At 45.3% G+C, this 288,358-nt stretch overlaps 1 protein-coding gene across 1 annotated transcript; it reads left to right on the plus strand.

Moving 5' to 3' along the window:
• Window positions 1-55,062: 55,062 nt before the first annotated feature.
• Window positions 55,063-234,689, plus strand: LOC141258053 (phospholipid scramblase family member 5-like). The gene is made up of 7 exons (XM_073673052.1): window positions 55,063-55,264; window positions 78,591-78,754; window positions 82,679-82,721; window positions 102,046-102,266; window positions 113,902-114,063; window positions 148,407-148,568; window positions 234,212-234,689. The coding sequence occupies exons 1-7, from the start codon at window positions 55,252-55,254 to the stop codon at window positions 234,248-234,250; spliced, it is 804 nt and encodes a 267-aa protein (XP_073529153.1). The 5' UTR covers window positions 55,063-55,251; the 3' UTR covers window positions 234,251-234,689.
• The last annotated feature ends 53,669 nt before the right edge of the window (window positions 234,690-288,358 follow it).

The raw sequence follows: 288,358 nt of genomic DNA on the forward strand, positions 1-288,358 counted from the left end.
GGTTCACCATATTCCACCCTTTCTCAGCACCGCAGCCAGCCCTTGGTCCGGCAGTTGTGATCACGTAAGATTGTTTCATCCTACGCATGACAAAGCTAAGAGGTTCAACTCCACCATCTCCAATCTGTTGGCCACGGAAATGCTGCCTTTCTGCCTGGTAGATACACATGGTTTCCGAAAGCTGATGGCCGTCACAGTCCCCGAGTACCAATTGCCCAGTCGCCATTACTTCTCTAAGAAAGCTGTACCTGCACTACACCATCATGTCACAGACAGCATCACCCGTTCCTTGTCTAAATCTACGTCTGCCAGGGCGCATTTCATCACAGACACCTGGACGAGTAAGCATGGCCAAGGGCGTCACATTTCGCTGACTAGGCACTGGGTGACTCTGGTGGCTGTAGAGGCAGGCGGGAAAGGGGCTGCTCCACAAATCTTGGAATCACCAAGGCTTGCAGAAGAAATCTCTGTATTTCCCACTTCCTGCACTGCTTCTGCATCCTCCACCTCCTCTAGGGCCTCCACCTGCACACTCAACCTCTGCCTTGACGAGACACGCATTCCAAGGGTGCAGAGCGAATCCACACCACCTTCGTACTACGCAGTCAGGGCTCACTGCAATCAGGCAGTCTTAAAATTAAAATGCCTTGGAGGTCGCAGTCATACAGGTGAAGAGTTGTGGGCAGCTCTCCAGGCTCAGTTTAAGCAATGGCTGTCTCCGCTAAACCTAGAGCCAGGGAAGACCGTGTGCGATAATGGTACGAACCTGTTAGCAGCCCTAGGCCGAGGCAAGCTCACACACGTGCCTTGCATGGCTCACGTCCTCGACCTGGTGGTACAGCAATTTTTCCGCCATTATCCTGGCCTGGATGATCTGCTTCGCAAAGTACGGAAGATGTGTGCTCACTTCCGTCATTCGTACCCCTCATGCCATCGACTTGCAGCGATTCAGAGGTCTTTGTCCGTGACAGTTAACAGGTTGATCTGCAATGTGCCAACGCAGTGTAATTCCACTCTGCACATGTTGCAGCGAGTGTGGCAGCAGCAACAAGCTCTGACGCAATATGTCATGTCGTATAGTCTGGGCCAACTAAGTACGGATGTGGGGCATATCACGTTTAGGAAATGGGAACAGATAAAGGACCTCTGCACCCTTCTGCACAGTTTTGAAATGGCTACTAAACTGGTTAGCGCTGACGATGCCGTCATCAACATCACTATTCCGGTCATCTACATGCTGGAGCAGACTTTGAATAACCTGCGGCAGGAGGTGATGATCCCAGAAGAAGAGGAGGATGCGGAAGGGATGAGAATGTCTTAAAGTTCCAGACTCTCGTCACACAGGTGGATGCCAAATGACGGTGGATTACTCCGATCAATGGGGTTTGGTGATACCAGGCAAACTGTCTGTGAAGGTGCTAGAGCCGAGGAAGTAATGGAGGAGGAAGAGGTGATGGGCGAGCAGCTGTCAGAGGATGAAGAGGATAATCATCCCCTCTCGGTTGAACGTGGTTGGCAGGAGGGACGGAGGAAACAAGCATCAGTGTTATGCAGCCCACAATACAGCCTGGCTTTGGACCTCCTGGAAGAGCCTGACAAATGAGTGCCTTCTTGATGCACTATCTACAACATGATCCCCGTATAGTTAGAATTCAAAATAATGCTGACTACTGGGTTGCCGCTCTGTTAGATCCACGTTATAAGAGTCAATTTTGCCAGATGCTTCCCGCCCTGGAAAGGGACCAGCTTATGTTGGAGTATAGAAACAAGCTTTTAAGCAACTTTAATAGAGCTTTTCCCCAAGATAGCAGTGAGGCACACAGTGTGCATCACAGCTGTAGTCTTTCAACCTCTGGCACGTCAGTTCATCAACCTCAAAACATTAGCAGCAGCAGAGTAAGTGGCCGAAGCAATTTCTGTGAGTCCTGTCACACATTTTTTAGACCACCTCGTGCACCAGCACAACAGAGTAGAAGCCTGTCACGTGGTGAATGACTGGAGAGGATGGTGGAGGAATATCTAGAGCTCGCCTCTCACGCCTCGGAGGTTTTATCATGCCCGGCAGCCAGCGTTCTCTCAGAACGTGTCTTCAGCGCTGCTGGAGGTGTCTTGACGGATAAGCGCAGCCGGCTGTCCCATGAAAGTGTAGACCGCCTAACTTTCATCAAGAGGAACAAGTCATGTATCTCCAAGGACTTTTGCAACCCAATTGCAGACTGTACAGAGTAGGCGATGTAGTAGTTTTTAGTGTGCTGCATTGATCTCGCAGAATTGCAGTCTGTGATATGGCTTCTGTGCCTTCTCTTGCTGCTGCAGGTTTTAGGCCCTAATTTTGGGAAATGTGGAGAATCCTGATTAAGTCTCCATCTATGGGGTTGGCAGTAGTGGGAGAGGTTTGGGTCTCCGTTAAACTACTTGTAGTCTGATGAAATTGATGCCACTTCGGTGGTGTTAGGCCCTCATTTAGGAAAATATGAACACTCCTGGTTAGGTCTCCATCTCCTGGGTTGGCTGTACTTGAAGAGGTGTGGGTCTTATTTACACTATTTCTACTCTATTGAAATTGATTACACATTGCTAGTGTCTGCCACTAATTTTGGAAATGTGGAGAATCCAGATTGGGCCTCCATCTATTGAGTAGCCTGTAGTGGAAGAGGTTTTGGTCTCCTTTGCAATAGTTATACTGTAGTGAAATTGATGCCACTTGATGCCCTCATTTAGGGAAATGTGAACAGTCCAGGTTAGGTCTCCATCTCCTGGGTTGTCTGTACAGGAAGAGGTGTGGGTCTTATTTACACTATTTGTACTGCAGTGAAATTGATGCCACTTTGCTGTTGTCTGCCACTAATCTTTTGAAATGTGGGGAATCCTCATTGGGTCTCCATCTATAGGATTTGGCTGTAGTGAAAGAGGTTTCGGTCTCCTTTGCAATACTTATACTCTAGTGAAATTGATGCCACTTTGTTGGTGTTAGGCCCTAATTTAGGGAAACGTGAACACCCCTGGTTAGGCCTCCATCTCCTGGGTTGGTCGTAGTGGAAGAGGTTTTGGTCTTCATCCATTTGTATAGTTATACTGTAGTGAAATTAATTATTTGGTGCAGATATTGTTCTCCACAAAGGGGTACGCAAACATGATAAACTCAAAATTGGTTTTCAATAAACAACCATCAGCCACCCCATCAAATGCATCTGCTGCTTCCTCCTCCTCCTCTGTTACCGCGCTAAGTATTGTCATGCAGGTCTCCGACTGCAGAAGCTACAGTTGTATACTCGCTCCAGTCAGGCTGAGTGAGAGTCCGTCAGCTGTAACAGAAGCGGACATGCCTGCTGTGTTTGTGTCACTGAGCACACCACATGTTTCTCAATCCACTGAAAAATCTCCCCCTGCACCTCACTCACAGTCTAGCAGTTTGTCCTTTTCACTGTACTCCGCCCTCACTCAGCACTGCAGCCAGCCCTCGGTCCCCCAGTTGCGGTCACATAAAAGATTGTTTACTCCTACACATGACAAAGCTAAAAGTTTGATCTCAACCAACTCCAATCTGTAGGCCAAGGAAAGGTCTTAAGCCCTAATTTTCTTAGATGTGAACAGTCCTGATTGTGTCTCCATCTACTGGGTTGTCTGTAGTGGAAGAAGTGTCGGTCCTAATTATACTATTTGTTCTGCAGTGAAATTGATGCCACTTTGCTGGTGTCTGGCACAAATTTTTAGAAATGTGGAGAATCCTGATTGGGTCTCTCTCTATCTATTGGGTTTGGCTGTAATGGAAGAGGTTTCTGTCTCCTTTAAACTACTTGTACTCAGGTGAAATCGATGCCACTTTGATGGTGTCTGCCACTAATTTTTGTTAATGTGGAGTATCCTCATTGGGTCTCCATTGGGTTTGACTGTAGTGGAAGAGTTGTCAGTTACCATTATACTAATTCTACTCTTGTGAAATGAATTCTTTGGTGCAGATATTTTTGTCACAGGGGTACACAAGATAGAATCAAAATAGTTTTTTTAGTTCCGTGGTATATAAAGCAGGCTATATTTCATCTTTCAATTTTTCGGAGCTGATATTGTTCTCCATACAGGGTTACACATTAGTAATGAGAGAGCACTAAATGTGGTCAACTTAGTGGTTCAGCGATTTCTCAAAACCTACCCAGATCTGCCACAGTTGCTTGTGAAGGTACAACGCGTGTGTGCCCATTTGAGAACGTCAGTTATAGCTTCTGCCACCCTGGCAGTGATTCAGCAGTGTTTGCAGCTTCCAGCTCACTGACTGTTGTGTGATGTCACCACATTTTGGAAATCAACGTTGCAGTTGTTGGGAAGGATTTGTGAGCAGCAGAGGGCAGTTGTTGAGTGACAGCTTCAACACACCCATTGGCACTCAGATCAGCCTCCGCACAAGAGCTGATGAGTAGGCATGGATGTCTGTGCATCCTCCAAAACTTTGAGGACTCCACCAAGATGGTGAGTGGCAATGACACCATAACTAGCGTCACCATCCCGCTTCTCTCTCTACTGAAACGCTCGCTGCCCACAGTTAAAGTGGAGGCATTGCAGGTGGAGCAAGGAACGATACAGCCAAGCCTCATCTCATCTCAATGCGGATTGGGTGATAATGAGGAGGAGGAGGATGAGGAGGAGAACATGGACAGTCAACCTCTTGGGGAGGACAGGAAAGCCTTGCCTGTCTTGGAAGGCTTGATAATTATCTTTCAGTCTGTAGGAAAGCTGTATGAGTTTCGCTTAATGACCTTCAGTGGCCTAAACCGTGGCTTTGCTTATGCACGTTATTTCTCAAAACGCATTGCAGATCAGGCTTTTGTCCAACTCTGTAGTGATTAAATTCAAGGCGTAAAGAAAGATCTTTGTCTGTGGCTAAGCATCAATGAGAAGTGTGAGATGAAGTTGGAAGGGCTGCCATTGCTTATGCAAAAAGATGCATTAGAGGACTTCCTGGGAGAAATGACAGCTGGAGAAGATATGGTTTCCCAATTCCATTCACCGAGCTGTGGTGAAATACAACTCTCACCGACAAGCTGTGGACTGGCTCCGTACTGTCCCTGGCCACATTCACTTGTCCACGTGTTTGTGGTTAGGCGGTCCTTCCCAGTCAGTGCACTGGGGAGGAGGGGCACGGGTAATGTTCTGGTACCTGTGCTTGTGGAAAGCAGGGACGACACCGGGAGAAATAGTGGCGGCTGGGGACCGAGTATGGAGACCCAGCCACCATGAGGTTGTAAAAGGCTTCCGCCTACACGAGCCTAAAAGGCAACATTTCAAGTGCAAGCAGCTACCCAGAAATCTGGCAGTTTATTATAGCGGCCTGTGGGTGGGTGGCTGGCTGCATACTTGCGCTTGCATTCCAAGTAACAGAAAACTAAGGAGATGGATGGCCTCATCATCATCATCACAACATGCAAGGTTTGAGCTATGAACTCTCCTGATGGAGAAGCCAGGGCCCGTCCAACCCTGCCGTAAAGCAGCCCTGGCTAAGAAAAGTCTGTGGGAAGGTTCCCTGACATTTTGTGGCTGATTTTTCACTGTGGACTGGCTCTGTACCCTCCCTGGCCACATTTACTTGTCCATGTGTTTGTGGTTAAGCAGTCCTTCCCAGTAAGTCCAGAGGGATGTCCAGGATTATCAGACCAATAAGGTATATAAATGGAAAACATGTTTTCTCAGTAAAAGGACTGGATCTGTATCGTCATCATTGAGTGATATTTCAAGAGATCTGTGAGTAGAGATTCCCACTCTGGGATTGATTCATCTCGGTACTACACCAGGAATGCCGCAAATAAACAGAAAGCCTTTCTGGACTGTGACAATCGGGATGATGGTTCCCTAAAGGTAATCAATTTATCTAGTACCAACTTTACTCTTGATCAGATTGCGGTGCTATCACTAGGCTTGGGATTTAGTCCCACAGCCAAATATGATTACTTTGTCTTTTTGTTTGCTAGGAAGCTTTTACTTTGGAAATTTCTTGCGAGTAAACAGCTTTCTCATTCTTTTTCCTCAGAAGAAGAGTTGGCGGCGTTACAAGCGCTAGAAGATCTTCTATCAGAACAATTGGGAAACTCTGTTGGTAAAACACCAACATTTTTAGAAAAGAGGACTAATTGTTTTCCCTCTCTCACTTTAAGCTCTTTCATTTAAATTTTTGTTCGAATGGTCTGTGAGGACTTGGCAAGCATCTCCTCATGTAGACCATATGATAATTTAACAAGGGGCGTAAGACGGGCCCTGGAGGAGTTGGGTAAAATGAAAGAGATAGTCTTCAAACCAGCTGACAAGTGTGGGAACATTGTGGCATGGCCAGTTGAACTCTATGAAAAAGAGGCTTTTAGACAAATTGGCGATTCTGATTGTTACCAACGCCTGCCCAATGATCCCACCCTTGTCTTTCAGAATGAATTGTTTAACATTCTGGATTCAGCCTTTGAGCAAGGTGTCATCTCGGTAAAATCTTATGGAAGGTCTTAAGGTACAGTACATTCACCTTCGATTCCAACATTGTACTTATTGCCTAAAGTGTACAAGGATCTGAAGAATCCACCGGGCTGCCCAATTTTATCAGGCAAAGTCTGACTGAACCTATATCGAAATTTTTGGACTTTTATTTGAATTGATTTATCACAAAGAAACAAGTGTAAATGCATTTTTACATGTCAGATCCACACACCCTGCACACGTGATAAGGGCCATTCCAACTGGTCAATACATTAGGGCAAGATGGATTTGTAGCCATGAAAAAGATTTTGAACAACATTCCAAGGATTTGGAATGAAGATTTATTCAACGAGGTTATAAGAAACAAAATATTAACAAGACCTATCCTCAAAGAAGATCGCACTATATCTTCATTTCTACCAGAAAGACCTAACCTTATGGCTAAACATGGTAAAACACTTAAAGATCTGCTGGTACATAGCCATCATAGAGCACTACCATCTAAGTCCATCTTTGATTCAAAGGGCTCAAAGTGAGGATGCTGGCAATGTGGGAGCTGTAAGGCATGTAAATATGTTCAGAGGACTAATATCTTTTCTAATTCAACAGGTGCTCAGTAGTGATGAGCGAGCACTAAAATGCTCGGGTACTCGTTGCTCGGGTCGAGCAAACTGGAATACTCGGGTGCTCGACCCGAGCAACGAGCCCAATGTAAGTCTATGGGAAACTCGAGCATTTTTCAGGCGGCTCCCCCCGGCGGTCTGCAGAGGGCCTAAAAATTGCCCAAATTGATGGGAACAGTGCTCAAATGACATGGGGACAGCATGGGGAAGACCCCTGGAAGCATCTCTGACTCCCAGATCACTGCTGTCAACAATGTTGTCAGAGTATTACACCACTTTTACGGACTCACAATAAAACATACAAAAACGAAACCAAAATGGATTTTCCAGGTAAATATGTTAAGGAACATCCTTTCCAGGGTAATCACTTGTATATAAGGCAAAATAAATAACTAAAAACAAAAATACTCCTCCACATCTTGGGCTATGTTCATAGGTAGCGTTTTTGATGCGTTTTTGCACTTTTGCATTGCTTTCAACCAAGACACATGCATTCACCAGGAAATGTAATTTTAACATTTTACAACCTTATCTGGCCATGTGGTGTGTGACACATCATCAGACACATGCATACAGTGCTGAAAAGTCATGGGAACAGCATGGGGAAGACCTCTGGAAGCATTTCTGACTCCCAGGTCACTGCCTAAAAGTGTGCCCATCATAAATGATCCTTTGCGCATGCAAAGATGCCTCCTGCCTTGAACCTGTCATTGCAGAATTGCAACAATCACCGTCCACGTCCTTGTCCCACTGCAGCGTTCAGTTGTCCCTACCCCATTCCTTGGAATGCAAGCGCAAGTATGCAGGCAGCCAGCCACCCCCCCCCCACCCACAGGCCGCAAGACTAAACTGCAAGATTTCTGGGCAGCTTTTTGCACTTGAAATATGGCCTTTTAAGCTCGTGGAGGTGGAACCTTTTCACAACCTCCTGCCGACGGCGGCCGGGTGTCTATACTCGGACCCCAGCCGCCACTATATTTCCCGGTATCGCCTCCTCCTTCCACAAGCACGGGTCCCATAACTTTACCCGTGCCCTCCCCAGTGCACTTACTGGGAAGGACCGCCTAACCACAAACACGTGGACAGGTGAATGTGGCCAGGGACGGTACGGAGCCAGTCCACAACTTTTTTTGCTGACAGTTGTATTTAGCTCGGTGAAAGGACTGGCATAGAGGGAAAACCTATCTACCCTGCATGTCATTTCTCACAGGAAGTCCTGTAATGCAGCTTGTTGCAGAAGCAATGGCAGCCCGTCCAATATCAACTCGCCCTTTTCGGTGGTGCTTTGACACACACACATATTTCTTTGCGCATTTAATTTCTTGAATACAGAGTTGGACAATGGCCTAATCTGTAATGCGGTTTGAGAAATAACATGCATAAGCATGGCCGATCCTCATTAAAAAAGCAGCCATAGAGTGTCCGGGAACCTTCCCCCACACTTTTCTTAGCCAGGGCTGCTTTTCGGCAGGGTTAGATGGGCCCAGCAGAGAAGAGGAGACTCCTCCGGCAGGTCCTGGCTTCTCCTTCAGGAGAGTTCATAGTGCCGAGGTGAACCCATGATGATGATAGAGGCCACCATCTGCTTAGTTTTCTGTTACTTGGAATGCAAGTGCAAGTATGCAGCCAGCCAGCCACCCACCCACAGGCCGCAACACTAAACTTCCAGATTTCTGGGCAGCTTTTTGCACTTGAAATATGGCCTTTTAAGCTCGTGGAGGCGGAACCTTTTCACAACCTCATGCCGGCAGCAGTCGGGTGTCTATACTCGGTCCCCAGCCGCCACTATATTTCACTATTATGTTCAGCGGTGAGAGCCACAGATCAGGCTGCTGTGTTACAGCTTTCAACAACTCTGCAGCGCTGGGCGGTTTTTCAATTAAGCATTAAGCATGTTATCTTCAGCACAGCCTGTTTCCGCTTGGCCAAGGCAGTGCTGCAGTACTGTCAGCTTGTGACTGATGTGGTCATTTCGGAGTTGGAGGAGGAGTTGCATGAGCTGAACAATGTGATTACATTGTTGTTAAATTGGTGACACTGTTTTTAATACTAAAGAAAGATCCTAGTGGGGTTTTTTTACATTTTTTTTAAGACAAATGCATTCACCGGGAAATGTCATTTTAACATTTTACAACCTTATCTGGCAATGTGGTGTGTGACACATCATCAGACACATTCTATTTTATTTATGATGGAGGGACTCTGAAAGTCATAAAGCCTATTTTTATAGGGACATCAGACGGCCCTTACTATTCTTAAAAGGCCAGCAGTCGGCCCTAGCTATTGTTAGAGAGCCATCAGCTGGCTATGCTTTGTTGTTTCCATTATTAACAAGTGGGTCTCCTATACTGTTATTGCATATCCAGTGACTGCAAGGGCTGCCAAAAATTTGGACACAACCCAATACCCCTTTGAAGAGACATAGAGGAGGGTCTCAGTAAAAAAAATGTCCCATTATAAAGGAGAGGGTCTCCTATAGTGGTAATGCCCATGCTGTGACTGCAAGGGCTGCCAAAATTTGGGAAAAACCCCACTGAGAATTTAAAGACACATAGAGCAGGGCCACAGTAACAAGGTACGACATGTTCCCATTAGAAAGGAGAGAGTATGCTGTACAGTTATAGGGTATGCAGTGAGTCCAACGGCTGACAATTTTGGGAAAAACCCCACTAAGAATTTAAAGACACACAGAGCAGGGCCACAGTAAAAGGTACGACATGTTCCCATTAGAAAAGAGAGAGTATGCTGTACAGTTATAGTGTTTGCAGTGAGTCCAACGGCTGACAATTTTAGGAAAAATCCCACTAAGAATTTAAAGACACAGAGAAGGGCCACAGTAATGACAAATTCCCATTAGAAAGGAGAGAGTCTCCCATAGTGTTGGCCTATGCAGTGAATGCAAGGGCTGCCAAAAATTTGGAATCACTTCAATGCCCCTTGGAAGATACGTGGAGGAGGGCCTCATAAAAAATGTTCCCATTAGAAAGGAGCGGGCCTCCTATACTTGTAATGCCCATGAAGTAAGTGTATGGGCTGACAGACATTTACCCCTGGGGGGTATACATGAACATACTGTATAAAAAATCTTTTTTACGGGCATCATAAACACCCTTTAAAAAAATTAGGCAGGTGTTGCATCACGGACCACAGTCACCCTGGTGATATGGTGGTGGAGGATGAGGAGAAGGTGGAGGACAAGAGCAAATAGCCAAAATCAGGAAGCGTATACCCATGTGTGGGTGTGAAAAGGTACATAGGAATACTCCTCCCAAGAAAAGACACTGGATTGGAGTTTATGTTACGCTGCTATCACTCGGTGATGTTGAGAAGTCTGGCCCAATCCAGCCCTTGTTCATTTTTATAAGAGTCAGCCTGTCAGCATTTTCAGTTGACAGGCGGATGCGCTTATCAGTTATAATTCCACCAGTGGCACTAAAAGCCCCCTCTGATAAAACGCTGGCGGCAGGGCAGGCCAGGACCTCCAAGGCATAGAGAGCCAGTTCATTCCACATATCCAGCTTGGATACCCAATAATTATAAGGCACAGTGGAATCACGGAGGACGTTGGTATGGTCGGCAAGGTACTCCCTCAGTATCTTCCCAAACTTTGAACTCCTTGTGAGCTTCCCCGCGCCTCAGGGCCTGTCCAATGGGAGGGTCTGAGAAAACTCTCCCAGAACTTTGACAGTGTTCCCCTGCCTCGGCTGGATTGAAGTTGTGTCTGTCTCGCCTGTATTCCTCAGTTGTCCAAAGTAGTGTGCCCTCTGCCGCCAGCGTTTTCAGATGGGAATTTTTTTTAATAGTTCCGCAACAAGGGCCTTCTGGTACAGCCCCATTTTTGTAGACCTGTCCGCCTCAGGAATAAAAGATATAAAGTTCTCCTTGTAGCGTGGGTCTAGAAGTGTCACCAACCAGCAATGACCATCACACAAAATTTTGAGAACGCAAGGGTCATGGGAAAGGCAGCGTAACATAAACTCGGCCATGCGTGCCAGACTACAAACAGGCAAGACTTCCGTGTCATCACCAAGAGGATGACTGACCATGCTCTCCTCCTCCTCCTCCTCTCTGTCCTCTGGCCATCCACGCTGAACAGACGGTATGACAGCTGTGCAGGTAGTACCGTCTATAGTGCATGAAACTAGCTACTGTCCTTCCTCCTCCTCCTCCTATTCCTCATTGTCACCCAATCCTAATTGGAATGAGATGAGGCTTGGCTGTGTGTAATCATCCTCCATGGTTCCTTGCTCCATCTCATCGCGCTCCGCCTGCAATGCATCCTCTTTGATTGTGAGCAGAGAGCGTTTCAGAAGACAGAGAAGCGAGATGGTGATGGTAATTATGGCGTCATCGCCGCTCACCTTCTTGGTGGAGTCCTCAAAGTTTTGGAGGAATGTACATGTGTCTGACATCCATGTCCACTCATGAGGTCTTATTTGTGGAGTCTGAACTGAATAGGGACGGCCTTGTTGATGCTGGTACTCATCAACTGCCCTCTTCTGCTCACAAATCCTTCCCAACATCTGCAGTGTAGAGTTACAACATGTGGGGACATCACACACCAGTCTGTGAGCTGGAAACTGCAAATGCTGCTGAAACACTGCAAGGGCGGCGGAAGCTGTATCTGATTTTCTAAAATGGGCACACAGGCGGCGTACTTTAACAAACAGATCCGGTAGCTCCGGGTAGGATTTGAGAAACCGCTGAATCACGAGGTTAAGCACATGGGCCAGACATGGTACGTGTGTGAGCTCGCCTCGCCTCAGAGCCGCCACCAGGTTCCGGCGATTGTCACACATGACCATGCCTGGCTGTAGGTTCAGCGGTGTGAGTCACATATCTGCTTGATCTTTCAGAGCTGTCCACAACTCTTCAGCATTGTTTGGTTTGTCACCTAAGCATATTAGCTTCAGCACAGCCTGTTGCCGCTTGGCCGAGGCAGTGCTGCAGTGCTTCCAGCTTGTGACTGATGTGGTCATTTCGGAGATGGAGGCTGAAGAGGAGGAGGTGGCGGAGGAGGATGAGGTGCAGGAGCTGTAGACCTTGGGGGCAACCCTGATTGACCTAGGGCCTGCAATCCTTGGCGTCGGGAGGACGTGTTCCGTCCCAAGGTCCGACTGGGTCCCGGCTTCCACTGTGTTAACCCAGTGTGCCGTCAGCGAGATGTACGGTCCCTGCCCACAAGAACTTGTCCACGTGTCCGTGGTTAGGTGGACTTTACCGGTAACTGCATTGTTGTGAGCACGGCTAATGTTTTGGGACACGTGCTTGTGTAATGCGGGGATGGCACACCGGGAGAAATAGTGGCGGCTGGGGACAGAGTACCGAGGGACGGCCGCCACCTTCAGGTTGCGGAATGCTTCCTTCTCCACGAGCCTCAGAGGCAACATTTCGAGTGCAAGCAGTCAAGGAATGTGAGAATTTAGTAGTGTGGCCTGTGTGGCGTTGGCTGCATATTTGTGCTTGCGTTCCAAGGACTGGGGTATGGACAACTGAACGCTGCGCTGGGACAAGGACATGGACGTGCTTCCTGATGCTGCTACTTGAGAGTGTGCAACGACAGGTGCAGGACAGGAGACATCTTCGCATGCACCATGGACACGGGATTGGCTTTCATGCACAACAGCAGAAGAAGCAATGGTGCCAACCGCAGACACTATTCCTGGACCCTGGGGTTCGGTCCAAAAAGTCATGTGTCTGATCATGCTGGTGGTGGTCAGGCTGGTTGTTTTGCCACCCCTGCTGATGCTGGCCTGGCAAATGGCCTTTTTGGGGATATCGGCAGAGTCTTTAAAAAACAACCAGACTCGGGAAGACCTAACAGTTGTACAGGCAACTTCCTTCGTGTTGGTGTTACGGGGAACGGTTGCCTGCCTTCTGTCTGCGGCCACCACACTGCTTCTTCCTGCCTGTTGGGGTGCTCTGCCTCTCTCCCCCAGTGTGCTGCTGTCCTCGCTCTGCATGTCCTCCTGCCAGGTTGGGTCAGTTACTATATTATCCAACACCTCGTCTTCCACTTCCGCACCCTGGTCCTCCTCCTGACTTTCTTGCAATTGTGTCTCATCATCGTCCTACTCTTGTGACACTTTTCCACCGTCGCCTTTGTGTGACCGTGGCTGCTCAAATATTTGGGCATTGCTACACGCGATCTCCTCTTGCCCCGCTTCAAGTGGACCGGGCAAGAGGCCCGAATCTACAAATGGAAAAGTGAACAGCTCTTCAGAGTGTCCAAGTGTGGGATCAGTTGTCTCTGGGTACTCAGCATGGTGGGAGGAAGGAGGATCAGGGAGAGGAATATGCAGTCCAGACTCACGGCTACTGAGATTTGACCGTGTGGAAGACAGGGTGGAGGTGGTGGTGGCTAAGTGACTGGAAGCATTATCCGCTATCCAACCAACAACCTTTTGACACTGCTCTGGGTTCAATAGTGGTGTGCTGCAGTGCCCTAGAAATTGGGACACGAAGGTCAGGCGAGAAGATGTGGGTGTTGTGGCACAATTTCAGCTTGCCCACAGCCTTGTCCTCGGCCTCTGCATGCACCATTACCATCACGTCCAGTTCCCTGTCGCTTGCCACGTGCCTTGCCTATTTTAAATGGAGGACAGTATCTTCCACGCTCGCTACAAATTTCTGAGTTTGGAGTGAATTTATATGTGATCCGTGTGACAGAGAAAAGAGAGTTTTAAATACCTGGCCTGTAGGTAACTATTTTGAACAGCAATCTGGTGTCAATTGGTTCACTGACACTCTGAAAAAAGTTTTTAATGGAGGCCAGAATTGGCACTATTTTCTGAAAACGTATATGTGATCCGTGTGACGGAGAAAACACAGGTTTAAATAGATGGATTTTTAGCGCTGTATATGGAAAGGACCTGGCTGTATTCTGCAGTGCCAACAAGAAAATGGCGCAGAAAAAACGTGTTCTCTGGATTGCTTTTTAAGCAAATAATGAGGATTAAGATGCAAAAAAAATTATTCCTGGCCCCTGAGACCTGGGCCTATTTCCAGAAATATCTAACAGCAGCAGCCAACAGAACTGGAATGGAGCCTCTTGTGCTATGTGCACTGCAGTCTGCTATATACACTGCCTGCCTGCCTATATACACTGCCTGCCTGATATCTCAGCAGATGGATTAGTTAGTTCTCAAAAGGACTGTTTGTTAAGATGGATATGTGTAATGTACAGTTTTCCTCCCTACACTACCTAATACATAAGCAAATCTCTCCCTGACACAGCAGCAGCTCTCCCTATACTGTCTGATCCGTAGTGACTGTGACGAGTATGGCGGCGCCAGGTCTGATATACACCTGATGACGCTGTGCGGCCAGCCAATCACTGTACTGCCCACAACCAACATGGGTACGGCATTGCAGTGCATGGCAGGCAATCCCTGCATGTTAATTGGCTCTCTAAAGAGCACCAAACATGCAGGGAGGAGACTCGAGCTCCCGCCTGAGCAACCCGGAAATACTCGCCGAGCTTGTCGAGCACCATGATGCTCGGGCGAGTACCGAGTAGTGGCGAGCACGTTCGCTCATCACTAGTGCTCAGGAGTATAAAATCCTGCATTACATCAATTGTTGGACATCCTATATCGTCTATTTGGCTATTAACCCCAGTGGATTATATTACGTTGGGATGAGAACACGACAATTGCGAGTTCGAAATCTTGAACAAATTAAGGACATCAGATCAGCAGAAAAACTACAACAAGAGGAAATAGAAGTTATTTCCAGATTAAAACCCCTGGCGAGACATTTTAAAGAACATCATCCTCATCAGGAACACTTACTGAAATTCAGAGAAATTGACCGGCTTCATCTGAATATCAGGAAAGGGAATCTGGCCAAAAAATTGGCACAGATCGAATGTAGGTGGATTACCTTGCTGAGGAGCATGAAACCAGATGGACTGAATGAGCAATGGGGTTTTGGGAGCTTCCTCTAGATGGCATCCTCTATCCTGAATTTGGTGATCTCACTGTGACCACTGTTCTGTTTTTCTTCATATATATTTTTTAAAGAATTTTTTGTGTAATTTTGAATTAAAAGTAATACATTGTTAAATGCTCAATGTTCTAGTGGGTGGAGTGGGATATTTTTATATATGAGACGGACTATGTCTTGTATATGGCATTCTCCCCTTCTCTCTGTTTTGGGGCTATGGCTGGTTGCTATAATAGGTGTGTGTACGCATGTATGTACGTATGTGTATGCACATATGTATGTGTGTTTGGTTATAATTTAATTTATGTGTGTATTCATATGTGTGTACGTGTATGTGTGTGTATATGTATGTATGCATATATCATATTTATGTATATATATATAGGTATATGATTATTTATATGTATATGGAACATATTTATGTATTTACTTTTTTTCTCCCTTTCCCTTCTTTAATCACCCTTCCCCCCCCCCTCCTTTTCACATACAATTGCTAGTAACTAAAGGCAGCTGAATATGGTGAATATGGATTATTTATTGCCCCCCCTTCCCCTAACACCACATTCCCTGATGAAGCAAGGAGCGTAATGGCGTTGGAGTGGTATGAGGGGGTTAGGGTATGTCTTTATGCTTATTTTCTCTGGGTTCTCTCATTGTTGCCATAGTATAACTTGTTATACACCTTATCCATTTGGAGTTTGAATGTGTATTATAATGCCTCCTCTGGTCATGCTCCCTTATGAATTTGTCTCAGAGCATTAACTTCTTATATATGCATTGTACACTTTAAATCCAATGAGTAAATATTTATTTACACAGGTACTTTATATCTACTTATTTTCATTATTTTAATACATATATTTTTGTTTGTAGATATCTGCAGTCACATATATATATATATATATATATATATATATAGATTTATATATATATATCTACACTGTGTTCCAAATTATTATGCAAAAAGTGTTTAGGAGTGATAAGGTAAGAATTTTTTTGCTTGTCAGTTAAACTCATTGATGGTGATGTGTGTCAGGGCTCTTTATATCACTGTAAGTAATTGCAGACACATGTGCTAATTAGTTTGGCAGGTGTGTCCAATGAAAGGCAAGACTACTTAAGAAGGCTGTCCCACATTATTAAGCAGCCTACATTTTCTGCCAAAATGGGAAAGAAAAAGGATGTGTCGGCTGCTGAGAAGCAACAAATTGTGGAGTGTTTAGGTCAAGGCATGACTACAATCAACATTGCCAAGACACTTCATCGTGATCATCGCACAATCAAGAAGTATATAGCAGATTCACAGTACACACGTGTGCGTGCTGATAAGGGAAAATTGAGGACTCTTTCCTACAGGCAATTACGTCAGGTTTAAAAAGCAGAGGCAAAAAAGCCTTGTCATAGCAGCAGACAAGTTTTTGAAGCTGCTGGTGCCTCCAACGTCCCCCGAACAACAAGATGCAGGGTCCTTCAGAGGTTTGTGCGTAAGCCATCCTGTCAACCTCCTCTATCCACTGCACACAAGCAGAAACGGCTCCAGTGGGCCAAACAATACATGAAGACTGACTTCAAAACTGTTTTGTTCACCGATGAGTGCCGTGCAATGCTTTATGGTCCAGATGGATGGAGTGGAGGATGGCTGGTTGATGGACACCCCATAGAAACACGGCTACGGCGCCAACAAGGAGGAGGTGGAGTAATGTTTTGGGCTGGAATCATGGGGAGAGAGATTGTCGGCCCCTTTAGGATCCCTGAAGGGGTAAAGATGAACTCCATAATGTATGTTGAGTTTCTCAAACAGCACTTCCTGCCATGGTACAAGAAGAAGAACCGTGCATTCTGCAGCAAGATCATTTTCATGCATGATAATGCACAGTCTCATGCTGCACATAACACATCTGCATCTCTTGCTGCTATGGGCATAAAAGGGGACAAACTTATGGTGTGGCCCCAATGCTCCCATTACCTCAACCCCATTGAGAACCTCTGGAGCATCATCAAAAGGAGTGTCTATGATGGCGGGAGGCAGTTCACATCTAAGTAACAGCTCTGGAGGGTATTCTGTCCTCATGCAAAACAATTGAAGCAGAAACCATCCAAAACCTGACAAATTCAATAGACGAGAGCGTTCAGAAGCTCCTTTCGAATAAGGGGTCCTATGTGCATATGTAACATCACCTAGAATAAAGTTTTGAGTTGAAAACTGTTTGATTTCAGTTTGTAATAACCTGCTAATGCTTATAATTTCAAAAATGCCCATTTTTTTGTTCTGTATTAAAATGAAAAGGTTGAAAACTCTGCTGTGCATAATAATTTGGAACATGCATTTTGAGTGCAGTTTGAGTGTTTTATTTTTTAAAAAATATACTGTTATCATAGGCAGTTTGTACAAAAACCTTTCAATTGTACTCTAATGGTTATTTGACAGGAAAATTACAATGACTGCAATTCATATAGGTAATTTGGGAAAATCTGAGAAAATATTATTTGCATACTAATTTGGAGCACAGTGTATATACAGTGGTGGCCAAAAGTATTGGCACCCCTGCAATTCTGTCAGATAATACTTTGAAAATGATTGCAATCACAAATTCTTTGGTATTATTATCTTCATTTAATTTGTCTTCAATGAAAAAACACAAAAAGAATTGTCCTAAAGCCAAATTGGATATAATTCCACACCAAACCTAAAAAAGGGGGTGGACAAAAGTATTCTTGGCAAAATAGCAGGGAAGAGGGAGAGGGAAAAAATATCAGCTCACCCGTTAGTAGACAGCTGGAGGCTCTGTGTTAGAGGTGATCCGACAGCGGAATAGCCTTGGTTCCAGGCTTTGTTCCAGGCAATCACTTGGAATATAGAGCAAGGAAAAGGAGAGCAGCAGGTATCCAGCGGATCTTCATTAAAATATAGCTTTTATTGAAAACATATAAAAACATATAAAAGCAGCCATGTCACAATGACAACACACGGAGTACTAATCCACAGAGCATGGTCGTCCCAACGCGTTTCAGCTAGATGTTAGCCTTAATCATGGGACAAAAGTATTGGCACTGTTTGAAAAATCATGTGATGCTTCTCTAATTCGTGTAATTAACAGCACCTGTAACTTACATGTGGCACCTAACAGGTGTTGGCAATAACTAAATCACACTTGCAGCCAGTTAACATGGATTAAAGTTGACTCAACCTCTGTCCTGTGTCCTTGTGTGTACCACATTGAGCATGGAGAAAAGAAAGAAGACCAAAGAACTGTCTGAGGACTTGAGAAACCAAATTGTGAGGAAGCATGAGCAATCTCATGGCTACAAGTCCATGTCCAAAGACCTGAATGTTCCTGTGTCTTCCATGCGCAGTGTCATCAAGAAGTTTAAAGCCCATGGCACTGTGGCTAACCTCCCTTGATGTGGACGGAAAAGAAAAATTGACGAGAGATTTCAACGCAAGATTGTGCGGATGGTGGATAAAGAACCTCGACTAACATCCAAACAAATTCAAGCTGCCCTGCAGTCCAAGGGTACAACAGTGTCAACCCGTACTTTCCGTCGGCCTCTGAATGAAAGGGACTGTATGGTAGGATACCCAGGAAGACCCCACTTCTTACCCCGAGACATAAAAAAGCCAGGCTGGAGTTTGCCAAAACTTACCTGAGAAAGCCTAAAACGTTTTGGAAGAATGTTCTCTGGTCAGATGAGACAAAAGTAGAGCATTTTGGGAAAAAGCATCAACATAGTGTACAGGAAAAGAAAAGAGGCATTAAAAGAAAAGAACACGGTCCCTACAGTCAAACATGGCGGAGGTTCCCTGATGTTTTGGGGTTGCTTTGCTGCCTCTGGCACTGGACTGCTTGACCGTGTGCATGGCATTATGAAGTCTGAAGACTACCAACAAATTTTGCAGCATAATGTAGAGCCCAGTGCGAGAAAGCTGGGTCTCCCTCAGAGGTCATGGGTCTTCCAGCAGGACAATGACCCAAAACACACTTCTAAAAGCACTATAAAATGGTTTGAGAGAAAGCACTGGAGACTTCTAAGGTGGCCAGCAATGAGTCCAGACCTGAATCCCATAGAACACCCGTGGAGAGATCTCAAAATGGCAGTTTGGAGAAGGCACCCTTCAAATATCAGGGACCTGGAGCAGTTTGCCAAAGAAGAATGGTCTACAATTCCAGCAGAGCATTGTAAGAAATTCATTGATGGTTACCGGAAGCGGTTGTTCGCAGTTATTTTGGCTAAAGGTTGTGTAACCAAGTATTAGGCTGAGGGTGCCAATACTTTTGTCTGGCCCATTTTTGGAGTTTTGTGTGAAATGATCAATGATTTGATTTTTGCTTCATTCTCTTTTGTGTTTTTTCCTTGCAAGCAAATTAAATGAAGATAATAATACCAAAGAATTTGTGATTGCAATCATTTTCAGGAAGAAAATGAGTATTATCTGACAGAATTGCAGGGGTGCCAATACTTTTGGCCACCACTGTATATATAGAGAGAGGTTTATGAATTGTACTCTTTCCCTTTCTTTGGCAACATTTATTCTTAAGAGAGGGCTTATATATTGTATATCTTTACAAATGTTTGGAAATACCCCTCCCCCCTCCCAAGCTGTTCTGTTTTTAGCATGGTTTTTAATTTGTCTGTTGTCTTGTGTATTGTTTTTTATACATTTTTTGACTAATAAAATATATGAATTGTACCTTATATTGTTGTGGTCCTGTATTATACCTTTTTTGTGTTTAGGTTTTTTTTCTTCCCAGTAAGTGCACTGGGGAGGGCATGGGTAACGTTCTGGGACATAGGCTCTTCTCCATCTACACCTTCGGCCTGGGACAGCTCATGGTCTCATGGCTTTCAGTATCACCTCTATGCTGATGACGCACAGATCTACCTCTCTGGACCTGATATCACCTCCTTACTAACCAGAATACCACAATGTGTGTGCTGTATTTCATGTTTCTTCTCTGCTAGATTTGTAAAACTTAACATGGATATAACCGAATGCATCATCTTTCCACCATCTCATTCACTCCCCCCAACTGACCTATCCATCAAAGTGAATGGCTCTCCCCAGACCCGCAAGCTTGACTCTGATCTGTCCTTCAAACGTCAGATCCAAGCCCTTTCTACTTGCTGTGGGCTCCATCTCCGCACATTCCTCAACCATGCATCTACAAAAACACCAATGCATGCCCTCATCATCTCCCGCCTCTTTTACTACAAGCTCCTGCTCTGTGGCCTCCCTTCTACCACTCTCGCACCCCTCCAATCTATCCTAAAGTGTGCTGGCTGATTAATCCACCTGTCACCCCGCTATTCCCAGGCTTCTCCCCTCTTTCAATCCCTGCGCAGGCTCCCTGTTGCCCAGACACTCCAGTTGAAAAGCCTAACTTTGGCATACCAAGTGTGTGACCTAGTCTCCCTGTACTAGTTACCTGCATGCAACCTCCCATCCTTCTAAGATCTCCTTCTCTACTTCCCTCTTATCTCTTCTTGTCACAATAGCATACAAGATTTGTCCAGTGCATCTTCACTACTGTGTAACTCTGAACCCCAACACATCAGACTGTCGTCTACCATGAAAACCTTGAAAACCTTGAAAAGGAAGCTGAAGACCCACTTCTTGTGACAAGCGTACAATCTGCGGTAATCCTCGCTCCAGCATAGCGCTGCACGACTAGCTGTACCCTGACCTACTGTATACTCCCCCATCTCTTGCAGTTTGCCCTCGCTGGCAGGGTCCTCTCGCCTCTTGTACCAGTTGGTGACCCCTTTTGACATGTAAAGCGCCACGGAATAAATATGGCTGTCATAGTCTATTTGTTTGTCGAAATTTCCCGAACCGAACATTGAAATGTTCGCTCATCTCTACTCCTGTGTTCATGAGGGCTGCCCTGGTCTCCTAATTCTTTTCACTGCCTCCAAACCATCCTTCTGACCTTGTACACAAGGTCATGATGGAAACATCAGAATGCTTTACGCAATAGCCACAAACAAACATTTGAGTATGCGCTCTCCTTAACTCAATGCTATGTCTTTCTATTAGCAGAACTAATAAAAGTGTTGGCTCCACCACCCTCTCAGTTAGCACACCAGCTATTTAGTTACAGTGAGTTCATGTAATAGAAAAGTATTTTCTGATGCCCATTAGGCTGATAAACATATATTCAGCTAGCACCTGTTCATAATTTCATCAGTCTGTTGGAAGGTACTGGTCAGTTTTTGTTTCTTTGTAGTAGAAAGCAGGAGACCAAATGCACACAGAAGGCACAAGGCAGAAACAGTCAAGGAACAATTTATTTCCTTCCAATATAGTGGGAATTCACAGTGATGTGGGAACAGTTAATAATATGAAGCTGTGTAGACAGCGGTAAACTATACGACAATAAACATACAATGAATCCGAAAATACAATTAGAACAACAGAAAAGTCTCTCAAGAATTATACTTGTGTCCATACTACAAGGGTTGTACACCCATTCCTTGGAGCTACTACATTAGCTTTTCCTGCAAGAATGGTCCTAGCGTGGGTCACTGGGTTTTTCCTCTTGGCCGCAAGTCCTCCTCACAAAGTCTATCAAGGAATGTTGAGATTCCTGTGTACCAACCGGCCCCCAACCCACCTGCTGTCCTAACCCAGGCCGACCCCTGTATCGTACATTATGGCTGGAAGTGATGACCCGGCTCACTGAAGTCCTCCTTCTGTAACCACAGGCGTGCTCCTCTGGTTGACCAACGATGGGTATCCCCTAGGCCTGGGGAAGAGAGGGCTGGGTCGGGGCTTTCGACGGGCATCGTATGGGCTCTGGGTCTTGACCATCGCAGGTCGGGTCTTTGGGTCTTGACCGGCACAGGTCGGGTCTTTGGGTCGTGACCGGCGTAGTTGGGTCTTTGGATTTCACCAGACGTCATCAGGCGCACGCTCTCCACTGAGTCCTGTCACACTGGCTTCAGCTTCGCACCGGCCCACATCCGCACTTCTCTCCATGGCGCAAAACCTCTCCATGGTTTGGCGTGCAGAACTTTTATATCCAGGAACTTCGTCAGCCAGGGCACCTGATCGGGTCCCACATATGAACTTGCTCCTCCTGCAACTCATTCTGGTGCCAGTTGGTTCCGCATAGTTTCATCCAGCCAGCATATGGCAGTCTTTCGTCAATAATGCCACCTTACGCAGGGGCTCTTCAGGGGTACCATTGCTTTCTCTTATAGCAGCCCAGAATTGGAGGTGGTGACTACCCTCCTAGTTGACTGAGCAGTCAGAGGCTGTTTTTCACAAGTGCTATATCCTACCTTCTCTTTAATTCAGTAGGCTGTTGGACTGGCAGAGGTACAGTACAGACCAAAAGTTTGGACACACCCTCTCATTTAAAGATTTTTCTGTATTTTCATGACTATGAAAATTGTACATTCACACTGAAGGCATCAAAACTATGAATTAACACATGTGGAATTATATACTTCACAAAAAAGTGTGAAACAACTGAAAATATGTCTTATATTCTAGGTTCTTCAAAGTAGCCACCTTTTGCTTTGATGACTGCTATGCACACTCTTGGTATTCTCTTGATGAGCTTCAAGAGGTAGTCACCGGAAATGGTTTTCACTTCACAGGTGTGCTCTGTCAGGTTTAATAAGTGGGATTTCTTGCCTTATAAATGGGGTTGGCTCCTGTCAAAAAATTGTCACCTTGTCATGGCTGGTGGGTACACATAATTTGACCACATTTTACTCAAAAGTACCTTTATTTTATTAATATAGTATGCAGTTAGGTCCATATATATTTGGACAGAGACAACATTTTTCTAATTTTGGTTCTAGACATTACCACAATGAATTTTAAACAAAACAATTCAGATGCAGTTGAAATTCAAACTTTCAGCTTTCATTTGATGGTATCCACATTAAAATTGGATGAAGGGTTTAGGAGTTTCAGCTCCTTAACATGTGCCACCCTGTTTTTAAAGGGACCAAAAGTAATTGGACAGATTAAATAATTGTAAATAAAATGTTCATTTCTTGTACTTGGTTGAAAACCATTTGTTGGCAATGACTGCCTGAAGTCTTGAACTCATGGACATCACCACCTTTTTGGTGCTCTTCCAGGCCTTCACTGCGGTGGTTTTCAGTTGATGTTTGTTTGTGGGCCTTTCTGTCTGAAGTTTAGTCTTTAACCAGTGAAATGCATGCTCAATTGGGTTGAGAGCAGGTGACTGACTTGGCCATTCAAGAATATTCCACTTCTTTGCTTTAATAAACTCCTGGGTTGCTTTGGCTTTATGTTTGGGTCATTGTCCATCTGTAGTATGAAACGACAACCAATCAGTTTGGCTGCATTTGGCTGGATCTGAGCACACAGTATGGCTCTGAATACATCAGAATTCATTCGGCTGCTTCTGTCCTGTGTCACATCATCAATAAACACTAGTGACCCAGTGCCACTGGCAGCCATGCATGCCCAAGCCATCACACTGCCTCCGCCGTGTTTTACAGATGATGTGGTATGCTTTGGATCATGAGCTGTACCACGCCTTCGCCATACTTTTCTCTTTCCATCATTCTGGTAGAGGTTGATCTTGGTTTTATCTGTCCAAAGAATGTTCTTCCAGAACTGTGCTGGCTTTTTTAGATGTTTTTTAGCAAAGTCCAGTCTAGCCTTTTTATTCTTGATGCTTATGAGTGGCTTGCACCGTGCAGTGAACCTTCTGTATTTACTTTCATGCAGTCTTCTCTTTATGGTAGATTTGGATATTGATACGCCTACCTCCTGGAGAGTGTTGTTCACTTGGTTGGCTGTTGTGAAGGGGCTTCTCTTCACCATGGAGATTATTCTGCGATCATCCACCACTGTTGTCTTCAGTGGACGCCCAGGTCTTTTTGCATTGATGAGTTCACCAGTGCTTTCTGTCTTTCTCAGGATGTACCAAACTGTAGATTTTGCCACTCCTAATATTGTAGCAATTTCTCGGATGGGTTTTTTCTGTTTTTGCAGCTTAAGGATGGCTTGTTTCACCTGCATGGAAAGCTCCTTTGACCGCATGTTTACTTCACAGCAAAACCTTCCAAATGCAAGCACCACACCTCAAATCAACTGCAGGCCTTTTATCTGCTTAATTGAGAATGACATAAAGAAGGGATTGCCCACACCTGTCCATGAAATAGCCTTGGAGTCAATTGTCCAATTACTTTTGGTCCCTTTAAAAACAGGGTGGCACATGTTAAGGAGCTGAAACTCCTAAACCCTTCATCTAATTTTAATGTGGGTACCCGCAAATGAAAGCTGAAAGTCTGAACTTCAACTGCATCTGAATTGTTTTGTTTAAAATTCATTGTGGTAATGTCTTAAACCAAAATTAGAAAAATGTTGTCTCTGTCCAAATATATATGGACCAAATTGTATATAGCAGTAATGCCATGTATAATTCATATATTCAAGGTTTCCATATATCTTGGCGAACAAAGACTGCTATTGTGTTCTTTGGTTGGTTTGTACAAATTTTTGTGAAATCAGCTTCCATCAATTTTAATTGGAATCCTGCATCACTGATACGGTTAATGCACACATAACATATTTTCTGCTAATTTTTTTGCAGAAAACTACAGCACTGGCTAAGTAGATATGGTTTTTATTTCCTGAACAGAAATTGACATGTAGTGTTGTTTAAATATCAAACTGGACATACAGAGTATAAATGTAAGGGCATGCTCTCACTTGCGATTAAATTGGACGAATGCAATCCGATAAAAAATCGTATTGCATTCGGACCAATTTAATCCTATGATGGTGTGTTCAGTGGCGTTTTTTTTCCAGCTCCGATAAGATTGCGATCGGGTTGGAAAATAATCGCAGCAAGCTGCAACTGCATGCTGGATTCGGATCGCACGCACCCATATAAGTCTATGGGTGGGTTTGAAACATCACACTGCACTCAGATACTGTATCACCAGAGTGCAGTGCGATTCCCACCGATGCCAGCAACAGAGGAGATGGCGAAATTGATCCTCTGTGCGAGAGGATTGGAGCACGGAGCACTGACATTCAGCTCACGCTGCAGTAGAACAGGAGCCGAATGTCATTAGCATATCGCATTCGATGCTCTCACATCGGATGCCATACGCTAGTGGGACCCCAGCCTAAGGTTCAGACTCAGATTTCTATCAGAGATTTTTGTGCAAATCAATAACAGATTTTTGCAACTCCTTAATTTGTCTTTGAAGGATGGTTGTAGCCTTAAAAACCCACCATTTTCTACAAGCATAGCCAAACTGATAATGCCCTGCAATCAAAGTGTTTAGGGGTTTAGTCTGGACTCAAAGGAAATTTTGAATATGAATATATTTAGAGATCTGGTCTGGAGTCTGAATTTGTTTTGAGTTTCTATAGAAAATGGGAAGAACTGCAGAAATCAGAGATATCTCAGCAGAGAATTCTGCATCATTCGGGGAAGTCAACATAGTGGTCTGGGCTGTTATACTACTGTGGGTTAGCAGCCATTAACACCCGTGTCTCCGCATTTTGACTTTTTTTAATAATGATGTAATGTATTTTGCCTGTTTTTTCGTACCTATAATAAATCTTTGAAATTTACATGTTAGTGCACTATCACTCTGTGTCTCTTGTAGAAAATGCATGAACATATGTCCAAATGTTTGACTGATACTGTATGTCTTTTATATCTACAAATTGAACATAGATCAAATATCAATAGGTCCACACATGTTAAAAAAATTTAACTGTTTTACATGACAACAACTCAACTATACATGACACGCTAAATGTAGACAACTGTATGTCACTTCAGGTTTCTAACTCACTGTGTTTCATTTAAATAATAGTTCTAAATATTCTAAAGCTTCTTCTTAGTGTCAGGCTTTTTATTCTCTTTTTATCCTCAATGATTTAGCTGAAAAGATATTGCACACCTGCCTCTGAATTGCCGTGTACTAATTTTCTGCATGAAATGATATGCTAGTTTCCCATCTCGATTTGTGACATGATTTTATAATGATAATTATACCTATAATTAATAATTAATTTGAGCTACAAGAATAATCATATTCTAGGTAACAAACTCATTCAAAAGAAAAATGGAATTGTTTATGATACTGTAGATTGTGCTATAATATAATGTATTATATGAATAATGAGCCTTTGAAAAGGTGGGTTTTTTTCTCAAAACTTTACATCTGTCACGCACCTTAGTATATCTTGCAGGGAAGGAAAGACCTATCTCTAAATACTGTATATATCTCTATTGGTCTTTCGAGATGACTAACTTTGAAAAAAAAATTATTTGCAATCATCTGTTGGATGAAGTGAGTAAGAGATTTATTTAGGGGTCAAAACAAGTCATCTCTCAACACTTATCTCAGGATATCTTGAGCCAAAAGCAAAGGTAAAGAAGGACATTTTTTTCAAGGTAGACAAAGATGACAGGCTGAAACATTGCGTGTAAATATGATTGATTAAACTAAGAAGCTTTTTCATCTCATTTGGGGCTTGTCAACACATACTTTTTTCTATTTTTTAAGAGTGATGGATAATGGTAAGGCAGAATATAGAATCTCAGCCATTGTTTTTCCTTTGGCATGGTCTAACAAATGCTCAAAGTTGGCAGTATTTTAGGTCCTTTTGTACCCAGCCATTTCCAAAGAAACACAATAGTACCTTGTGATCACATTGTGGGTTGCCAATGAGCTGATAGGAGCACCTTTTGCTCCGTCTGTCTGCTTAGCCTAAGTTGCTATTGAGGTTGCTTCAATTTCAGCGGCATGGCATATTGACAAAAGTATCGTGCCAGCAGATGTTAGCTAGCAAGGGGTTAAAGGAAAAACAAAAGGTCTGTTCACACTATTTTGTTTTGTGTTTGTTGTATCTGTTATAGCAGAAGATGAGGCCCCTCAAATTCAAAGACACCATCTATGCTATATAAGTCTGAAAGTTACTTTAGGTCAAAATAACACCAGCAGTGAATGTTCCTTCTTGAATCAATAATGCGTCCTTGCTAGTCATCAGAATGTATCTGATTAAATGTGTCTAATCAAATGTGTCCGATTGAATGTTTCAACACAAGCACGAGAATAGAAATCAGTCTCTGTGTGCTAAAATTGTATAATCAAACCATATATGGTAAATCCGTTTCCTGCCTTCAGGGTGGATATAAAACCCATGATTTGTAATAAAGTTTAGAGTTTGTTTGACACACATCCTGTCCTGTGTCTCAGTCTCTCCGAGCTCGTAATCCAAAGGATAGAATACTCAGAATGCACTGACCACAGCTGGTGCCTCAAACAGGGACCTTGAGTTAATCTACCCAGGGGTGCTCAACCGGTCCGAGACGTGGGACGAGTGAAGCTCTCTGTTGGTGATATATACAGCGCTGAGGTAAGAATAACTGTCATATTCTACCTAATTATATCACTGCATAGAAGAGACTCCCTCACCCCCGAGCGGTCGGCTCCCCAGGTAATTCAGAGATTGTTGTCTGGCTCAGGTCCCTTTGAACCAGTAGAATTCCCTCAGATAAATTGTCAGTCCTGCCTTCTATCCTTTGGAAAAACTTAAGAATGAAAGTATGGATCCGATGATTGTGTTGTGGGTGTGTCTTGGGATCGGTGTTTTTGGTCTGTTTTTCTGGTTGACGTATAAGTCCTGGAAGGCTAGTAGTGGAATGGTTCAGAAACCTTTGTGGCCCATTGTCTAAGTGACTATTGTCTAAGTGACTGAGGAGTAGAGATGAGCGGTGTTCGACTAGAACTGTTCGCCAATCTCAAATTCGAGCTGTTTTGGGCGGTGTTCGAGTTGTTCGACGAACCCGAACGATTTGCAAAAAATTCGGCTGTTCGAGGTTATGTTTGATAACTGTTCGTGCACCAAAAGCGTGTCCTGCATGTCTGGCGCTATTTAGAGCACCAATCATGCAGGGATTGTCTGCCACTCACTGTAATGCCACAGCCATGGTGGTTGTGGCATTACAGTGATTGCCCAAATCGATGGGAACAGTGCCAACAGTGAAACATGAAAAGCCGGCAATTCAGCAGCGGCATACACCTGTACCCGACAATTTAGAACCGAAAGAATAGAGAATCACACATAGATTAGATAGATAGAAACATGTCAGTCACATATATAATAAGTACAGTGACAGTGTTGCTTACTGTACTTGTCATTTAGTGTAAAGGATTTATTAAAAAAAATAATAGTGTTTTCATGCACCGTCTCTTTAAAAAAGCCGGCAGGCAATTCAGCAGCGGTACCCGACAATTTAGAATAGAAGGAATAGAGAATCACACATAGATTAGATAGATAGAAACATGTCAGTCACATATATAAGAAGTGCAGTGACAGTGTTGATTACTGTACTTGTCATTTAGTGTAAAGGATTTATTTAAAAAAATAATAGTGTTTTCATGCACTGTCTCTTTAAAAAAGCCGGCCGGCAATTCAGCAGCGGTACCCGACAATTTATAACAGACAGAATAGAGCATCATACATAGATTAGATAGATAGAAACATGTCAGCCACATATATACGAAGTACAGTGACAGTGTTGCTTACTGTACTTGTCATTTAGCGTAAAGGATTTATCAAAAAAAATAATAGTGTTTTCATGCACCGTCTCTTTAAAAAAGCCGGCCGGCAATTCAGCAGCGGTACCCCACAATTTATAACAGACAGAATAGAGCTTCACACATAGATTAGATAGATAGAAACATGTCAGTCACATATATATGAAGTACAGTGATAGTGTTGGTTACTGTACTTGTCATTTAGTATTAAAATAAAGGATTTATTATTAAAAAAATTGGCGTGGGGTTCCCCTCAATTTTAGGCTCTAGCGGAGGTTAAGCAGACGACTGGGGCAGATGTTTGAAGCCTGGGAAGGGGGTAATACCCACGGAGCTTCCCAGGCTACTAATATCAGCCCCCAGCTGAATACCTAGCCTTTACTAGCTATTAAAATGGGGGACCCCCCAAAAAAAATGACGTGGGGTCCCCCCTAATTTAATAGCTAGCAAAGGCTAGGCAGACAGCTGGGGGCTGATATTAATAGCCCAGGAAGGGAGCCATGAATATTGGCCCCCTCCCAGGCTAGAAACACCAGCCGTCAGCCGCCCCAGAAATGGCGCATTCATAGGATGCGCCAATTCTGGCACTTAGCCTCGCTCTTCCACGCTGCCCTGGTGCGGTGGCAGGGGGTAATAGGGTTGGGGTTGATGTCAGCTTATAATGCCAGCTGACATCAAGCCCAGGTTAGTAATGGAGAGGCGTCTATAAGACACCCCCATTACTAACCCCATAGTCAAAGTTAAAAAAAACACAAACACCCAGAATAAAGTCCTTTAATTGAAATAAAGACACAATCCTTTATTGTTCTAAATTAAACCATACTTACCGTCACGCCCATTCCAGCTGAAGCCAACAATCTCCTGCAATAAAAGAAAAATAATAAAGCAACCTCATCCTTACCTTTCCATGGTTCCCAGGACAGCTTCAGCTCTGCTACATCGAGATGACAGGCTGGACCGCAGCAGAACGCTGCCATCCAGCCTCTCATCCCGCAGACACTGAGAAGCGCAGGCTTGCTTGCGCTGCTCAGCGTCTCTCTGTGACGACATCCAGATGAGCCGAGTTCATGTCCAATGAACTCGGCTCACCTCATGCACGTCACTGACAGCGTGGGAAAATTCTCCTGCACTCAGCGCTTCAGCGTGAGAATTCTCCCGCTGAAGCGCTGAGTGCAGGAGAATTTTCCCACGCTGTCAGTGACGTGCATAAGGTGAGCTCATGTCCAATGAACTCAGCTCACCTCCTGCACGTCACTGACAGCGTGGGAGAATTCTCCTGCACTCAGTGCTTCAGTGTGAGAATTCTCCCACGCTGAAGCGCTGAGTGCAGGAGAATTTTCCCACGCTGTCAGTGACGTGCATGAGGTGAGCCGAGTTCATTGGACATTAACTCGGCTCATCTGGATGCCCTCACAGAGAGACACTGTGGAGCGCAAGCAAGCCTGCGCTTCTCAGTGTCTGCGGGATGACAGGCTGGATGGCAGCGTTCTGCTGCGGTCCAGCCTGTCATCTCGATGTAGCAGAGCTGAAGCTGTCATGGGAACCATGGAAAGGTAAGGATGATGTTGCTTTATTATTTTTCTTTTATTTCAGGAGATCGTTGGCTTCAGCTGGAATGGGCGTGATGGTAAGTATGGTTTAATTTAGAACAATAAAGAATTGTGTGTTTATTTCAATTAAAGGACTTTTTTCTGGGTGTTGTGTTTTTTTTAAATACTTTACTAGAAATTCATGGTGGTCATGTCTAATATTGGCGTGACCCCATGAATTTCGGGCTTAGGGCCAGCTGATAATGCCAAGCTGGCCCTAACCCCTTTATTACCCAGTGAGCCACCGCATCAGGGCCCTGGATGAGTTGGGTACAGCGCCAGAAGATGGCGCTTCTATGAACGCGCCATTTTCCGGGGTGGCTGCGGACTGCAATTTGCAGCAGGGGTGGCCCAGAAAGCTTGGGCCTCCCTGCGCTGCGGATTCCAGCCCCCAGCTGCCTAGTTGTACCTGGCTGGACACAAAAACAGGGCGAAGCCCCACGTCAATTTTCTTTAAATTATTTCATGAAATAATTAAGAAAAAAAGGGCTTCCCTATATTGTTGTGTCCGGCCAGGTACAAATAGGCAGCTGGTGGTTGGGGGCAGCCCGTTCCTGCCTGCTGTACCTGGCTGGACACAAATATAGTGCGAAGCCCCACGTCAATTTTTTTTAAATTATTTCATGAATTTCCTGAAATAATTTAAAAAAATTGAAGTGGGGCTTCGCACTATATTTGTGTCCAGCCAGGTACAGCAGGCAGGAACGGGCTGCCCCCATCCACCAGCTGCCTATTTGTACCTGGCCGGACACAACAATATAGGGAAGCCCTTTTTTTCTTAATTATTTCATGAATTTCATGAAATAATTAAAAAAAATTGAAGTGGGGCTTCGCACTATATTTGTGTCCAGCCAGGTACAGCAGGCAGGAACGGGCTGCCCCCAACCACCAGCTGCCTATTTGTACCTGGCCGGACACAACAATATAGGGAAGGCCTTTTTTTCTTAATTATTTCATGAATTTCATGAAATAATTAAAAAAAAAGTACGTGGGGCTTCGCCCTATTTTTGTGTCCAGCCAGGTACAACTAGGCAGCTGGGGGCTGGAATCTGCAGCGCAGGGAGGCCCAAGCTTTCTGGGCCCCCCCCGCTACAAATTGCAGTCCGCAGCCACCCCGGAAAATGGCGCGTTCATAGAAGCGCCATCTTCTGGCGCTGTACCCAACTCATCCAGGGCCCTGGTGCGGTGGCTCACTGGGTAATAAAGGGGTTAGGGCCAGCTTGGTATTATCAGCTGGCCCCAAGCCCAAAATTCATGGGGTCACGCCAGTATTAGACATGACCGCCATGAATTTCTAGTAAAGTATTTAAAAAAAACACAACACCCAGAATAAAGTCCTTTAATTGAAATAAAGACACAATTCTTTATTGTTCTAAATTAAACCATACTTACCATCACACCCATTCCAGCTGAAGCCAACGATCTCCTGCAATAAAAGAAAAATAATAAACCAACCTCATCCTTACCTTTCCATGGTTCCCACGACAGCTTCAGCTCTGCTACATCGAGATGACTGGCTGGACCGCAGCAGAACGCTGCCATCCAGTCTGTCATCCCGCAGACACTGAGAAGCGCAGGCATGCTTGCGCTCCTCACTGTCTCGCTGTGACGGCATCCAGATGAGCCGAGGTCATGTCCAATGAACTCGGCTCACCTCATGCACGTCACTGACAGCGTGGGAAAATTCTCACGCTGAAGTGCTGAGTGCAGGAGAATTCTCCCACGCTGTCAGTGATGTGCATGAGGTGAGCTCATGTCCAATGAACTCAGCTCACCTCCTGCACGTCACTGACAGCGTGGGAAAATTCTCCTGCAATCAGCGCTTCAGCGTGAGAATTTTCCCACGCTGTCAGTGACGTGCATGAGGTGAGCCGAGTTCATTGGACATGAACTCGGCTCATCTGGATGTCGTCACAGAGAGACGCTGAGCAGCGCAAGCAAGCCTGCGCTTCTCAGTGTCTGCGGGATGACAGGCTGGATGGCAGCGTTCTGCTGCGGTCCAGCCTGTCATCTCGATGTAGCAGAGCTGAAGCTGTCCTGGGAACCATGGAAAGGTAAGGATGAGGTTGCTTTATTATTTTTCTTTTATTGCAGGAGATCGTTGGCTTCAGCTGGAATGGGCGTGATGGTAAGTATGGTTTAATTTAGAACAATAAAGGATTGTGTCTTTATTTCAATTAAAGGACTTTATTCTGGGTGTTTGTGTTTTTTTTAACTTTGACTATGGGGTTAGTAATGGGGGTGTCTTATAGACGCCTCTCCATTACTAACCTGGGCTTGATGTCAGCTGGCATTATAAGCTGACATCAACCCCAACCCTATTACCCCCTGCCACCGCACCAGGGCAGCGTGGAAGAGCGAGGCTAAGTGCCAGAATTGGCGCATCCTATGAATGCGCCATTTCTGGGGCGGCTGACGGCTGGTGTATCTAGCCTGGGAGGGGGCCAATATTCATGGCTCCCTTCCTGGGCTATTAATATCAGCCCCCAGCTGTCTGCCTAGCCTTTGCTAGCTATTAAATTAGGGGGGACCCCACGTCATTTTTTTTGGGGGGTCCCCCATTTTAATAGCTAGTAAAGGCTATGTATTCAGCTGGGGGCTGATATTAGTAGCCTAGGAATCTCCGTGGGTATTACCCCCTTCCCAGGCTTCAAACATCTGCCCCAGCCGTCTGCTTAACCTCCGCTAGAGCCTAAAATTAAGGGGAACCCCACGCCAATTTTTTTAATAATAAATCCTTTATTTTAATACTAAATGACAAGTACAGTAACCAACACTATCACTGTACTTCATATATATGTGACTGACATGTTTCTATCTATCTAATCTATGTGTGATGCTCTATCTTTTTGTTCTAAATTGTCGGGTACCGCTGCTGAATTGCCGGCCGGCTTTTTTAAAGAGACAGTGCATGAAAACACTATTATTTTTTTAAATAAATCCTTTACACTAAATGACAAGTACAGTAAGCAACACTATCACTGTACTTATTATATATGTGACTGACATGTTTCTATCTATCTAATCTATGTGTGAAGCTCTATTCTTTCTGTTCTAAATTGTCGGGTACAGATGCTGAATTGCCGGCCGGCTTTTTTAAAGAGACGGTGCATGAAAACACTAATATTTTTTTTAATAAATCCTTTACACTAAATGACAAGTGCAGTAACCAACACTGTCACTGTGCTTCTTATATGTGTGACTGACATGTTTCTATCTATCTAATCTATGTGTGATGCTCTATTCCTTCTTGTCTAAATTGTCGGGTACCGGTGTATGCCGCTGCTGAATTTGCCGGCCGGCTTTTTTAAAGAGAGTGTCTTCTGAGCAGTTTGTCAGCTTTTGGACACCTTTGCAGGTGTTTTCTATGTGTTTCTATGTGTTTTTGTTTGCCTGCCATTGGTTTTAACGGTGTTCGACGGTGTTCTAAGGTGTTCGACGAACAGTTCGACGAACAGTTCCTCGAACATCCCGGTGTTCGACGAACCGAACCCGAACACTACGGGGGTGGCTCAACACTACTGAGGAGTCTACTCTAAGTGAGGAGAACCGAAATAATGGGGAACCAAAATGCCAAGGAAGGCATTATAGCCAAAGACTTAGTGGTACGCAGAGAAGGGAAACAGGCACTGATTGGAATTGACAAAATATTGTGTAAAGCGGGAATGAATGAGAATGGAGAGATGAATGGAGAGAAATGGAAATCCTTCTTTAACTGCTATCATGGATGGCTGAAAGATAAGGGTCTGTTGAAGACAGTGAATGTATGGATAAATGCATGTGCTCATTTTAAAGGAAAATTTGAAGAATTAGGAGACGGACGTTACAGACTGACAAAAACCGGAATGACAGATTTTTCTCTCTGTCCGCTCCCGACGTCACCCAGCTCACCCCCATCCCAGTACCAGAATTCTCAGGAACCCAATTGTTGGGTTTGCCCCAGGTGTGGACAGCAGAACCCCTTGACAGTAGACATCTGTGTGGCATGTGGAGGACCGAGACCCCACCCAGCTAGTCTATTCCCAATGAGGACGGTAGTTGTGCCAGGAGCACCGGGAGCAGCAGCAGCGGGGGGGGACGCAGTTGTTCCAGGTCAGGAAGCTCGCACAATGTTAATGTATAGACCATGGAGTCCTTCAGAGCAGTTGGCGTTGGTCTCCCAGCTGCCAGACCCATCCCAGTCCCCTATGGGTTTCGCTAGAATGATCACCACCATACAGGATACGTACCATGCCTCTAGAATAGATCTGCAAGGGGTAATAAAGGGGAAATTGTCAGATGAAGCTCGGTATAACAGACTGACGGACGAAACTTATAAACAATATGACAGTAGAACGGGCCCTGATGTAGCGGAGGCTAATGATGCAGCAGCCGGGGTTCTGTACGTAAAAGTGTTGGTAAAAGCATGTAAAGACAGGCAAGCAGAAAAGCAAGTTACACTAGAAGATAGAGTGCAGGGGAAGGAGGAAGATGCTAAGGATTATTTCAATTCATTAAAGAAAACCTGGTCAGAAATGGGGTTCAACCCCGGAAATAAGACTAGTGAGAGGGTATTAGTAAGTGCTTTCATGAATGGACTAAAGAAGGAGATTGCAGAGAAGGTAAAAGCAAGTAGACCGGACTGGAGATCAGTGAAGGCAGAAGATTTAGCTAGAATAGCTCAGGGGGCACAGCATGACATAGTGCAGGCAAAGAGAGCTGCCAAAATACACATAGTAGAGACGACCCCCAGAAACAACAGAGACAAAGGACGGACTGAAGGAAGAGGACAGAAACTGTGTTACGGATGTAAAAAGCCAGGACATTTTAGAAAGCACTGTAGGACCAACCCATATCCAAATGCTCAAGTACGGGTCCTCCAGCCGACCAAAGAACGCCCCCATAGGATGAGGGTAGCTTGCACATGAACCCCCTCATCTCCTTACCCCCAACTCCCAGTTGTATAGTGCAGGTGAACCTACCAGGGGGACATGAAATCGATTTCCAAGTAGATACGGGGACCGACAATTCAGTAGTTACGCAAGGTGATTGGCCATACACTGACACTGATTTTTCACATCATGTCATTGCCACCCCCTTCAATTCCCCGTCTGTCCTGCTCCCTGTCACTAAGAGAATTCCCCTGCAAATTCAAGGAGCTACTGTACATAGCCAGCTCATGGTATCGCCCCGAGGCCAATGTAATCTATTGGGAAATGATGTGTTGTCCCAATTACAAGCACATATTGAGTATCATCCCGATGGCACTGTCACCATGACCCCTGGTTTAAAACCAAGTACCCTTTGCAAAATTATGTCACTAGATATTGCCAGCATAGAAGAGACAAATGAGTTTCCCCCGATATTGGAGCATGCTGTGCCACATGATTTTTGGGCCTCAGACAAAACAGATGTTGGTAGGTTAAGAGTTCAACCAGTAATGGTAAAATTAAAACCAGGAGCAATTTTGCCTCAACAGAAGCAGTATCCCCTTAGCTCGGCTCAGGAGAATGCCATAGCCCAACAAGTCCAAAAATTACTACACAGGGGAGTCCGAGTCAAAACCCAGTCCCCTTGCAACACTTCCCTGTTCCCAGTAAAGAAAAAGAGCGTGCCAGGACAACCAGCAGCATATAGAATGGTCCATGACCTCCGGTTGGTTAACAAAGCCACAGAACTTCTAACACCAGTTGTGCCCAACCCGCATACTCTTCTGTCACAGATACCTTCTAACTCTCTTTGTTTTTCAGTGGTCGATTTGGCAAATGTATTTTTCAGTGTACCATTACATCCTGACTGCCAGTACTTGTTTGCTTTCACGTTCCAGGGCAGTCAATATACATGGACAGTGTTGCCACAGGGTGCCCAGAATTCACCCACAATGTACACTGCAAGTCTGCAGGAAATACTGGAGGGATGGTCTGAACCACATATCGTTGTTCTGCAATATGTCGATGACCTGCTCATTTGTGCCCCCTCCAGGAAACAATGTCATAGTGCAACTATATCGCTTATGTTGTTTCTCTATCACTCTGGCTGCAAGGCATCGAAAGATAAGGTTCAATTTTGTAAATCTTCAGTCACCTTTTTGGGACATTGCATTACACCAGGAGCTCGTCATTTAACAAATGCACGCAAACAAGCAGTACAGGCATTCACCGTCCCCATTAATGTTGCAGCCCTCAGAACTTTTCTTGGACTTGTTTCCTATTGCAGACAGTGGATTCATGCCGTCTCTGTTTTAATGCAGCCCCTCTATGACTGTCTTACCCCAACACCTTTAGTACTAACACCAGAGGCAATAGACTGTTTTTATTCTCTCAAGAACCGTATTTTGGCCGCTCCAGCTTTGGGTACCCCTAATTATGAGCTCCCATTTACTCTGTACCTTCACGAGCAAGCTGGACATGCAGCAGGAGTTTTAACTCAAACACACGGTGATAATCAGAGACCTGTTGCCTATTTTAGTGGCAGATTAGACGCGGTAGCCAGAGGTGCACCATCCTGCATACGTGCTCTGCATGCTGTTGGACTATTACTCCATAAATCCGCAGATATTGTTCTTGACCACCCGCTCACCATTCAAACACCTCATGATGTCTACACTATATTGAACCAAGTGCAACCCGCTCACCTCTCAGCAGCACGTCATCTTAGGTTACAATGTGCACTGTTAATGCCTCCCAATGTTTCTTTACAGAGGTGTACTACCCTGAATCCAGCAACTTTGTTACCTCTCTCGGATCTAAAGGAGGGGTCAGGTACTGTGCTTTTTAAGGAAGATCCAAGAGAGGAAGTTCCTCATGACTGTGTACAAATAATGGCACAAGAAACGGCAGGTTTACCTACTGTGTTTGAACATGAATTAGAAAATGCAGATTTTGAATTTTTTGTAGATGGATCCGTCATCAGGACGATTCAGGTACTTTCCATACTGGATATGCAGCTGTCTCCCTCAATGCAGTAATCAAGGCAGAACCAATGCTCCCACACCAATCGGCTCAAGAAGCTGAACTTAGGGCCCTAACCGAGGAATGTAAACTAGCAGAAGGTAGTATTGTTAACATTTACACAGATTCTTCTAGGTACGCATTCGGTATAGCGCATGATTTTGGTCCCATATGGAAGTCAAGAGGTTTCCTGACGGCAGCAGGACACCCCATTAAGAATGCTGATGCGGTCCAGCAGTTAATTGATGCACTACAACTACCCAAAAAGGTAGCTGTCATAAAGGTAAGAGCACATACCAGACGCACCGACCAGGTAAGCAGAGGTAACGCGATGGCAGATGCAGCGGCAAAAACAGCAGCCTGTAAGCTGCAACAAGGGTCAACAGTAGGACAGTTAAGTGCCCCTAAAAACCCCTTTGTGTCGGAGGACATCTTATCCCAAATGCAGGCTCAGGCTCAAAAGGAGGAGGTTGATAAGTGGTTAAAGGAAGGTGCATGCCTGAATGAAGCAAATAGGGTATGGGGGAAAGGGACACGACGATGCCTTCCAAGGGCACTGTACCCAGCAGCTGCCCAGATGATACATGGTCCGACACACCAATCTAAAACGGCTGTGATGAGTGTGATGCAGAAACATTGGGTGGCACCAGGAATCTCCACCTGTATAGAAAACCTGGTACAAGGGTGCATGATATGTGCTACACATAATCAGGGTAGAGTAGTTAAAACACCACCCAAACACACACCCCGGCCCCTCTATCCATTCCAGAGACTGCAAATTGATTATATTCAGCTGCCAAAGTCAGGATCATGGGAATATGTGTTGGTCTGTATTGATTTGTTCTCAGGATGGCCAGAGGCTTTCCCGATTGCCAAAGCCACGACTGCGGCAACCACAAAGAAACTGCTTGTGGAGGTCGTCTGCAGGTATGGGGTACCAGAGGTAATTGAGAGTGACAGAGGTACACACTTCACAGGTGAAATAATGAATGAAGTCATGTCAGCTCTAGGAATTCAACAAGCATTCCATACCCCATATCACCCACAAAGTAGTGGTAAAGTGGAAAGACTGAATGGGACATTGAAATTAAAAATTCAGAAAGCCATGGCTGAGACAGGAAAACCATGGCCGGACTGTTTACCGATTGCTCTGTTTTCAGTAAGATATACGCCTAATAGAAAGACTGGACTCTCTCCATATGAGATATTGTTTGGCAACGTACCCAGCCTAGGGTGTTTCTATCCGCAAGCATTAGAAATGAACAACCATGTGCTAAGTTCCTACGTGAGGGCTTTACACAAAAAGATTAAGCAAGTACATGATAATGTCTTCAGTTCTCTTCCAGATCCAGATCAAGACTCTAGCAGCCATACGCTGCAATCTGGAGACTGGGTGGTTATAAAAAGACACGTGAGGAAAAGCCTAGATCCACGGTTTGACGGACCCTTTCAAGTTCTGCTGACCACAAGCACAGCCGTTAAGCTAGAGGGAAAAGAGACCAGGATTCACGCGTCCCATTGCAAAAAGATACTAGGAGAACCAGCGGACAAAGAATGAAGACATTGTTTATACTTACCTGCATCCTTGCGACCATAGGTGCATGGACTAGGTTGAGCACCACAAATGGAGACGACAATAGATTCATTAAACACCATCTTGCTCTAACTGATGGACTTATGGAGCAAAACCAGACCATTGCTAATTGTTGGATATGTACACATGCCCCTGTGACATCCACTAGCATACCCTTTCTTGCTGTCCCAGTCTCATGGGAAGAGATAAACTTTTGGGTGAACTGTTCAGATAATAGGGCCGCATGCTGTCATTATATAGACAATTCTAGTGTATTGACGCTGAAACATAAGTTAGAGGACGTTGTAAAACTAAAGAAGCTTTATGATGAGGCCAACCTTAAGAACCAGGATTCCTGGTGGGCAAACACCTTTTCCTTTCTAAATCCTGCTAATTGGTTTAAAGGTATCGGTGGGTGGTTGGCTGGTATAGTGCAAGCTATTTTACCGGTTTTGCTAATGTGTCTTGCGGTTTATTTGGTTTTTAAGCTTTTTCTAATGTGTACTCAGCGGTGTACTAAAAGAAAATATAGAGAAACATACTGATAAATGAAGGAACAAAAGGATGGAATGTTATAGCAGAAGATGAGGCCCCTCAAATTCAAAGACCTCATCTATGCTATATAAGTCTGAAAGTTACTTTAGGTCAAAATAACACCAGCAGTGAATGTTCCTTCTTGAATCAATAATGCGTCCTTGCTAGTCATCAGAATGTATCTGATTAAATGTGTCTAATCAAATGTGTCCGATTGAATGTTTCAACACAAGCACGAGAATAGAAATCAGTCTTTGTGTGCTAAAATTGTATAATCAAACCATATATGGTAAATCCGTTTCCTGCCTTCAGGGTGGATATAAAACCCATGCTTTGTAATAAAGTTTAGAGTTTGTTTGACACACATCCTGTCCTGTGTCTCAGTCTCTCCGAGCTTGTAATCCAAAGGATAGAAGACTCAGAATGCAGTGACCACATATCCATAAGTCTCCATGTAGCCAATGTAACATGAGGGATTAATTCAGTTGAATTAGGCCTCATTTACACTTGGCTCAGAGGTAATATAATACATAATACCATGCATAAAATAGGGCTTATGATTCACAGAGTCATCCTGTTATAGGACAACCATATTTGCCAACTTTTCGAAATCGAGGTGTGGGTGCACAGCACTGCTTTCCAGGAGGTTTCAGGAGGATATTTTGGTGCCCAGGAGATTTGGCAACTATCCCGGGAATCTGAGATCTGTTCCATGACTGGGAATGCTGGCAAAAATATATACAAGTTATACTGGCTTCAGTGTATAACTGGAAACATCTTTACCAAGGCTCTGTCTACAGTAATTGTAGAGTGTGATTATTAGGAGCTGCTTCTACAACTTCACGGGACACCAAAATGCAGCTGCAGAATACGTACTCTCTAGTTAGAACTCTGATAGTGGTTCCGGTAGAGTTGTGGCTAAGATTCATATTGCAGCCCTAGCCCTATACCTTAAAGAGAATCTGTCAGCAGGTTTTTGCTATGTTATCTGAAAACAGCAGTAAATACAGGCTGAAACACAGATTTCAGTGATGTGTCACTTAGTAAGCTGTGTGCTGCTGTTTATTTACAATGAAAGTTTTATCACAAGGATATTATCATTGCTGGACTACAGATCAGGCGACTACTAGACTGACCACGCCCCCTCCTCTGATAAGCAGCTCAGTGTCAATAGACAATGTAAATACAGAGCCTGGTGTGGGCAGGGTCAGCTCTCTGAGCTCTGCTAAATTCTACATCTAAAAACTTTGATTTTGCCACAGCCGCTGCACCCAGTAAACTAAGTGCTACATTGCTGGAATCAGGGCCTCTTTTCCTACATTATCCTGCTCTCAAAGGAGGTAGCAAAAACCTGATGACAGATTCCCTTTAACTCCCTGGATAAGTCAGACAGGTCCCTTCTCTGGCACCTAGCAGTAAGGACAAAATCTTGCCACTTTGCCAGGCATATGCCCCTGTCCTTATTCTGTGCTTCCACTAGTTCATATGTGTTTCATACAAATGTACTAAGCAGTACATATAGGGTGCCCCAAAAAAGGGCAATTGCATGGGGTTATGAAGATCTGGCATGGTGAGCTCAAGATAAAATGCGAGAGTTATTTTTTTGGGATACCACATTATACACAAACTTAGCTTAACACAAACTGCTCCATAATTTTAGCAACTTATCTACTTTTTTCAAACAGCAGTGCGCTCTGCAGTTAACAATGAAGATGATCTCCACATACTGGGAAGAAATAAAAAATAAAAGTAGGGTACACAAAGCCAGGATCTAAGCCACAGCTGGCATTTAAATCAAACATTTTCTCTGAGGTCAGTGTGCTGCTTCCCTTCCATGTTAGTAGCTGGTATAAAAAATACTTTTAAAGCTATAAATCTCGCAGTGTACACAGAAAGAATTCAAGCTTTTAAATATGTTGTCTTTGAAGCTGTACAGTATCACATCAAAGCAGTTTCAAAGCAGTGTTTCCTGCAAAATAATTTAATAACTTTTTTCCATAGGTTATGCATTTGAATTTCCTTTGAATTATATAAGACTACAATCATTAGGCGGCTTGATTATAAGCCTGACTTGCAGTCCACAGTGGGTTTGCACCGTGTTGGTGTATGTTTCGGTCAAGGTTTACATCGTGTCCGTGCATTAGGGATTAAAGAGTTCAGAGCTACGTTTCTGTCATCTGTATGTAGTTCAAAACTACACCAATTATTTATTTTTTATATACTTTTAGAAAGTTGACTTTTTTTGCACAGGTTTTAATGATTCATTTCACATTTCTACATTCACCATGTTTTTGTTTAGGTAGGGACACACGACAGTATTTTCCCTCATCTGAGAGAATTGGTCTGATTATGCTAATCACATTCTGATCACTCTGAGTGTGATCATTGTGTCATCCAATTTTCTCGGATGAGGAGAAGATGGGAAAAAAAAATTCTCCATCTTCTACATTCTGTCATCCTTTTAAATACTGTCCGCATTTGGTTGTAATCCTAGTGAAGTCCGATTTTTTCCACAGGCTCGTTGACTTACATGGCCGAGTGCGATCCGATAATAGGAGGCAAATCATGCATGCTGTGATTCTTTCCTCAAACAGACTGTCTCCAAGGAAAAAAATTGGACATGTGTGTAATGCAGATGTCTGGATGCAAAGCACAGAGGACAAAAGGCAAGAACAGACAGTGAATAGTATAAGGCTATGTGCCCACGATGCAGAAATGCTCCAAATTTTTCCTGAGCGTTTCTTCATCTCCCTGGCAGAAAAAACACATGCGGTCCTTTTAGACCATCGCGAGCCGCCGGGAAGCCTGGACGCATCGGTATGGAGATCGGGGGCCATCAGAAGGTGAGTATAATATATTTTTTTATTTTAAATTCTTTTTTTTTTACAGGTATTATGGTACCCGGGTCTGTAGGAGAGTCTCCTCTTCTCCAGACCCTTGTACCATCTGCACATTGAATCGCTTAATATCCACATGTGCATATGTAGTCATGCGAATATTAAGCGATTCAATGCAAGTCAATGGCGGTGAAAACGCAAAATAATTGGTAGTGCTGCGGATTTTTCCACAATGATAATCCGCAGCGGAAATTTCCGCAGCATGTGCACAGCTCATGCGGATTATCATTGGGGAACATTGCAGATCTACTAACAAGCGTTTTTGAAGCGTTTCTGCAGCGGAATTGCCGCTGCGGAAACGCTTAAAAAACGCATAGTGGGCACACATCCTAATTCTGTTTAAATGCAGCAGTAATTTACAGTAATTCTAAACAATTGGTGATAATAACAAAACAAATCAACAATGAATCAAGTAACGATAAGATTGAAATAGCATTGAAAGTTCTTCACTATATAATGCTATTGTTCTCTATACAAAAGTGGTGTGCCCATTCACGGGAGTTACCACATAAGTTCTTTCTGTAGCTCTGCCCCTAGTGGTGGTCACCGGGTTTTCCCTCTAGGCCACAAGTCTTTCTGCCAAAGTTTATTAATGCACATTGAGCCTCCCACGCACCAACCGATCCCCTCCCAACCTGTTGTCCTAATCCCGGCTGATCCTGGAACCATATATTATAGATGGAAATGACGGCTCTGCTCACTCGGGCTCTCCTTCTGCAATCGCAGGCATGCCTCTCTAGTCATCGTCTCCTTAAGAATCTGCGCTGCATGACCATCGGCGGAAGTCTCTTTAGCCTGGGGTGGAAAGGACTGGGCTTCGTCTATTGACAGGCAACATCTGGTCTCTGGGACTTGATCGGCGTATGTAGGTACACTTCTACCTTGAGAGACAGAATCTAAAAATAAAAAAACAGAAAATCACATTGTATGATTTTTTAAATAATTAAATTGCATTTTATTGCATGAAATAAATATTTGATCACCTACCTACCTGGAAGAATTCAGTCTCTCACAGACCTGTTAGTTTTTCTTTAAGAAGCCCTCCTACTCTGCACTCATTACCTGTATTAATTGCACCTGTCCACACACTAAATCAATCACACTCCAACCTCTCCACCATGGCCAAGACTAAAGAGCTGTCTAAGGACAACAGAGACAAAATTGTAGACCTGCACAAGGCTGGGATGGGCTACAGAACAATAGGCAAGCAGATTGGTGAGAAGGCAACAACAGTAGGCACAATTATGAGAAAATGGAAGAGACACAAGATGACTGTCAATCTTCCTCAGTCTAGGGCTCCATGCAAGATCTCGCCTCGTGGGGTAAGGATGATTCTGAAAAAGATCAGGAATCAGCCCAGAACTGCATGGGAAGACCTGGTCAATAACCTAAAGAGAGCTGGGATCACAATCTCAAACATTACCATTAGTAACACACTATACCATCATGGATTAAAATTCTGCAGGGCATGCAAGGTCCCTTTGCTCAAGCCAGCACATGTCCAGGCCCATTTGAAGTTCGCGAATGACCATCTGAATGACCCAGAGGAGGCATACAGTCCTCTCCATTCTTGCAAAATCGGCAGTGTATCAAATACTTATTTTCCCCACAGTAGATAAGATCCTTCATTATAAACAGCTGTCTTATATCAAATCACTCCACACAGGTTCCCCTTAAAAAAAATACTGTGACAGGAGGCCTGAAGAGGATGTCCAGGGGATGGCAGAATAGTTGGATCGCACAAACAATTAAATAACCAATGCCATTGAGCAAACAATAAATAGACTATCAGATCCATCTAACTGATTGGATTTGTGTTTTAGATTAGCTTTCCTGAGTGCTTTTCATTACTTCATAGATTAAAAGTATATATCTACTGTAAATATAGTTTACTCGTATTTACCTACTATATACACCTGATCAGGATGCCTCTGAGCTGAGCAGCCACAGATCTCGCATTGCTTTATTGACCTGCAATAATGTACCAGAAGATCCTCATTGCACACAGACTCTGACATTTTACTGAATCCAAAGGTCTAGCAGAATTGAATGTTATTTAAAAGTGATTTTCAGCCACTGATTTGCCATTATTGATTATTTGATTCACAGAAAACCTATGTAATTTCACTGATAAAAAGTTTTATTTGTCCAATAATAGCAATAAAGATTATGATAAAACTAAAACTGGATGAGGACAGTGCTTCTGTGGTTAGTGGACAGGACATTTACTACATATGACTTTCTGTCCACTTTTTCTAACTTTAAGTCTTTTCTTTATCTGCCAGTCTTTCCAGAACTGAAATTTTAGTTTTTCCTCCTTCTATTAACCTATTATAACTTAAAAAGTAACTAAACTTTCAGCAGTTTCTTTTAATATATCTTGTCGGCACTAAAATTACCTGCAGATCAGGAGTGGTCTTGAGAAACCATTCATCAAGTCTATGCTTTCTCTTGAATCCATACTTTGCTCTGTGTGCATGCTGTTCACTACACTGTAGCCGGACCTGCACACTTCACGGATATCTTTTAAGTAAACAATGAGGGTCTTAGGTCCCAGACCCTCATCAATTTCCAGGCAATTAAAGTGCCCGTGTCACGACTCTGTTGTCAGATATCCTGGCTCCAGGGGCTCCTTCCCTGTCCCTAGTGCTAGGGGGCGCCCTAGCTATCCCTGCTCCCCAGATTACGTCTAATGGTGAAGACGCCAGGGCCATGTACCTTGCCAAGCTCCTGAATCCACCCTTAGTCTGTTCCCTCCCCACACCCAGTTAAGAGGAGAGTAGAAGTATATGGAATTTAATCAACCAGACTAACAAGGGAATACGTACAGGAATAAAGGAAAATACCTATCATAGAAACATATACTCACAAATAATAGATGGGAACGCTGGGGAGTGAAGGAAAGGAAAATCAAAGTAGGAGAAGAAGAGGATTTGCACACAACCAAAATCAAGCAATAGTCTTTAGATAAATTCACCTCCTCAAACAGCAAAACTCCTCCAGCTCCTGAACCATGCAGCTTGAAGCTATAGGAGAGTATATATAGGAGAGGGGAATGGCCAACACTGAAAACTGAGAGCATCAAAGCAAGTAAACTTCCAGGAGCTCTCAACTGAACAGAAACCTGCACTGTTTAATATAAAGGTGAAGTGCTTCTAATCAGTGCAGGAGTAGGAGAAATCAGACACTCTTAAGCCTTGTGGGCTAACTCTTAAGCCTTCTGGGCTTCCCTTTTGGGAAGACCAGGGAAAGCCATACAGCAAACAAATACTAGTGAGAGCTCTGCTATTAGAAGTGGAAAGGAAGAACAAAGACAAAAAAATCTGAATAATAAAAATATTGGGGAAAGAGAATCCGATCACAAACTAAGAGGTTTCTATACAAATGCACAGAGCATGGGCAACAAACAAGGAGAATTGGAGTTAGTAATGCAGGAAAAGAAACATGATGTCATTGGCATCACTGAAACTTGGTGGGACAATACACATGATTGGAATACAAGGCTAGAAGGATACAAGTTATTTGCAAGAAACAGACCTAATAAATGGGGAGGAGGTATTGCATTGTATGTTAGAAAAATTTATATCTCCACAGAGATTGAAGCTTCAGAGACAGGGAGTTCTGTGGAAACTATTTGGGTAAGAATACAAGGAGAGCACAACGGAAAGGACACTATTGTAGGCGTTTAATATAGGCCACCTAGGCAAGCTGAAGATATGGACGAACTCTTTATGCATCAGATGGCCAAGTTATCAAAAAATATGACAGTGATCATGGGAGATTTCAACTATCCAGACATTTGTTGGGAATGTCTCTCAAGCAAAACTAACAGGTCCAGCAAATTCTCATCCTCTCTTGCTGACAACTTTATCTTCCAAAAGGTAGAATAGAGAACAAGGAGATCTACTACTTTGGATCTAATTCTCATAAACAGGGAGGAAATGGTTGAAGAGGTAAGGGTGGCTGGGACCCTAGGAAGCAGCGGTTATGCTATCATAGAATTTTGGAAAACTAGAGGAGAAAGACCTGTAAAAAAATCAGACTTCAAGGTTATATTTCAGAAAGGCATATTTTAAGGGACTCAGAAAGAGTATAGGAGGGATCCAATGGCTGGATGTCCTTAAGGACATAAATTTCCAGGAAGGATGGGAAATTTTGAAAAATGTGATTCTCAAAGCACAATTGTTAACAAAAGAGGGAAGAATATGAAGCATTTAAGGACACCAGGATGGATGAACACAGAACTTAAACTCATGCTAAAAGGAAGAAAGAAATGTTTATCAAGTGGAAAGAAGGAGGCATATCTAAAGAATATAATGCTGTCTACAGAACCTGCAGGGTACACATCAGATTAACTAAAGCTGATAAAGAATTAGGTTTGCAAGAGAATCCAAAAGCAATAAGAAAGGATTTTAGGGGTATGTCAAAAGTAAAAGAAAAGTCAAAGATGCTATAAGATTTTTACAGGATGAAAATGGTAAAGTGGTAAAAAATGGTGCTGAGAAGACCAAACTTAAATTCATATTTTGCATCTGTTTTCTCTCACAAAGTAAATGTAATATCAACTGATCTTCACTGTACTATTGTAGGAATAGAAGAATCCACACTATCTATAAACAGAGAGTTAGTGAGGTAACACTTAGCTAACATAAATTAATTCAGGTCTCTGGGTTCAGATGAATTATATCCTAGGATACTGAAGGAGATAACAGAGGAAATTATTGAACCACTCTCCATAATCTTTGAAAATTCTTGGAGAACAGGATAAGTCCCAGAAGACTGGAGAAAAGTGAATGTTGTCCCCATCTTCAAAAAGGGAAAAAAGGTGGACTCAGGGAACTATAGGCCTGTGAGCCTTACTTCTATACCAGGAAAGATCATTGAACAAATTATTAAACAACACGTATGCAAGTACCTTTATGAGAATTAAGTGATTAACCAGAGCCAACATGGGTTTGTAACTAATAAGTCATGTCAGACTAACTTAATTTCCTTCTTTGACAGAATCACTGACTGGGTGGATCAGAGAAATGCGGTAGATAAAGTATATTTTGACTTCAGTAAAGCATTTGACAAAGTATCTCATAGCATCCTTATTAAAAAAATGACCAACTATGGAATGAACAAAGCAACTGTTAGGTGGATTAATAACTGGCTTAGTGATTGGACCAAAGAGTGGTAATAAATGGTTGCACATCCAGTTGGAAGAATGTCTCAAGTGTGGTACCACAAGGCTCTGTCCTGGGCCCTGTCTTGTTCAACATCTTTATCAATGATTTAGATGAAGGAATTGAGGGTAAACTGATTAAATTTCCTGATGACACAAAGCTAGGAGGGATAGCTAATTCTAAAGGAGAGAGAGGAGTTAAAAAGATCTAAACAAACTGGAACTGTGGGCAGCAACTAGCAAAATGGTTTTTAACAGGGAGAAATGCGAAGTCCTACATTTGGGCAAGAAAAATGAAGCATATACAGAATGAGAGGAATAGGGCTAAGCAACAGCACATGTGAAAAAGACTTGGGTATACTAATAGATCTCAGACTGAAAATGAGTTAACAGGGTGATGCAGCAGCAAAATTAGCAAACACAATTCTGGGTTGTATTAACAGAAGCATACAGACTAGATCAAGTAATTATCCCCCTCTACTCCTCTTTGGTCAGACCTCATCTGGAATAATGTGTCCAATTCTGAGCACCCCTTTTTGAAAAAGACATTGAAATACTGGAGCAAGTTCAAAGAATAGCTACCAGGATGGTGACCAGTCTGCAAACAATGTCCTATGAGGAATGGTTAGAGGATTTGGGAATGTTTAGCTTGCAAAAGAGAAAATTAAGAGGAGACTTAATAGCTGTTTACAAATATCTCAATGGCCGTTACTCTGTAGAGGGATCAGGTTTATTCTCATTTGCACATGGAAACAAGAGAAGCAATGGGATGAAACTGAAAGGGAGAAGATACAGATTAGATATTAGAAAAAACTTTTTGACAGTGAAGGTAATCAAAGAGTGGAATAGGCTGCCACGAGAGGTGGTAAGTTCTCCTTCAATGGAAGTCTTCAAACAGAGGCTGGACAGACATCGGTCTGAGATGGTTTAGTGAATCCAGCATTGAGCAGGAGGTTGGACACGATGACCCTGTAGGTGCCTTCCAACTCTAACATTCTATGATTCTATGATTCTAAGTCAAAACCAGGAGTGGAACAAGCAGAGGAAAGGTATGATAGACACACGTCACCACTTCTGCATTTTTCACCCACTTCTGGTTTTATCTTACAAATACTGAGATAAAAAACTGACCAAATAATTAACATGTGAATGTGGCTTAAAGTTTTAAATAGAAGTTTCCTTTCTGGTGGCATCATTTAGAAGAATGCAGTGACTTGCAATAACAAGAAGAAAATTGCTGACTAATTGTTATTAACAGAAATTTGCAGGATTCAGTCATTAGGACAATTGTAGTTCTTTTGCAGCTGTGATTTCATATTTGTCAAATTTTGTAACTATTATATATATATACAGATATATATATATAGATATATACACAGTACAGACCAAAAGTTTGGACACACCTTCTCATTTAAAGATTTTTCTTTATTTTCATGACTATGAAAATTGTACATTCACACTGAAAGCATCAAAACTATGAATTAACACATGTGGAATTATATACTTAACAAAAAAGTGTGAAACAACTGAAAATATGTCTTATATTCTAGGTTCTTCAAAGTAGACACATTTTGCTTTGATGACTGCTTTGCACACTCTTGGCATTCTCTTGATGAGCTTCAAGAGGTAGTCACCGGAAATGGTCTTCCAAAAATCTTGAAGGAGTTCCCAGAGATGCTTAGCACTTGTTGGCCCTTTTGCCTTCACTCTGCGGTCCAGCTCACCCCAAACCATCTCGATTGGGTTCAGGTCTGGTGACTGTGGAGGCCAGGTCATCTGGCGTAGCACCCCATCACTCTCCTTCTTGGTCAAATAGCTTTTACACAGCCTGGAGGTGTGTTTGGGGTCATTGTCCTGTTGAAAAATAAATGATGGTCCAACTAAACGCAAACCGGATGGAATAGCATGCCGCTGCAAGATGCTGTGGTAGCCATTCTGGTTCAGTATGCCTTCAATTTTGAATAAATCCCCAACAGTGTCACCAGCAAAGCACCCCCACACCACCACACCTCCTCCTCCATGCTTCACGGTGGGAACCAGGCATGTAGAGTCCATCCGTTCACCTTTTCTGCAGCGCACAAAGACACGGTGGTTGGAGCCAAAGATCTCAAATTTGGACTCATCAGACCAAAGCACAGATTTCCACTGGTCTAATGTCCATTCCTTGTGTTCTTTAGCCCAAACAAGTCTCTTCTGCTTGTTGCCTATCCTTAGCAGTGGTTTCCTAGCAGCTATTTTACCATGAAAGCCTGCTGCACAAAGTCTCCTCTTAACAGTTGTTGAAGAGATGTGACTGCTGCTAGATCTCTGTGTGTCATTGACCAGGTCTCTAATCTGAGCTGCTGTTAACCTGTGATATCTGAGGTTGGTGACTCGGATAAACTTATCCTCAGAAGCAGAGGTCTTCTTTTCCTGTGGCGGTCCTCATGTGAGCCAGTTTCTTTGTAGCGCTTGATAGTTTTTGCAACTGCACTTGGGGAGACTTTCAAAGTTTTCCCAATTTTTCGCACTGACTGACCTTCATTTCTTAAAGTAATGATGGCCACTCATTTTTCTTTACTTAGAATTTGTATTATGGCAAGAAAAAAGCAGCTATCAGTCTATTCCGTAGGACTATCAGCTGTGTATCCACCAGACTTAAGCACAACACAACTGATGGTCCCAACCCCATTTAGAAGGCAAGAAATCCCACTTATTAAACCTGACAAGGCACACCTGTGAAGTGAAAACCATTTCTGGTGACTACCTCTTGAAGCTCATCAAGAGAATGCCAAGAGTGTGCAAAGCAGTCATCAAAGCAAAAGGTGGCTACTTTGAAGAACCTAGAATATAAGACATATTTTCAGTTGTTTCACACTTTTTTGTTAAGTATATAATTCCACATGTGTTAATTCATAGTTTTGATGCCTTCAGTGTGAATGTACAATTTTCACAGTGATGAAAATACAGAAAAATCTTTAAATGAGAAGGTGTGTCCAAACTTTTGGTCTGTACTGTATATACACACACACACACCCAAAAAGGTTGGTTATTCATTTGAATAGGGGTAGATTTGCAGTACCTGGCCACAGCCACTATGGAGATGATGGGGCTGCTTTGTTCTGGCAGCATCTGAGAATTTTTGGCCACTGCCACTAACAACGGATGGGTGGTGGTGCCACCAATGACAAAGTAGTGGCCAACCCCTTTAAGCAAGCCATTATTATAGGCTTGATGTTTGCTGCTGATGTTTATTTCAGCCAAATATTTTGTGTCAACCCCAGTTCCTTATAATTCACTATTTCTCCTCTACCCAGAACAGCACATGAGCCTTCAGAATGTTCAATGCAACTTGAAGTTGCGCAAACATTTTGCAGCTTTGGCGCCAGTTCTACCAACTTTTTTAAATTGGCCAGAGCTGTGGTGGCAAGATGCCAAGCACGACCAACAAACTGATCATAATGTACAAGTGTTGTAAATTACAACATAAATGTTCTTCTGTTATTGAACATCATGCAATCCTGGTGGCTAAAGATGCGCCAAATTCATGCCTCTTAGTTAATTTGGCGCATCTTACTTCTGCACACACTTCATCAAGATCAGTGTAAAAAACAATCTTGATGAATCAGGGCCTTTGTATTCTAATGATTATTAGTCTATCATTGGGAGACAGATTAAGCGGGCAGGTTAATCTAACACAGGTCATGAAGCATTCCGCCGATGTATACGGCAACTGCAGCGTTTCACTGTCACTGTTGTCAACTTAACAACAAATGAACAAGATCAATACATAATATAAGAAAGGACAATAGGAATTATTCCAGTCATTTATGTCTTATGGCAGTAATTTACTTGATGGGAAGAGAACCAAAAGCTATTAAACTAAAAAGGAAAAATAAAACTCGCTCATAAAATATGACAGGTAATGTGAAAACCTATGTTGGCCATGAAAGCACTAAGTCTAGATTAGCTCAATATTTCCATTCATTTTCTGTTTTAAAATGAAAAAGTAAAGCGGTATGTTCCAACTCATTAAACCACTCTGATAGGAAAAGTGAACGTTAGAAAATCATTTTGACAGGCAACACTTCTACAGCAATGAGCAAGCGAGCCAACAGCAAAGAACATAGCTAACAAAAGCATTTTCTCCACAGGCCAGTCCAACTGCACTGTACCATACGCACATCTACAGCCTGGCACACAACAGATGGCATAGTATCATCCTTATACAAATATTGACGTACCGGGGGCTCCATCAGTACTTGGCATATTGTGCTCATTTAACAAACTCAAACACAGTAAAACCTGTCTCTCGGTACTTTTCATTTTTGCGTTACACTGTATCAGCCACCTAATACTTTTCTACGACCTTCATGTTTAGTCAAGCGATTTTTGTGTTTTTTTCAGCTATTTCTGTTTTTAAGAATTTTATGTGCAAGAAAAGCAATAGCCAATGTGCCAATGTGGCATGTGTACTTATCATAAAAGTTGTCATCCACTCACCACTGAACACCGTATTGCTAGTTAAAGGGGTTTAAAGGAATACATGCCAAAGACTATCATTAAAACAGGTCATACATTTGCGATCGGCAGGGATCTGACCTCTGGTATACTTTACATCTGTTCAGCAATATGCCAGTGCTCCTTCACATTTTACCTAGGATGAGGGGCTTGACCATACGTTTGCCTTGGCCTGGCGCTGTAGCTTAAAGCAACCCTTCATACCAAGATAAATATTTGACTACACATCAAAAATGTAGTCAGTCAACAAACATACCTGCGGGTGGTGTTGCTAGCATCAGGAATCAGGAGCACAAGGACTACCCATGAGGCGCCATCACGTCACATTACCTGTGCCAGCAGATCTCGCAGTCTAGAAGAGGTTTTAGCCACTTATTGTAGGATCGGGGTTGGTGAATATACGTTTACATTTTCTTTTTCCATTATTTGTATTCGGAGACAGAAGGGAGAGAGTCACATTGAGGGTAGTTATTACTCTTGGGGCTGAGGGGATGGTATAACTTCGCAGGTCGCACTGAAACTTTGCAAAGGGGCACAAGGTGGGCATTCTTACTGTGTGGTATAAATAAAATGGGTCATAGTTATTGTATTGTGGCATAAATGGAGAATTTTTACTGTCAGGAAGACTCAAAGGTGGCATTCTTAGGGAGCACAACGACGAGCATTATTGCTATGTGGGGACACAAATAAAGCATTATTATTATGTATGGTGCAGAAGTGGGAGATTATTATTGTGTAAGATGCTAAGACGAACCCTATTACTGTATACCTTAACCCCTTGCCCTGCAGCCAACTTTTATTATTCCGTCAACATAGTTGCTTGTTTTTTTTAAAGAAAAATTTTTAGTTTTGAATGACACAAGTCATTTAACAATATAATTTACTGAAAAACAAGAAAAAAAATCAGATGTGTTTTTTTTTTTCTTTTTTTGACGTTTACCATATGTCTCAAAGAGTTTGGCCACTTTTAGAAAATACTTTTCTTTACTCGAATGCATACATTTTGGGCTAAAAATCATTTTTGCAGTTTGGTTTCATTCCAAATTTTTGCACCATTTAGCTTTTACAGGCTCTTTGTTTCCTGGCACATTAAAGTCTAATATAGTCTGTGACCATAATTCAACTTAGAGGAGCTCAGAAAAACACAGATAAAAAAAGAGAATGAACAGAAGTTGAAGAATTTAATTTTTTTAGATTTTACACCAGTTTACTTTGTGACATAAGTATTTATTATTCAAGTCAGTACGATTACAGAAATGCCAGGTTTCTAGGTATTGCCAACTTTTTAAAATGCTTTTTTAACAAAAGTATTTTTTTGCATTGCCAGATTTTAAGAGCTATAATTTTCTGTTTTCTTTTTTGCTGACATAGTAATGTGCGAGCTTGTTTTTTGTGGGATGAGATTACTTTTATATAGCTACCATTTTAGGGTACATAGCAATTTTTGATTGTGTTTTGATTTTGATTTTTGAGAGGCAGAATGAATAAAAACACCAATTTAGGAATTGATTTTTTTTTTGTTTATACACTATTCACCATGTGATAAAAGCGAAAAAAACAGCTTTATTTTTCAAGTCAGTACCATTATAGCGATACCACATTTATATGTTTTTGTTTTATATTTTGCTACTTTTGCACACTAAGATCAATTTTATAAAAAAAAAAATATTTATAGTGCTATATATTCTGTGGGTCATAACTTTTTTTTATTTTTCTGCTCACAGAGCTAAATGAGAGTTTGATTTTTTTTGAGGAAAGAGATGATGTTTTCAAGGATACTATTTTTATTCACATACGAGTATTGATCGTGTTATATTCTATTTTTTGCTTAGCTATATGATTGTCATGTTTTGTTTTTTTTACAGTGTTTTCTCAGGGTTTAAATAGTCCAAGAGTTTTATAGATAGGTTTGTTCTAGATGCAATGATACCAAGTATGTGTATGCTTTTTTCCCACATGAAAATACATAATTGTTGACAAAACAGTATTTCATGATTTTTTTTCTCTTTGTTATTTTGTATTTTTTATATATATTTTTATAATTTTTTTTTAAACTTTTTTTCTGAAGTTTCTTTATGGGATTTCAACTTCCATTTAACTGTTCACTTGTCTAGTACCCTGCAATACTTGTGCATTGCAGAGTATTAGACTTGTCAGTGTTATACTCACAGAACGCCTGTTAGACCCATCTTGTAGTAGGGTCAAACAGGCCACCATAACTGGAAGACCCAGTTGCATAAACTACAATTGCCATGAGAACAACCTACACCCCAAGATTTCATGAGGGGGGTCCTTATGGGGTGAGAGAGGGAGCCCCATTCTTTTCACAAGCCTATAAATGCCGTAATTGCTATCTATTGTGACACTTGGAGGGTTACACAGCCAGGAACTGGCCCTGGCTGCTACAGCGGGAGCATGGCTATTAGTTAAGCTGTGCTCCCATGATGACTGTGCCTGGCACAGTCCCTATACTCACATGATCACCAGGACAATCTGGTACATCCAGTTGCAGGAACTCCCTGCAAAACTGGATGTACAGGTACGTCAAATTTTGAAAAATGAATTAAAATAATATCAGGCTGCTGTGAAATCTATGAAAAATGGCACAAAACTGCAGAAAGGCATGAATCCTACAAGTTACTGACATCTTTTACACCAATTGCAATGGTGGAGATTTTTGGGGTTAGTTGTGCCAAATTTGTTAAAAGATGCAAGTCTGCAGTTTCATTTATCAGAGGCAGAAAATCAAATGTTGACCACAAATATTCTGTAAGGATTGGTAAAAACTATAAACAATAGAAGATAAACTGAAACCAAGTAATAAAAGGGAATAAAGGAAAAGTAATTGGAATAGATTTCAGAAAAAAATCCCAAGTCAAGGGTAAGTAATGTGGTCTTTGATGCGTGAGTGACACACTTGAGTAATAGCTGTGGAAATAAAATGGGATTGTTTTCATTATACATTATTAATTATGTATGGAAAAGTCCAATCAGTCACCAATCTTCCATAAATGAAAAGCTCCTGCAGATAGTAAACTGCTTCCAGCTCTCATTTCTCAGCCATGTGTTTGTAGATTACAAAACATGAGAGATATGCATGGAAATCCCGTCCTGCCAACTCCTTTATCATGAATGATGGCATAATTAAGTGCAAGCTATCCTAAACAAAACTGTACAATTGCACATGAGATTCTCTTCTCTGCACTAATTCATGTCTCTATGTGTACAGTATATAGTGCACACTGACACCCTTCATCCCATGAATATTTCTTCTAATTGATTCCCTTGTTCTTTGAGCGGTAGTCATATTATACATGAGTTTGCAACATGAGATGGAAAAGTCGCTTCCTACCTGTTCTTGTGGAACATAACACCAGGTAGGAAGCCTCTGAAGTAACACTACCTGCTGAGTTCTGCCTTCCATTCGGCAGAGAGAAGAAGGTATTGCTTTTAACCTAGCTTTCTTTGAAGAGGTTGCTTCCATGGCTTCTCAAGGTAAGTCAATAAACAATGGTTCTTGATTTTAAGCAGGCATTGATTATGCAGGGTAGTATAACGTAGCAGTAGCATCAGACCAGCAAAAGAAGGAAGATGTTTATTTATGATCGCCTCTTATTGTGTTCGTTTCATATTTATAGGTTCACTTTCCTTGTTTTCTTACCGATGATATGCACACCTTCATAAACACATAGTTACGGACATTTGAATAGAACAGATACATTCATGCACCATTGTATTTTTGTATTAGAATACTTGGGAAGTGAAAGTTTTTAAATACACTTTTGTAAACGTACTATGGCGACAGTACGTCGACTTTCTGCAATTTTACTTAACAGGGATTGGATATAGGTCCAACCAGCAGAACTGCAGGAAGGTCTAGACACTGGACTGGACACATGTAATGCATGTACAACTATGGCCCAAAAGTAAGGGTAGAAATACTATTGGTGTAACCTGTGCCCAATCATTAAGGGGGCCCACTTCCACCTCCAAAATAGGTGGAAATGTGTATTATGATGATCTATTGGACTCCAAACAGCCCTTATACTGTTCTTGCACAAAGGCCATTTTCTGTCTGTGTCCGCCAGTGCAAAAGTAACACTGATAGAATATTTTTCTTTTAGAATGAAAAATGATACATACAGTATATGCATTATTTATTGGAATTCCCTTTTACTTGAGGGTCATTGTGAAACCTAGACCAGTATTGGAACTGTTAATTGCACCATGTAGGAGCTCATGCAGACAACTGTATTTTGTGTCTGCATGCGATCCGACAAAATATGGGATCTCACTAGGACCAAAGTTATTCTATGGAGCAGATGTACATTTTTTTGGCCCGGGGAAAAATGGCAGCTTGGTGAGTTTGCATACGATATTCAGATCGCACTCGGTCATGCAAATCAATGAGTCAGTGAAAAAAAAAAATCGAACTGCACTCGGATGACATCTGAGTGCAGTCGGATCTTCACAGGCTGACAAAATGGAGATTTTTTTTCCATCTTCTCCACATCTGAGAAAATCAGAACACACTATGATAAAATTCTAATCAAACTTTGATCAGAGTGTGATTAGCATTATCGGCCCGATTCTCTCAGATGAGAGAAAATACTGGAGTGTGACCCTCGCCTAATTTTCCGGACTCAATTTTTCCACAATCTAAAGGAAAAATAAGTTTAATTTTCTAAGTTGCACTAGAAAAACTGATTGATCTGGGTATTAAAGCCACCGCTGTCAGTGTTTTGCATCATTGTGTCATTCGTGTGTACGTTTTTGCCATAAGTCTGTTATTCATACAGTACAGACCAAAAGTTTGGACACACCTTCTCATTTAAAGATTTTTCTGTATTTTCTTGACTATGAAAATTGTACATTCACACTGAAGGCATCAAAACTATGAATTAACACGTGTGGAATTATATACTTAACAAAAAAGTGTGAAACAACTGAAAATGTGACTTATATTCTAGGTTCTTCAAAGTAGCCACCTTTTGCCCTGATGACTGCTTTGCTCATTCTTGGCATTCTCTTGATGAGCTTCAAGAGGTAGTCACCTGAAATAGTTTTCACTTCACAGGTGTGCCCTCTCAGGTTTAATAAGTAGGATTTCTTGCCTTATAAATGGGGTTGAGACCATCAGTTGTGTTGTTCAGAAGTCTGGTGGATACACAGCTGATAGTCCTACTGAATAGACTGTAAGAATTTGTATTATGGCAAGAAAAAAGCCGCTAAGTAAAGAAAAACGAGTGTCCATCATTACTTTAAGAAATGAAGGTCAGTCAGTGCGAAAAATTGGGAAACTTTGAAAGTGTCCCCAAGTGCAGTTGCAAAAACCATCACGTGCTACAAAGAAACTGGCTCACATGAGGACCACCCCAGGAAAGGAAGACCAAGAGTCACCTCTGCTTCTGAGGATAAGTTTATCCGAGTCACCAGCCTCAGAAATCGCAGGTTAACAGCAGTTCAGATTAGAGACCAGGTCAATGCCTCACAGAGTTCTAGCAGCAGACACATCTCTACAACAACTGTTAAGAGGAGACTTTGTGTAGCTGGCCTTCATGGTAAAATAGCTGCTAGGAAACCACTGCTAAGGACAGCCAACAAGCAGAAGAGACTTGTTTGGGCTAAAGAACACAAGGAATGGACATTAGACCAGTGGAAATCTGTGCTTTGGTCTGATGAGTCCAAATTTGGGATCTTTGGTTCCAACCACCGTGTCTTTGTGCGACGCAGAAAAGGTGAACGGATGGACTCTACATGCCTGGTTCCCACTGTGAAGCATGGAGGAGGAGGTATGATGATGTGGGGGTGCTTTGCTGGTGACACTGTTGGGGATTTATTCAAAATTGAAGGCATACTGAACCAGCTTGGCTATCACAGCATCTTGCAGCGGCATGCTATTCCATCCGGTTTGCGTTTAGTTGGACCATCATTTATTTTTCAACAGGACAATGACCCCAAACACATCTCCAGGCTGTGTAAGGGCTATTTGACCAAGAAGGAGAGTGATGGGGTGCTACGCCTTCACAGTCACCAGACCTGACCCCAATCGAGATGGTTTGGGGTGAGCTGGACCGCAGAGTAAATGCAAAAGGGCCAACAAGTGCAAAGCATCTCTGGGAACTCCTTCAAGATTGTTGGAAGACAATTTCCGGTGACTACCTCTTGAAGCTCATCAAAAGAATGCCAAGAGCGTGCAAAGCAGTCATCAAAGCAAAAGGTGGCTACTTTGAAGAACCTAGAATATAAGACATATTTTCAGTTGTTTCACACTTTTTTGTTAACTATATAATTCCACATGTGTTAATTCATAGTTTTGATGCCTTCAGTGTGAATGTATAATTTTCATAGTCATGAAAATACAGAAAAATCTAATGAGAAGGTGTGTCCAAACTTTTGGTCTGTACTGTATGTCCATTTTTACCATCTATGTGTCCTCAGTGTTTTTCATTGATGGATAAAGCCTCTCCTATACTTTTCAATGTTAAATATGTACAGCACAAGGAAGTTTTAAGGACGCCCTCCGTGTGCTTTACAAATTTTTCACTGCCCATAGACCTGTATTGGCCCTTGTCATCCGTGCTGCCAGTAAACACACGGTCAGTGAGAAAATAAAGACATGTGACTAGCACCATAGAGCATAATAGTAGCGTCTTGTAGAAGTTAAAAAAAACAGATACAACACATTCGTGCAACACAGACGTGTGAATGAGGTCTAAGACAATTGTCATTTAATAATTTTTTAAAAAATGGACCCCATGCACAAAAACAGTTGTAAGAAAATATAAGTGTTGCCAACTGCAATGAATCAGTTAACTGAAATGTATTGATAGAACAGCTTTTCAGACACATTATAATAATTATAACAACAAAGCATTACTCTAAGCCAAGACACCGCCAGACAACTCAATGCTTTATTTAACCCCTTTCCGACGTGGTGCGTATTAGTACGCACCACATCGGAACCCCCGGTTCAGTGTAAGAGGGTGACCGGGACAGTCATGTGCCTCTTCCCTCTTTGTGCACATATCGTTGTACTTTGTTTATATATGAGTATGCACATATGATCGCGGGTCACCGATGGGTTGACATGACAACTCGGCGTCAGCAGCAAACCCCTTTGTTTGTCATGTCTAGATTACTATGAGCGGCGCCCAGTGGTCGGTGCTCATAGCAAGTGAGCATTTCTGCTACATAGAAGCGATCTGCTCATCGCTTGTATGTAGCAGAGGGGATCAGATAACTGCTGCTTCTAGTCTCACATGGAGACTATAGAAGCAAGCAGAAAGTGCAAAATAAAGGTTTTTAAAAATATTAAAAAAGATAAAAAATATAAAAAGTTTAAATCACCCCCCTTTCGCCCCATTCAAAATAAAACAATAAAAAAAAACCCACATACACATATTTTGTATCGTCGCCTTCAGAATTGCCCAATCTATCAATATAAAAAAAGAATTAATCTGATCGGTTAACGGCGTAAGTAGAAAAGATTCTAAACGCCAGAATTACATTTTTTTGGTCACTGCAGCGTTGAAATAAAATGCAACAATGGGAGATCAAAACATCAGATCTACCCTAAAATGATATCAATAAAATCGTCACCTTGACGCGCAAAAAATAAGCCCTCACTCAGCCCCAGATCACGAAAAATGGAGACACTACGGGTCCCGGAAAATGGCGACTTTTTTTTTTTCTTTTTTTTTTTATAGCAAACTTTGGATTCTTTTTTTCACTACTTAAATAAAAAAGAAGCTATACATGTTTGGTGTCTACGAACGCGTAATGACCTGGAGAATAATAATAGAAGGTCAGTTTTAGCATTCAATGAATATTGTAAAAAAAAAAATTTCACCGCATTTGGAATATTTTTCCCAATTTTCCAGTACATGATATGGTAGAACCAGTGATGTCATTCAAAAGTACAACTCATCCTGCAAAAAATAAGCCCTCACATGGCCATATTGACAGAAAAATAGAAATGTTATGGCTCTGGGAACAAGGGGAGCAAAAAATGAAAACGCAAAAACGGAAAATGCTCTGGTCATTAAGGGGTTAATTCATAAACCTGCTCTTTACTTACCAATTCTCTTACTTGTGCATGTCAGAATTCTTCTCTTCCCAAGACCTTTCTTAATTTCTTTGCTTATTCCCTTTATTAGAACTCTAAGCACAATGCACATTACTACTAGTTGATGCCATTGCTCGGAACTGCAACAAACCAGATGAATGAGTGAGACAAAAATAAATTAATTTATTTGAATGCTGCAACATCACAAAAAAGTGACATAAAGTGGTTACTGTTATTTATTCTACAGCTTAAAGCAAACCTGTTGTTATTTCAGGAGACTTTTCAGGATAAGACATGATAAGTGTTCACATGAGGAACAACACTATTTCTGAACATTAGACTACATATAACCACTAACAAAAAAATAATTACAAAAATTAAGATAAAATATAAATAAATCTTTATTAAGGTACAATGAATAAAACACTAAAAGAGACAAACCGCAGGATGATATCATAAATTAAGTAAGTATATATACAGTGGTGGCCAAAAGTATTGGCACCCCTGCAATTCTGTCAGATAATACTCAGTTTCTTCCTGAAAATGATTGCAATCACAAATTCTTTGGTATTATTATCTTCATTTAATTTGCTTGCAAGGAAAAAACACAAAAGAGAATGTAGCAAAAATCAAATCATTGATCATTTCACACGAAGCAGCCAGTAAACTAAGTGATACATCACTCGAATCAGATTCTCTGTTACTACATTATGCTGCTGTTGGATTACATAGCAAAAACCTGCTCACATATTCCCTGTACAAAATAATAATAATACTCACCGCCAACCTCTCCGGCTACCTCTGCTGTTCACTCCCCCCCATATAGTCATCAGCACATCTTCTCACCATCGGCATGCACTGCATTTTCCTGCTAGACCAAAACTTCTGGGCAAGACTAGGCCTGGGATGACCTTACAATGCACTTGTACAGAGACATACCACGCAAAGTTGTGGCTAGAAGTCTAGTCCTAGAGTTGACCACTAAGCATGGAAAGTTTCTGTGCATGTGCCTTGTAAGGTTGCGGCAATGTTGTGACATCACAACTATATGTTGAACAATCTAAACCCGGATTTCCGGCCCAGACTATGCCCTGGACAATCCTGTGCATGCGCAGGGTCACCTTTGGCATAATGGTGGTCAGAAGTCCTGGCCTAGCATGAAGATGCAGCGTGCGGTGGGGGTAATATGATATGCTGAGGGCTATATGAAGGAGCGCAAGTTGCGGAGGTGAATGGTGATGTCAGCATTAGTTTTTTTTCTACATCTTACGTTTATTATGCCTCGGAGTCTCTCCAGGCTTCAGATCCAATATGGAACATTCAATTCACAAAAAATAAATTCGCTGCAAATAAAATTTTACTGTAAAATCTGCACAATTTGGTGAATTCAAATCTTGAGATTCGCTCATCTCTACTTTTTACTGATTTGTTGGAGTTGCAATCATTTCAATTATAGAGGAAGAGATCCACATGTAGAATGATGGTTAATGATGGTTATTAGTTAATCATGAGTAACATGAAAATTCCTCCCAAGCAATGCACTGCTGGACGTCTTTGACTTGTCAAGAGAGGAATAACAATAGCATCCATTATAAAATGGGTATTTAAACCCATTTTTACCATTCCTTGTATATAAGTTAGATTCAGCAAAGGTTAATCAAAAGCATCAGTTTGTATGAGCCTATAGTCTGTTACGAGACAAGAACAAGTGATGTTAAAGATTAGAGGATGATAAGACTCCATTGAAAAATCCACAGATTTGATGAACTTTAGAAGCAAGTAGACTTCACTGCAGATTGTTAAGGCACTATGAGACAACTCAATTCACATAATTTAATTACCTCTCATCTAGAACACAAAGCATCAGAGCATTGAGATACTGAAGCTGCACGAGGAGTGGAGATCCTTGTTGAATTATTTACTGCATACTTATACATTTTTAAATAGCAACTCACAGAGGTTTTGGAAACTTTTTCAGGGTGGTCTGGCACTAAACAATAGAAAGGAACAGTGTCAGGAAGAAGTGATATGTAGCAGCTAGACTCTTGTGATGTCAGACTCTGAAGTGTTTGCTTTTCCATTATGTCTAATTAACACATAAGAGACAATGTGCAATAAAAGGCATTTACTGAATTCACTCATTTTCAGAATTGCTAAGCTGGGGGAAAAAAAAAAGATTTCACAAAAGGCATTTCACTCACTGGCATTAAGAATGTCAGTACAGCAATTATCTATACTGATTAGTAGAAAGCAGCCGTTGTTAGGGGAGTAATGGAAGCAAATGATAACAGAATTGACACTTCACTTCTAAAATAAGGGAAAAAAACAGCACAACCTTTCCGGAAATAATAGAGCTGTCAACTCTAGTTTGTTAAAGGACAAAGTGGCCCCGGGAAATCAGACATTAAAATGACCACTGCATCACCAGGTCTTATACATACAATTTACATGCGTGTATTTACTGACAGCATTGATTGTGCAATATGGACAGAGACTAAAAAGGTGTCCAACTCTAAAATAATGGTGAGTTTAATGAGGCAGTATATTGTTCCCATTCCCACTTATGGGATTGATTATTTTCCATAAATGTATTAGATAAATCCTCTGTGCACATATCTAAGTTGGGTGATACACATTAGATGGCTGTCAGCTAAACGATGCTTCGGCTGATCATTTGGCTGAAAGTCATCTCATCCATCACTTGCATATACAGAAGCACTTGCTTAGCCGAGAGCTCCTGTGTTCTCTATGAGAAAGCTGATGACTGACATGTCGGCCGATGGCTTGGCTCTGAGAGAACAATACAATAGGCAGTCTGAAATCAGACTTATGCGCAATTGACATCTCTCCCGACCATCAGTCTGCCAGAGCCCCCATACACATTAGACCATCGGCCCAACCTGTTGAAATCGTCAGGTGCAACAGACATTAGTCTAATGAGTATGGGGGTCTTTAAGGTGCCCATACACATGATATAGCAATCAATCGGTCAACAGCTATATCTCCTGATTCCTCCTCATGTGTCCCAGCGTTCATGTGTTTTCAATGAGAAGAGAGGGGAAGGTTGATGTCAGGAACCCCTGGCAGAGGATTATCTGCCAGAGAATAAAAGGATTGGGTGTCTCAATTTACGTTGCCAGATTCCTCCCTATTTTGGAACCTCCTCATACTTATCAAGCAGATTTACATGAATAGAAGCAATTTCATTAACTATAATGGCATAACATAAGCTGATTCTGAAGCTTATTCAACATTCTCATACAACAGTCACTGATAATTGCTGTCCCATATCAGAGCAAAGTGTAAAAGCTGTAAAGCACCTGTTAAATAAAAGGAACATAAGTTGATCTTACCTGAATTTGCTGTGCATTTGAATGTCATCTACAATCTATAAACAGCCATGGCAGGCTGCGCAGAAGCTGCAGTGGTACCCAATGGGGGTACTGAATGAATATCCAGAGAAATGTCTAATTCCATAATTAATACAATATAACACATTATTATTTATTTATATAGCACCATTGATTCCATGATGCTGTACATGAGAAGGGGTTTAGCATAAAATACAGATCTCACTTACAGTAAACAAACTAACAATGATAGACTGGTACAGAGAGAAGAGGACCCGGCCCTTGCAGGCTTATATTCTACAGGATGGTGTGGAAGGAGATAGTAGGTTGAGGGGTTGCAGTAGCTCCGGTGTTGTTGAGGTGGCAGAGAGGTCATGGCAGGCTGTAAGTGACTCACCCCCAGGGCCGTGGGGTACTCGGCAGCCGGGCCTTATGGCTGCTTTTGGGGGAGATCACGGTGGCTGGCCCGGTCTGTGACCCAGGGCGGTCAGTGCAAAAAGGGGATATTTATAGGGGATTTGTCGTGACGCCACCTGTGGTGTCTGGTGAGGATCACCAGCGCTGCGACAGTCCTCTCAGGCAGGTGTTAGGGCAGCTTGAGATGGAATGGCTCCCCACAGGTGGAGCAGGCCTCAGGGCAGTGTAAATAAATGGAGGTGCGCTGGGCGTTGTAATGCAGGGAGTGAAATGGCACCGGCGAAAGAAAGGAACGGAGGCAGCTCAGTGCAGTTGTGGCACCCCAGGGGTCTGGTTTCCACAGTAATGTAGTGTTATGTCTGAGAGCAGGTGGGAGGTCCTTTGGTCAGGGATCCTGTGCATGCCACACCTCCTGCCCAGTCTTGGGAGGGGAAGGACTTCCCCTATAAAAACCTAGGGCTGAGGCAGGGTTAGTGAGTACAGAAGAAGTAGAGACGAGAAACAGTCATAGGAAGAAACAGCAGAAGCTCAGTGGGAGCAATACTACTACGAGTCAGGGGCTGGCAGCTGCAGAGCTCGCCCTGACTGAGAAGCTTTCTTACCGGACCCGGCGTCCGAGGCTGTGGGGACTAACTCTTACCCAGCAGCAGAAGCCGACAGGCAGGGGATTTCAGGTCCTCAGGCCCAGAAACCCGAAGGCACGGTCACACGCGTGGGACCAGCACCGCCATCGTGGAGCGGAAGCCATTAGAAGGCCCCGAGTCACCGGCCATACGGGTGAGCACCACACGGTACACTCAGGGACGTGGGCTACTTATATCCGCTTCTAGCAAGGTAGCCAGAAGAGTACAGTCAGTTTGGGAGGCCTACAACTCCGCCTGGCCAGGGGAGATCCCATCTGCTCAAGGACTGACCAGGCCCCGTTCGCTAGCAAGTACTCCGGGAGGGTCTATCGTTGTTACTAGTAAAGACCCTGAATTACACCGCACCGTCTCTGAGTGGTTCCTGCTACCCCCATCTTCCACGTCGGCTGCCCTGAGGCCATACCCCTCCCGTTGGGGGTTATACTATCACGCTGCACAATTCTACACCGGCCTCAGCGGTCTGCCCTGCAGCGGCAGCTCCATAGCTGCAAATCAACGGGTGGCGTAGTCGACACTCAAATAACATCTATCAAGACTGCCACACACTGAGTTTGACTCCCTGGGCACGGACCGGGTCCCCGCCACTCGGAGACTACAACCCTCATCTGATCCGGTTCCGGGTAAGCCCCCGTGCGCGAGACGCTGCGCGACACAGCAGGCCCAGGGGCGCGTCAACTTTGGCGTAGTCGGAAGGATTTCGTGCCCGCAACCACCGGGTACTGCGTGCCTGAAAAAGAGACTTTTAAAACTTACCATCCGTGAAGTTTTCCCACCATCGGTGAAGATTCCCGCCATCCGGCGCCATTTTCAGCCTTCTTCCCGCCATCTGTGAAGATTCCCGCCATCCGGCGCCATCTTCAGCCTTCTTCCCGCCATCCGTGGAGTTTTCCCGCCGTTGGACGCCATGTTGAGGACGCCGCGCGGGAAGAAGAGGGGCGTGGACTCCGAAAAGCCCGCGAGAACTGAAGCCCCGCCTCACGTTCGGACGTTGCGTAAGGTCCTGGAAGGAGCCCAGCAGACGCCGACGTCACCGGAGCGCGATGGAAGGTCCTCAACCCTGACGATCCACTGCGGAGCCGCGGCCTACGGAAGAAGATCATCGCAAGGTAGGCCACGGTCCACTAGGGGGGAGAAGGATGTCGGATACGGAGGAGAGCTTCACCGCTTCAACCCCCGCCAGCGCCACCGCTGTCGCGGTCATGCCTTTCACCATGCCCTATATCCCGGGGGCAGCCTGGCTACCCCAGTACTCAGGGGAGTCACATACCCTGCAGGACTTTAGAGAAAGGCTGGATAGCCTCTTCCAGGTGTACCCCCTCACAGAGGAGCAAAAAGTGAGCATCCTGGTGGCCCAATTAACCGGAGCAGCCCGAAGGGAGGTAAAGTCCTGGCCACCTGGGGGGAGGACTGTCGCAGGGATACTAACCCGGCTGAGGGACACCTTTGATACCCGCACCTCAGCCGAGATCAAGCTTAGATTCTACGGGTGCAAACAGCGGGCCCATGAGAGTATAAGGGACTATGCCCTGAACCTACAAGAGGCCCTGAGAGCCGTTAAGCAGACCGACCCTGACGGCGTGGGAGACGAGGACAGGCTGTTGACTGAACAATTTATAGAGGGTTTATATTGCAATGCCCACCGAACCCAGTTGCGGGCAATGGCCCTACAGGACCCTCATCTGGGATTTGCACAGTTCAAGGACAGAGCCATCCGGGTGCTCCGAGAACCGGCACCGGATGGCGTTGTGACCCACAGGCGCCCAGCTATCACTTACCAGCAGGAGGCGGCGCCCTTGTCGGCAGGGCCTGTAGGGGCTGATGCGCAGGCTTTGAACAATGACCCGGCTCCAGACCTGCACCATCAGGTCCAAGAGCTAGCTAAAAGCGTTGCTGCGTTAACCCGAACTGTGCAGTCTTTACAGGCTTCCACTCCAGGGAAGATCCAGCTGGCATCCGGACCGGAGAACATCCCGTGGCGTCGACCAAGGAGGACCCCACCGGCCAGAGGAAGACCCAGTGACCGGTACAACGAGGACGGACGACCCATCTGCCGCCGCTGCAATCAACCCGGACATATGGCAAGGTACTGTCCTTTAAACTGGCACAACCTGGGGGTAGAGGGCCAACCCCCAGGAAAAAGATCACCAGGCCCATCGAACTGGCGCGACAAATATGTCGGAGGACGTCCAGTCTTGCCTGTGGTACTGGATGGCATCCCTATGAGTGCCCTACTAGACACCGGGTCACAGGTCACCACCATCCCGTACGTGCTCTTCAAGCAGTACTGGAATGACTCGGATATAACCCGCTACCCTGACGACGACTTGAGTATCATCGCCAGCAATGGTCAGCCCGTGCCACAGATCGGATTTAAAGAGGCGACCATTAAAATTGGTAGAGTCGAACTAGCAGCACAGGGACTGATTATTGTAGACATTGACAAACACGAGAGTCACCCAAAGATAACGCTAGGAACTAATGTAATTGAAAATTGTCTTGCAGAGGTGATTTTCCTTTTACAACAGGTTGCCAAGAACGCCAGCTCCGGCGAGCAGCGGGTGCTCCAGAAAGAGATCCGGGCACTGATGCGACGGCAACAGGTGGAACTCTCCGGCGGTGAGATTGGTAGCGTAAGAATGTGTGACCCTTTTCCTATTGCCATGCCCCCAAAAAGTGAAATGATGATTTGGTGCTGGGCAGCTATTGGTCTGAGAGGTAGGGATTACCAGGCAATGGTAGAACCAGTTTACTCGGACAGTAGGCCCACCATTTTGACAGCACGGGGGGTGGTTGATGTACGCCATGGGAGGGTGCCCGTTCGCATAATAAATATCGGGGAGAGGGAAGTGTACCTGCCCCGGTATGCCACGCTAGCCAAATTATATACCATTAACCAAAATTCTATACAATCTGTGGAACCCTTGCCTCCATCTCACCCGGAGGAAGGTAACGGCTCTAAGAAAAACATGGAGGACTGGTGTCAGCAACTACATCTGGGTACTGACTCCACTCCCGCACACCACAAAAAAGGAGTCTATCGGGTGGTTCAAGAGTACGAGAGAGTGTTCAGTAAACACCCGTTAGACTTCGGGCGAGTCAAGGGGGGTAGAACACCACATCCCCACGGGATACCATCCTCCTATAAAAGAGAGGTATCGACCCGTACCCCCTGCCCACTACCAACATTCCAAGGGGATGCTTAGAGACATGAAGGAGGCTGGGGTGATCAGGGATAGCTGTAGCCCCTGGGCAGCTCCACTAGTCTTAGTCAGAAAAAAAAGACAACACCATGAGGATGTGTGTAGATTACCGGAAAATCAACCGTATCACACACAAGGATGCGTACCCCTTACCAAGGATAGAGGAGTCATTGGCTGCTTTAAGATCTGCTAACTTCTTCTCTACCTTGGATCTCACTAGCGGGTACTGGCAGGTTCCTGTAGCAGAGGCGGACCGGGAGAAGACCGCATTCACCACCCTGATGGGACTTAGCGAGTTCACCTGCATGCCGTTCGGACTCTGCAACGCACCAGGAACCTTCCAACGACTAATGGAGTGTTGTCTGGGCCACAGAAACTTCGAGACGGTCCTGTTGTACCTGGACGATGTCATCGTATATTCCAAGACGTATGAGGACCACCTGAAACACCTGGTGGAAGTGTTCGAAGCTCTGGCGAGTTACGGCCTAAAGGTGAAACCCTCCAAGTGTCACCTCCTGAAACCAAAGGTGCAGTACCTGGGACACGTGGTGAGCGCTGACTGAGTGGCTCCCGACCCTGATAAGATCACCGCAATTAAGGAATGGCCAAGCCCCTCCAGCGTAAAAGAAGTGCAGCAGTTCCTCGGGTTGGTAGTCTACTACCGAAGGTTTATTCCCGGTTTCACCAAAAAGGCAGCACCTATGCAGGACCTCCTGATAGGCCAGTCCCGGAAGACCAAGAACCAGAAGCCGCCCTTCAAATGGGAGGAGCTGGAAGAAGAGTCCTTCCGCCAGCTGAAGATGGCCCTCACGGGGGACGAAATCCTGGCGTACCTGGATTATAGCCAGCCCTTTATCCTCTACACCGACGCCAGTAACATCGGGCTAGGAGCCGTACTGTCCCAGATCCAGCAGGGGAAGGAACGAGTAATCGCCTACGCCAGCCGAAAACTGCGACCCACCGAAAGGAACCCCGAGAATTACAGCTCATTTAAGCTAGAGTTCCTGGCCGTAGTATGGGCAGTCACCGAGCGCTTTAAGCATTACCTCGCTTCTTCCCGGTTCACCGTGTACACGGATAACAACCCGTTGACACACCTGGACACGGCAAGACTCGGTGCCCTGGAGCAGAGGTGGATGGCCCGTCTGTCCAACTACGAGTTCACAATCAAATACCGGGCCGGACGCTCCAATACCAACGCGGACGCCCTGTCCAGGATGCCCAACCTGCCGGACGAAGGAGAAGATCCGGAGGGACTGGAAGAAGTTGAACTCCCTGCGTTCCACCGTCATGGGACTATCCAGTATTCCCACCGGGTAAGGAGTAAGCAGGCTGCTACGTTGAACCCCTTACCTCACTACAACTGGGCGGAAACGCAAGACAGCGACCCTGCCGTCCGACTGGTGAAGGAGATGCTGACTCGCCCGGAGGCTTGCCTTGAACCAGACGCTCCGGAGGAAGCCAAACAACTATGGGCAGAGAAGAGTCGACTGTTCCTTTACAAGGGGAAGTTGTGCCGCAGAATGGTTAACTCCCGGACGCATGAACTACTCTGGCAAGTAGTGGTGCCACGAAGAGACGCAGCCATGGTGATGGAGGCATACCACGACGGAGCTGGACACTTCGGGTGGAAGAAGCTGGAGTTCCTGCTGCGCGAGCGATTCCACTGGGTAGGCATGAGGGGAACCATTGAGAAGTGGTGCAGAGACTGTGGCCCGTGCAACCTGAGAAGGAAGGACCGTGCCAGCCAGAAGACTCCCCTGCAGTCCATCGTCACCCGGCAACCGTTGGAACTGGTAGCCTTGGATCATGTAAAACTGACCCCAAGCAGAAGTGGCTACGTCTACGCGTTAACCATCGTGGATCATTACTCCCGGTTCTTGGTTGTCGTCCCCGTCAAGGACTTAACGGCTCAAACAGCAGCTAGAGCCTTCCAGCAGCACTTCTGCCGTCCACACGGGTACCCGGACCAAGTGCTGACGGACCAGGGACCTGCCTTTGAAGCGGAGGTCTTCCAGGAATTCTGCAATCTGTATGGCTGCCGGAAGATAAGGACGACACCCTACCATCCGCAAACTAATGGACTTTGTGAGAAAATGAACCAGGTGGTAATGGATCTTCTAAAAACATTGCCCCTGGAAGAACGCAGTCTGTGGCCTGAGAAGTTGCCCGATCTGGTGGACCTATACAACCACATCCCGGTAGGTTCCACCAACTGTACCCCGGCTTACCTAATGAGGGCAAGACCTGGTAAGTTACCTGTTGACCTGGAAATGGGAGTCCTGACACCCGAGGACACTTCACCAGAAGCAGACTGGGACACAGAGAGGCAGCAGCAGTACCGGAGAGTACAGGAGAGCGTGGAGCGAAGTCTCTGTCAGGCTAGGGAAAGACAAGAGAAAACTTACAACCAGTATGCTCCCGCTGTTCCCCTGGTACCCGGAGAGCAGGTCTTGAAGAGGAAGAGACGGCTCCACAAGTTGGACGACCAGTGGGAGAAGGACCCGTACACCGTACTGCCCTCAAGCCACGAGAACCCGAAGGTTTGTACCATCAGTAAAGACGGAGGGGAAACCACAGCCATTGTATCCCGGGACCACCTGAAGAAGTGTCCCGAACAACTGAGGAACCCTGAAGAGGAACAAGAAGACCATCGACCCGTAGAGGAAAGGGAAGATATGGTTAGTACTGTGCTCGGGGACTTCCCTCGGTCTTGGACTCAAGTCAATGGTGCAGTTGTGGTACCCGTACTCACCTTCCTCCAACCAGCATCCCAAGCACCTACGGAGCAACAGGTAGAGCTGGAAGAACAGCCGGTCCAGGAGGCAGAAGACCCCACACCAGCAGACCAGGAGGATCAACCCTCTGCTTGCAGTGAGCCTGCCATATCCCTAGTGAGCCAAAGAGCCGGTAGACAGCTGCCCAGTTTACCCTTGACAGCTCCTACACCCTGTAGTTCAGGACTAGACAGTCAGCTCCGTAGGTCCACTAGGGCCACTAGGGGCCAGTTACCCGCACGTTGGAGGATTTGAAGTGTATAAATTGTTTTATTTATGTTTACCTGTGTATTGTTGCTTGTGTATAATTTTGTGTTTCTAGTTCTTTGCAGGAGTCCTTGGTGGATTTACCGGGAATCCTTGTACATAGTTGGAGCGTAACCCAGGACGGACTAAAGACTGTTAAGGACTCGGGGCAGGACAAACCCCTACCTGGTTACGTCTCCCTGTTTTGGTGAAATGGACACCTTGCTTTTCTTCAAAGACTGCACCCGGTTACGGACATGCCGTAACCATCTTTATATGTTTTTCTTATTGTATTATTATTGTTTTTACCTTGGTATGTTTTTCTAAAATATGTTTAGTCCCGGAGTACTAAATTTCACTAGGGGGGAATGTGGCACCCCAGGGGTCTGGTTTCCACAGTAATGTAGTGTTATGTCTGAGAGGAGGTGGGAGGTCCTTTGGTCAGGGATCCTGTGCATGCCACACCTCCTGCCCAGTCTTGGGAGGGGAAGGACTTCCCCTATAAAAACCTAGGGCTGAGGCAGGGTTAGTGAGTAGAGAAGAAGTAGAGACGAGAAACAGTCATAGGAAGAAACAGCAGAAGCTCAGTGGGAGCAATACTATTATGAGTCAGGGGCTGGCAGCTGCAGAGCTCGCCCTGACTGAGAAGCTTTCTTACCGGACCCGGCGTCCGAGGCTGTGGGGACTAACTCTTACCCAGCAGCAGAAGCCGACAGGCAGGGGATTTCAGGTCCTCAGGCCCAGAAACCCGAAGGCACGGTCACACGCGTGGGACCAGCACCGCCATCGTGGAGCGGAAGCCATTAGAAGGCCCCGAGTCACCGGCCATACGGGTGAGCACCACACGGTACACTCAGGGACGTGGGCTACTTATATCCGCTTCTAGCAAGGTAGCCAGAAGAGTACAGTCAGTTTGGGAGGCCTACAACTCCGCCTGGCCAGGGGAGATCCCATCTGCTCAAGGACTGACCAGGCCCCGTTCGCTAGCAAGTACTCCGGGAGGGTCTATCGTTGTTACCAGTAAAGACCCTGAATTACACCGCACCGTCTCTGAGTGGTTCCTGCTACCCCCATCTTCCACGTCGGCTGCCCTGAGGCCATACCCCTCCCGTTGGGGGTTATACTATCACGCTGCACAATTCTACACCGGCCTCAGCGGTCTGCCCTGCAGCGGCAGCTCCATAGCTGCAAATCAACGGGTGGCGTAGTCGACACTCAAATAACATCTATCAAGACTGCCACACACTGAGTTTGACTCCCTGGGCACGGACCGGGTCCCCGCCACTCGGAGACTACAACCCTCATCTGATCCGGTTCCGGGTAAGCCCCCGTGCGCGAGACGCTGCGCGACACAGCAGGCCCAGGGGCGCGTCACAGTCATCCAAGATTTACTCACAGTTCTTAGACAGTCCACAGGTGCACTGTACTGGTGCAAGCCTCCCGCGTCGCACTGTGTTCACCGGGCAGGGGTTCAGTCCTTCCTCAGGCAGCTCGGGTGTACCTGGCGGAACCCCACTTTCTTATGTACCTCTCTAGACCGACTTCATTCTGGGTCTTACTCCCTCCTGCCCTGCGCTTCCCACTGTGAATCCTGTTCGGGAGCTGTGAGGTCCCCCCTGTCCGTCGGAGTTGCACAGACCTGCTTGACCTTACTAGGATTGGAGCGGGGGTTTGGCTTCTGGCTATAGAAGTCAGAAGCCTCCGTTTTTTCCAGCCGAGGCTTGAAGCTGCACGACTGGGCCAGGGACCGGTCCCCTTCTTGCGGCCTAGATCCTCCTGACACTTGGCAGGTTCGGGGTGTACGGGTGCCACCTGCACTCACCGTACTCCCCTAGGATCCCTTCTGCAGAACGGAGCTTACTCCCTGCTCCCCTCCTGGGCCTCAGTCCTGGGCCCTTGTAGTGGAGCAGAGCTCCTACAGAGACTCTGCTCCCAGACTATTCCTACCCAACCAATGACTCCAACTCCCCGTTTTAAGATGTCTACCTTTTTATATATCTACTGGATGAGTGCTCCCATAAACTACTTCTTCCACCCACACCCACTACTGGTTCACCCTACCTTTGGTTTTCCCCCACCCCTGCCTGGGACAGGGCTCAGGAGAAAGCTATATTGCGTCTTGCCCCTCCTGCTGGTAGTGTAGTGTTGGATGTAGGTGTTGGGGTCCCGTGCAGCACTCCCTCCTTACCTGAGAGAAGGGAGACACCACACCTCTGGGTGAGGTGCAGTACCTCTGTGGTGACCGAACCCTCAGGGGCGCCACATAAGCTTTTGTGAAGAGATGGGTTTTCAGGTTCCATCTGAAGGATCCGAATGTGGTGGCTAATCAGATGTGTTGAGGCACAGAATTTCAGAGGATGGGGGATATTCGGGAGAAGTCCTGGAGGCGATTGGATGAGGAACGAATAAGTGTGGAGGAGAGAAGGAAGTCTTGGGGAGGACCAGAGATTACATAAGGTAATAGATCAGGAGATTAGTTCAGAGATGTACAGAGGAGAAAGCTTATAGATGTAGGTCAGTGTTAGTAGTTTGAACTGGATATGCTGGGCAATTGGGAGCCCGTGAAGGGATTTGCAAAGGGGGTTAGCAGAGGAGTAGCGGGGTGAGAGATGAACTAGTCGCGAAGCAGAGTTAAGGATAGACTGGAGAGGTGCAAAAGTGTTAGCAGGTAGGCCACAGAGGAGGATGTTGCAGTAGTCGAGGCGGGAGATGATGAGGGCATGCACAAGCAGTTTAGTAGATTGAGGGTTGAGGAAAGGATGGATTCTGGAAATATTTTTGAGCTGGAGGCGACAGGAGGGGGAAAGAGCTTGGATGTGTGGTTTGAAGGACAGGGCCGAGTTAAGGGTTACTCTGAGGCAGCGGATTGCCGGTATAGGGGAAAGCGTGATGTCATTTATTATGATAGAAAGATCAGGAAAAATGATGAGTTCAGATTTGTTCACATTAAGCTTGAGGAAGCAAGAGGAGAAGAAGGAGGATATGGCTGATATACATGCTAGGATTCTGGACAGTAGAGAGGTGACATCTGGGCCAGAGAGGTAGATTTGAGTATCATTTGTGTACAGATGGTACTGGAAGCCATGGGACTTTAGGAGCTGTCCCAGGCCAAGCATATACAGTTAGGTCCATATATATTTGGACAGAGACAACATTTTTCTAATTTTGGTTCTAGACATTACCACAATTAATTTTAAACAAAACAATTCAGATGCAGTTGAAGTTCAGACATTCAGCTTTCATTTGAGGGTATCCACATTAAAATTGGATGAAGGGTTTAGAAGTTTCAGCTCCTTAACATGTGCCACCCTGTTTTTAAAGGGACCAAAAGTAATTGGACAATTGACTCCAAGGTTATTTCATGGACAGGTGTGGGCAATCCCTTCGTTATGTCATTCTCAATTAAGCAGATAAAAGGCCTGGAGTTGATTTGAGGTGTGGTGCTTGCATTTGGAAGGTTTTGCTGTGAAGTAAACATGTGGTCAAAGGAGCTCTCCATGCAGGTGAAACAAGCCATCCTTAAGCTGCAAAAATAGAAAAAACCCATCCGAGAAATTGCTACAATATTAGGAGTGGAAAAATCTACAGTTTGGTACATCCTGAGAAAGAAAGAAAGCACTGGTGAACTCATCAATGCAAAAAGACCTGGGCGCCCAAGGAAGACAACAGTGGGGGATGATCGCAGAATAATCTCCATGGTGAAGAGAAACCCCTTCACAACAGCCAACCAAATGAACAACACTCTCCAGGAGGTAGGCGTATCAATATCCAAATCTACCATATAGAGAAGACTGCATGAAAGTAAATACAGAGGGTTCACTGCACGGTGCAAGCAACTCATAAGCATCAAGAATAAAAAGGCTAGACTGGACTTTGCTAAAAAACATCTAAAAAAGCCAGCACAATTCTGGAAGAACATTCTTTGGACAGATGAAATCAAGATCAACCTCTACCAGAATGATGGAAAGAGAAAAGTATGGCGAAGGCATGGTACAGCTCATGATCCAAAGCATACCACATCATCTGTAAAACACGGCGGAGGCAGTGTGATGGCTTGGGCATGCATGGCTGCCAGTGGCACTGGGTCACTAGTGTTTATTGATGATGTGACACAGGACAGAAGCAGCCGAATGAATTCTGATGTATTCAGAGCCATACTGTGTGCTCAGATCCATCCAAATGCAGCCAAACTGATTGGTCGTCGTTTCATACTACAGATGGACAATGACCCAAAACATAAAGCCAAAGCAACCCAGGAGTTAATTAAAGCAAAGAAGTGGAATATTCTTGAATGGCCAAGTCAGTCACCTGATCTCAACCCAATTGAGCATGCATTTCACTTGTTAAAGACTAAACTTCAGATAGAAAGGCCCACAAACAAACAGCAACTGAAAACCACCGCAGTGAAGGCCTGGCAGAGCATCAAAAAGGAGGAGACACAGCGTCTGGTGATGTCCATGAGCTCAAGACTTCAGGCAGTCATTGCCAACAAAGGGTTTTCAACCAAGTACAAGAATTGAACATTTTATTTACAATTATTTAATCTGTCCAATTACTTTTGGTCCCTTTAAAAACAGGGTGGCACATGTTAAGGAGCTGAAACTCCTAAACCCTTCATCCAATTTTAATGTGGATACCCTCAAATGAAATCTGAAAGTCTGGACTTCAACTGCATCTAAATTGTTTTGTTTAAAATTCATTGTGGTGATGTCTAGAACCAAAATTAGAAAAATGTTGTCTCTGTCCAAATATATATGGACCTAACTGTAGATTGAGAAGAGTAGGGGTCCTAGGACAGAGCGTAGAGAGACTCCAACAAAGAGAAGGCGGGATGAGGAGGTAGTGTGGGAGCGAGAGACACTAAATGTGCAGCTGGAAAGGTATGAGAAGAGCCATGATAGGGCAAGGTCTTTGATGCAAAAGGAAGAGAGGATCTGTAGTAGGAGGCGGCAGTCAACTGTGTCGAAGGCAGAGGACAAGTCTAGAAGGAGGAGTATAGAGAATTGTCTGTTAGCTTTGGCTGTAAGTAAGTCATTGGTGATTTTGGTAAGGGCAGTTTTGGTGGAATGGGGAGGGCAGAAGCCGGATTGGTGGTTGTCGAAGAGAGAGTTAGATGAGAAGTGAAAGGAAAGTTCAGCATGAACGTGTTGTTCAAGGAGTTTGGAGGCAAATGGGAGCAGCAATATGGGGCTATCCCTCGACAAAGCAGCTGGGTCGAGGGATGGCTTTTTGGAGGATGGGCATGATTGTGGCATGTTTGAAAGCAGAGGGGAAAGTACCAGAAGTTAGTGATAGGTTGAAGAGAGGTGTTTGGGATGAGATGAGTGTGGGGGTGAGGTTGGGGAGGAGGTGGGATGGGATGGGATCAAGTGCACAAGTGGTGAGGTTTGATTTGGAGAGGAGAACAGTAAGGTCTCCTTCAGTGATGTTGGAGAGGTAGCTTATGGGGGAAGGGCAATGGACTGGAAAACAAAGGCGTTGTGGTGGTCAGACAGTAAAGACTTGCCTTGTTTAGTCAATCTTGTTTTTGAAGTGTGTGGCAAACTCCTCAGCAGAGATGAGGGAGGTGGGAGGGGGCAGTGGAGGGTGGAGGAGGGAGTTAAAAGTGTTGAATAATTGTTTGGGGTTGTAGTATAAGGAAGATATGAGGGCTGTGAAGTAGGCCTGTTTAACAAAGGTGAGGGCTGATTTGAATGCGAATGTTGCTTGTTTGAATGATGTGAAGTCATCATGCGAATGTGTTTTCTTCCAACGCTGCTCCACAACCCTGGACGCTTGCCGAATCATTTTAGTGAGGTTATTGTGCCAGGGTTGTCTATTGATTCATCGTACTCTGTCATGCACAAGAGGGGCGACCAAGTCAAGAGCTGATGTGAGAGTGGCATTGTAGAAAGCAGTGGAGCGGTCTGTGTCGTGGAGTGAAGATATGGATGTCAGTCGTAGAATAGAGTCAGAGAGTGTGTAAGTGTATGAGTGTAAAGTGACAGAGGGCGGTAGCCATGGAAGAGCTGCTGCTCCATATCGTCCCAGCACTTTGGAGGAATAACTTGTCCCAGTCCAGATGTGCTACCAGATGTGGAGTGCATCATACTCACTTGTAGGCCGCAGGCCTCCGCTTTCTCCGGGCTTCCATCTTCACGAACCGCTGCACAGGGAACACTCAGTTTTGTTTCAAGAATCAAAAGTTTACTGGACAGTTAAAGTTCATCAGATTATAACATGCAGTATTGGGCACAACACTTCTTAGTTCTTGTTTCCTTAGTATAATACGTGTTCAGCATTACTATCCATTCCTTCTTGACTATCCCTATATTTACTGGTCTTGTCAGCCTCATGGATTTCCGGTCCAGTCCCACAGTGCACCCGGGATCTGTTATCTTCCCTTCCTTTCACGTGGTTCCACATCCATCATCCCTTGTATGCCAGAGAATAAAGCACTCTTCGTAGTAGCTGTACCAAGCCTTGAGCTCCTTGACCTTGGTAACTGTACTTCTCTATCTGCCCTATCAGGAAGCAGTTCCCTTTTTACTGGGGCTTGTCCCGAACCTTAACTATGTCTGTCCCTATGTCTGTAGCAGACAGATATACTTTTACAAACACTATACATTGCATTTGCATACATTAAACATATTACATTTATACTGCTTAACAAGTCTGTCTTATCCTATGCCACTACCTTATGTCCTAAAACCTAATGTATGTATTACATCACTTATACTTTGCACTTCCTATATTCCTACTGCACCCTATGTTTATTATCCTAACAATACTTATTCCCCACAATAAATTAACCAGGTTATACAGAATATATCTAAAACCACATGACACTATTCTCATTAAAATACACAGCATAACCTGATTGGTGTCTTCAGGGGTAGGAACACAATACTTACATTAGTATTAGCATCCACCATTCTTACCATCTTCACAAGCATTTATTTATCTCACTTCCTGTATATAGCACCATTAATTTCCACAGCACTTTTCAGACATCATCATCACTGTCCCCATTGGGGCTCACAATCTAAATTCCTTATCAGCATGCCTTTGGAGTGTGGGAGGAAACCAGAATACCTAGAGGAAACCTACACAAACACGAGGAAAACATACAAATTCCCCAAAGCTGAAAAGCAACAGGGCCAAACACTGAGCCACCTAAATTATTATTAATTTATTCTAGCATGTCAAGAAAATGTGGTGACAGAGTAGGTTGTAAAAACAGAATTTCATCAGGTACATTCCCCTTACACCTCAAACAATTTGTCCCTGTAACAGATATTGGGGACAATATATTTATTAGGACTTAGTATAGTTACTAAATACTTCCACAATACCTTAAACAGATACCGACACAATACGTGACAAAATATTACCACTGTATAGTGACAACATATGTTAGATAACATCCCTATACCATGATCAAATATCACTATTATATATTGTATAATTAATACTACCAGAGAGTAAAAACAAAAATATCGTTATAATTAGTGTTGAGAGAGCGTGATCGTTTAACCCGAGTAGTTTCGGCGTGCTTGGCCTCTCTGTTTGAACCGCCGCGGCTGTTAGTCAGTGGAGACACATGCAGGGATTGCCTAACAGGGATTGCCTGTAGCTGTCAAACAGCCGCAACACATGCAGCAGCGGTGGCTCAAACAGAGATGCCGAGCATGCCAAAACTACTCGGCGAGCACCCGAGCGTGCTCGTTTAAAGGGTTAAACAAGCATGCTCGCTCAACACTAGTTATGATATGTTGATTTGATGAAGCCAAACCATGACATATACTACCACCATGATAAGAACTGGACTGTTATAATACAGAGCAGACGAGTGTGCACACAATACTTATCACGTGCACTCATATAATGAATTCTAATGATTAGGTGCTCCTATGTTCTCCATACTATGTCTACTACTGCCAACAATAGCATGCCAGGTTGGTAAAATATGCCCCTAACATTAGCAATGTATGTCACTCTCCACCTGTGCTAATTCATTTCTATGTATATCTTAATAGCAGTGAGAGGGGAATGAGGCTTTACTTGTATAAAGAATACACAGTCATACAAGGAATAAATCAAGAATATCAATTACACTTAGCTGTCTTTCTTTTTGTAGACATTAAATCCAAAGCAGATAAAGATGTTGAGAATATTCTACCTGGTACACCTCAACTAGAGGACAGTGAGAAGAAGGATTCTTCTCCACCATGGAAATCTTCAGATACAAAACCTCCAGAACCTCAGTTCTTGGTCCCGCCTGGTCTGGAACATTTGAGCAAGGTAACATGTTTACTTAAATGTTATAGGTTAGGCCAAATGTTGCTACAGCTCTGGCAAAGATTAAGAGACCACTGAACAGTTTTCTATTCGAAAGCGTGGAAAGACTGGTGGAAAGCATGCCAAGAGGCATGAAAGCTGTGATTAAAAATCATGGTTAGTCCACCAAATATTGCCAAATATTGATTTCACAGTTAAAACATGAGTAATTTGAGGTCTGAAAGCGCTGTTTCTTTTTTAGCATTTTGACGCGTTATCATTTGCTGCAAATAAATGCAACATTTTTAGCTTTGAATTTCGGAGACATGTTGTCAGTAGTTTATAGACTAAAACAACAATGTACATTTTACTCAAAAATATACTTATAAAGAGAAAAATCAGAGAAACTGAAAACTTTGCAGTGGTCTCTTAATTTTTGCCAGAGCTGTATAGTAATATTTATTAAGCTTTATATTCACATTTATATCTCAGGTCACAATGTAGACACTTTGTATTTTGTATTCCAGTTTTCTCTTTCATAACTTCTCATTAACACAAATGCAACATGAAAAAGAACAATATATTGTTTAAGTAGAAAGACAGTTTCCTCTAATGAATCTAATCATTGTTACTAACATCTCTTCGACCATGGGTATCCTCTCTTATGTAACTTCACATTCTTACAAACTACTGAAATATTCAGCTCAATTTTTAGGATGGGTTGTGATAATTCAACATAAAAAAATTAGATTTACATGGAACAAAGCATAGGGTTACGATCTTTCAATTTGAGGGCAGTTAAGTTACAGCCCATATTGGCCTTATGGTCAAACAGAGGATCATAAGAGTAATAATGCTCATCTATGGACAAACCGCCTTTCAGGCTGACACTGACGAACCAGGCCAGGGTCTTCCTCAAAACTCTTTCTTCCAGCCGGTATATAGCTTCCAGTGTATACTGGGTATATAGCCCCCAGTTGTTGTTCCACTCTACCAAGGTCTATGCCCATGAGGTAACCAAAGTATACATCACCTTCCTAAGGGAAGTGCCCATAGTACAAATCATGTGCTTCACTTTGTCCAGGCAGAGCTTAGATTATTCAGCAGGCCATTTCTCTCTCAGCAGGCCATCTTATCTGCGGGCCATCTCCTCTGGCATCAGGTGGGAAGCCTCGCTCTCCCAGCTACTATGCCTCTGCTACACTAAGCACCTCTCCAGGTCACCTCTGACATCTCCTGAGAATTACTGTGGGTTGGGGGCCTTCCTGTTCCTCATGTTAGGCTTCTGACAACTTCTAGCAGCAATCACTTTCTTCCGCTGCTATATTTTTTCACTATCCCCTGTTCTGAAATGTCGCCATCAGAGGACCTTACATGTATATTTTGGGGTGTATGTGCACAACACACTGATACACAACCAAACTAACCAGCTCTCTTTTTAGCTGGAGAGGAGTTAACTGTATCACTGCCCATAAAGGAGGTGGTGCCTCCTGTTGTCAACGCTGCCCCAATAGAGTAGTACTTCTTCAGGCCGTCCTTGTTGCTTGACCTGCTCCTTTCAGCACCACTGCCCTCTGATAGTAACTGCCATCATTATTATCTTAGGTCTATCTGGCACTTTCCCCTGTCAGCTCTGCTCCTATTCCTCTTCCACGGCTGACAGCACAGCTCCAACAGAGGTAGGCTTCTCATATACACACACTGTGCCAGGAGCGGATCATGATGATTTGAGTTTCCAAGTGTATTCAGTGTGGCGGAATATTCCTCAGACAACCACTAGTAACCTCACTGATTACACGCCAAGGCTGTAAGTGCGCATGACCCTCATACTCGATACTGAATAAATCAAGATATTATTAACATTTAGCTTCACCTTTTTCAATATTTGCATATGATTAACATGTTTATCAATCCAGTAATTTCCATAATTTGACAACTTTTCCTTCTCCATGTTGCAATTTCAAATATTGAGGAATGTACATATCATAGTTGAGCCAAAAGATCCAGCGGCCACGGACAACCAAAACAAATACCTAATTTTTTTCTTATCCCTGACCATAAAAGCAGATCTGCCACCATATTTCATAATATAAACTACATACATAATTAAGTAGATCTTCTAGACCTGATGAGACTTTTGTACAGTCATATGAAAAAGTTTGGGCACCCCTATTAATCTTAAGCTTAATGTTTTATAAAAATTGGTGTTTTTGCAACAGCTATTTCAGTTTGATATATGTAATAACTGTTGGACACAGTAATGTTTCTGCCTTGAAATAAGGTTTATTGTACTAACAGAAAATGTGCAATCTGCATTCAAACAAAATTTGAAAGGTGCATAAGTATGGGCACCCTTATCATTTTCTTGTTTTAAATACTCCTACCTACTTTTTACTGACTTACTAAAGCACTTTTTTTGGTTTTGTAACCTCATGGAGCTTTGAACTTTATAGCCAGGTGTATGCAATCATGAGAAAAGCTACTTAAAGTGGCCACTTGCAAGTTGTTCTCCTGTTTGAATCTCCTCTGAAGAGTGGCATCATGTGCTCCTCAAAACAACTGTCAAATGATCTGAAAACAAAGATTATTCAACATAGTTGTTCAGGGGAAGCATACAAAAAGCTGTCTCAGAGATTTAACCTGTCAGTTTCCACTGTGAGGAACATAGTAAGGAAATGGAAGAACACAGGGACAGTTCTTGTTAAGGCCAGAAGTGGCAGGCCAAGAAAAACATCAGAAAGGCAGAGAAGAAGAATGGTGAGATCAGTCAAGGACAATCCTCAGACCACCTCCAGAGAGCTGCAGCATCAACTTGCTGCAGATGGTGTCACTGTGCATCGGTCAACTATACAAGGCACTTTGCACAAGGAGAAGCTGTATGGGAGAGTGATGCGAAAGAAGCCGTTTCTGCAAGCACGCCACAAACAGAGTTGGCTGAGGTATGCAAAAGCACATTTGGAGAAGCCAATTTCTTTTTGGAAGAAGGTCCTGTGGACTGATGAAATCAAGATTGAGTTATTTGGTCATACAAAAAGGCGTTATGCATGGTGGCAAAAAAACACAGCATTCCAAGAAAAACACTTGCTACCCACAATAAAATTTGGTGGAGGTTCCATCATGCTTTGGGGCTGTGTGGTCAATGCTGGCACTGGGAATCTTGTTAAAGTTGAGGGACGCATGGATTCCACTCAGTATCAGCAGATTCTTGACAATAGTGTTCAAGAATCAGTGATAAATATGAAGTTACAAAGTGGATGGATCTTTCAGCAAGACAATGATCCAAAACACCGCTCCAAATCTACTCAGGCATTCATGCAGAGGAACAACTACAATGTTCTGGAATGGCCATCCCAGTCCCCAGACCTGAATATCATTGAACATCTGTGGGATCATTTGAAGAGGGCTGTCCATGCTCGGCGACCATCAAACTTAACTGAACTGGAATTGTTTTGTAAAGAGGAATGGTCAAAAATACCTTCATCCAGTATCCAGGAACTCATTAAAAGCTACAGGAAGCGACTAGAGGCTGTTATTTTTGCAAAAGGAGGATCTACTAACTATTAATGTCACTTTTCTGGTGAGGTGCCCATACTTATGCACCTGTCAAATTTTGTTTGAATGCAGATTGCACATTTTCTGTTAGTACAATGAACCTCATTTCAAGGCAGAAACATTACTGTATCCAACAGTTATTACATATATCAAACTGAAATAGCTGTTGCAAAAACACCAATTTTTATAGAACATTAAGCTTAAGATTAATAGGGGTGCCCAAACTTTTTCATATGACTGTACTTACTTTGAGTAATAAAATGTCATTTATCTAGCAAATAGATTGGATTTTTGCATTGGGTAATACTATAACAAACATTCTTATAAGATACTTAGAAAAAATTATATAAGTAATAAATATATTTACATTATAACTGAATTCAGATATTTTTTTAGATACAGCACATCATTATTCATCAAGAAGTGGAACTCTTAGGGGGTAAGTAGCATAACATTGTACAGTTACATTGTGACGAGGACAACACATCAGAGACATATTAAGATGTTTAGTTTCAGATCAAAACTGTAAATTATAGTTTCAAGTATTAACGCCCCAATGACAGTGAGCTGCTCAGTAGTGAAACAGTAGAACAGGGAAGGCTGAGAGTTGTAGTTTGACAAAAGCTGAAGTGTAGTAGATTGCTGACGCCTGCAATTGAGCAATGCATAAGTGCTTCTTTTTCTTGAACTATTGAGTCAAGGAATAAAATAATATAGACCCATTAAGTATACAAGAGTGATAGGGGGATTCCTACGTTGCCTGTTGTGAAAGGAAATCTGTCAGCAGGTTTTTGCTACAAGTGCTTCTCACTAAATTAGAATATCATCCAAAAGTGAATTTAATTTCAGCTCTTCAATACAAAAAGTGAAACTCATATATTATATAGAGTCATTACAAACAGAGTGATCTATTTCAAGTGTTTATTTCTGTTAATGTGGATGATTATGGCTTACAGCCAATGAAAACACAAAAGTTATTATCTCAGTAAATTAGAATAATTAACAAAAAACACCTGCAAAGGCTTTCTAGGCACTTAAAAAGGTCCCTTAGTCTGTTTCAGTAGGCTCCACAATCATGGGGAAGACTGCTGACTTGATAGATGTCCAGAAGGCAGTCATTGACACACTCTACAAGGAGGGTAAGCCACAAAAGGTCATTGCTGAAGAAGCTGGCTGTTCAAAGAGTGCTGTATCCAAGCATATTAATGGACAGTTGAGTGGAAGGAAAAAGTGTAGTAGGAAAAGGTGCACAAGAAACCGGGATAACTGCAGCCTTGAAAGGATTGTTAAGAAAAGGCTATTCAAAAATTTGGACTGCTGCTGGAGTCATTGCTTCAAGAGCCACCACACACAGATGTATCCAAGACATGAGCTACAAGTGTCGCATTCCTTGTGTCATGTCACTCATGACCAATAGACAACGCCAGAAGTTTCTTACCTGGGCCAAGGAGAAAAATACCTGGACTGTTGCTCAGTGGTCCAATGTGTTGTCTTCAGATTAAAGTAAATTTTGCATTTAATGGAGTGGAACACAATCCAAGCTGCTTGAGGTCTAGTGTGAAGTTTCCACAATCAATGATGGTTTGGGTAGCCATGTCACCTGCTGGTGTAGGTCCACAATGTTTTATCAAGACCAAAGTCAGCGCAGCCATCTACCAGGAAATTTAGAGCACTTCATGCTTCCCTCTGCCAAGAAGCTTTTTGGAGATGGAAATTTAATTCTCCGACAGGACTTGCCACCTGTCCACACTGTCAAAAGTACCAATACCTGGTTTAAAAACAACAGTATTACTGTGCTTGATTGGCCAGCAAACCCGCCTGACCTTAACCCCACAGAGAATCTATGGGGTATTGTCAAGAGGAAGATGAGAGACACCAGACCCAACAATGCAGACGAGCTGAAGGCTGCTATCAAAGCAACCTGGGCTTCCATAACACCTCAGCAGTGCCACAGGCTGATCACCTCCATGCCAAGCCACATTGATGCAGTAATTGATGCAAAAGGAGCTCCGACCAAGTCTTGAGTGCATTTACTGAACATACATTTCAGTAGCCCAACATTTCGGATTTTAAAAACATTTTTTAAGCTGGTGTTATAAAGTATTCAAATTTACTGAGATAATGACTTTTGGGTTTTCATTGGCTGTAAGCCATAATCATCAACGTTAACAAAAATAAACACTTGAAATAGATCACTCTGTTTGTAATGACTATATATAATATATAAGTTTCACTTTTTGTATTGAAGAACTGAAATAAATTAACTTTTTGATGATATTCTAATTTACTGAGAAGCACTTGTATATATTCTGATAAACTACCAAGATTTGTAGCCCTAGCGAATATATGTGTGTCCCAAAAAAATCACTCTATAAAATTGAAAAAATGAAAAACAACAGTGCCAGGATAGAAATAATTAATCCAATGTAATAAAACATCATAATCCTTATTGCATACAACAACAAGAAGAGTAAATGCAAGTTATCCTGGAAATACAGACATAAATTAAAATTGATGTGTGAGCCATTGTGGGAATCCCCAAAAAGTACAGGGCAGAGTAAGTGCATGGTATGTCATACATGTAGCAAAAAATAAAAAAATATGTATATATATTGATATTAAGTAGTATTAAAATGTTAATATACCCATAGGACAATTTCCAAAATAAGTGTACAGACAGATATATGGACCAAAAATCTACAGTGTTTGGGTATATGGACATGCACACAGAGACAATGCCAATAAAATACAGGTTAGTATAATCCACAAGTAATCAAACATAAGGAAAAAGTGTCATCATAAATAATAAGCTCACCCACTAAACACCCGACGCACGTTTCATCAATGCTTTGCCTTTGTGCAACAAAGCCTGATTCCAGAGATGTATCACCCTTGGGCTGCTTGTTGCAGTTTTCATAGAATACCTGTGTTGTCTAATGTACTGTAGATGTAGCAGAGCTAAGTCTTCTGCTTTGCGTATAACCTGGCCCACAGTTACGCAAGTATAGTATGATGGGCCATGGTGCAAGATTTGAACCGGGCCCCCCCCCATCTTAAATAAATTTGATATATGCGTTCTCCATCCTGTTATATATGTCCCTTATCCTGGGCCCCATCCTGGTATATATCACCCATACTGGTATATATGTTCCCATTCTGCCGCTGTTCTTTAACGTATAAAAGAAAATAAACCATTATACTCACCAGTCATAGAGCTCCAAAGAAGTATAAATGCACTCCCCATAGTCCTCCATATAATATATATGTGTAATGCACCCCAGTCATCCATAGTAGTATAATACATCCCATAGACATCCATAGTAGTATAATGCATCCCCATAGTCATCCATAGTACTACAATGCACCCCATAGACATCTATAGTAGTATAATGCACCCCATAGACATCCATAGTAGTATAATGCACCCTCATAGACATCCATAGTAGTATAATGCATCCCATAGACATCCATAGTAGTATAATGCATCCCATAGATGTCCATAGTAGTATGGCCAATGATTTTGAAAATAAATAAATAAATGCTCACAGTTCCTTCGCTCCCGCACCGGGCGCATCCTCTTGTGGAGCCGGCAGGACTCGGCGGGCGACGGGAGCGTGTGACGTCACTGTCATGCACCCCGTCACATGCACGCTAATGTCAGCATAAAATGCTGATTGCATTGAAACTACAACACACAGACTAATAATTGACTCATCCCTGGAATCAGGATCTCATGCCCAAGTTTATGATATTCTTAGATTAAATAGCAAAAAGTTGCTGACAGATTCCTTTTAAATCCCACAAGAGGCATACATGTATGAGGAACTACAAGGTCATGAGAAAAAGAATAAAGAAACATTTGGGTGGTCCATTAGAGACCAAAAGTAAATGGAAAAATGAAAATAATGATAATTATGTAATGATAATATTTTGCTAATAGAAAACCAATAGATAGGGAAACTAAATCTATGCTCTATATTTTATAGTTCTTATACATAGCATTATTTTTTTAATTTTTATTACTACTTTATCATACCTTTTTCAGGCTCGTGTGCCTATATAAGGGGCTCATGGCAAAGATTAATATTTGTACTTTTTTTGTGCTGGTTAACCACCACAACATTGCCAAGCATCTTAGACAATGCTACTTGGTGCCTGTCTTCTGTCTTATCAAATTTCTATAATCCATAGGGTAAATTCACATGTTATTGTTTGATTATATAATGAGGCTTGTGGAGAGGGGATCCCTGCACAGATTGCCATTATTACAATTCCAATACTAAAACAGATGGAATGCTGTGTAAGTTGTAAAGAAAACAAGAATGCAATGATTTGGAAATCTCTTACAGCTATATTTTATTTACAACAGATCATAAAACATACCAAAAATTGAAAGTTAGACATTTTTACATTTTATAGAATTAACTCATTTAGAAATTGCTGTGAGCAGCAACATACAGTATCAAAAAAAAGTTGGGACATGGTTAACAAAATACTGGAAAACTAAATGGTATTAATGAAAAACAGCTGAGGGCTAATTTTCAACTGTTACATGACTGTGTATAAAAAGATCAAGTTGGAGAGGAAAAGTCTCTCAGTAGCAAAGATGGTCAGAGGTTGACTAATCTGTGAACAACTTCTTCAAAAATTGTGGAATAATTTCAGAAAAATGTTACTAAATGTAAAATTGCAAAGACTTTTGTTACACTCCTAGGTGGCGCAAGTGGTTCACGGACCCACTGTGCCAAAGACCGGACTTACCCTGGAGGGGATGTGACTAAGCAGCTACCTTGGTGTTCACTGGAGCATCTACGGGTGAGGTCAGGCTTGTGCAGCAGGTAGCTGTCAGGTGACATTCCAGGGCAACATCCGGCAGAGACATTACTTCAGATTCTCCAGGGCAGGACAGTCATTTGAGACAAGTTCAGACTGTGCCGACAGGACGGCCACTTGGGACAGGTTCTCACTGTGTAGACAGGACAGCCACTGGGACAAGTTCAGACTGTGCAGGCAGGATGGTCACTGGGACAGGTTCAGGCTATGCTGATAGGACGGCCACAGGGACAGGTTCAGGCTATGCTGATAGGACGGCCACAAGGACAAGTTCAGGCTATGCTGATAGGACAGCCACAAGGACAGGTTCAGGGTATGCCGACAGGACAGGCAAAAGGACAGGTTCAGAGTTCTGGCCTGGGTATTCAGTTGCCAGGTACCACCGATGCGGCCATGGGGTACAGATACTGCAGACGAGGTTTCGGGATACGGACACCGCCGAAGCGGTCACAGGAAACAAGAACTAACTATGGCGGACTAAAGGGACACAGGATACAGGATACGGGATATGTGATACTATAAAAGGCTAGGAACGGTGGACCTGGTAATTTACTGTCGCATACACACCAACCACCTAACACAGATCTATAGAGGTTGCTCAGGCACCTCCCAATTAGGGAGGGTGCCTTTTATACAAGATGTCTCCCAGCTATTGTTTGGGAGACACCTTGCAGGCGAAACTTTAGCAGAATGCCTCCCAGCGGTCAGATGGGGTCATTTTGCCATGTGCACGCAATGCTCCTTTAAGAGTAGGAGAGCACGCGCATACTAGGCACACCGCCAGACACAGTACAATGTGCACACCAGGAAGCAGGAACAGAGCATGCCGGGGACCGCGCCAAGGGCCGGGGTGGTGAGTAAGCCGGCGTCCCTGCATGGGGGGAAAAGGGGACACCATGCCGGGGCACCAGCAATGGCGCTACAACTTTGAATATCCCACCATCTACAGTTTATAATATCATCAAAAGATTCAGAAATAATCGAGAAATTAATGTGCACAAGGGACCAGGCCAATGGTCAATTTTGGATGCTTGTGATTAAAAACAGGCATGATTCGGTCTCGCAAATCACTAAATGAGTATGAGTGTATGAATACTTCCAGAAATCATTGTCTGTGAGCTCTATCATGGAAAGAAGAAGTCATATAGCAAAACAGTACAGAAACATGGCCGTCTTCTCTGGGCCAGAGCTCATTTAGTAACTATGGCATGGGCCGATTACACAACTTGAAAGGCAGTATCAGTACAGAGCATTTTATAAAGGTTGTAGAACAGCATATGATCCCATTCAGACAATAGCTATTTCAGAGAAGGCCTTGTATATTTCAGCAAAAAAAATGTTAAACCACACACTGCATTGAACTCAACAGCACGGCTTCACAGAAGAAGAGTTTGGGTGATGAATTGTGTACTGCTGTGAATAAAATATGGTTATAAGAGATTTCCAAATCTTTGCATTCTTGCTTTCTTTACCTTTTACACATTGTCCGCACATTTTCATAATTGGGATTGTATAATAGGAGTTGCAGCCAACCATATCAGAAGCATTGGCAGTCAACCCAATGAGGATAGTCCCTAACTCTAGTATCTCACCTCGAAAAAATGCCAGCTGGCCTCAAAAATAGATGGTTGTACCGCAGGACCCAGGTCTGACTGTTGAAACACCTGCAAGTACAAAGCTATATAGACAAATTGCATAGCTCAAAAAGGAGGACCCGCACCCTGTTTGTACAAAGTACAAAATACTAAAGAAGTGAGGGGGACCACATGTTGGTATAAGTGCAATGTGTAGGTGCACATTCACACTGTGGCCACTAACAGACAGAACCTAGGATAAAAACATTGAGCAAATACCCTGCAGTAAGCAAACCCTGCAGGGTATTTGCTCATTTTATTTTTATCCTAGGTTCTGTCTGTTAGTGGCCACAGTGTGAATGTGCACATTGCACTTATACCAACATCTGTTCCCACTCATTTCTTTGGTTTTGCTTTTGTAGCTCCTTGGCTTCAGAGGCGCACTGGCGAATAAGGAAGAAAGTCACGCAAATGTTCGGGATTTTGCAGAGAGACGGCGATAACGCCGGTTCTTGCAAATCATATTATCACTTCCACAGAGGTGTGATAACATGGTGAGTGGGACGATTAGACTGGGAAACTAACGTCCCATCGATTAGTCGGAAAGCTATTTGCATATTGAAAATGGAATTTAAACATAATTTTTTAATACACATGTTAATGAGTTATACAGTAGAAGGAGCTTGTTAGGCACTGTACTTACAGTATAAATGAATATGCACATGCTGGTGGTTTGGAGGGCATGGGGGACTGTCATGTTCCCTTTAATAAAACCGTCAGCTTGCCACGCAAAAAACAAGCACTCACACAGCTCTTTTATCCGAAATACGTTACAGGTAGAGATGAGTGAATCACTTTGCTCATCCTTGGTCCAGGTCAGTGCTCTTTGGCTGTAGACAGTGTCTGCCCACAGACAGAAAGCACTGACCTGGACCATGGACCAGGGTTCTGTAAAGCAATCTGTTTGGAAAATGGCAAAACATGCAAAATATTTTTAAGCTAATTTTTTTTATTACTTAAATAAATAAATGCAAGTTTGATATCGCTTTTACCGTACTGGCTTGGAAAATTATATTGCCAGGTCATTTTTACTGCACAATGGACACCGTAACAACAAGAGCCAAAAACATTTGCAGATATTTTATTTTTTTTTACCATTTCATTGCACTTGGAATTTATTTCCTGTTTTCCAGTTCATTTCATGGTAAATCGAATGGTATCATTCAAAAATACATCTCGTCCAGCAAAAAAAGAAGACTGCATATGGCTTTGTTAGTGACGCGCCCCTGGGCCTGTGTCGCGCAGCGTTGCGCACGCGGGAGCTTACCCGGAGCCGGATCTGTTGAGGGTTGTAGTCTCGTGGCGGTGATCCGGTCCGTGCCCAGGGAGTCAGACTAAGTGGCGCTTTATCAGCGGTAGATGTTGGACGACTACGCCACCCGTTGAGTACAGCTAAGGAGCTGCTGCTGCAGGGCAGACCGCTGAGGCCGGTGGTAGGATTGTGCAGCGTGATAGTATAACCCCCAACGGGAGGGGTATGGCCTCAGGGCAGCCGACGTGGATGATGGAGGTAGCAGGAACCACTCGGAGACGGTACGGTGTAGTTCAGGGTCTTTACTAGTGACAAAGATAGACCCTCCCGGAGTACTGGCTAGTGATTGGGGCCTGGTCAGTCCTTGAGCAGATGGGATCTCCCCTGGCCAGGCGGAGTTGTAGGCCTCCCAAACTAACGATACTCTTCTGGCTACCTTGCTAGAGGCGGGTATAAGTAGCCCACGTCCCTGAGTGTACCGTGTGGTGCTCACCCGTATGGCCGGTGACTCGGGGCCTTCTAGTAGCTTTCGCTCCACGACGGCGGTGCTGGTCCCACGCGTGTGACCGTGCCTTCGGGTTTCTGCGCCAGAGGACCTGCAATCCCCTGCCGGTCGGTTTCTGCTGCTGGATAGGAGTTAGTCCCCACAGCCTCGGACTCCGGGTCCGGTGATAACTTCTCAGTCAGGGCGAGCTCTGCAGCTGCCAGCCCCTGACTCCTTGTAACACTGCTCCCACAGAGCTCCTGTTGTTTCTTCCTATGCTGCTTCTCTTCTCTACTTCTTCTCTACTCACTAACCCTGCCTCAGCCCTAGGTTTATATAGGGGAAGTTCTTCCCCTCCCAGGACTGGGCAGGAGGTGTGGCATGCATAGGATCCCTGACCAAGAGACCTCCCACCTGCTCTCAGACGTAATATCTCTATCACTGTGGCAACCAGACCCCTGGGGTGTCACATTCCCCCCTAGTGAAATTTAGTACTCCGGGACTAAACATATTTTTAGAAAAACATAACAAGGTATAAACAATAATAATACAATAAGAAAAACACATAAAGATGGTTACGGCGTGTCCGCAACCGGGTGCAGTTTTGAAGAAAACAAAGGTGTCCATTTCACCAAAACAGGGAGACGTAACCAGGTAGGGGTCTGTCCTGCCCCGAGTCCTTATCAGTCTTTTAGTCCATCCTGGGTTACGCTCCAACTAATTGTACAAGGATTCCCGGTAAATCCACCAAGGACTCCTAAAAATAACTAGAAACACATAATTATTTACAAGCAACAAGAAAAACAGGTAACCACAAATAAAACAATTTATACATTTCAAATCCTCCAACGTGCGGGTAACTGGCCTCTAGTGGCCCTAGTGGACCTACGGAGCTGACTGTCTAGCCCTGAACTACAGGGTGTAGGAGCTGTCAAAGGTAAACTGGGCAGCTGTCTACCGGCTCTTTGGCTCACTAGGGGTACGGCAGGCTCACTATAAGCAGAGGGTTGATCCTCCTGTTCTGCTTGTGTGGAGTCTTCTGCCTCCTGGACCGGCTGTTCTTCCAGCTCTACCTGTTGCTCCGTAGGTGCTTGGGATGCTGGTTGGAGGAAGGTGAGTACGGGTACCACAACTGCGCCATTGATTTGAGTCCAAGACCGAGGGAAGTCTCCGAGCACAGTACTAACCATGTCTTCCCTTTCCTCTACGGGTCGAGGGTCTTCTTGTTCCTCTTCAGGGTTCCGTAGCTGTTCGGGACACTTCTTCAGGTGATCCCGGGATACAATGTTTGTGGTTTCCCCTCCGTCTTTACTGATGGTACAGACCTTTGGGTTGTCGTGGCTTGAGGGCAGTACGATGTACGGGTCCTTCTCCCACTGGTCGTCCAACTTGTGGAGCCGCCTTTTCCTCTTCAAGACCTGCTCTCCGGGTACCAGGGGAACAGCGGGAGCATACTGGTTGTAAGTTTTCTCTTGTCTTTCCCTAGCTTGACAGAGACTTCGCTCCACGCTCTCCTGTACTTTCCGGTACTGCTGCTGCCTCTCTGTGTCCCAGTCTGCTTCTGGTGAAGTGTCCTCGGGTGTCAGGACTCCCATCTCCAGGTCAACAGGTAGCTTACCAGGCCTTGCCCTCATCAGGTAAGCCGGGGTACAGTTGGTGGAACCCACCGGGATGTGGTTGTATAGGTCCACCAGATCGGGCAGCTTCTCAGGCCACAGACTGCGTTCTTCCAGGGGCAACGTTTTCAGAAGATCCATTACCACCTGGTTCATTTTCTCACAAAGTCCATTAGTTTGCGGATGATAGGGTGTCGTCCTTATCTTCCGGCAGCCATACAGATTGCAGAATTCCTGGAAGACCTCCGCTTCAAAGGCAGGTCCCTGGTCCGTCAGCACTTGGTCCGGGTACCCGTGTGGACGGCAGAAGTGCTGCTGGAAGGCTCTAGCTGCTGTTCGAGCTGTTAAGTCCTTGACGGGGACGACAACCAAGAACCGGGAGTAGTGATCCACGATGGTTAGTGCGTAAACGTAGCCACTTCTGCTTGGGGTCAGTTTTACATGATCCAAGGCTACCAGTTCCAACGGCTGCCGGGTGACGATGGACTGCAGGGGAGTCTTCTGGCTGGCACGGTCCTTCCTTCTTAGGTTGCACGGGCCACAGTCTCTGCACCACCTCTCGATGGTTCCCCTCATGCCTACCCAGTGGAACCGCCCGCGCAGCAGGAACTCCAGCTTCTTCCATCCGAAGTGTCCAGCCCCGTCGTGGTATGCCTCCATCACCATGGCTGCGTCTCTCCGTGGCACCACTACTTGCCAGATTAGTTCATGCGTCCGGGAGTTAACCATTCTGCGGCACAACTTCCCCTTGTAAAGGAACAGTCGACTCTTCTCAGCCCACAGTTGCTTGGCTTCCTCCGGAGCGTCTGGGTCAAGGCGAGCCTCTGGCCGAGTCAGCATCTCCTTCACCAGTCGGACGGCAGGGTCACTGTCTTGCGTTTCCTCCCAGTTGTAGTGAGGCAAGGGGTTAAACGTAGCGGCTTGCTTACTCCTTACCCGATGGGAATACTGGATAGTCCCATGATGGTGGAACGCGGGGAGTTCAACTTCTTCCAGTCCCTCTGGATCTTCTCCTACGTCCGGTAGGTTTGGCATCCTGGACAGGGCGTCCGCGTTGGTATTGGAGCGTCCTGCCCGGTATTTGATTGTGAACTCGTAGTTGGACAGACGGGCCATCCATCTCTGCTCTAGGGCACCGAGTCTTGCCGTGTCAAGGTGTGTCAACGGGTTGTTATCCGTGTACACGGTGAACCGGGAAGAAGCGAGGTAGTGCTTAAAGCGTTCGGTGACTGCCCACACCACTGCCAGGAACTCTAGCTTAAATGAGCTGTAATTCTCAGGGTTTCTCTCGGTGGGTCGCAGTTTTCGGCTGGCGTAAGCGATTACTCGTTCTTTCCCCTGCTGGATCTGGGACAGCACAGCTCCTAGCCTGATGTTACTTGCGTCGGTGTAGAGGATAAAGGGCTGGCTGTAATCAGGGTACGCCAGGATTTCTTCCCCCGTGAGGGCCATCTTCAGCTGGCGGAAGGACTCTTCTTCTAACTTCTCCCATCTGAAGGGTGGCTTCTGGTTCTTGGCCTTCCGGGACTGGCCTATCAGGAGGTCCTGCATAGGAGCTGCCTTTTTGGTGAAACCGGGGATGAATCTGCGGTAATAGCCTACCAACCCAAGGAACTGCCGCACTTCCTTTACACTGGAGGGACTTGGCCATTCCTTAATTGCGGTGATCTTATCAGGGTCGGGAGCCACTCCATCAGCGCTCACCACGTGTCCCAGGTACTGCACCTTTGGTTTCAGGAGGTGACACTTGGAGGGTTTCACCTTTAGGCCGTAGCTTGCCAGAGCTTCGAACACTTCCGCCAGGTGTTTCAGGTGGTCCTCATACGTCTTGGAATATACGATGACATCGTCCAGGTACAACAAGACCGTCTCGAAGTTTCTGTGGCCCAGACAGCACTCCATTAATCGTTGGAAGGTTCCTGGTGCGTTGCAGAGTCCGAACGTCATGCAGGTAAACTCGCTAAGTCCCATCGGGGTGGTGAATGCGGTCTTCTCCCGGTCCGCCTCTGCTACAGGAACCTGCCAGTACCCACTAGTGAGATCCAAGGTAGAGAAGAAGTTAGCAGATCTTAAAGCAGCCAAAGACTCCTCTATCCTTGGTAAGGGGTACGCATCCTTGTGTGTGATACGGTTGATTTTCCGGTAATCTACACACATCCTCATGGTGTTGTCTTTCTTTTTGACTAAGACTAGTGGAGCTGCCCAGGGGCTACAGCTATCCCTGATCACCCCAGCCTCCTTCATGTCTCTAAGCATCCCCTTGGCTTGTTGGTAGTGTGCAGGGGGTACGGGTCGATACCTCTCTTTTATGGGAGGATGGTCTCCCGTGGGGATGTGGTGTTCTACCCCCTTGACTCGCCCGAAGTCTAACGGGTGTTTACTAAACACTCTCTCGTACTCTTGAACCACCCGATAGACTCCCTGTTTCTGGTGTGAGGGAGTGGAGTCAGTACCCAAATGTAGTTGCTGACACCAGTCCTCCATTGTTTTCTTAGAGCCGTTACCTCCCTCCGGGGAAGATGGAGGCAAGGGTTCTACGGACTGTATGGAATCTTGATTGATGGTATACAATTTGGCTAGCGTGGCATAACGGGGCAGGTACACTTCCCTCTTCCCGATATTTATTATGCGAACGGGCACCCTCCCATGGCGTACATTGACCACCCCCCGTGCTGTCAAAATGGTGGGCCTACTGTCTGAGTAAACTGGTTCTACCATTGCCTGGTAATCTCTACCTCTCAGACCAATAGCTGCCCGGCACCAAATCATCATTTCACTTTTCGGGGGCATGGCAATAGGGAAAGGGTCACACATTCGCACGCTACCAATCTCACCACCGGAGAGTTCTAGCTGTTGCCGTCGCATCAGTGCCCGGATCTCTTTCTGGAGCACTCGCTGCTGGCCGGAGCTGGCGTTCTTGGCAACCTGTTGTAAAAGGAAAATCACCTCTGCAAGACAATTTTCAATTACATTAGTTCCTAGAGTTATCTTTGGGTGACTCTCGTGTTTGTCAATGTCTACAATGATCAGTCCCTGTGCTGCCAATTCGACTCTACCGATTTTAATGGTCACCTCTTTAAATCCAATCTGTGGCACGGGCTGACCATTGCTGGCGATGATACTCAAGTCGTCGTCAGGGTAGCGGGTGATATCCGAGTCATTCCAGTACTGCTTGAAGAGCACGTACGGGATGGTGGTGACCTGTGACCCGGTGTCCAGTAGGGCACTCATAGGAATGCCATCCAGTACCACGGGTAAGACTGGACGTCCTCCCACATATTTGTCGTGCCAGTTCGATGGGCCTGGTGATCTTTTTCCTGGGGGTTGGCCCTCTACCCCAGGTTGTGCCAGTTTAAAGGACAGTACCTTGCCATATGTCCGGGTTGATTGCAGCGGCGGCAGATGGGTCATCCGTCCTCGTTGTATCGGTCGCTGAGTCTTCCTCTGGCCGGTGGGGTCCTCCTTGGTCGACGCCACGGGATGTCCTCCGGTCCGGATGCCAGCTGGATCTTCCCTGGAGTGGAAACCTGTAAAGACTGCACAGTTCGGGTTAGCGCAGCAACGCTTTTAGCTAGCTCTTGGACCTGATGGTGCAGGTCTGGAGCCGGGTCATTGTTCAAAGCCTGCGCATCAGCTCCCACAGGCCCTGCCGACAAGGGCGCCGCCTCCTGGTGGTAAGTGGTAGTGGGGCGTCTGTGGGTCACAACGCCACCTGGTGCCGGTTCTCGAAGCACCCGGATGGCTCTGTCCTTGAACTGTGCAAATCCCAGATGAGGGTCCTGTAAGGCCATTGCCCGCAACTGGGTTTGGTGGGCATTGCAATATAAACCCTCTATAAATTGTTCAGTCAACAGCCTGTCCTCGTCTCCCACGCCGTCAGGGTCGGTCTGCTTAATGGCTCTCAGGGCCTCTTGTAGGTTCAGGGCATAGTCCCCTATACTCTCATGTGCCCGCTGTTTGCACCCGTAGAATCTAAGCTTGATCTCGGCTGAGGTGCGGGTATCAAAGGTGTCCCTCAGCCGGGTTAGTATCCCTGCGACAGTCCTCCCCCCAGGTGGCCAGGACTTTACCTCCCTTTGGGTTGCCCCGGTTAATTGGGCCACCAGGATGCTCACTTTTTGCTCCTCTGTGAGGGGGTACACCTGGAAGAGGCTATCCAGCTTTTCTCTAAAGTCATGCAGGGTATGTGACTCCCCTGAGTACTGGGGTAGCCAGGCTGCCCCCGGGATATAGGGCATGGTGAAAGGCATGACCACAACAGCGGTGGCGCTGGCGGGGGTTGAAGCGGTGAAGCTCTCCTCCGTATCCGACATCCTTCTCCCCCCTAGTGGACTGTGGCCTACCTTGCGATGATCCTCTTCCGTAGGCCGCGGCTCCGCAGTGAATCGTCAGGGTTGAGGACCTTCCGTCGCGCTCCTGTGACGTTTGCGTCTGCTGGGCTCCTTCCAGGACCTTACGCAACGTCCGGACGTGAGGCGGGGCTTCAGTTCTCGCGCGCTTTCGGAGTCCACGCCCCTCTTCTTCCCGCGCGGCGTCCTCAAGATGGCGTCCAATGGCGGGAAAACTCCACGTGTGGCGGGAAGAAGGCTGAAGATGGCGCCGGATGGCGGGAAAACTCCACCGATGGCGGGAAGGAAGCGGAAGATGGCGCCGGATGGCGGGAATCTTCACCACAGGTAAGTTTGAACAGTCTTTTTCAGGCACGCAGTACCCGGTGGTTGCGGGCACGAGATCCTGCCGACTACGCCAAAAGTTGACGCGCCCCTGGGCCTGTGTCGCGCAGCGTTGCGCACGCGGGAGCTTACCTGGAGCCGGATCTGTTGAGGGTTGTAGTCTCGTGGCGGTGATCCGGTCCGTGCCCAGGGAGTCAGACTAAGTGGCGCTTTATCAGCGGTAGATGTTGGACGACTACGCCACCCGTTGAGTACAGCTAAGGAGCTGCTGCTGCAGGGCAGACCGCTGAGGCCGGTGGTAGGATTGTGCAGCGTGATAGTATAACCCCCAACGGGAGGGGTATGGCCTCAGGGCAGCCGATGTGGATGATGGAGGTAGCAGGAACCACTCGGAGACGGTACGGTGTAGTTCAGGGTCTTTACTGGTGACAAAGATAGACCCTCCCGGAGTACTGGCTAGTGATTGGGGCCTGGTCAGTCCTTGAGCAGGTGGGATCTCCCCTGGCCAGGCGGAGTTGTAGGCCTCCCAAACTAACGATACTCTTCTGGCTACCTTGCTAGAGGCGGGTATAAGTAGCCCACGTCCCTGAGTGTACCGTGTGGTGCTCACCCGTATGGCCGGTGACTCGGGGCCTTCTAGTAGCTTTCGCTCCACGACGGCGGTGCTGGTCCCACGCGTGTGACCGTGCCTTCGGGTTTCTGGGCCAGAGGACCTGCAATCCCCTGCCGGTCGGTTTCTGCTGCTGGATAGGAGTTAGTCCCCACAGCCTCGGACTCCGGGTCCGGTGATAACTTCTCAGTCAGGGCGAGCTCTGCAGCTGCCAGCCCCTGACTCCTTGTAACACTGCTCCCACAGAGCTCCTGTTGTTTCTTCCTATGCTGCTTCTCTTCTCTACTTCTTCTCTACTCACTAACCCTGCCTCAGCCCTAGGTTTATATAGGGGAAGTTCTTCCCCTCCCAGGACTGGGCAGGAGGTGTGGCATGCATAGGATCCCTGACCAAGAGACCTCCCACCTGCTCTCAGACGTAATATCTCTATCACTGTGGCAACCAGACCCCTGGGGTGTCACATTAGATTAAAAGTAAAAAAGTTATGGCTCTTTAAGGAAGGGAAGGAAAAAACGAAAGCGCACAAATGAAAAATTATCCCTAGTATAATATATGTATAAAGGCTCCAAACCAATGCTGTACCTTAAAGTATCAAACCCTTTTGGTTTAGAAAGTAAAAGTCCACATGTGGCAGATATGCTTAGAATTTCCTGGATACATTCATGGTGCAGAATACATAATCACTATACGTGTGCACAATGCCCCCTCCCTCACATCCTTCTTCATGTACAGTTCTCTATAGTATTTACAATGGATTCAAGCTTGGCACCCCAGAGAACATTAAATTGACTTTAAATGAGAGCATTTTTGGATCACTGTGCATAGCTACATATTACAAAGAGCCGACACCATTTACTTAGGCATTTTTACGATATTTCACTCCTGCAACGATGCGAGTTGTATTTACAGAAAACTACCACCAATTAGCTGGCAGATTTCTGGAAAGAATATGAAAGAGATAATGTACATGACGAGAGTGAGATGTAACAAAAGGGCATTTTGTCTTAGATTCAATTAAGACTTGTGTCTTAGTAGGAGACAAGTATTAAGCAACATAGCGGAAGCAACCCACAGGAGAAGAGGCCCAGCTTGGAACTGACTCCATGCAGATAATTATGCCTACGGCTAGATAAACTTTGATGCCTTCAGATTGTTCTTTGTGAGGGCTGAGATATATTATGGGTTTCTAGCTAAAAGAACACAAAAAGAAAAAAAAACAGGTATTGGGGAGGTTGGTAAAAAAAAAATCATGCTTGATCGATCACTGTGGGATACATATCTTGTATTTAATATAATATTTACTGATGGATTTTCCATGATAAGAAGTGTGAAGCATCCCTCAGGCTTTTTAATGCTCCACTCATCACTTACTCTTGCTGCTAATTGTAAATTGTAAGGGTAAAACAATCACACCACAAAAAAATGATAATGGCAGTCACAAGCACTACTAAATATAGTAAGGGAAAAACCAAAGACAACCAAAATACCCAAATAACTGGAAGTAAATGGATAAATCGCACAATGCATAAAAATAATGATAAATAATACAGGGCATTTAGTTAACATAATTTTTTAACAAAATAATGTAAAAGCCATCCCGCTTTGTAGTTTAGTGTGCTTCAGTGCATATAAGGGTGTGGCCGCCCTTTGTCTGAGCTGAAAGGTTCATTCTGCCTCTCAGGTCCATGCTTCTACTAGGGGTTCAGTCTCTCTGCCCTTATCCATATGTATGTCACTTGACAAATGGTAAGGTTTTAATATTAGAGTTAGGACTGTCCCATAAGGGTTGCCGTGACGTGGCGGGATGGCTTTTACATTATTTTGATCAAAATTATGTTAACTAAATACCCTTTATTATTTATCATTATTTTTATGCACTGGCGATTTATCCATTTACTTCCAGTTATTTGGGTATTTTGCTTGTCTTTGGTTTTTCTGTGTCTAGTGGCCTTATGTGAACATGCATTTACACTTTCCATGCACATCAATTTACGTTTCAGTTCAGACTCCCAGGTTTTTTCTAAATATAGTAAGGAATGATTGACCAATATGAGATAGATAGATAGATAGATAGATAGATAGATAGATAGATTGATAGATAGATATGAGAGAGACAGAGAGATAGATATGAAATAGATATTCAGATAAATATATAGATAGATTAGAAATAAAGATCAGCATTATTCACACCAGTCTTCATGAGGAGTCAGAGGCGCCCAATTCATTAAAAAGTATATGCCTCTTAATGAATCAGGCGAGTCTTAAAAGTGATGTGAGTCTCACCACAAATCTTACTCCTGTCAGAGACTTGAGTAAAATATGTGGCGTAAGTTACTCCAAAACTCATCATGAAGTAGATGAGCAGTGACAGCCATGCCCCATTCTGCTCCAATTTTGCGACTTTTGCCATTTTCACGTCAGTTTTGACCAACCAAATTGGGTGGAACTGGCCGATACTGCCGTGAAAACACCAATATTTTTTGTACAGCCTTGGGTTGCACAAAAGTGTTGTGACTTTCAAAGTGTTTTACACCAGATTTGTGGCATAAACACTTTCATAAATCAGGGCATAAGTGTAAATATATTTCATAATTTGTTAATTCCATACACATGATTTGGGAATAGGACACATCCAATGTTGATCAGTATTGGTCTCATACCCTATTAGTACTGGATTTCCAGATAGGATGAGGTGATATAATTTCACCTCTCTTTACCATTGAAAGCCATCTTGATTTTATTAAATAAATATGCTGACTAATGACTTTCATAAACCAAATTATTGATTGCTGTTTTACAGAAAGTTAGGCCACTTGCACACGTTCAGTATTTGGTGTGTTTTTTACCTCAGTATTTGTAAGGCAAAAATCAGGCGTGGAACAATAAGAGGAAAAGTATAGTAGAAACACGTCACCACTTCTGTATTTATCACCCACTCCTGGTTTTGACTTAAAAATACTGATGTAAAATACTGACCAAATACTCAACATGTGCACGTGGCCTCAAAGGTGTTCTATAATCCAGATTTTTTTAAAAAAACACCCATTATGCTCAAACATACTAAAATGTATACTCTTCTTAACAATTCCTTACCATTTTTCTTACATCACTACTCAGGTCCTCTGCCAGTCTCTGAATGTCCCATTCCTACCAATTGGGCATGTGAACACTACAGCCAGTGATTGGCTACAGCGGTCACATGTCTGGCCAGGAACGAATTTACAGATACAATCTCTCTGCATCCTGTTGTAATCCCAATGCCACCATCCCTGCGTGGTCCCTCTCCCTCCTCCCAGCAGGAACGCCAACATACTCACTGCACCGGCTGCACAGCAGTGTCACCATTCCCTGCTATGGCTTCCTGTCTCTCTGGGCCTGCGCAGGTCTCCCGACAGCGTAGCTAGTCCACGCACACCTGCTTCCCAAATCTTAAAGGGCATGTTGGATATGCCCCCAGTCAATAGCTAGGAGGCATCAAGTATATAATGCACGCTCCCCAGTAAGGAGGTGCTTGAGCAACGCCTCTACCTTGATTTAGTTAGTGTTGTGCAACTAGTCAGTTGCCAGGTGCCCCATGTTGTCTGACCCAGAACCTATTCCTGAAACCTGTGTTGTCTGAACCAGTACCTGTCCCTGGAACCAGTGTTGTCTGAACCAGAACCTGTTCCTGAGACTCGTGTTGTCTCAACCTAAAACTGCTCTGTCAGTACCTGTGCTTGAAACCGCTACAGCGGTACCTTAGCCTGAAACTGTTCGGCAGTAGCTGACCCCGAAACCGCCCGAGTGGTACCTGAACCTGACACCGCTCCGGTGGTACCTCAGCCTGAATCTGCTCCGGCAGTACCTGAACCTGACACCGCTCCGGTGGTACCTCAGCCTGAAACTGCTCCGGCAGTATCTGTTCCAGAATCCGCACTGTCTGAAACAGAACCAGTATCTGAATCCTGTCCTGCCAGTGACTCTGAGTCCGTGTCTGTGATTGCGATCTTGACCCTTGGGTTCAGCTGCTGCAGCACCGGGGACTGCCTAGGAGAGGTACCTGGTGGCTGTCTGCACTGCAAGCCTTACTCCACCATCAGGAGTTCTAGCGAACACCAGATAGCCGCTTAGCCAAGCCCCTCCTGGGTAAGCCTGGATCATGGCACAGTGGGTCCATGATCGATGTGTGTGAAACCTGTTCTGGACAAACATGTTACCGCAGTGGCCAATCTCTAGCTGCAGTGCTGTCTGCCAGTCATTCAGCTGAAAAAGAAAGCACAGAGACCAGTGGGGATTAATATATTTTATTGTTTTCAAGCTTCCTGGGTGTGTTGAAGTTTTTTTACATTTATAAGTACAGTAATAAACTTTTAGGATTATTTTTGCGGTGAGTAGAAGAAATAAAAATTAATATTTTAAAACAATTCAAAGACAAAATCTGACTTTATATATGGTAGTAATATAAATGTTTCAAGTACTGTCTGCATGCCTCGTATGCTTCGGATTTATTTTGCAGTAATGTGATAGAACAGTTGGCCAACAACATATAACGACTATTGCCACAATGACCATCAATAGCAATGAAGAGAATAGAAATCGGACAAAACGTCACCATTACACTACTGTGTCCTTCATGTGATATGTGGCATGTTTTCATATCTTCTTCATTTTTTTTTCTCTAGTTTTTCTTGGAACCGAGAAGAGCAACAAGTATGAAATAAAAGATAACTTTGGACAAAGACTTTATTTTGCAATAGAGGAAAATATCTACCTCAATAAAAACTTATGTGGACCACTGCGGCCTTTCAGCATGCACATTGCTAATAACACGGGCCGTGAAGTAATCACAGTTATTAGGCCCCTGAGGTGCATTACTTGCTGCTTTCCCTGCTACTTGCAAGAGGTTAGTGACTTTGTGTTGATCGCTTCTTATTATTACTGCCTTTTTGTGATGAGTTGCATATGTTCACTGCTAAACCTTTTGAAGTGTCATAGCCAGGATACAAATAGATGCAATATACACTGCTCAAAAAAATAAAGGGAACACTCAAATAACACATCCTAGATCTGAATGAATGAAATATTCTCATTGAATACTTTGTTCTGTACAAAGTTGAATGTGCTGACAACAAAATCACACAAAAATCATCAATGGAAATCAAATTTGTTAACCAATGGAGGCCTGGATTTGGAGTCACCCCCAAAATTAAAGTTGAAAAACACACTACAGGCTGATCCAACTTTGATGTAATGTCCTTAAAACAAGTCAAAATGAGGCTCAGTATTGTGTGTGGCCTTCACGTGCCTGTATGACCTCCCTACAACGCCTGGGCATGCTCCTGATGAGGTTGCGGATGGTCTACTGTGGGATCTCCTCCCAGACCTGGACTAAGGCATCCGCCAACTCCAGGACAGTCTGTGGTGCAACGTGACGTTGGTGGATGGAGAGAGACATGAAGTCCCAGATGTGCTCAATCGGATTCAGGTCTGGGGAACGGGCAGGCCAGTCCATATCTTCAATGCCTTCATCTTGCAGGAACTGCTGACACACTCCAGCCACATGAGGTCTGGCATTGTCCAGCATTAGGAGGAACCCAGGGCCAACCGCACCAGCATATGGTCTCATAAGGGGTCTGAGGATCTCATCTCGGTACCTAATGGCAGTCAGGCTACCTCTGGAGAGCACATGGAGGGCTGTGCTGCCCTCCAAAGAAATGCCACAGAACACCAGGATTGGCAAAGTCGCCACTGGTGCCCTGTGCTCTTCACAGATGTAAGCAGGTTCCCACTGAGGACATGTGACAGACGTGACAGAGTCTGGAGACGTCGTGGAGAGCAATCTGCTGCCTGCAACATCCTTCAGCATGACCGGTTTGGCAGTGGGTCAGTAATGGTGTGGAGTGGCATTTCTTTGGAGGGCCGCACAGCCCTCCATGTGCTCGCCAGAGTTAGCCTGACTGCCATTAGGTACCGAGATGAGATCCTCAGACCCCTTGAGAGATCATATGCTGAACAGCCTTATTGAATAATATTGGTCCGAGTGATGTTCATGTGAGGTCAGTTTATTTCATGGGCAGCACTCATACAGAAAAGATGGTCATGTGAATATACCGTAAGGCTCCATTCCGATGACTGTAGTTACCATCTGAGCGCTGTCCATAGAAAAATAGTCAGCTTTAAAAGCTTTTAGCAACTATTAGAAGTAACACAAGCACAGGAGACAGGAAGTGTTGTAATCCAGAAGCATCCAGAAACTAGAGGGGTTAACACAGTCACAGGAGAAGGGGAGTGTTTTAGCAGAGCTCCAGGGGGATTGTGGGGAAGTTGTTTACTGTCTGTCCGGAGCCGAAGAGAAAGGTGGCTTACGATCTGTATCTCACAGAAGGCAAAGGAACAGAATTCAGGTCAGGAGGGAAGCTAAACAAAGGTCAGTTAGACTCCCTGAGCTAACAGTGTGGAGTATTATTGGCCAGGAAGATAAGGACTGGAAGGAAGCCTGTCAGATTATTTCCCTCATCACACCCTTTACCCCCTCCATCTCCATGCAGGAGAAAGAATGCTGTGTACTATTGAGTCCTTGTGAAGGAAAAGCCTGTGGTTGTGTATGCATTAAAACTGTGCTGTACTGTGCTACCAGATAATAGACTTGTACTGCTGTGCTGCAAAGGAGACTGTACTGTTAATACTGGAGCCTGTTGCTCAAAGAGACATTTGCATTGCACTGGACGTGCCTCATTAAATGTTACTATTCTACCGTTTATGAAGACTCTTGTCAGAGGTGTCTGGTCAGTAACTGAATCTATTGTGTGCCTGAGAGAAGCTGCAACCTATGGTCGCCCTGAGTAACGGTTCCCCTATGATTCCAACGAATTCATGTAATTGGTCCATGAGTCAGGTTATTTTTTATCATAGTTGGGTCAGAGTTTCATCAGTTTTTCTCACATGAAAAAAAATGAACTGATGGAGGTTTTTCCAGTTTCTCCTATCCAGCAGACTGTGAAAAACAGACAGCACCTGGATGGCAGCGGAGTGCAGTCCAATTACATATAGAAGTGGCTCTCTTAGCTTGCAACGGTTCACACCTGTTTTTGTTATGCGCAGGCCCTTAGTGACTCACATAGGACCAGAAAAAGCGCAGCCACAGACGCACTTTGTGCAAAAGTCCTTAAGGGCCGGGATACTCTTCACCCATTCATGAAGAGGAGGGGGGGGGCTTTACAGAGCCCTTCCAAGACTGCTGTTGCAGGATAGCTGGTGTCTGGTAACGCGGACAATGTAGCGTCAAGTACAAAAGAAAATCCAAAGCTAGCAGCATAAAACCCAAATGAAAGCCAAAGGGAAACCCAGGGACAATAGCTAATAAAGAAGAATCAATAATGACCATTAGTAACTACTGAGAAGCAACCAGAGCCCAAACAGGAAGCACTCACCATACCACTACACAAGGCAACTTAATAAACAGCACTGAACAGGATTAGCAACAGGCTTTAAATAGCCAGCCCAAATCTAATATAACAATCAGGTGATGCATTCCTCCCTGTCATGTCCAGGGAGCCTCTCCCTGCTCACCTGTACTGCAGGGTGCACACATTCCCACCATTGGCTAACATCAGGCAAGGCAGCGTCCTGCATTGCCTGGCAACCGGGAGACACAATGTCCCATGTCTCCCAGGTCGCGAAACAAGTGGAAAGCACTGCGTCCCATGTTCCCATATCGCTCACCACTTCCACACACGAGGCACCACCGTGTGTAGTCACACCACAGGCCGGAGAATCAGTCTGTAAACTGAAGGAGGACGATTGCGTCCATGGCAGGTATTCTTAACAGTTGTTTTTCTGTTCGGAAGTGACAGTCAGTCTTTGATATTTGTATACACAGGCTTTCTGACTGAGCACTCTACCCATCATCCTATGGAGTTTTTAATCACCCAGGATAGGTATCATATTCGGCTAGGTTCCCTGCAAAGAAGGTCACCTTGTCGATGGCCGTTGGGCACACATTAATTGGCCAATTTATGCGCTAAGTATTTTCATTTTAACTTTTTTTTTTGTAGACCAGCAATGCAATTCGAATTTCATATGTTCTGCGTTTACATACTATAGCATTACAGAGTGCAGTTTTAATTTGTTATTCACATATGGAAGTAGCTCTCTTAGCATGCGCCAGTTTACACCAGTTTTTCTGTTTGGAAGTGACAGTCTTTGATATTTGTGAAAAATAGATAGCACCTGGATGGCATCTGAGTAATTTTGCAGACTGCCCAGTAAGTCACCCACTGCCCAGTCAGAGGGAGTGCGTGAGGCTGGGTCACGCCTTGGTGATGCAAGATCAACTTCCAGAGTCCGGAGGTTGACGTAACAGTACCAGATGGCGGCGGCAGCTGCCGAGGGCCACGTGATCGGAATTGAGCAAGCAGCGATAGTGCCGTTCAGAGGCAAATATGTAAACAAAAGGTATTGGCAAAAGTACTATTTGAAAGGTTTAAATCAATGTGCATTATATACATTGTAGTGGACCACCTCTTTAATGTCATGAAGACAGTTATGAGTGGAAACCACCGAGTGGAAACTAGAATTTGCAGAATGCTGTCTATCACATAACATTTGGTATACAGGAGGCACTTGCTCAGTGTTGTGTATAATTCACAAATAAATAATGTTGACACTTTTGACAACGGAAAAGCAGATTTTTGCATTCCTGATGTTTTTTCATTTTTATATGAGTAGATTTAAAACTACAGGGTGGGCCATTTATATGGATACACCTAAATTAAATGGGAATGGTTGGTGATATAAACTTCCTGTTTGTGGCACATTAGTATATGGGAGGGGGAAAACTTTTCCAGATGGGTGAAAATGAAAGAATGAAGTTACATTAAAACCAAGCACGCCATTGTTTTTCTTATGAAATTCTCAATAAGTTTGATGTGTCACATGACCCTCTTCCCATTGAAAAAAATAAAGTTGGATCCAAAATGGCCAACTTCAAAATGGCCGCCATGGTCACCACCCATCTGGAAAAGTTTTCCCCCTCCCATATATTAATGTGCCACAAACAGGAAGTTGATATCACCAACCATTCCCATTTAATTTAGGTGTATCCATATAAATGGCCCACCCTGTATATGTTATGTTCAGGCTTCCATACATACAACCCCTGGCAAAAATTATGCAATCACCGGGCTCAGAGGATGTTCATTCAGTTGTTTAATGTTGTTGAAAAAAAGCAGATCACAGACATGGCACAAAACTAAAGTCATTTCAAATGGCAACTTTATGGCATTAAGAAACACTAAAAGAAATCAAGAAAAAAATGTGGTACTAATAAGGGTATTTTTTTTTCAGACCAAGCAGAGGGAAAAAATTATGGAATCACTCAATTCTAAGGAAAAAAATTATGGAATCATGAAAAACAAACACACAAAAGAACACTCCAATACATCACTAGTATTTTGTTGCACCACCTCTGGCTTTAATAACAGCTTGCAGTCTCTGAGGCATGGACTTAATGAATGACAAACAGTACTCTTCATCAATCTGGCTCCAACTTTCTCTGATTGCTGTTGCCAGATCAGCTTTGAAGGTTGGAGCCTTGTCATGGACCATTTTCTTCAACCTCCACCAAAGATTTTCAATTGGATTGAGATCCAGACTATTTGCAGGCAATGACATTGACCTTATGCGTCTTCTTTCAAGAAATGTTTTCACCGTTTTTTGCTCTATGGCAGGATGCATTATCATCTTGAAAAGTGATGTCATCATCCCCAAACATCATGTCAATTGATGGGATAAGAAAACTGTCCAAAATATCAATGTAAACTTGGGCATTTATTGAAGATGTACTGACAGCCATCTCCCCAGTGCCTTTACCTGACATGCAGCCCCATATTATCATTGACTATGGAAATTTGCATGTTCTCTTCATTCAGTCATCTTTATAAATCTCATTGGAATGGCACCAAACAAAAGTTCCAGCATCATCACCTTGCCCAATGCAGATTCGCGATTCATCATTGAATATGACTTTCATCCAGTCATCCACAGTCCACGATGGCTTTTCCTTAGCCCATTGTAACCTTGTTTTTTTCTGTTTAGGTGTCAATGATGGCTTATGTTTAGCTTTTCTGTATGTAAATGCCATTTCCTTTAGGTGGTTTCTTACAGTTCGGTCACAGACATTGACTCCAGTTTCCTCCCATTCGTTCCTCATTTGTTTTTTTGTGCATTTCCTGTTTTGGAGACATATTGCTTTAAGTTTCCGGTCTTGACGCTTTGATGTCTTCCTTGGTCTACCAGTATGTTTGCCTATAGCAACCTTCCCATGTTGTTAGTATTTGGTCCAGATTTTAGACACAGCTGACTGTGAACAACCAACATCTTTTGCAACACTGCGTGATGATTTACCTTCTTTTAAGAGTTTGATAATCCTCTCCTTTGTTTCAATTGACATCTCTCGTGTTGGAGCCATGATTCATGTCAGTCCACTTGGTGCAACAGCTCTCCAAGGTGTGATCACTCCTTTTTAGATGCAGACTAACGAGCAGATCTAATTTGATGCAGGTGTTACTTTTGGAAATCATAATTTACAGGATGATTCCAGAATTTTTTCCTCAGAATTTAGTGATTCCATAATTTTTTCCCTCTGCTTGGTCTGAAAAAATTACCCATACTGAGTACCACATTTTTTTCTTGATTTCTTTTAGTGTTTCTTAAAGCCATAAAGTTGCCATTTGAAATGACTTTAGTTTTGTGCCATATCCGTGATCTGCTTTTTTTCAACAACATTAAACAACTGAATGAACATCCTCCGAGCCCGGTGATTCCATAATTTTTGCCAGGGGTTGTACTATGACACTGTAATAGTGAAGAAGGGTGTAACCTTCCTTTAGTACTAAAGTAGTTAGAATAACATGTTCCCAAAGTTATGTCTCTCTGAACTGCTGTTAGTTCAAGTTAAGGGGTTAGCTTCAGTGGTACAGTCAGAGTAGAGGGAGGAACGCAGTGTCTCGGTCAGGCGTGGAGTATATCTGGGGTTTAGTTTGACATATTTACTTGTGGTGCTGTAGTACTTTTAATCGGCCACAAGATGCCACTGTCGGGCGCAGCTGTTAGTGAGAGCCTGCTACCAGAATGACAGTGAGGAATTAACTGCCATGGGGGGTGGGGCATCCTAGGTAACGTCTGGAGAATTTTCCAGGAAGTGTTAGTTGGAGTCCTGTCAGAATTGTGACAGGAAGCCTTATGGGCGGACAGCCAGGGAAATTGGCTGCTGGGATAGACAGGGGCTCCCTACCCTCAGACAGTGGATAAGCAGTGTAAATATCTCCTCACGCAGAAGTCCCATTAGCCTGCCGGAGAAACTCAACAGAAGTATTGAGGACCCCGAGGCACTTCTAGTCTGCAGGTAGCAAAGGAAGATAGGACTCCAGGTTAAGCCGTGAGGGAGATATAGGATCCTGACACACTGTCGCTGGTGAGGAAACGTCTCTTGGGACTGAGAATAGAATTAGAGAGATGCTTCACCTAAAGAGGGCACCAGGGCTGAAGATGTTTCTAGCACCTGTATGGGAGAAACCTGTTGGACCTTATCCAATGTACCTGACTGTAAATACTGTATATACTCCTCTCCCCCAAGTAAAATCCCAGTTATGGTTAAGAACTTCGTGTCCTCTGAATTTATTGCTGTCCTGGTCCCAGAAGAGAAATGCCTGGAGACAGCCGCGATCAGATGGTTTGAAGTAAGTGAAGAATGTCACATGCCCAGCCACACATCAGAGGGAGGACACAAATTGTCTGTAGGGTGTCAAAGCGAACAGGGGCTACAACTCACCCACAACTACCTTGCTGGGGCACCTTACAACACTATCCAATCAATGCTGACAGTTCCAGACTGTATAGGGAAAGGATCCCAAGCCTGCCACAGATGGGGAACACTCGTGTAGAAAATATTTCTATTGGCAATGAAAATGGTAGCTACTAGTTATCAATTTACTCATACTCGAGGGGCGCCGAGCATCTCGAGCAGTGAGATGCTTGGGTGAGTACTGAGCAGGGACGAGCACGCTCGTTCATCACTAGTTCCAAGCAAACTTTTCTGCATTTTAATTTCCTGAGTGGGAGCAAATACTCCTGAGAGGTAAATATCCCACACCATACATACAGAGTGTTTCACAATCATAGATTCTATGCCCCTATAATTTTGTTTCTGGCAGTGTTATTTTAGACAATTAGGAAGTTTCCCTCTTAATTATTTTATTTCATTGTACAAAAGTTTCTTTTTAGACAGGGATGACACGGTCGTCGATTTTCTCATGCGAGAGAATTGGGGGCCATTTATGCTAATGACACTCAGCTCTAACCATTTATGCTGTTCATTTATTCACTATGTAATATGTATTGATGCTTCTGACCTATATGGTCTATTGGCACTTGGCACTTTAATTATGTATCACCTATTCTTGTACACACTTCTATTAATGTTCACACTTATGTTATCATGATGTCTATTTATTCATTTTATATATCCATTTTTTTTACCTATATGGTCCATTGGCACTTGGCACCTCGAGTTTGCATCATTTATGTCTGTATACACTTGGATTTAATGTTTCAATCATATATGTTATCATGTTGTTTACTTATTTATTATATATATGCAGTGAGGTTTTTGACCTATATGGTCTATTGGCACTTGGCACTTTTAGCATATTTTATTATTTATTTATTCACGCAATTATCTATTTTTATTTTCATTATTATTTTTATTTTTATCTTTTTATATTTTATGTACAACCTATGAATTTGATTATATTTATTATATGTTCATTGCTATTTTTATTTCATGTATTTGATGCACATATCTACTTATTTCACGCTCTTTGCGGCGCACTTTTCACATTTTAATCCTTTTTCCCCTTTTTTTCTTTTAATATACCACATATATAATGAATTACATATTTTTTATATATTTTTGTATATCCCAAACATATATTTTTCCTCACATATGACCCTTTAATATATTATAAAATTCTTTTGATACATTCATTCACAACATATTCATACATGGTTTATTTAGTTAATTCATATGACCCATGATTTTGTGTCTTAAAATTGTTTTATTTGTGTACACTTATAAACACTTATTCAATTTTGGTATACACTGACCTATCTATATGTTCCCTGTAGTACGGATGGGTTCGTGCATGTAGGATAAACTAACTTCCTGGTTCTTCTCGACATGGGCAATGTAACCGTCCGCCTTTCATAGGAAGTAGTCATCTGACATGCGCGCCGAGCACCATCTGACTTCCGGTCGGCGGCCATTGATTGAACAGCTGCCAATGATGTTCTGGTGATCAGCAACCCCCATATATAACCTACATCATGTAACATACCTGGTGGCATTCTTGCATAGTGCTCCATCCCCCACTATGCAAGATCGCAAACTTGATCACCAGTCCAGCCTGCTAGCCTGGTTTTCCTCCATGCTGTCTGCTTGCCTCTGTTCTGGCTGCTTAAGGGCGGCGCCCGATCACTTCCTGCTTCTTGTAGCTGTTGTGGGCACACCCCTTGTGTGTCCTCAGCCTATTGCTGTCCGTCTCTGGATATTTAAAACAGCTTCACCTGGAAGCTGGTGCCTGAGCATCGTGTTCATTCAGTGTGCTCTTTCACTCTGAATGTGCCAGGTCCTATTCTGTGTTTTCTTGCCTGCCTGTCTGCCTTCCTGGAGGCTGTATTTCCAGGCCTGTCTGAACACGCTCCTAGCCTGTTCGTCCCGCCCTCTGGGGGCCGCATACCCAGACTCGCTCCTGTATTTTGTTGCAGTACAGTTCCTGTCTGAACTGTCTCCTAACCTGCTTCCTGTTTCTCTCCATGTCCGTACCTTCCCTTTCTCCTGCATTTTCTGAACCAGCACTTGGCTTTACCTTGGCTCGTTCCTGTATTTTGTTGCAGTACAGTTCCTGTCTGAACTGTCTCCTAACCTGCTTCCTGTTTCTCTCCATGTCCGTACCTTCCCTTTCTCCTGCATCGTCTGAACCAGCACTTGGCTTTACCTTGGCTCGTTCCTGTATTTGTTGCAGTAACAGTTCCTGTCTGAACTGTCTCCTAACCTGTTTCCTGTTTTTCTCTATGTCCGTACCTTCCTTTTTTCTGCAGAGTCTGAACCTGCACCTAACTCCTACTCGTTGTCGCTGTACTTCCGTTTGTGAGTTTAGAGTCCACTCGCTACTTCATTGCAAGTATCTTGTGTGTATCTGGTTCTGCCTTTCCCTTCCAGTCTGTTCCGTGTGAACAGAGCCCTGTCCCCTCTGCTCTGCCTTGTTCGCCGCTCCGGCGGTTTCTGCCCGCTCTGCCTTGCTCACCGCTCCAGTGGCCTCGCCCCGCTCTGCTCTTGCTCACCGCTCCGGCGGTTCTTGCCTGCTCTGCCTTGCTCACCGCTCCTGCGGTTTCCGCTCTGCTCTGCCTTGCTCACCGCTCCTGCGGTTTCTGCTCTGCTCTGCCTTGCTCACCACTCCTGCGGTTTCCTCTCTGCTCTGCCTTTGCTCACCGCTCCGGCAGTCTCGCCCCACTTTGCTCTTGCTCACCGCTCCGGCGGCCTCGTCCTGCTCTGCTCTTGCTCACCGCTCCAGGTGGCCTCGTCCTGCTCTGCCCTTGCTCACCGCTCTAGGCGGTCTCGCTCCGCTCTGCACTTGCTCACCGCTTCGGCAGCCTCGCTCTGCTCTGTTTGTCTACCGCATCCGCGGTTCTGTTCCTGAGTCCCAATCTGTATTGGACCTTATCCCGTCTGTGCTCCAACCTGCTTGTGCCCCCCTGACTGCTCTCTAGCTGTGCTTGCCTGTACCCCCTGCCTGCACACCTGCCTGCCTGCATACCAATCGTACCTGCCTGTGCCCCCAGTCGGTGTGCCAGCCGAGCCTGCCTGTTCCTGTATTCCCCGGTGTGGGTCAACAGCCGTGTCCGGGGTCTGACCTGGAGTAGCACCTGGTCCCTCTGCTTGGTTCCTCCCTGGTGCACTGGTGTCGTATGCCGTCGTGCGACCTTGGTCGTATCGGGCAGATACTTAGTTACACCCCTCCAGGCACTCTCCGGTTCATGGTCCAGTGGGATCACTAATCACGCACACGCCAGTCAGTCCGGGCGTGTGCATAACACATCACATATCTAACATTGCGCTCCCTGAAGAAGACTGACGAAACGCGCGTCGGAGCGGCCGGTCATCCAGTTAGTTTATCCCCCTATTCCACCAGGTAATGGACACCACGGCAAACACTATGTATTTGATAATATGTGGGTTAAGTTCATTGTGACCCACCAATATGAGCTAATAACACCAATTCTATTCTAAATACAGATTGCTGTGCAACTTTAATTTTTGGTCTGCTATAGCTACTGAGTCCAATCTATATACTCTAGCCCTACAATTTTGTTATAGTTACTTGGTCTAATCTATACACTCTAGCCCCTCAATTTTGTTTATAGTGTCCTGTGATCCATTTGTATGGCATATGTGATTTATTGCTATTTGGACGATACCCACCTTATGAAATTACTAGTGTTTTTTAATAAGTTTTTATTGTGTCATGACTTTATTCAATAAAGGTTAAGTTTTATGATCTGATATACTAATTTTCTCACTTTTTTTGGATTAATATCCTATATGAAAGCAGATGTTACATCAGCTCTAACTCTGTCAGAGTTTGAGCTGAGTGTCATCTGAGTATGATACGATTCACTCGCATGAGAGAATCAAAGCACAGGTGCGGAGAAGATGGAGAACTTAATTTCTCCATCTTCTCCATTGTCTCTGTGCGCGTACATCGGACTGCACTCAGGTGATATCCGAGTACAGTTCGGTGTTTAACACTCACCCATAGACTTGTATGGGTGTGCATCATCCGATCATCGCATGCACCCGCAGGAAGCTGTGATTGTTCCCTCATGCCGAATCGGCTAGCACTCGGCTGTGTTATATGGTCGTGTGAGCAAACCTTTACTCTTTAACTAGACTTCAATAATACGACCTTATTTTATTCATCTAGACATACTATAAATACTAGAGTTTGAAGAATAATCTGAAAAAAATCCTGGACGAAAAGTAATAGATATATATATATATATATATATATATATACACATATATCTATATATATATATATATCTATATATCTATATATCTATATACATATATATATATATATATATATATATATATATATATATATTGTATACATTTGCACGTACACAACTACTTAGGTCTTTTCATTCAGATGCACGGAGCTTTGAGTAATGCATTTTTGTGCACAATTAAACACTTTACTACATTTGTGATGGTTTTTGACACACAGAGAGAAAATTACAGCTTTCTTTGTTTTATAATGGACATATTGCTCAGGACAGATATTGCTGAATGAGTTGCTTTGACAATCAGCACTAAGTGACAGCCCCCTGGTAATGTCAAGGGTATTGAAAGTTACTGTTGTAGATGAATTTAGACATCATTTTTCAGTTTGACTAATTGAAGTTTTTTTTCTTTTTAGCTAGAAGTACAGGCTCCCCCTGGGACAACTGTTGGTTTCATTGTCCAGAAATGGGATCCTCTGCTGCCAAAGTTCACAGTTCAGAATGAAAGTAAAGAAGATGTATTGAAGGTTATTGGTCCATATTTAACATTTCGCTGCTTAGGCGACGTCATTTTTGAGGTATGATCATTAAGATCACTAAATCTTAATTTTATTTTCTGTTGTGCTTTACAATGACTGAAATAGGTACACATACATCCACGTTTAAGATCTAATACTACAGCACCTCCTCACATTGCTTACCTTCTCTTATTAAAAATATTGTTTCTGTTAGGCTCACCTGGTGAGCGAATACTCAAAGCCCAAGGTAGGGGTGGGCATACAGGCCACAGGCATTGGTGCAGCAGGCAGGTGTGGAACGTGTTAAATAGATAGCTGAGGTACTGGAAGCTGCAGGCAGACAGGTAGCTGAGGTGCTGGAAGCCGCAGGCAGACAGGTAACTGAGGTGCTGGAAGCCGCAGGCAGACAGGTAACTGAGGTGCTGGAAGCCGCAGGCAGACAGGTAACTGAGGTGCTGGAAGCCGCAGGCAGACAGGTAACTGAGGTGCTGGAAGCCGCAGGCAGACAGGTAACTGAGGTGCAGGAAGTCGCAGGCAGACAGGTAACTGAGGTGCTGGAAGCCGCAGGCAGACAGGTAACTGAGGTACTCTGACAGTGGCAGAGATTGACAGATTGACATTGACAGGAAGCGCATCACTGGATCCGCCCATTGGCGCCCATTTCACAACCCGGGGTGTCCAGGAGACCCCTGCGGCTGTTATAGCAAGTGAGCATTTCTACTACACGCAGGTGATCTGATGATTGATCGCCTGTGGGTAGCAAAGGCGATCAGATAATCGCAGCTTCTAGTCTTCCATAAAGACCATTGAAGCATGCAAAAAGTAAAAAAAAAATGTTTTAAAAATATTAAAAAAATATAAAAGTTTAAAATCACCCTCCTTTTGCCCCATACAAAATAAAAAAAAAATCAAATATACACATATTTGGTATCGCCGCGTTCAAAATCGCCCGCTCTATCAATATATAACAAGAATTAATCCGATCGGTAAATGGCGAGAAAAAAATTCAAAAAGCTAGAATTATGTTTATTGCAACATTAAAATAAAATGCAATAACGGGCGGTCAAAACATCGGATCTACCCTAAAATGGCATAAATAAAAACGTCAGCCCGGCATGCAAAAAATAAGTCCTCACCCGGCCCCAGATGCCGAAAAATGGAGACGCTATGGGTCTTGGAAAATGGTGGCATTTTTTTTTTTTTTAACAAACTTTGCATTGTTTTTTCACCACTTAAATAAAAAAGAACCTATACATGTTTAGTATCTACAAACTCAAAATGACCTGGAGAATCATAATGGCAGGTTAGTTTTAGCATTTAGTGAACATGGTAAAAAAAATGCCAAAAAACAACTGTGGAATTGCACTTTTTTTTTGCAATTTCACTGCACTTGGATTTTTTTCCCGTTTTCCAGTACACAATATGGTAAAACCAGTGGTGTTGTTAAAACGTACAACTTGTCCCGCAAAAAATAAGGCCTCATATGACCATATTGATTGAAAAATAAAAAAGTTATGGCTCTGGGAAGAAGGGAAGCAAAAAACGAAAACGCAAAAATGGTCAGAGTGGAGATATGTTGCAAAGAGACACTCTCATTTTAGAGGATTCAGAAAGACCATATATTACATGGCTGTCCAACGTCAACAAGATGGGATGGATTTTCACTGTCAAACTCCCAGGTCAGGGTCCTCAAAATAATATTAAAATAGTGGCAGACGTGCAGCGGTAATAGAAGCACAGTCAGGATCATCAACAAAAAGGAGATCTGGAGGCATCAAGCTGTAAATTGAGAAAGAGACTTATTCAGGGTGTAGGCCAGGTGTCAAAACCAGGGCTAAGATTGTTCCACTTCTGATTTTGGGTTACAAATACTGATGTTAAATACTGACTAAATACTAAATGTGTTAACGTGGCCATAGGGTGAATTGTGGAAGTGAGGAGAGGTGAATCTGGATGTCTTGAAATCTGATGCACCACTCACTTAGAATTGTGGCCAGCAGTGGGGACCTGCTGCTGATATGCGTAGAGATGAGTATGGGCATGAGTAAGCAGTAACCAGCAAAGAACATTTATATAACCTAAAAATGTTAAAAAAATAAAATAAAAAAAACACAATCTTCTTACTTTTCCAAGTCCTTCTCCATCTAACATGAACGACAGCAGAAATATGTTCAGATCCTCTGGGTTCTCAATAAAACATTTTTTATATATTTTATAGCATCAGGCTGACACATCCCTTTCGACCCACATATGCAGTGTCAAATGGATAATTGCAGCTTTGTCGCTATAAGTTAACCTTTTCACCATACCCCGTTAATAACCACTTCCAATGCAATCATATATTTTATTATCCACAATAAAGAGCAATGACCAGATTAGAATATACTCTGTGGGCTGCAAGCACCATAGTGAGAATATTAATGTTACTTTACCCATTACCTTGTATTTCTTCATTTGAGTCCAAGAGTATTAACTGGTTTATGGTTCACGGTACTATTGTGTCTGAAAAAAATAATGGGGATGTAAAATGTAAAGCAAACAACAGCATGGGTCCAGGTCATTTCTGGTCTATGACACAATTGGATTGAACCCTTCAGCGCCTGATGTCAGCCTAAAGCAAATCTCTTATTTCCCACTTTCTTGCAAAAGAATCCAGTTATAAAAAGGTCATCTTAACTCTTTGCTTAAATAAAGTCATATTAATGGATCTATTTGTTGATATGTAGTTAAATTATACAACCTTAAATGCAAAAAGGCAGAACGCTACGTAAAAAGTAAAGAAAACAAGAATTCAATGATTTGGAAATCTCTAATAGCAGGGGCGTACAAGGAAATCATGGGACCCAATAGCAGAAGTTCTAATTGCCATCCCCCTCCCCTGAAAAGAAAAAATTATATTCGGCGGGGTCAAAGAAGAGTATATTTCACAACTTTGCAGCCATTACAAAGTAATTTTGATCCTATTAAAGTCCGTAGATTGCCCCCATAAAGTATGATGCCAACAATAGTTTTTCCCACGAAACACAGTATGATACCCCCACAGTGAATTTTTCCACAGTACCCTCCACACACATGGTATGATAATCTTACTGTATCCACTTCCCCTGGCAAATTATGGTGATTCCAACACAGTATGAGGCCCCAACTGTGATCGTCATACAGCCCTCCATACACTATAATGAGTCTCCATACTCCCCTCCACTCAGTATGATGGCCTCAACTTAACCATCCCCACTATATATTGGCCCCCACTCAGCCCTCCAAACAGGAAAATGGCCCCTACACAAAAACCTTCACAATGTATAATTGCTTGCATTCAGTGTAATGGCCACCACATCGCCCCCCAAACAGTATAATGGCCCCTACATAGGTCTCCAAATAGTATAATGACACCTCCATAGCCCTGCAAACAGAACCCCCACATAGACATGCAAACAGTATAATGTCTCCCCATGTAGTCCTGCAAACAGTATAATGGCCCCCCACATATACCTGCAAACAGTATAATGTCCCCTATATAGAGCTGCAAACAGTATAACGGCCCCTTCACATAGACCTGAAAACAGTATAATGGCCCCCATATAGTCCTGTAAACAGTATAATGGGCCCATGTATACTTCAATACTGTATTATGGCCCCATATATTCCTCCAGACAGTCCTCCATACATTATTATGGGCCCCAGACAGTCATCCATACAGTATTATTGGCCTCATATAGTCCTACATACAGTATAATGGGTCCCACATAGTCCTCCATAAAATATTATGGGCCCTATATAGTCCTCCATACAGGATTTTGGGCCCCACATAGTCCTCCATACAGTATTATGGGTTCCATATAATCCTCCATACAGTATTAAGGGTCTCATTAAGTCCTCCAACCATTATTATGGACTCCATATATTAATATGGGCCCCATAGAGTCCTATATACAATATTATGGGCCCCATATAGTCCTCCATACATTGTTATGGGTCCAATGTAGCCCTCCATACAGTATAATGGGCCACACATTAAAAATAAAATATACTCACCTCTCCCTGTTCCCCCTCTGCTCCAATCTCTGCAGTGCGTCTTCTGACCCTGTGCACTGCTCGGCACAAAGGCTGCACTGCAGTGACATCATCATGCCCTCTGCGCTGAGACGTTACAGAGCTCAGACACAGAGGGAGAATAAAGGGAGGGGGGAGTGTCAGCTGTCAGCTTCCTCTCCCATCATTGTTTTCAACTGTATTGGCATTCAGGACCAGGATGCCGATGCAGTTTAAAGTACGATGCCGGGCAGGGGGGGGGCCTTGTGCCAGCGCTGCCACCGGAGCCCCCCCAATTCACGGACCCCATAGCATGGTCTGGTACACCACTGTCTAGTAGCCATATTTTATTCACAACATATTATTCAGAATATAGAACACAGATCAGACAGTGAATGTCATTTGAAAAAAATGAACTAATTTAAAATGATGACCACAACACATCTCAAAAACGATAGTTTATGGCCATTACTACTACACTGTAGAATTCACACTTCTTTTTACAGTCTGCAAATGTCTGGGAAGTAAGGAGACTAGAGATGAGCGGATCGATCTGTGGAAAATCGAGTTTGCGTCAAATTTTCCGAAATTTGCAGTTTCAACATTTTGAGATTCAATTTGCATTTGACAAAAGAAAATAATAAACTTGTCTGCCATCATTTCCCACACTACTGAAGCATCAGAGAGTGGGCTAACATCATTTTGCATTGCCACGCGGGCTTCACCATAAAGCCCTGCAGGTATGACATTTGTCAGATTATCACACCTTGTACAGTGTTGGTCAGGACCTGGGCCATCTGAGAGCACTAGTTTCCAGTGGAGCACAGTTTATATGGCAGAGTCATTTTCCATATTCAGAATCACTCTCTCTCTTGTAGAGTGCAAGCTCTTATGGTCAGAAGGGTCTTCGATCTCGCTTGCCTGTAGCGTGTAAGCTCTTGTAGTCAGTGGGATTCTCCCTCTATCTTCTCTCTCCCACATGTATTTTCCAAGCAATTGCTTTCCAGTATTGACATTCACACAAATTGAATTTTGGGAAAATTTGTCAAAGACGGCAAATTCAAATTTCGAAAGATCTGCTCTTCTTTAAAGGAGACCAAATGCTGATGTTATGGGAGAGTAATTTTGTATCATTCTTGTCTGATGTAGGATATTTTGTTTCATAATACGCCAAATCTTTTTTTAATGGTGGAAGGTTTGGACTACAAGTCGCCAGTTCATCACCTCTTCTGCTAAGTCACGCTGTTGTGATGAACGCATTATGTTGTTTAGCATTGTCCTGCTGAAATAGTCAAGACCTTTCCTGAAATAGACATGGTCTGGATGGGAGCATATGTCGTTCTAAAACCTCTACGTAATGCTCAGCATTGATAGTGCCGGACAATATGTGTAAGCTGCCCATGCATAGGCACTAATGCAACCCCATACCATCAGAGGTGCAGGCTTTTATATTGTGCGGTGATAACAAGCTGGATGGTCCCTCTCCTCTTGAGCCCGTAGGTCATGGTGTTTGTGGTTTCCATAAAGAATTTCACATTTTGATTCATCTGTCCGCAGAACAGTTTTCCATTTTGCCTTGATGCATTTTAAATTAGCTTTGGTCCAGAGAAGATGGCAGCGTTTCTCGATTGTGCTGATATATGGATTCTTTTTTGCATGATAGAGATTTCACTTACATGACCGGATTATGCCTGATTTAATGCAGTGCCACCTGAGGGCCCATAGATCAAGGGCATCCAATATTGACCATCGGCCTTGTCCCATGTCAAAAAAACAAATAAAATACAACAAAATAAAACATGTTTGTCAATAAAACAAACATTACAAAGTATAAACTACCAGCAATTCAACAATATTGTCTATCAAACTATGACAAGTTTACAATATTGTAAAAACTATAATACAAGTATACTGTACATCAGAAGAACCAAACGTACCCACCACATGATCCTCAACATAAGTTCTCAAACGTCAGTTTGTCATCCTGAAGCATATGGATCGCTCCAGGATCCCTGAATTTTTTAATTATATTATGTATTGTAGATGGTTGAATATTCAAAGTCTATGCAATTTTCCGTTGAAGAACATATTTCTGAAATTGTTCCACATTTATTAGATGCAGTTGTTCAAATTGATGAACCTCTGACCATCTTTGCTTCTGAGAGACTCTGTCTCTCTTGATCTATTCTTTTTATCCACGGTCATGACTTAGATTAAAATTGACCCTCTAGCTGTTTTTCATTGGTGCCACTTTTCCAGCCATTTGTCCCAACTTTTTTAAAATGTTGCTGCCATGAATTTCTAAATAAGTAATTTTTTAAATTAAATGGAAAAATATCTAATGTTAACCTTCTGATCTGCATTCTATGTTCTGTTACTAAATATGGCTACAGGGGATTTCCATATCATTGCATTCTTGTGTTCTTTACACAGTGTCCCAACTTTTTTGGAATTGGGTTTGTGCTAATAATCAGGGGTATTTCTGTATGCTGTTAAGTTTTGCTGTAACAGTCATGTACAGTATTATAGTTTAATATCATTTCTTACAGAACAAAAAATTACTAGAATCTGAGTCTTTGACCTGGAGCTTTCAAAGAAGAGTTTTAGGTCATACAAAGTGCACCAGTCATATTGCCATATATTTCAGTAAAAGAGACTGAGATTTTTAGAGGGAAATAAAATGTGCAACCAAAGTGCAACTCACACTGGAATGAATGTAGCTTAAAGCCATGTGCACACATTGAGTATTTGGTCAGTATTTTACCTCAGTGTTTGTACACCAAAAAATACAGAATTGATGCACATATTTCTATTATACTTTTCCTCTGATTGGTCAGTTTTTGACCCCAGTATTTTTAAGCCAAAATCAGTAGTGGAACAATTACTCAGCATGTGCACGTGGAATTAGATGACTTTCACAGGTTGATTAACCACTTCGCGCCAGAGCCTGTTTTTGCCTTCGTGACCGGGCCAATTTTTTCAATTCTGACCACTGCCAGTTTATGAAGTAATTACCCTGGAACGCTTCAACGAATTCCCCTGATTCTGAGACTGTTTTTTCGTGACATATTGTACTTCATGATAGTGGTAAAATTTCTTCGATATCACTTGCGTTTATTTGTGAAAAAATCGGAAATTTGGCGAAAATGTTGAAAATTTTGCAATTTTCAAACTTTGAATTTTCATGCCCTTAAATCAGAGAGATATGTCACACAAAATAGTTAATAAATAACATTTCCCACATGTCTACTTTACATCAGCACAATTTTGGAACCCAAATTTTTTTTTGTTAGGGAGCTATAAGGGTTAAAAGTTGACCAGCGATTTCTCATTTTTCCAACAAAATTTACAAAAACATTTTTTTAGGGACCACATCATATTTGAAGTTACTTTGAGGGGTCTTTATGACAGAAAATACCCAAAAGTGACACCATTCTAAAAACTGCACCCCTCAAGGTGCTCAAAACCACATTCAAGAACTTTATTAACCCTTCAGGTGCTTCACAGGAATTTTTGGAATGTGGAAGAAAAAAATTAACATTTAACTTTTTTCACAAAAATGTTACTTTAGACCCAATTTTTTTATTTTCACAGGGGTAACATGAAAAAATGGACCCCAAATTTTTTTGTGCAATTTCTCTTGAGCGTGCTGATACCCCATATGTGAGGGAAAACCACTGTTTGGGCGCACGGCAGGGTTCGGAAGGGAAGGAGCGCCATTAGACTTTTTGAATGTAAAATTTGTCTGAATAATTTGCGGACGCCATGTTGCGTTTGGAGAGCTCCTAATGTGCCTAAACAGTGGAAACCCCCCACAAGTGACACCATTTTGGAAACTAGACCCCTTAGGGAACTTATCTAGATGTGTGGTGAGCACCTTGAACCCCAAGGTGCTTCACAGAAGTTTATAATATTGAGCTGTAAAAATAAAATTTTCACATTTTTCCCACAAAACCGTTTTTCATCCCTTAATTTTGCATTATCATAAGGGTAATAGGATAAATTGCACCATGAAATTTGTTATGCAATTTCTCCTGAACACGCTGATACCCCATATGTGGAGGCAAATTACTGTTTGGGCACATGGCAGGGTTTGAAAGGGAAGGAGCGCCATTTGACTTTTTGAATGTAAAATTTGTTTGAATAATTAGCGGACGCCATGTCACATTTGGGGAGCCCCTAATGTGCCTAAACAGCGGAAACCCCCCACAAGTGCCACCATTTTGGAAACTAGACCCCTTACGGAACTTATCTAGATGTGTGGTGAGCACCTTGCACCCCCAGCTGCTTCACAGAAGTTTATAATATTGAGCCGTAAAAATAAAATTTTCACATTTTTCCCTCAAAAAATGTTTTTCATTCCCTAATTTTGTATTATCATAAGGGTAACAGGATAAATTGCACCATGAAATTTGTTGTGCAATTTCTCCTGAACACGCTGATACCCCATATGTGGAGGCAAATTACTGTTTGGGCACATGGCAGGGTTTGAAAGGGAAGGAGCGCCATTTGACTTTTTGAATGTAAAATTTGTTTGAATAATTAGCGGACGCCATGTCACATTTGGGGAGCCCCTAATGTGCCTAAACAGTGGAAACCCCCCACAAGTGCCACCATTTTGGAAACTATACCCCTTAGGGAACTTATCTAGATGTGTGGTGAGCACCTTGCACCCCCAGCTGCTTCACAGAAGTTTATAACATTGAGCCGTAAAAATAAAATTTTCACATTTTTCCCATAAAAAATGTTTTTCATTCCCTAATTTTGCATTATCATAAGGGTAACAGGATAAATTGCACCATGAAATTTGTTGTACAATTTCTCCTGAGTACGCCGATACCCCATATGTGGGGGAAAACCACTGCTTTGGTGTACGGCAGGGTTCGGAAGAGAAAGAAGCGCTATGTTGGCTGGGATAGGCAGCAGACACCATGTCACATTTGAAGAGTCGCTGACATGCCAAAACAGCAGAAACCCCCACAAGTGACCCCATTTTGTAAACTACACCTCTCAAGGAATTCATCTAGGGAAGTAGTGAGCATTTTTTAATTTTTAAATTTATACCATTGGGCAGTGAAAAAAGCATAATTATATTTTTACCACAAAAAAATGTTTTACCCTCAGATTTTACATTTTCACACAGGGCAATGGGTAAAAATGGTGCCGAAATGTGTCACACAATTTCTTCTAAAAGTGTCAATACCCCATATGTGGCTGTATCGTACCGCTCAGCCATACGGCGAGATCTGGGGGGGGCGGAGCGCTATTTGACAATTGGAGAACAAATTATTGTAGAATAGGCATTTGGATTTGGGAGCACAAAATTTTCTGAATTTCTTTTGGGGGGCAAGGACCATTTTGTTTTTCCAGAGCCTTTCTGCTACCAGTAACTTGGAAGTCCCTTATATTTTTAACAGATGATGGACCTGAGTGGGGACTAGCTTTTTTTGAGGACTGAGTTGAAGCTTTTATTGGGAAAATTTACGTAACATTTATCCGGCGCTCTAGGCTGAGCACTTACATCGGGGTTTCCATCTAATTTTCCAAGTGATGTAATTCAGATGAAACCCCTGCAGGATCCATTCACTGTAATGAGGCAGCAGAGTTACTCTGGACTCCGTCTGGCCTCTGTTTAGTGGTGTCCTTTTTTTCAGAAGTGCACAAAACTGTGGCCAACCGCACTTTTATGCACGCCTAAAACAAATGACACCGTGGGCTCACAGGCCAGATGGCATCCACAGTGGCCTATATCTGCCTCATTACAGGGAATCTTCCATCATGGGTTCTGGCTGAATCACGTATTTCAGAGATTTACACGGAAACTCTGGTGTAAGTGCTCAGCGCAGAGCACAGGATAAATGTGAGCAGAGCCTTACTGGGATCTTTGGGAGACATAATAAACAAATCAGTAGCAGGTGAATAATATTTGTTTTATTTATTTTTTATGCCGTTCCTAGTGTGATATAACTGATTAGATTACTTTATTCTTCGGGTCGGTGCGATTACAGAGATACCAGATTTATATCGGGTTTTTATGACTGACAGCTGTCACACACTAAAATACGCTTTTTTTGCAAAATCTAGTTTTTGCATCACCATATTTTGAGAGCTATAATTTTTCCATATTTCGGCCGATAGAGTCATGTGACGGCTTGTTTTTTGCGGGACGAGTTGAAATTTTTATTGGAACCATTTTTGGGCACGTGACATTTTTTGATCGCTTTCTATTCCGTTTTTTGGGAGGTAAAGTTAACAAAAACAAACACTTCAGGAATTGTTTTTTGAGTTTTTTTTTATGCCGTTCTGCGTGTGGTAAAAGTGATCAGGCAGCGTTATTCTACGGGTCAGTACGTTTACAGCGATACTTTACTTACTGTATTTTTTTTATGTTTTGGCGCTTTTACACAATAAAACAATTTTATAGAAAAAAAAATATTTTTTTTGCATTGCTTTATTCTGAGCGCTATAACTTTTTTATTTTTTGGCTGATGGAGCTGTATGGCAGCTTTTTTTTGCGGAACAAGATGACGTTTTCAGTGGTACCATTTTTATTTCTATTCTGCTTTTTGATCGCATTTTTTTCCACTTTTTGTTTGGCGATATGATAAAAAAGCATATTTTTTTGCTCCATTTTTTATTTATTTTTATTACGGTGTGCACAGAAGGAGTTAATTAGTGTGACAGTTTTATAGCTTGGGTTGTTTCGGACGCGGCGATACCAAATATGTGTACTTTTTTTGGTTTTGTAATAATTTACGGATTTATTGGTTTAATATTTTATTTATTTATTTTTATTTATTTTGTGATTTTTTTTTTTAATAGTTTAAAAACTTTTTTTTTACTTTTTTTTCAATTTTTACTTAGTCCCTGTATGGGACATTAATTTTTATTTTTCTGATCACTGATCTCATGTAATGTAATACACATATATTACATTATATGAGATCTTCACTGACTGTTTCAGTCAGTCTCCTGTCTGGTATCAGCTACATACAGGCTGAAGCCAGACAGGAAGGACACCATATATGGCAGAGCTGGAGGCGGTCATGTGACCTCCAGCTGCCATAGCAACCCCAGGTCCTCAAACGAAACGGAGGTCTTCGGAGGTAAGTAAGACGACCCCCTCTCTTCCTTCTGTCTCCTATATGCCGCGATCACTATAGATCACAGCATATAGCAGACAGCAAAGGGTTAACATCACTGGGACCTGATCTAATCAGGTCCCGATGATGTACCCTGTCAGAGCTCACGCTCTGCACCGGAATCGCAGTGCTTGCAGGACCCTGGGGGTCCTGAGCACTGCGTGACCACCCACCGTTTTTAAACGTCGGCACTGCACAGAGCCCGGCAAGCGCCGACGTTTATCTACAGTGGGCGGTCGGGAACCGGTTAAGTGAGGCCTCGTGCACATGTTCAGTATTTGGTCAATTTTTTACCTCCATATTTGTAAGCCAAAATCAGGAGTGGAACAATCAGAGGAAAAGTATAATAGAAACACTTTATCACTTCTGTATTTATTACCCACTCCTGGTTTTGGCTTACAAATACTGAGGTAAAAAGCTGACCAAATACTAAATCTGTGAAAGCGGCCTTATTATAGTCTTAGTGCAAGAGATATTTTTGGTATTGAATAAAAGGTAATATAATCTCCATTAGTACATATAGTAAAGAAGTGCAGATTGCATAAATATTAGTGACGAGCGAGCACTAAAATGCTCTGGTGCTCGAAGCTTGGGTCGAGCACATTGGAATACTCGGGTGCTCGACCCGAGCAACGAGCCCAATGTAAGTCTATGGGAAACTCGAGCATTTTTCTGGTTGTCCCCTCCGGCGGTCTGCAGAAGGTCAAAAATTGCCCAAATCGATGGGAATGGTGCTCAATTAAACGTCAGGCAGGCAGAATATATAGGCAGACAGGCAGGCAGGGTATATAGGAGGGTGCATGAAAAACATAGCAGGGCACTTGAAACACACTAGTGCCCTCCGATTTTCATGCACCCGTCGCTTTAAAAAAGCCAGTCGGCAATTCATCAGCAGCATACACCGGTACCAGACAATTTAGAACAGAAAGATTGACTTTGATAGCAGCATTTCGGGGGTTAATGTGTCGGGAGCTGTGCGGGACTGTTCCTGGCACATAGTACCGGGTGTCAGCTGTTAGAATCAGCTGACACCCTATGGTGATCGCGCCCGCACAGCCTCTGTGCGGGCGCGATCGATGAGGCGTAATAATACATACCTGGTCATTAAGGCCCAGGGCACAGGAATGCCTTATGTCAGAAAGGGGTTCAAATTAGTGATGAGCGAGCATGCTCGCCACTGCTCGGTACTCGCCCGAGTATCTCAGTACTCGAGATGCTTGGAGCTCGCCGAGTACTTTCGAGATGCTCGGGGGGGAGCCCGGGTCCCCGTCCTGCATGTTTGGCGCTATTTAGAGCACCAATCATGCAGGGATTCTCCTGCGCTTGCAGTGAGCCTGAGAGAATTCTACTGCGCTCACTGCTAGCCAGGAGAATTCTCCCACGCTGTCAGTGACGTGCATGAGGTGAGCTGAGTTCATTGGACTTGAACTCGGCTCATCTGGATTCCGTCACAGCCAGACACTGAGGAGCGCAAGCATGCCTGCGCTTCTCAGTGTCTGCGGCATGGCAAGCTGGATGGCAGCTTTCGGCTGCGATCCAGCCTGTCATGTGAATGTAGCAGAGCTGGAGCCGTCCTGGGAAAAAAGGAAAGGTAAGGATGAGGTTGGTTTATTATTTTATTTTTATTGCAGGAGATCGTTGGCTTCAGCTGGAATGGGCGTGATGGTAAGTATGGTTTAATTTAGAACATTAAAGAATTGTGTGTTTATTTCAATTAAAGGACTTTATTCTGGGTGTTTGTGTTTTTTTTTTAACTTTGACTATGGGGTTAGTAATGGGGGTGTCTTATAGACGCCTCTCCATTACTAACCTGGGCTTGATGTCAGCTGGCATTGTAAGCTGACATCAACCCCAGCCCTATTACCCCACTGCCACCGCTACAGGGCAGTGGGAAGAGCAAGGCTAAGTGCCAGAATTGGTGTATCCTATGGATGCGCCATTTCTGGGGTGGCTGACGGCTGGTGTTTCTAGCCTGGGAGGGGGCCAATATTCATGGCACCCTTCCTGGGCTATTAATATCAGCCCCCAGCTGTCTGCCTAGCCTTTGCTAGCTATTGAAATAGGGGGACCCCACATCATTTTTTTTGGTGTCCCCTATTTTAATAGCTAGTAAAGGCTAGGTATTCAGCTGGGGGCTGATATTAGTAGCCTGGGAAGCTCCGTGGGTATTACCCCCTTCCCAGGCTTCAAACATCTGCCCCAGCCGTCTGCTTAACCTCTGCTAGAGACTAAAATTACGGGTAACCCTACGCCAATTTTTTTTTTAATAAATCCTTTATTTTAAAACTAAATGACAAGTACAGTAACAAACACTGTCACTCTACTTGTTATATATGTGAATGACATGTTTCTATCTATCTAATCTATGTGTGATGCTCTATTCTTTCTGTTCTAAATTGTCGGGTACCGGTGTATGCCGCTGATGAATTGCCGGCTTTTCATATTTCACTGTGAGCACTGTTCCCATCGATTTGGGCAATCACTGTAATGCCACAACCACCATGGCTGTGACATTACAGTGAGTGTCAGACAATCCCTGCATGATTGGTGCTCTAAATAGCGCCAAACATGCAGGACGGGGACCCGAGCTCCCGCCCGAGCATCTCGAAAGTACTCGGCAAGCTCCGAGCATCTCGAGTACTGAGATACTTGGGCGAGTACCGAGCAGTGGCGAGCATGCTCGCTCATCACTAATTTGAACCCCTTTCTGACATAAGGCGTTCCTGTGCCCTGGGCCTTAATGACCAGGTATGTATTATTACGCCTCATCGATCGCGCCCGCACAGAGGCTGTGCGGGCGCGATCACCATAGGGTGTCAGCTGATTCTAACAGCTGACACCCGGTACTATGTGCCAGGAACAGTCCCGCACAGCTCCCGACACATTAACCCCCGAAATGCTGCTATCAAAGTCAATCGCAGCATTGCGGGAGCATGGTGTGTGTGCGGGGTCCCAATCGTTGCCATGGTGACCCAATGTCGTCATGATGACATCCAGGTCACCAGACATCAGGAAGTTAGATAGATAAATTGTGCACTGCGCATGATCTAAGTTGTGCCAGTGCAGAGCTGACAGCCTGCATAGCATAAAGATGCTACTGCATCCCTATGCTATACAAGCGATCAGCCTGCATAAAATGAAAGTCCCATAGTGAGACAAAGTATAAAAGTGAAAAAGTGTCAGAAAGTAGGAAAAAAAAAAAATAATTGTAAAAATATAAAAAAAAAGGAAAAAATAATCCAAAAATATACTGTACCCATAAATATATATTATGAAGAAAAAAAAAACAATAAAAGTACACATATTTGGTATCTCCGTGTCCGAAACGACCTGACCTATAAAACTGTCCCACTATTTAATCCCTTTAGTGAACACAGTAATAAAAATAAAAAACTAAGCAAAAAAACAATGCTTTATTATCATACCGCCAAACAAAAAGATGGAATAAAACGTGATATAAAAACGAATGTAAATAAAAATGGTACTGCTGAAAACGTCATCCTGTCCCACAAAAAACAAGCCAGCATACAGCTCCGTCAGCCAAAAAATAAAAAAGTTATAGCTTTCAGAATAAAGCGATGCAAAAAATTTTTGTTTTTCTATAAAATAGTTTCTATTGTGTTAAAGCCCCAAAACATAAAGAAAGATAAAAATGTAGTATCGCTGAAAACGTACTGACCCGAAGAATAAAGTTGCCTTAGCAATTTTACCACATGCAGAACGGCATAAAAAAAAAATCCTGAATTGTTAGTTTTTGTTTATTCTGCCTCTCGAAAATCAGAATAGAAAGCGATCAAAAAATGTCATTTGCCTGAAAATGATACCAATAAAAGCGTGAACTTGCCCCCGCAAAAAACAAGCCCTTAAATGACTCTGTGGGCCGAAATATGGATAAATGATTGCAAAAACTAATCTTTGCAAAAAAAAAGTGTCTTTTATAGTGATGAGCGTGCATACTCGCAAGTACTCTGAACTCGCCCGAGCATCTCAGTGCTCGAGATGCTCAGAGCTTGCCGAGTACTTGCGAGATGCTCGGGCGGATGCTCGGGTCCCCTCCCTGCATGTTTGGCGCTCTTTAGAGCGCCAATCAACATGCAGGGATTGCCTGCCACTCACTGTAATGCTGTAGCCATGTTGGTTGTGGCATTACAGTGATTGGCGGGCCGCACAGCGTCATCAGGTCTATATCAGACCTGGCGCCCCTGTGCTCATCATAGTCACTCCAGAATCAGACAGTGTAGGGACAGATTTGGTTGGGCATTAGGTAGTGTAGGGAGAAAACAAGTACATTACGCATATCCATCTCAACAAACAGTCCTTCTGAGGACTAATCCATCTGCAGAGATATCAGGGAGGCAGTGAATATAGACAAGCAGGCAGTGCATATAGCACAAGAGGCTCCATTCCAGTTCTGCCTTCTGCTGCTGTTAGATATTTCTAGACAAAAGCCCAGGTCTCAGGGGCCAGGAATACTGTTCTTTGGATCTTAATCCTCATTATGTGCTTAAAAAGCAATCCAGAGAACACCGTTTTTCTGCGCCAGTTGCTTGTTGGCACTGCAGGATACAGCCAGGTTACAGCGCTAAAAATGCAGCTATTTAAAACTGTGGTTTATCCGTCACACGGATCACATAATTGCGCTGAAAATACTGCCATTTTTGGCCTCCATTCAAATTTTTCAGTGTGTCAGCAAAGTTTTTGACACCAGTTTGCTTTTCAAAATAGTTACCTACAGGCCAGGTATTTAAAACTGTGGTTTCCCCCATCACACTGATTACATATAACTTCGCTCCAAATTCAGCCATTTGTAGTGAGCGTGGAAGATATTGTCCTACATTTAAAATGGGCAAGGTGTGTGGCAAGGGACGGGGAACTGAACGTGATGGTGATGGTGCATGTATAGGCCGAGGCTGAGGCCGTGGACAAGCTGAAATTGTGCTACAACAAACACCCACATCTTCTCCCCCGACCTTCCTGTCCCAATTCCTAGGGGACCGCAGCACACCACTATTGAACCCAGAGCAGTGTCAAAAGGTTGTTGGTTGGATAGCGGATAATGCTTCCAGTCACTTAGCCACCACCCTGTCTTCCACACGGACAAGTCTCAGTAGCCGTGAGTATGGACCGCATATTCCTCACCCTGATCCTCCTTCCTCCCACCATACTGAGTGCCCGGAGACAACTGATCCCACACTTGGACATTCCGAAGAGCTGTTCAGTTTTCCATTTATAGATTCGGGCCTGTTGACTGGTCCACTTGAAGCGGGGCAAGAGGAGATGGCATGTAGCGATGCCCAAATATTTGAGCAGCCACGGTCACACAAAGGCGAATGTGGGAAAGTGTCACAAGAGGTGGACGATGATGAGACACAATTGCCAGAAAGTCAGGAGGAGGACCAGGGTGCGGAAGTGGAAGACGAGGTGGTGGATGATATAGTAACTGACCCAACCTGGCAGGAGGACATGCAGAGCAAGGACAGCAGCACACAGGGGGAGGGAGGCAAAGCACCCCAACAGGCAGGAAGAAGTAGTGAGGTGGCCGCAGACAGAAGGCAGGCAACCGTTCCCCGTAACACCAACATGAAGGAAGTTTCCAGTAAAACTGTTAGGTTTTCCCGAGTCTGGTTGCTTTTTAAAGACTCTGCTGATAACCCCAAAAAGGCCATTTGAACCATCTGCCCGGCCAGCATCAGCAGGGGTGGCAAAACGACCAGCCTGACCACCACCAGCATGATCAGGAACATGGCAACAAAGCACCCAACTTTGTGGGCCAAACCCCAGGGTCCAGGAACAGTGTCTGCGGATGGCACCATTGCTTCTTCTGCTGTTGTGCATGCAAGCCAATCCCCTGTCTATGGTGCATGCGAAGATGCCTCCTGCCCTGCACCTGTCATTGCACACTTTCAAGTAGCAGCATCAGGAAGCACGTCCTTGTCCCAGCGCAGCGTTCAGTTGTCCATACCCCAGTCATTGGAACGCAAGCGCAAATACGCAGCCAACGCCCCACAGGCCACACTACAAATTCCCACATTTCACGACTGCTTGCGCTCGAAATGTTGCCTTTTAGGCTCGTGTAGACGGAAGGATTCGGCAACCTGATGGCGGCGTCCATCCCTCGGTACACGGTCCCCAGCCGCCACTATTTCTCTCCGTGTGCCGTCCCCGCATTACACAAGCACGTGTCCCAAAACAGCAGTTACCGGGAAAGTCCACCAAACCACGGACAAGTGGACAAGTGCTTGTGGGCAGGGATGGTACATCTCGCTGACGGCACACTGGGTTAACATGAAAGCCGGGACCCAGTCGGACCTTGGGACGGAACAAGTCCTCCCGATGCCAAGGATTGCGGGCCCTAGGTCAATCAGGGTTGCCCCCACAGTCTACAGCTCCTGCACCTCATCCTCCATCTCCGAAATGACCACATCAGTCACAAGCTGGAAGCACTGAAAGACAGGCTGTGCTAAAGCTAATATGCTTAGGTGACAAACCACACAATTCTGAAGAGTTGTGGACAGCTCTGAAAGAGCAGGCAGATCTCTGGCTCACACTACTGAACCTACAGCCAGACATGGTCGTGTGTGACAATGGCCGGAACCTGGTGGCAGCTCTAAGGCGAGGCAAGCTCACACACGTACCAAGCCTGGCCCATGTGCTTAACCTCGTGGTTCAGCGGTTTCTCAAATCCTACCCGGAGCTGCCGGATCTGCTTATTAAAGTACGCCGCCTGTGTGCCCATTTTAGAAAGTCACCTACAGCTTCCGCCACCCTTGCCGTGTTTCAGCAGCGTTTCCAGCTTCCAGCATCACAGACTGTGTGATGTCCCCACGCGTTGGAACGGATTTGTGAGCAGAAGAGGGCAGTTGTTGAGTACCAGCATCAACAAGGCCTTTCGTATTCAGTTCAGACTCCACACATAAGACCTCCAGAGTGGACATGGATGTCAGACATATGTACATTCCTCCAAAAGTTTGAGGACTCCACCAAGATGGTGAGCGGCGATGACGCCATAATTACCATCACCATCCCGCTTCTCCGTCTTCTGAAATGCTCTCTGCTCACAATCAAAGAGGATGCATTACAGGCAGAGCACGATGAGATGGATCAAGTAACCATACAGGGTAATTACACACAGCCCAGCCTCATCTCATCCCAACGTGGATTGGGTGACAATGAGGAAGAGGAGGAGGAGGAGGAGGAAGAACAGGAACTAGTTTCATGTGCTATAGATGGTACTACCTGCACAGCTGTCATACCATCTGTTCAGCGTGGATGGCCAGAGGACAGAGAGGAGGAGGAGGAGGAGAGGAGCATGGTCAGTCATCCTCTTGGTGAGTAAAGAGAGGAGAGAACAAGGCGCAATGGGTGACTCAGTATTGCAATTGTTAGAGGGGTGTGAGGATGGCTACTAACCTTATGAAGTTGTGCACCTCTGCACAACCCCAGTGTAAAGCTCCACAAGCTCCGCTCTGTTGGTGGCTGTCATCTAATTCCAGCAGCGCTCACAGATCCTGATCTCTCAGTGGTGGATCACGTGGTCAGGTTAGTTGCATGTAACGCCGAGATGGACGCCCAGCTTCACCAACACCCCAGGTAGCACTCCGGAGGGGTTAGGGCAGCGCAGCTTGGAAAACCTGGGTAGTGATTCTAATTAAATTCCTCCCACAGGTGAAAGAACAATAAATTAAAGGCAGCTCTACCGCACCCCAACAGGGGGAAAGGGACAATCAGTGAATATGAATAGCGGTACCAGAGCACCAATAACAGGGCAAAAATATTAAAAGGACTGATTTATTAATATACACACAACGCGTTTCAGTGGACACAGCCACCTTCATTAGGTGACACCTGATGAAGGTGGCTGTGTCCACCGAAACGCGTTGTGTGTATATTAATAAATCAGTCCTTTTAATATTTTTGCCCTGTTATTGGCGCTCTGGTACCGCTATTCATATTCACTGATTATCCTCTTGGTGAGGACACGGAAGTCTTGCCTGTTAGCAGTCTGGCATGCATGGCAGAGTTTATGTTATGCTGCCTTTCCCATGACCCTCGCGTTCTCAAAATTTTGGTTGACAGTCATTACTGGTTGGTGACACTTCTAGACCCATGCTACATGGAGAACTTTGTATCTCTTATTCCTGAGGCAGACAGGTCTACAAAAATGAGGCTGTACCAGAAGGCCCTTGTTGCGGAACTTTAAAAAAAAATTCCCATCTGAAAACGCTGGCGGTAGAGGTCACAGTTCGTTGGACAACCAAGGAGTGCAGGCGAGAGAGACACAACCTCAATACAGCAGAGGCAGGAGAACACTGTCAAAGTTCTGGGAGAATTTTCTCAGCCCCTCCCATCGCACAAGCCCTGAGGTGCGGGGTACTCTCACAAGGAGTGCAAAGTTTGGGAAGATGTTGAGGGAGTACCTTGCCGACTGTACCAACATCCTCCGTGATTCTTCTGTGCCTTATAATTATTGGGTATCCAAGCTGGATACGTGGAATGAACTGGCTCTCTATGCCTTGAAGGTCTAGGCCTGGACCTTTTCACAACCACACATGGGTATACGCTTCCTGATTTTGGCTATTTACTCTAGTCCTTCTCCTTCTCCTCATCCTCCACCACATCACCAGAGTGACCATGGTCTGTGATGCAACACCCACAGGGGTAAATGTTTGTCAGCCCATACACTTAATGCATGGGCATTACAAGTGTAGGAGTCCCGCTCCTTTCTAATGGGAACATTTTTTTTATGAGGCCCTCCTCCACGTCTCTTCCAAAGGGCTTTGGAGTGCCTCCCAATTTTTGGCAGCCCTTGCATTCACTGCATAGGCAAACATAATGGGAGGCCCACTTCCTAATAATGGGAACATTGTTTTCAGGAGGCCCTCCTCTAAGTCTCTTCAAAGGGGTATTGGGGTGCATCCAAATTTTGGGCAGCCCTGCCACTCACTGTATACGCAACAACAGTATAGGAGACCCACTCTTTAGTAATGGGAACAATAAAACATAGCCGGCTGATGGCTCTCTAAGAATAGTGAGGGCCGACTGCTGGCCCTTTAAGAATAGTAAAGGCTGCCTGATGGCCCTATAAAAATAGGCTTTGTGATTTTCAGAGTCCGTCCTTCATAAATGAAACACGATGTGTCTGATGATATCCCACACACTGTAACATACCTGGCGGCGTCCTTGCATAGTGGTCCATATCCCACTGTGCAAGAGCGCGCACTTAATATCAAGTCCAGTCTGCTAGCCTGGCTTCCCTCCATGCTGTCTGCTTACCTCTGTGTCTGCTGTTTAAGGGCGGCGCCTGATCACTTCCTGTTTCTTGTACCTGCTGCGGGCACACCCCTTGTGCGTACTCAGCCTATTGCTGTCTGTCACCTGGTATTTAACCCAGCACCTCCAATGAATCCCTGCCTGAGCATTGTGTTTCATTCAGTGTGCTCCTTCACTCTGAATGTGCCAGGTCCTTTTCTGTGCTTGCTTGCCTGCCTTTCCTGGAGGCTGTATTTCCAGGCCTGTCTGAACTTGCTCCTTGCCTGTTCATTCCGCCTTCTAGGGGCCGCATACCTAGACCCACTCCTGTATCTTGTCTGTCCTGTCTGAACACGCTCCTAGCCTGTTCCTCCCGCCTTCTAGGGGCTGCATACCTAGACCCGTTCCTGTATCTTGCTACTGTGTCTGTTCTTGTCTGTATACTCTTCTAGCCTGTTTTCTGTGTTTCTCTATGTCCGTACCTTTCCTTTTTCTGCAGGGTCTGAACTCGTACCTAACTCCTGCTCGTTGTCACTGTACTTCCGTTTGTGAGTTCGTGGTCCACTCGCTACTTCACTGTAAGTACCCTGTGGGTATCTGGTTCTGCCTTTCCCTTCCTGTCTGTTCCGTGTGAACAGAGCCCTGTCCCCTCTGCTCTGACCCTTTGCTCACTGCTCCGGCAGTCTCGCTCCGCTCTGACCCTTTGCTCACTGCTCCGGCAGTCTCGCTCCGCTCTGACCCTTTGCTCACTGCTCCGGCAGTCTCGCTTCGCTCTGACCCTTTGCTCACTGCTCCGGCAGTCTCGCTTCGCTCTGACCCTTTGCTCACTGCTCCGGCAGTCTCGCTCCGCTCTGACCCTTTGCTCACTGCTCCGGCAGTCTCGCTCCGCTCTGACCCTTTGCTCACTGCTCCGGCAGTCTCGCTCCGCTCTGACCCTTTGCTCACTGCTCCGGCAGTCTCGCTCCGCTCTGACCCTTTGCTCACTGCTCCGGCAGTCTCGCTCCGCTCTGACCCTTTGCTCACTGCTCCGGCAGTCTCGCTTCGCTCTGACCCTTTGCTCACTGCTCCGGCAGTCTCGCTCCGCTCTGACCCTTTGCTCACTGCTCCAGGTGGCCTCGTCCTGCTCTTCTCTTGCTCACCGCTCCAGGCGGCCTCGTCCTGCTCTTCTCTTGCTCACCGCTCCAGGCGGCATCGTCCTGCTCTACTCTCGCTCACCGCTCCAGGCGGTCTCATCCTGCTCTACTCTCGCTCACCGCTCTAGGCGGTTTCGTCTTGCCCTGCTCTTGCTTACCACTCTGGGCGGCCTTACTCTGCTGTGTTTGTCCGCCACATCTGTGGTTCTGTTCCTGAGTCCCAGTGTGTACTGGGTCCTATCCCACCTGTGTTCCTACCTGCTAGTGCCTCCCTGTCTGCACTCTAGCCGTGCTTGCCTGTACCCCCCTGCCTGCATACCCGCCTGCCTGCATACCAGTCGTGCCTGCCTATACCCACCAGTCTGTGTGTCAGCCGAACCGGTCTGTTCCTGTATTCCCCTGCGTGAGTCAACAGCCGTGTCCGGGGTCTGTCCTGGAGTAGCACCTGGTCCCTCTGCTCGGTTCCTCCTTGGTGCACTGGCGTCGTATGCCGTCGTTCGACCCTGGTCGGATCGGGTGAATACCTAGTTACGCCCCTCCAGGCATTCACTCTCCGGCACGGTCCAGTGGAATCACAAGCACACGCCGCTCAGCCCGGGCGTGTGCATTACACACACTACATGGCCAGATAAGGTTGTAAAATGTTAAAATGACATTTCCTGGTGAATGCATTTGCCACGGTTGAAAGCAATGCAAAAGTGAAAAAAAGCATCAAAAACGCTACGTGTGAACATAGCCCAAAGTGTGGAGGAGCATTTTTGTTTTTGGTTATTTATTTTGCTTTATATACAAGTCATTACCCTGGAAATGATGTTCCTTAACATATTAAAAATCCATTTTGGTTTCGTTTTTGTATGTTTTATTGTGAGTCTGTAAAAGTGGTGTAATACTTCTGACAACGTTGCTGACAGCAGTGATCTGGGAGTCAGAGATGCTTCCAGGGGTCTTCCCCATGCTGTTCCCATGTCATTTGAGCACTGTTCCAATCGATTTGGGCAATTTTTAGGCCCTCTGCAGACTGCCGGGGGGAGCCGTCTGAAAAATGCTCGAGTTTCCCATAGACTTACATTGGGCTCATTGCTCAGATCCAGCACCCTAGTATTCCAATGTGTTCGACCCGAACATCGAGCACCCGAGCATTTTAGTGCTCGCCCATCACTAGTCTTTTAGTGTATGGCAGCTGCTAAAAATAAAAACCTGATATGAATCTGGCATCACAGTAATCACACCGACCTGAAGAATAAAGTCGTCTAAACACTTATATTGCACGAGGAACGACATAAAAAATAAACTCTAGGGTTAGGGTTGTATTAGGGTTAGGGTTGTGCTAGGGTTAGGGTAGGGTTGTGCTAGGGTCATATTATGGTTGGGGTTGTACTAGGGTTGGGGTTAGGGCAGTGTTGGGGTTGGGATTTTTTCAAAAGTAAAGAAAAAAAATGATGACGATATGGTGAGTAGTGTTGATTGCAAATGCTCGCTACTTGAGTTTACATCGGGTGCTCGGGTATGCACAAAGTATAGCGGGTGCTCGAGTGACATGATCAGGTCTATGCCCTACATGTTTTGTGGCTGAGAAAAACCAAAGACAAGCAAAATACCCAAATACCTGGAAGTAAATGGATAAATCGCACAATGCATAAAAATAATGATAAATAATAAAGGGTATTTAGTTAACATAATTTTGATCAAAATAATGTAAAAGCCATCCCGTCACGGCAACCCTTATGGGACAGTCCTAACTCTAATATTAAAACCTTACCATTTGTCAAGTGACATACATATGGATAAGGGCAGAGAGAGTGAACCCCTAGTAGAAGCATGGACCTGAGAGGCAGAATGAACCTTTCAGCTCAGACAAAGGGCATTTTGTGGGCATTTTATATCTTTTTATCATTTTGTGCACCAGTTTGGGCCTGAAGATCACTATACGGCCATGTGCACACATTGAGTATTTGGTGAGTTTTTTTACCTCAGTATTTGTAAGCCAAAACCAGGAGTGGAACAATCAGAGGAAAAGTATAATAGAAACACGTCACCACTTCTGTATTTATCACCCACTCCTGGTTTTGGCTTACAAATACTGAGGTAAAATACTTACCAAATACTCAGTGTGTGCACGTGGCCTTAGGGTAGGTTCCCACAACCATGTAAAAAATTGTTCAGAGTTTCATCTAGAAAAGTGGGCTGATTTTTTTTTTCACTTTTTTATTCTCACACCAATAGGCTTGAATGGGCGGGTCTCATCCTATTTCCGGAGGAAAATCATGTATATTTCATTTTTTTCTTCACGCAGAGAATCGGGGAGTGAAAAAAAATCGTTCATATGCACATCCCCATTAAACAACACTGGTCCGAGAGAAATCCATTTTTTTAGTGGACAGCACTTGGTCGTTTACACGAGCCCTTGCTTGTACTTTAGTTCCTTGTAGAGATAACCTAATTGGTTGCAGATGGACACCATATGCCACAAGTATATTGTCTGATGTAGTGCTGTACCGAATATTCCTTGTAGAAATGCTAAAAGGAGTTCTGCATGGAGCCATCACAATAGGGAGTGTTCAGACAACTCATTTTTCATGCTGATTTTGATGCATTTTTGTTATGTACTTTTCAATGAGAACAATTCAAAATAGACATTGTCAATTCTTGGAGCAGTTTCTTCCCTGAAACTGCATAGAAACAACACATAGACTATCCTGATTGAATGAGGTTAATCATCACGCAAATCAGCGACTGAAACTGAGAGTCTGATTTGTCAGTATGAAAACTCAGCTGTGTGAATATGCCAATTAGATGTTTACTGCTTACTGCCTAAAGGTATGATCACATAAAATGCTGAATTTTCTTGCGGAAATGTCAGGCTTTCATGTGAAAGAAAGTCACCAGCAAAAATCCAACTCTCTGATTTCTGCTGAGAATTTACAGTTTGTTATGCCATGAATCCACTTGCTGATTAGCTCGATCCAATATATCTATGATTACCCGCAGAAGTTTCCATGGCATGACATGTCAATTCTTTTCTTCCTATAATGTGAATTTAAAATCTGTGTCATTTCACACATAGCAAGGATTCCTACTGAAAACAAAGCATAAGGAAAACACTTCAGATATGGTGTAAAAAAAATCAGCCTCGAGACTATGCCCTAATAATAAAAGGATATGCAATAAACTCCAGTGGCAGCTGCCGACAATAATACAAATGACAGCAATGCAGATATAGAGTTTTGTATCAGGTAAATGGAGTTCTGTTCACTATAATGATACATTAAGAAACTAACAAGAATGTTGGTCCTCAAAACGACATGACAATAGTGGACGTATAATTAAAGGGTTGTTTCTCAAGTTCATATCTTCAAGAGTGCTCCTCATCTCTCCCCCTAGCTTCATGGTTGCCTGGGGCGGTGCTCTTCGGAAGATTTACGGTTAAGAGTCCCGCGGCATGGTCAAAGCACTGGTCTGTAATGTGCTCTTTCCCAGACTGCTCAGTTTGCTTCTACAACATGGGAGAAGTGAAATGAGGGTGAGGATGGCCGGATCCAGTGCTCCATCCAGCATCAGAGTGGAGAGATTGGTCTATACTGTAGTATAAAGCTTTCTAGTGGCACGTGCTCCTTACTTAGGTAGCCAGCAGTTCTTAGACCATATAATCTAAGACCTTAGACCATATAACCTAAGAAACATGCTGTACACTATTGAAAACTCCTCTGTTCTTGAGAATGGAGAGGATTTCTAATAAGAGGTGAGCCGCTTGTTCATTGCTTGTATTGAAAAACACTTTGCAATTTACCCATTAAAAGCTTGAGACAACCCTTTCAAGAAAAATGAAGTGTAAAAAGGTAAAAAGTTCTCTTTAGGGATTTGTCACATTGACCGACTGGCATAGGTCTGAAAGAAAAGTGGCTACATGGTGCCTGATCTCTGAACAATCCCTCGACACCATGCAGGTAACTTGTTGCCACTTTAAATGACAAAGCTGTGATTATAAGGTTTCTTCTTCAGGTTTTGTGATACAATATTTTTCTGGTCAATGAATTGAAGGATCATGAATAACCCCTTTGTTACAAAGCATTTCTTCTTCGGAAAAGTTATCTGATGATTTTTATTACTATCAAGTTGTAACATAGGAAGCCAATGTCACTACCTTCAGCAAAGGGTAATAAATCCTAATCGTTTGCATCTCGCTTTGTTTTACACCCATTTATAGAGACCTAATAATTCCTATACATTTGCCATTGACAGACAGGACATTTCTTGAGCCGTTCGTATCTATTCGCTAGCTTGTGGTTTTGCATCTAATTATCTCATGGGTCTTTGTTTCTGAAGTTCTTTTTGTTGGCACCGAAGTCAGCATGCGTTGCAGGTGTAGTGAGGAAAATCTGAGACTAAAAGCAGCCTACGAGGCAAAGACGTCTGCTTTGAGCTTTGAAGATTTTACTAAAAAACACATTAAATATTCCCTTTCGCTGAGATTACGATATGATGAGCTCAGTGCTGCCAGTAATGTGTTACCTTTATGAAGGTTCTGGTATCCTGCCACAAAAAAAAATAAGAGCGGAGGCTTTATTGTGCTGTGTGTGGTGCACGAAGAGAAGAATCACAACCGCTGAAATGTAAAGAATAAAGAACATTTCTGACCTGAAACTTAGTTCTGGAAAAACAAGCCTACAGCGGGCTGCAGAATTCAAAGACTTACCCAGCGTACGACTCACACAGGACAATGTACGTGCCAAGGATCTTTACAAATCACATATACTGGAATACTGTTATCTTACTGAACACCTTTATTACAGATGTTGTCTATTTATTATGGTTTTTGTGGCACCACCACATTTCACAATGATGTACCCATGACTCTGTAATGGTTGATTCACATAGATAAACCCAAGAAGGTCCTGGATACATTTCTTGAGAAATATAATATCACAGGTTATGGTGGATACTAGATTCTGAGATGGGCCTTTGATCCAGGGAACTAGTCTGATTGTCGTATGTGGTGTCGAGAAGGAATTTTTCCCCTCATATGGGGCAATTAGCATTTGCCTCATGGAGTTTTTTTCCTTCCTCTGGATCAACAAAATAATGGACTTTTGGCTTCTTTCAACCTTAAAACTATGAAACTACACAGCTTGGGATACCTTAGATCAGTCCATGTTCCTAGAGGGACCCACAATCCAAGGCCTCATTCAGACAGTGATTTTTCATCTATGCAAATAAATGAACAAATTTTCATTAGTAAAACCTATAAGAAGCAAAATTAACATAAACTCTGCTATAAATAAATAAAATAGGGTTCTTAGTACCACTGTTTTTGATCAAAAATAGTATATAAGCTATCCCACCACCGCAAGGTGAACCCGCTTGGGACGGTCCTACATTGTCTAATATTAAAAACCTTACCATGTGTCAAAGTTGACCTATGTGTGAATAAGGGCAGACAAAGGACTGGGTCCCAAACTAGGAACACCAGCCAGGGGAAGCTTTTCAAATGTATTATTCGGCTCTAGGAAGGGAGGCCACACCCATGTTTGCACAGAATGCAAAAAATACAAAGAAAAAACACAAAATTTTAGCTTGGTTAAAGTTGGTATACCAACTTAAACCAAGCTCAAATTTTGTGTTTTTTCTTTGCAATTTTCATTAGTGTTTTGGATCAGATATTCATCAGTGTTTGGGCAGTGTGTTAGTTTTTACATCAGTGTTAAGTCTGTTTTTATCATATGCATCAAAAATTGATGGGGATTTTTCAAGCTTCTACTAACAAACATAAAAAAATGGACAGCACTAGGGTGCAGCTAGGATGGCATCGGTGTCCAAGGTTTTCAAGGGTATGTAAACATGAATGGTTGAACAGACATGTCTCTGATTTTTTTTTCTTTTTCTTTTGTGGGACACAAGTTCCACAAAAATACACAGACATGTGAAAATCCACATAGACTATAATGGATATGTGTTCTATTCCATGAAAAACACAAAAAAGCACTCGTATGTGAAAAACTAACATCTGAATGAGCCCTTCAATTTCAAAGGCGAAAACATGGGACAATTTCATAGGAAGCCAAATGATTTTACACACAAGATTTGTCACAATTTTATCATGGCTTTGTCATGGTTTATGGAAAACCATTTAAAAAAACACACTAAAAATCTCTGTCATGTAATACTGTTTAGTAATTTGTACAATGTACTGAATATTTTGATGACAACGAAAAGGGTTCCTCCTTGTAGCTTCTAAAATAGATGTAGCATCGTTCAGTATTTTACATCAGTATTTGTAAGTCAAAACCAGGAGTGGGTGATAAATACAGAAGTGGTGACGTGTTTCTATTATACTTTTCCTCTGATCGTTCCACCCCTGGTTTTGGCTTACAGATACTGATAGAAAATACTGACCAAATACTCAACATGTGCACGTGGCCCTAAAATTTATTTGCACTCTGTAGAGAAAATATGTGGTGTAGATTCAGCGACGCTGTGAATTTGACATCTGCATTATATCAATTTATTCTGTGAAATTTCACTGTGGATTTCACTCTAAAAATCTTTCAAGAAAGAAATCTGCAATAATTGCACAAATTTGCACAAATTTGCCCTTGGAATCTGCAGCTAAATCCATCCATTGGTGCTAATTTTGCCTTTGCACGTTAGCTAGGGATTTTCCTTTATGAATGTACCCTTAGATTTTAGAGGAAAATTTATTTAATTCAAATTCTAAATATTGAAATAAAGGACCAGTGATCCATGATGATGTTGATGAGGAGATGTGCTGGCTGGAGTTAGACACTACTGATTCATGAAGAGGTGTACTACTCATAGTGAATTGGGTGAGTGGCGCGCACCTCTGTGTGTGCCTTGCCAGAAATCCTACTTCAGTCCATGCTAGAGTAAGGTTTATGGTGTAGTGAACACTACCGGTCATCATGAATTTGAAAAGCAGTGGTCACCACACCCCCATCCTGCCCCTGCTCCACCTACTTTGTCTGAGCTGGACAAAAAAAAGCATAAGAACTGCAAAAGTCACAAACTTTTATGCAGCCTTGAGTTGCAACCAAAATTGTACAACTTTTCAAAGCTTTTTACACCAGAATACTTCTCCCAAAAGCTTTGATGAATCGGGCCCAGACGATTAATATGTTAACATTCTCCTTAAAAGGAACCTGTTAGAAACTTTTACACAGCCCCTCAAACCATTGGTATGATTGTATATGTCTTTAATAAATAAGCCAATTGATCCCTCTATGACCCCAAAGCACTACTCCAGCAGCGAGCCGTGTCTGGAATTGCATTTGGACGTGATGATGCACTTCTAGCTTCTCAGCCTCACACTACATTTCCTACCTAGCAGCACCTTCCCCTGGCTGGTTGACAGGTTGTTTGCTCTGGTACACGATGACTGACCTGTCAATCATGTTACACCTCTATCTTATTGTTACACCTCTATCTTTATCTTTTTGGTTGTCATACAAAGGTAGAAGGTAATATAAATAAAATATGTATTTTTAATAACATTAAAGTAGAAATTCACTGGAGGATTTCTATTTACTAGTATTATTTTACACTTATTTAGACCAGGGAGGCAGAAGATTTGGCAAATTTATTACAATGGCACATGTTGTGGGATGATAGATGTGAGACACTTTTCTCTTTTTCTTGTCTGACTATCTTTAAATCACAATTTTATAATAAAATTGAGGTGCATTTCATTGCAAAATGTGGTCTCCACTTAGCCAAACAGAATGTTGGCCCCTCTTGTGCTCTTGACCACATTTACTGAATTCTTTATGTTTGGTGCTATTTTTTACTAATTAGCAAGAAAAATTAGCAAATACCTGTAGTAAGCAAATAAATAAGTACATGAAATACATATACAATAGTACATGAAGTGTTAACTAACCACCCTATGTTGTTTACTGTACATGCACTATTACTATTTACTTACTGTATGCAAGGTGTGGGAAAGACTTAGTGCAACCCAGATGGAAGAGGGAAAGGGAGCCCAGACACTAGGGAAAGGTGGGAGTGGAAACCTCCTAGTCTGGTTTAGTGGCACCCTGTCTCAACTACTGTCCTTACAGTGGGGAAAAAATTTGTTTCCAAATTAGACAATTTGATCTTAAGGATTTGTTTTCTCATTTTGTCTCTTATAGTTGAGGTCTACCTATGAAGTCAATTACAGGCCTCTCTCATCTTTTTTAAGTGGGAGAACTTGCACAATTGGTGGCTGACTAAATACTTTTTTTCCCCACTGTATATTGGCTTTTCACCAATCGCCGCATACATGCCTCGCCCTACCTTTCCCTGGTGTATGGCTAAGGCTGAGGAAGAAAGGAGATGAGCACTAGTCGATCTCCACTAACCTCTATAGACAACATGGGTAGACAAACACAGGGGAATTGCTTAGCTTTAGACAACTCCAAATAAGTGCGCATATGGCCTGAAGCTCCAGAGAGGACGAAGCACTGCTCTTGCTAAAGCCTCACAAGTTGTAATGAATATCGCTGGCACCTCCCTCTCAGACACACCAGGTATTTATACATCCAGACCAGGGAGCTAATTAGCCAGAGGGAGGTCTAGAGACAGCCAGCCTCTAAGAAGATGTCTGTAATGCCAAACATAGAGATCTCCTGCAACCAACTGCAGGGCGACTGTCTGTCACCTCTGACACACCCATGACAGTAGCCCCCACTCCCCTAGTGGCCTCCAGACACTCAGGACCGTGGTTTCTCAGGAAACGACATGTGAAATTAGCGAACCAATCTGGGAGTGTTCACCTCTGACGGTGAAACCCACATCCTCTCCTCTGGACCATAGCCTTTCCAGTGCACCAAGTTTTGTAGAGAACAACGTTGGAGACGAGAATCTACAATCCTCGAAATCTGGAACTCCAGATTACCATCAACCATTACTGGGGGCGGTGGTAGAGGTGAGGGCTCAAAAGGTACCACATATTTTTTAAGTAAGGACCTATGGAACACGTTGTGGAATTTAAGAGCCTGATGAAGTTCAAGATGAAACGCTGTGGGGTTAATGACGGCGGTTATTTTATAGGGACTAATAAACCTAGGTCCCAGCTTCAAAGAAGGGACTTTCAATCTTATATTCCTGGTAGACAACCACACAAAGTCATTCACATTCAGGTCTGGACATGGCAAGCGTTTTCTATCAGCCATACTTTTATACCTGTCTCCCATGATCTTTAAATTACTCAGCACACCCTGCCATACCGAGGAGAGCGACAAAGAAACTTGTTCCGCCTCAGGAACTTCTGAAGCTCCTCCCCCACTAAAGGTACCAAACTGTGGGTGATAACTGTATGCACCGAAGAACGGTGACCTGCCAGTGGATTCTTGACGATTATTATTAATTGCAAATTCTGCCAGCGGTAGATAGGATGCCCAATCCTCCTGATTTTCAGAAACTAAACACCTGAGGTAGGTCTCCAAATTCTGATTGACACACTCGATCTGTCCATTTGATTGAGGGTGGAAGGCAGAGGAAAAGGACAGCTGCACCCCCAGTTGAGAACAGAATGCCTTACAGAACTTGGAAACAAACTGGGTCCTCCGATCAGTCTCAAAATCAGGTGAGTAAACCAAAATATCGTCCAGATAGACCACCACAAACCTCCCCACCAAATGATGGAAAATGTAAATTATGAAATGCTGGAATACCAGAGGTGCATTGGTCAAACCAAAAGGCATAACCAGACTCTCGAAATGTCCTTCTGGGGTATTGAACGCTGTTTTCCATTAGTCCCCTTCTCTGATTCTAACCAGGTTGTAGGCTCCCTTTAAATCCAACTCTGAGAATACCTTAGCTCCCAAAACCTGGCTGAACAAATCAGAAATCAGAGGAAGAGGGTATGGATCACAGATGGTAATTTGATTTAATTCCCGAAAATCTAAACAGGGACGTAGACCGCCATCTTTTTCTTCACAAAGAAGAACCCTGCCGCCACGGGCAAAGATGTGGGTCTGATATGTCCCTTCTCCAGACTTACCGCAATGAAATCCTTCATGGCTTGTCTCTCAAGGCCAGAAAGATACAGTCTGGACTTCAGTAGTTTAGCTCTGGGGGTCAGGTTAATAGGACAGTCATAAGCATGATGAGGAGGCAAATCCTGACACCCCCTCTCAGAAAATACGTCCTCAAAACCAGACAGAAATACAGGTAATATCTCCATAGAGACAGTAGCAAGGGAAATATTTAAACAGTTCTCATGGCAGTAATCTCCCCTTTCAATAATCTCCCCGGTTTGCCAATCCACCAATGGATTATGTTTAACAAGCTAAGGAATACCCAAGACAATCGGTATGGAAAGATTATCCAGAACATAGCAAGGGATTATTTCACAAAGAACTGACCCCACCCTCAGTTTTACATTATGTACAATCTGAGTAAATCCTTCCTGTGCAAGTGGCGCCGAGTTGATGGCGAAGATGAAATAGGTTTAGCTAAAGTACAGCAAGCAAGACCATGAGTTTTCACAAACTCAGCATCCACCATGCTGATTCTGGCTCCACTGTCAAAAAACACAGACATTTTCTTGGTTTTGCTCTCTAGCACCACCTCTGCTGTCAGGACAAAGCGAGAACTGCAGTATGGCCACAAATACACCCCTTGTTTATTCAAATTCAGACTACCAAGAGTTAATCGAGTCTCCTTTTGTTTAGGAATTGAAGGACAGGTACCAACAAAATGTCCCTTTTTCCCACAAAAAAAAAACATACACCTTTTTTCTTGTGAATCTCTGGGGAGATGTATGATACATAGACATCCCCCAACTGCATGGGTTCCTCCACCTCCCCGAGTACTGGTTCACCCCCAGACTGCTCCCCTGGCGGAGGTACACAACCTCGACAAGAAGACCCCGGAGAAGGTGGTATCATATATCTATCCCGAAAGGCAAGACGTATGGCCAAAGACATGGCAGACTGCAAAGACTGAGGGGTTTCATATACTGCCAAGGCATCTTTTAACCTTTTAGTAAGCCCCTCACAAAATTGACTTCTAAGGGCTGAGTCATTCCATTTGGAATCCGTTGCCCATCTACGGAATTCCGAACTGTACGTCTCCACTGACCGATTCCCCTGCTGAAAGCAACGTAGCATAGACTCAGCCAGGTGACTCGGTCAGGGTCATCATAGATAAGGGCCAGAGCCCCGAAAAACTCCTCCACAGGCAGGAGACCAGTCGAGTCCTGCGGTAAAGAAAACGCCCAGGATTGAGGATCTCCCTGCAGTAGAGAGATCACAATTCCAACCTGTTGCTCCTCATTTCTGGAGGAATAGGGATGAAGTTTAAAATACAATTTGCAGGCATCCTTGAATACAAAAAAAACTGTCCCTACCTCCAGAAAACCTGTCTGGGAGGGCAAGCTTGGGTTCAGGCAGGGCAGGCCTACGTGCAGGGACCCCCATATTGGGAACCTGTAGCTGCTTATGCTGCTGCTGTACCTCACCACGGAGGTCATTCACCTCCAGAGACAGCCGGTGCAGCAGCTCTGCAAGCTCTGCAACTGAACCCATACCAAAGGAGAAAGGAACAAAAAAAAGGTCCACGCCCAAATACACAGAAAAAAAAAATGTCAGTTTTTTTTTTTTTTTCTCCTTCCTTTTCAAAACGTGCTCAGCCGGCGATAATATCATGCAAGGTGTAGGAAAGACACAGAGGGAAGAGGGAAAGGGATCTCAGACACTAGGGAAAGGGGGAATGGAGACCTCCTAGTCTGGTCTAGTGTCACCCTGTCTCAACTACCGTCCCTATATTGACTCTTTGCCAATCGCCGCATGCGTGCCTCACCCTGACTTGCCCTGGAGTATGGCTAAGGCTAGGGAAGGAAGGATATGAGCACTAGTCGATCTCCACTAAACTCTATAGACAACAAGAGTAGACAAACAGGGAAAATTGCTTAGCTTTAGACAACTCCAAACAAATTCGCATACGGCCTCAAGCTCCAGAGAGGACAAAGTACTGCTCTTGCTAAAGCCTCATAAGTAGTAATGAATATCGCCAGCACCTCCCTCTCAGACACACCAGGTATTTATACACCCAGGGCAGAGAGCTAATTAGCCAGAGGGAGGTAGCCGCTGGGTCCTAAAGACAGCCAGCCTCTAAGAAGATGTCTGTAATGCCAAACGTAGTGATCTCCTGCAACCAACTGCAGGGCGACTGTCTGTTACCTCTTACACACCAGTGACACTTACCTACTTACTTACTACAGGGTATTTGTTCATTTTGTTTTTCCCTTAGGTTTGGTCTGTTAAATGGGCCCAGTAAAAATGATCACCTACATATTATACTTATAACAACATATATTCCAGCTCATGGCTTTGGTTTTGCTTCAGTATTTTGTGCTTCATATAAACAGAAGCGTGCGCCCCCCTTTTGGAGCTGGGCATTTTGTCTATATAGCTTTCCTTGACAGGTGTCTGAACAATCAGGTCTGGGTCCTGCTCTGCTTTTATCTATATTGAGGTCTACTGACACATAGAGAAGTTCAATACTAAAGATAGGACTGCCCCGATTGGGTACACCTTGTCGCGGTGAGATGACGTTTATGTTTTTTTCATCAAAACAGTGTCAAATAAGTATCTTATCTTGTTTACATGTGCTATTACTATTTACTTATTTACTTACTGCAGAGTGTTTGCTCTTTTTATTTTTGTCTTAGCTTTTGTCTGTTAAATGGCCACTGTGTGAACGTGCACTTATACCAACATATGTTCCAGCTCATGTCTTTGGTTTTAATTAGCAAGTAAGAAGCAGAGTTCCTGGTGCACAGCACTCACGTTTTATCTGAGAAGATGAAGTCTCATGACAATATCTTCTCCTTTCTTCTATTCTGTAGGTGAAAACATTAGACGAAAAGTCAATCATTGGAAAGATTTCCAAGTACTGGTCCGGATTCGTCAATGATGTGTTCACTAATGCCGATAACTTTGGAATAGAATTTCCAGCCGATCTTGACGTGAAGCTGAAAGCTGCTTTGATTGGCACCTGCTTTCTTATAGTAAGTACAGTAAATGCATCTGTTATACATTGCAGATCCGGATAATTAGCTGGGCTCCCATGGATATCTGTATTTAATTAAGCCTTGTGATCATGCTTTCAGAGTAATTCTTACAGTATCCCAGCTGACTGAGAGGGAGGGAAAGTCTAGGGGGTGGAAAAGCATTACTTTATCCACAGTGGCACAGTGCCTCGCATTGTTCTCATGCAGTGCGAAAGCTTCTGGTTCATAACACTGAGAGCTATGGATGTGAACCTCATATATTCTCCTAATGTTTGCAGGGGTTCTGTTCTTCCTCCCTCTATTTAGATTCATACTGGTAGGTTAATTGGCGTCTAACTAGTTAAGTGTGTCCCTGTTATTGGGAATTATGAGGCCTGGGGCCAGTGTAAATAAGCATTTCTCGTAATGTGCAGTATAAAGTAGATTGCTGTTAATTAATAGATGTTTTGCAAAAGAAATAAGCATATTTTTCAGGACCAAGTTCTTGCCTTTTCTTCTTATGACACATAGTCATTCCTCAAGGATGTAGAAAGTAAGGATGTGACTAGTGGGGCCCACATTTTATTTTTTTCTCATGCAGACATTAGTCAAGACATAAAGTTCTGGCAAATCAATATATTTCTGGAGTATTGGATGAAGTAGGAACCAAAGAAAACACACTCAAGTCCATACAAGTTCATGTAGATATAAAAAATATGTTTTAATGTTGTAGCCAGTTATTTTATTTCTTTTTATAAATCTCTTATGGCTGCCACATCTTTCAAACAGTATCTGATCATTGGGGGTCTGACTCCTGAATGAGGGCTGAATCAACTATTGTCTACCAGGTAGAGCGTTGTACATTTGGCTGTGGATGTGTGCGGTACTGCAACTCGGTACAAGTGACGGCCACTACTAAGTGTACAGAACTCAGAAATAGCATAATAAATGCTGTAAAAGACATGGTACTCACTGAAGCCAGCTACATCATTCTGACACAAGAGGTCGGACCAGCACCAATCACATACTGATAGCCCACCAATAAAATGGACATGAAACCCGCTTCAGGGTATGTTCACATAGCGGTTTTTTGCAGCATTTTTTTACTCCATGAAAAATGCAGAGTATTGGCAGAAAAATACTGCATACATAACTTACATTTGTAATGCGTTTTTGATCATTATAATAAATGGGTAAAAGAAAAATGCAGCAAAAATGTTGGAAGAATTGACATGTGGTTTTAAAAAAACACACCACAGCTCAAAAAATTCTTGGATGTTTTTAGCTGTGTGTTTTGGGTCATTATCCTGTTGCAAGACCCATGACCTGCGACTGAGACCAAGCTTTCTGACACTAGGCAGCACATTTCTCTCTTGAATCCCTTGATAGTCTTGAGATTTCATTGTACCCTGCACAGATTCAAGACACCCTGTGCCAGATGCAGCAAAGCATCCCCAGAACATAACAGAGCCTCCACAATGTTTCACAGTAGGAACAGTGTTCTTTTCTTGATATGCTTCATTTTTCCGTCTGTGAACATAGAGCTGATGTGCCTTGCCAAAAACTCCCATTTTTGTCTCATCTGTCTATAGGACATTCTCCCAGAAGCTTTGTGGCTTGTCAACATGTAGTTTGGCAAATTCCAGTATGGCCTTTTTATGATTTTTTTTCAACAATGGTGTTCTTTTGGTGTTCTTTTGGTGTTCTTTTTGGTCGTCTCCCATGAAGTCCACTTTGGATCAAACAACGACGGATGGTGCGATCTGACACTGATGTTCCTTGAGCTTGAAGTTCACCTTTAATCTCTTTAGAAGTTATCCTGGGCTCTTTTGTTACACACTGATGTTCCTTGAGCTTGAAGTTCACCTTTAATCTCATTAGAAGGTATCCTGGGCTCTTTTGTTACCATTCGTATTATCCGTCTCTTTGATTTGTCATCAATTTTCCTCCTGTGGCCACGTTCAGGGAGGTTGGCTACAGTCCCATGGATCTTAAATTTCTGAATAATATGTGAAACTGTAGTCACAAGGAATATCAAGCTGCTTGGAGATGGTCTTATAACCTTTACCTTTTACATGCTTGTCTATAATTTTCTCTCTAATCTCCTGAGACAATTCTTTCCTTTGCTTCCTCTTGTCCATGTTGAGTGTGGTACACACCCTGTCACCAAACAACACAGTGAGTATCTGTAGCCCTATATACAGGCCTGCTGACTGATTACAAATTGTAGATACCTGTGATGCTAATTAGTAGACACAACTTGATTTAACATGTCCATTTTGTCACATTATTTTCAGGGGTACCATCATTTCTGTCCAGGCCTATTTTAGGAGTTTAATATTTTTTTAAATTCTGTGGAAGCAGGGTTGAAAAGCAATGTCTGACTTTCATTTGTTCATTTTCATAGATTTTTTATTTATTATTACTTTTGTCAGATTCAAGTTATTTCTGTGACCATTGTGGGTTTTTCTTTCATTAAACGAGGGGTACCAACAATTTTGACCACGTGTGTATATGGAAACATGGAGTGTCTTACATGCAAAAAACATCCTGAAGAATGGTGTGCTCAATTCGTTTAAAAGCTTAGCATTTTTGGAAATCTAAAACAGGTAAAAGGTGTTCAAAAACCTGAACATGTGCTCACCAAGACATCTTCACATAGAAATATTTTTAAAAAGAAGAAACTGCTCAAAAACACCTGAAAAAAAACATTGTGTAACCTAATGGTTAGAATAGTGTCAACAGACTAAAGCTATGTTCACATACAGTACATCGTTTTTGCAGGCTTTTTTTATGCAAATTGAAAGCTGCTTTTTGCAGTACCAGAAAAAACTATGAGATGTCAAAAATCTAACGCATACGCTTGTTTTACTTTTCCTTACTGAATTTGAGAACTGAAGAATTGTTATATCTGCAGCATGTAGTTCTTTCAGCATTTTTGACAGCATTTTTGAAGAGTTTTTGGTGTATAAAACTACCAATCCTGATATGCATGGCCCCATCATCCCCCAATCCTGGTATGCATGGTCTCCTTATCCCCCAATCCTGGTATGTATGGCCCCATCATCCCCCCAATCCTGGTATGTATAGTCCCATCACTGCACACATAAAAAATAAACACTTATACACTTCTTCCTCACCTCTGCTCTAGTGTTGCATCTTCCAGCAGCTCATGTCAGCATCTGAGCAGCGCATGGCATCACAGCCATGCGCTCTCAGACGCTGATGTGAGCTGCCAGCATATTCACTCTTCTCCACGCCGGGACTATCTGCGTAGAGAAGAGTGAATATGCATTCTCTTTAGTAGCGGGCACTGTCAGCAGGAGCTGCGGATCAGCGCTACTCTGTGCCCGCTACTAAAGAGAATGAATATTCATTCTTCACCACGCCCATGGGAGTGGAGAAGAGGAAATATTAATTTCCCTTTAGCAGCGAACACACGTGGTAGCTACAGCAGCGGCTACTGCATGTGCCCTGCTACTCCACTGACACAACCCCTCCACCACTATCCACCACAAGAATTTCTATAGACTCGAGTATATACCCGAGTATATACCCGAGTATAAGCCAAGAAGAGCTTTTTCAGCACAAAAAATGTGCTGAAAAACTCGGCTTATAATTGAGTATATACGGTAACTTTATTAAACATGTACTGTAGACACAGCACACATGTATTTCACACCAAAAATAACCTGCTAAAAATGCAACAAAAACACCACGAAAATGCTGAAAAATGGGCATTTTAATTGAAGACAGACCTGCAAAAAAAGTGCACCCAAAACACTGAGTGTGAACATACCTAATACAGTTTTTAAGGATGGGAACTACCCCCCACCGCCACACACAAACACACACACACTACTATAGAGAGCATTATTTTAGTGAATAGTGTTGCTCTCCAGTGTTATCTATGCTTCCAGCAGTACAAAAAAAGCTGTTCCCTGCAGAGGGAGCTCAGTAATACTGCCCTCTGCACTGTAACAATCCCCCCTCAGTAATACTGCCCCTGCACTGTAACAATCCCCCCTCAGTAATACTGCCCCCTGCACTGTAACAACCCCCACTCTGTAATACTGCCCCTGCACTGTAACAATCCCCCCTCAGTAATACTGCCCTCTGCACTGTAACAATCCCCCCTCAGTAATACTGCCCCTGCACTGTAACAATCCCCCCTCAGTAATACTGCCCTCTGCACTGTAACAATCCCCCCTCAGTAATACTGCCCCTGCACTGTAACAATCCCCCCTCAGTAATACTGCCCCCTGCACTGTAACAACCCCCACTCTGTAATACTGCCCCTGCACTGTAACAATCCCCCCTCAGTAATACTGCCCTCTGCACTGTAACAATCCCCCCTCAGTAATACTGCCCCTGCACTGTAACAATCCCCCCTCAGTAATACTGCCCTCTGCACTGTAACAATCCCCCCTCAGTAATACTGCCCTCTGCACTGTAACAATCCCCCCTCAGTAATACTGCCCCTGCACTGTAACAATCTCCCCTCAGTAATACTGCCCCCTGCACTGTAACAACCCCCACTCTGTAATACAGCCCTCTGCACTGTAACAACCCCCACTCTGTAATACTGCCCCTGCACTGTAACAATCCCCCCTCAGTAATACTGCCCCTGCACTGTAACAATCCCCTCTCAGTAATACTGCCCCCTCCACAGTAACAATCCCCACTCAGTAATACTGCCCCCTGCACTGTAACAATCCCCCCTCAGTAATACTGCCCCCTGCACTGTAACAATCCCCTCTCAGTAATACTGCCCCCTGCACTGTAACAATCCCCTCTCAGTAATACTGCCCCCTGCACAGTAACAATCCCCACTCAGTAATACTGCCCTCTGCACTGTAACAATCCCCCCTCAGTAATACTGCCCCCTGCACTGTAACAATCACCACACAGTAATACTGCCCCCTGCACTGTAACAATCCCCCCTCAATAATACTGCCCCCTGCACTGTAACAATCAACACACAGTAATACTGCCCCCTGCACTGTAACAATCACCACACAGTAATACTGCCCTCTGCACTGTAACAATCCCCCCTCAGTAATACTGCCCCTGCACTGTAACAATCCCCCCTCAGTAATACTGGCCTCTGCACTGTAACAATCCCCCCTCAGTAATACTGCCCCTGCACTGTAACAATCTCCCCTCAGTAATACTGCCCCCTGCACTGTAACAACCCCCACTCTGTAATACTGCCCCTGCACTGTAACAATCCCCCCTCAGTAATCCTGCCCCTGCACAGTAACAATCCCCCCTCAGTAATACTGCCCCCTGCACTGTAACATTCCCCCCTCAGTAATACTGCCCCCTGCACTGTAACAATCCCCCCTCAGTAATACTGCCCCCTGCACTGTAACAATCCTCACTCAGTAATACTGCCCCTGCACTGTAACAATCCCCCCTCAGTAATACTGCCCCCGGCACTGTAACAATCCCCCCTCAATAATACTGCCCCCTGCACTGTAACAATCACCACACAGTAATACTGCCCCCTGAACTGTTAACAATCCCCCCTCAATAATACTGCCCCCTGCACTGTAAAAATCACCCCACAGTAATACTGCTCCCTGCACTGTAACAATCCCCCCTCAATAATACTGCCCCCTGCACTGTAACAATCACCACACAGTAATACTGCCCCCTGCACTGTAACAATCCCTCCTCAGTAATACTGCCCCCTGCACTGTAACAATCACGACACAGTAATACTGCCCCCTGCACTGTAACAATCCCCCCTCAGTAATACTGCCCCTGCACTGTAACAATCCGCCCTCAGTAATACTGCCCCTGCACTGTAACAATCACCACACAGTAATACTGCCCCCTGCACTGTAACAATCCCCCCTCAGTAATACTGCCCCTGCACTGTAACAATCCCCCCTCAATAATACTGCCCCCTGCACTGTAACAATCACCACACAGTAATACTGCCCTCTGCACTGTAACAATCCCCCCTCAGTAATACTGCCCCTGCACTGTAACAATCCGCCCTCAGTAATACTGCCCCCTGCACTGTAACAATCCCCCCTCAGTAATACTGCCCCTGCACTGTAACAATCCCCCCTCAATAATACTGCCCCCTGCACTGTAACAATCACCACACAGTAATACTGCCCTCTGCACTGTAACAATCCCCCTCAGTAATAATGCCCCTGCACAGTAACAATCCGCCCTCAGTAATACTGCCCCCTGCACTGTAACAATCCCCCCTCAGTAATACTGCCCCTGCACTGTAACAATCCCCCCTCAATAATACTGCCCCCTGCACTGTAACAATCACCACACAGTAATACTGCCCTCTGCAGTGTAACAATCCCCCCTCAGTAATACTGCCCCCTGCACTGTAACAATCACCACACAGTAATACTGCCCCTGCACTGTAACAATCACCACACAGTAATACTGCCCTCTGCACTGTAACAATCCCCCCTCAGTAATACTGCCCCCTGCACTGTAACAATCACCACACAGTAATACTGCCCCTGCACTGTAACAATCACCACACAGTAATACTGCCCTCTGCACTGTAACAATCCCCCCTCAGTAATACTGCCCCCTGCACTGTAACAATCCCCCCTCAGTAATACTGCCCCCTGCACTGTAACAATCACCACACAGTAATACTGCCCTCTGCACTGTAACAATCCCCCCTCAGTAATACTGCCCCCTGCACTGTAACAATCCCCCCTCAGTAATACTGCCCCTGCACTGTAACAATCCACCCTCAATAATACTGCCCCCTGCACTGTAACAATCACCACACAGTAATACTGCCCTCTGCACTGTAACAATCCCCCCTCAGTAATACTGCCCCCTGCACTGTAACAATCACCACACAGTAATACTGCCCCCTGCACTGTAACAATCACCAAACAGTAATACTGCCCTCTGCACTGTAACAATCCCCCCTCAGTAATACTGCCCCCTGCACTGTAACAATCACCACACAGTAATACTGCCCCTGCACTGTAACAATCCCCCCTCAGTAATACTGCCCCTGCACTGTAACAATCCTTGCTCAGTAATACTGCCCCTGAACTGTAACAATCCCCCCTCAGTAATACTGCCCCCTGCACTGTAACAATCCCCCCTCAGTAATACTGCCCCCTGCACTGTAACAATCCTCACTCAGTAATACTGCCCCCTGCACTGTAACAATCACCAAACAGTAATACTGCCCCCTGCACTGTAACAATCCTCACTCAGTAATACTGCCCCCTGCACTGTAACAATCACCAAACAGTAATACTGCCCCTGCACTGTAACAATCACCAAACAGTAATACTGCCCCCTGCACTGTAACAATCACCACACAGTAATACTGCCCCCTGCACTGTAACAATCACCAAACAGTAATACTGCCCCTGCACTGTAACAATCACCAAACAGTAGTACTGCCCCCTGCACTGTAACAATCACCAAACAGTAATACTGCCCCCTGCACTGTTACAATCCCCCCTCAGTAATACTGCCCCTGCACTGTAACAATCACCAAACAGTAATACTGCCCCCTGCACTGTAACAATCACCAAACAGTAATACTGCCCCCGGCACAGTAACAATGCCCCCTCAGTAATACTGCCCCCTGCACTGTAACAATCCCCCCTCAGTAATACTGCCCCCTGCACTGTAACAATCCTCCCTCAGTAATACTGCCCCCTGCACTGTAACAATCCCCCCTCAGTAATACTGCCCCCTGCACTGTAACAATCCCCCCTCAGTAATACTGCCCCCTGCACTGTAACAATCCTCCCTCAGTAATACTGCCCCCTGCACTGTAACAATCCCCCCTCAGTAATACTGCCCCCGGCACTGTAACAATCACCACACAGTAATACTGCCCCCGGCACTGTAACAATGCCCCCTCAGTAATACTGCCCCCTGCACTGTAACAATCCCCCCTCAGTAATACTGCCCCCTGCACTGTAACAATCCCCCCTCAGTAATACTGCCCCCTGCACTGTAACAATCCCCCCTCAGTAATACTGCCCCCTGCACTCTAACAATCCTCACTCAGTAATACTGCCCCCTGCACTGTAACAATCCCCCCTCAGTAATACTGCCCCCGGCACTGTAACAATCCCCCCTCAGTAATACTGCCCTCTGCACTGTAACAATCCCCCCTCAGTAATACTGCCCCCTGCACTGTAACAATCCCCCCTCAGTAATACTGCCCCCGGCACTGTAACAATCCCCCCTCAGTAATACTGCCCCCGGCACAGTAACAATGCCCCTTCAGTAATACTGCCCCCTGCACTGTAACAATCCCCCCTCAGTAATACTGCCCCCTGCACTGTAACAATCCCCCCTCAGTAATACTGCCCCTGCACTGTAACAATCACCACACAGTAATACTGCGCCCTGCACTGTAACAATCCTCACTCAGTAATACTGCCCCCGGCACTGTAACAATCACCACACAGTAATACTGCCCCCGGCACTGTAACAATGCCCCCTCAGTAATACTGCCCCCTGCACTGTAACAATCCCCCCTCAGTAATACTGCCCCCTGCCCTGTAACAATCCCCCCTCAGTAATACTGCCCCTTGCACTGTAACAATCCCCCCTCAGTAATACTGCCCCCTGCACTGTAACAATCCTCACTCAGTAATACTGCCCCCTGCACTGTAACAATCCCCCCTCAGTAATACTGCCCCCGGCACTGTAACAATCCCCCCTCAGTAATACTGCCCCCTGCACTGTAACAATCACCACACAGTAAAACTGCCCCCTGCACTGTAACAATCCTCACTCAGTAATACTGCCCCTGCACTGTAACAATCCCCCCTCAGTAATACTGCCCCCTGCACTGTAGCAATCCCCTCTCAATAATACTGCCCCCTGCACTGTAACAATCCCCCCTCAGTAATACTGCCCCCGGCACTGTAACAATCCCCCCTCAGTAATACTGCCCCCTGCACTGTAACAATCCCCCCTCAGTAATACTGCCCCCTGCACTGTAACAATCACCACAAAGTAATACTTCTCCCTGCACTGTAACAATCCCCCCTCAGTAATACTGCCCCCGGCACTGTAACAATCCCCCCTCAGTAATATTGCCCCCTGCACTGTAACAATCCCCCCTCAGTAATACTACCCCCTGCACTGTAACAATCCTCCCTCAGTAATACTGCCCCCTGCACTGTAACAATCCCCCCTCAGTAATACTGCGCCCTGCACTGTAACAATCCTCACTCAGTAATACTGCCCCCGGCACTGTAACAATCACCACACAGTAATACTGCCCCCGGCACTGTAACAATGCCCCCTCAGTAATACTGCCCCCTGCACTGTAACAATCCCCCCTCAGTAATACTGCCCCCTGCACTGTAACAATCCCCCCTCAGTAATACTGCCCCCTGCACTGTAACAATCCCCCCTCAGTAATACTGCCCCCTGCACTGTAACAATCCTCACTCAGTAATACTGCCCCCTGCACTGTAACAATCCCCCCTCAGTAATACTGCCCCCGGCACTGTAACAATCCCCCCTCAGTAATACTGCCCTCTGCACTGTAACAATCCCCCCTCAGTAATACTGCCCCCTGCACTGTAACAATCCCCCCTCAGTAATACTGCCCCCGGCACTGTAACAATCCCCCCTCAGTAATACTGCCCCCGGCACAGTAACAATGCCCCCTCAGTAATACTGCCCCCTGCACTGTAACAATCCCCCCTCAGTAATACTGCCCCTGCACTGTAACAATCACCGCACAGTAATACTGCGCCCTGCACTGTAACAATCCTCACTCAGTAATACTGCCCCCGGCACTGTAACAATCACCACACAGTAATACTGCCCCCGGCACTGTAACAATGCCCCCTCAGTAATACTGCCCCCTGCACTGTAACAATCCCCCCTCAGTAATACTGCCCCCTGCCCTGTAACAATCCCCCCTCAGTAATACTGCCCCCTGCACTGTAACAATCCCCCCTCAGTAATACTGCCCCCTGCACTGTAACAATCCTCACTCAGTAATACTGCCCCCTGCACTGTAACAATACCCCCTCAGTAATACTGCTCCCGGCACTGTAACAATCCCCCCTCAGTAATACTGCCCCCTGCACTGTAACAATCCTCACTCAGTAATACTGCCCCTGCACTGTAACAATCCCCCCTCAGTAATACTGCCCCCTGCACTGTAGCAATCCCCTCTCAATAATACTGCCCCCTGCACTGTAACAATCCCCCCTCAGTAATACTGCCCCCGGCACTGTAACAATCCCCCCTCAGTAATACTGCCCCCTGCACTGTAACAATCCCCCCTCAGTAATACTGCCCCCTGCACTGTAACAATCACCACAAAGTAATACTTCTCCCTGCACTGTAACATTCCCCCTTCAGTAATACTGCCCCCGGCACTGTAACAATCCCCCCTCAGTAATATTGCCCCCTGCACTGTAACAATCCCCCCTCAGTAATACTGCCCCCTGTACTGTAACAATCACCACACAGTAATACTGCCCCCGGCACTGTAACAATCCCTCCTCAGTAATACTGCCCCCTGCACTGTAACAATCACGACACAGTAATACTGCCCCCTGAACTGTAACAATCGCCACACAGTAATACTGCCCCCTGCACTGTAACAATCACCACACAATAATACTGCCCCCGGCACTGTAACAATCCCCCCTCAGTAATACTGCCCCCGGCACTGTAACAATCCCCCCTCAGTAATATTGCCCCCTGTACTGTAACAATCACCTCACAGTAATACTGCCCCCGGCACTGTAACAATGCCCCCTCAGTAATACTGCCCCCTGCACTGTAACAATCCCCCCTCAGTAATACTGCCCCCTGCACTGTAATAATCCCCCCTCAGTAATACTGCCCCCGGAACTGTAACAATCCCCCCTCAGTAATACTGCCCCCTGCACTGTAACGATCCCCCCTCAGTAATACTGCCCCCTGCACTGTAACAATCCCCCCTCAGTAATACTGCCCCCTGCACTGTAACAATCACCACACAGTAATACTGCTCCCTGCATTGTAACAATCCCCCCTCAGTAATACTGCCCCCGGCACTGTAACAATCCCCCCTCAGTAATACTGCCCCCTGCACTGTAACAATTCTCACTCAGTAATACTGCCCCCTGCACTGTAACAATCTCCCCTCAGTAATACTGCCCCCGGCACTGTAACAATCACCACACAGTAATACTGCCCCCGGCACTGTAACAATGCCCCCTCAGTAATACTGCCCCCTGCACTGTAACAATCCCCCCTCAGTAATACTGCCCCCTGCACTGTAACAATCCCCCCTCAGTAATACTGCCCCCTGCACTGTAACAATCCCCCCTCAGTAATACTGCCCCCTGCACTCTAACAATCCTCACTCAGTAATACTGCCCCCTGCACTGTAACAATCCCCCCTCAGTAATACTGCCCCCGGCACTGTAACAATCCCCCCTCAGTAATACTGCCCTCTGCACTGTAACAATCCCCCCTCAGTAATACTGCCCCCTGCACTGTAACAATTCCCCCTCAGTAATACTGCCCCCGGCACTGTAACAATCCCCCCTCAGTAATACTGCCCCCGGCACAGTAACAATGCCCCCTCAGTAATACTGCCCCCTGCACTGTAACAATCCCCCCTCAGTAATACTGCCCCCTGCACTGTAACAATCCCCCCTCAGTAATACTGCCCCTGCACTGTAACAATCACCACACAGTAATACTGCCCCCGGCACTGTAACAATGCCCCCTCAGTAATACTGCCCCCTGCACTGTAACAATCCCCCCTCAGTAATACTGCCCCTGCACTGTAACAATCACCACACAGTAATACTGCCCCCGGCACTGTAACAATGCCCCCTCAGTAATACTGCCCCTGCACTGTAACAATCCTCACTCAGTAATACTGCCCCCGGCACTGTAACAATCACCACACAGTAATACTGCCCCCGGCACTGTAACAATGCCCCCTCAGTAATACTGCCCCCTGCACTGTAACAATCCCCCCTCAGTAATACTGCCCCCTGCCCTGTAACAATCCCCCCTCAGTAATACTGCCCCTTGCACTGTAACAATCCCCCCTCAGTAATACTGCCCCCTGCACTGTAACAATCCTCACTCAGTAATACTGCCCCCTGCACTGTAACAATCCCCCCTCAGTAATACTGCCCCCGTCACTGTAACAATCCCCCCTCAGTAATACTGCCCCCTGCACTGTAACAATCACCACACAGTAAAACTGCCCCCTGCACTGTAACAATCCTCACTCAGTAATACTGCCCCTGCACTGTAACAATCCCCCCTCAGTAATACTGCCCCCTGCACTGTAGCAATCCCCTCTCAATAATACTGCCCCCTGCACTGTAACAATCCCCCCTCAGTAATACTGCCCCCGGCACTGTAACAATCCCCCCTCAGTAATACTGCCCCCTGCACTGTAACAATCCCCCCTCAGTAATACTGCCCCCTGCACTGTAACAATCACCACAAAGTAATACTTCTCCCTGCACTGTAACAATCCCCCCTCAGTAATACTGCCCCCGGCACTGTAACAATCCCCCCTCAGTAATATTGCCCCCTGCACTGTAACAATCCCCCCTCAGTAATACTACCCCCTGCACTGTAACAATCCTCCCTCAGTAATACTGCCCCCTGCACTGTAACAATCCCCCCTCAGTAATACTGCGCCCTGCACTGTAACAATCCTTACTCAGTAATACTGCCCCCGGCACTGTAACAATCACCACACAGTAATACTGCCCCCGACACTGTAACAATGCCCCCTCAGTAATACTGCCCCCTGCACTGTAACAATCCCCCCTCAGTAATACTGCCCCCTGCACTGTAACAATCCCCCCTCAGTAATACTGCCCCCTGCACTGTAACAATCCCCCCTCAGTAATACTGCCCCCTGCACTGTAACAATCCTCACTCAGTAATACTGCCCCCTGCACTGTAACAATCCCCCCTCAGTAATACTGCCCCCGGCACTGTAACAATCCCCCCTCAGTAATACTGCCCTCTGCACTGTAACAATCCCCCCTCAGTAATACTGCCCCCTGCACTGTAACAATCCCCCCTCAGTAATACTGCCCCCGGCACTGTAACAATCCCCCCTCAGTAATACTGCCCCCGGCACAGTAACAATGCCCCCTCAGTAATACTGCCCCCTGCACTGTAACAATCCCCCCTCAGTAATACTGCCCCTGCACTGTAACAATCACCACACAGTAATACTGCGCCCTGCACTGTAACAATCCTCACTCAGTAATACTGCCCCCGGCACTGTAACAATCACCACACAGTAATACTGCCCCCGGCACTGTAACAATGCCCCCTCAGTAATACTGCCCCCTGCACTGTAACAATCCCCCCTCAGTAATACTGCCCCCTGCCCTGTAACAATCCCCCCTCAGTAATACTGCCCCCTGCACTGTAACAATCCCCCCTCAGTAATACTGCCCCCTGCACTGTAACAATCCTCACTCAGTAATACTGCCCCCTGCACTGTAACAATCCCCCCTCAGTAATACTGCCCCCGGCACTGTAACAATCCCCCCTCAGTAATACTGCCCCCTGCACTGTAACAATCACCACACAGTAAAACTGCCCCCTGCACTGTAACAATCCTCACTCAGTAATACTGCCCCTGCACTGTAACAATCCCCCCTCAGTAATACTGCCCCCTGCACTGTAGCAATCCCCTCTCAATAATACTGCCCCCTGCACTGTAACAATCCCCCCTCAGTAATACTGCCCCCGGCACTGTAACAATCCCCCCTCAGTAATACTGCCCCCTGCACTGTAACAATCCCCCCTCAGTAATACTGCCCCCTGCACTGTAACAATCACCACAAAGTAATACTTCTCCCTGCACTGTAACAATCCCCCCTCAGTAATACTGCCCCCGGCACTGTAACAATCCCCCCTCAGTAATATTGCCCCCTGCACTGTAACAATCCCCCCTCAGTAATACTGCCCCCTGCACTGTAACAATCACCACACAGTAATACTGCCCCCGGCAATGTAACAATCCCTCCTCAGTAATACTGCCCCCTGCACTGTAACAATCACGACACAGTAATACTGCCCCCTGCACTGTAACAATCACCACACAATAATACTGCCCCCGGCACTGTAACAATCCCCCCTCAGTAATACTGCCCCCGGCACTGTAACAATCCCCCCTCAGTAATATTGCCCCCTGTACTGTAACAATCACCTCACAGTAATACTGCCCCCGGCACTGTAACAATGCCCCCTCAGTAATACTGCCCCCTGCACTGTAACAATCCCCCCTCAGTAATACTGCCCCCTGCACTGTAATAATCCCCCCTCAGTAATACTGCCCCCGGAACTGTAACAATCCTCCCTCAGTAATACTGCCCCCTGCACTGTAACGATCCCCCCTCAGTAATACTGCCCCCTGCACTGTAACAATCCCCCCTCAGTAATACTGCCCCCTGCACTGTAACAATCACCACACAGTAATACTGCTCCCTGCATTGTAACAATCCCCCCTCAGTAATACTGCCCCCGGCACTGTAACAATCCCCCCTCAGTAATACTGCCCCCTGCACTGTAACAATTCTCACTCAGTAATACTGCCCCCTGCACTGTAACAATCTCCCCTCAGTAATACTGCCCTCTGCACTGTAACAATCCTCACTCAGTAATACTGCCCTCTGCACTGTAACAATCCCCCCCCAGTAATACTGCCCCCGGCACTGTAACAATCCCCCCTCAGTAATACTGCCCCCTGCACTGTAACAATTCTCACTCAGTAATACTGCCCCCTGCACTGTAACAATCCGCCCTCAGTAATACTGCCCCCTGCACTGTAACAATTCTCACTCAGTAATACTGCCCCCTGCACTGTAACAATCCCCCCTCAGTAATACTGCCCCCTGCACTGTAACAATCACCACACAGTAATACTGCCCCCTGCACTGTAACAATCACCACACAGTAATGCTGCCCTCTGCACTGTAACAATCCTCCCTCAGTCATACTGCCCCCGGCACTGTAACAATCCCCCCTCAGTTATACTGCCCCCTGCACTGTAACAATCACCACACAGTAATACTGCCCCCTGCACTGTAACAATCACCACACAATAATACTGCCCCCGGCACTGTAACAATCCTCCCTCAGTCATACTGCCCCTGGCACTGTAACAATCCCCCCTCAGTAATACTGCCCCCTGCACTGTAACAATCACCACACAGTAATACTGCCCCCTGCACTGTAACAATCACCACACAGTAATACTGCCCTCTGCACTGTAACAATCCCCCTCAGTAATACTGCCCCTGCACTGTAACAATCTCCCCTCAGTAATACTGCCCCCCGCACTGTCACAATCCCCCCACAGTAATACTGCCTCCTGCACTGTAACAATCCACACTCAGTAATACTGCCCCTGTACTGTAACAATCCCCCCTCAGTAATACTGCTCCCTGCACTGTAACAATCATCACACAGTAATACTGCCCCCTGCACTGTAACAATCACCACACAGTAATACTGCCCCCGGCACTGTAACAATCACCACACAGTAATACTGCCCCCTGCACTGTAACAATCACCACACAGTAATACTGCCCCCTGCACTGTAACAATCACCACACAGTAATACTGCCCCCGGCACTGTAACAATCACCACACAGTAATACTGCCCCCTGCACTGTAACAATCACCACACAGTAATACTGCCCCCTGCACTGTAACAATCCGCCCTCAGTAATACTGCCCCCTGCACTGTAACAATCCCCCCTCAGTAATACTACACCTTGCACTGTAACAATCCCCCAGTAATACTGCTCCTGCACTGTAACAATCCCCCCTCAGTAATACTGCCCCCTGCACTGTAACAATCCCCCCTCAATAATACTGCCCCCGGCACTGTAACAATCCCCCCTCAGTAATACTGCCCCGGCACTGTAGCAATCCCCCCTCAGTAATACTGCCCCCTGCACTGTAACAATCCCCCTCAGTAATACTGCCCTCTGCACTGTACTGACCCCCCTCAGTAATACTGCCCTCTGCACTGTAACAATCCCCCCTCATTAATACTGCCCCCTGCACTGTAACAATCTCCCCTCAGTAATACTGCCCCCTGCACTGTAACAATTCCCGCTCAGTAATACTGCCCCCTGCACTGTAACAATCACCACACAGTAATACTGCCCCCTGCACTGTAACAATCCCTCCTCAGTAATACTGCCCCTGCACTGTAACAATCCCCCCTCAATAATACTGCCCCCTGCACTGTAACAATCACCACACAGTAATACTGCCCTCTGCACTGTAACAATCCCACCTCAGTAATACTGCCCCTGCACTGTAACAATCCGCCCTCAGTAATACTGCCCCTGCACTGTAACAATCTCCCCTCAGTAATACTGCCCCCCGCACTGTCACAATCCACCCACAGTAATACTACCCCCTGCACTGTAACAATCCCCCCTCAGTAATACTGCCCCCTGAACTGTAACAATCCCCCCTCAGTAATACTGCCCCCTGCACTGTAACAATCACCACCCAGTAATACTGCCCCTGCACTGTAACAATCCCCCTCGGTAATACTGCCCCCTGCACTGTAACAATCTCTCCTCAGTAATACTACACCTTGCACTGTAACAATCCCCCAGTAATACTGCCCCTGCACTGTAACAATCCCCCCTCAGTAATACTACCCACTGCACTGTAGCAATCCCCCCTCAGTAATACTGCCCCCTGCACTGTAACAATCCCCCTCAGTAATACTGCTCTCTGCACTGTACCTACCCCCCTCAGTAATACTGCCCTCTGCACTGTAACAATCCCCCCTCAGTAATACTGCCCCCTGCACTGTAACAATCTCCCCTCAGTAATACTGCCCCCTGCACTGTAACAATCCCCCCTCAGTAATACTGCCCCCTGCACTGTAACATTCCCCCCTCAGTAATACTACCCCCGGCACTGTAACAATCACCACACAGTAATACTGCCCTCTGCACTGTAACAATCCCCCCTCAGTAATACTGCCCCCGGCACTGTAACAATCACCACACAGTAACACTGCCCCCTGCACTGTAACAATCCCCCCTCAGTAATACTGCCCCTGCACTGTAACAATCCGCCCTCAGTAATACTGCCCCTGCACTGTAACAATCCGCCCTAAGTAATACTGCCCCTGCACTGTAACAATCCGCCCTCAGTAATACTGCCCCTGCACTGTAACAATCACCACACAGTAATACTGCCCCCTGCACTGTAACAATCCCCCCTCAGTAATACTGCCCCTGCACTGTAACAATCCCCCCTCAATAATACTGCCCCCTGCACTGTAACAATCACCACACAGTAATACTGCCCTCTGCACTGTAACAATCCCCCCTCAGTAATACTGCCCCCGGCACTGTAACAATCACCACACAGTAACACTGCCCCCTGCACTGTAACAATCCCCCCTCAGTAATACTGCCCCTGCACTGTAACAATCCGCCCTCAGTAATACTGCCCCTGCACTGTAACAATCCGCCCTCAGTAATACTGCCCCTGCACTGTAACAATCTCCCCTCAGTAATACTGCCCCTGCACTGTAACAATCTCCCCTCAGTAATACTGCCCCCCGCACTGTCACAATCCCCCCACAGTAATACTGCCCCCTGCACTGTAACAATCCCCCCTCAGTAATACTGCCCCCTGAACTGTAACAATCCCCCCTCAGTAATACTGCCCCCTGCACTGTAACAATCACCACCCAGTAATACTGCCCCTGCACTGTAACAATCCCCCTCGGTAATACTGCCCCCTGCACTGTAACAATCTCTCCTCAGTAATACTGCCCCCTGCACTGTAACAATCCCCCCTCAGTAATACTGCCCCCTGCACTGTAACAATCCTCACTCAGTAATACTGCCCCCTGCACTGTAACAATCTCCCCTCAGTAATACTGCCCCCTGCACTGTAACAACCCCCCCTCAGTAATACTGCCCCCTGCACTGTAACAATCCCCCCTCAGTAATACTGCCCCCTGCACTGTAACAATCCCCCCTCAGTAATACTGCCCCCTGCACTGTAACAATCACCACACAGTAATACTGCTCCCTGCATTGTAACAATCCCCCCTCAGTAATACTGCCCCCGGCACTGTAACAATCCCCCCTCAGTAATACTGCCCGCTGCACTGTAACAATTCTCACTCAGTAATACTGCCCTCTGCACTGTAACAATCCTCACTCAGTAATACTGCCCTCTGCACTGTAACAATCCCCCCCCAGTAATACTGCCCCCGGCACTGTAACAATCCCCCCTCAGTAATACTGCCCCCTGCACTGTAACAATTCTCACTCAGTAATACTGCCCCCTGCACTGTAACAATCCCCCCTCAGTAATACTGCCCCCGGCACTGTAACAATCCCCCCTCAGTAATACTGCCCCCTGCACTGTAACAATTCTCTCTCAGTAATACTGCCCCCTGCACTGTAACAATCCCCCCTCAGTAATACTGCCCCCTGCACTGTAACAATCACCACACAGTAATACTGCCCCCTGCACTGTAACAATCACCACACAGTAATGCTGCCCTCTGCACTGTAACAATCCTCCCTCAGTCATACTGCCCCCGGCACTGTAACAATCCCCCCTCAGTTATACTGCCCCCTGCACTGTAACAATCACCACACAGTAATACTGCCCCCTGCACTGTAACAATCACCACACAATAATACTGCCCCCGGCACTGTAACAATCCTCCCTCAGTCATACTGCCCCTGGCACTGTAACAATCCCCCCTCAGTAATACTGCCCCCTGCACTGTAACAATCACCACACAGTAATACTGCCCCCTGCACTGTAACAATCACCACACAGTAATACTGCCCCCTGCACTGTAACAATCCCCCTCAGTAATACTGCCCCTGCACTGTAACAATCTCCCCTCAGTAATACTGCCCCCCGCACTGTCACAATCCCCCCACAGTAATACTGCCCCCTGCACTGTAACAATCCACACTCAGTAATACTGCCCCTGTACTGTAACAATCCCCCCTCAGTAATACTGCCCCCTGCACTGTAACAATCACCACACAGTAATACTGCCCCCTGCACTGTAACAATCACCACACAGTAATACTGCCCCCGGCACTGTAACAATCACCACACAGTAATACTGCCCCCTGCACTGTAACAATCACCACACAGTAATACTGCCCCCTGCACTGTAACAATCACCACACAGTAATACTGCCCCCGGCACTGTAACAATCACCACACAGTAATACTGCCCCCTGCACTGTAACAATCACCACACAGTAATACTGCCCCCTGCACTGTAACAATCCGCCCTCAGTAATACTGCCCCCTGCACTGTAACAATCCCCCCTCAGTAATACTACACCTTGCACTGTAACAATCCCCCAGTAATACTGCTCCTGCACTGTAACAATCCCCCCTCAGTAATACTGCCCCCTGCACTGTAACAATCCCCCCTCAATAATACTGCCCCCGGCACTGTAACAATCCCCCCTCAGTAATACTGCCCCGGCACTGTAGCAATCCCCCCTCAGTAATACTGCCCCCTGCACTGTAACAATCCCCCTCAGGAATACTGCCCTCTGCACTGTACCGACCCCCCTCAGTAATACTGCCCTCTGCACTGTAACAATCCCCCCTCATTAATACTGCCCCCTGCACTGTAACAATCTCCCCTCAGTAATACTGGCCCCTGCACTGTAACATTCCCCCCTCAGTAATACTACCCCCGGCACTGTAAAAATCCCCCCTCAGTAATACTGCCCCCGGCACTGTAACAATCCCCCCTCAGTAATACTGCCCCTGCACTGTAACAATCCCCCCTCAATAATACTGCCCCCTGCACTGTAACAATCACCACACAGTAATACTGCCCCCTGCACTGTAACAATCCCCCCTCAGTAATACTGCCCCTGCATGTAACAATCCGCCCTCAGTAATACTGCCCTTGCACTGTAACAATCACCACACAGTAATACTGCCCCCTGCACTGTAACAATCCCTCCTCAGTAATACTGCCCCTGCACTGTAACAATCCCCCCTCAATAATACTGCCCCCTGCACTGTAACAATCACCACACAGCAATACTGCCCTCTGCACTGTAACAATCCCACCTCAGTAATACTGCCCCTGCACTGTAACAATCCGCCCTCAGTAATACTGCCCCTGCACTGTAACAATCTCCCCTCAGTAATACTGCCCCCCGCACTGTCACAATCCCCCCACAGTAATACTACCCCCTGCACTGTAACAATCCCCCCTCAGTAATACTGCCCCCTGAACTGTAACAATCCCCCCTCAGTAATACTGCCCCCTGCACTGTAACAATCACCACCCAGTAATACTGCCCCTGCACTGTAACAATCCCCCTCGGTAATACTGCCCCCTGCACTGTAACAATCTCTCCTCAGTAATACTACACCTTGCACTGTAACAATCCCCCAGTAATACTGCCCCTGCACTGTAACAATCCCCCCTCAGTAATACTACCCACTGCACTGTAGCAATCCCCCCTCAGTAATACTGCCCCCTGCACTGTAACAATCCCCCTCAGTAATACTGCTCTCTGCACTGTACCTACCCCCCTCAGTAATACTGCCCTCTGCACTGTAACAATCCCCCCTCATTAATACTGCCCCCTGCACTGTAACAATCTCCCCTCAGTAATACTGCCCCCTGCACTGTAACAATCCCCCCTCAGTAATACTGCCCCCTGCACTGTAACATTCCCCCCTCAGTAATACTACCCCCGGCACTGTAAAAATCCCCCCTCAGTAATACTGCCCCCGGCACTGTAACAATCCCCCCTCAGTAATACTGCCCCTGCACTGTAACAATCCCCCCTCAATAATACTGCCCCCTGCACTGTAACAATCACCACACAATAATACTGCCCCCTGCACTGTAACAATCCCCCCTCAGTAATACTGCCCCTGCACTGTAACAATCCGCCCTCAGTAATACTGCCCCTGCACTGTAACAATCACCACACAGTAATACTGCCCCCTGCACTGTAACAATCCCCCCTCAGTAATACTGCCCCTGCACTGTAACAATCCCCCCTCAATAATACTGCCCCCTGCACTGTAACAATCACCACACAGTAATACTGCCCTCTGCACTGTAACAATCCCCCCTCAGTAATACTGCCCCCGGCACTGTAACAATCACCACACAGTAACACTGCCCCCTGCACTGTAACAATCCCCCCTCAGTAATACTGCCCCTGCACTGTAACAATCCGTCCTCAGTAATACTGCCCCTGCACTGTAACAATCCGCCCTCAGCAATACTGCCCCTGCACTGTAACAATCTCCCCTCAGTAATACTGCCCCTGCACTGTAACAATCTCCCCTCAGTAATACTGCCCCCCGCTCTGTCACAATCCCCCCACAGTAATACTGCCCCCTGCACTGTAACAATCCCCCCTCAGTAATACTGCCCCCTGAACTGTAACAATCCCCCCTCAGTAATACTGCCCCCTGCACTGTAACTATCACCACCCAGTAATACTGCCCCTGCACTGTAACAATCCCCCTCGGTAATACTGCCCCCGGCACTGTAACAATCTCTCCTCAGTAATACTGCCCCCTGCACTGTAACAATCCCCCCTCAGTAATACTGCCCCCTGCACTGTAACAATCTCCCCTCAGTAATACTGCCCCCTGCACTGTAACAATCCCCCCTCAGTAATACTGCCCCCTGCACTGTAACATTCCCCCCTCAGTAATACTGCCCCCTGCACTGTAACAATCTCCCCTCAGTAATACTGCCCCCTGCACTGTAACAATCCCCCCTCAGTAATACTGCCCCCTGCACTGTAACATTCCCCCCTCAGTAATACTACCCCCGGCACTGTAAAAATCCCCCCTCAGTAATACTGCCCCCGGCACTGTAACAATCCCCCCTCAGTAATACTGCCCCTGCACTGTAACAATCCCTCCTCAATAATACTGCCCCCTGCACTGTAACAATCACCACACAGTAATACTGCCCTCTGCACTGTAACAATCCCCCCTGAGTATTACTGCCCCTGCACTGTAACAATCACCACACAGTAATACTGCCCCCTGCACTGTAACAATCCGCCCTCAGTAATACTGCCCCTGCACTGTAACAATCACCACACTGTAATACTGCCCCCTGCACTGTAACAATCCCCCCTCAGTAATACTGTCCCCTGCACTGTAACAATCACCACACAGTAATACTGCCCTCTGCACTGTAACAATCCCCCCTCAGTAATACTGCCCCTGCACTGTAACAATCCGCCCTCAGTAATACTGCCCCCTGCACTGTAACAATCCGCCCTCAGTAATACTACCCCTGCACTGTAACAATCCGCCCACAGTAATACTGCCCCTGCACTGTAACAATCTCCCCTCAGTAATACTGCCCCTGCACTGTAACAATCTCCCCTCAGTAATACTGCCCCCCGCACTGTCACAATCCCCCCACAGTAATACTGCCCCCTGCACTGTAACAATCCCCCCTCAGTAATACTGCCCCCTGAACTGTAACAATCCCCCCTCAGTAATACTGCCCCCTGCACTGTAACAATCTCTCCTCAGTAATACTGCCCACTGCACTGTAACAATCCCCCCTCAGTAATACTGCCCCTTGCACTGTAACAATCCTCACTCAGTAATACTGCCCCCTGCACTGTAACAATCTCCCCTCAGTAATACTGCCCTCTGCACTGTAACAATCCTCACTCAGTAATACTGCCCCTGCACTGTAACAATCCCCCCTCAGTAATACTGCCCCCTGCACTGTAACAATCCCCCCTCAGTAATACTGCCCCCTGCACTGTAACAATCACCACACAGTAATACTGCCCCCGGCACTGTAACAATCCCTCCTCAGTAATACTGCCCCCGGCACTGTAACAATCCCTCCTCAGTAATACTGCCCCCTGAACTGTAACAATCACCACACAGTAATACTGCCCCCTGCACTGTAACAATCACCACACAATAATACTGCCGCCGGCACTGTAACAATCCCCCCTCAGTAATACTGCCCCCGGCACTGTAACAATCCCCCCTCAGTAATATTGCCCCCTGTACTGTAACAATCACCTCACAGTAATACTGCCCCCGGCACTGTAACAATCCCCCTCAGTAATACTGCCCCCTGCACTGTAACAATCCCCCCTCAGTAATACTGCCCCCTGCACTGTAATAATCCCCCCTCAGTAATACTGCCCCCGGCACTGTAACAATCCCCCCTCAGTAATACTGCCCCCTGCACTGTAACAATCCCCCCTCAGTAATACTGCCCCCTGCACTGTAACAATCCCCCCTCAGTAATACTGCCCCCTGCACTGTAACAATCTCCCCTCAGTAATACTGCCCCCTGCACTGTAACAATCACCACACAGTAATACTGCTCCCTGCATTGTAACAATCCCCCCTCAGTAATACTGCCCCCGGCACTGTAACAATCCCCCCTCAGTAATACTGCCCCCTGCACTGTAACAATTCTCACTCAGTAATACTGCCCCCTGCACTGTAACAATCCCCCCCTCAGTAATACTGCCCCCTGCACTGTAACAATTCTCACTCAGTAATACTGCCCCCTGCACTGTAACAATCCCCCCTCAGTAATACTGCCCCCGGCACTGTAACAATCCCCCCTCAGTAATACTGCCCCCTGCACTGTAACAATTCTCACTCAGCAATACTGCCCCCTGCACTGTAACAATCCCCCCTCAGTCATACTGCCCCCTGCACTGTAACAATCACTACACAGTAATACTGCCCCCTGCACTGTAACAATCACCACACAGTAATGCTGCCCTCTGCACTGTAACAATCCTCCCTCAGTCATACTGCCCCTGGCACTGTAACAATCCCCCCTCAGTAATACTGCCCGCTGCACTGTAACAATCACCACACAGTAATACTGCCCCCTCCACTGTAACAATCACCACACAGTAATACTGCCCTCTGCACTGTAACAATCCCCCTCAGTAATACTGCCCCTGCACTGTAACAATCTCCCCTCAGTAATACTGCCCCCCGCACTGTCACAATCCCCCCACAGTAATACTGCCCCCTGCACTGTAACAATCCACACTCAGTAATACTGCCCCTGTACTGTAACAATCCCCCCTCAGTAATACTGCCCCTGCACTGTAACAATCTCCCCTCAGTAATACTGCCCCCCGCACTGTCACAATCCCCCCACAGTAATACTGCCCTCTGCACTGTAACAATCCCCCCTGAGTAATACTGCCCCTGCACTGTAACAATCACCACACAGTAATACTGCCCCCTGCACTGTAACAATCCGCCCTCAGTAATACTGCCCCTGCACTGTAACAATCACCACACTGTAATACTGCCCCCTGCACTGTAACAATCCCCCCTCAGTAATACTGCCCCCTGCACTGTAACAATCACCACACAGTAATACTGCCCTCTGCACTGTAACAATCCCCCCTCAGTAATACTGCCCCTGCACTGTAACAATCCGCCCTCAGTAATACTGCCCCCTGCACTGTAACAATCCGCCCTCAGTAATACTACCCCTGCACTGTAACAATCCGCCCTCAGTAATACTGCCCCTGCACTGTAACAATCTCCCCTCAGTAATACTGCCCCTGCACTGTAACAATCTCCCCTCAGTAATACTGCCCCCCGCACTGTCACAATCCCCCCACAGTAATACTGCCCCCTGCACTGTAACAATCCCCCCTCAGTAATACTGCCCCCTGAACTGTAACAATCCCCCCTCAGTAATACTGCCCCCTGCACTGTAACAATCTCTCCTCAGTAATACTGCCCCCTGCACTGTAACAATCCCCCCTCAGTAATACTGCCCCTTGCACTGTAACAATCCTCACTCAGTAATACTGCCCCCTGCACTGTAACAATCTCCCCTCAGTAATACTGCCCTCTGCACTGTAACAATCCTCACTCAGTAATACTGCCCCTGCACTGTAACAATCCCCCCTCAGTAATACTGCCCCCTGCACTGTAACAATCCCCCCTCAGTAATACTGCCCCCTGCACTGTAACAATCACCACACAGTAATACTGCCCCCGGCACTGTAACAATCCCTCCTCAGTAATACTGCCCCCGGCACTGTAACAATCCCACCTCAGTAATACTGCCCCCTGAACTGTAACAATCACCACACAGTAATACTGCCCCCTGCACTGTAACAATCACCACACAATAATACTGCCCCCGGCACTGTAACAATCCCCCCTCACTAATACTGCCCCCGGCACTGTAACAATCCCCCCTCAGTAATATTGCCCCCTGTACTGTAACAATCACCTCACAGTAATACTGCCCCCGGCACTGTAACAATGCCCCCTCAGTAATACTGCCCCCTGCACTGTAACAATCCCCCCTCAGTAATACTGCCCCCTGCACTGTAATAATCCCCCCTCAGTAATACTGCCCCCGGCACTGTAACAATCCCCCCTCAGTAATACTGCCCCCTGCACTGTAACAATCCCCCCTCAGTAATACTGCCCCCTGCACTGTAACAATCCCCCCTCAGTAATACTGCCCCCTGCACTGTAACAATCTCCCCTCAGTAATACTGCCCCCTGCACTGTAACAATCACCACACAGTAATACTGCTCCCTGCATTGTAACAATCCCCCCTCAGTAATACTGCCCCCGGCACTGTAACAATCCCCCCTCAGTAATACTGCCCCCTGCACTGTAACAATTCTCACTCAGTAATACTGCCCCCTGCACTGTAACAATCCCCCCCTCAGTAATACTGCCCCCTGCACTGTAACAATCCCCCCCTCAGTAATACTGCCCCCTGCACTGTAACAATTCTCACTCAGTAATACTGCCCCCTGCACTGTAACAATCCCCCCTCAGTAATACTGCCCCCGGCACTGTAACAATCCCCCCTCAGTAATACTGCCCCCTGCACTGTAACAATTCTCACTCAGCAATACTGCCCCCTGCACTGTAACAATCCCCCCTCAGTAATACTGCCCCCTGCACTGTAACAATCACCACCCAGTAATACTGCTCCTGCACTGTAACAATCCCCCTCGGTAATACTGCCCCCTGCACTGTAACAATCTCTCCTCAGTAATACTACACCTTGCACTGTAACAATCCCCCAGTAATACTGCCCCTGCACTGTAACAATCCCCCCTCAGTAATACTACCCACTGCACTGTATCAATCCCCCCTCAGTAATACTGCCCCCTGCACTGTAACAATCCCCCTCAGTAATACTGCTCTCTGCACTGTACCTACCCCCCTCAGTAATACTGCCCTCTGCACTGTAACAATCCCCCCTCATTAATACTGCCCCCTGCACTGTAACAATCTCCCCTCAGTAATACTGCCCCCTGCACTGTAACAATCCCCCCTCAGTAATACTGCCCCCTGCACTGTAACATTCCCTCTTCAGTAATACTACCCCCGGCACTGTAAAAATCCCCCCTCAGTAATACTGCCCCCGGCACTGTAACAATCCCCCCTCAGTAATACTGCCCCTGCACTGTAACAATCCCCCCTCAATAATACTGCCCCCTGCACTGTAACAATCACCACACAATAATACTGCCCCCTGCACTGTAACAATCCCCCCTCAGTAATACTGCCCCTGCACTGTAACAATCCGCCCTCAGTAATACTGCCCCTGCACTGTAATAATCCCCCCTCAGTAATACTGCCCCCGGCACTGTAACAATCCCCCCTCAGTAATACTGCCCCCTGCACTGTAACAATCCCCCCTCAGTAATACTGCCCCCTGCACTGTAACAATCCCCCCTCAGTAATACTGCCCCCTGCACTGTAACAATCTCCCCTCAGTAATACTGCCCCCTGCACTGTAACAATCACCACACAGTAATACTGCTCCCTGCATTGTAACAATCCCCCCTCAGTAATACTGCCCCCGGCACTGTAACAATCCCCCCTCAGTAATACTGCCCCCTGCACTGTAACAATTCTCACTCAGTAATACTGCCCCCTGCACTGTAACAATCCCCCCCTCAGTAATACTGCCCCCTGCACTGTAACAATTCTCACTCAGTAATACTGCCCCCTGCACTGTAACAATCCCCCCTCAGTAATACTGCCCCCGGCACTGTAACAATCCCCCCTCAGTAATACTGCCCCCTGCACTGTAACAATTCTCACTCAGCAATACTGCCCCCTGCACTGTAACAATCCCCCCTCAGTAATACTGCCCCCTGCACTGTAACAATCACCAAACAGTAATACTGCCCCCTGCACTGTAACAATCACCACACAGTAATACTGCCCTCTGCACTGTAACAATCCCCCCTCAGTAATACTGCCCTCTGCACTGTAACAATCCCCCCTCAGTAATGCTGCCCTCTGCACTGTAACAATTCTCCCTCAGTCATACTGCCCCCGGCACTGTAACAATCCCCCCTCAGTTATACTGCCCCCTGCACTGTAACAATCACCACACAGTAATACTGCCCCCTGCACTGTAACAATCACCACACAATAATACTGCCCCCGGCACTGTAACAATCCTCCCTCAGTCATACTGCCCCCGGCACTGTAACAATCCCCCCTCAGTAATACTGCCCCCTGCACTGTAACAATCACCACACAGTAATACTGCCCCCTGCACTGTAACAATCACCACACAGTAATACTGCCCTCTGCACTGTAACAATCCCCCCTCAGTAATACTGCCCCTGCACTGTAACAATCTCCCCTCAGTAATACTGCCCCCCGCACTGTCACAATCCCCCCACAGTAATACTGCCCCCTGCACTGTAACAATCCTCACTCAGTAATACTGCCCCTGTACTGTTACAATCCCCCCTCAGTAATACTGCCCCCTGCACTGTAACAATCACCACACAGTAATACTGCCTCCTGCACTGTAACAATCACCACACAGTAATACTGCCCCCGGCACTGTAACAATCACCACACAGTAATACTGCCCCCTGCACTGTAACAATCACCACACAGTAATACTGCCCCCGGAACTGTAACAATCACCACACAGTAATACTGCCCCCTGCACTGTAACAATCTCTCCTCAGTAATACTACACCTTGCACTGTAACAATCCCCCAGTAATACTGCCCCTGCACTGTAACAATCCCCCCTCAGTAATACTGCCCCCTGCACTGTAACAATCTCCCCTCAGTAATACTGCCCCCCGCACTGTAACAATCCCCCCTCAGTAATACTGCCCCGGCACTGTAGCAATCCCCCCTCAGTAATACTGCCCCCTGCACTGTAACAATCCCCCTCAGTAATACTGCCCTCTGCACTGTACCGACCCCCCTCAGTAATACTGCCCTCTGCACTGTAACAATCCCCCCTCATTAATACTGCCCCCTGCACTGTAACAATCTCCCCTCAGTAATACTGCCCCCTGCACTGTAACAATCCCCCCTCAGTAATACTGCCCCCTGCACTGTAACATGCCCCCCTCAGTAATACTACCCCCGGCACTGTAAAAATCCCCCCTCAGTAATACTGCCCCCAGCACTGTAACAATCCCCCCTCAGTAATACTGCCCCTGCACTGTAACAATCCCCCATCAATAATACTGCCCCCTGCACTGTAACAATCACCACACAGTAATACTGCCCCCTGCACTGTAACAATCCCCCCTCAGTAATACTGCCCCTGCACTGTAACAATCCGCCCTGAGTAATACTGCCCCTGCACTGTAACAATCACCACACAGTAATACTGCCCCCTGCACTGTAACAATCCCTCCTCAGTAATACTGCCCATGCACTGTAACAATCCCCCCTCAATAATACTGCCCCCTGCACTGTAACAATCACCACACAGTAATACTGCCCTCTGCACTGTAAAAATCCCCCCTCAGTAATACTGCCCCTGCACTGTAACAATCCGCCCTCAGTAATACTGCCCCCTGCACTGTAACAATCCCCCCTCAGTAATACTGCCCCCTGAACTGTAACAATCCCCCCTCAGTAATACTGCCCCCTGCACTGTAACAATCACCACCCAGTAATACTGCCCCTGCACTGTAACAATCCCCCTCGGTAATACTGCCCCCTGCACTGTAACAATCTCTCCTCAGTAATACTACACCTTGCACTGTAACAATCCCCCAGTAATACTGCCCCTGCACTGTAACAATCCCCCCTCAGTAATACTACCCCCTGCACTGTAGCAATCCCCCCTCAGTAATACTGCCCCCTGCACTGTAACAATCCCCCTCAGTAATACTGCTCTCTGCACTGTACCTACCCCCCTCAGTAATACTGCCCTCTGCACTGTAACAATCCCCCCTCATTAATACTGCCCCCTGCACTGTAACAATCTCCTCTCAGTAATACTGCCCCCTGCACTGTAACAGTCCCCCCTCAGTAATACTGCCCCCTGCACTGTAACATTCCCCCCTCAGTAATACTACCCCCGGCACTGTAAAAATCCCCCCTCAGTAATACTGCCCCCAGCACTGTAACAATCCCCCCTCAGTAATACTGCCCCTGCACTGTAACAATCCCCCCTCAATAATACTGCCCCCTGCACTGTAACAATCACCACACAATAATACTGCCCCCTGCACTGTAACAATCCCCCCTCAGTAATACTGCCCCTGCACTGTAAAAATCCGCCCTCAGTAATACTGCCCCTGCACTGTAACAATCACCACACAGTAATACTGCCCCCTGCACTGTAACAATCCCCCCTCAGTAATACTGCCCCTGCACTGTAACAATCCCCCCTCAATAATACTGCCCCCTGCACTGTAACAATCACCACACAGTAATACTGCCCTCTGCACTGTAACAATCCCCCCTCAGTAATACTGCCCCCGGCACTGTAACAATCACCACACAGTAATACTGCCCCCTGCACTGTAACAATCCCCCCTCAGTAATACTGCCCCTGCACTGTAACAATCCGCCCTCAGTAATACTGCCCCTGCACTGTAACAATCCGCCCTCAGTAATACTGCCCCTGCACTGTAACAATTTCCCCTCAGTAATACTGCCCTTGCACTGTAACAATCTCCCCTCAGTAATACTGCCCCCCGCACTGTCACAATCCCCCCACAGTAATACTGCTCGATGCACTGTAACAATCCCCCCTCAGTAATACTGCCCCCTGAACTGTAACAATCACCACCCAGTAATACTGCCCCTGCACTGTAACAATCCCCCTCGGTAATACTGCCCCCTGCACTGTAACAATCTCTCCTCAGTAATACTGCCCCCTGCACTGTAACAATCCCCCCTCAGTAATACTGCCCCCTGCACTGTAACAATCCTCACTCAGTAATACTGCCCCCTGCACTGTAACAATCTCCCCTCAGTAATACTGCCCCCTGCACAGGAACAATCCCCCCTCAGTAATACTGCCCCCTGCACTGTAACATTCCCCCCTCAGTAATACTGCCCCCTGCACTGTAACAATCTCCCCTCAGTAATACTGCCCCCTGCACTGTAACAATCCCCCCTCAGTAATACTGCCCCCTGCACTGTAACATTCCCCCCTCAGTAATACTACCCCCGGCACTGTAAAAATCCCCCCTCAGTAATACTGCCCCCGGCACTGTAACAATCCCCCCTCAGTAATACTGCCCCTGCACTGTAACAATCCCCCCTCAATAATACTGCCCCCTGCACTGTAACAATCACCACACAGTAATACTGCCCCCTGCACTGTAACAATCCCCCCTCAGTAATACTGCCCCCTGCACTGTAACAATCCCCCCTCATTAATACTGCCCCCTGCACTGTAACAATCCCCCCTCAGTAATACTGCCCCTGCACTGTAACAATCCCCTCTCAATAATACTGCCCCCTGCACTGTAACAATCACCACACAGTAATACTGCCCTCTGCACTGTAACAATCCCCCCTCAGTAATACTGCCCCTGCACTGTAACAATCCGCCCTCAGTAATACTGCCCCCTGCACTGTAACTGACGCGCCCCCTGGGCCATATTCTTTAGGGGAATACCCGGAGCCGGATCAGATGGGAGTTGTAGTCTTCCGAGTGGCTGTGACCCGGTCCGTGCCCAGGGTGTCAAACTCAGTTGTATGTGGCAGTCCTACAGATGTTATAAGTTCTTTATTGTCGACTACGCCACCCGTTGTATTGCGGTCACTATGGCCGCCGCTGCAGCAGGGTCCGCTGAGGCTGATGGTGTAGGTGCAGCTTTTGGTGGTATAACCCCCAACGGGTGGGGTATAGCCTCAGGGGGTCAGGTGCAGAGGATGGGGGTTGTGGTGGTGCAGCATAGGTGTTAAAGGAAGACAGAGTCGGGTTGTGCAGTTTAGGGTATTTACTCACTGCTGATGTTCCGGTCACTCCAGCTTCAAGTGACCTCCCGAGCCGTGCTGCGTCCACCAGGTCCTGGATCCAGCCAACCCCCAAGCGAGTCCGGAGCGTGACCCTGAGCTCTCCTTCTGTCCTTTCTCTGGCCGTCCCCACTATTGATCCACCCAGGTCCAGCTCCCTCGGCCCTTCTGTTGGGTGACCCTTGGCCTTGGGTTCCCTGACCCTCCACGTGGTATGCCTTCGTGGTGGATGTGGTGGGTGGCCGTGGCAGACGCTGCCCACGGCCTCCGGTCTCTGGCTGGGGTGTGTTTTTGCCCCCACCAGCTTGGGTTCCGGTACCCTAATGCCGACTCTTCACCCGTAGCTTGAATTTGGGCTCTCAGAGTCCTCTCTTTGTCCCCTCTCTGGGTCTTTCCTTCCTTCTCCTCTCTCTCTCTTTGGATCTGCTCTGCTCCTCTTTCCGACTCTGACAGACTGACTCCTCTGCAAAGACTGACTGACCCTGATCTCTGATGGTGCCCACCTTATATACACCCTCTATGTGTGAGCTCAGGCGACCAGCACCCAATGAGCTCCTATCTTTACCCAGGCTGCTCCCCCTATCTGCCCCTACACTACTGGGATGTACCACCCCCCCTCCCACTCCAGCCAGGAACAGACTCGGTCGTACCTGCACATTTCTAAGTGGGAGTACCGTTGGTCTGTTCCTCGGAAATGGGATGTGTGTAGTGCATGCAGCCTACCGAGCTCAGTTCCACACTCCATCCTTACCCGGGAGTGGAATATCACACCTCTGGATTGAGGTGCAATACCCCTGTAGCAACCGAATCCTCAGGGTGCTACATTCCCCCCTGGTAAATCACAGCACGTCCTCGGGCTGTAAGACATAACACCAAAAACATACAAATTTTTGCATAAACATATAAGACATATAAAACAACATATATTAGCAGATAAAACATTCTTTCTTATAAAACATTCTTGTCGCCTCTGGCTCCTCCTCCGGTCACTGTGCAACGTGTGACCGGGTAAAGTGCGACAGTCTCTCTAGAAAACTGGTTTTCCTATAAAACCGGTAGGGGGCGCTTTAGGAAGCGCAACTATATACAAGGGATATGGCCGCTCTCAGTCCTCGGCCAGGTATTGGGGAGGAATGACCGCTCTCAGTCCTCGGTCAGTGGGATTTAGGGGTTAAACGGGTAACAGTTCACACTTGCTGGTCCCAACGGAGACTATATTTAGCAACAGTTACAGTTTCAGTTTATGGTGCCCCGACGGGCAACTATATACAGCTCCTGCTTCGCTGTACTTAACGACGGCGTCCTCCTGCTCTTTCTTTATTGTTACCTTTGGCTCTAGTTTCAGACCCGTCCGGGTCCTCTTGTTCTTCCTCCTCACACCGCAGCTCTTCCTCCGTCAGACGATGCACATGGAGGGCGTAGGGTCCTTTGGCACACTTGTGCCGGGTGAAGGTGACCTCGTCCCCGATGTAAAGGTCACGACCTCTGTGTCCCTCCGGTAGGTGGGACTCAACGTCTCTCCTGGTCACGAAGACGTTGCCTAGGGTGCGGTGGTCTCGGATGAAGCCCCACCCATGCTGCATGTTAAACTTTATCACAGTCCCGGTGGTGCGGGGACTATGCGCTGCACGGAGGTCTCTCCTGGCCCGGCTCTTCTGCTCCGCGCTCCTTACTTGAGCTTGCTGTTCCCGGACCCGCCTCTCTCTCCGCTCCCTCTCAAAGTCCTCGAGCTGTTGGCGGCAGCACTCAGCACGCTCCGCTGCAGCTGCCCGAGTTTCTTGAGTGAACCCCATGAGATCTTCTCCGGTGGGGTCCCACTCAAACTGCGCTTCTGCTAGCGGGGGCGAGATCCTCTTTACGGGCTTTGGAGCCGGGATCAGGGGTTCATCCAGGGGTCTCTCTCTCCGGAGTCGGGGATGGTGAAACTCCGGTGGCCATATAAATGGCTGCCCATCCGGGCACATATGCTGGGCGTACAGGTCCTCTCCCAGATGCGGCACTTTAGGTCTTATGGGCGCGGTGGTGTTAGCGCCCGGGTTGCCCGGGCCTTGCGGCCAGGCCTGGGGTATCTGGAAGGTGAAGGGCACCGTAAGGACGGCGGCGCCCTGGGCTACTTGGCCCTGCGACCAGGCCGGGGGCTCCGCGGAGGTAGGGGGCGCTGTTGGTATTGCGGCGCCCGGGGGTACTAGGCCTTGCGACCAGGCTGGTGGTACTTCCTGCTTGGTCACGCTCGGGGTCGAGGCGTGTGACGTCACAGGGGTCGCGGCTCCCGTTTGAGGCCTAGTCTGCGGCGGTGACGTTGCAGCGACGGGCACGGCAGGATAGACTTCGGGCTCTGCGACGGGGAGCTGGGGCAGGTACGCGGTTTCCCGGTTTGGGGTATAGACGTCCCCTTTACCTGCCTCCACTCGTTCGGCTCCCTTCTCGGCGCCGTCTCCGGCCTTCAGTCCTCCCGCGCCATCCTCAGAGGCGGTCTGTTTCCTCGTCTTGGGTGGCGTGCTCCGCTGACAGGTCTCGGTCTGCTGGGCCATCTCACGGCTCCACTCCGCCAACGTCTCTCGCTGCACCCGGGCCATCCTCCTTGCGAGGCCCTCCAGAGCGGTCTGTGCACACTCCCGGTCTCGGGGGAGCTGTGCTAGGACCTCCACTAGGCCTAGTGGGGTCGTTGTTTCCAGCAGGCTCCTGACCAACGGGTCGGTGCTGCTCTGCTCTCCTTCAGTTGTCTCCAGCAGGCTCCTGGCCAGCGGGCCGGTGCTGCTCTGCTTTCCCTCCTCTGTTTCTAGCAGGCTCCTGGCCAACGGGCCGGTGCTGCTCTGCTTTCTCGCCATCTCCGGGTAAGCTCCTCCGATATTCTTCTCCAGGCTTCTTGCCTCCGGGTGCGCTCGCTCCAGACTGCTCCAGGCGACACCCATCTTTGCTCTCTTCTTTCGTCTCCTCCCCCTTCGAGGGCGGTCCCGGGGCCACTTGGTGACTGTCAGCTCCAGGGGCTGTTCTTTCACGCTGACAGACACCTCTAGCATCACAGTCTCTGTTGGTGGGGGCGGTTTCCACTTTTGGCGCCATTTTCGGTCCTGGCCCACGATGGGAGGTGGCCTCTTGCCACCCTCTGGCACGCCCATAATGGCGTCCGCTCTTCCAAGGCGGGAAACCTTTGGAAATGGCGGGAATCGCTTCCCAGTGGCGGGAAACTCTGCAGATGGCGGGAAAACGCTGTTAATGGCGGACAACCGGCGGGAATCGACCTGTGATGGAGTCCGATGGCATGGACCCTCCGGAACCGACAGGAGACTTCTTTTTGAGGTAAATTCGTTCTTTTCTTCAGGCACGCAGTACCCGGGTGTTGCGGGTACGTAATCCTGCCGACTACGCCAAAGTTGACGCGCCCCCTGGGCCATATTCTTTAGGGGAATACCCGGAGCCGGATCAGATGGGAGTTGTAGTCTTCCGAGTGGCTGTGACCCGGTCCGTGCCCAGGGTGTCAAACTCAGTTGTATGTGGCAGTCCTACAGATGTTATAAGTTCTTTATTGTCGACTACGCCACCCGTTGTATTGCGGTCACTATGGCCGCCGCTGCAGCAGGGTCCGCTGAGGCTGATGGTGTAGGTGCAGCTTTTGGTGGTATAACCCCCAACGGGTGGGGTATAGCCTCAGGGGGTCAGGTGCAGAGGATGGGGGTTGTGGTGGTGCAGCATAGGTGTTAAAGGAAGACAGAGTCGGGTTGTGCAGTTTAGGGTATTTACTCACTGCTGATGTTCCGGTCACTCCAGCTTCAAGTGACCTCCCGAGCCGTGCTGCGTCCACCAGGTCCTGGATCCAGCCAACCCCCAAGCGAGTCCGGAGCGTGACCCTGAGCTCTCCTTCTGTCCTTTCTCTGGCCGTCCCCACTATTGATCCACCCAGGTCCAGCTCCCTCGGGCCTTCTGTTGGGTGACCCTTGGCCTTGGGTTCCCTGACCCTCCACGTGGTATGCCTTCGTGGTGGATGTGGTGGGTGGCCGTGGCAGACGCTGCCCACGGCCTCCGGTCTCTGGCTGGGGTGTGTTTTTGCCCCCACCAGCTTGGGTTCCGGTACCCTAATGCCGACTCTTCACCCGTAGCTTGAATTTGGGCTCTCAGAGTCCTCTCTTTGTCCCCTCTCTGGGTCTTTCCTTCCTTCTCCTCTCTCGCTCTTTGGATCTGCTCTGCTCCTCTTTCCGACTCTGACAGACTGACTCCTCTGCAAAGACTGACTGACCCTGATCTCTGATGGTGCCCACCTTATATACACCCTCTATGTGTGAGCTCAGGCGACCAGCACCCAATGAGCTCCTATCTTTACCCAGGCTGCTCCCCCTATCTGCCCCTACACTACTGGGATGTACCACCCCCCCTCCCACTCCAGCCAGGAACAGACTCGGTCGTACCTGCACATTTCTAAGTGGGAGTACCGTTGGTCTGTTCCTCGGAAATGGGATGTGTGTAGTGCATGCAGCCTACCGAGCTCAGTTCCACACTCCATCCTTACCCGGGAGTGGAATATCACACCTCTGGATTGAGGTGCAATACCCCTGTAGCAGCCGAATCCTCAGGGTGCTACATAACAATCCGCCCTCAGTAATACTGCCCCTGCACTGTAACAATCCGCCCTCAGTAATACTGCCCCTGCACTGTAACAATCTCCCCTCAGTAATACTGCCCCTGCACTGTAACAATCTCCCCTCAGTAATACTGCCCCCCGCACTGTCACAATCCCCCCACAGTAATACTGCCCCCTGCACTGTAACAATCCCCCCTCAGTAATACTGCCCCCTGAACTGTAACAATCCCCCCTCAGTAATACTGCCCCCTGCACTGTAACAATCTCTCCTCAGTAATACTGCCCCCTGCACTGTAACAATCCCCCCTCAGTAATACTGCCCCCTGCACTGTAACAATCCCCCCTCAGTAATACTGCCCCCTGCACTGTAACAATCTCCCCTCAGTAATACTGCCCCCTGCACTGTAACAATCTCCCCTCAGTAATACTGCCCCCTGCACTTTAACAATCCCCCCTCAGTAATACTGCCCCCTGCACTTTAACAATCCCCCCTCAGTAATACTGCCCCCTGCACTGTAACAATCCCCCCTCAGTAATACTGCCCTCTGCACTGTAACAATCACCACACAGTAATACTGCCCCCTGCACTGTAACAATCCCCCCTCAGTAATACTGCCCCCTGCACTGTAACAATCACCACACAGTAATACTGCCCCTGCACTGTAACAATCTCCCCTCAGTAATACTGCCCCTGCACTGTAACAATCTCCCCTCAGTAATACTGCCCCCCGCACTGTCACAATCCCCCCACAGTAATACTGCCCCCTGCACTGTAACAATCCCCCCTCAGTAATACTGCCCCCTGAACTGTAACAATCCCCCCTCAGTAATACTGCCCCCTGCACTGTAACAATCTCTCCTCAGTAATACTGCCCCCTGCACTGTAACAATCCCCCCTCAGTAATACTGCCCCCTGCACTGTAACAATCCTCACTCAGTAATACTGCCCCCTGCACTGTAACAATCTCCCCTCAGTAATACTGCCCCCTGCACTGTAACAATCTCCCCTCAGTAATACTGCCCCCCGCACTGTAACAATCACCACACAGTAATACTGCCCCTGCACTGTAACAATCCCCCCTCAGTAATACTGCCCCCTGCACTTTAACAATCCCCCCTCAGTAATACTGCCCCCTGCACTGTAACAATCCCCCCTCAGTAATACTGCCCTCTGCACTGTAACAATCACCACACAGTAATACTGCCCCTGCACTGTAACAATCCCCCCTCAGTAATACTGCCCCCTGCACTGTAACAATCACCACACAGTAATACTGCCCCCTGCACTGTAACAATCCCCCCTCAGTAATACTGCCCTCTGCACTGTAACAATCACCACACAGTAATACTGCCCCTGCACTGTAACAATCCCCCCTCAGTAATACTGCCCTCTGCACTGTAACAATCACCACACAGTAATACTGCCCCCTGCACTGTAACAATCCCCCCTCAGTAATACTGCCCTCTGCACTGTAACAATCACCACACAGTAATACTGCCCCTGCACTGTAACAATCCCCCCTCAGTAATACTGCCCTCTGCACTGTAACAATCACCACTCAGTAATACTGCCCCTGCACTGTAACAATCACCACACAGTAATACTGCCCCCTGCACTGTAACAATCACCACACAGTAATACTGCCCCTGCACTGTAACAATCCTCACTCAGTAATACTGCCCCCGGCACTGTAACAATCCCCCCTCAGTAATACTGCCCTCTGCACTGTAACAATCCCCCCTCAGTAATACTGCCCCCTGCACTGTAACAATCCCCCCTCAGTAATACTGCCCTCTGCACTGTAACAATCACCACACAGTAATACTGCCCCCTGCACTGTAACAATCCCCCCTCAGTAATACTGCCCTCTGCACTGTAACAATCACCACACAGTAATACTGCCCCCTGCACTGTAACAATCCTCACTCAGTAATACTGCCCCCTGCACTGTAACAATCCTCACACAGTAATACTGCCCCCTGCACTGTAACAATCACCACACAGTAATACTGCCCCTGCACTGTAACAATCCTCACTCAGTAATACTGCCCCCGGCACTGTAACAATCCCCCCTCAGTAATACTGCCCTCTGCACTGTAACAATCCCCCCTCAGTAATACTGCCCCCTGCACTGTAACAATCCCCCCTCAGTAATACTGCCCTCTGCACTGTAACAATCACCACACAGTAATACTGCCCCCTGCACTGTAACAATCCCCCCTCAGTAATACTGCCCCCTGCACTGTAACAATCCCCCCTCAGTAATACTGCCCTCTGCACTGTAACAATCACCACACAGTAATACTGCCCCTGCACTGTAACAATCCCCCCTCAGTAATACTGCCCCTGCACTGTAACAATCCCCCCTCAGTAATACTGCCCTCTGCACTGTAACAATCACCACACAGTAATACTGCCCTCTGCACTGTAACAATCCCCCCTCAGTAATACTGCCCCCTGCACTGTAACAATCACCACACAGTAATACTGCCCCCTGCACTGTAACAATCCCCCCTCAGTAATACTGCCCCCTGCACTGTAACAATCACCACACAGTAATACTGCCCCCTGCACTGTAACAATGCCCCCTCAGTAATACTGCCCCCTGCACTGTAACAATGCCCCCTCAGTAATACTGCCCCCTGCACTGTAACAATCCCCCCTCAGTAATACTGACCCCTCAACTGTAACAATCCCCCCTCAGTAATACTGCCCCCTGCTCTGTATGGCTGTGTGCCCATGATGCGTTTTTTAAGCGTTTCCGCAGCAGCAAAAACGCTGCAGAAACGATTAATAAACGCATGGTAGAAGGCCTGTCATGTTCCCCAATGATAATCCACATGTGCTGTGCACATGCCGCAGAAATTTCCGCTGCGGATTATCATTGCGGAAAAAAACGCAGCACTACCAATGATTTTGCGGAAGCGCTGCGTTTTCGCCGCCATTGACTTGCATTACAACGCATGTATTCCACTTCACTAGATAAGCACATGCGGAATGCATGCATTGAATGTGCGGATGTTACCCAGGTCTAGAGAAGAGGAGACTCTCCTCCGGACCTGGGTACCATAGAAAACTGTAAAATAAAATAAAAAATAAATATATACTTACCTTCTGGCGGCCTGCGGTGCGCTCCTCCTTTCATGCCGGCAGATCGCGATGGACTGGAGGACCTACGCTGATGTCATAGTCATGTGACGGGTCACGAGATGCTGACGTCGGCAGGTCCTTCAGTGTACTGCGATCTGCTGGCAGCCGGGACCAAGCGAAGCAAGACATCGGGACCATCGGAAGGTAAGTATAGATTTATTTTTTATTTTTTGACATTCTCTTGGGTCACACTATATAAATCCACGCCGTTTGCATGGATTTATATAGTGTGACCAAGTTGTCAAGCACTTTCCAAGTGATGCTAAAATCGCTTGGAAAGCGCTTGACAACCCGCATGCGGAAATGCAAGTGAAGAACGCTTCACTTCCGCATGTCCCTGGCAGGAAAACGCATGTACAATCCGCATGCTTTTTTTCTGCCAGGGAGATGCAGAAACGCTCAGGAAAAATCCGGAGCATTTCTGCATCGTGGGCACATAGCCTTACAATCCCCCCTCAGTAATACTGCCCCCTGAACTGTAACAATCCCCCCTCAGTAATACTGCCCCTGCACTGTAACAATCCCCCTTCAGTCATACTGCCCCCTGCACTGTAACAATCCTCCCTCAGTAATACTGCCCCCTGCACTGTTATTGTGGCACCCCTGAGGGTTCATTCGCCACAGAGGTACTGCACCTCACCCAGAGGTGTAGTATCTCCTCTCAGGTAAGGAGGAAATGCTGCCCGGAACCCCAACACCCGCATTCAACACTACACTGCTCCAGGCCGGCTGGAAGGGCAAGATGCACTGTGTTCCTGCTGAGCCCTGTCCCTGGCTGGAGTGGGGGGAACCAAAGGTAGGGGGAACCAGTAGTGGGTGTGGGTAGAGGAAGTAGTGTAGGGGAGCACCATCATAGGAGGAATATAAATGGAAGCCATCTTAAGGTGGCAGAGGTCAGTAAGAGGAGTTAGTGAAGACAGTCGGTTGGGGAGCAGTCTTGTTAGGAGCTCTGCTCCACAAGTGGGGGCCTAGTGATAGGGGCCCAGGAGGGGAGCAGAGGAGGAAGGCTCCGTTCTATAGAAGGGATCCCAGGGGGTACGGTGAGTGCAGGACGGCACCCGTACGCCCCGAATCTGCCCGGTGTCAGAGGGATCAGGCCGCAAATAGGGGACCGGCCCCTGGACCAGCCGTGTTACTCCAGGTCTCGGCTGGAAAAACCGGAGGCTTCTGCACTTCCATGGTGCAGTCGCCACAGTCTCATCCTAGTCACCGTGAGGGTCAAGCAGGTCCGGGAACTCCAGGTTGCCCAGAGGGACTTCAGAGCACCTGAGCGGGACTGAGTGTGTGGGAAGCGCAGGGCAGGAGGGAGAAGACCCAGCACGGGAGGTCGGTCTAGTAAGGAACATAAAGAAAGCAGGGTTCCGTCAAGCGCTCCTGACACATCTGAGGAAGAGCTGAACCCCCGGTCTTGTAGACACAGCGCGACGCGGAGGTGGACACCCGTACAGTGTACCTGAGAACCTTGAATAAGAACTGTGAGTAAAACTCGGATGACTGCACTTCCCTGCCTCTGTCAGTTATTTGAAGCTGCGCCATCCCTCCTGCACCACAAGTCCCAGCACCACCCACCATCAAACTCTACCCTGCCCTGAGGCCCGCTCCACCTGTGGGGAGCTGTTCCATCCCATCTGCCTTATCAACTGCCTCAGAGGTCTGCAGCAGCGCTGATACAAATTATCAGAAACCACAGGTGGCGTCACGATCGAACTATAAACCCCTTATAAACTTTCTCCCCCTTTTAGTTGACCGCCCTGGGCCACGGACCGGGCCAGCCGCTGTGACATATCCCCTTTCCCCCAGCATCTATCGGCCCGGACACCAAGTACCCATTGGGGGCGTGGCATTATAACCCCCACTCTACAATACTGCCCCCTAAACTGTAACAATACCACCTCAGTAATACTGCCCCCTGCACTGTAACAACTCCCACTCTGTAATACTGCCCTCTAAACTGTAACAATCCCCCCTCAGTAATACTGCCCCCTGCACTGTAACAACCCGCACTCTGTAATACTGACCCCTGAACTGTAACAATCCCCCCTCATTAATATTGCCCCCTGCACTGTAACAACCCCTACTCTGTAATACTGCCCCCTGCACTGTAACAATCCCTCCTCAGTAATACTGCCCCATGCACTGTAACAATCCCCCCTCAGTAATACTGCCCCCTGCACTGTAACAATCCCCCCTCAGTAATACTGCCCCCTGCACTGTGACAACCCCCTCAGTAACACTGCCCCCTGCACTGTGACAACCCCCTCAGTAATACTGCCCCCTGCACTGTAACAATCCCCCCTCAGTAATACTACCCCCTGCACTGTAACAATCCCCCCTCAGTAATATTGCCCCCTGCACTGTAACAATCCCCCCTCAGTAATACTGCCCCCTGTACTGTAACAACCCCCACTCTGTAATACTGCCCCCTGCACTGTAACATTCCCCCTCAGTAATACTGCCCCCGGCACTGTGACAACCCTCTCAGTAATACTGCCCCCAGAACTGTAACAATCCCCCCTCAGTAATACTGCCCCCTGCACTGTAACAATCCCCCCTGAGTAATACTGTCCCCTGCACTGTTATAACCCCCACTCCGTAATACTGACCCCTGAACTATAACATTCCCCCCTCAGTAATACTGCCCCCTGCACTGTAACAACCCCCACTCTGTAATACTGCCCCCTGCACTGTAACAATCCCCCACTCTGTAATACTGCCCCCTGCACTGTAACAATCCCCCCTCAGTAATACAGCCCCCTGCACTGTAACAATCCCCCCACAGTAATACTGCCCCCCGCACTGTCACAATCCCCCCACAGTAATACTGCCCCCTGCACTGTAACATTTATAGTGCCTACTTGGTCCCACTAAAAATTAATAATTTCCCTCTCATATTATATAAGTAACCCTTTTATATAATTATGAACTTATGGTACCCTCCTTCACTGCAATAGTACCCCACCACAGTAAAGTTGACTTTTTAGTGCCACCACACAGAACTGACACCCCATATTGTAATTGTGTCCTATTAACGTCCTTGGTTATGACGCCCCCTTAGTTCTCCCCAGTAACCCCCTTCAAATCTCCCATGAAGTAATGATGCCACCCCATATTACCTGTTCACATTAATGATACTCACAGTACCTGAGAATGATGCCCCCATAGAGACCCTCCACACACAGCTATAATGCCCTGTTAGATTCCTTCTCTTAGTACTGATGCCTCCATACAGTAATTGTGTTCTCTTAAACCCTTCCTGAACAGTAATAGTACTGTCTCACAGTAATAATGCCCCTTAACAGTAATCGTGCTTCCTTAGTGCCCTGTACACATAGTGTTGTCTCCTTTAAATTAATAATTACCAATTAATACTCCCCTACAACTGTTTCCACAATGAATGAGTATTTTATCCTGCAGGCCTCTTCTGATCTCTGAAGTCAGTCCCTCGAAGCAGGCAGGCATGATGACGTCACTTCATTTCCTCTGCTTGTGTCCTGTCCAGGCATTTTGTTGGCTATATGACTATTTATGCCAGCAATTCATAAGATGGAATTGGATCCAGCACCAGGTGTCACCAAGTAAATAGGGGAGCAGAGAGCTGGTGGCTCCCTGCTCTGCCAGTCTATTCAACTGTGTGTGTCTCCATATCCTGAGGATACAGATATTGTACATAATGGTTCTCACCTCAAAATCCAGGACATTGAGATAACTATAAGGGGCATGTGCCCCCAAAGCCAAAGGTTCACTGTCTTATATTTCAACCCTCTAATAATAATTAGTAGAGATGAGCGAGCACTAAAATGCTCGGGTGCTCGAAGCTCGGGCCGAGCTCACCATGATACTCAGGTGCTCGGCCCGAGCAACGAGCCCAATGTTTGTCTATGGGAGACCCGAGCATTTTTGCGGCGGCACCCCCGGCAGTCTGTAGAAAGCCTAAAAAGTGCCCAAAACGATAGTGACAGTGCTCAAATGACATGGGGACAGCATGGGGATCACCCCAGGAAGCATTTCTGACCCCCAGGTCACTGCTGTCAACAACGTGGTCAGAGGTATTAAGCCACTTTTACGGGCTCACAATAAAACGTTCAAAAACGAAACTGAAACTGTTTTCCTGTGAAATATGTCAAGGAACATCCTTTCCAGGGTAAAGACATGTGTATAAGGTAAAATAAATAACCAAAAACAAAAATACTCCTCCACACGTTGGGCTTAGTTCACAAGTAGCATTTTTTCTGCGTTTTTGCACTTTTAAATTGCTTTCAATCGTGACAAATGCATTCACCGGGAAATGACATTTTAACATTTTACAACCTTATCTGGCCATGTGCTGTGTGACACATGCATACAGTGCTGAAAAGACATGGGAACAGCATGGGGAAGACCCCTGGAAGCATCTCTGACACCCAGGTCACTGCCTAAAAGTGTGCCCATCAGAAGTGATCCTTGCCGCATCAGAAGCTGCAGACTTGAAACTCTCCCCGTTCAAGTCCTTGTCCCAGGGCAGTGTTCAATTGTACCTCCCCCATTCCTTGCAATGCAAGCGCAAATATGCAGCCAACCACCCACCCACCCGCAGGCTGAAATACTATACTGCTAGATTGCACTTGAAATGGGGCCTTTTAGTTGGGAGGAGGCCGAAGCTGGCCACTACCTCATGGCTGCGTCGGGGGCGAGGTCTCCATACTCAGTCCCCAGCTGCCAGTATTTGTTTCGGGAACCTTCCCCACACTTTTCTTAGCCTGGCCTGCTTTAGGGCAGCATTAGATGAGCCCACCAGACAACCAGAGACTCCTCCGGTGGGCCCTGGCTTCTCCATCAGGGGAGTTGAGAGTGCCAAGGTGAGGAGCATGATGATGATGATAGAAGTTAGCATCTGCTTTGTTTTCTTGGAATGCAAGCGTAAGTGTGCAGCCTGCCACTCACCCACCCCCAGGCTGCAATACCATACTGCTAGCTTGCTTGCACTTGAAATGAAGCCTTTTAGGCTTGTGGAGGCAGACGCCGGCCACCAAGTCATGGCTGCGTCGGCGGCCTGGTATCCATACTCAGTCCCCAGCCGCCCAGCGGCCGGGTGTCCACACTTGGTCCCCAGCCGCGAGGGGGCGGCCGGGTGTCCATACTCGGTCCCCAGCCTCCCCTATTTGTCCCGGTGCACCTTATACACAAGCGCGCATACCAAAACATTACCTGTGCCCTCCCCAGTGCATTTAGTGGGAAGGACAGCCTAACCACAAGCACGTGTACAAGTGAATGTGGCCAGGGATGGTCCATCTCACTGACGCCTTCACACTGGGTTAATATTGTGGAAGCCAGGACACAGTTGGACACTGGGATGCAACACGTCCTCCAGACATAGAGGATTGCGGGTCCTGCGTCAATCAAGCTTCAACACAAAGTTCAGAAGGTAGACAGCAGCATTGGTCGGCCTCCTACACAACGAGTAAATTATTGATGATCATGAGGCCATCCATCTCCTTAGCATTCTGTTCCTTGGAATGCAAGCGCATGTATGTAGTAGCGGCTAGGCCTGAGGTGGTCAGTGTTGTGGCTCATATCCTACCTCCTCCGAGGATTGCTGGATGTTTTCCTGCAACTATCCCAGTTCTATGACTCCCGTTAAAACAAAGCTTCAGGTGATGAATGATGGATGAGGTGGTGGCAAAGGAGAAAGAGCAGGAGGAACAGGGACCATTCACATCAATATCAGGCCAGTCAACTACACATGTCTTGGATATGTTTCTGTACCAAAAGGAGCGGTTCGGCTACACAGTTATAGGGCATACAGTGAGTGCAATGCCTACCAAAAATTTCGAGGCACTCCAATGCCCCTTGGAAGTGACATGGAGGTCAGAGGGCCTTAACTAAACCGTTTTTTCCATTTATAGCAACTGGGTCTCCTGTACACTGTTGGCCTAAGCAGTGAATGGAAGGCTTTCCAAAAATTATGAGGAACTGCAATGCCCCTTGAAACAGACGTGGATTACAGCGTACTAAAAACCTTCTACCCATTATTGGGGAGTGGATTTCCCTTAGTGTTCACCTATGCATTGAAAAGCAAAAGCTGACTAAAATTAGGAAGAAATGCAATGCCCGTTGGAAGAGTCGTGGAGGTTAGAGGTAATTAAAAACAACATTTCAATGCCCCTTGGAAGAGCTGTAAGAGCTGTAGAGTTCAGAGTGGTTTAATAAGATGATTTTAATGCCCCTTGGAAGAGATATGGAGGTCACAGTAGCTTAACAAGACGGTTTTAATGCCCCTTAGAAGAGACGTGGAGTTTAGAGTGGTTTAACAAGACGTTTTTAATGCCCCTTGGAAAAGGCGTGGAGGTCCCAGTGGAATAAAAAGACAATATCAATGCCCCTTGGAAGAGTGGTGGAGGTCCCAGTGGAATAAAAAGACCAAATCAATGCCCCTTGGAAGAGTGGTGGAGGTCCCAGTGGAATAAAAAGACAATATCTATGACCCTTGGAAGAGACGTGGAGGTCACAGTAGCTTAATAAGACGGTTTTAATGCCCCTTGGAAGAGACGGGAAGGTCACAGTAGCTTAACAAGACGGTTTTAATGCCCCTTGGAAGAAACGAGGAAGTCCCAGTGGAATAAAAAGACAATATCAATGCCTCTTGGAAGAGTGGTGGAGGTCATAGTGGAATAAAAAGACAAGATCAATGCCCCTTGGAAGAGACATGGAGGTCCCAATGGAATAAAAAGACAATATCAATGACCCTTGGAAGAGACGTGGAGGTCACAGTAGCTTAACAAGATGATTTTAATGCCCCTTACAAGAGCCATGCAGTACAGCATATTAAAAACATTATTCCCATTATTGGGGAGTGGGTCTCCCATAGTCTTTGCCTATGCCTTCGAAGCAAAAGCTGCCAAAAATTAGGATGGAGGAACATGAAATGCCCCTTAAAAGAGCAATGCAGTACAGCATATTAAAATCATTCCCATTATTGGGGAGTGGGTCTCCCATAGTCTTTGCCTATGCCTTCCAAGCAAAAGCTCCCAAAAATTAGGATGGAGGAACTTTCAATGCCCCTTACAAGAGCCATGCAGTACAGCATATTAAAAACATTATTCCCATTATTGAGGAGTGGGTCTCCCATAGTCTGTGCCTATGCCTTCCAAGCAAAAGCTGCCAAAAATTAGGACGGAGGAACTTGCAATGCCCCTTACAAGAGCCATGCAGTACAACATATTAAAAACCTTATTCCCATTATTGGGGAATGTGTCTCCCATAATCTTTGCCTATGTATTCCAAGCAAAAGCTGCCAAAAATTAGGACGGAGGAAATTGCAATGCTGGCAACACGGACCACGGTCACCTTGGTGGTATAGTGGTGGTGGAGGCTGAGGATAAGGAGAAGAGCAAAAAACAGCCGAAATGAGGAAGCGTATACCCATGTGTGGGTGTGAAGCGGTGCATGGGAATACACCTCTTGAAATAACACAGTGGCTTTGACTTTATGTTACTCTGCTGTCATTTGGTGGTGATGAGAAGTCTGGCCCAATCCAGCCCTTGTTCATTTTGATGAGGGTAAGCTTGTCAGCATTGTCAGTTGACAGGTGAGTGTGCTTATCAGTTATAATTACCCCAGCGGCACTGAAAACAAGCTCCGATAGCACACTAGCGGCAGGGCAGGCCAGGACCTCCAAGGCGTACAGAGCGAGTTCATTCCAAGTGTCCTGCTTGGATACCCAATAACAAAAAGGCACAGAGGAATCATGGAGGATGCTGGTACATTCGGCAAGGTACTCCCTCACCATCTTTTGAAACTTTCCTCTCCTTGTGAGAGTACCCCGCGCCTCAGGGCCTGTAAGCTGGGCGGGTCTCAGAAAACTGTCCCAGAAAGTTGACAGTTTTCCCCTGCCTCTGCTGGATTGGAGTTGCGTCTCTCTCGCCTGTACGCCTTGGTTGGGCAACGAACTGTGACCTCTGCTGCTAGCGTGTTCAGATGGGAATTTTTTTTAACAGTTCTGCAGCAAGGGCCTTCTGGTACTGCCCCATTTTTATAGACTTCTCCACCTCAGGAATAAGAGAGTGAAAGTTCTCCTTGTAGCGGGGGTCTACAAGTGTTACCAACCAGTAATGACTGTCACCCAACATTTTGACAATGCGAGGGTCACGGTTAAGGCAACGTAACATAAAGTCAGCCATGTTTGCCAGACTGGTAACGGGCAAGACTTACGTGTCCTCACCAAGATTACGACTGACCATGCTCTCCTCCTCCTCCTCCCCCCCCCCCATGTCCTCAGGCCACCCACGTTGAACCGACGGTATGACAGTTGTACAGGTACTACCGTCTACAGAGCATGATACCAGCTCCTGTTCTTCCTCCTCCTCCTCACCCTCATTGTCCCCCAATGCACGTTGGGATGAGATGAGGCTGGGCTGTGTGTAATCGCCCGCTATGGCTTCTTGATCCATCTCATCAAACTCTGGCTGCAATGCCTCCTCTTTAATTCTCTGCAGAGAGTGTTGCAAAAGACAGACAAGTGGGATGCTGACGCTAATGATGACGTCATCGCCACTCACCATCTTGGTGGACTCCTCAAAGTTTGTCAGGATGGTACATATGTCAGACATCCAGGTCCACTCCTGAGGCCTTATGTGTGGAGTCTGACCTGAATATCGACGGCCTTGTTGCACCTGGTACTCCACAACTGCTCTCTTCTGCTCACAAATCCTTTGCAACATGTGGAGGGTAGAGTTCCAATGTGTGGGGACATCACACACCAGTCAGTGTGCCGGAAGCTGCAAACGCTGCTGCAACACAGCAAGGGCGGTGGAAGCTGTAGCCATCTTCCGAAAATGAGCTGACAGGCGGCGTACTTTGACGAGCAGATCTGGCAATTCGGGGTACGATTTAAGAAACCGCTGAACCTCGAGGTTACGCACATGAGCCAGGCATAGTATGTGTGTGATCTCGCCTCGCCTCAGAGTCGCCACCAGGTTACGGCCATTGTCACACATGACCATGCCTGGATGTAGGTTCACCGGTCTCAGCCACAGATCTGCCTGCTCTTTCACAGCTGTCCACAACTCACAAGCAGTGTGAGGTTTATCACCTAAGCTTATGAATTTCCGCACAGCCTGTTGTCGCTTGGCTGAGGCAGTAGTGCAGTGCTTCCAGCTTGTAACTGATGTGGTGATATCTGAGATGGAGGCTGAAAATGAGGAGGAGGAGGATGATGCGCAGGAGCTGTACACTGTGGGGGCAACTCTGACTGACATAGGAACCGCAATCCTCGGTGTGGGGAGGATGTGTTCCGTCCCAAGACCCGACTGGGTCCCGGCTTCCACTATGTTTACCCAGTGTGCCATCAGGGAGATGTACCGTCCCTGGCCACAAGCACTTGTCCATGTGTCCGTTGTCAGATGGACTCTCCCAGTAACTGCGTTGTTGAGGGCACGGCAGATGTTTTGGGACACGTACTTGTGTAGTGCGGGGATGGCACACCGGGCACCGCCATAAGGTTGCGGAAGGATTCCGTATTCACCAGCCTAAAAGGCAGCATTTCCAACGCAAGCAGTCGTTAAATCTGCAAATTTAGGACTGTGGCCCGTGGGGCGTTGGCTGCGAATTTGGGCTTTCGTTCAAAGGTCTGGGATATCGACAATTGAACGCTGCGGTGGAACGTGGACGTGGATGTTGATGCTGTTTCTTGAGAAACTGCCATAACCAGTGAAGACTGAGAGGAGGGGGCATGTTTGCATGCAGTATGGACAGGGGATTGCCTTGCACGCACAACAGGGGGTACTCTTACATGCACAACAGCGGAAGAAGCAGTGGTGACACCCGCTGATGCTGGTCGTGGACCCTGTGGTTCGCCCCACAAAGTTTGGTGCTTTGCTGCCATGTGCCTGATCATGCTGGTTGTGGTCAGGCTGGTAGTTTTGTCACCCCTGCTGATGCTGGCCTGGCATTTGGTACAAATGGCCTTTTTGTGGTTATCAGCAGAGTCTTTAAAAAAATTCCAGACTCTGGAAGACCTACCGGTTGTATTGGCAACATCCCTCGTGTTGGTGTTACGGGGAACGGTTGACCGCCTTCTGTCTGCGGCCATCACTTTGCTTCTTCCTGCCTGTTGGGGTACTCTGCCTCCCTCCCCCTGTGTGCTGCTGGCCTCGCTCTGCGTGTCCTCCTGCCACGTTGGGTCAGTTACTAGATCATCCACCACCTCCTCCTCTTCCACTTCCACACCACGGTCCTCCTCCTCACTTCGTGACAATTGTGTCTCGTCATCATCCACCTCTTGTGACAAATTGCCAGCGTCGCCTTCCTGTGGCCGTGGCTGTTCAAATATTTGGCCATCGCTACATGGGATCTCCTCTTCCACCACTTCAAGCGGAGCAGGCGAGGGGCCCAAATATGGAAATGGACGAGTGAACAGCTCTTCAGAGTGTCCAACTGTGGGATCAGTTGCTGTCTGACGACACTCGGCAGGGTGGGAGGAAGGAGCATCAGGGTGAGGAGGAGTATGCGGTTGAGACTCACGGCTACTAAGACTTGACCGTGTGGAAGACAGACCAGAGGTGGTGGTGCCCAGGTGACTGGAAGTATTATCTGCTGTCCAATTAATAACCTGTTCACACTGATCAGTTTGCAATAGTGGTGTTGTTGTGTGCTTCCCTAGTAATTCAGTCAAGAACTGGGAGCGAGAATATGCGGCTGTTGGTTGTGGCACATTTTCACCTTGGCCACGGCCCGTCCTCTGCACGCACCATCACCAGAACGTCCAGTTCCACGTCCCTTGCCACGCTCCTTGCCCATTGTAAATGAAGTAAAATAGCTTACACTCGCACTATCAATGGCAAAAGGGTAATAAAAAGGAGATTAGAACCGTGGAAGAGGAAAACCACAGTTCTAGTTCTCTGGCCTACACCAGAATCTTTTAAACAGATATATTTGTGTCTGAACAGTCAGCGAGACACTCAAACTATTTTTTTTTATGGAAAAAAGGCAAAAAAGTGGATAATACAGAGATTTGAACCATGGAACTGCAAAACCACAGTTATAGTTATCTGGCCGATAACACTCACAGACACACTCAATTTTTTTTTTGGGGGGGGGGGGGAATACCAAAAGGTTAAAAAGATGGGTATTTGTACAGTCTGACTGAGGAAAAAAAAAATAAGAGGATTTAGATGAAAAAAAAATGGATTTTTCCTGGCCCCTGAGACCTGGGGCTAAGTCTAGCAATTTGAGCAGCAGCAGCACACAGGACTGTAATGCAGTGTTTGTTGGTATAACCACTGTGTCTCCTATACAGCTTGCCTGCCTGCCTGGTATCTGGGATGAATATTAGTCCTCAAAAGGACTGTTTGTTTGTTTTTGCAGGCTTTAGAGACCCTACACTACCTATTTCGCAGTATAAATCTCTGCCTAGCTCAGCAGCACTATCCCTACACTGTCTGATCCGGAGCGACTGTGTCCAAGATGGCGGCGCTCGGTTTTAAATACTCGAGGTGACGCTGTGCGGCCAGCCAATCACTGTAATGCCCACAACCAACATGGCTGCACCATTACAGTGACTGGCTGGCAATCCCTGCATGTTCATTGGCTCTGTAAAGTGCACCAAACATGCAGGACGGAGACCCGAGCTCCTGCCCGAGTAACCCGAAAATGCTCGGTGCTCGCCGAACATCCCGAGTAGTGAGATGCTCGGGCGAGTACCAAGTAGTGTCTAGCATGCTCGCTCAACGCTAAATATTAGAATATAGATGCTGATTCAGTTCCAGCCTACACGGAAAAGCTGAAAAATATCCTGCAAAATGTACACTGCTCAAAAAAATAAAGGGAACACTTAAACAACAGAATATAACTCCAAGTAAATCAAACTTCTGTGAAATCAAAGTGTCCACTTAAGAAGCAACACTGATTGATAATCAATTTCACATGCTGTTGTGCAAATGGAATAGACAATAGATGGAAATTATTGGCAATTATCAAGACACCCTCAATAAAGGAGTGGTTTTGCAGATAGGGACTACAGACCACATCTCAGTACCAATGCTTTCTGGCTGATGTTTTGGTCACTTTTGAATGTTGGTTGTGCTTTCACACTCGTGGTAGCATGAGACGGATTCTACAACCCACAGAAGTTGCTCAGGTAGTGCAGCTCATCCAGGATGGCTTAATGCGAGCTGTGGCAAGAAGGTTTGCGGCGTCTGTCAGTGTAGTGTCCAGAGGCTGGAGGAACTACCAGGAGACAAGCCAGTACACCAGGAGAAGTGGAGGGGGCAGTAGGAGGGCAACAACCCAGCAGCAGGTCCGTTATCTCCGCCTTTGTGCAAGGAGGAACAGGAGGATCACTGCCAGAGCCCTGCAAAATGACCTCCAGCAGGCCACAAATGTGCATGTGTCTGCACAAACGGTTAGAAACTGACTCCATGAGGGTGGTATGAGGGCCCGACATCCACAGATGGGGGTTGTGTTCACAGGCCAACACTGTGCAGGACGCTTGGCATTTGCCACAGAACACCAGGAATGGCAAAGTCGCCACTGCCGCCCTGTGCCCTTCACAGATGAAAGCAGGTTCACACTGAGCACATGTGACAGACGTGACAGAGTCTGGAGACGCTGTGGAGAGTGATCTGCTGCCTCAACATCCTTCAGCATGACCGGTTTGGCAGTGGGTCAGTAATGGTGTGGGGTGACATTTCTTTGGAAGGCCGCTCAGCCCTCCATGTGCTCGCCAGAGGTAGCCTGACGGCCATTAGGTACCGAGATGAGATCCTCAGACCCCTTGTGAGACCATATGCTGGTGCGGTTGGCCCTGGGTTCCTCCTAATGCAGGACAATGCCAGACCTCATGTGTCAGCAGTTCCTGCAAGATGAAAGCATTGAAGCTATGGACTGGCCCGCCCATTCCCAAGACCTGAATCCGATTGAGCACATCTGGGATATCATTTCTCGCTCCATCCACCAACGCCACGTTGCGCCACAGACTGTCCAGGAGTTGGCGGATGCTTTAGTCCAGATCTGAGAGGAGATCCCACAGGAGACCATCCGCAACCTCAACAGGAGCATGCCCAGGCATTGTAGGGAGGTCATACAGGTACGTGGAGGCCACACACAATACTGAGCCTCATTTTGACTTGTTTTAAGGACATTAAATCAAAGTTGGATCAGCCTGTAGTGTGTTTTAATTTTGGGGGTGACTCCAAATCCAGACCTCCATTGGCTAATAAATTTGATTTCCATTGATGATTTTTGTGTGATTTTGTTGTCAGCACATTCAACTTTGTACAGAACAAAGTATTCAATGAGAATATTTCATTCATTCAGATCTAGGATGTGTTATTTGAGTGTTACCTTTATTTTTTTGAGCAGTGTATGTGTAATGGACTGTTTGTGGAAATCTGGCACGTCTTATGAGACCTTACATGGAGAGTTTCTGCACTAGCAAATTCTGCTCCAAATCTGCTTCAAATACTCTGTGGGTGAACTTTCTTTTGATTATAATGCAAACCACATAGCTTTTCATATAACAGGGTTTTTCTAGGGAGCTTTTAAAAAACATTCTGCAGAAAAAAGTGACACTTCCCTTCTTTGACTAGGACTGACTTGTGAAATCCGCATCAAACCTGATATTAAAGTTAAAAAGCTGCAAAAAAAAATGTGCAAACAACAACTGCTTCAAAGATCACAACTGCTTCAAAAACCAAGTTGAAAAGTTGTATAGATTTCTGAGATCAATTTGTCTTGACAACTATGTCAGTTCTCTCCTCCTCAATAAAAACATACCCCTAAGGGCAGGCGTAGACGAGCGCGTATTCTCGTATACAAGAAATCAGGTTGATTATGCAAATCACACTCTGATCATACTCTGATCAGAGTGTAAGCATAGTGACATTCAATTCTCTAGGATGAGAAGAAGATGGAGAAAAAAAATTCTCCATCTTCTCCATTGTGTCAGATGTCATCTGAGTGCAGTCTGATGTTTTCCATGCACTCATTGACTTGTATGGCAGAGTGCGATCCAAATATTGGATCAAACTCGAGAATGCTGCGATTTTTTTTTTTCCTCAGACTGGCGCCATCCAGGGAAAAAATCTGACATGTGGACGGCCCCATAGAATAACATTGGTCTGAGTGTGATCTGATGTTTCATCGGATCGCACTCAGACCAAAAATACTCTCATCTGCACCAGCGCTAACTTTTCATTCTGCTTTTGATAGTGACCAGTTCTTTTGTTTGTGTATTCTACATGTTGGCCACAAGATGGCAGGCAATATATACGCAATCACAGTGTAACAAGATGTGATGAGCTGGATTTAATGTTGAGTGAAATATGTATAATTCATTTGGCTCTAGTGTTATTCAAGATATATTTACTTACGTTATTCTATGTTGCTCTTAAGTAATAAAATAATTAAGTCAATTGCATTATAAATAAAATGACAATGGGCAAGTTAACACAAATTATTACATATTCCTATTATTTCTACTGTATTTCTATATAGGAAATACCTATATAAAGTGTTTTGTATTACTTTGAAACATTAGTCATTATAATTGAAATCAATAATTTGCGACATAAAGGCTTGAAAAATAATTTCTCCCTCCAGTAATAGTGTGGGAAAGATGTTGGTTTATATAATTAATCTGCTGACACAAAGACCACACCACTGTCATGTTGGGCGGCCAGCAGGATATCAGATCCCAGGGTCGTACTGATGTTCATGGAGGCCTTGGACAAAATGTAGGAAATAAACAAATTAAAAAAGTATTTTTTTAATTAGCAAATTTAATCCCTTAAGGACTTTCATATTTTGTCCATTTATGACCAAACATTTTTTTTAAAGTTTATACTTTTTAATTTTTCCATCATCAAACCTGTGTGATGGCCTCTTAATATTTGAGGGACAGGTTTTTTGGCCCCCCATTGAGGGTACATATAATTTATTAATTGCCATAATTAACACACTAGAACACTACGGTTCTACAGGCTAAGAACATACCTGAGTTATACAATCACTCTATCAATAACAAAGAAAGGTGAAAAAATGGAGTAATCCTATACATTATCCTACCTACAAAACCTAAGGTAAAAACAAAATGAGCAAATATTCTGCAGTAAGTATTTAAATAGCAGTAGTGCATGAAAATAATATAGGGTGCTTAGCTAACATTGTTTTGATCAAATAAACGTGAAAGCCATCCCACCGCGTCACAGTGACCCTAATCCGAATGATCCTAACCTCTAGTATTAAAACCTTACCATAAGTCAAATTATCATATGTACAGTGGGTACGGAAAGTATTCAGACCCCTTTAAATTTTTCACAATTTGTTTCATTGCAGCCATTTGGTAAATTCTAAAAAGTTCATTTTTTTCTCATTAAAGTACACTCTGCACCCCATCTTGAAAAAAACAGAAATGTAGAAATTTTTGCAAATTTATTAAAAAAGAAAAATTGAAATATCACATGGTCATAAGTATTCAGACACTTTGCTCAGACACTCATATTTAAGTCACATGTTGTCCATTTCCTTGTGATCCTCCTTGAGATGGTTCTACTCCTTCATTGGAGTCCAGCAATGTTTAATTAAACTGATAGGACTTGATTTGGAATAGCACACACCTGTCTATATAAGACCTCACAGCTCACAGTGCATGTCAGACCAAATGAGAATCATGAGCTCAAAGGAACTGCCCAAGGAGCTCAGAGACAGAATTGTGACAAGGCACAAATCTGGCCAAGGTTACTAAAGAATTTCTGCTTTACTAAATGTTCCTAAGCGCACAGTGGCCTCCATAATTCTTAAATGGAAGAAGTTTGGGACCACCAGAAGTCTTCCTAGACCTGGCCATCCAGCCAAACTGACCAATCGTGGGAGAAGAGCCTTGGTGAGAGAGGTAAAGAAGAACCCCAAGATCACTGTGGCTGAGCTCCAGAGATGCAGTAGGGAGATGGGAGAAAGTTCCACAAAGTCAACTATCACTGCAGCCCTCCACCAGTCGGGATTTTATGGCAGAGTGGCCCGACGGAAGCCTCTCCTCAGTGCAAGACATATGAAAGCCCGCATAGAGTTTGCTCAAAAACACATGAAGGACTCCCAGACTACGATAAATAAGATTCTCTGGTCTGATAAGACAAAGATAGAACTTTTTGGTGATGTGTGGAGAAAACCAGGCACTGCTCATCACCTGCTCAATACAATCCCAACAGTGAAACATGGTGGTGGCAGCATCATGCTATGGGGGTGTTTTTCAGCTGCAGGGACAGGACAACTGGTTGAAGGAAACATGAATGCGGCCAAGTACAGAGATATCCTGGATGAAAACCTCTTCCAGAATGCTCTGAACCTCAGACTTGGCCGAAGGTTCACCTTCCAACAAGACAATGACCCTAAGCACACAGCTAAAATAACAAAGGAGTGGCTTCAGAACAACTCTTTGACCATTCTTGACTGGCCTAGCCAGAGTCCTGACCTAAACTCAATTGAGCCAATCTAGAGAGACCTGAAAATGGCTGTCCACCAACATTCACCATCCAACCTGACGGAACTGGAGAGGATCTGCAAGGAAGAATGGCAGAGGATCCCCAAATCCAGGGATGAAAAACTTGTTGCATCATTCCCAAGAAGACTCATGGCTGTACTACATGGAAAGAGTGATTCTACTCAATACTGAGCAAAGGGTCTGAATACTTATGACCATGTGATATTTCAGGTTTTCTTTTTTAATAAATTCGTAAACATTTCTACATTTCTGTTTTTTTTTCTGTCAAGATGGGGTGCAGAGTGTACATTAATGAGAAAAAAATGAACTTTTTAGAATTTATCAATTGGCTGCAATGAAACAAAGTGTGAAAAATGTATAGGGGTCTGAATACTTTCCATATCCACTGTGTGTAATATATATATTGAAATCTATTAAAAAATGTAGTCAAGTAAATAGAAGATGAATGAAATAAAGTAGTTAGACAACATAGCAGCAATTATGTAAATGTGGAGAAGATGGCGTAACATCCCTCTGTAGACCCCTGTGTTTTAATGTTACGCAAAATGTATTTTATTGCATGTTTTATCCTCCTGGTGGCTGCAGTTCCTATTAGTCAGGGGTGACAGGGTTAACTGTAAGGCCGGCCAATAGTTGCTGAGGAGTAATAGGGACCTGTGTGTTAGTTCCTGTTTTGTACTTGGTTGGCAGTTGTGAGTGAGCAAGAGAAGATATAGGACTCTCAGAGCTGAATCTGGGTGTGTGCTGAAGATAGCCAGTATTGCAAAGCCTTACAACTGAAAAGCAACAGGGATGGCAGAATCACTTCTCAGCAGGGCAAGTTGGGAAACTAATAGAATAGTCTCCGAGTGCAGGTGAAGTGTTAGCCATTCCTGCAGGTCCGCAGTGAAGGAATATGGGGTCAGCCAGGTTGGCGCACTTCACTAAGGTGGTAGCCAGAGAGAGCTCCCTTACATTATTTACACAGAGTGCAGTTAGGGTGCAGTGGTCACAGCAAAACACATTGACCCATGTGGCCTTGTACCACGAAGATGGAGATCCCCAGTGTAGCTTGCTCGAAACCAGCAATGTTCACCACAAGTTGTGTGACACTATCTATAACCACCAGATATGTGCCTCTGTCCTGCGAGACAGAAGAAAATCTATTCAAGAACTGTACCTGCTACTACCTGTATATAGTTCCAACACTTAGAAAAGAAGAGTTTATTTTTTTAAAACTGTCTGGCTTAATCTCTGAGAATGTGAAGGGTCCCTAGCTACACAGTGACATGACAGAGTCCACCTGTCATTCCAGGTGTGGGAAAGACTTAGTGCAACACAGAGGGAAAAGAGAAAAGTACTTCTCTTGCTAAAGCCTCACAAGTAGTAATCAATATCGCCAGTACCTCCCTCTCAGACACACCAGGTATTTATACACCAAGGCCAGAGAGCTAATTAGCCAGAGGGAGGTAGCCATTGGGTCCTAGAGACAGACAGCCTCTAAGAAGATGTATGTAATGTTAAACATAGAGATCTCCTGTAACCAACTGTAGGGCGACTGTCTGTCACCTCTAACACACCCGTGACATTACCCTTGTCTATGAGTGGCCTCCGTACACTCAGGACCGGGTTTCTCAGGAAAAGTGATGTGAAAAGAGTGAACCAATCTGGGAGCGTTCACCTGTGACGCTGAAACCCACATCCTCTCCTCTGGACAACAGCCTTTCCAGTGCACCAAGTATTGTAGAGAACGACGTTGGAAACGAGAATCTACAATCCTCGAAATCTGGAACTCCAGATTACCATCAACCATTACTGGGGGCGGTGGTAGAGGCGAGGGCTCAAGAGGTTACACACTTTTTTAAGTAAAGACCTATGGAACACATTTTGGCTGAGGAAGTTCAAGACGAAATGCTGCTAAGTTAATGACGGCGTTTATTTTATAGGGACCAATAAACCTAGGTCCCAGCTTCCAAGAAGGAACTTTCAATCTTATATTCCTGGTAGGTAACCACACAAAGTCATTCACATCTAGGTCCGGACCTGGCAAGCGTTTTCTGTTAGCCATATGTTTATACCTGTCTCCCATGATCTTTGAATTACTCAGCACACTCTGCCATACCGAGGTGAGCGACGAAGTACCTGAGGTAGGTCTCCAAATTCTGATTGACACGCTCGGTCTGTCCATTCGACTGAGGGTGGAAGGCAGAGGAAAAGGACAGCTGCACCCCCAGTCGAAGCTTCACAATCTCATTTATGAACACCTGAGCAAGTGTCTTGGCATTTGGAAATGCAGGTAATGCGACAAAATGAACCATTTTACTTAACCTATCTACTACCACCAAAACCACAATTTTGCATGCAGAAACCGGTAGGTCAGTAATGAAATCCTTGGACAAGTGTGTCCATGGCCTACTAGGGATAAGTAGCGGAAGAAGAGTACCAGACAGATGGGTATGCAAAACCTTAGAATGTGTGCAAATGCTACAAGCTGCTATGTGTTCAATTACATCCCGATGCAACCCCAGCCACTAAAAACGACGAGAGAGGAGATCCGCGGTTGCCTTACCACCTGGATGCCCAGCAAGCACAGAGTTATGATGTTCCTTAATTACTTTGCGGCGCAGATTAGATGGTACAAATAACTTTCCTGAAGGGCAGGAGGCAAGGGCTTCCCCTTGTGCCTCCAACACCTCACATTCCAGTTCAGGATAAAGTGCCGAAATAACTATGCCGTTGTGTAATATCGGGGCAGGGTTCTCATGGTCACCACCACCAAGTAAGCTCCGGGACAAAGCATCAGCCTTGACATTTTTGACCCCTGGACGAAAAGTGACAACAAAATTGAACCTAGTAAAAAACTGGGACCATCTGGCTTGGCTAGGGTTGAGACGTTTAGCTGACTGGAGATATGACAGGTTCTTATGGTCAGTAATAACAGTAATAGGATGGACAGCCCCCTCCAACCAATGTCGTCATTCCTTGAAAGCCAATTTGATCGTCAAAAGTTTCCTATTACCCACGTCATAATTTATCTCAGCCGAAGACAATTTTTTAGAAAAGAAGGCGCATGGACGCCATTTACCAGGGGACGAACCCTGAGACAACACAGTTCCAACCCGGACATCGGATGCATCAACCTCCAGAATAAAGGGTTGAGAAACATTGGGTTGACTGAGTATAGGTGCAGTGGCAAAATGATTCTTTAAGGAAGAAAAAGCCTGGAGGGAAGCATCTGACCATTTGGAAAAATCAGACCCCTTCTTAGTCATGTCAGTAAGGGGTTTCACTATAACAGAGTAATTTTGGATGAATTTCTGGTAAAAATTAGTAAAGCTCAGAAAACGTTGTAGAGCCTTCAGGTTCTCGGAACGTTTCCAGTCAAGGACTGCACTGATCTTCTCTGGATCCATCCAAAAACCCGAAGATGACAACAAGTACACCAAAAACTGCACCTCCTGAACAGCGAAAACACATTTTTCTAGTTTGGCATAAAGTTTGTTATCCCTTAATATCTGGAGCACCTGCTTAGCATACCCCTGATGAGTCCCAAAATCAGGTGAGTAAACTAAAATATCGTCCAGATAGATCAGCACAAACCTCCGCACCAAATGAGGGAAAATGTCATTTATGAAATGCTGGAATACCACAGGTGCATTGGTCAAACCAAAAGGCATAACCAGACTCTCAAGATGTCCTTCCAGGGTATTAAACGCTGTTTTCCATTCGTCCCCTTCTCTGATTCTAACCAGGTTGTAGGCTCACCTTAAATCCAACTTGGAGAATACCTTAGCTCCCACAACCTGGCTGAACAAATCAGGAATCAGAGGAAGAGGATGGTAATTTGATTCAATTCCCGGAAATCTAAACAGAGATGTAGACTGTCATCTTTTTTCTTCACAAAGAAGAACCCTGCCGCCACGGGTGAAGATGAGGGTCTGCATGGTTTCCTCCACCTCCCCCAGTACTAGTTCACCCCCAGACTGCTCCCCTGGCAGACGTACACAACCCCAACAAGAAGGCCCGGTAGAAGGAGGTCGCACCCGTCTATCCCAAAGGCGTCTATCAAGACTTATGGCCAAATACATGGCAGGTTGCAAGAACTGAGGGGTTTCATATACTGCCAATGCATCTTTTAACCTTTCAGTAAGCCCCTCACAAAATTGACTTCTAAGGGCTGAGTCATTCCATTTGGAATCCGTTGCCCATCTATGGAATTCCGAACTTTACGTCTCCACTGACTGATTCCCCTGCTGAATGCGACGTAGACTAGACTCGGCAAAGGCGACTCGGTCAGTTTCATCATAGATAAGGGTCAGAGCCTGGAAAAACACCTCCACAGACAGGAGACAGATCACCCTTGAGGATCGCCCTGCAGTAGATAGATCACAATTCCAACCAGTTGCTCTTCATTCCCGGAGGAATATGGACAAAGTTTAAAATACGATTTGCAGGCCTCCTTGAATACAAAAAACTTGTCCCTACCTCCAGAAAACCTGTCCGGGAGGGCAACCTTGGGTTCAGGCTGGGCAGGCCTACCTTCAGAGACACCCATATTGGCGACCTGTAGCCGCTGATGCTGCTGTACTTCACCGTGGTGGTCATTCACCTCTAGAGACAGCCATATGCAGTCACTCTGCAAGCTTGCAACTGACCCAATTCCAAAGCTGAATTGAAAATAAATGTCCACGCTTACAAAAAACACACAGGTAGATAAAAAAATGTCTTTTTTTTTTTTTTTCCTTTTCAAAACGTGCTCTGCCGGCAATAATGTCACGCCAGGTGTGCAAAAGAGTTAGTGCAACACAGAGCGAAAAGGGAAAGGGAGCCCAGACACTAGGGAAAGGGGGAAGTGGAGACCTCCTAGTCTGATCTAGTGTCACCCTGTCTCAACTACCATCCCTAAATTGGCTCTTCACGAATAGCCGCACGCGTGCCTCGTCCTGTCTTTCCCTGGTGTATGGCTAAGGCTAGCGATGGGAGGAGATGAGCATTAGTCGATCTCCACTAAACTCTATAGACAACAAGGGTAGACAAACAGGGGGAGAATGCTTAGCTTTAGGCGACTCCAGACAAATGCGAACACAGCCTCAAGCTCCAGAGAGGACAAAGTACTGCTCTTGCTAAAGCCTCACAAGTAGTAATGAATATCGCTGGCACCTCCCTCTCAGACACACTAGGTATTTATACACCCAGGACAGAGAGCTAATTAACCAGAGGAAGGTAGGGACCACTGGGTCCTAGAGACAGCCAGCCTCTAAGAAGATGTCTGTAATGCCAAACGTAGAGATCTCCTGTAACCAACTGCAGGGTGACTGTCTGTCACCTCTGACACACCCGTGACACCACCTTGAGAATGACGTTTAAGGTAAAGAAAGTTAGTGCACAACCCCAGGTACTCAACTGTACTTCAACCAGGGAAGTTCCTTACTACACAACATAGAAAAACTCAGCTAGGTAATAAGATTAGTACAAATACCTGCCATTATACCAGGAGGGGCTAAGCAATGTTCACACATAGGCCATGGCCCCACTATCAATATTTGGTCAGTATTCGGTCAGTATTCTCAGGAGTGGAAGCCAAAACCAGAAGTGGGTGATAAATGCAGAATTGGTGACTTATTTCTATTATAACTTTTCTCTGATTGTTCCTCACCTGGTTTTGTCTCCCACTCCTGAGAAAAAATAGTGACCGAATACTGCCCAAATACTGATAGTGGAGCTATGGCCTTAGGCCAGGATAACACTGCCGTATATTCGCTCATGCGAGAGAATGGGGACAATTATGCTAATGACACTTGAATCCGATTCTCTTGTATGAGAGAATCACAGCAGAGGTGTGTAGAAAATAAAGAACGTAATTTCTCCATCTTCTCCATTGTCTGTGTGTGCAGATGTTGGACTGCATTCAGATGACATCCGAGTGCAGTCCAATGGTTTGAATGGGTACTCGTGATCTGAATTCTGGAGCCACTCGCAGCAATCCACAATTGGATAAAACGTCGGATAGCACTCGTCCAAGTTATAAACTCATGTGAGTGAGCCCTCATGGGTAGCACTGCACTTCACACTAATACAGATGTTTATTCTATTTTTGAACATTGATTCATATTAGTCACTAGTATTTAACCCTGTGATCCTAGAATATATTTATTAAAGGGAACTTGTCCTGTCCCCAAACACCATTAACCTGCAGATATGAGGTTAATCTGCACGTTAATTCTGTTCTAAAGCTGCCCAGCCGCAGCATTGAGTGCCCCGTTGCTGGGTGGAAATTACTTTTATTCCTCCCAGCAGCCTCATAGGGTTGCGACTGGTGTGGCTACAGTCACCGCTCTGTACATAGTGAGCGGCAGCTGTAACCACGACGCAGCACTGACTGACAGCCGGCTCTGTACTGATGCACTGCTGAGCCAGATGTCAGTCAGTGAGGTGCATGGATACAGCCACTGCTTTCTACTCAGCTAATTCTTCTTTTTCCTCTGCCCTATTTAGAAATCGGAAGTCTCATTTCCCTTCAGAAATCATTCCCCTCTTCAACTCCTGACCCAGCTGCTAACTCCTCCCCCCTGCCAGGGACTTTTGCAGTGATGACTCATGCGTGGAAAATAGACTTCCTGTTTCTACATAGAGCTTAGAAGGATTCAGCTAGTCTGTTTATATTCATGTGATGTCATAGACCTAATGGAAAAAAGGAAGAATTAGCTGGGTAGAAAGGCAAAATGAGCAATTGTAAGTATGGTATATATTATGACTGCAATATAGTAAATGGAATCTGTCAGCAGGTTTTGCTACCTCATCTGAGTGCAGCGTAATGTAAGTAAAGAGAAGCTGAATCCAACGATGTATCACTTAGTTTACTGGGTGCAGAGGTTCTGACAAAATCAGAGCTTTTAGATTTGGAATGAAGCAGAGCTGAGAAAGCTAACCCCGCCCACACCAGGCTCTGTATGTACAAAGTCCATAGACAATGAGCTGCTTAGTTGCTGGACTAGTCTAGCAGTGTTAATCTCTTAGTGATAAATCCTTTGCAGTTAGTAAACAACAGCACGCACTTTGACAAGTGACACATCCCTGAATTCTGTGTTTCGGCCTCTATCTCCTGATGTCTTCAGATTACTTAGCAAAAACCTGCTGACAAATTCATTTTAAGAGGATAAAAACTTTGATGGGAGTGCAGATTAACCCCATATCTGCAGATTAATAGCATTTGGGGACGTGACAGGTTTTTACAGGAATTTTACTATGTTGTGTAATTGCTGCTATGTTGTCTCCCTACTTTACTTCATTCCCCTTTGATTTATCTGGCTATGTTCTAATATATTTCAATGAAAATCATTTTTTACCAATCCAGTTGGTGGTTTAAAGTTATTCTAGTTGTAGCCTTTGTAGGTAGTATATGATTTATTAATATGAGGGTCAGTCAATAAGTAATGCCTCCTATTTTTTTTTCTCCTTTTAATTGACAAGAAATTCAAATGCAATTACATAGGTTGAAAACCACAACATTAACGATTCATTTGTCACTTTTCAATATAATCTCCATACACTCCACAGTCTTGGTCCACCGTTTAACAAGGGCATGTATTCCAGCATGGTAAAAAGCATTCTTGGGACCCACCGTGCACAAACTTTTCTGTATCCCAGTTGTCCAATAATTTTCATCACACTGCCTTTACTGAGGCAGATAATGCCGCACAATTCATCTGCAGTCACCCGGCGGTCACCACGAATGATGTCATCGACTCGCTGAATGTTGCTTGGAGTCACTGCGGTTACTGGCCTGCCACTCCGCATTTTATCTGCCAACGGTGATGGCCCTTCAGCTGTGTTACAGTGATGAACCCATCGTCTAACAGTACTGACATCCACTGTTGCATCACCGTACACATTTTTCAGTCTCTCATGAATTAGAATGGGCGTTTCACCTTCTGCATGCAAGAATTCAATCACAGAACGTTGTCTAATACGAACATCGATGTCAGCCATTTTGCAAACGGATACAGTCCTTCCACCTGTTGGTGCAGGAAACTGCAATTGCTGTGGATTGGATAAGAAGGTTTGAGGAATTGTGCCAAATTCGAATATTTAACATAACTACCTTATTTAAGGAGAAAAAAATAGGAGGCATTACTTATTGACTGACCCTCGTATAACTTTTATTAAGGCAACCTTGTTAGAAGGCCACCTTGACTGTGACACATACAGGTGCTTCTCACTAAATTAGAATATCATCAAAAAGTTAATTTATTTCAGTTCTTCAATACAAAAAGTGAAACTCATATATTATATAGAGTCATTACAAACAGAGTGATCTAAGTGTTTATTTCTGTTAATGTTGATGATTATGGCTTACAGCCAATGAAAACACAAAAGTCATTATCTCAGTAAATTAGAATACTTTATAACACCAGCTTGAAAAATGTTTTTAAAATCCGAAATGTTGGCCTACTGAAATGTTTGTTCAGTAAAAGTAACTCAATACTTGGTCGGGGCTCCTTTTGCATCAATTACTGCATCAATGCGGCTTGGCATGGAGGTGATCAGCCTGTGGCACTGCTGAGGTGTTATGGAAGCCCAGGTTGCTTTGATAGCAGCCTTCAGCTCATCTGCTTTGATGGGTCTGGTGTCTTTCATCTTCCTCTTGACAATACCCCATAGATTCACTATGGGGTTAAGGTCAGGCGGGTTTGCTGGCCAATCAAGCACAATGACACTGTTGTTTTTAAACCAGGTATTGGTACTTTTGGAAGTGTGGACAGGTGCCAAGTAGTGTTGAGCGAGTATGTTCTATTAACCCTTTCGCCGAGTACTCTCGGGCCGAGCTCCGAGTATTTACAGCTGCTCGGTGATGTGTTTGAATTGCTCCCGTGTGCATGATTTGCAACTGTTTGACAGTTTTATTACATGAGAGGAATGTCTATTTCTTACACATTCCTCACATGTAATAAAGCTGTCAAACAGTTGCAGATCATGCACACGGGAGCGATTCAACCATATCACCGAGCAGCTGTAAATGCTCGGAGCTCGGCCTGAGTATACTCGGACAGAACATACTCGCTCAACCCTAGTGCCAAGTCCTGCTGGAGAATGAAATTTCCATCTCCAAAAAGCTTGTTGGCAGAGGGAAGCATGAAGTGCTCTAAAATTTCCTGGTAGACGACTGCGCTGACTTTGATCTTGATAAAACACAGTGGACCTACACCAGCAGATGACATGGCTCCCCAACCATCACTGATTGTGGAAACTTCAGACTAAACCTCAAGCAGCTTGGATTCTGTGCCTCTCCACTCTTCCTCCAGACTCTGGGACCTTGATTTCCAGATGAAATTTAAAATGTACTTTAATCTGAAAACAACACCTTGGACCACTGAGCAACAGTCCAGGTCTTTTTCTCCTTGGCCCAGGTAAGACGCTTCTGGCGTTGTCTATTGATCATGAGTGGCTTGACACAAGGAATGCGACACTTGTAGCCCATGTCCTGGATACATCTGTGTGTGGTGACTCTTGAAGCAATGACTACAGCAGCAGTCCACTACTTGTGAATCGCCCCCCAAATTTTTGAATGGCCTTTTCTTAACAATCCTTTCAAGGCTGCAGTTATTCCGGTTGCTTGTGCGCCTTTTTCTACCACACTTTTTCCTTCTCCTCAACTTCCATTAATATGCTTATATTTGGATACAGCACTCTGTGAACAGACAGCTTCTTTAGCAATGAACTTTTGTGGCTTACCCTTCTTGTGGAGTGTGTCAATGACTGCCTTCTGGACATCTGTCAAGTCAGCAGTCTTCCCCATGATTGTGGAGCCTACTGAAACAGACTAAGGGGCCTTTTTAAACGTTTAGGAAGCTTTTGCAGGTGTTTTTTGTTAATTATTCTAATTTACTGAGATGACTTTTGTGTTTTCATTGGCTGTAAGCCATAAACATTAACATAAATAAACACTTGAAATAGATCACTCTGTTTGTAATGACTATATAATATGAGTTTCACTTTTTGTATTGAAGAAGTGAAATAAATTAATTTTTGATGATATTCTAATTTAGTGAAAAGTAGTGTTGAGCGAGCATGCTCGACACTGCTCGGTACTCGCCCGAGCATCTCACTACTCGGGATGTTCGGCGAGCACCGAGCATTTTCGGGTTACTCGGGCGGGAGCTCGGGTCTCCGCCCTGCATGTTTGGCGCTCTTTACAGAGCCAATGAACATGCAGGGATTGCCAGCCAGTCACTGTAATGCCGCAGCCATGTTGGTTGTGGGTATTACAGTGATTGGCTGACCGCACAGCGTCACCTCGAGTATTTCAAACCGGGCGCCGCCATCTTGGACACAGTCGCTCCGGATCAGACAGTGTAGGGAGAGTGCTGCTGAGCTATAGAGAGAGTTTACTGTGAAATAGGTAGTGTAGGGTCTCTAAAGCCTGCAAAATCAAACAAACAGTCCTTCTGAGGACTAATATCCATCCCAGATATCAGGCAGGCAGGCAGGCTGTATAGGAGACTCAGTGGTTATACCAACAAACACTGCATTACAATCCTGTGTGCTACCGCTGTTCAAATTGCTAGACTTAGCCCCAGGTCTCAGGGGCCAGGAAAAGTCCTTTTTTTCATCTAAATCCTCTTTTTTTTTTTCCTCAGTCAGACTGTGCAAATACCCGTCTTATTAACCTTTTGGTATCCCCCCCCCCCAAAAAAAAAAAATTTGAGTGTGTCTGTGAGTGTTCAGACACAAATATATCTGTTTAAAAGAGTCTGGTTTCAGCCAGATAACTAAAACTGTGGTTTTGCAGTTCCATGGTTCAAATCTCTGTATTATCCACTTTTTTGCCTTTTCTCCATAAAAAAAAAACTGTTTGAGTGTCTCGCTGACTGTTCAGACACAAATATACCTGTTTAAAAGATTCTGGTGTAGGCCAGAGAACTAGAAGTGTGGTTTCCCTCCTCCACCGTTCAAATCTGGGTGTAATCCACCTTTTTGCATAAAAAAAAACAGTTTGAGTGTCTCGCTGACTGTTCAGACACAAATATATTTGTTTAAAAGATTTTGGTGTAGGCCAGAGAAATAGAACTGTGGTTTTCCTCTACCATGGTTCTAATCTCCTTTTTATTACCCTTTTGCCATTGATAGTGTGAGTGTAAGCTATTTTACTTCATTTACAATCGGCAAGGCGCTTGGCAAGGGACGTGGAACTCGCTCCGAGTTCTTGACCGAATTACTATGGAAGCACACAACAACACCACTATTGCGAACTGATCAGTGTGAACAGGTTATTAATTGGATAGCAGATAATACTTCCAGTCACCTGGGCACCACCACCTCCGGCCTGTCTTCCACACGGTCAAGTCTTAGTAGCCGTGAGTCTCGACCGCATACTCCTCCTCACCCTGATGCTCCTTCCTCCCACCATGCCGAGTGTCGTCAGACAGCAACTGATCCCACAGTTGGACACTCTGAAGAGCTGTTCACTGGTCCATTTCCATATTTGTGCCCCTCGCCTGCTCCGCTTGAAGTGATGGAAGAGGAGATCCCATGTAGCGATGGCCAAATATTTGAACAGCCACGGCCACAGGAAGGTGACACTGGCAATTTGTCACAATTGGTGGACGATGACGAGACACAATTGCCACGAAGTGAGGAGGAGGACCGTGGTGCGGAAGTGGAAGAGGAGGAGGTGGTGGATGATCTAGTAACTGACCCAATGTGGCAGGAGGACACGCAGAGCGAGGCCTGCAGCACACAGGGGGAGGGAGGCAGAGTACCCCAACAGGCAAGAAGAAGCAGTATGGTGGCCGCAGACCGAAGGCGGGCAACCTTTCCCCGTAACACCAACACGAGGGACGTTGCCAGTACAACCGGTAGGTCTTCCAGAGTCTGGAATTTTTTAAAGACTCTGCTGATAACTAGAGATGAGCGTTGTTCTACTCGAACTGTTCGCCAATCTCAAATTCGAGCTGTTTTGGGCGGTGTTCGAGCCGGTCGGCGAACACGAAGAATTTGAGAAAAATTCGGCTGTTCGAGGTTATGTTCGATAACTGTTCGTGCACCAAAATCATAACTGGATTTTTTCTCAGTAATGATGAAAATTAATGTTAATACGCAGTTTGAGTGTACAGCGGGGCGGGGGGAGGGGCAGGGGATGGATCTCTGCAGGAACAATGAAGATCTCCATTTTTTTTTCTCTTTCCCGCATTTGCAGTGGGGAGGTGCAATCTGTCAGCCTATCAGCAGCGCACACACGGAGCGAAGTGCTTTTTTTCACACAAGCAAGGGCATGTGTGATTGGCAGTGTATGTCACATGTCCTTGCCCTATAAGACCAAGCCATTTTCCCCGTCGCCACCATTTTCTCACTGCTGCAGCTGCGTGTTAGACGGCACCGCTGTTGCTGTGTGCGCTATACCTTGTTAATTTCAAGCCAATTTTCGCACAAATATACAGATAGCTTGGGAGTAGGGAATAGTTGTGATTGCAGTCCTTTTAAGGACTAGGTTACAGCATTTCCTACGACTTTTATCAAGCAGGTCTGTGCTCTTAAATAGATAGATTGTGGGAGTAAAGACTAATTGTAATTGGAGTCCTTTTCAGGACTAGGTTACATCAGTTCCTATCAGTTTTTGCCAGGCAGGTCTGTGCCAGTGCTGTGCAAGTTTTTTTCACAGCATTTGGCTGAATCTAGCAAAGCTAATCCTTTTTGGCCTATTGCAGAGTGTGTTAGTCAGTGGAGTAGCCTATCTGTGTTGCAAGATATACCACCTGTGTATAGAATACCAATTTTTTTACTGCACCTAGTGAAGTAAAATCTTTTGGGCATAGCATCATTCTATTAGTCCATCTATACTGACCTCCATCAGGTTGCAAACTGAATATAATTTTTTTCTGCATCTAGCACTGAAAAAATATTTGGGCTTCTAGCAGTGTGTGGGACTTGGTCTATTAGTCCATCTATACTGACCTCCATCAGGTTGCAAATTAAAAATAATTTTTTTCTTCATTTAGCTCTGAAAAAATATTTGGGCTTCTAGCAGTTTGTGGGACTTGTTCTATTAGTCCATCTATACTGACCTCCATCAGGTTGCAAATTGAATATAATTTTTTTCTGCATCTAGCTCTGAAAAAATATTTGGGCTTCTAGCGGTGTGTGGGACTTGGTCTATTAGTCCATCTATACTGACCTCCATCAGGTTGCAAATTAAAAATATTTTTTTTCTGCATCTAGCTCTGAAAAAATATTTGGGCTTCTAGCAGTGTGTGGGACTTGGTCTATTAGTCCATCTATACTGACCTCCATCAGGTTGCAAATTAAAAATAATTTTTTTCTTCATTTATCTCTGAAAAAATATTTGGGCTTCTAGCAGCGTGTGGGACTTGTTCTATTAGTCCATCTATACTGACCTCCATCAGGTTGCAAATTAAAAATAATTTTTTTCTGCATCTAGCTCTGAAAAAATATTTGGGCTTCTAGCAGTGTGTGGGACTTGGTCTATTAGTCCATCTATACTGACCTCCATCAGGTTGCAAATTAAAAATAATTTTTTTCTTCATTTAGCTCTGAAAAAATATTTGGGCTTCTAGCAGTGTGTGGGACTTGTTCTATTAGTCCTTCTATACTGACCTCCAGCAGGTTGCAAATTGAATATAATTTTTTTCTGCATCTAGCTCTGAAAAAATATTTGGGCTTCTAGCGGTGTGTGGGACTTGGTCTATTAGTCCATCTATACTGACCTCCATCAGGTTGCAAATTAAAAATAATTTTTTTCTGCATCTAGCTCTGAAAAAATATTTGGGCTTCTAGCAGTGTGTGGGACTTGGTCTATTAGTCCATCTATACTGACCTCCATCAGGTTGCAAATTAAAAATAATTTTTTTCTGCATCTAGCTCTGAAAAAATATTTGGGCTTCTAGCAGTGTGTGGGACTTGGTCTATTAGTCCATCTATACTGACCTCCATCAGGTTGCAAATTAAATAAAAAAAATTTCTGCATCTAGCTCTGAAAAAATATTTGGGCTTCTAGCGGTGTGTGGGACTTGGTCTATTAGTCCATCTATACTGACCTCCATCAGGTTGCAAATTAAAAATAATTTTTTTCTGCATCTAGCTCTGAAAAAATATTTGGGCTTCTAGCAGTGTGTGGGACTTGGTCTATTAGTCCATCTATACTGACCTCCATCAGGTTGCAAATTAAAAATAATTTTTTTCTGCATCTAACCCAGCCAATAGTTTTGGCCTAATACCACAGTTTGGCCACTCAGCTCTGCTCGGTTACCATCCATTGTTTTTTTGTGCAAACAACTCCAGAGTTGTGAATTAGTTAACCACCAAAATGAGTGGAAAAAGGCCTGCTGCTGGTGGAAAGGGGAATAGGCGTGTTGGGAAGGGGAAAAAAGGTTGTGTCCGTGGGGTAGGTGCAGAAGAAAGACCATCTTCCAGCCAAACTAAAATGTCTACTTCTTTTAGCGGACAATGTGATAAGATCCCTTTCTTACGGCCACGCCAATCGCTACAAATTCCAGATGAGGCACAAAAACAGCAGGTGCTTCAACGGATATCAAGTGCTCCTTTAAGTGGGCTCTCCTCCACATCAACTTCAACATCACAAATACTCCAGTCCTCAAAGGTGTCACCCAAATCACACTTGCTTCCTCACAGCTCCCAAATCTCCAGCTGCCCGTCTGAGTATGAGGTAGAACAGATGGTTGAGTCTGCAGAGCTGTTTACTCATACTATAGCCTGGGAATCAGAGGTCGACTCCAGCGCTTCTGTGAATCCAGACGAGGAAATGATCTGCACTGATGCCCAGAATCTTTATGAGTCGGATCCAGGACCAGACGCAGAAGGTTCTGACCATAATGTAGACCCTCATTCCCAAACTGTAACTCCTGTTGGTGGAGACAATGAGGAAGACGATGATAAGACTCAAATACCTGATTGGAGCGACAACTTTAGTTTTTTGTCAGGGCAGGAACAGGTTGGCTCTGAGGACGACGGGTGTGATAACGCACAGGGTGATGATGATGAGGTCGGAGATCCCACTTACTGTCAACCCACAGTCAGCCAAGAGATGAGGTCAGCAGAGGAGGTGGAGGAAGATGCTAGTGACGACGAGGTCAGGTTGCGCCTTCCTGGACAGAGACGTAGTACTGGAAGCACGTCAACAACTGCATCCTCAAACACAACTCTGCCTCTCACCACAAGTCGTGGTGGCTCTTCAGGTCGCATGGGTGCTAAGCCTTGCATAGCCTGGGCATTTTTTCAGATCGATAAAGATGACCCAACTCGTGTTATCTGTAACATTTGTCAGCAAAAGCTAAGTAGAGGCCAAAAAATACATAGTTTGAGTACTTCATGCATGAACCGGCACATGGACATGAAGCATAAGTTGCAGTGGGAAGCTCAGAGTGCTACAATGCGGCCTAGCCGGCCGGGCCAACCACCGTCTGCCATATCTTGTGCATCCGCGGCCTCTTCATCCTCTGTGACTGGGGGGACAGCAGTCACACCTGTTTTGGGGCGCAGACCTGCCACCTCTTTACCCGCAACAGCCAGCGTGATTGGCAGGTCATCATTTTCTTTGGAGGTGGTAACACCAGCTGGTCTTGAGCGCTGTCCGACATCGATAGCACCACCTTTGGATCAAGGCAACCTAACATGTCCGCCTGCATCTTCCTCACAGACCGGCAGTTTGCCGGGGACACCCTTATCAACCCCGTCTAAGCACAATAGCCAGCCCTCGGTCCCTCAGATGTGGACAAGTAAAAGACCATTTCCTCCTAGCCATGAGAAAGCTAAGAGGTTGAATTTCACCATCTGCAAGCTCTTGGCTACAGAAATGCTGCCTTTCCGCCTGGTGGACACAGAGGATTTTCGAGACCTTATGTCCGTCGCAGTGCCCCAGTACCAGATGCCCAGTCGGCACTACTTCTCAAAGAAAGGTGTGCCTGCGCTCCACCAGCATGTCGCACACAACATCACCGCTTCTTTGAGAAACTCTGTGTGTGACAGGGTGCATTTCACCACAGACACTTGGACGAGTAGGCATGGACAGGGGCGTTACATGTCGCTGACTGGGCACTGGGTAACTATGGTGACAGCAGGACAAGGGGCTGCTGTCCAAGTCTTGCCGTCCCCACGAGTTGTGCGTCAATCCTCTTTATGTCAAAGTTCCTCCACTGCTTCTGCCTCCTCGGTCTTCCACCTGCACCCAAAGCCTGTCTGGTCATGCCACAAGCTTTCTAACTGCGCAGAAGGGATCCTGCACACCTCCTTACTATGCTGGCAGTAGGGCTCAACGTCATCAGGCGGTTTTTACATTGAAATGTCTGGGAAATGTGAGTCACACAGCTGAGGAGTTGTGGTCAGCTCTGGAGAACCAATTTCATGAATGGTTGTCTCCACTGGACCTGAAACCAGGGAAGGCCGTGTGCGACAATGCTGCAAACCTGGGTGCGGCCCTTCGCCGGGGCAATGTCACACACGTGCCTTGTATGGCTCACGTGTTGAACCTGGTTGTCCAGCAATTTTTAGCCCACTATCCCAGACTAGATGGCCTTCTGCAGAGGGCACGGTCGCTGTGTGCTCACTTCCGCCGTTCGCATCCCGCAGCTCAGCGACTTACATCTCTACAGAAGTCGTTGGGCCTGCCACTTCACCGGCTAAAATGCGATGTGCCTACCCGGTGGAATTCAACTCTGCACATGTTGCAGCGACTGTGGCAGCACGGACAAGCCCTGGTGCAATACGTTCTGACGTATAGCCTGGGCCAACGAGATTCAGAGGTGGGGCAAATCATGCTGGAGGAGTGGTCTCAGATCAGGGACCTATGCACCCTTCTGCACAGTTTTGAAATGGCGACGAAGATGTTTAGTGCTGACGATGCCATTATCAGCATGACTATTCCGGTGATTTACATGCTGGAGCACATGTTAAACAGAATTCGGAGTCAGGTGGTGGCACAAGAGGAGGTGGAGGAAGTAGAGGAGGAGGAGTTGTATGCGGAAGGGCTAACATCTGCAAGGTCCAGACGGTCGGCAGCACCAAGGCGGCAGGCATGTGAGGGTGGGGGAGATGATTTTACCAGGGCGCATGGTAGCAGCCAAACTAGTGAGGAAGGTGCAGGAGCCCAGGAAGAAGTGGAGGACGAACTGATGGAAGACTCATCAGATGAGGGAGACCTTGATCACATTTCTGTTGTGCGAGGTTGGGGGGAGAGGACAGAGGAAGGAAGCATGATTGTTACCTCGCCACCAACACAACAGGGACTTGGTGCTCCTGGATGCGCAACACACATGAGTGCCTTCTTGCTGCACTACCTGCAACATGACCCTCGAATTGTGAGAATTAGAAATAATCCTGACTACTGGGTTGCCACACTGTTAGATCCCCGGTACAAAAGTAAATTTGCAGAAATTATTCCTGCCATAGAAAGGGATGCACGCATGCAGGAGTATCAGCAGAGACTGTTGCAGAATCTTACATGTGCTTTTCCACAAAATACTAGTGGTGCACGTAGTGAATCTCACAGTTCCAACTTGCCAACCGTGGGACCGTCAAGTGTTCAGCACTCAAACCGTAACAGAACCACAGTATCTGCTGGTAACATCAATTTTGCGGAATCATTTCACCACTTTTTTAGCCCATCCTTTGCAAGGCCACAGGAGACAAGAAGTCTGACACATAGTCAACGCCTAGAGACGATGGTACAGGAGTATCTCCAAGTAAACATTGAAGCCACGACTGTGTCACTGGACCCTTGCTCTTTTTGGGCTTCCAATCTGGATAAATGGCCGGAGCTAGCCACTTACGCCTTGGAGATCTTGTCATGCCCCGCAGCCAGCGTTCTGTCTGAACGTGTGTTCAGCGCTGCTGGTGGTGTGCTGACAGATAAGCGCACGCGGCTCTCCACTGATAATGTAGACAGACTCACGTTCATAAAGATGAACAAATCATGGATCCGAAACGACTTTTCTACCCCTGTGTCATCCTGGGGAGAGTAAAAGCTTGATGATTGGTTAAAATCACCCTACCAACCGTTTTAAGCTTTCAAATTACTAATCATGTTTATCTGTATCTTCACTGGAAAATAATTTGGGCTTTGTAGCAGTGTGCAGCACTGATCCTATTAGGCCATCTATAATAAGCTTCACCAGATTTAAAATTAAAAATAATTTTTAGCTGCATCTAGCCCGGAAAATAATTTTGGGGCTCCGAGATGCGCAAGACACATAAGTGCCTTCTTGCTGCACTACCTGCAGCATGACCCTCATATTGTCAGAATTCGAAGTAATCATGACTACTGGGTTGCCACACTCTTAGATCCCCCAAACTTTTCGATCAACCTTTTCATTTTAATAAAGACCAAAAAAATGGTCATTTTTGAAATTATAAGCATTAGCAGGTTGTTAGAAACTGAAATCAAACAGTTTTCAACTCAAAACTTTATTCTAGGTGATGTTACATTTTCACATAGGACCCCTTGTTCGAAAGGAGCTTCTGAACTCTCTCGTCCATTGAATTTGTCAGGTTTTGGATGGTTTCTGCTTCAATTGTTTTGCATGAGGACAGAATACCCTCCCAGAGCTGTTGCTTAGATGTGAACTGCCTCCCGCCATCATAGACACTCCTTTTAATGATGCTCCAAAGGTTCTGAATGGGGTAGAGGTCAGGGGAGCATGGGGGTCACACCATAAGTTTGTCCCCTTTTATGCCCATATCAGCCAGAGATGCAGATGTTTTATGTGCAGCATGAGATGGTGCATTATCATGCAGAAAAATGATCTTGCTGTGAAATACACGGTTCTTCTTCTTGAACCATGGCAGGAAGTGCTGTTTGAGAAAATCCACATACATTATGGAGTTCATCTTTAGCGCCTTCAGGGATCCTAAAGGGGCCGACAATCTCTCTCCCCATGATTCCAGCCCAAAACATTACTCCACCTCCTCCTTGTTGGCGCTGTAGCCGTGTTTGCGTGGGGTGTCCATCAACCAGCCATCCTCCACTCCATTCATCTGGACCATCGAGTGCTGCACGGCACTCATCCGTGAACAAAACAGTTTTGAAATCAGTCTTCATGTAATGTTTGGCCCACTGGAGCCGTTTCTGCTTGTGTGAAGTGGATAGAGGAGGTCGACAGGATGGCGTATGCACAGCTGCAAACCTCTGAAGGACCCTGCATCTTGTTGTTCGGGGGACGTTGGAGGCACAAGCAGCTTCAAAAACTTGTCTGCTGCTATGACAAGGCTTTTTTGCCGCTGCTCTTTCAACCTGACGTAATTGCCTGTAGGAAAGAGTCCTCAATTTGCCCTTATCAGCACGCACACATGTGTACTGTGAATCAGCTACATACTTCTTGATTGCCAAGACACTTCATCCTGATCATCGCACAATGTTGATTGTAGTCATGCCTTGACCTAAACACTCCACAATTTGTTGCTTCTCAGCAGCCGACACATCCTTTTTCTTTCCCATTTTGGCAGAAAATGTAGGCTGCTTAATAATGTGAGAGAGCCTTCTTAAGTAGTCTTGCCTTTCATTGGACACACCTGCCAAACTAATTAGCACAGGTGTCTGCAATTGCTTACAGTGATATAAAGAGCCCTGACACACATCACCATCAATGAGTTTAACTGACAAACAAACAAATTCTTCCCTTATCACTCCTAAACACTTTTTACATAATAATTTGGAACGCGGTGTACATGTGCTTTTCCACAAAACACCAGTGGTTCACGTAATGAATCTTACAGTTCTAACTTGCCAACCGTGGTCTGTATGGAATTGTTCAATAAAGGGCCCAAAATTAAGATAACATAGATGGGAGAGGTCTCTATGAATAGGAATTCCTAAGTATTTGATACTCTGTGAGGGCCAGGCAAAGGGAAAGTTGGACTGGATGGAATCCTATATGGATTTAGGGAGGGAGACATCGAGGGCCTCAGACTTCGCTGCATTGATTTTAAAATTTTACCATGTAACAAAGTGATCTATTTCAGCCATAACAGCAGGGATGGATATATGTGATTGAGTGATATATACTAGGACATCATCAGCAAATAGAGAGCACTTGTACTCGGTGCCTCCCACCTCAATCCACCTAATATTGGGGTTATGACGAATTGATGAGAGCAGGTGCTCCGTCACTAGGATGTATAAGAGAGGGGACAGAGGACATCCCTGCCTTGTCCCATTGGTGATTGTGAAAGGTGATGAAAATGTTCTGACGCACCCCCTGGGCCTTGGGACACCCGGAGCCGGACCCTTTTTGGTGGATGCTGGTGGTTGTAGTCTTCGTGGCGGCGATCCGGTTCCGTGGCTCAGGGCGGTCAAACCAGTGGCGGAACTATTTATGTGGTTTTGATGTTTAAATGTCCGACTACGCCACCCGTGGATTGCGGTCAGAGTGAACCGCCGCTACAGGGCAGACCGCTAAGGCTGGTGTTGTGGGTGCAGCAGAGCGTAGCATAACTCCCCACGGGAGGAGTATAGCCTCAGGGCAGTGTATGCGGAGGATGGGGGTGATGGTGCAGGGCAGCAGCAGTAACGACACGGAGTCAGTGATGCAGTTCAGGGCCTTTACTCACAGTTCTTATTATCCAGACCACGTCTGCAGGTAACGGCTGCCCACGTCGTACTGTGCTCACCAGGTGAGGGGCTCAGACAACTCCCAGATAACTTTGGAGCGCTTCACAGGACCCCCTTTGTGTGTCCTTTGTCTGGCCTTTCTTACCAACACTTCTGTCCGGCTGCCTCGGGCCTCCTCTTGGTAAACTTGGCGCCAGTTTCCCTGACCCTATGTGGTGCCTTCCTAGCGGGTGGAGCAAGGGGCTGCGCCACATAAAATGTCAGAGCCTCCGGTTTCTAGCTGAGGGTCGTTTCCTGCCTCCACTAGTTCGGGGACCGGTCTCCCCCTTTGGCCTGACCCCTCCACGCAGGTGGATTCGGGCGTGCGGTGGCGACTCGCCCGTCCGCACCCCTGGGATCCCTTCATTCCTCGTTCCTGGAGCCTTCTCCGCTCCTCTTCCTTCCTTCTCCCTCTTGCAGGCCTGGGCCTCTGTTACTAGGCCCGCCTCCGGAGCAGAGCTCATGCAGAGCCCCGGCTCCCTGCCACTTCTGCTCAGACTTCTCTGCACTGAACTAAGATGGTGCCCACCTTTTATACTCCCTTCTCAATGCACCCAGGAACTGCTTCCTCCCTGCTCCTGCACTACAGGGTTCCCCTTCCTCAGTGTTCCCTCCCCCCACTCCAGCCAGGGACAGGGACTGTCGTGCCCATCTCAGGGGCATATTGGTCGCCCTGCCCCACGGCAATGTGGTGTAATGCATGCAGGTGTCGGGTCCTGATCCACACTCCATCCTTACCTGAGAGTGAGATATCACACCTCTGGGTGAGGTGCAATACGTCTGTAGCAACCGAGCCCTCAGGGTGCTACAGTTCCATTTATCTTCAGCCTAGGTGACGTATTGCGATACAGGGCCGTGATTTTGGCTATAAAAGGGTCCCCTAGACCCCTACCCCAAGCTCTTTAAGAGAATCATATATGGCGTGCCAGGAGACTCTATGGAATGCTTTCTCAGCATCCAACGAGAGTATCTAATTACAAATTTTTAACTGCATCTAGCCCAGGAAATACTTTGTGCCTAGTAGCAGTGTCTGCTAGTCAGCGGATTATCCCGGCTGTTAAGCAAGCTGCACCACCTGTAGTTTAGACACTTAATTTTTTCAAAGGAAATGCTTCGGGACCATGGGATACTTAGTGAAGAGCATCAGGAGGCACCCCAAGGCATAGGGGCTGGGACTGGCAGTAGGATGCCTTGCGGTGGACAGCCGAGCTCGATCCTTATAAAAGCTTTTTAACTGCAGCAGCTTTAGTGGACGCTACTGGAGCTGGAATTACCGTGGCTGCTGGCATGAGACTTGCCCTCCAATAGATCCTTGTAAATGGATTTAAAGTGTATTCATTCAAATTAGAGAGACAATTTAAATTAAAAAGCTTAGAGCTGCCTCCACCACAGGGGGGCTCGCTCGACCCACCAGCGGACAGGCACCAGTATTGGGAGAGGGGGGCTGGCCATCAGGGTTCACCGCGGCTCTGGCACAAACCCGGCGACACGGAGGTGGCACGGGCAGGAGCGGACTGGCCGTGTCGGCTTCTCACTTTTTGGATTTTAGAAGGGCATGACATGCCTATATCTGTGTCTCCCCCTCCTTTTACTCCTCCACCTCTTTTATTTTCGCATGACTATATGTACTTGTCACTTTTCCATGTGTTAGTTATGTCTTCTGAGCAGTTTGTCAGCTTTTGGACACCTTTGAAGGTGTTTTCTATGTGTTTCTATGTGTTTTTGTTTGCCTGCCATTGGTTTTAACGGTGTTCGAAGGTGTTCGACGAACAGTTCGACGAACAGTTCGACGAACAGTTCGGCGAACACACGGGTGTTCGACGAACCGAACCGAACTCGAACACTACGGGGGTGGCTCAACACTACTGATAACCCTAAAAAGGCCATTTGTACCACCTGCCAGGCCAGCATCAGCAGGGGTGACAAAACTACCAGCCTGACCACCACCAGCATGATCAGGCACATGTCAGAAAAGCACCCGACTTTGTGGGGCGAACCCCAGGGTCCACGACCAGTGTCAGCGGGTGTCACCACTTCTTCTTCCGCTGTTGTGCGTGTAAGATTACCCCCTGTTGTGCGTGCAAGGCAATCCCCTGTCCATACTGCATGCAAACATGCCCCCTCCTCTCAGTCTTCACTTGTTATGGCAGTTTCTCAAAAAACAGCATCAACATCCACGTCCACGTCCCACCGCAGCGTTCAATTGTCCATATCCCAGACCTTTGAACAAAAGCGCAAATTCGCAGCCAACGCCCCACAGGCCACAGTCCCAAATTCGCACATTTCACGACTGCTTGCGTTGGAAATGCTGCCTTTTAGGCTGGTGAAGGCGGAATCCTTCCGCAACCTTATGGCGGTAGCTATCCCTCGGTACTCGGTCCCCAGCCGACACTATTTTGCCCGGTGTGCCATCCCCGCACTACACAAGCACATGTCCCAAAACATCTGCCGTGCCCTCAACAACGCAGTTACTTGGAGAGTCCACCTGACAACGGACACATGGACAAGTGCTTGTGGCCAGGGACGGTACAGCTCACTGACGGCACACTGGGTAAACATAGTGGAAGCCGGGACCCAGTCGGACCTTGTGATGGAACACATCCTCCCCACACCGAGGATTGCGGGCCCTATGTCAGTCAGAGTTGCCCCCACAGTGTACAGCTCCTGCGCATCATCCTCCTCCTCCTCCTCATGTTCAGCCTCCATCTCAGATATGACCACATCAGTTACAAGCTGGAAGCACTGCAGTACTGCCTCAGCCAAGTGGCAACAGGCTGTGCTGAAACTCATAAGCTTAGGTGATAAACCTCACACTGCTTGTGAGTTGTGGACAGCTGTGAAAGAGCAGGCAAATCTGTGGCTGAGACCACTGAAACTACATCCAGGCATGGTCGTGTGTGACCATGGCCGTAACCTGGTGGCGGCTCTGAGGCGAGGCGAGATCACACACGTACCATGCCTGGCTCATGTGCTTAACCTCATGGTTCAGCGGTTTCTTAAATCGTACCCCGAGTTGCCAGATACGCTCGTCAAAGTACGCCGCCTGTCAGCTCATTTTTGGAAGTCGGCTACAGCTTCCGCCGCCCTTGCTGTGTTGCAGCAGCGTTTGCAGCTTCCGGCACACTGACTGGTGTGTGATGTCCCCACACATTGGAACTCTACCCTCCACATGTTGCAAAGGATTTGTGAGCAGAAGAGAGCAGTTGTGGAGTACCAGCTGCAACAAGGCCGTCGATATTCAGGTCTGACTCCACACATAAGACCTCAGGAGTGGACCTGGATGTCTGACATATGTACCATCCTGACAAACTTTGAGGAGGCCACCAAGATGGTGAGTGGCGATGACACCATCATTAGCATCAGCATCCCACTTGTCTGTCTTTTGCAACACTCTCTGCAGAGAATTAAAGAGGAAGCATTGCAGCCAGAGTATGATGAGATGGATCAAGAAGCCATAGCGGGCTATTACAAACAGCCCAGACTCATCTCATCCCAACGTGCATTGGGGGACAATGAGGGAGAGGAGGAGGAGGAGGAGGAAGAACAGGAGCTGGTATCATGCGCTGTAGACGGTAGTACCTGTACAACTGTCATACCGTCGGTTCAGCACGGGTGGCCTGAGGACAGGGGGGAGGAGGAGTAGGAGGAGAGCATGGTCAGTCATCATCTTGGTGAGGACACGGAAGTCTTGCCCATTACCAGTCTGGCACACATGGCTGACTTTATGTTACGCTGCCTTAACCATGACCCTCTCGTTGTCAAAATGTTGGGTGACAGTCATTACTGGTCGGTGACACTTTTAGACCCCCGCTACAAGGAGAACTTTCACTCTCTTATTCCTGAGGTGGAGAGGTCTACAAAAATGGGGCAGTACCAGAAGGCCTTTGCTGCAGAACTGTTAAAAAAATTCCCATCTGAACACGCAGAGGTCACTGTTCGTTGCCCAACCAAGGCGTACAGGCGAGAGAGACGCAACTCCAATCCAGCAGAGGCAGGGGAACACTGTCAACATTCTGGGACAGTTTTCTGAGACCCGCCCAGCTTACAGGCCCTGAGGCGCGGGGTACTCTCACAAGGAGTGGAAAGTTTCAAAAGATGGTGAGGAAGTACCTTGCCGACCGTACCAGCATCCTCCATGATTCCTCTGTGCCTTTTAATTATTGGGTATCCAAGCTGGACACTTGGAATGAACTCGCTCTGTACAACTTGGAGGTCCTGACCTGCCCTGCCACTAGGGTGTTATCGGAGCGTGTTTTTAGTGCCACTGGGGGAATTATAACTGATAAGCGCACTCGCCTGTCAACTGACAATGCTGACAAGCTGACCCTTATCAAAATGAACAAGGGCTGGATTGGGCCAGACTTCTCATCACCACCAAATGACAGCAGAGTAACATAAAGTCAAATCCACTGTGTTATTTCGGGAGGTGTATTCCCATGCACTGCTTCACACCCACACATGGGTATACACTTCCTCATTTCGGCTGTTTTTTGCTCTTCTCCTTATCCTCAGCCTCCACCACCACTATACCACCAGGGTGACCGTGGTCCGTGTTGCCGGCATTGCAAGTTCCTCCGTTCTAATTTTTGGCAGCTTTTGCTTGGAAGGCATAGGCAAAGACTATGAGAGACCCACTCCCCAATAATGGGAATAATGTTTTTAATATGCTGTACTGCATGGCTCTTGTAAGGGGCATTGCAAGTTCCTCTATCCTAATTTTTGGCAGCTTTTGCTTGGAAGGCATAGGCAAAGACTATGAGAGACCCACTCCCCAATAATGGGAATAATGTTTTTAATATGCTGTACTGCATGGCTCTTGTAAGGGGCATTGCAAGTTCCTCCGTCCTAATTTTTGGCAGCTTTTACTTGGAAGGCATAGGCAAAGACTATGGGAGATCCACTCCCCAATAATGGGAATAATGTTTTTAATATGCTGTACTGCATGGCTCTTGTAAGGGGCATTAAAATCGTCTTGTTAAGCTACTGTGACCTCCACGTCTCTTCTAAGGGTCATTGGTATTGTCTTTTTATTCCACTGTGACCTCCACGTCTCTTCCAAGGGGCATTAAAACCGTCTTTTTAAGCTACTGTGACCTCCACGTCTCTTCCAATGGGCATTAAAACCATCTTGTTAAACCACTCTGAACTCCACGTCTCTTCCAAGGGGCATTAAAATCGTCTTGTTAAACCACTCTGAACTCCACGTCTCTTCCAAGGGGCATTAAAATCGTTTTGTTAAGCTACTGTGACCTCCACGTCTCTTCCAAGGGTCATTGATATTGTCTTTTTATTCCACTGGGACCTCCACCACTCTTCCAAGGGGCATTGATATTGTCTTTTTATTCCACTGCGACCTCCACCACTCTTCCAAGGGGCATTAATATTGTCTTTTTATTCCACTGTGACCTCCACCACTCTTCCAAGGGGCATTGATATTGTCTTTTTATTCCACCGTAATCTCCACCACTCTTCCAAGGGGCATGGATATTGTCTTTTTATTCCACTGGGACCTCCACCACTCTTCCAAGGGGCATTGGTATTGTCTTTTTATTCCACTGTGACCTCCACGTCTCTTCCAAGGGGCATTAAAACCGTCTTGTTAAGCTACTGTGACCTCCACATCTCTTCCAAGGGGCATTAAAACCGTCTTGTTAAACGACTCTGAACTCCACGTCTCTTCCAAGGGGCATTAAAATCGTCTTGTTAAGCTACTGGGATCTCCACGTCTCTTCCAAGGGTCATTGATATTGTCTTTTTATTCCACTGGGACCTCCACCACTTTTCCAAGGGGCATTGATATTGTCTTTTTATTCCACTGTGACCTCCACCACTCTTCCAAGGGGCATGGATATTGTCTTTTTATTCCACTGCGACCTCCACCACTCTCCCAAGGGGCATTGATATTGTCTTTTTATTCCACTGTAATCTCCACCACTCCTCCAAGGGGCATTAAAACCGTCTTGTTAAACCACCCTGAACACTACGTCTCTTCCAAGGGGCATTAAAACTGTCTTGTTAAGCTACTGTAACCTCCACATCTCTTCCAAGGGGCATTAAAACCGTCTTGTTAAACCACCCTGAACACTACGTCTCTTCCAAGGGGCATTAAAACCGTCTTGTTAAGCTACTGTGACCTCCACGTCTCTTCCAAGGGGCATTAAAACCCATGTCTTTTCAGCACTGTATGCATGTGTCACACAGCACATGGCCAGATAAGGTTGTAAAATGTTAAAATGACATTTCCCGGTGAATGTATTTGTCACGGTTGAAAGCAATACAAAAGTGCGAAAACGCAGAAAAAATGCTACTTGTGAACATAGCCCAAGGTGTGGAGGAGTATTTTTGTTTTTGGTTATTTATTTTACCTTATATACAAGTATTTACCCTGGAAAGGATGTTCCTTAACATATTTCACAGGAAAACCGTTTCAGTTTTGTTTTTGAACGTTTTATTGTGAGCCCGTAAAAGTGGCTTAATACCTCTGACTACGTTGTTGACAGCAGTGACCTGGGGGTCATAAATGCTTCCTGGGGCGATCCCCATGCTGTCCGCATGTCATTTAAGCACTGTCACTATCCTTTTGGGCACGTTTTAGGCTTTCTACAGACTGCCGGGGGTGCCGCCTCAAAAATGCTCGGGTCTCCGATAGAGTAACATTGGGCTCGTTGCTCGGGTCGAGCACCCGAGTATCACGGTGAGCTCGGCCCGAGGTTCAAGCACCCGAGCATTTTAGTGCTCGCTCAACACTAGTGAGAAGCACTTGTACTTGTATCATGCGTCTAAATATTGCCCTATTGCCCTGTACATCTAAAAGGAAATACACGGTATTAGTTATAGAAGCAACACAAGATCACAAAAATACAGGCAAACAGGGCCCTGGCTCGCTGCTATTTAACCTTATTTCACTTTGACTGCATTATTATGGCAACTCTATTTTATGTGATAGGTTCAAGAGGTGTTTGCTAACTTTTTTTTTATAGTATTCCCCGCCTTTCTAGGAGGCCCACCTTGGGACCCCTCACACAATTGTGCCGTTGATTAGTGCCCTATATCGCTTGGCTTTCCATTATTTGCTATATTATTACTCCTTGACAGTACAAAAAAAAACATTTTTTTGCACTTGTGGTTATATACTGCAATCTTGTCATCACATTGAAATTGCAGGGTGTATATTCTTGTTCAGGTGTTTCCCTATCTCTGTCTATATTCTTGTGAGCTTGTGTTGTCTCTATAGCTAATATCATTTATTTATTTCATTTTAGAGGTAGTAATAAAGATGTGGTTTTATCCCAGATATCCGCCCTTCACTTCTTTCTCTTAATACATGTTCATCTCGTAATACATACTTAGTACACTACATTTTCTTTACCTATTTTTGCATTTTTTTTTTTTGTGTCCCACTTGGGGACTCGAAGCTTTGATTGTTTTAACCCTACTGAGCAAAAATCAAGAGTGAAAGGGAGCCCTCTCCTTCGTCCAAACTCCATAAATATTACACTTGCTATTGAGCCTGGCATTTAAAGTAACACTACAACCAAAAGTATTGTCATGTATTCCCTTTGCAATAAGTATGTTGTACACAGTGCATGTTCTCATGTTTTTACCAATGGCCATCTTCTACCATGATCTGCACCATTCCGATCCTCTCCTGAGACACGTGACTGCAGTTTAGACTAGCCCAGTCATACAGTGTCCTCAGTGTAGTTTTCTCAATGTAATCTTACTAAAGCCTCGATGTGAACCTCATAGACTTACATACAGAAGTTGCTGTGTGATCTGGCTATTCTGAATTGTGGTCACGTGCTGCAGGAGAGGACCAGAATGGCTTTGATCATGGGAGAAGGCAGTGATCAATAAATATATGAAGACATGCACAGTGCACAACATACATATTGCAAAGAGACTGAGCAATAATATTTTTAGTTTAAGGGGTCAAAGAGCCTAGAATCAAGGATCTTTTGATCTCATATGTCCCAGCAAGGTGTCTGCTGTAAATTACTGTGGCAAAGCTCCATGCTATCTATACAGTGGTGGACATACCATCTGTGCAACCTATGCATCCATACAGGGGTCCAAGAGGTGACGGGGCCTGTACCTACTTTCAAAGAAGGCAGCATTATGATGAACCGAGGGGGCTTCTTCTCTTTGTGTCCACTTCTGTATCCACTGAACTTAAAATGACATTCTGTTGCAGATAGAAGACCACAATTAGTGATTGTACATCTTTTGGCAGAAAGGAGTTAATTAAATCAGGACCAGCTATTCATGTATCCAGAAGGAGATTGCTTGCTTGAGCTGTTACCTGCCACATTATTTTGAGCATTAATCAATTATCACGAGTCCCAGCAACTCAAAGAACATGATGAGACATCTAGTAAATAACAATAAAAAAAAATCTATTGAAAGAACTAATTTATGCAGAGAGGTGGAAATAGACACCATGGGACCCCGTGGGGCTCATTCGGATGAGCGTATTCGGATGAGCGTATACTCGATCAGTGTGCTGTGTACTCAACAGACAGCACAGTAACACTATTGGTGCACAATACACACCAGTAGCTTTTCATTAGAACCAATGGATCATGTGAAATAGATGCAGCATACACTAGTTTGGTGCAATTTATGGACCAGGCCAATGCATGTCAATAGCAGGCAGCTCATGCACCCATTCACTATGCAGACAAGCACATGGAGCCTTCATATCCACAGGCTAGTGTATGACATTTATATGGGACATCACAATGATCTAATCCAGTTCTGCTGTCCTAAATGCCAAAAACATGACTGACCTCTGAACGTGGGTGAGGGGAGTGGATATGTTAGAGGATCGAATATATACACGACACTTAGATCAAACTCTGATCAAAGTTTGAGCCGAGTGTCAGCTTAGTGTGATCTGATTTGCGGAGCCACTTGCAGATCGGCACTGACCCATTGAATAACATTGGGCCGAGTGCAATCCAATAAAACATCAGATAGCACTCGTCTGATGTGTACGCTCGTGTGAGAGAGTCCTTAGAGAAATCCTAAACTGTGAAAAAGTTCCAGTACAAAGCTCAGCGTTTTCCGGCAATCTAATAAGTGGCCACTAGGGATGAGCGAGCATACTCGGAAAAGGAGTTATCCGGGTGCGCTTGAGTTCAGATAGAGGAGCCGGCGTGCTCGAGTCAAATGCTTGCGTACCCGCGGCCGCATGTATCGTGGCTCGACACACGGGCATTCTCCGCATTTAGCGGCTGTGTATCAGCCACTATACATGTGGCCGTGGGTACCCGAGCATTTGACTCGAGCACGCCGGCTCCTCTATCTGAACTCAAACACACTCGAATAACTCCTTATGCTCATCCCTAGCGGCCACAGCTCTTCTCTGTCGGGGCATTTCAAGAGCCCATCCCTGGGATCCCAGTAGAAGGACTCACACCACTAAGTTATAACATTTAGAAGTGATAATTTAAAAAGTTGGGAATTACCCTTTAAACAACTGCTTACAGTGCAAATATCATATATATTGTTATAAACGGTTTTAAAGAGTCTTATGCAAATAAAATATGTTTTGAAGCCAATAAAAATATATAATCTTTTGTTTATTTTTCAGGACGTTATGTACTTTGAGCAATCGTCAGATGGCATCTGAGGTTTTTAAAACAAAATGTTTATTTCGATAAAGAAGTAGAAACCCACAAAATAATCTCATAGGAAGATGTCATGGAAGAAATGTTTAAGAAAAAGGAGATTTGTAAATAAATTGAACAATTAATGCTTGAGGAAATATGATTTTACTGAACACTATTTGCACTAGTCATATTATTATTATTATTGTTGTTTGTAAATAGTGTAATGTCGGCATTTTTAAACATGAAATGCTTTTGTGTATTTCTTGTTTTACTGATTTGTATACATCTGAGAAACCTGAAATCAATTTTCCAGCAAGGTAAAGACAAGATACAAATTACTGAAGCTGAAAGCCATCTAAGGCTTTGATAAAAGTGTGTTTGTAAATGATATGTTGATATATGACAAATTTGTTATATTTGATGCAGGAAATCCCATGACTTGCCCATAAATATATGCCTTTGCCCTAGAAAAAGACCCATTTGGATGTTTGGAACAGATTTTCAGTTCAAGAAATTTCACAAGTCCCACAAATCTGCCGAATCCTGCCATACACCAAATAGCCAGCAGATGGCAGACAAATATGTAAATGAAGGTTTAGTAAAGTTAACACTTTAAAACAAGGTATAACAAGCTTTACTACTCCGTCAGCATATTCGTCAGTAACGGGACTTTATACCAGGATAGTGTTCTTGTTTTGTCACAATAAAAGCAGAGTCCACCAGCAGAAAATCTATCTAATCTTTTATTATAGCTACATATAAAAATAATTTGTGTCACATAGAATGAGCTATACATTTGGTTGGTTTAACCAAGGCAATGGGGCGCCAGGCTGAGGCTTTGATTACACCACTTTTTGCGATGTTCAGCTAGCTATTTTTTTGAGTTTGTTCAAGAAACAAATCCTGAAATCTAAGCTAATGCCTAGATATACTGTATATTCTGCCATTGCATAAGTCTCATATACACAGTCCTGTTAGGGCATATGAACATAATTGATAAAGTTCACTGCTTGGAAAGACACTCGGTAAGCAAAGCAAAACACTGTTAAAAGTGTACCCAAAGAATAAGTTAAAATATGGAAGTACGAGGCACATGGTAAGTAGGGAGCAATGTTAGACATTTTAGGCACATATAGGGGCAGATAAAGAACTGAAATCTACAAAGGAATGAAAAAAAGCATTGTGACAAATTCTGATCTGTCAGCTCCCCTGTGTAGTGATGAGCGAACGCGCTCACCACTGCTTGGTACTCGCCCGAGCATCACTGTGCTCGACAAGCTCGGCGCTCGGCGAGTATTTCCGGGTTGCTTGGGTGGGAACTCGGGTCCCCTCCATGCATGTTTGGTACTCTTTAGAGAGCCATTGAACATGCAGGGATTGTCTGCCATGCACTGTAATGCCGTGTTGGTTGTGGGCATTAAAGTGATTGGCTGGCCGCACAGCACCATCAGGTCTATATAAGACCTGGCGCCGCCATGCTCATCACAATCTACCCCGGAATCAGGCAGAGTAGGGAGAAATGCTGCTGAGTCAGGGAGAGATTTGCTTCATCATAGTTAGTATAGGTATTCCACAACATATATACTGTATATATACAATACAGACCAAAAGTTTGGACACACCTTCTCATTTAAAGATTTTTCTGTATTTTCATGACTATGAAAATTGTACATTCACACTGAAGGCATAAAAACTATGAATTAACACATGTGGAATTATATACTTAACAAAAAAAGTGCGAAACAACTGAAAATATGTCTTATATTCTAGGTTCTTCAAAGAAGCCACCTTTTGCTTTGATGACTGCTTTTCACACTCTTGGCATTCTCTTGATGAGCTTCAAGAGGTAGTCACCGGAAATGGTTTTCACTTCACAGGTGTGCCCTGCCAGGTTCAACAAGTGGGATTTCTTGCCTTATAACTGGGGTTGGGACCATCAGTTGTGTTGTGCAGAAGTCAAGTGGATACACAGCTGATAGTCCTACTGAATAGACTGTTAGAATTTGTATTATGGCAAGAAAAAAGCAACTAAGTAAAGAAAAACGAGTGGCCATCATTACTTTAGGAAATGAAGGTCAGTCAGTATGAAAAATTGGGAAAACTTTGAAAGTGTCCCCAAGTGCAGTTGCAAAAACCATCAAGCACTACAAAGAAACTGGCTCACACGAGGATCGCCCCAGGAAAGGAAGACCAAGAGTCACCTCTGCTTCTGAGGATAAGTTTATCTGAGTCAACAGCCTCAGAAATCGCAGGTTTACAGCAGCTCAGATTAGAGACCAGGTCAATGCCACACAGAGTTCTAGCAGCAGACACATCTCTTCAATAACTGTTAAAAGGAGACTTTGTGCAGCAGGCCTTCATGGTAAAATAGCTGCTAGGAAACCACTGCTAAGGACAGGCAACAAGCAGTAGAGACTTGTTTGGGATAAAGAGCACAAGGAATGGACATTAGACCAGTGGAAATCTGTGCTTTGGTCTGATGAGTCCAAATTTGAGATCTTTGGTTCCAACCACCGTGTCTTTGTGCGATGCAGAAAAGGTGAATGGATGGACTCTACATGTCTGGTTCCCACCGTGAAGCATGGAGGAGGAGGTGTGATAGTGTGGGGGTGCTTTGCTGGTGATACTGTTGGGGATTTATTCAAAATTGAAGGCATACTGAACCAGCATGGCTGCCACAGCATCTTGCAGCGGCATGCTATTCCATCCGGTTTGCATTTACTTGGACCATCATTTATTTTTCAGCAGGACAATGACCCCAAACACACCTCCAGGCTGTGTAAGGGCTATTTGACCAAGAAGGAGAGTGATGGGGTGCTACGCCAGATGACCTGGCCTCCACAGTGACCAGACCTGAACCCAATCGAGATAGTTTGGGGTGAGCTGGACCGCAGAGTGAAGGCAAAAGGGCCAACAAGTGCTAAGCATCTCTGGGAACTCCTTCAAGATTGTTGGAAGACCATTTCCGGTGACTACCTCTTGAAGCTCATCAAGAGAATGCCAAGAGTGTGCAAAGCAGTCATCAAAGCAAAAAGTGGCTACTTTGAAGAACCTAGAATATAAGACATATTTTTAGTTGTTTCACACTTTTTTGTTAAGTATATAATTCCACATGTGTTAATTCATAGTTTTGATGCCTTCAGTGTGAATGTACAATTTTCAAAGTCATGAAAATACAGAAAAATCTTTAAATGAGATGGTGTGTCCAAACTTTTGGTCTGTACTGTATATCCAACTGAATTAACAGTCCTTCTGAGGACTAATCAAGCTGCATATATTCAGTGGTGATAGCAGGAGTTAGGCAGGCAGGCAGGGTATGACTGTAGTGCATATAGTGCAAGAGGGTCCATTGAACGTCCTGTTAGTATAGGTATTCCACAACATATATATATATCCATCTGAACTAACAGTCCTTCTGAGGAATAATCCAGCTGCATATAATCAGTGCTAGGCAGGCAGTGTATGTGGCAGACTGCAGTGTATGATATAGCACAAGAGGGTCCATTAAACGTTCCTGCTGCTGTAATAATTACAGATATTTGTAGACATAGCCCCAGATATCAGGGGCCAGGGCAAATTTTTTTTTTATCTTTATCCTGGTTATTTGCTTAAAAAACAGTCCAAAGTACACCATTTTTCTGCTCCATTTGCTTGTTCTCACTGCAGAATAAAGCCAGATCTATTCCATATTTCAGCGATAAAAATCCAGAAATTTTAACTGAACGTGGAAAATATTGGCCTCCTTTTCCATTCTGTTGCAGTGTGTCAGTCAAGCTGTTCTCACTAGGTGTCTGTGAAGAATAGTATTAGTAAATTACAGGCCTGCTATTTAAAACCGTGGTTCTCTGTCAGACATATCACCTATAAGACTGTTCCAAAATCAGACATTTCTTCCAATTTGATTTTGTTGCAGTGTGTCTGTCAAGCTATTCACACACGGTCTCTGTGTAGAATAATATTAGTAAATTACCGGCCTGCTATTTAAAACCGTTGTTCTCTGTCAGATGTATCATATATAACTGCAGTTCATATTCAGCCATTTGTAGTGAACATGGAAAATATTGTCCTCCATTTATAGATCGTAGCAGTGTGTCAGTGTACACCATTTTACAGCTCCATTTGCTTGTTCGCAGAATAGAGCAAGATTTTTTTCATTTTATTCATATTACTGTATTGTGGAAGCAGAGGAACTTTTTTCAATGATCAGATGCACGTGATCCATATGACTGCCGTAATAATGCAGAAGTTTTGTGGAGCGTGCCAAATATTCCACTCCATTTAAAGTCAGCCACCTGTGTTTTGTTGAACCAATTGACACTTGGTCACTGACAAATACCATACTATTAGGCAACTGCCTGAAACCGTGGCCATCAGATGTTATCCCATATGACTGCCCTAATAATCCAGCAATTATTGTGAGCGTGTCAAATATTACACTCCATTTAAAGTATTGCAGTTGAGGGTTCAAACCTATTCTCAGTTGGCCGCTGACAAATAGCATACCTGTGACCAATGTTGTCAGAGTATTATGCCACTTTTGCGGACTGACAAAAAAAAAAACATACAAAAAACAAGTTAAAAGGTATAAAATGTTAAGAAACATTCTTTCCAGGGTAATGACTTGTATATAAGGCCAAAGAAATAAAACATAATAAAGTTATGGACTGTGGAAGACATTTAAGTGACCAGAATGAACACTCATGTGTAGCTGGTGATGCTACCACCTAGCAGCAGCACCTGTTCCTATTGTAAATGCATCTGACAGCGTTATTCATGGGGAATAGAATAGATTTAAAAAAATTTGGGGCAGTACCAACAGCACACAGTATAAGGCAATAATACCTGGCTGGATCAGTGTAATATGCTATCCATACTGCGATACCTCACCTGTAAAAGAATTTCAGATAAGACAGTTAATATTCTAGAACATAGAATTTATTTGAATTGTCCTTCCCATTATTAAGGAGTGTGTCTTCTTTCAAGGGCTGCCAAAAATTAGGATGCACTCCAATACACATTTGAAGAGATGTAAAAAAATAAAAATAAATAAATAAAAACACAGTAGGATCTTTCTTTAGTATAAAAACCAGACTCGCCAATGTAACCTCAATGTAATCACATTGTTCAGCTCCTTCAGTTCGGCCTCCATCTCCAAAATGACCACATCAGTCACAAGCTGGAAGCACTGCAGCACTGCCTTGGCCAGGCGGCAACGGGCTGTGCTGAAGATAATATGCTTAATGCTTAGCTGACAAACCGCCCACTGCTGCAGAGTTGTTGAAAGCTGTAACACAGCAGCCTGATCTGTGGCTCTCACCGCTGAATATACAGCCAGGCATGGTCATGTGTGCCATTGGGTGGGACCTGGTGGCAGAGAAATGACAGCCGGAGTATATATGGTTTCCCTCTATGCCAGTCCTTTCACTGAGCTAAAGAATATGGCTGTGGCGAAATACAACTCTCACCGAGAAGTAGTGTCAGTGAAAAACATTGGGCCCACCAGAGGATTTGATTTTGAGGGCCCACCTTTCTCCCCCTCTCAAGAACCCCATAGCAGCTGCAAAGTTTGTGCTATCATGAACTCTCCTGATGGAGAAGCCAGGGCCCACCCAAGGATTCCCTGGTGGGCCCGTAAAACCCTGCCGAGAAGCAGCCCTGGCTAAGAAAAGTGTGTGGAAAGGTTCCTGGACACTCTATGGCTGCTTTTTTTTTTACTGTGGACTGGCTCCAGCAATCTCTAAGATTGCAATCTATGATCCTTTCACTGGCTCCCCATTGGCCAGAGACTTCAGTTCAAAACTGTAACCATGACATGCAAAGCCATCCACAACCTGTCTGATCCATATATCTGTGACCTAGTCTCCCGGTACATACCAAAACGCAACCTCCAATCCTCACAAGATCTCCTTCTCTACTCCCATCTTCTCTCCTCTTCCCACAATCGCATACAAGATTTTTTCTGTGCATCCCTTCTACTCTTGAGCTGTGTACCTCAATATATCAGACTCTCACCTACTGTTGAAACCTTTAAAAGGAAGCTGAAGACCCACCTCTTCCGACAAGCCTACAACCTGCAGTAACGCTCGCACCACCGTACCGCTGCACGACCAGCTGTACCGTCACCTACTATATCCTCACCCATCCCTCACGGGCAGGGTCCTCTCTGCTCTTGTACCAGTCATTGACTTCTTTTCACATGTAAAGCGCAATGGAATAAATGGTGCTATAATAATGAATAATAATAATTATACTACTTGTCAATTGATGGCACTTTCCTGGTGATTGCCCCTAAATTGATGTGTTTTGGCAGCTTTTGGTCCCGTTTGAAGGTGTTGTGTATATGTTTGGTTTTGGCACCCATTGAATCCAATGGCGTTTGGCAATGTTCGGCAAATATTTGACAAATACATTGGCAAATATTGCAAAAATGGCGATTGTAATCCGAAACGAATATTGAAATATTTGCTCGTCTCTAATCAGAAACACCCTTTAAAAAATTATATGAGTGTTGCATCACGGTCTCCCTGGTGATATGGTAGTGGAGGATGAGGAGAAGGAGGAGGGCGCCATAAAATACAACAATTCCTGAAGGGTATACTCATGTCTGGGTGTGAAGGGGTGCATGGGAATAGACTCTCAAAAAAATAACCACTGGATTTGAGTTTATGTTTGATCCTATCATCTGGTGGTGTTGAGAAGTCTGGCCCAATTCAGCCCTTGTTCATTTTTATAAGAGTCAGCCTGTCAGCATTTTCAGTTGACAGGCGGATGCACCTATCAGTTTTATCAGTTATAATACCCCCGGTGGCACTAAAAACTATCTCTGACAAAACACTAGTGGCCAGGACCTCCAAGGCGTAGAAAGACAGTTCATGCCACGTGTCCAGCTTGCATTTTCCAAAACTTTTCCCTCCTTGTCAGAGTACCCCATGTATCAGTGCCTGGGCACTGGGAAGGTCTGAGAAAACTGCCCCAGACCTTTGACAGTGTTCTCCTGCCTCTGCCGCATCTGGTTTGTGTCTTCCTCGCTTGTACTCCTTGGTTGTCCAATGAACTGTCTGACTGTCTGACTGTGACCTGTAATTCTTCAACAAGAGCCTGAACTTAATATCTCCCAAAATGAACTCCTTCGGTTTCCTCCCTCTACTAACCTACCTATGCCTGACTTTGCAAGTTCCTTTAGGTGCTGCCACCATAACTCTCACTCGGCACGCCTGCTATCTTGAAGTCATATTTGACACACAACTTTCCTTTAATCAACTTTGGAAATCACTCACTCGCTCATATCTCCTGCAACTTAAAACTTCTCCAGAAGTCGACCTTTTTTCACCTTTGATACTGCAAAAACTGTTACTGTCACTCTTATTCACTAGTGCAACTCTCTTTTAATCGGTCTCCCTCTAAACAAACTGTCTCCTCTCCAATCCCTTCTGAATTCAGCAGCCAGGGTCATATTTCTATCAAGCCACTTTACCGATGCCTCTACCCTGTGCCAGTCATTGCACAGGTTAGGTTAAACAATCACTACAGAATACAATACAAACTCATCTCTCTCACCCACCAAGCTGTCCACAGTTCTGCACCGGCCTATATCTCTTCCCCCATTTCTGTGTTTCACCCCTCCTGTTCTCCGTTCTGCAACTGATCTAAGACAGACATCCTCCTTAATCAGAACCTCACACCTCCGTCTCCAAGAATTCTCATCAGCTCTTATGTGCGGAGGCTGACCTGAATGCCGACGGACGTGTTGAAGCTGGTACTCAACAACTGCTCTCTGCTGCTCAAAATCATTCCAAACATCTGCAAAATTGATTTCCAATGGGTGGTCACATCACACGCCAGTTGGTGAGCTGGAAGCTGCAAACCCTGCTAAACCCCCGACAGGGTGGTGGAAGCTGTAACTGACTTTCTCAAATGGGCACACACGCGGCGTACTTCCCAGGAATGTGGCAGTTTAGTATTGCGGCCTGTGGGTGGGTGGTTGGCTGGCTGCATACTTGCACTTTCATTCCAAGGACTGGGGTAGGGACAACTGAACTCTGTTAAGGGACATGGACGTAGACTGTGATGGTTGCAAGCCTGCAATGACAGGTGCTGGGCGGGAGGCATCTTTGCATGAGCCATGGACAGGGGATTGGCGTGCACACACAACAGCGAAAGAAGTAATGGTGTCATTCCAAACATCTGCAATGTTGATTTCCAACGTGTAGTCACATCGCACACCAGTCGGTGAGCTGGAAGATGCAAATGCTGCGGAAAGCCCTGCCAGGGCAGTGAAAGATGTAGCTGACTTTCTGAAATGGGCACACACGTGGTGTACTTTCACAAGCAGCTCTGGCAGATCCATGTAGATTTTGAGAAACTGCAGAACCACTAAGTTGAGCACATGGGCCAGGCATGGTACATGTGCGAGCTTGCCTAGCTTCAGAGATGACACCAGGTGCTCTGATACAGCTTACAACAACTCTGTAATGGTGTGCGGTTTGTCGCCTAAGCATACAGTCCTGCTTATTGTTATTGCCACACACAAAGTTTAAGTAAATAATCTGGAATATGTCCTGAAAAAATGAATCAAGTGATGGAGATGGAGGCTGAAGAGGAGGAGGTGGTGCAGGAGCTGCAGAATGTAGGGGTAACCCTGATTGACCCAGGGCCTGCAATCCTCTGCGTCGGGAGGACGTGTTCTGTCACAGGGTCCCACTGGGTCCTGGCTTCCAGAATATTAACCCAGTGGAATGCGGCAGTGAGATGAACAGTCCCTGGCCACATTCACTTGTCCACGTGTTTGTGGTTAGGCAGTCCTTCCCACTTAAGTGCACTGGGGAGGGCACGGGTAATGTTCTGGGACTCGCGCTTGTGGAAGGCTGAGACGATACCGGGAGAAATAGTAGCGGCTGGGGACCAAGTATGGACACCCAGCTGTCGCAGCCATGAGGTTGTGGAAAGCTTCCGCCTCCATGAGCCTAAAAGACAACATTTCAAGTGCCAGCAGTCCAGAAATGTGGCAGTTTAGGATTGTAGCCTGTGGGTGAGTGGTTGGCTGCATAGTTGCGCTTGCATTACAATTAACACAAGCTAAGGAGATGGATGGTCCAACCAACATGAATAATTTGGTCATTGTCTAGGAGACCAAGCATAATATTAAACCCTTAACAACATTTGACGTACTAATACGCGTCTGTGCCCTGGGACTTAAGAGCCAGACCCGTATTAGTACGTCATTGCGATCGCGCGCGCACACAGGCTGTGCGGGCGCGATCGCCGCCGGGTGTCAGCTGATTGTCACAGCTGACACCCGGTACTATGTGCAGGGAGCGGTCACGCACCGCTCCCAGCACATTAACCCCTGCGATGCTGCGATCGAAGTCGATCGCAGCATTGCGGTGGCAAGGGGAGGTGATCGCAGATACTCACCTCCTCTTCCGGCTTCCAGGACTGTCTGCCGTGGCTTCCAGGATGTTGCCATGACGACCCGATGTCGTCATGACAACATCCGGGTCACCAGGCAGCAGGAAGATTTTTTGGACATGCGCAGTGCATCTCCAAACAATCTTCTCCCTGTCCAGCGCTGATAGCCTGCATGACACAGGGATGGTGCTGCATTCCTGTGCCATGCAGGCGATCAGAGAAAAAAAAGTGAAAGTTGCATAGTGGGACAAAGTAATAAAGTGTAAAGTGTCAGAAAGTGAAGAAATAAAATTGTAAAAATATTTAAAAAAAAAATCAAAAAAATAATCCACCAAAAATAAAAACATAATGTACCCATCAATAAATATTATTATAAAAAAAAAAAACAATAAAAGTACACATATTTGGTATTGCCGCGTCCGGAACAACCTGACCTATAAAACTGTCCCACTAGTTAACCCCTTCAGTGAACACGGTAAAAAAATAAAATAAAAAACGAAGCTAAAAACAATGCTTTATCACCATACCGCCAAACAAAAAATGGAATAACACGCGATCAAAAAGACAAATATAAATAAAAATGGTACCGCTGAAAACGTCATCTCGTCCCGCAAAAAACAAGCCACCATACAGCTCCATCAGCCGAAAAATAAAAAAGTTATAGCTCTCAGAATAAAGCTATGCTAAAAAAAAATGTTTTCTATAAAATTGCTTTTATTATGTAAAAGTGCAAAACAAAGAAATACGATATAAATGTGGTACCGCTGTAAACATACTGACCCGAAGAATAAAGCTGCCTTATCAATTTTACCACACGCGGAACAGAATAAAAAAAATAAAAAAAAAATTCCTGAATTGTTGGTTTTTGTTTATTCTGCCTCCCAAAAATCGGAATAGAAAGCGATCAAAAAATGTCACGTGCCTGAAAATGGCACCAATAACAACGTCAACTCATCCCGCAAAAAAAAAGCCGTCAAATGACTGTCTGCCAAAATCTGGAAAAATTATAGCTCTCAAAATATGGCGATGCAAAAACTAGATTTTACAAAAAATGCGTCTTTTAGTGTGTGACAGCTGTCAGTCATAAAAACCCCATATGATTCTGGTATCGCTGTAGTCTCACCGACCCGAAGAATAAGGTCGTCTAATCACTTATACCGCATGAGGAACGGCGTAAAAAATAAACTCTCAGGTTAGGGTTGTGCTACGGTTAGGGTTGTGTTAGGGATAGGGCTGGGTTTGGGGTTAGGGTTGTGATGGGGTTGGGATTTTTTTCAAAAGTAAGAAAAAAAGATGACGATATGGCGACTAGTGTTGAGCGCAAGTGCTCGCTACTTGAGTATGCATCGGGTGTTCTGGTATGCATTGAGTATCGTGGGTATTTGAGTGACATGCTCGAGTCTCCGCCCCATATGCTTCACGGCCCAAAAAACTTTGCGGGGATTGCCTGCCATGCACGAGCGATCCCCGCATGTTTTTTTGGGTGTGTAATAACCGTGAAACATCCGGGCGGGGACTCGGCATGTCATTCGAGCACACGCAGTACATGGTGCATACCTGAGTACCCAATGCAAACTCAAGTAGCGAGCACTTGCGCTCAAGACTAATGACAACTTATTCAATATGATGACCTAATGTTATCAAATTCTGTGTCGTACCTCTGGGTTCAAAATGTTCACTATACACCTTAACAAAATCCTTGAGGGGTATAGTTTCCAAAATGGGGTCACTTGTGGGGGAGCTCCACTGTTTAGGCATATCAGAGGCTCTCCAAACGCGACATGGTGTCCGCTAACAAATTGAATGGAAAATCGGCTCAAATTGTTAGCGGACGCCATGTTGTGTTTGGAGATCCCCTGCGTGCCTAAACTTTGGAGCTCCCCCACAAGTGACCCCATTTTGAAAACTAGACCACGCAAGGCACCTATCTAGATGCATAGTGAGCACTTGGAACCCTTAGGGGCTTCACAAATTGATTCGTAAAAATGGAAAAGTATTTTTTTCCCACTTTTTCATTTTTACGAATCAATTTGTGAAGCACCTGGGGGTTCCAACTGCTCACTATGCATCTAGATAGGTGCCTTGAGGGGTATAGTTTCCAAAATGGGGTCACTTGTGGGGGAGCTCCAATGTTTGGGCACACAGGGACTCTCCAAATGCAACATGGTGTCCGCTAACAAATTGTCGGCTCAAATTGTTAGCGGACACCATGTTGCATTTGGAGAGCCCCTGTGTGCCCAAACATTGGCGCTCCCCCACAAGTGACCCCATTTTGGAAACTAGACCCCCCCAAGGCACCTATCTAGATGCATAGTGAGCACTTGGAATCCTTAGGTGCTTCACAAATTGATTCGTAAAAATGGAAAAGTATTTTTTTTCCACTTTTTCATATTTACGAATCAATTTGTGAAGCACCTGGGGGTTCCAAGTGCTCACTATGCATCTAGATAGGTGCCTTGGGGGGTCTAGTTTCCAAAATGGGGTCAGTTGTGGGGGAGCTCCAATGTTTGGGCACACAGGGACTCTCCAAATGCGACATGGTGTCCGCTAACAAATTGTCAGCTCAAATTGTTAGCGGACACCATGTTGCATTTGGAGAGCCCCTGTGTGCCCAAACATTGGAGCTCCCCCACAAGTGACCACATTTTGGAAACTAGACCCCCCAAGGCACCTATCTAGATGCATAGTGAGCACTTGGAACCCCCAGGTGCTTCACAAATTGATTCATAAAAATGAAAAAGTGTTTTTTTTTTCACTTTTTCATTTTTACGAATCAATTTGTGAAGCACCTGGGGGTTCCAAGTGCTCACTGTGCATCTAGATAGGTGCCTTGGGGGGTCTAGTTTCCAAAATGGGGTCACTTTTGGGGGAGCTCCAATGTTTGGGCACACAGGGACTCTCCAAATGCAACATGGTGTCCGCTAACAAATTGAATGGAAAATCGGCTCAAATTGTTAGTGGACACCATGTTGCGTTTGGAGAGCCACTGTGTGCTCAAACATTGGCGCTCCCCCACAAGTGACCCCATTTTGGAAACTAGACCCCCCCAAGGCACCTATCTAGATGCATAGTGAGCACTTGGAATCCTTAGGTGCTTCACAAATTGATTCGTAAAAATGGAAAAGTATTTTTTTTCCACTTTTTCATATTTACGAATCAATTTGTGAAGCACCTGGGGGTTCCAAGTGCTCACTATGCATCTAGATAGGTGCCTTGGGGGGTCTAGTTTCCAAAATGGGGTCAGTTGTGGGGGAGCTCCAATGTTTGGGCACACAGTGACTCTCCAAATGCGACATGACGTCCGCTAACAAATTGTCAGCTCAAATTGTTAGCGGACACCATGTTGCATTTGGAGAGCCCCTGTGTGCCCAAACATTGGAGCTCCCCCACAAGTGACCACATTTTGGAAACTAGACCCCCCAAGGCACCTATCTAGATGCATAGTGAGCACTTGGAACCCCCAGGTGCTTCACAAATTGATTCATAAAAATGAAAAAGTGTTTTTTTTTTCACTTTTTCATTTTTACGAATCAATTTGTGAAGCACCTGGGGGTTCCAAGTGCTCACTGTGCATCTAGATAGGTGCCTTGGGGGGTCTAGTTTCCAAAATGGGGTCACTTTTGGGGGAGCTCCAATGTTTGGGCACACAGGGACTCTCCAAATGCAACATGGTGTCCGCTAGCAAATTGAATGGAAAATCGGCTCAAATTGTTAGCGGACACCATGTTGCGTTTGGAGAGCCACTGTGTGCCCAAACATTGGAGCTCCCCCACAAGTGACCCCATTTTGGAAACTAGACCCCCAAGGCACCTATCTAGATGCATAGTGAGCACTTGGAACCCCTAGGTGCTTCACAAATTGATTCGTAAAAATGAAAAAGTGAAAAAAAAAACACTTTTTCATTTTTACGAACCAATTTGTGAAGCACCTGGGGGTTCCAAGTGCTCATTATGCATCTAGATAGGTGCCTTGGGGGGTCTAGTTTCCAAAATGGGGTCACTTGTGCGGGAGCTCCAATGTTTGGGCACACAGGGGCTCTCCAAACGCAACATGGCGTCCGCTAATTATTCAAGCAAATTTTACAATCAAAAAGTCAAATGGCGCTCCTTCCCTTCCCAACCCTGCCGTGCGCCCAAACAGTGTTTTTTCCCCACATATGAGGTATCTGCGTGCCCAGGGGAAATTGCACAACAAATTTTGGCATCCATTTTTTCTTGTTACCCCTGTGAAAATAAAAAAAATTGGGTCTAAAGTAACATTTTTGTGAAAAAAGTTAAATGTTCATTTTTTTCTTCTACATTCCAAAAATTCCTGTGAAGCACCTGAAGGGTTAATAAACTTATTGAATGTGGTTTTGAGCACCTTGAGTCGTGCAGTTTTTAGAATGGTGTCACTTTTTGGTATTTTCTGTCATAAAGACCTCTCAAAGTGACTTCAAATGTGATGTGGTCCCTAAAAAAATGGTTTTGTAAATTTTGTTGGAAAAATGAGAAATCGCTGGTCAACTTTTAACCCTTATAGCTCCCTAACAAAAAAAAATTTTGGTTCCAAAATTGTGCTGATGTAAAGTAGACATGTGGGAAATGTTATTTATTAACTCTTTTGTGTGACATATCTCTCTGATTCAAGGGCATAAAAATTCAAATTTTGAAAATTGCAAAATTTTTGCCAAATTTCCGTTTTTTTCACAAATAAGCGCAAGTTATATCGAAGAAATTTTACCACAATCATGAAGTACAATATGTCACGAAAAAACATTCTCAGACTCAGGGGGATCCGTTGAAGCGTTCCAGAGTAATTACCTCATAAATTGACAGTAGTCAGAATTGTAAAAATTGGCCTGGTCATTAACGTGCAAACCACCCTCGGGGGTTAAGGGGTTAACCCAGTGACATGTGTCCATGAGATGTACCATCCCTGGCCACATTCACCTGTCCACATGTTTGTGGTTAGTCGATCCTTCCCAGTAAGTGCACTGGGGAGGGCACGGGTAATTTTCTGGGACCCGCGGTTGTGGAAGGTGGAGACAATACCTGGAGAAATAGTGGCGGCTGGTAACCGAGTATGGACTGGCTGCATACTTGCGCTTTCATTCCAAGAACTGTGGTAGGGATAACTGAACGCTGCAAAGGGACCAGGACGTGGACGGTGATGGTTGCAAGTCTGCAATGACAGGTGCAGGGCGGGAGGCATCTTCGCATGCGCCATGGACAGGGGATTGGCGGTCACACACAACAGCGGAATAGACAGTGGTGTCACCCGCAGACACTGTTTCTGGACCTTGGTGTTTGGCCCATATTGTCAGGTGCTTTGCTGTCATGTGCCTGAGCATGCTTGTGGGGTCAGGATAGTAGTTTTGGTGCTTTTTCTGATGTTGGCCTGGCAGATGTTGCAAATGGCCTTTTTGGGGTTATCTAAACAGTCTTTAAAGAAGAACCAGTGTAGTGTCCAAGTGTGGGATCAGTTGTCTCAGGGCACTCGCAATGGTGGGAGGAAGGAGGATCAGGGTGAGTAAGATGCCAACTCCAAGAAAAAAAAATCTCCCGTATCCGCACATTCCTCAACCAAAAATCTACAAAAACACTAGTGCATGCACTCATCATCTCCCTTCTCGACGACTGCAACCTAACACTCTAATATTCCTCCAATCTATCCTAAACTCTGTTCCCCGACTAATCTACCTGTTCCCTCGCTATTCCCTGGCCTCTCCTCTCTGTCAATCCCTTCACTGGCACCCCATAACCCACAGACTCCAGTTCAAAACCCTAACCTTGTAATGCAAAGCCATCCACAACCTGTCTCCTCCATACATCTGTGACCTAGTCTCCCGGTACCTACATCCACGCAACCTCTGATCCGCACAAGATCTCCTTCTCTACTCTCCTCTTATCTCCTCTTCCCACAATTGCATACAAGATTTCTCCCGTGCATCCCCCCTTCTCTGGAACTCTCTGCCCCACCATTTCTGACTCTCGCCTACTGTTGAAACCTTTAAAAGGAAGCTGAAGACCCACCACATGCGAACAACCTGCTGTAACCCTCGCTCTACCATACCACTGCAAGACCAGCTATATCCTCACCTACTGTATCCTCACCCATGCCTTGTAGATTGAGCCCTCGCGGGCAGGGTCCTCTCCTCTCCTGTACCAGTTGCTGTCACATTTTTGTTCAAGATTATTGTAATTGTTTTTGCAATGCATTTTTATGTATTTTTTACATGTAAAGTGTCATGGAATAACTGGCGATAAAGTAATAATAATAATGGGATCCAGACTCACGTCTACTGAGACTGGGCCATGTGGAACACAGGGTGGTGGTGGTAGCAAACTGACTGAAAGCATTATCTGATATCCAACCAACAACCTTTTCACACTGCTCTTCAAATAGTATTGTTCCGCGGCCCCCGAGATATTGGCACAGGAATGTAGTTCGACATGACGTGGGTGTTTGTTGTGCTACCTCAGCAGGCACAGTTTCATCTTGTCCACGGCCTCTGCGTGCACTATCAACATCACCATAACGTCCACTTCCCTGTCCCTTGACACACCTTGCCCATTTTAAATGGAGTTTAAGATTTGTCACGTTGCCAAAAATGTCTGTATTATTACTGCAGTAATATAGGATCACATCTGATGAGTTGACCACAGTTTTAGGCAGTGCCCTGGGAGTCAGAGATGCTTCCAGCCCCAGGGGTTTTCCCCATGGTGTTCCCGTGTCACACACCACATGGCCAAATAAGGTTGTAAAATGTTAAAATTACATTTCCCAGTGAATTCATTTGTCTTGGTTTAAAGCAATGCAAAAGTGCAAAAATGCATCAAAAACGCTACTTGTGAACAAAGCCCAAGGTGTGGAGGAGCATTTTTGTTTTTGTATATTTTTTTGCCTTATATACAAGTCATTACCCTGGAAAGGATGTTCCTTAACATATTTCCCAGGAAAATCCATTTTGATTTAGTTTTTGTATGTTTTATTGTTAGTCTGTAAAAGTGGTATAATACCTCTGACAACATTGTTGACAGCAGTGACCTGGGAGCCAGAAATACTTCCAGGGGTCTTCCCCATGCTGTTCCCATGCCATTTGAGCACTGTTCCCATTGATTTGGGCAATTTTTAGGCCCTCTTCAGACCGCCGGGGGGGGCCGCCAGAAATATGCTCGAGTTTCCCATAGACTTACATTGGGCTCGTTACTCGGACCGAGCACTCAAGCATTCCAATTTGCTCGACTCGAACAACGAGTACCCGAGCAGTTTAGTGCTCGCTCATCAGTACTCCGGTGTGGTGTAGTATCTAGGATCTATCAGCTCTCCTGTGTGGTATAGTATGGAGGATCTGTCAGCTCTCATGTGTGGTATAGTATCCAAGATCTGTCAGCTCCCCTGTGTGGTGTAGTATATAGATGATGTATCAGCCCTCCTATGTGGCATAGTATATAGAGGATGTATCAGCTCTCATGTGCGGTGTAGTATCCAGGATCTGTCAGCTCTCATGTGTGGTGTAGTATCCAGGATCTGTAATCTCTCATGTGTGGTATAGTATCCAGGATCTGTCAGCTCCCCTGTGTGGTGTAGTATATAGAGGATGTATCAGCTCTCCCATGTGGTGTAGTATATAGAGGATGTATCAGCTCTCCTATATGGTGTAGTATATAAAGGATGTGTCAGCTCTCATGTGTGGTGTAGTATCCAGGATCTGTCAGCTCTCCTGTGTGGTGTAGTATCCAGGATCTGTAATCTCTCCTGTGTGATATAGTATACAGGATCTGTCAGCTCTCCTGTGTGGTGTAGAATATAGAGGATCTGTCAGCTCTCCTGTATTGTGTAGTATATAGAGGATCTGTCAGTTCCCATGTGTGGCGTAGTATACAGAATCAGTAATCTCTCCTGTGTGGTGTAGTATACAGAATCAGTAATCTCTCTTGTGTGGTGTAGTATACAGAATCAGTAATCTGTCCTGTGTGGTGTAGTTTATAGAGGATCTGTCAGCTCTCCTGTGTGGTGTACTAAACAGGATCTATCAGTTTCCATGTGTTGCGTACTATACAGAATCAGTAAGCTCTCCTATGTGGCATAGTATACAGGATCTCTCAGCTCTCCTGTGTAGTGTAGTATATAGAGGATGTATCAGCTCTCATTTGCGGTGTAGTATCTAGGATCTATCAGCTCTCATGTGTGGTGTAGTATCCAGGATCTGTCAGCTCCCCTGTGTGGTGTAGTATATAGAGGATGTATCAGCTCTCCTATGTGGTGTAGTATCCAGGATCTGTCAGCTCCCCTGTGTGGTGTAGTATATAGAGGATGTATCAGCTCTCCCATGTGGTGTAGTATATAGAGGATGTATCAGCTCTCCTATGTGGTGTAGTATATAGAGGATGTATCAGCTCTCCTGTGTAGTGTAGTATATAAAGGATGTGTCAGCTCTCATGTGTGGTGTAGTATCCAGGATCTGTCAGCTCTCCTGTGTGGTGTAGTATCCAGGATCTGTCAGCTCTCCTGTGTGGTGTAGTATCCAGGATCTGTCAGCTCTCCTGTGTGGTGTAGTATCCAGGATCTGTCAGCACTCCTATGTGGTATAGTATCCAGGATCTGTCAGCTCTCATGTGTGGTATAGTATCCAGGATCTGTCAGCTCCCCTGTGTGGTGTAGTATATAGAGGATGTATCAGCTCTCCCATGTGGTGTAGTATATAGAGCAGGGGTCCTCAAACTACGGCCCGCAGGCCACATGCGGCCTGCGGAGGACTTTTATCCGGCCCGCCGGGCTATGGGCGGAGGAGAGGAGAGCGGTGCCATCGCCCGCCCTTCCCCCCACTCGCTCAGGGCCCCAGCAGGCGGATACTTACCTCTTCCCGTGCCTCTGCAGATTCCCTGTCTTCCTGCTCTGCGCTTCCTGTGACGTCTCAGGTCAGAGGGCGCGGTGACATCTTTACACCGTGCCCTCCCGAGTGCCGTCACAGGAAGCGCAGAGCTGGACAACGCCGCCGCGACACTGGAGTCCAGACCAGAGTAGAGCAGCGGCAACAAGTGAGAAGTGAGGTGAGTATTGGATTTTTTTTTTTTAATGTATGGAGGCATAGGTCATTATATGGGGGGGGTAACATCCAGCAAGGGGTATCATATGGGGGCTGACATCCTGCATGGGGTATGATATGGGGGGTGACATCCTGCATGGGACATTATATGGGGGGGAAAGGGACATCCTGCATGGGGCATTATATGGGGGGAAAGGGACATCCTGCATGGGGCATAATATGGGGGGGGGTGACATGCTGCATGGGGCATTATATGGGGGGGAGGGTGACATGCTGCATGGGGCATTATATGGGGGGAGTGATATCCTGCATGGGGCATTATATGGGGGGGAGGGTGACATGCTGCATGGGGCATTATATGGGGGGGAGGGTGACATGCTGCATGGGGCATTATATGGGGGGGTGACATGCTGCATGGGGCATTATATAGGGGGGGTGACATGCTGCATGTGGCATTATATGGGGGGTGACATGCTGCATGGGGCATTATATGGGGGGGTGACATGCTGCATCGGGCATTATATGGGGGGGTGACATGCTGCATGGGGCATTATAAAGACAGGGGAGTGATATCCTGCATGGAGCATTATATGGGGAGTGATATCCTGCATGGGGCGTTATATGGGGGGGTGACATCCTGCATGGGGCATTATATGGGGGGGTGACATCCTGCATGGGGCATTATATGGGGGGTGACATCCTGCATGGGGCATGAAATGGGGGGTGACATCCTGCATGGGGCATTATATGGGGGCGAAAGGGACATCCTGCATGGGGCATTATATGGGGAGGAAAGGGACATCCTGCATGGGGCATTATAAAGACAGGGGAGTGATATCTTGCATGGGGCATTATATGGTGTGAGAAAGGGACATCCTGCATGGGGCATTATATGGGAGGTGGCATCCAGCATGGTGCATTATAAAGGGGGGAACAGCCTGCATGGGGCATTATAAGGGGGGAACAGCCTCCATATGGCATTATAAGGGGGAAACAGCCTGCCTATTGGGAACATTTACCTGCCCATTGAGGACCTATGCTGCCTATTGGGGACCTATGCTGCCTATTGGGGGTATTTACCTGCCTATTGGAGACATTTACCTGCCTATTGGGGATATTTACCTGCCTATTGGGGACCTATCCTGCCTATTGGGGACCTATGCTGCCTATTTGGTACAGTTACCTACCTATTGAAATACCGGTTGATTTAACTTTACTTGTTCTTCATTTTAAATATTGTATTTGTTCCTGTATTGTTTTTTTTACTTCAAAATAAGATATGTGCAGTGTGCATAGGAATTTGTTCATAGTTTTTTTTAAAAACTATATTCCGGCCCTCCAATGGTCTGAGGGACCGTGAACTGGCCCCCTGTTTAAAAAGTTTGAGGACCCCTGATATAGAGGATGTATCAGCTCTCCTATGTGGTGTAGTATATAGAGGATGTATCAGCTCTCCTGTGTAGTGTAGTATATAAAGGATCTGTCAGCTCTCATCTGTGGTGTAGTATACAGAATCAGTAAGCTCTCCTATGTGGCATAGTATACAGGATCTCTCAGCTCTCCTGTGTAATGTAGTATATAGAGGATGTATCAGCTCTCATGTGTGGTGTAGTATCCAGGATCTGTCAGCTCCCCTGTGTGGTGTAGAATATAGAGGATGTATCAGCTCTCCTATGTGGTATAGTATCCAGGATCTGTCAGCTCCCCTGTGTGGTGTAGTATATAGAGGATGTATCAGCTCTCCCATGTGGTGTAGTATATAGAGGATGTATCAGCTCCCCTGTGTGGTGTAGTATATAGAGGATGTATCAGCTCTCCCATGTGGTGTAGTATATAGAGGATGTATCAGCTCTCCTGTGTAGTGTAGTATATAAAGGATCTGTCAGCTCTCCTGTGTGGTGTAGTATATAGAGGATCTGTCAGCTCTCCTGTATTGTGTATTATATAGAGGATATGTCAGCTCTCCTGTGTGGTGTAGTATATAGAGGATCTGTCAGCTCTCCTGTGTGGTGTAGTATATAGAGGATGTGTCAGCTCTCCTGTGTGGTGTAGTATATAGAGGATCTGTCAGCTCTCCTGTGTGGTGTAGTATATAGAGGATCTGTCAGCTCTCCTGTATTGTGTATTATATAGAGGATATGTCAGTTCCCATGTGTGGCGTAGTATACAGAATCAGTAATGTCTCCTGTGTGGTGTAGTTTATAGAGGATCTGTCAGCTCTCCTGTGTGGTGTAGTATACAGAATCAGTAAGCTCTCCTATGTAGCATAGTATCCAGGATCTGTCCGCTATCCTGTGTGGTGTAGTATATAAGATCTGTCATCACTCCCATGAGGTGTATTATAGAAGATATATCAGCTATCCTGTATGATGTAGAATAGAAGATTTGTTAACTAAGTAGTACCAGTTGATTTGGTCCTGTCCCCCTTGTACATTCTCCTGGGGCATATTCTCATCACTATGGTTAAAAAGATCCAGTCTTTATTCTTGAGACAGGAGAGTTCATAAGATTTATTTTAAGATCTGAGTCACATTTCAAAAGACTCCCTATTAGTATCTACACTTCCATTGTCCACAAAATAGGACTAAAAGCAGTGGAAGACTTATCTGGTTATAATGAAAATGTATGTAAATTGTGTATGGACATACTTAGTGTTGTCCTTCTGGGTCATTTTTTTTTAATTTCCAGGACACCTATTACCTAAAGAAATACAGTAGTGCAATGAGGTCCAATGTGCATCCCTCCATCCCCATACGCTAACTGCTTCATGTACTTATATGAAGAACAATTTGTCTACACACACAGCTTATTCCAACACCTCACCATCACCTCACAACATTACATTGCCGACAAATTCTATATATGGGGCGACCCATTGGGTTTAACAACCATTTGAATGGTATATGATCTGAATTGCAGTTCACCATACAGTTCAACACTGAACAAATCAGTTTTCTTGATACTACTCTAAAGAAAGAATAAAGAAGGTCAATCAATTATCCATCAATCTCCATGTGAAAGAGACAGATTGCAACAATTTGTTGCATTTTACGAGTTGCCATTCCACAGCTACAAAAAAGCTATATAGTTCTCTCAATTTAAGGGAGTGTCAGAGCCACATCTGAAAGTAAAAAGACTAGATGCAATACAGTCCAAATGTGTGAAAATACTGAATGCAGGGGCGTAATGATCACAGTCGCAGAGGGTGCAACCACGACCAGGCCCGTGCGGGAGGGACATACGGTATATATCAGGATGGGGGACATATATACCTGGAAGAGGCCCTGGACAGAGGACATCTCTTTCATACGAAAAAATAACCAAGAAATCCTGGATAAACCCTTTGAGACATATTGGTAGGGATAAGGCCAAAACTTTGACACATATATTTATTTTACTCACTTATATAGCGCCATTAATTCCACAGCACTTTCCCCATTGGGGATCACAATCTACATTCCCTATCCATATGTCTTTGGAGTGTGGGAAGAAACCCATGCAAACACAGGGAGAACATACAAACTCCTTGCAGATGTTGTCCTTGGTGGGATTTGAACCCAGGACTGCAGTGCTGCAAGGCTGCAGTGCTAACCACTGAGCCACCATGCTGCCCTATATATCACACTTTCTTAGATCTGTCTGATGGTCCTTTTCAAAACTTGCTAAGTATGTGAAAGAAAGATGGCAATCTGAAGGTAAGTCCATGCACCGCATGCTGTAGCACACCTGCATTTGTTCACAGACACATTGGAGGTTTTGTCAGGAGCCTCCTTCGTGGATTCCAAGCAGCACTATTTTTCAGGCTGAAAGGAAAGGCATCTCAGCAGATTTATGCCACTGGGCTTGTGTTTGTGTTTTTGTATAGAATTCTAGTTCTTCTAGTAATTCTAGTGACTCAGATACTGACTGTCCATTTGACTCTGAAACCTGCAGTACAGAACCGCATTAATAATGGAAATAAAATATTATAGGCATTACTGGCTGCTGCCAGGGCATCATGAGTCTTACTGCATGAGACAGAAGATATGTAGTTGCTCTCTACACTGTAATTCTATGGATTTTTATTAGTCAATTAATCTTGTTTAATGTTCTAAAATATTCTTGAAAATTGAATTGTTATAATATTTCAATACAATTCCTATTAATTTAAAATTAAAATGAACACACGCATTTTGTTTCTAAAAAGCAATGGATACGAATGAATGTGTTTTTTTGCTTGCACAGATGAAACACTTGAGACCACTTCATTATTGCATTTGCACCTTTTTTTGCCTATCTTTTGGTGGTTTTTGACTGTTTTTCATTTGCGCTTAATTCTCTTTTGAATTTGCGCTTCTTTTAAAGTCTATTTTATACACTGTATATTTGCCTTTATGTTTGTCATTGTGGGCATTGTTTTGGGTTTTCCAGAAGTTTTCAGCTATGTCATCAATTGTGACTTTTTTGTGCTAAAAGTCAACAAAGACATAAATAAGGAGCATTCAATTTTTATTTTGCTCAAAATTCATGAACCGCGTGCACCATTTTGAAGAGTTTAGCGCAAAAAGGTCAACAGATGCCATAAGACAAAAAAAAAAACCAAGAGTAATTAATCTGGCCCCCAGTGTTTCATCTATGCAAGCTGCACAGCTAAAAGCTGTATTGCAAAACCATAGGAAATAGCTGAAAATTAGTTTGTTTTTGCTGCATTATTCCTGGTACTACTGACAGGGGAATTGATTATGTCCCAATATTAAGAAATTATTGAAGAATGAGGAATTCAGATGAATTTTATACTTTTTATTCTTAAAATTATCTTTATTGTTTTTTTATTGGGGGGAATACAATACACACGATGGGATTAAAAACATGTAAGTAACAAGGTCAGTAGGAAGGGAAGGCAAGGGTATATGGTTGGGGAAGGATTGGAGGGACATAGGAAATAAATTTGAAATTACAACTCAATCATTTGCACTCTACTTAAAATCTGAACATAAATCAAAGAACCCTTTATTTTCAGGAAAAGGTAAAAAAAAAGAAAGAGGTATCGGGTATTACCTTGGGAAAAGTCTTAGATCTTACAGGGACTCTTAGATGAAAAATGAGTGTTCCATAAGGACCAATGAGTATCATACTTATTCATTGTGTTATTTCTCATGGCGGCCACTAGTTCAAAAGTATTATTTGTGGTTACTCTGTCAATTACCTCTGATATCAAAGGCACATTTGTTTGTTTCTAATTAGTTGTTATAAGTAATTTTGTAACCAAAAAAAAGATGGATAGCAATTTGTTAAATAATACTTTTTTCTGTATTATTTTTCTCTATCGAGGACGTCGCAAAGTATCAATATCAAGATTTTCTTATAAAAAAATATATTGATTTATTCTTGGATTGCCCATTAAAAAGAATAAAATTGCAGCAGGTACATACAATAAATAGATAATTAGATAGTTACAGAGTGATTGTCCATTTGTCAATAATTAGCTTAATTGTTGAGATTCACCCATCTTTCCCTTGGATCCAGCACGTGTGTTCGGATAAGAATGTGTTTCCTTGGGCCTACATCTGCAGCTGGGTTGCACACCCAGACCCTCGTCCTGTGTCCTGTGGAATGGCAAGCGACCCCACCTGTCTCCAACATGGGCTTTTATAGGCCGGTCATTCCGCATATGGTAGTGAACTAAAAATACACACACAAATACACAAATAGAGCATGGCTAGAAACGATGGCTGATGCAATCTACAGAACTCAGAATTAAGAATAAAATGAATATCCATAATTAATATTTAACAATTCCCCCTTTTTTGAGGATGATAAACATCCACTGAAATCCTCAAAATAGATAGGTTCATCATAAGGATAACAGGATCATTTTCCTTTCTTCTTCCTTGATAATATCATTTAATGTCCATAATATTAATAATAATATCAGTATCGGATTATTGTTATATAATGATGTGAATTCATGTTATGGTAAGCCGTGACTAATATTCATTTAACATATATAATTATTGTATCCCAATTATCAATGCGCATTGTCATATCAATTAAATTTAATATCTTAATATTTCTTTGAATATTCCCCAAGTACATATAATATAATATGAGTGTAATTCACTGAAATTTTGACTTGCAAAAATAGAAATGTCTTAGATTCTTTTTTTACTGGCTACCAGGTTTTAAGTTACATCAGCTGAAAATAGAATGAATGGGATCTATGCTATTTGCTCAAAGTTCAAAGGCTGCAGCTGTCACACGTCATGCTGTAAAGCTACTTTAGTTATAAAGCTCAAACACTTCATGCACAGAAGATATTAATTAATAAGTGTTACACATAATATAGTTCAACTAGTTATATTATTATTATTTTAAAATGTTATACACATAAAATCATTCAATTTTTTCCAACTTACTGTGTGAATAAAGAAATAAATCCATTTTATAGTTGTTTGATCAAATCCTGCTTTGGAATGAAAACTCTAAGGAAACATAAGAAATAAAATTAAATATCAAATTCATACAGAAACAGAATTATTTAAATATCTTATACATATATTGGTTCTAATGCAATTCAAAATATTGCTACTTTAATTTATATATGAGGTTCTAATTAGAGATGAGCGTTGTTCGACTCTAACTGTTCGCCAATCTCAAATTCAAGCTGTTTTGGGCGGTGTTCGAGCTGTTCGGCGAACACGAACGATTTGAAAAAAATTCGGCTGTTCGAGGTTATGTTCGATAACTGTTCGTGCACCAAAATCATAACTGGATTTTTTCTCAGTAATGATGAAAATTAATGTTAATACGCAGTTTGAGTGTACAGCGGGGCGGGGGGAGGGACAGGGGATGGATCTCTGCAGGAATAATGAAGATCTCCATTTTTTTTTCTCTTTTCCGCATTTACAGTGGGGAGGTGCAATCTGTCAGCCTATCAGCAGCGCACACACGGAGCGAAGTGCTTTTTTTCACACAAGCAAGGTCATGTGTCATTGGCAGTGTATGTCACATGTCCTTGCCCTATAAGACCCAGCCATTTTCCCCGTCGCCACCATTTTCCCACTGCTGCAGCTGCTTGTTAGATGGCACCGCTGTTGCTGTGTGCGCTATACCTTGTTAATTTCAAGCCAATTTTCGCACAAATCTACAGATACCTTGGGAATAGGGAATAGTTGTGATTGCAGTCCTTTTAAGGACTAGCTTACAGCATTTCCTACGACTTTTATCAGGCAGGTCTGTGCTCTTAAATAGATAGATTGTGGGAGTAAAGACTAATTGTAATTGCAGTCCTTTTCAGGACTAAGTTACATCAGTTCCTATCAGTTTTTGCCAGGCAGGTCTGTGCCAGTGCTGTGCAAGTTTTTTTCACAGCATTTGGCTAAATCTAGCAAAGCTAATCCTTTTTGGCCTATTGCAGAGTGTGTTAGTCAGTGGAGTGGCCTATCTGTGTTGCAAGCAACACCACCTGTGTATAGAATACCAATTTTTTACTGCACCTAGTGAAGTACAACCTTTTGGGCATAGCATCATTCTATTAGTCCATCTATACTGACCTCCATAAGGATGCAAATTGAATATAATTTTTTTCAGCATCTAGCTCTGAAAAAATATTTGGCCTTCTAGCTGTGTGTGGGACTTGTTCTATTAGTCCATCTATACTGACCTCCATCAGGTTGCAAACTGAATATAATTTTTTTCTGCATCTACCTCTGAAAAAATATTTGGGCTTCTAGCTGTGTGTGGGACTTGTTATATTAGTCCATCTATACTGACCTCCATCAGGTTGCAAATTGAATATAATTTTTTTCTGCATCTAGCTCTGAAAAAATATTTGGCCTTCTAGCAGTGTGTGGGACTTGTTCTATTAGTCCATCTATACTGACCTCCATCAGGTTGCAAATTCAAAATAATTTTTTTGTCTGCATCTAGCTCTGAAAAAATATTTGGCCTTCTAGCAGTGTGTGGGACTTGTTCTATTAGTTCATCTATACTGACCTCCATCAGGTTGCAAATTAAAAATAATTTTTATCTGCATCTAGCTCTGAAAAAATATTTGGCCTTCTAGCAGTGTGTGGGACTTGTTCAATTAGTCCATCTATACTGACCTCCATCAGGTTGCAAATTAAAAATAATTTTTATCTGCATCTAGCTCTGAAAAAATATTTGTCCTTCTAGCAGTGTGTGGGACTTGTTCTATTAGTCCATCTATACTGACCTCCATCAGGTTGCAAATTAAAAATAATTTTTATCTGCATCTAGCTCTGAAAACATATTTGGGCTTCTAGCTGTGTGTGGGACTTGTTCTATTAGTCCATCTATACTGACCTCCATCAGGTTGCAAATTAAAAATAATTTTTATCTGCATCTAGCTCTGAAAAAATATTTGTCCTTCTAGCAGTGTGTGGGACTTGTTCTATTAGTCCATCTATACTGACCTCCATCAGGTTGCAAATTAAAAATAATTTTTATCTGCATCTACCTCTGAAAAAATATTTGGGCTTCTAGCTGTGTGTGGGACTTGTTCTATTAGTCCATCTATACTGACCTCCATCAGGTTGCAAATTAAAAATAATTTTTATCTGCATCTAGCTCTGAAAACATATTTGGCCTTCTAGCAGTGTGTGGGACTTGTTCTATTAATCCATCTATACTGACCTCCATCAGGTTGCAAACTGAATATAATTTTTTTCTGCATCTACCTCTGAAAAAATATTTGGGCTTCTAGCTGTGTGTGGGACTTGTTCTATTAGTCCATCTATACTGACCTCCATCAGGTTGCAAATTGAATATAATTTTTTTCTGCATCTAGCTCTGAAAAAATATTTGGCCTTCTAGCAGTGTGTGGGACTTGTTCTATTAGTCCATCTATACTGACCTCCATCAGGTTGCAAAATCAAAATAATTTTTTGTCTGCATCTAGCTCTGAAAAAATATTTGGCCTTCTAGCAGTGTGTGGGACTTGTTCTATTAGTTCATCTATACTGACCTCCATCAGGTTGCAAATTAAAAATAATTTTTATCTGCATCTAGCTCTGAAAAAATATTTGGCCTTCTAGCAGTGTGTGGGACTTGTTCTATTAGTCCATCTATACTGACCTCCATCAGGTTGCAAATTAAAAATAATTTTTATCTGCATCTAGCTCTGAAAAAATATTTGTCCTTCTAGCAGTGTGTGGGACTTGTTCTATTAGTCCATCTATACTGACCTCCATCAGGTTGCAAACTGAATATAATTTTTTTCTGCATCTACTTCTGAAAAAATATTTGGGCTTCTAGCTGTGTGTGGGACTTGTTCTATTAGTCCATCTATACTGACCTCCATCAGGTTGCAAATTAAAAATAATTTTTATCTGCATCTAGCTCTGAAAACATATTTGGCCTTCTAGCAGTGTGTGGGACTTGTTCTATTAATCCATCTATACTGACCTCCATCAGGTTGCAAACTGAATATAATTTTTTTCTGCATCTACCTCTGAAAAAATATTTGGGCTTCTAGCTGTGTGTGGGACTTGTTCTATTAGTCCATCTATACTGACCTCCATCAGGTTGCAAATTGAATATAATATTTTTCTGCATCTAGCTCTGAAAAAATATTTGGCCTTCTAGCAGTGTGTGGGACTTTTTCTATTAGTCCATCTATACTGACCTCCATCAGGTTGCAAACTGAATATAATTTTTTTCTGCATCTACCTCTGAAAAAATATTTGGCCTTCTAGCAGTGTGTGTGACTCATTGTATTAGGCCATCTATACCAAGCTCCACCAGCTTTTAAATTAATAATAATTTTTAGCTGCATCTAGCCCTGAAAATAATTTTTCTTCCCAATAGTGGTAGCAATAGAAATATGGGGCGCGCTCCTGGCTTACAAAAATATACGCTTCAAAACAAAAAACACCAGCCTAGCGCACTGCATTAATAAGATGGCATCATTGTCTCTCCCAGTGCTAGGCCTACTACACAGGCTAGCATTCCTGTGCCTAAAACACAATGTATGGGTCCGCGCTAGCCACTATGCTGAGGGGTCTAAAGCAGCTGCTAACGCTTTATAACAATTCAATTGGCAGATTTTCACAGAGCTCTTCCACAACGCCCACCCATCGGGCAACAGTTGCCCACCTTCCCTATTGGATCTAGTGGCGAATAGTTGATGCCATTAATCAGAGCGTCAGTTGCCCCGTCGACGTGGCAAGCATACGGTAAGGCATGGGAAGAGTGGACACGACTAGTAGCAGGCAGACGGGTTGACCAATGTGAACAAGCCAGATCACAAGTCACCATAGAATTTCTCCACCAGGTAATGATGAGGGGCATATCAGGGGCGTCAGCACAGCGGTGTCTGACCGGAGTAGCATTTCACTTCCAACTACTGAATTGGGGAGATGTGACAAAGATTCATCATCAGACAATCCATAAAAGGGTGGAAAAGGGGTCAGCCAAGTCAGGAGTGTAGACGTCCCGTCCCGTGTCACTAAAACTGATTTCTCACATCATATCCCTAACACCATTAACATGACACTCACAATTTGAAGCAACACTACTGTCTACTGCATTTGTGATCGCCTTCTTCGGGGCGCTATGCATAAGCGAATTAGTCCCTCAATCCAAAATTACCACCAGTGGAGGCTTATTACACCAGGACGTAGTCATAGCCAATAATGCAATACGTCTACGCATACACCAATCGAAAAAGGTTCCAGCGGGCAGGGGCACTTGGGTACTTCTACAATCCACAAACGGTACACTGAGTCAGGTAACAATAGTAAAAACATATCTAACCATCAGATCACAAAGTAATTTCTTCCTATCACACATTGATGGAACGCCATTATCAAGATACCAGTTCCAAGCTATATTTAATAAATGCATAACATCGGCAGGAAACCACCCCAAAGATTACGGGACACACTCATTCCGCATAGGCACGGCCACGGAAGCAGCAAGAGCAGGACTGTCAGAAACGGAAGTTCAGAGGATAGGGAGATGGCGATCCCCGTGTTTGGCAAGATCCATAAGACCGGACTTGTTATCCTAACGTGGTTTGTTTCTTTTACAGGTGACGCTAAGCCAACAGTGTGGGTGATAGGCCAATCGTATATATATTGGGCAGAAAAAAGGGCGAAAGTCCACCCAGGCAGGAGGAAATTAGAGTTTCATAACACATATTTCAACTGGAGAGGTATTAGAGGCCTGCTATGGCCACAGGTACTAATGGAGGTAATCAAGGTAGGGAGAGAGGCAAGATGTCCGGTCATCTTAGTTATACAGGCTGGGGGAAACAACCTAGGTCATCACAAGAGCGCATAACTAATGGCAATAATGAAACTAGACACTGAGCGCTTCAGAGAATTTTTCACAAAACTAGCTATAGTTTGGTCAGAGATTGTGCCGATAGCGGTATGGCAAGGTGCGCGAGACATCACGGCCATTGAACGGACAAGGCGGGTAATAAATATTCGGATGGCAAAATTTAGAAGAGACAGAGGCGGTGTAGTGGTACGACACCGACAACTGGAAGGAGATAAAGCAGGCCTCATACGGCCCGACGGTGTTCACTTAATGGATATTGGACTGGACATATTCCTGTCAGGACTCCAGGACGGAGTGGAACAAGCGTTAAGAGTGATGGGTGGGGGTCAGAGTCCTGCATACGAGTACGCAGGATCCTCCGTGGCCTGGAAATAGAAAGGACATGTTGGAGAGTTACACTTGTTGACCAAGTTGCCGGAGTGGAGACCCAGGGCATGCTGCAACAAGCTGAATTATTTTAGAAATAAAATGCCTTTCTAATGGAATGAGTATAAAGAGTTAATAAAGCTGTGACCAATCCTCACCCATCCAGTTGTAAGAGTTACATTATTGTATTGTCAAGGAAAGGGGGGCGGTAGGGGGGCTGAGCATCTGGGTTTGGTTGGGGGTCCCCACAGTCTGCCTAGGCTAGATGCATTTAAAAATTCTTATTAGATACACAGGCGGTGCAGCTTGCTTCGCAGCTGGGCTACTACGCCCAAAGTATTGCCTAGGCTAGATTCAGTTAAAAATTATACGCTGACTAGCAGACACTGAAGATTTGGAGCAGACCTCTGAGTAAACAGCTCTTCAGACTCAACCATCTGTGTTACCCCAAGCCATAGTGTATGTAGTTTCTTACAGTTAAAAGGGGAGGGGAGCGACCCAACCCACCTGGAATTGACGATGCCAACGTCACGTAAGACACAGCAAGGGGACTCCAAAAAGAGTCTCCATTTTTTCCCAAAATTGTGGCACAGACACCACTTAACCCTAGAACGCATATCTGGGGCCTCGCAGTCCCGCCCTGTTAATTGTTTTCTATTTTCTGCAAGATTACTTTAGTTAGAATTTTGAAACTCTAGGTATTCTTCATGTATATAGTTGTTTGTCATTTGAGTTTGAGTTATTCCATGTTATTTGCACACGGGCCTAAAAGGCCCCAGGTATATGAAAGTGTAGATTTTTACGGTCATGCGTTCTAGGGTTAAGTGGCATCAATTGCCCCACAGTTGCTTGAAACGGTTGGTGAGGTGATATTACCAAATCCTCAAGCTTTTAGTCTCCCAAGGATAACACAGGGTTAGAAAAGTCCTTGCGAATCCATGATTTGTTCATCTTTATGAACGTGAGTCTCTCTACATTCTCAGTGGACAGCCGCGTGCGCTTATCTGTCAGCACACCATCAGCAGCGCTGAACACACGTTCAGAGAGAACACTGGCTGCAGGGCATGACAAGATCTCCAAGGCGTGAGTGGCGAGCTTCGGCCATTTTTCCAGATTGGAATACCAAAATGAGCAAGGGTCCAGTGACACAGTCATGGCTTCGATGTTCACTTGGAGATACTCCTGCACCATCCTCTCTAGGCATTGACTATGTGTCAGACTTCTTGTCTCCTGTGGCCTTGCAAAGGATGGTCTAAAAAAGTGGTGAAACGATTCCACAAAATTGCTGTTACCAGCAGATAACGGTTTGATTGATGAAGACTCGACAGTCCCACGGTTGGCAAGTTAGAACTGTGAGATTCACTTCGTGCACCACTGGTGTTTTGTGGAAAAGCACTGCAACAGCGTCTGCAGATACTCCTGCATGCGTCAATCCCTTTTTATGGCAGGAATTATTTCGGCAAATTTACTTTTGTACCGGGGATCTAAGAGTGTGGCAACCCAGTAGTCGTGATTACTTCGAATTCTGCAATCTGAGGGTCATGTTGCAGGTAGTGCAGCAAGAAGGCACTCATGTGTCTTGCGCATCCAGGAGGACCAAGTCCTTGTTGTGTTGGTAGCGAGGAAAGAATCATGCTTCCTTCCTCTGCCCTCTCCCCCCAACCTCGCACAACAGAAATGTGATCAAGGTCTCCCTCATCTGATGAGTCTTCCATGCCCATCGCCAGTTCATCCTCCACTTCTTCCTCGACTCCTGCACCTTCCTCAACAGTTTGGCTGCTACCATGCGCCCTTGTTAATCCCTCTCCCCCACCCTCCCATGCCTGCCGCCTTGGTGCTGTCAACCGTCTGGACCTTGGAGATGTTATCCCTTCCGCATACGACTCCTCCTCTACTTCCTCCACCTCCTCTTGTCCCACCACCTGACTCTGAATTCTGTTTAATGTGTGCTCCAGCATGTAAATCACCGGAATAGTCATGCTGATAATGGCATCGTCGTCAGCACTAAACATCTTCGTCGCCATTTCAAAACTGTGCAGAAGGGTGTGTGGCGCCCCTGAGGGTTCAGTCACCACAGAGTTACTGCATCTCACCCAGAAGTGTGGTATCTAAACCTCAAGTAAGGAAGGCGTATGGCTCGGGACCCCAACACCTGCATCCAACACATACCCGCAGTGGGGGTAGGGCGAGATTGCTCCTAAGGGAGAGCACAGTCCCAGGTCCCCAGCTGGTGGGAGGGTCCTACGTAGTGGGTGCTTAGGGGAGCAGCTTAGGGGAGCACATGACAGGGAGAGTATAAATAGGAAGCCATCTTAGAAAGAGCAAGCCAGTCAGAGGAGGAAAAGTGACAGGAGCAGAGGCTCGGCATGAGCTCTGCTCCGGAGGCGGGCCTAGCCTGGGAGGTCCAGGACTGAAGGAGAGAAGAGAGGAGTGGGAGCAGGAAGGCTCCAGGAACCGAAGGGACCCTCGGGCTACGGGCCGTGCAGAAGGCCACCCGTACTCCTTCTGCTACCAGGAGGTAGAGGGGTCAGGCCAGATAAGGGGAAGTGGTCCCTCAACTAGAGGAGAAACAGCAAGGCTCAACTAGAAACCGGAGGCTGCAGCAGTTCATGTACTGCAGGCAAAAGTCCACACCAGTCTCACTAAGAAGGTAGCCACATAGGACCAAGGGGACGGAACACAAGTCGCCCGCCAAGGCCCGAGGATACCGGATAGAAGTGTCACTGGGTGTGAGGTGCAGGGAGAAGGCCAGAGAAAGGACACACAGAAGGGGGTCCTGCTAAGTACTCCGGAGCTATCTGGGGGTGGACTGAGCCCCTCACTGAGTACGCACAGCACGACGGGTGAGATTGCTCTGGTACCTGTAATCTGGACTGCAACAACTGTGAGTAAAGATCTTGGGACTGCATCACACAGACTCTGTGTTCATTACTGACTCCCTGCACTACAACCACCATCATCCACCCACACTACCTTGAAGCTACACTCTTCCTGTGGTGAGTAATAATACCATTGCTGCAAAACCACCAGCTTCAGAGGACTGTTCCGCAGCGGCGGCCCCTTTGGCCGCACTCCACAGGTGGCGTAGTCAGACATTATAAAATCCATATATACAAATTACCGTTGGATTGACCGCCCTGGGTCACGGACCGGGTCACCGCCACAGTGACTACAACCCCCAGCGTCTACCGGCCCGGCTCAGGGTACCCCACGGCCCAGGGGGCGCGTCAACTTCATAGGTCCCTGATCTGAGACCACTCCTGCAGCGTGATTTGCCCCACCTCTGGATCTCGTTGGCCCAGGCTATACGTCAGAACGTATTGCACCAGGGCTTGTCGGTGCTGCCACAGTCGCTGCAACATGTGCAGAGTTGAATTCCACCGTGTCGGCACATCGCATTTCAGCCGGTGAACTGGCAGGCCCAATGACTTCTGTAGAGATGTAAGTCGTTGAGCTGCGGGATGCGAACGGCGGAAGTGAGCACACAGCGACCATGCCCTCTGCAGAAGGCCATCTAGTCCGGGATAGTGGGCTAAAAATTTATGGACAACCAGGTTCAACACGTGAGCCATACAAGGTACGTGTGTGACATTGCCCCGGCGAAGGGCCGCACCCAGGCTTGCAGCATTGTCGCACACGGCCTTCCCTGGTTGCAGGTCCAGTGGAGACAACCATTCATGAAACTGGGTCTCCAGAGCTGACCACAAGTCCTCAGCTGTGTGACTCACATTTCCCAGACATTTCAAAGTAAACACTGATGCCGTTGAGCCCTGCTGCCAGCATAGTAAGGAGGTGTGCAGGATTCCTTCTGCGCAGTTAGAAAGCAGGTGGGATTACCAGACAGGCTTTGGGTGCAGGTGGAGGACCGAGAGGAGGTTGAGGAGGCAGAAGCAGTGGAGGAACTTCGAGATAAAGAGGATTGACGCAAAACTCGTGGGGACGGTAAGACTTGGACAGCAGCCCCTTGTCCTGCTGTCACCATAGTTACCCAGTGCCCAGTCAGCGACATGTAACGCCCCTGTCCATGCCTACTCGTCCAAGTGTCTGTGGTGAAATGCACCCTGTCACACACAGAGTTTCTCAAAGAAGCGGTGATGTTGTGTGCGAAATGCTGGTGGAGCGCAGGCACACCTTTCTTTGAGAAGTAGTGCCGACTGGGCATCTGGTACTGGGGCACTGCGACGGACATAAGGTCTCGAAAATCCACTGTCTCCTCCATGCGGAAAGGCAGCATTTCTGTAGCCAACAGCTTGCAGATGGTGAAATTCAACCTCTTAGCTTTCTCATGGCTAGGAGGAAATGGTCTTTTACTTTTGCACATCTGAGGGACCGAGGGCTGGCTGTTGTGCTTTGACGGGGTTGAGTAGGGTGTCCCCGGCAAACTGCCGGTCTGTGAGGAAGATGCAGGCGGACAAGTTAGGTTGCCTTGATCCAAAGGTGGTGCTCTCGATGTCAGAGAGCGCTCAACACCAGCAGGTGTTTCCACTTCCCAATGAACTGACGACCTGCCAATCACACTGGCTGTTGCAGGTAAAGAGGTGGCAGGTCTGCGTCCAAAAACATGTGTGACTGCTGTCCCCCCAGTCACAGAGGATGATGAGGCCGCGGATGCACAAGATGGGGCAGACGGTGGTTGGCCCAGCCTGCTAGGCCGCATTGTAGCACAGTGAGCTTCCCACTGCAACTTATGCTTCATATCCATGTGACGGTACATGCATGAAGTACTCAAACTATGGATTTTTTGGCCTCTACTTAGCTTTTGGTGACAAATATTACAGATAACACGAGTTAGGTCATCCTTATCGATCGGAATAAATGCCCAGGCTATGCAAGGCTTAGAGCCCATGCGACCTGAAGAGCCACTACGACTTGTGGTCAGAGGCAGAGTTGTGGTTGAGGATGCAGTTGTTGACGTGCTTCCAGTACTCCGTTTCTGTCCAGGAAGGTGCAACCTAACCTCGTCGTCAATAGCATCTGTGACGCCCCGCTGCGCTTGGTATCACAGATCCTAAAAGAGTGTATTGATGGAATCCTCCACAAGAGGCCCCCATAAACATTCACACATCTCCACCTTCCACCTCAGACCAGCAGAGGGAGTCCGTTAGGGATATAAATAGGGAAGGTGGAGCTAGGCAGTTCAGTTCCTCTGAAGAGTTCCTGCAGTAGAGAAGCCTAAGAGAGGTCAGTCTGCAGTGGAGCTCAGTCTAGTCTAGAGAACTCAGTTAATAGTTCAGCAGTGGAGCACAAGGCTCCTGCTAGCTAGATTCAGGGAGCCCAGATAGAGTTTAAAGTGTGCCGGCACCATAAGATCGGTGAAGCGCGGCAACCTGCCGTTAGTGTGTATAGCCTAGTGAGAGCCCGAGTACGCCGAAGGTGAGTGGCGAGTTAGTACATAAGGGGCAGAGGAGCTTAACCAGCTCACCCCGAAGCATTTACCGGACACCGGATCCGAGCTTACCGGGATCTCTATGACCCAGTAAGGCATAACCGGAATCCCTGGAGAACTACAAGTCCCAGGATCGCTAAGGTGCTGATACGTAACAGAGCCAGGAGACGCTTAGGCCCTGCATACTGGGAGCGTGAACTCCAAGAGAAGGCCCTACCACAAGGTCAGCCAGCGCAGGACAGAGACAAAGTTAGGCCTAGCTCCAGGCAGGTCATAAACTTACTTCGCAGAGGCAAGAAACAGGAGGCCCTACACCCGCTCATTGGGGAGGATCCTGATATGCACCCTTCACCCTACAGTGCTCCGGGATGTGCCTGAATTTCCTCCAGTAAAAGGTACTGAAGTGACTACCGTGTCTGTTCCCGTTCTTGCTCTGACCCAGCTGGGTCTCGCCTGTCCTGCATTCCCCCTGCATACGCTGCCCTGAGACCTAGCTCTACATGTGGGGAGCTATACCATCGAGCTGCCTTATCACGGGCCTCAGTGGACTGCTGCAGCGCTGGTGCTTCTCAACAGATACCACAGGTGGCATCACGAACTCTTATAAAATTAACAATTATCCCCCCTTTTAAAGAGTGACCCCAGGGTACGGGCCAGGGAGCCGACCACCGCGACATCCCCAAGGCCAGGCAAAGGCCCGGGTGACCTCATCGACTGGCTGACTGTGGGTTGACAGTAAGTGGGATCTCCAACCTTGTCATCATCACCCTGTGTGTTATCACACCCGTCGTCCTCAAAGCCAACCTCTTCCTGCCCTGACCGAAAAGTCAAGTTGTCGCTCCAATCAGGTATTTGAGTCTCATCATCGTCTTCATCATTGTCTCCACCAACAGGAGTTACAGTTTGGGAACGAGGGTCTACATTATGCTCAGAACCTTCTTCATCTGGTCCTGGATCTGACTTATAAAGATTCTGGGCATCAGTGCAGATCATTTCCTCATCTGGATTAACAGAAGCTCTGGAGCAGACCTCTGTTTCCCAGGCCATAGTATGAGTAAACAGCTCTGCAGACTCAACCATCTGTGTTACCCCATACTCAGACGGGCAGCTGGAGACTTGGGAGCTGTGAGGAAGCAAGTGCGATTGGGGTGACACCTCTGAGGACTGGAGTATTTGTGATGTTGAAATTGAGGTGGAGGAGAGCCCACTTGAAGGAGCACTTGATATCCGCTGAAGCACCTGCTGTTTTTGTGCCTCATCTGGAATTTGTAGCGATGGGCGTGTCCGTAACAAAGGGATCGTATCACATTGTCCACGAAAAGAAGTCAACATGTTAGTTTGGCTGGAAGATGGTCTTTCTTCTGCAGATGTTACTCGACCCACCAGCGGACAGTCACCAGTATTGGGAGAGGGGGGCTGGCCGTCAGGGTCCACCGCGGCTCTGGCACAAACCCGGCGACACGGAGGTGGCACGGGCAGGAACGGACTGGCCGTGTTGGCTTCTCACTTTTTGGATTTTAGAAGGGCATGACATGCCTATATCTGTGTCTCCCCCTCCTTTTACTCCTCCACCTCTTTTCTTTTCGCATGACTATATGTACTTGTCACTTTTCCATGTGTTAGTTATGTCTTCTGAGCAGTTTGTCAGCTTTTGGACACCTTTGAAGGTGTTTTCTATGTGTTTCTATGTGTTTTTGTTTGCCTGCCATTGGTTTTAACGGTGTTCGAAGGTGTTCGACGAACAGTTCGACGAAGCGAACCGAACTCGAACACTACGGGGGTGGCTCAACACTAGTTCTAATTTATTAATTAATTGTTTTAATTATTACTATAAATATATATAAATACAATTATACACAATCTCTACTGTATACAAGTGTATATATATATATTGTAGACATATATATATATATATACAGTACAAACCAAAAGTTTGGACACACCTTCTCATTTAAAGATTTTTCTGTATTTTCATGACTATGAAAATTGTACATTCACACTGAAGGCATCAAAACTATGAATTAACACCTGTGGAAATATATACTTAACAAAAAAGTGTGAAACAACTAAAAATATGTCTTATATTCTAGGTTCTTCAAAGTAGCCACTTTTTGCTTTGATGACTGCTTTGCACACTCTTAATGAGCTTCAAGAGGTATTCACCGGAAATGGTCTTCCAACAATCTTGAAGGAGTTCCCAGAGATGCTTAGCACTTGTTGGCCCTTTTGCCTTCACTCTGCTGTCCAACTCACCCCAAACCATCTCGATTGGGTTCAGGTCTGTTGACTGTGGAGGCCAGATCATCTGGCGTAGCACCCCATCACTCTCCTTCTTGATCAAAAAGCCCTTACACTGCCTGGAGGTGTGTTTGGGGTCATTGCCCTGTTGAAAAATAAATGATGGTCCAACTAAACGCAACACGGATGGAATAGCATGCCGCTGCAAGATGCTGTGGTAGCCATGCTGGTTCAGTATGCCTTCAATTTTGAATAAATCCCCAACAGTGTCACCAGCAAAGCACCCCCACACCATCACACCTCCTCCTCCATGTTTCACAATGGGAACCAAGCATGTAGAGTCCATCCATTCACCTTTTCTGCATCGCACAAAGACATGGTGGTTGGAACCAAAGATCTCAAATTTGGACTCATCAGACCAAAGCACAGATTTCCACTGGTCTAATGTCCATTCCTTGGGTTCTTTAGACCAAACATGTCTCTTCTGCTTGTTGCCTGTCCTTAGCAGTGGTTTCCTAGCAGCTATTTTACCATGAAGGCTTGCTGCACAAAGTCTCCTCTTAACAGTTGTTGAAGAGATGTGTCTGCTGCTTGAACTCAGTGTGGCATTGACCTGGTCTCTAATCTGAACTGCTGTTAACCTGCGATTTCTGAGGCTGGTGACTCAGATAAACTTATCCTCAGAAGCAGAGGTGACTCTTGGTCTTCCTTTCCTGGGGCGGTCCTCATGTGAACCAGTTTCTTTGTAGCGCTTGATGGTTTTTGCAACTGCACTTGAGGACACTTTCAAAGTTTTCCCAATTTTTCGCACTGACTGACCTTCATTTCTTAAAGCAATGATGGCCACTCGTTTTTCTTTGCTTAGCTGCTTTTTTCTTGCCATAATACAAATTCTAACAGTCTATTCAGTAGGACTATCAGCTGTGTATCCACCAGACTTCTGCACAACACAACTAATGGTCCCAACCCCATTTATAAGGAAAGAAATCCCATTTATTAAACCTGACAGGGCACACCTGTGAAGTGAAAGCCATTTCTGGTGACTACCTCTTGAAGCTCATCAAGAGAATGCCAAGAGTGTGCAAAGCAGTCATCAAAGCAAAAGATGGCTACTTTGAAGAACCTAAAATATAAGACATATTTTCTGTTGTTTCACACTTTTTTGTTAAGTATATAATTCCACATGTGTTAATTCATAGTTTTGATGCCTTCAGTGTGAATGTACAATTTTTATAGTCATGAAAATACAGAAAAATCTATAAAATGAGAAGGTGTGTCCAAACTTTTGGTCTGTACTGTATATGAACTAACATTATATATATGAACTATTAGATACTATGTAACTACACAATTTTACTGTAAAAAATAATAAATAACTAATGATACATTGTATAACACTTTGATACAACATATAATTACAATTTTTTCTTAGCCACTCCCTAAACCAAATCTTCTGTCTCTGTCAAAAATCTCCATAAACGCCCTATTTAGAAAATACATTTATCTATCCTTCAGAAGCTCAGATAACTGCCTGTTTTTCAGTCCACATTCCATGACATCACTCTCAGCTGGTCGTCTCACCTGTCTCTGTCCGTCAATTTCGGCTATTTTCCTTTCTAGGGAGAAGTCACAGCTTTGAATTTTTAACTCTTTCTGTGGAGAAATTGACTTTTGAATCATCTGATATGGCTTATAACATATATGAAATCTTCTGCGTATTTCATAGATTTCATTATGGGGATGACTCAGTCTAGGAGAGTTTGATATTGGCTTTTGGTAAGATTTTACCTTTTCTGGTTTTACATATATAGCTTGATTTATTTTCTTTTCACGATTTTCATGTTTTCTAATAACATCAAGCATCTGCGCACATTTAAATAGAGATTCTTTTGTGACGCAATAACTCGAGATACTGGATTTAAGAATTTGAATTTTTGTACCAAAGTTGTTATCATTTGTTGTAATTTTCCATTTTTGATGAGAGCTTTGTACAACAGTTCAAATATGGGCATGAATGTATATGTACATTCCTTCCTACCAATCCTTAATTTCTGCAGATCTTCTATGTTGGGAAAATCCTTTGTGGCACAATAAATCAAATACTTAAATCTGTCTGAATCATTTTCCCATTCATTAGGAGAGTCATTTTCACAGGGCATTCAATTTAAACATCTGGAAAATGTGACTGGAATCCACATTTTAAATAATTGATTCCTCTCCTCATTGGATAAATCAAACTTATCAGAGAAGCTCTCAAATATCTCTGAATTTCTACAGACATGGATTTTGACATCATATTTTGGCATGATTTTGTATAATTTTAGCAAATTTTTCCTCATTTTAATTTGAAGTTGAGCCTCGGTAGCTTCTGAATTTTCTGCTATTTTTAGTGGCCCTTGTACGTTCGTCCCTCCAATGTCACTCATGTCTCCCCCCAAATCACCTAATATGTGGGTTTCTCGTATGTCAATCATGTCTCCTCCCATGTCAGTTTTTTGTATGTCCGTCTCTTCCTCAGACGCAGGGTCACCATCAGTTACAGACACGTTTATTACTTCTTGCTCAATTTCCACATCATAGTCAGAATCAGTATCACCATTTGACACTATTTCTACACAATTGTCCTGCTTAGACTTCGCTAACACAAAACGATGAAATACATGAATCAAATGTAGAATATTCCGAAATTTGTGCTTGTCTCTATTTACCAATTTAGAAGTTAACTGTAAATTCTGCAATTCACATTCTCTATATAGACTAAGCCACAAAACATCTAAGCCATTTCCTTCATTAACTTTGAAATTAATATTACTTTGCTTAGCAAAAGAAGAAATTATATCCATATTTTGCTTACCTTCAGATTTCTTAGCTTCTGATGATCAGCACGTCTTATCCTCAGTTCATCTGATCTGATCCTTGTAGTACCTCTGGTTCCTGTCAGTCCTCAGTCTGTAGGTTCTTTCTGATTCTTGTGACAAAGTTAGTGGATTTCCTGACATGTGAACAACAGCTGTTCAACTAGTCTCGTCTCTTCTCTCCCCCCTTTGTTCAAGAAGGAAATTCACTTAAAAACACGAAAAATCAGGACTGGCTAGGCTCGCCAATGTTAAATAATACTTCTTTCTGTATTATTTTTCTCTATCGAGGACTTCGCAAAGTATCAATATCAAGATTTTCTTATAAAAAAATATATTGATTTATTCTTGGATTGTCCATTAAAAAGAATCAGATTGCAGCAGGTACATACAATAATTAGATAATTAGATAGTTACAGAGTGATTGTCCATTTGTCCTTAATTAGCTTAATTGTTGAGATTCACCCATCTTTCCCTTGGATCCAGCACGTGTGTCCGGGTAAAGAACGTGTTTCCTTGGGCCTACATCTGAAGCTGGGTTACACACCCAGACGACCCTCGTCCTGTGTCCTGTGGAATGGCAAGTGACCCCCTCTGTCTCCAACATGGGCTTTTATAGGCCGGTCATTCCGCATATGGTAGTGAACTAAAAATACACACACAAATAGTGCATGGCTAGAAACGATGGCTGATGCAAGCTACATAACTCAGAATTAAGAATAAAATGAATATCCATAATTAATATTTAACACAATTGGTCTAACTTTGTGAGATAGGTCTTCTGCTTCCAATGAAAGAAGTGCTAAATGAGGAGAATAAGGGATATCTACATTACATACTTTGCTCAGTAATTCAAATACCTCTTTCCATAAATTTACTATTAATGGACATTCCCATAGTATATGATAAAGGCTATCTTTGAGTCCACAGTGTCTCCAGCAAGATTCAGATTGATTCTGGAATGCTTACCGGTGTGAAATACCACCTAGTCAAGGTTTTATAATATGTTTCTTGCAAGCTAGCATTAATTGAGTTTGTGTATGTCATTTTAATTGCTTTCCTACATCTTTCTGTGGAGAATTGAGTACCTATATCTCTTTCCCAGTTATTCATAGATGTTTGTTTTGTAAATAAATTATCTTCATTGAAGATTGCATAAATGTTTTTTGTGTTTTTTGTGTTTTCTGGGTTTTTCAAAAGACAAAATATTTCTCTAGAAATAACCAAAGGGAATTTGTATTTTTTTCTGATATATTTTCTTCTATATTAGGAAGCCTATATTTCTCTTTGAGTTGCTGAAAAGTGTAAAAGGAATCTGCTTTATTTTCTTTCAGTAGTCCAGAGAAATCTTTGATCCCTTTTTTCTCCCATAATATATGGTCAAAATTTGAAATGGCAATTTTGAGAGTGGAAATAGGGATATTTTCTAGATTGGCTGGTAAAATGTTAGAATTCGTTGCATTAAACAGCAATTTCCATGCTAATATTGATGATTTGATGGCCGGATGTAACGGTAAATCTAATGATTTGTCAAAAAGAAAAGACACTATCATTGATAAAAAGGGTAAGTCCTTGTTTAATTCTCTCTCTAATTCGATCCAGCAGAGTTTAATGGGTAAATTTAGGAGGCAGTTCCTACTCTGCATGACTAAATTAGCAAGGTGATACGCATTTAAATTGGGGACACTCATGCCTCCATTTAATTTGTGTTTATAAATAATCAGTTTAGAAATTCTAGGAGGTTTGCAACTCCAGATAAAGCTTGATAATTGTTTTTTGAAATTTGTTGATCTAGACTTGTGGAATAAGAAGAGGTATGGTGCGAAAAATATATTGGAGCTTGGGAAGCAGAGACATTTTATATATACAACCCCTGGCAAAAATTATGGATTATGGCTATGAGGATGTACATTCAGTTGTTTAATGTTGTTGAAAAAAAGCAGATCACAGACATGGCACAAAACTAAAGTCATTTCAAATGGCAACTTTAGGGCTTTAAGAAACACTAAAAGAAATCAAGATGTGGTAGTCAGTAAGGGTAACTTTTTTCAGACCAAGCAGAGGGTAAAAATTATGGAATCACTCAATTCTCAGGAGAAAATTAAGGAATCATGAAAAACAAACACACAAAAGAACACTCCAATACATCACTAGTATTTTGTTGCACCACCTCTAGCTTTAATAACAGCTTGCAATATCTGAGGCATGGACTTAATGAGTGACAAACAGTACTCTTCATCAATCTGCCTCCAACTTTCTCTGATTGCTGTTGCCAGATCAGCTTTGCAGGTTGGAACCTTGTCATGGACCATTTTCTTCAACTTCCACCAAAGATTTTCAATTGGATTGAGATCTGGACTATTTGCAGGCCATGACATTGACCTTATGTGTCTTCTTTCCATAATTTTTGCCAGGGGTTGTAATTATTTTTTCCAACCAAGAAGTTTCTACCTTCTCTATCTTAGAAATGCTTTCTAGTATTTCATTACAGATGTTAGATAGACTTATTTCTATAATCTTTTCCCGGGTTTAGTCAATTTAATCCCAGGATATGTAATATTGGCTTTCTCCAGTGTGTAAGGAAATTCATTCTTGATTATATTTTTTGTCTCTGGATCTATGTTAAAACTTAAGATTTTTGATACATACAGCATACAGTGCTGAAAAGCCATGGGAACAGCATGGGGAAGACCCCTGGAAGCATTTCTGACACCCAGGTCACTGCCTAAAAGTGTGCCCATCAGAAGTGATCCTTCCGCATCAGAAGATGCAGACTTGCAACTATCCCTGTGCAAGTCCTTGTCCCAGGGCAGTGTTCAATTGTACCTCCCCCATTCCTTGCAATGCAAGCGCAAGTATGCAGCCTGACACCCACCCACCCCTAGGCTGCAATACCATACTGCTAGCTTGCTTGCACTTGGAATGGGGCCTTTTAGTTTGGAGGAGGCCGAAGCTGGCCACTACCTCATGGCTGCTTCAGGCAGCGAGGTATCCATACTCAGTCCCCAGCCGCCCGGCGGCCGGGTGTCCACGCTCGGTCCCCAGCCACCAGGGGGTGGCCGGGTGGCCATACTCGGTCCCCAGCCGCCCCGTAGCCGAGTGTCCACACACAGTCCCCAGCCACCTGGGGGCGGCCTGGTGTCCATAAACTGTCCCCAGCCACCCCCATTTCTCCATGGAACATCCCCCCACACACTTTTCTTAGCCCGGCCTGCTTTAGGGCAGCATTGGACGAGCCCACCAGAGAACCAGACTCCTCCGGTGGGCCCTGGCTTCTCCATCAGGGGAGTTGAGAGTGCCAAGGTGAGGAGCATGATGATGATGATAGAAGTTAGCATCTGCTTTATTTTCTTGGAATGCAAGTGCAAGGCTATATGCCCACGATGCAGAAATGCTCAGGATTTTTTCCTGAGCATTTCTGCATCTCCCTGGCAGAAAAAAACGCATGCGGATTGTACATGCGTTTTCCTGCCAGGGACATGCGGAAATGGAGCGTTATTCACTGAGATTTCCGCATGCAGATTGACAAGCGCTTTCCAAGCGATTAGCATCACTTGGAAAGTGCTTGTGACAACTAGGTCACACTACATAAATCCATGCAAACGGCATGGATTTATATAGTGTGACCCGAGAGAGTGGTAAAAATAAAAAAATAAATGTATACTTACCCTCCGATGGCCCCCGGTGTCCTGCTTTCCACTCCATTCTCCCTTGCCGACAGCAGTGGATTGAAAGCCCTGCCGACGTCAGCGTCGCGTGACCCGTCACATGACTCTGACGTCAGCGCAGGTCCTTCAATCCACCGGGAAGCAAGGAGGAGCGCACCACGGGCCGCTGGAAGGTAAATATACATTTATTTTTTATTTTATTCTTTTTTTACAGGTTTTTTAATGGTACCTGGGTGTGGATGAGACTCTCCTCTCATCTACACCCGGGTACCATCCGCACATTAGAACGCTTGGATTACGCATCTACATATACAGTGATGCATAATCCACGCGGTCTAATGCAAGTCAATGGCGGCGAAGACGCAGCACTTTCGCAAAATAATTGGTAGTGCTGCGTTTTTTTCCGCAGCGGAAATTTCCGCAGCATGTGCTCAGCACATGCGGATTATCATTGGGGAACATGGCAGGCCTTCTACCATGCGTTTTTAATGCGTTTCCGCAGCTGAAAAAACGCTGCAGAAACGCATTAAAAATGCATCGTGGGCACACAGCCTAATTGTGCAACCAAACACCCATCCACCCCCAAGCTGCAATACCATACTGCTAGCTTGCACTTGAATTGGGGCCTTTTAGTTTGGAGGAGGCCGAAGCTGGCCACTACCTCATGGCTGCTTCGGCAGCGAAGTATCCATACTCAGTCCCCAGCCGCCCGGCGACCGGGTGTCCACGCTCGGTCCCCAGCCGCCAGGGGGCGGCCGGGTGTCCATACTCGGTCCCCAGCCGCCCCGCGGCCGGGTGTCCACACACGCTCCCCAGCCACCTGGGGGCGGCCGGGTGTCCATAAATGGTCCCCAGCCGCCCCCATTTCTCCTTGGAACATCCCCCCACACACTTTTCTTAGCCCGGCCTGCTTTAGGGTAGCATTGGACGAGCCCACCAGAGAACCAGACTCCTCCAGTGGGCCCTGGCTTCTCCATCAGGGGAGTTGAGAGTGCCAAGATGAGGAGCATGATGATGATGATAGAAGTTAGCGTCTGCTTTGTTTTCTTGGAATGCAAGCGCATGTATGTAGTAGCGGCTAGGCCTGAGGTGGTCAGCGTTTTGGCGCATATCACACCTCCTCCGAGGATTGCTGGATGTTTTCCTGCTACTATCCCAGTTCTATGACTCCCGTTAAAACAAAGCTTCAGGTGATGAATGATAGATGAGGTGGTGGCAAAGGAGAAAGAGCAGGAGGAACAGGGACCATTCACATCAATATCAGGCCAGTCAACCACACATGTCTTGTAGGATATGTTTCTGTACCAAAAGGAGCGGTTCGGCTACACAGTTAAAGGGCATCCAGTGAGTGCAATGCCTACCAAAAATTTCGAGGCACTCCAATGCCCCTTGGAAGTGACATGGAGCTCAGAGGGCCTTAACTAAACCGTTTTTTCCATTTATAGCAACTGGGTCTCCTGTGCACTGTTGGCCTAAGCATTGAATGGAAGGCTTCCAAAAATTATGAGGAACTGCAATGCCCATTGAAACAGACGTGGATTACAGCATACTAAAAACCTTCTACCCATTATTGGGGAGTGGGTCTCACTTAGTGTTCGCCTATGCATTGAAAAGCAAAAGCTGACTAAAATTCGGAGGAAATGCAATGCCTGTTGGAAGAATGGTGGAGGTCTCAGTGGAATAAAAAGACAATATCAATGCCCCTTGGAAAAGTGGTGGAGGTCGCAGTAGCTTAACAAGACGGTTTTAATGCCCCTTGGAAAGTGGTGGAGGTCGCAGTAGCTTAACAAGACGGTTTTAATGCCCCTTGGAGAAGTGGTGGAGGTCACAGTAGCTTAACAAGATGGTTTTAATGCCCCATGGAAGAGAGGTGGAGGTCGCAGTGGAATAAAAGGACAATATCAATGCCCTTTGAAAATGTGGTGGAGGTTACAGTAGCTTAACAAGACTGTTTTAATGCCCCTGGGAAAAGTGGTGGAGGTCGCAGTAGCTTAACAAGACAGTTTTAATGCCCCTTGGAAGAATGGTGGAGGTCGCAGCAGCTTAACAAGACGGTTTTAATGCCCCTTGGAAGAGCAGTGGAGGTCACAGTAGCTTAACAAGATGGTTTTAATGCCCCTTGAAAGAGTGGTGGAGGTCACAGTAGCTTAAAAAGATGGTTTAAATTCCCCTTGGAAGAGACGTGGAGGTCACAGTGGAATAAAAAGACAATATAAATGCCCCTTGGAAGAGTGGTGGAGGTCGCAGTAGCTTAACAAGACGGTTTTAATGCCCCTTGGAAAACTAGTGGAGGTCGCAGTAGCTTAACAAGACGGTTTTAATGCCCCTTGGAGAAGAGGTGGAGGTCGCAGTAGCTTAACAAGACAGTTTTAATGCCCCTGGGAAGAGTGGTGGAGGTCGCAGTAGCTTAACAAGATGGTTTTAATGCCCCTTGGAAGAATGGTGGAGGTCGCAGTAGCTTAACAAGATGGATTTAATGCCCCTTGGAAGAGACGTGGAGGTTGCAGTGGAAAAAAAAGACAATATCAATGCCCCTGAGAAAAGTGGTGTAGGTCGCAGTAGCTTAAAAAGACAGTTTTAATGCCCCTTGGAAGATACGTGGAGGTTGCAGTAGCTTAACAAGACGGTTTAAATGCCCCTTGGAAGAGCCATGCAGTACAGCATCTTAAAAACATTATTCCCATTATTGGGGAGTGGGTCTCCCATAGTCTTTGCCTATGCCTTCCATGCAAAAGCTGCCAAAAATTAGGAGGGAGGAACTTGCAATGCTGGCAAACAAGAGCCATGCAGTACAGCATCTTAAAAACAGTATTCCCATTATTGGGGAGTGGGTCACCCATAGTCTTTGCCTATGCCTTCCAAGCAAAAGCTGCCAAAAATTAGGAAGGAGGAACTTGCAATGCCCCTTATAAGAGTCATGCAGTACAGCATATTACAAACATTATTCCCATTATTGGGGAGTGGGTCTCCCATAGTCTGTGCTTATGCCTTCCAAGCAAAAGCTGCCAAAAATTAGGAGGAAATGCAATGCCCGTTCGAAGAGTTGTGGAGGTTAGAGTTAATTAAAAACAACACTTCAATGCCCCTTGGAAGAGCTGTGGAGTTCAGAGTGGTTTAACAAGACGCTTTTAATGCCCCTCGGAAGAGATGTGGAGGTCCCAGTAGCTTAACAAGACGGTTTTAATGCCCCTCGGAAGAGATGTGGAGGTCGCAGTAGCTTAACAAGACGGTTTTAATGCCCCTTGGAAAAGTGGTGGAGGTCACAGTAGATTAATAAGACGGTTTTAATGCCCCTTGGAAGAGATGTGGAGGTCCCAGTAGCTTAACAAGACGCTTTTAATGCCCCCCGGAAGAGACGAGGAGGTCGCAGTAGCTTAACAAGACGGTTTTATTGCCCCTTGGAAAAGTGGTGGAGGTCACAGTAGCTTAAAAAGACGGTTTGAATGCCCCTTGGAAAAGTGGTGGAGGTCACAGTAGCTTAACAAGATGATTTTAATGCCCCTCGGAAGAGACGTGGAGGTTGCAGTAGCTTAACAAGACAGTTTTAATGCCCCTTGGAAAAGTGGTGGAGGTCACAGTAGCTTAACAAGACGGTTTAAATGCCCCTTGGAAAAGTGGTGGAGGTCGCAGTAGCTTAACAAGACGGTTTTTATGCCCCTTACAAGAGCCATACAGTACAGCATATTACAAACATTATTCCCATTATTGGGGAGTGGGTCTCCCATAGTCTATGCTTATGCCTTCCAAGCAAAAGCTGTCAAAAATTAGGAGGAAATGCAATGCCCGTTCGAAGAGTCGTGGAGGTTAGTGTTAATTAAAAACAACATTTCAATGCCCCTTGGAAGAGCTGTGGAGTTCAGAGTGGTTTAAAAAGACGCTTTTAATGCCCCTCGGAAGAGATGTGGAGGTCCCAGTAGAAACTTGCAATGCTGGCAACACTGACCAAGGTCACCCTGGTGGTATAGTGGTGGTGGAGGCTGAGAATAAGGAGAAGAGCAAAATACAGCCGAAATGAGGAAGCGTATACCCATATGTGGGTGTGAAGCGGTCATTTGGTGGTGATGAGAAGTCTGGCCCAATCCAGCCCTTGTTCGTTTTGATAAGGGTCAGCTTGTCAGCATTGTCAGTTGACAGGCGAGTGCACTTTTCAGTTATAATTCCCCAAGCGGCACTAAAAACACGCTCCGATAACACGCTAGCAGCAGGGCAGGCCAAGACCTCCAAGGCGTACAGAGCGAGTTCATTCCAAGTGTCCAGGTTGGATACCCAATAATTAAAAAGCACAGAGGAATCACGGAGGACGCTGGTACGGTTGGCAAGGTACTCCCTCACCATCTTTTGAAACTTTCCACTCCTTGTAAGAGTACCCCGCGCCTCAGGGCCTGTAAGCTGGGCGGGTCTCAGAAAACTGTCCCAGAACGTTGACAGTGTTCCCCTGCCTCTGCTGGATTGGAGTTGCGTCTCTCTCGCCTGTACGCCTTGGTTGGGCAACGAACTGTGATCTCTGCCGCTAGCGTGTTCAGACGGGTATTTTTTTAACAGTTCTGCAGCAAGGGCCTTCTGGTACTGCCCCATTTTTGTAGACCTCTCCACCTCAAGAATAAGAGAGTGAAAGTTCTCCTTGTAGCGGGGGTCTAAAAGTGTCACCAACCAGTAATGACTGTCACCCAACATTTTTACAACGTGAGGGTCACGGTTAAGGCAGCGTAACATAAAGTCAGCCATGCGTGCCAGACTGGTAATGGGCAAGACTTCCGTGTCCTCACCAAGATGACGACTGACCATGCTCTCCTCCTCCTCGTCCTCCCCCCTGTCCTCAGGCCACCCACGCTGAACCGACGGTATGACAGTTGTACAGGTACTACCGTCTACAGAGCATGATACCAGCTCCTATTCTTCCTCCTCCTCCTCCTCTCCCTCATTGTACCCCAATGCACGTTGGGATGAGATGAGGCAGGGCTGTGTGTAATCGCCCACTATGGCTTCTTGATCCATCTCATCATACCCTGCCTGCAATGCCTCCTTTTTAATTCTCTGCAGAGAACGTTGCAAAAGACAGCCAAGTGGGATGCTGACGCTAATGATGGCGTCATCGCCACTCACCATCTTGGTGGACTCCTCAAAGTTTGTCAGGATGGTACATATGTCAGACATGGCAGGTGGTACAAATGGCCTTTTTGGGATTATCAGCAGAGTCTTTAAAACAATTCCAGACTCTGGAAGACCTACCGGCTGTACTGGCAACGTCCCTCATGTTGGTGTTATGGGGAACTTTTGCCCACCTTCTGTGTGCGGCCACCACACTGCTTCTTCCTGCCAGATATATTTGTGACTGAACAGACAGGGAGACACTATTTTTTTTTTTTAAGTAAAACAGGGCAAAAGCTGGATAATACAGAGATTTGAACTGTGGAACTGCAAAACCACAGTTCTAATTTACTGGCGTATACCAGACTTTTTTAAATAAATATATTTGGGGCTGAACAATCAGCGACACACTCAAACTGTTTTTTTTATGTAAAAAAGGCCCAAAAGTGGATAATACAGAGATTTGAACTGTGGAACTGCAAAACCACAGTTCTAGTTATCTGGCCTACACCAGACTCTTTTAAACAGATAAATTGGTGTCTGAACAGTCAGGGAGACAGTATTACTGTTTTTCTTTACGGAAAAAATACCAAAAGCTGGATAATACAGAGATTTGAACCGTGGAACTGCAAAACCACAGTGATATTTTTCTGGCCTACACCAGACACTTTTAAACAGATATATTGGTGTCTGACCAGTCAGGGAGACACTATTACTGTTTTTTTTTACTGCAAAAAATGCCAAAAACAGTATAATACAGAGATTTGACCCGTGGAACTGCAAAACCACAGTTATATTTTTCTGGCCTACACCAGACTCTTTTAAACAGATATATTGGTGTCTGACTAGTCAGGGAGACACTATTACTGTTTTTTTTACGGCAAAAAATGCCAAAAACAGGATAATACAGAGATTTGACCCGTGGAACTGCAAAACCACAGTTATATTTTTCTGGCCTGCACCAGACTCTTTTAAACAGATATATTGGTGTCTCACCAGTCAGGGAGACACTATTACAGTTTTTTTTTATGGCAAAAAATGCCAAAAACAGGATAATACAGAGATTTGACCTGTGGAACTGCAAAACCAGTTATATTTTTCTGGCCTACACCAGACTCTTTTAAACAGATATATTGGTGTCTGACCAGTCAGGGAGACACTATTACTGTTTTTTTTACGGCAAAAAATGACAAAAACAGGATAATACAGAGATTTGACCTGTGGAACTGCAAAACCACAGTTATATTTTTCGGGTCTACACCAGACTCTTTTAAACAGATTTATTGGTGTCTAACCAGTCAGGGAGACACTGTTACGTTTTTTTTTACGGCAAAAAATGCCAAAAACAGGATAATACAGAGATTTGACCCGTGGAACTGCAAAACCACAGTTATAGTTATGTGATGTACACCAGACTCTTTTAAACATATATATTGGTGTCTCACCAGTCAGGGAGACACTATTACAGTTTTTTTTTTACTGCAAAAAATGCCAAAAACAGGATAAAACAGAGATTTGACCCGTGGAACTGCAAAACCACAGTTATAGTTATGTGGCGTACACCAGACTCTTTTAAACAGATATATTGGTGTCTCACCAGTTAGGGAGACACTATTACAGGTGTTTTTACGGCAAAAAATGCCCAAAACAGGATAATACAGAGATTTGACCCGTGGAACTGCAAAACCACAGTTATATTTTTCTGGCCTACACCAGACTCTTTTAAACAGATATATTGGTGTCTGACCAGTCAGGGAGACACTATTACAGTTTTTTTTTATGGCAAAAAATGCCAAAAACAGGATAATACAGAGATTTGACCTGTGGAACTGCAAAACCACAGTTCTATTTTTCTGGCCTACACCAGACTCTTTTAAACAGATATATTGGTGTCTGAACAGTCACAGACACACTCAATTTTTTTTTTGGGGGGGGATACCAATTGGTTAATAAGAAGGGTATTAGGACAGTCTGACTGAGGAAAAAAAAGGAATAGAGACCAGGTCAATGCCACACAGAGTTCTAGCAGCAGACACATCTCTACAACAACTGTTAAGAGCTTAACCAGCTCACCCCAAAGCATTTACCGGACACCGGGTTCGAATCTTACCGGGATCTCTATGAGCCAGTAAGGTATAACCGGAATCCCTGGAGAACTACAAGTCCCAGGATCGCTAAGGTGCTGATACGTAACAGAGCCGGGAGACACATAGGCCCTGCAAGCTGAGGAGCGTGTACTCCAAGGAAAGGCCCTACCACAAGGTCAGCCAGCGCAGGACAGAGACAAAGTTAGGCCTAGTTCCAGGCAGGTCAGAAACTTACTACGCAGAGGCAAGAAACAGGAGGCCCTACACCAGCTCATTGGGGAGGATCCTGACATGCACCCTTCACCCTACAGTGCTCCGGGACGTGCCTGAGTTTCCATCAGTAAAAGGTACTGAAGTGACTATCGTGTCTGTCCCTGTTCTTGCTCTGACCCGGCTGGGTCCTGCATTATCCTTTCCATACGCTGCCCTGAGGCCTAGCTCCACCTGTGGGGAGCTATACCATCGAGCTGCCTTATCATCGGCCTCAGTGGACTGTATGGGGTGATTCTCACCAGAAGCCACAGGTGGCGTCACGAACTTTTATAAAATTAACTTTTATCAATGCTTTTTTAAAAGAGGGACCCCAGTGTACTCCCCCGGGAGCCGACCACCGCGACATCCCCAAGGCCAGGCAAAGGCCCGGGTACCGAGTCATCCCCATCCCCTGGGCTTGTCAAGTTTCTAAAGTGGAGTGGAAATATTTGATCTTTTATTTCATTTCAGTGTGTCTTCTGCGAATGTGCTATTTGTATATGGGTGATAAAGGAATATTAGGTCGTATTTCCAATAAGGGACAGAGGAGGATATAAATGATTAGAGTAAGTGTACAGCGATGCATAGTATAAAAAAACAAATAGAAAAACATTGTAGCTGAAACAGATAAATTAGGGAATAAATTTGACTTGTTTGAAATATCGATGATGGCGGTATATTCATGTTGGTTGTGATTCAGCATTAAGGAAATTGAGAATCATATGGAAATTTTTTGCATCTACTTTCCCATACAAATTCCCAGTATGCAAACACAAACAGAGATCACACAGATTAATATGAAGACGATAGGGGACACTGTTATCCAGGCATTGAAAAAATAGCAAAGTATAGAGCAAAGAGGTGCATATTCTCAGCAGCATATCCCCTGTTTATAGGGTTGGACGGACCCAGCGGGAAACCGGACCAGATCATTTCGAAACTTGCTTGTCGCGGTCACACCAACTTGCAAGTTTCAATGTGAACCCATTGACTTGCATTATGCTGTGATGTAGCTGCAGCATAACATGATCTTTTGCCACAACAAGTATGTCGCAGCGTGGTTTTATTCCACTGTAGAGCAGCGATTTGCTTATTTAGCAACTACCCTTCTCCCTCCTTTGTCTATTAGCAATAGGTATGGCAAAAAAACATTTTAAAATCATCCCACGCTAGCACTGCAAAATATGCCACCACTATTATGAGTATACAGCATGTTATAGTTTTTCTTATTCATCCATTTAATAATATTAACAGTACTATTAGAACAGTTGTCGGAGAATAGGTCTAGTTTTACAAAATCCCATAAAACCGCCCTATGTATAATGGCTCCCTTTCATCTGCATATAAATCGGACAAGTGGAATGCGATGAAAAATCGGATTGCATTCTGATTAATGTCATTGAATGATTCAGTGTTCATCTATGATTTTTTTCTCAGTTCGAATCGGAATGAGTGAAAAATAGCAGCATGTTGCAATTGGCAGCGTGTATTGAACGAGACTCGCCAACGCAAGTCAATAGGTGTGAGAAAAAAATCACACTGACCACGCGTGTGCCGTCTGATTTTTATGCACACATTCCAAAGGAAACCTGATATGTCATCGGCCAAGTACAGTAAATTCACAGCCCGAACTGTCAGAATAGAATAGAATAAAAATATGTCAGTGAGATATATATAATCAGTCAGCATACACATGTCATACGGATGTAATACGGATGGTACTTGAGAAAAATTGCATTGTGCTCACACGACACTGGCATGACACTCGTCCTACTTTTCAGGATCAACATCGGAGTGATTTTTTTTCAAGCCCTAAAAATGACAAGCTGAAGTAAGCTTTTGAAGATGAATGTTACATACTGTCCAAAACTTCACTGTCCTTATACAATCCTTACAGGACAAAATTTCAGTTGGGTTGAGGTCTGGACCACAGGGGCCACTTTTATAAAGATAGTCACCCTTGCTGATGAACAGTTAATCAAGGGATTTTGATTAGCAGCACCCTGCTGCTACTCACCCTTTTAATTCCTATGGAAGCAACAAAACTGTACTTAAAGGGGATATGTCAGCAGGTTTTTGCTACCTCAACTGACAGCAGCATGATGTAGGCAAAGAGATGCTGAATCCAATGATGTATCACTTAGATTACTGGGTGCAGCCGTTCTCACACAATCAGAGCTTTTAGATTTAGGAATGATGCAGAGCTGAGGAAGTTGACCCCGCCCACACAAAGCCCATAGACAGTGAGGTGCTTAGTTGTCTGGCTAGTCCGACAATGTAAATTTCTTATTGATAAATCCTTCACAGTTAATAAACAACAGCACGCACTTTGACAAGTGACACATTGCTGAAATCTGTGTTTCAGCCCCCATCTCCTACTGTCTTCAGATTACAGCCAAAATCTCCTGACAGATTCCCTTTAATTCTTCAAACACTACTGCATTTTGGCATAGTTGTTATTAA

The sequence above is a fragment of the Phyllobates terribilis genome, unplaced genomic scaffold, assembly GCF_046119375.1.
Source record: "Phyllobates terribilis strain yellow unplaced genomic scaffold, ASM4611937v1 Scaffold_3__8_contigs__length_932513732, whole genome shotgun sequence".
NCBI lineage: Eukaryota > Metazoa > Chordata > Amphibia > Anura > Dendrobatidae > Phyllobates > Phyllobates terribilis.

Excerpts from the sequence above, each read along its gene's own strand:
- LOC141258053 (XM_073673052.1), top strand. Across the intron at positions 102,267-113,901 it reads TTCCCTGCTACTTGCAAGAG|CTAGAAGTACAGGCTCCCCC; the intron begins GTTAGTGACTTT and ends TTTTCTTTTTAG. Across the intron at positions 148,569-234,211 it reads TTGGCACCTGCTTTCTTATA|GACGTTATGTACTTTGAGCA; the intron begins GTAAGTACAGTA and ends TTTATTTTTCAG.